The sequence below is a fragment of the Stegostoma tigrinum genome, chromosome 37 (genome assembly GCF_030684315.1).
Source record: "Stegostoma tigrinum isolate sSteTig4 chromosome 37, sSteTig4.hap1, whole genome shotgun sequence".
NCBI lineage: Eukaryota > Metazoa > Chordata > Chondrichthyes > Orectolobiformes > Stegostomatidae > Stegostoma > Stegostoma tigrinum.
The window spans coordinates 26,360,882-26,624,540 of record NC_081390.1 but is presented as its reverse complement, the minus strand read 5'-3'; the positions used below and the strand labels follow the sequence as shown (position 1 = coordinate 26,624,540).

The 263,659-nt window shown below is 42.1% G+C and overlaps 3 protein-coding genes and 2 long non-coding RNA genes across 16 annotated transcripts; 3 read left to right on the top strand and 2 right to left on the bottom strand.

Annotated features, from left to right (window-relative positions):
* The first annotated feature begins 9,710 nt into the window (after positions 1–9,710).
* LOC125467585 (synaptopodin 2-like protein) lies at positions 9,711–45,347 on the top strand. The gene is made up of 4 exons (XM_048563653.2): positions 9,711–10,479; positions 30,076–30,227; positions 31,597–32,420; positions 38,714–45,347. Exons 1-4 carry the CDS (start codon positions 10,375–10,377, stop codon positions 41,365–41,367), a joined length of 3,735 nt encoding a protein of 1,244 aa, XP_048419610.2. The 5' UTR covers positions 9,711–10,374; the 3' UTR covers positions 41,368–45,347.
* Positions 45,348–56,372: 11,025 nt separating this feature from the next.
* myoz1a (myozenin 1a) lies at positions 56,373–72,715 on the top strand. The gene is made up of 6 exons (XM_048563654.2): positions 56,373–56,538; positions 57,052–57,155; positions 57,878–58,047; positions 63,307–63,574; positions 66,894–67,077; positions 72,125–72,715. Exons 2-6 carry the CDS (start codon positions 57,080–57,082, stop codon positions 72,354–72,356), a joined length of 930 nt encoding a protein of 309 aa, XP_048419611.1. The 5' UTR covers positions 56,373–56,538; positions 57,052–57,079; the 3' UTR covers positions 72,357–72,715.
* On the bottom strand, positions 60,660–93,360 carry LOC132206364 (uncharacterized). Its single transcript, XR_009443007.1, has 3 exons — positions 92,910–93,360; positions 63,901–64,421; positions 60,660–60,942 (listed from the first exon to the last, which is right to left on the bottom strand). It is a non-coding gene; the product is annotated as an uncharacterized LOC132206364 (long non-coding RNA).
* Positions 93,361–94,540: 1,180 nt separating this feature from the next.
* Positions 94,541–110,709, bottom strand: LOC125467587 (uncharacterized). Of its 2 annotated transcripts, none has more exons than XR_007250666.2 (3): positions 110,060–110,709; positions 97,917–98,778; positions 94,541–95,048 (listed from the first exon to the last, which is right to left on the bottom strand). It is a non-coding gene; the product is annotated as an uncharacterized LOC125467587 (long non-coding RNA). The 2 variants fall into 2 exon arrangements; XR_007250665.2 differs by lacking the exon at positions 110,060–110,709 and adding an exon at positions 106,925–107,103.
* Positions 110,710–111,064: 355 nt separating this feature from the next.
* LOC125467583 (inactive ubiquitin carboxyl-terminal hydrolase 54-like) lies at positions 111,065–235,165 on the top strand. Of its 11 annotated transcripts, XM_059640322.1 has the most exons (23): positions 111,065–111,199; positions 144,254–144,551; positions 144,672–145,269; positions 151,016–151,108; positions 168,205–168,339; positions 170,037–170,150; positions 171,089–171,171; positions 177,395–177,500; positions 184,008–184,154; positions 188,773–188,922; positions 190,876–191,038; positions 193,391–193,561; positions 201,356–201,463; positions 201,595–202,285; positions 202,635–202,765; positions 212,993–213,166; positions 218,174–218,293; positions 219,113–219,278; positions 219,849–221,362; positions 223,348–223,481; positions 224,590–224,730; positions 226,942–227,137; positions 232,339–235,165. In XM_059640322.1, the coding sequence occupies exons 3-23, from the start codon at positions 145,126–145,128 to the stop codon at positions 233,085–233,087; spliced, it is 5,430 nt and encodes a 1,809-aa protein (XP_059496305.1). In that variant the 5' UTR covers positions 111,065–111,199; positions 144,254–144,551; positions 144,672–145,125; the 3' UTR covers positions 233,088–235,165. The 11 variants fall into 11 exon arrangements, with proteins under 11 accessions (XP_059496305.1, XP_059496310.1, XP_059496304.1 ...); XM_059640327.1 differs by having other exon boundaries at positions 144,254–145,269; positions 193,391–193,504; XM_059640321.1 differs by having other exon boundaries at positions 144,254–145,269.
* Positions 235,166–263,659: the final 28,494 nt, after the last annotated feature.

Below are 263,659 nucleotides of genomic sequence, written 5' to 3'. Positions count from 1 at the left end.
TTTTTTCTTGAATTCCAATTTCACCAGCTGCCATGGCGGGCTTTGAACCCTGGTGTGCCACAACATTAACTGTGTCTCTCAATTAACAGCCCAGTGACAATACCACTTGGCCATCATCTCCCTCTGTAATAGCCTTCCCTTCTGCTTAAAGGTAGAACTTGCACTTGTACAGTGCCTTTTTACTTAATTCATGGAATAAGGAGGTTCCTAGTAAGGCCAGCATTTAGTGTCTGTTCCTAATTAGCATCTTGAATGAACACTTAATTGCTGTTAGGGAACAGTTCCAATTTTTGACAGAACAACAGTAACAAAACAGCAATATAGTTCCAGTTCAGGGTAATGAGTGGCCTGGAGAGGTGATGTTTCCAAGCACTCTCTGCCCTTCTAGATGGTAGAGGTCATAGGTTTGGGAGCTAACAAAGTGCGGGGCTGGATGAACACAGCAGGCCAATCAGCATCTTAGGAACACAAAAGCTGACATTTCAGGCCTAGACCCTTCATCAGAACAGGGGGTTGGGGAGAGGGTTCTGAAATAAATCGGGAGAGATGGATAGCGGAGAAGATAGGTGGAGAGGAGACAGACAAGTTAAAGGGGTGGGGATGGAGCCTGTAGAGGTGAATGAGGTGGGGAGGTAGGGAGGGGATAGGTCAGTCCGGGGAGGACGGACAGATCAAGGGGGTGAGATGAGGTTAGGCAGTAGGAAATGAAGGTGTGGCTTGAGGTGGAAGGAGAGGATAGGTGAGAGGAAGAACAGGTTAGGGAGGCGGGGACAAGCTGGGCTGGTTTTGGGATGCAGTGGGGGGAAGGGGGATTTTGAAGCTTGTGAAATCCACATTGATACCATTGGGCTGCAGGGTTCCCAAGTGGAATATGAGTTGCTGTTCCTGCTACCTTCGGGTGGCATCATTGTGGCACTGCAGGAGGCCCATGATGGACATGTCGTCTGAGGAATGGAAGGGGGAGATGAAATGGTTCGCGACTGGGAGGTGCAGTTGTTTATTGCGAACTGAGCGTGGGTGTTCTGCAAAACGGTCCCCAAGCCTCCGCTTGGTTTCCCCAATGTAGAGGAAGCCACAACAGGTACAGCGGATGCAATCTACCACATTGGCAGATGTGCAGGTGAACATCTGCTTGATGTGGAAAGTCATCTTGGGGCCTGGGATGGGGGGGGGGGGAGGAGGTGTGGGGGCAAGTGTTGGGAGATGCTGACTTTTAACAGCCTCAGCACATCCACACAAAGTGCCATCATTGTTCCAGTTTCATGTCTGATCAGAATGACAACATCACCAACAACTCCTGCAATATTATGAGTCAGCCAAGACTTTACGCTCAAATCTCTGGCTTGAATCAATCAATTGTTTTTTTTACAAATAATGAGATAACAGAGGCATTGTGTTACTTTGCCTATGGTTAGTTTGTGCTCACTCGTTATGGAAATTTCAGATGTCATTTGCGACAAGAAAGGTCAATCTGTTAGAGGAAGGAGTCAGCTGGTGGTTTAAGCAGCATGTCTCTCTGACAGTACTCTGACTGACAGCAGTGATAGTGGCTAATTGCTCACAGGACACACTATGCACAGATAGGGAGACTCATTTGGAAAATAGTTTACTGTCATCAGACTGACATGTTACAGGGCTTTGTGCACATTTAGTCTTGCCTCACTCCAGAGAGAAGCAATGAAATAATGTAGTCTTGCTACATTTGTGTTTAAACCCATGTGGAGGACATGCTGAATGTGTTATCAAAATGTGTTTGAAAACTGTTGCAACCATGGCTGGTGCCAAATGTAAAATATCTGTTAAATTCAACTTTTTTGTTCGATGTGCCTTGTTTATGTAGGTCTTATAAATCCCTGATGTTGATTTAACTGTGGAGAGGTGACTGCATTCCCACCCAGACACTTTTGTGACTGCAAGCTTATTACAATAGGAGAATTAGGCCATTCAGCCTATTAAGCCTGTTCCAGTATTCAATGAAATGCCAGCTGACCTGACAATCCTCAGTTCCACATTCCTCCCATTTCCCCATAACCCTTGATTCCTTTACTGTTTGAAAAGTCTGTGTCGCCTTGGTTATACTTAATGACCCATCTCTATAGCCCTCTGGCGCTGAATGAATCCACAAATTTACTATTTCTCGGAGAGACAAAATTCTTATATACCTCTTTCTTAAGTTGGCGACCTGCTACTTTAAGATTATGCCCTCTGATCCTAGACTTTCCCACAAAGCCTCCTATTTTTATAGAGAGAGCGCTGGATGAACACAGCAGGCCAAGCAGCATCAGACGAGCAGTAAAGCTGACAGTTCTGAAGAAGGGCCCAGACCCAAAAAGCCAGCTTTCCAGCTCCTCTGATGCTGCTTGGCCTGCTGTGTTCATCCAGCTCTACACCTGGTTATCTCAGATTCTCCAGCATTAGTAGTTCGTGCTACCTCTCTCTCCTATTTTTATACTCTATTTCTTTTGAAATAAAGGCCAACATTCTATTTGTCTTCCCTATTACCCACTGAATTTGAATGCTACCTTTTCTGAATTCATGCAGAGGATCCCCCCAAATAGCTTCATTCTCTGAGAATCTCTGCTTGCCAATGAGTGTGCTGTGAATTCACATGCAGTCTCTTGAGCTGATTCTACACATAAATGTCAGTGGTCACACAGTGGCTCAAGCAATTAGATGGAATATAGCACATTTCCCGAATACTTAACTCTGAGCATTGACCTCCTTGTAACTATATCTCTGTAATGGCTATAAGATCATGCCAATTATCTGGTATTTCTGCTGTTAATTCCATCTCCTGCTCCACCAGAGGACTGAACATTCTGGACCATTGCTGCACAACCATCAAAGATACCTACCACTCCATCCCCTAAGGATAATGTCCTTATTTGATGCTCAATTTCTCTCATCATAAAGGTTAGCATTCCATTTGCTTTTTTAATCATTCACTGTATCTGCATACTAACCTTTGGTGACTGATGTGCTTGAACATCTAGATCCTTCTGTACTTTGGAATTCAGCAGTCATTCTCTGCTTAAATAATACTGTGCTTTTCTTCCTGACAATGTGAAAAATTTCACACTTTCCCACATTTTACTCAATCTATCAGATTTTTTTGCACTATACATTTTTTTTGTAGTCTGCATCCTAGTTATGTAATCTTCACATCAATTTTTCCCATAAATGTTTGTGTAATCTGCAAATTTACCCACCATGCTGGAACTGAATGGCCTCTTACTGCACTGTAGGAATTCTATGATTAATTCTATGATCCCCTCATTTAAGTTATTGGTGTAATTTGTAAACAGTTGACAGCCACCCACAGGACTCCACTTGTCAGTCATGTTAGTCTGAAAAGATATTCATGCCATTTATACATCCTGTGTTTGTCTGCTAGCCATTTAATATCTGGTCCATTCTAACTCTGACGTAAGGTATGTGTGATCTAAACATTTTCATATATTTTGTTTCAGTATTTGGATTTTGTACGAGTTCATGTGTGTTTCAGTCTATGTGTCTGAAAGAGTTTAATAGTTGAATTTTAAGTCTTTCTGAAGCCATTATTTAGTATATGCCAGAGAGCATCTGACTGGGGTTTCCTGGAGAGATCATATTAATTTGTTTGTGTTGTGAGAGTTTAAAAATTGGAGAGAGCAAACATTGAAAGGTATTTGCTTACTTTAGCTTTCGACGTGAGGAAAGTTTCTCCTGAAGAAAGAAGTTAGTTCAGAGCAATTAAGTTACCTCAGTATAAGGATTGAAAATTTCAGAGTAGAGATTTTTGCTTAGAATCCTGCAGGGTTTCTTTTAAGTTAAGAAGGTTTAAGCTAAGTTGTGCGAATACTCAAAGAAAAAAGGCTGTCCGAATCTCAAGACCGAAAATTGAAAGAGACAGTTAAGTCAAACCTATAGATGTGAAAGAGAAGGTAAATTGCTCTGTGAAATTGGTCAAGAGTGAACTATACGGTAAGTGGAAAAGCCCTGGGGAAAATTGCTGCCCAGAGAGATCTGGGTGTTCAGGTCCATTGTACCCTGGAGGTGGCAAAGCAGGTTATTAGAGTGTTCAATAAGGCGTACGTTATGCTTTTATTCATCGGAGGGTGTATTGAGTACAAGAGTTGGCAGGTCATGTTACAGTTGTATAGGACTTTGGTTTGACCACATTTGGAATACTACGTACAGTCTGGTCGCCACATTACCAAAAGGATGTGGATGCTTTGGAGAGGGTGCAGAGGACGTTCACCAGGATGTTGCCAGGTATGGAGGGCTCTAGCTACGAAGAGAACTCCACTAGTGCAGCACTCCCTCTCTGCGGTATGAATAGATTAGGATTATTTACATTAGAAAGATGGAGGTTGAGGGAGGACCTGATTGAGGTCTACAAAATCATGAGGGGTATAGACAGGATGGATAGCAAGAAGATTTTTCCCAGAGGTGGGGGCTCAATTACTAGGGGTCATGAAGTTACGGTGAGAGGGCAAGTGTTCAAGGGAGATATGCGTGGAAGGTTCTTTATGCAGATGGGGGTGGGTGCCTGGAACTCGTTGCCAGCAGAGGTGGTAGAGGCAGGCATGATAGCATCATTTAAGATGTATCCAGACAGATACGTGAATGAGCATGGAGCAGAGGGATACAGATCTTTGGAAAATAGGCGACAGGTTTAGACAGAGGATCTGGATCGGCGCAGGCTTGGATGGCCGAGGGGCCCATTCCTGTGCTGTAATTTTCTTTGTTCTTTTGTTCTTTGACCTTTGAATAATAAGCAGTGATGGTGTCAGAACAGATTTGCTATGTATTTTTAAATCTTTCAAATTGGTCTCTGTGTAAGTAGTTTGATTTGTTCTACTTTATCTTGATTTATCTTCTGTAATAAACTTTTATTTTATTGTTGAAACCAAATCTGCAACATTGTGTACTGATCTTACACTGAAAGACAAAAAAAAACAAAATTATCTATTAAACCAGTTTGGGATGTGATTTATGTAGTCATAACAATAGCTGGGGTCACAACACAGAATGTTCCGCCTAACAGCACGAACACACATTTTGCACATTGACCTTTTGTTTGGAACCTATGTGAGGGAGTGCTTTACTGAGGGAATGCTGCGTTGAGGGATGCCATTGCTGAGGGAGTGATGGACCCCTACCAAAGAACTCAACTAAATGAGTAATGTATTGAGGAAGTACTGCACTGAGGACCTTCTGTCATGAAGGAGTGTCATACAGGAGGACTGCCACACTGGGGGGCTACTGAACTCAGAGGGTACCACACTGACGGAGCACTGTACTGAGGGAGTGCTATACTGAGGGAGTGCTATACTGAGGGACTGCACACTGCTTCAGTCATGTCCTGAGTTAGTGCGCACTGATGGAGTTCAGTACAGGGGAAATACCATACTGAGGGCATACTACATTGAGGGAATGCTGCACTGAGGGAGTATCGCACAGATGGAGTGCTGCACTCGTGGAGTTCTGTACTGGGGGAGTACCTCACAGGGGGAGTACCGCACAGATGGAGTGCTGCACGAGTGGAGTTCTGTACTGGGGGAGTACCTCTCTGAGGGAGTGCTGCACTGAGGGAGTATTGCACAGATGGAGTGCTGCACTAGTGGAGTTCTGTACTGGGGGAGTACCTTTCTGAGGGAGTGCTGCACTGAGGGAGTATCGCACAGATGGAGTGCTGCACTCGTGGATTTCTGTACTGGGGGAGTACCTCTCTGAGGGAGAGCTGCTCTGAGGGAGTACCGCACAGATGGAGTGCTGCACTAGTGGAGTTCTGTGCTGGGGGAGTACCTCTCTGAGGGAGAGCTGCACTGAGGGAGTACCGCAGAGAGGGAGTGCTGCACTAGTGGAGTTCTATACTGAGGGAGTACCACTCTGAGGGAGAGCTGCATTGAGGGAGTATCGCACACATGGAGTGCTGCACGAGTGGAGTTCTGTACTGGGGGAGGACCTCTCTGAGGGAGAGCTGCACTAAGGGAGTATCGCACAGATGGAGTGCTGCACTCGTGGAGTTCTGTATGGAGGGCGTACTACATTGAGGGAATGGTGCACTGAGGGAGTACCGCAAAGAGGGAGTGCTGCACTCGTGGAGTTCTGTACTGGGGGAATACTGCATTGAGGGAATGGTGCACTGAGGGAGTACTGCACAGAGGGAGTGCTGCACTAGTGGAGTTCTGTACTGGGGGAGTACCTCTCTGAGGGAGAGCTGCACTGAGGGAGTACTGCACAGATGGAGTGCTGCACTAGTGGAGTTCTGTACTGGGGGAGTACTGCATTGAGGGAATGGTGCACTGAGGGAGTACTGCACAGATGGAGTGCTGCACTAGTGGAGTTCTGTACTGAGGGAGTACCTCTCTGAGGGAGAGCTGCACTGAGGGAGTATCGCACAGAGGGAGTGCTGCACTCGTGGAGTTCTGTACTGGGGGAGTACCCCTCTGAGGGAGTGCTGCACTGAGGGACTATCGCACAGAGGGAGTGCTGCACTAGTGGAGTTCTGTACTGGGGGAGTACCTCCCTGAGGGAGAGCTGCACAGATGGAGTGCTGCACCAGTGGAGTTCTGTACTGGGGGAGTACCTTCTTGAGGGAGTGCTGCACTAGTGGAGTTCTGTACTGGGGGAGTACCTCCCTGAGGGAGAGCTGCACAGATGGAGTGCTGCACTCGTGGAGTTCTGTACTGGAGGACTACCTCCCTGAGGGAGAGCTGCACAGATGGAGTGCTGCACTCGTGGAGTTCTGTACTGGGGGAGTACTACATTGAGGGAATGGTGCACTGTGGGAGTACTGCACAGAGGGAGTGCTGCACTAGTGGAGTTCTGTACTGAGGGAGTACCTCTCTGAGGGAGAGCTGCATTGAGGGAGTACCGCACAGATGGAGTGCTGCACTCGTGGAGTTCTGTACTGAGGGAGTACTACATTGAGGGAATGGTGCACTGTGGGAGTACTGCACAGAGGGAGTGCTGCGCTAGTGGAGTTCTGTACTGAGGGAGTACCTCTCTGAGGGAGAGCTGCATTGAGGGAGTACCGCACAGATGGAGTGCTGCACTAGTGGAGTTCTGTACTGAGGGCGTACTACATTGAGAGAATGATGCACTGATGGGGTACCGCACAGATGGAGTGCTGCACTAGTGGAGTTCTGTGCTGGGGGAGTACCACTCTGAGGGAGAGCTGCATTGAGGGAGTATCGCATACATGGAGTGCTGCACGAGTGGAGTTCTGTACTGGGGGAGGACCTCTCTGAGGGAGAGCTGCACTAAGGGAGTATCGCACAGATGGAGTGCTGCACTAGTGGAGTTCTGTACTGAGGGAGTACTGCATTGAGGGAATGGTGCACTGAGGGAGTACTGCACAGATGGAGTGCTGCACTAGTGGAGTTCTGTACTGGGGGAGTACCCCTCTGAGGGAATGCTGCACTGAGGGACTATCGCACAGAGGGAGTGCTGCACTCGTGGAGTTCTGTACTGGGGGAGTACCCCTCTGAGGGAATGCTGCACTGAGGGACTATCGCACAGAGGGAGTGCTGCACCAGTGGAGTTCTGTACTGGGGGAGTACATCCCTGAGGGAGTGCTGCACTAGTGGAGTTCTGTACTGGGGGAGTACCTCCCTGAGGGAGAGCTGCACAGATGGAGTGCTGCACTCGTGGAGTTCTGTACTGGGGGAGTACTACATAGAGAGAATGATGCACTGATGGGGTACCGCACAGATGGAGTCCTGCACTAGTGGAGTTCTGTACTGGGGGAGAACCTCTCTGAGGGAGTGCGGCACTGAGGGAGTACCGCACAGATGGAGTGCTGCACTCGTGGAGTTCTGTACTGGGGGAGTACTACATAGAGAGAATGATGCACTGATGGGGTACCGCACAGATGGAGTCCTGCACTCGTGGAGTTCTGTACTGGGGGAGTACCCCTCTGAGGGAGAGCTGCACTGAGGGAGTACCGCACAGAGGGAGTGCTGCAATAGTGGAGTTCTGTACTGGGGATTACCTCTCTGAGGGAGAGCTGCACTGAGGGAGTATCGCACAGAGGGAGTGCTGCACTCGTGGAGTTCTGTACTGGGGGAGTACCTCTGTGAGGGAGAGCTGCATTGAGGGACTACCGCACAGAGGGAGTGCTGCACTCCTGGAGTTCTGTACTGAGGGAGTACCTCTGTGAGGGAGTGCTGCACTGAGGGAGTACCGCACAGAGGGAGTGCTGCACTAGTGGAGTTCTGTACTGGGGGAGTACCTCCCGGAGGGAGAGCTGCACAGATGGAGTTCTGCACGAGTGGAGTTCTGTATTGAGGGAGTACCTCTCTGAGGGAGAGCTGCACTGAGGGAGTATCGCGCAGAGGGAGTGCTGCACTAGTGGACTTCTGTACTGGGGGAGTACCTCCCTGAGGGAGAGCTGCACAGATGGAGTGCTGCACTCGTGGAGTTCTGTACTGATGGAGTACTACATTGAGGGAATGGTGCACTGTGGGAGTACTGCACAGAGGGAGTGCTGCACTAGTGGAGTTCTGTACTGAGGGAGTACCTCTCTGAGGGAGAGCTGCATTGAGGGAGTACCGCACAGATGGAGTACGGCACTAGTGGAGTTCTGTACTGAGGGCATACTACATTGAGAGAATGATGCACTGAGTGGGTACCGCACAGATGGAGTGCTGCACTAATGGAGTTCTGAACTGGGGGAGTACCTCTCTGAGGGAGTACCGCACAGATGGCATGCTGCACTAGTGGAGTTCTGTACTGGGGGAGTACTGCATTGAGGGAATGGTGCACTGAGGGAGTACTGCACTGAGGGAGTGCTGCACTACTGGAGTTCTGTACTGGGGGAGTACCTCTCTGAGGGAGAGCTGCACTGAGGGAGTACTGCACCGAGGGAGTGCTGCACTAGTGGAGTTTGTACTGGGGGAGTACCTCTCTGAGGGAGAGCTGCACTGAGGGAGTACCGCACAGATGCAATGCTGCACGAGTGGAGTTCTGTACTGAGGGAGTACCTCTCTGAGAAGAGAGCTGCACTGAAGGCGTACCGCACAGATGCAATGCTGCACGAGTGGAGTTCTGTACTGAGGGAGTACTACATTGATGGAATGGTGCACTGAGGGAGTATCGCACAGATGGAGTGCTGCACTAGTGGAGTTCTGTACTGGGGGAGTACCTCTCTGAGGGAGAGCTGCACTGAAGGCGTACCACACAGAGGGTGTGCTGCACTCATGGAGTTCTGTACTGAGGGAGTACTACATTGAGGGAATGGTGCACTGTGGGAGTATCGCACAGATGGAGTGCTGCACTATTGGAGTTCTGTACTGGGGGAGTACCTCTCTGAGGGAGAGCTGCACTGAGGGAGTATCGCACAGAGGGAGTGCTGCACTAGTGGAGTTCTGTACTGAGGGAGTACCTCTCTGAGGGAGAGCTGCACTGAAGGAGTACCTCACGGAGGGAGTGCTGCACTAGTGGAGTTCTGTACTGGGGGAGTAGCTCTCTGAGGGAGTGCTGCACTGAGGTTGTATCGCACAGACGGAGTGCTGCACTAGTGGAGTTCTGTACTGGGGGAGTACCTCTCTGAGGGCGAGCTGCACTGAAGGAGTACCTCACGGAGGGAGTGCTGCACTAGTGGAGTTCTGTACTGGGCGAGTACCTCTCTGAGGGACAGCTGCTCTGACTATTTTGAGGGAGTCCTACCTTGAGGCAGTGCTGCACTGACCGGGTTTAAGTACTACACTGAGAGAGTTGTGCAGTAAGAGATCGCTGTGTTTCTGACCTGTCTTTGTTTAATGAGACAAATCATTGAATAGTTTGGAATGACTTTATTTGCTGGAGGATCATAAATGATTTAGTGTTCACCTTGTGCGGGGAGCTGTAATAACGGCTGGTGCTCTGACATTTGTTACAGTTGCTGGCAGCTCCAAACAAGAGCTGATTCTTCCCTGCAATCAGAGCCAAAAATCTCTGGTACGTCAAAATATCCTGGCCATCAATCAGCGAGCCGTCTTGCACCTTCTGAAATCTATAATCCGACAAATTTCAAACGGCCAGATTGGACTCAGGACCATTTCACTCTGAAACTGCCCTGACTTTTGGTCACAGAGGAAGTCAAAGGTGGGCTTGACAAGGGTTAGCCAGGACTCTTGTGAAGTCTGGGCCACTCTTTCGCCATTCCCTTCCAGCTTGCCCCTGATCTCTGAGAGACTGACGCAACATGTGTTGAAAGCTGGCTTTGGACCAAGCCTGGATCGAGCACTTAATGTTAGCTCGGGTATGACTGGCCAGGGGGACGAGTCCATCGAGTGGCTCACAGTTTCCTACCGGAGACAGCAGCTTGCACGGTCGATGGGGAGCTTCAGGGCGATACGGAGATGCCATCGAGCCCCGGTTTGCTGAGGGACAGCAAGGCAGGCGATGGGGAACCCGGAGGAGACGCTGGTCACCCTTGTAGGGGGAGCGCCCTGGGGCTTCAGGCTCCGAGGAGGTTCCCAGCAACACCAGCCGCTGCAAGTGGCCAAGGTAGGAGAGGCTGTGACTGGGTCAGAAACCCCGGGCAGAGAGGGAGCCGCAGGGAGAGAGACCCCCCCACCCTCAATAAACCCCACGATATCATCCAACAGAGGCATCCCCGGAGAGTCCGTTACCAGGGTCAGCACTTAGACGAATAAAATAACCCCCAGAGAGAGAGACTGTACCCCGGGAAATGCACCGTACTCGGAAACATCCACACCACCCCCCATAGGGAACAGACCGTGGGGAGGGTCGGTGGGGGGCGTGGGTCTCAGAGAGAAGGGTATCTGAGAGATAGGGTCCCAGATCAAGAAAGGGTGTGATGGGAGGGTCCGTGACAGAGAGAGTTAGAAACGGGGACACAGAGAGAGCGAGCTATCGGCGGGACAGTTCCCCTACTGGGGGGGGGGACACTCTCGGATTTAATACCTCGCCCTGACTCCTGTCCTCATGTTCCCTTCACACTCAGGGTGAATTTAGTCTGCCTCCTGCTCAGTTGCTTTTGAGTTTACTTGGTTTGATCTCAATGGCTGAAGTGGGGTCAGTGGAACTTCGGGGAATTGTCCACAAAGTGAGTTTATCTATAACGTGACTAAAAGCTGGAAAAGCTCAGCAGGTCCGGCAGCATCTGTGAAGAAAAATCAGAGTTAACGTTTCGGATCCGGTGACCTTCCTCAGAACGGATGGTAGCTAGGAATATGGCGGTTTAAATGTTGATTTTCTTTTTCACAGATGCTGCCAGACCTGCTGAGCTTTTCCAGCAACTTCTGTTTTTTGTTTCTGATTTACAGCATCTGCAGTTCTTTCGGTTTTTGTTCACTATAAAATGTCTCGATTGCAAACAAGAGGGTTTCTCAGAGCAGGACTATCCCAAACATTGCTGATGGTGTCCAAACAGCTCCCGTTCATGTGCTCGGGAAGGGAGGGTTTAATCCTCGATAGCCACGGTTAGAGATTCGGCAAATTGCTAGAAACTCTTTCGGATAGATTTCAGGGAAAACCTGTTAGGCCCCTGGTATTGGCCACGGAGAGAGGAACTAGAAAGAGCTCAGTGTCAGCTCCGTTCACTCAAGAGAGTGAACGCCGTCCTGACCATTGAGCAGCTCAGGTTAATTCCTCAGGGCAATTGGATGAACAGGCTTGGTGAGAATGAAATCAGAAAGTGCCGCAGCAATTTAGCAAGCCTGGCAGCATCTGTGGAGAAAGAATCAGAATGGTTCCAGTCGAGTAGGAGTCTTCCTCAGAGTAAGAGTCATACAGGAGTTGGAACGTTAACTTCGTTTCTTTCTGCAGAAATGCTGCCAGACCTGCTGAGTTTCTCAAGCAGTTTCTGGTTTGATTCAGAGATAAGGAGGTGTAGAGCTGATGAACACAGGAGGCCAAGCAGCATCAGAGGAGCGCAAAAGGTGACGTTTCGGGCCTAGACCCTTCTTCAGAAAAGGGGGAGGGGAAATGGGAGAGGGTTCTGAAATAAATAGGGAGAGAGGGGGCGGCAGATAGAAGATGGATAGTGGAGAAGATAGGTGGAGAGGAGACAGACAGGTCAAAGAGACGCTGATGGAGCCAGCAGAAGTGAGTGTAGGTGGGAAGGTAGGGAGGGGATAGGTCAGTCCGGGGAGGACGGACAGGTCAAGGGGGCGGGATGAGGTTATTAGGTAGGAGATGGGGGTGCCGCTTGAGATGGGGGGAGGGGATATTTGGGAGGAAGGACAGGTTAGGGAGGCCAGGACGAGCTGGGCTGGTTTTGTGATGCAGTGGGAGATTTTGAAGCTTGTGAAGCCCACATTGATACCATTGGGCTGCAGGGTTCCCAAGCGGAATAGGAGTTGCTGTTCCTGCAACCTTCGGGTGGCATCATTGTGGCACTGCAGGAGGCCCAGGATGGATATGTCATCTAAGGAATCGGAGGGGGAGTTGAAATGGTTCGTGACTGGGAGGTGCAGTTGTTTATTGAGAAGAGCGGAGGTGTTCTGCAAAGTGGTCCCCAAGCCTCCACTTGGTTTCCCCCATGTAGAGGAAGCCACACTGGGTACATGGTTTGATTTCCACAGGATTAGTTGACTTTAAGGCCTATTGAACCTGTAGAAGTGCTGCTCAGCCACCTGTCGCTTCTCTCTGTGGGGGAGTACTCCAAAAACAGTTGGGGACAATGTTATTACTGTGGGACATGTTTGCCATTTGGTGGTTACTTCACTTCTGTCTCTCCAGGCAGGCCCAAGTTAACTCAGGATCAGAAAATAAACACACACCATTGGAATACCCACACCAGCTGAGGTCACCATAAAGGGTTCACCTCTTCAACCTCACCTGAGGCAAAGTGACCTTAAGGTTAATCCACTACCAGTCATTTCTCTCTATGAGACAGCAGCTCTTAACTGGTCTTAATACTCTACTTGAGAATGAACTAATATCCTACATATCTTCAAAATAAATACCTCATTCTTGTTGTTGACCTCCCTGTAAACTGTATAAATCCAACTCTCAATCTTCCCTGCTACCTCCAATGACTCATGCTTATCTACAACCAGGTTCCGCTGGTCCTACACCCTCTGTAGAATTTTGTCCCTTTGTTTCGTTTTGAATTTTGTTAGCAAATTGAATTACTTCAGATTTCTTTACAATGAACTTGATCTGCCACTTGTTCACCCATCCCATCAACTTATCTATGATAATGGGAGCTGCAGATGCTGGAGAATTCAAGATAACAAAGTGTGGAGCTGGATGAACACAGCAGGCCAAGCAGCATCTCAGGAGCACAAAAGCTGACGTTTCGGGCCTAGACCCTTCACCAGAGACCCATCATTCTCTGATGAAGGGTCTAGGCCCAAAACGTCATCTTTTGTGCTCCTGAGATGCTGCTTGGCCTGCTGTGTTCATCCAGCTCCACACTTTGTTACCATCGACTTATCTTTGTCTTTTTGAAATTCAATATTGTCCTCACAATTCACAATGCTTCCAAGTTTCATATCATTAATGAAATCTATATACACTAAGATCTTGTTCGTTGATATTTATTTGTATTTATCAGGAAGAGCAAAGGTCCCAGTATAGACCCCCGGGGATTTCCACAACAAAGCTTCCTCCAGCCTGTAAAAATATTTATTAGCCACTAATCTCCATTCCTGTCACTCAGCCAATTTCATATCCATGAGCTAGAACTTTGCTCAGAGTCTGTTCAACAGCACTCCATCAAATACTTTTTGGATATCCATTGACATTACATCAATTGCATTGTCCTCATCAACCGTCCCTTAAAGAATCCTTACTGGCTTTCCTGAATTAACCCACATTTGTCTGTGTGACAATTAATATTATGAATTATTGGGAATGTGAGTAACAATTCTTCAGTCCTCTGGCACCACCACTGATTCAAAGGGAGACTAAAGGTTTGTGAGCAGAGCCTCCACAATTTCCATCCTTAAATCCTTTAGTGTTCCTGGATATTTCTCACCTGCTCCTTGTTTTGCCAGCGAGGATATGATCATTGGAATGTACAAAAATGATGATCGATTTATTGGATCTTGTCATTTAAAACAGGAGTCCTTTGATGGGACATGGAACGTTCATATTAGCAGCAGGAGTTGACCATTAGGCCCATTGATTCTGCTCTACTATTCAGTGTAATCATGGCTGACACTCTACCTCAGCTCCCTTTTCTGCTTTGATTCCCTTTGATTCCCAAAAACCTTTCAGGCAAATGTAATAAAGTGAACTCTGAATGAAACTAAATCATTAGTTTGCAAACTTCCTCAGAAACATGAATTTAAGGGCTTTTTGCAAAGTGCCATGAATATTAAATTTGTGCATCTGTGGTCAAGTTTAAGTTCAAGCTCCTATCAGTTGGCAGAACTGAATATTTTGAAGATTACCTTGTTGGCATATTTCCTAGCTATCAGGTTGAATAGAATATTTATGGACAGCAGAGGGTCACAACAGGAAATATTAACATTCGGAGGAATCTGGATGTCTTGTATCTGAATCACAGATAGTTAGTAAGAAGGTACAGCAAAGCCCATAGGAAAGTAAATGGTCTGTTGGTCTTTATTAGACAAGACTGAAGTTGAAAACAAATAATTTTGCAGCAATTGTATAGGACCACACTGAAACCACACCAAAATTATTCTCCACTGTTATGCTCTCCTTACTAATTAAGGATTTACTTACCTTAGAGTGAGTGCAATGGAGACTGGTTCCTGCATTCAGGAGATCATCCAGTGAAGAGAGATTGAATCTATAGTCCTGACAGTTTAGAAGAATGAGAGGTGAATCTCATTGAAATATATAACATTCTTAAGAGGGTTAGATGTTAGGAGTAGATGTTGCAAGGAGCCTTGCATGCCTGAAGAGTCTACAGCTAAGGTTACACTTTCAGAATAATGGGTCAGCCATTAGAACTGGGACAAGGAGAAACTTCTTTATTTACTCAATTGTGAACCTTTCGAATTTTCCACTGCAGAGAAGTATGGATGTTCATTACATTTTTTTCTTTATTCATTCACAGGATGAGGGCATCGCTAGGCAACATTTTATGTCCATCCCTAATTGCCCAGAGGGCAGTTTAGAGTCAAACACATTGCATGAGTCACATGTAGACCAGATTAGGTAAGGATGGCAGCTTCCTTCCCTAAAAAACATTAGTGGAACAGATGAGTTGTTCCTGACAATTAACAACAGTTTCATGGTCATCATTAGTTTGGATTTAAATTCCACCATCTGCCATTACAGGATTTGAATCCAGTCCCCAGAACATTATATGGGTCTCTGGATTAACACTCCAGCAATAACACCACTAAGCTATCACTTCCCCCATTACTTAGAATAAGAATGAAGACTGGCATTTTATTTCATTATAAAATTATGGTCGTACTTCTTGATTTATATCTGAAATACTGTCCACATTGTTAATATCCAAGATTCACACTCCTCTGTATGGTTGCTTTGGATTAAAGGGAGATGTGAGTTATATGTTTTGTCGGCTGATCCCCTTCACTCAACCATGGAAAGAAAACTCTTGGCCAGATTTTCTGCAATGTTCTTTGGATGTGAGCTAGTGAGTTCTGGTCATGGGGAATGCAAAAGTTTGTTCAGGCATTGCATGCTGACATGTTTTGTGTTGGTGTTTGGTCTCAGTTGATATCAGCAGATTTAGAGACATAGAGTGGTGTTCTTTTATATGTAATGGGTACAGACTCAAGTTTACTACTAGCATGTCTATAGATTGGAAACTTATGAAAGTGATATAGCATTTATCTTTACAAGAAAGTGCAACCATGAAGTTCTCATCACAAACCTCTTTTGGTGTCTGGTTTACATGGAAAGCCCTGCACCAAGTTCACTGATTACAGATCTTAAGCTGGTGATACAGATTACAGGGAAGCATACTGTAGAAAAAGGGTCCATTTGTTGTACCTGCGTTGGCTTTTAGAAAGAGCTTTCTAATTGTCCCTCTCTTCTGATCTTTTTCCACAGCCCTACAGCCTTCTCCAAATTTATCCAGTTGCCTTTTAAAAGCAACTATTGAATATGCTTCCAGTGTTCTTTTGGGGATAATATGCTAGATGACAATACCTTGAAATGTAAAACAAATACTCTCCAGTCCCCCAATTTGTGGTGAATGATCTGGAACACACATTGTTGATTAGACTACATTATGGTGAGACTCACTTTGAGATCAAATCAATTTGTTTCATTTCATAGAGATAGTAGGAACTGCCGATGCTGGAGAATCTGAGATAACACGGCGTGAAGCTGGATGAATGCAGCAGGCCAAGCAGCATCAGAGGAGCAGAAAAGTTTGCCGTTTCGGGTCGGGACCCTCCTTCAGAAAAACAGAAGAAGGGTCTCAACCCAAAACGTCAAACTTTCCTGCTCCTCTGATGCTGCTTGGCCTGCTGTGTTCATCTTATTTCATTTCATGCCTGGTTTACACCAAAATCTTTCAGTGTACAAAGAGGCCATTCAACCCATTGCTCCTGTGCTGGCCTCTGTACAGGAATAGCTCACTGAGTTAATGTTCTCTGTTTTTTTTTGCTATTATTTAAGAATGTTCCCAAAGATTTGAGTGTTCACCCTGAGAGAACATTTCTGGAAATTTTCCCCTTTTACCTGGTTTGCCAAATTTTTGTCACAACCATCTTATACATTAAAAAAAATTCCCCGAATGCCTAATTTTAGTGATGAACTAATATTTACTGCCCAGAGTATCTGATTTACCAATCCAATGGAAATAGTTTTTTTCTAGTTCCCTTTATCAGTGCAGCACGGTGGCTCAGTGGTTAGCACAGCAGCCTCACAGCGCCAGGGACCCAGGTTCAATTCCAGCCTCGGGTGACTGTCTGTGTGGAGTTTGCACATTCTTCCTGCGTCTGCGTGGGTTTCCTCCGGGTGCTCTGGTTTCCTCCCACAGTCCAGAGATGTGTAGGCTAGGAGGATTGGCCACGCTAAATTGCCTGTAGTTTTCAGGGGTGAGCGGGTTATATCATTATAGGGGGATGGGTCTGGGTGGGATTCTTCAAGGGGCAGTGTGGACTTGATGGGCCAAAGGGCCTATTTCCACACTGTAGGGAATCTAATCTTTAAAAAAAGTGCTTTTGATGATTAGTTTGAGGCTCTGCACCAGTTCTTGTTTCGAGTCAATTGGCTGAATGGCCTCTTTTTTGCCATAATCACGCTGATTCTTTGATTCAAAAGAACAGTTTTTTTTCTAAGCTATATTTGTAACTAAAACTTCTCAGTTATGGGTTTAACTTCATTAATTCCTTATAATGTTGTCATTATATATTAATGTGGGTGTGAAGTTCCACTGTATATAGTAATGTTGGTGTGAAATATAAAAACAGAGTATTGGAAAAATACAGCAGGAACTAAACAAGAATCTTACAGGACAGAAAGTGTTAACTCTGTTTTCCTCTCTCTCTCTCTTCAGAGTTTGCCCAGCAATTTCTGCGTTTACTGCAGATCTCTAGCATCTGATGTCTATAGAGAGAGAGAAACAGAGTTAAAACTTTCAGTCCAACAGGATTCTTCTTCAGAACTACATATTCACAACACTTTGTTCTTATGACTCCAGCATCTGTAGTTTGCTTTCATTTAACTTGCAACATAACTGACTGCACAAATCTACCTGATCCTGAACCCAGAACTCAATCTCACCTCGAACAAAGAGCACAAACTGTTCAGGAAATAGAAATGAAAATCAGACAGAATATTTCTGTTAAGGAATGGGGCTGATTTCCATTTTCACTGACCAAGAGGTGACCCATTTGCACACTCCTTATGCAATCTGGTCACACTGAAATCAGTGTGATTGCACTGGGGTGTGTTCTAAAATGAGAGGTTGATTCATTCCATCAAACAGTTACTCAGGCTGTGAAGGTGAAATATATTTTATGTGTGTAGCCTAGATCCATGAAACAGCACCTGTTCAAATTACCAGTATAGAACCAGATAACCAGAACTATATTTAGTTCAACTGAATAGATTCTCAATACAGGCTCATGACATCTGGCACCAACTTAGTCCTAAACACACTCTCATGCATTAAGTATCCAATGACTCACACAGCTCTGGGATTAGACAGTGTCAGGTATGGGAAAATTCTATAGTTGAACTAAAAAAAGCTTCAGACATCATTATAAGACCACATGCCACAAACTGAATCTTTTACACTCTCTCTGGGTTGTCCAGAATCCTAAATTGTAATCAGAATTTTGTTAAATTTCTTATTTAATCAGGAAGCAATCATGGTTAAGGCATAAAGATCCGATATTGCAAATTTATTTTCTTGAATAAACACAAATCCACTTTTTCTTCATTGGAAATTAATCAATTTCATAAAAGTTACTTTTAAGTCTTGTTTTGTTATATTAAAATGCTCATGTCCCAAATAAACAGGGAAATACAGATTACCTCAGGGTTTGGATTATCCCTTCTTATTGCAAAACCCTGCAAATGGACCTTGTCAAATACACTCGAGACTTGTGGTATACAAAAAGCTCTGTCCCTGCAGCTACACTGGAACAGTGACCAGAAATAACAAGTTTTCCAAGACACGTCACTCTCTTATACTTGTCCAATCCAAATGGGTTAGTGGCAAAGTGGAGTGAAATGTTTTAGAGAAGTTGAAAAATTGAAAAGTGATCTTACCAGATCCAGAAAGGAATTGACAGGATCGGTGCCAAGGGGTTGTTGCCCCTTGTGGGATAGATGAGAATAAGGGGACATTATTTAAATATATGTGTCTCCCGATTAAAGCAGAGATGATGAGAAATATTTTCTGTCAGAGGATCATTGGTTTGTGAAATTCTCTTCCCCAGAAAGCAGAGGAAGCTGCGTTACAGAATATAGTCAAGGCTGAGTAAGGCAGATTTTTGACTGACAAGAGAGTAGAGTTGAGGGAAGCCTGGTATGAAGGAACAACAACATGAAAGTGAAGCTAAATCCACTGTCAGATCAATAATGATCTGACCAAATGTGGAACAGACTGGAGAGGTAAAATGGCCTACTCCTGCTCCTGATTAGTCTGCTGGTACAACAAAATTTCTTATATAAAGTCCAAGACTCGTCGTTGATGGTCCAGCCAGAAATGAGTGAGAATATTCACATCTAAATGTTGAATAAGAACATACATAAAAATATAAAAAGGAGGAGCAGGAGTAATATCATCCAGCCCTGTTGGAAGAAACAACAGAAAGCAAATAAATACAAAGGACAATGCTGTGGTATTCAAGTGTTGGTCATTTATTTTCAAAATGTTATCTCCATTATTAGTTAGAGTCCACTCCATTTCAAACAAAAACTCTGAAATCTTCCCTGATATGCACTTAACTGCAGGCAAAATATTTTTGATGGCTATAAGTCACTAAATGAGGAATTTCAGGAATGTTCCTGGCTGAACATTTGAGGAAATGGGATAAAAACAGTACATTCTTTACATGCTGAATAAAAACTCAAATTCTCAGGAATGGTGCTGCTACAGATTAATTTCAATGATAATTAGTTGTGAGCTTTATTGTAAGCATGATTAATTGTGACATATTTGATGGAATCAGTTCAACTGAAATGATAGCTTAACAAACACGATCCTGTGAAAATAAGGCTGAGAGAGAAACCATGAAGACCTCATCACTGCCTCATCCAATTAATGTTGGAAACTCAAGCATTTATGTTCATTTATGTTGGGACAGCACCATCAACTGAGGCAGGTGAGAAAGAGCCAGTAGACAACCCCAGAAATTCCTCTCCAACTTGCAAAGACAATAAAACCATCTGCATACCAGGAGAATCATATGGAGCCAATGGGTGCACTTAAGGCATTCCTTGGCTCGAGGGTAAGACTGGGTACAGTCTGTATAATTGACAAAGCAAGCCATTAGCAATGAAAGTAAAACTATTCTGAAGTTTGTATTGGCCAATGTTGTACCCATCCATTGTAGGCAGTGTTTCTGTCTTGTGGCATTGATCACTATACGGTGTCACCTGAATGAGCTATTGCAAATAGTCCTAAATTGTCCATACTCAAAATTGCCCCTGCCCTCAGATGACAACTGCAAGATTGATGCTGTTCACAACACATCATGACAGACCTAACCAGAAACTGAAAACAGCTTGGTGGCTCAGTGATTTGTTCTGTTGCCTCACAGTGACAGGAATTTAGGTTTGATTCCACCTTTGGGTGACTGCCGAGTTTGCATGTTCTCCCTGTGTCCATGTGGGTTTCCTTCCAGTGCTGGGCTTCCTCCCACAGTCCATAGATGTGCAGGTTAGGGTGGATTGGCCACAGGGAATGCAGAATTACAGGGAAAGGGTGGGTCTGGGTGGAACGGTCTTCAGAGAGTCGGTGTAAACTTGATGGGGAAAATGGCCTGTCTCGACACTGTAGGGATTCTATGAATACCCAACATTTTTTTGAATGTGAAACAAAAGACTCTGAAATGTCATGTCCAGTATGGCAGATGTACATTCAAAGCATAAAGTCAGATAAACAGATTGATCTGGTCAATGACCTCATATAACATTGCCAGAAATCTGAACACCTGATTTAACAAAAACAGAATATGACAAAATAGGGTGCAGAACAAAAAAAAAATCAAAGGATAGCAACATCGTGTATTCCAGAAATAATAGCAGAAAAAAACTCGCAGATCAGGCAGCATCTGTGGAGAGAGAAATGGTTACTATTTCAAGCTATAGATATTTCATCTAAATCCACTATGGTTCTTGTGGTGAACAGTGGGTCTGTCATTTCTCCCTCCCCCTGCACCGCTTTACCACTTTCTCCTCCTTTCCTGGTGGAATTAACGCTTGCTGTGACATGGAAGTGTTGTGTTTTCAACTCTCTGATAGTTTGTCTCCTAAAAGACCATGTTAAACATGTGCATTTCATTAAAAGGCATGAACAAATTGCTTGAAAATGAAGGGCACCATAACCAAGTCTAAACTTATGCTCACTCATCATATTTACATGGACCCCTTTTCATCAGGACACCAGATAGTGGCAAGGAGCAGGGACCGCTAACAACATCAACGAACAATGAGGCAAGTACTTGCTCCATTGCCATCTCAGCACTGACAACGAGGTTAACCAGAGAGCGTTCTGAATTGCATGCTATTGTCATACATTGTAAAATTCATGGATTCACACATAAAATGCTTTCCTTTAAGAACAAAGAGAACATGATCATTTCATTGTGCTGGGATTTAAATATATATCTCCAGAACAGGGGTATAGTCATAAAGACATACAGCATAGAAACTGATCCTTTGGTCTAACTAGTCCACGCCGATTATTTTCCCCAAACAAAATTAGTCCCACTGGCCTGCTTTTGGCCCATATGTCTTTTAACTATTGTAACTATATCTGCATCCATCACTTCCTCTGGCAGTTCATTCCACATACAAACCATTGTCTATGTAAAAAAATTGTCCCTCATGTCCTTTTTAAATCTTTCTCCTCTCTCCGTAAAGATATACCCCCTAGTCTTGAACTCCCCCACCTTATGGAAAAGATCCTTGCTATTCACCTTGTCTGTGCCCACATAAGTGTAACATCAATAATAGAGAAAACACCAGTCCTGAATGATGCTGCACTAAACAGCTTTATTCAATCACCTACCGAGGACAGATGTAAATAAAAGGAGTAGTAATGTACTTAGGGAGTTGAGAAGCTGTAGTTAGTGATAAAAAGCTGCAGTCTTTAGGGGATGATTCTCTGCAGGCATCCACAGACCGACATACTCCAGACCACTATCTACACCAAACTAACTGCAGTAGTTCAAGAAGGCAGCTTACAACCATCTTCTAGAGGGAGATTAGGGATTGGTAACAAATGCTGTCCTAGCCAGTAAAGCCCATACCACATGAATGAATAAAATCATTTTAAAATGTACTTAACATATTACTCATTTCTTCATTCAATGTCATGTCCATCAGTTCTAACTCTCTGGTAATACCAATGTGAAATAATTATGTTCTGCTGTCACCTGTTGTCTTATCCGGATATATACCTTGTTGGTCTCACTGCCAACCCTGTCCATCTCATTTTATTAACATGCCTGTAAAATATTTCACTCTTATGTTTCACATTCCTTCATAAAACGTGTAGTTCATCTTTGCCTTCCTAATATTTATTTGACTTCACTTAAATTTTTCACACTGTATTTTCTCATTTGACTTCTGCAGTCAATTTGCTTAGTTCAAATCATTCCATTCAACCTCCAAAGAGGATCCCACCCAGACTCTTCCTATCCCTGAAACCCCACATCAACCATTATTCCACCTAGCCTACACACCCTGGACCCTATGAGACAATTTAGCATGGTCAATCTACCATCTGCACATCTTTGGATTGTGGAAGGAAACCAGAACATCCAGTAGAAACCCATGCAGTCACGGGGAGAACATGCAAACTTCACACAGACAGTCACCTGAGACTGGACTGAACCAGGATCCCAGCCCTGTGAGGCAGCTGTGCTAACCACTGAGCCATCATGCTGCTTGGGTTATGATTTATTTAAATAAAAGCAGTATGGGTTTCTTGATAAAAAAAGAATAAGCAACATCACTTTCCCTGCCAGATCCTTGTCTCCTTCCCCCTTGAGTCAATTCTCCTTTTCTTGCCCTTCCCCTGAGTCCCCTATGAATCCAATGTCCCTCTGCAGTCTTCCTCCATTCTGAACCTTCCCTTCAGTGAGTTGAAAGGGTTGCTGTATTTCTGATGTTTAACAAATCTCCTCATCTTCTGGGTTCCTTTTCCAAGGCGATATTTCCATGAAGACAATTAAGTTTTCTTTCGTATCCTCAAGCTGATTTGTCGAGCTTATTTTTAGCTAAGGTCCTGAAACTACTTTGCAGTTCTGTGGACTGCTCCCTCCCCCTGTGTGGACTATTTTTGGATGTTGAGGAGTTGGCTGTACAGGCAGAGTTTTATTTTTATCTATGGCTTAACATACCATCATATATGTACATCCACATCCTTCAGATATAGACTTGGGGGAGGGCTGGAGAATGGAGATAGAGTGGCGATGAGTCGAAAGTCACATATTCACAATACCAGACAATGCTATTATAGGATGGTATGGTTACAGCAGGTGCAACCCAGACTACAAACACTTTTTAAGTGCAATATTTAATGATGCTGATTATTAGTAAATTTCAGCATTATTTTTAATGCTCGATCACCAGATCACATTGAGACATTGCAAAGTTTGTTTAACAAGCAGAGTTGGAAAGGAGGTGGCAGATAAAGACACATAGAGAATTTGGTTTAGTTGCGGTGCCGGTGACATCGTCAGCCGTGGCTCAGTGGGTAATACTTTCTTCATAGGTTCAGACGATTTAGTGTTGAAATCCCGCTCTGGAATCTTAAGCACAGAAATGTGGACAGTCATTGCAACACAACGCTGAAGGAGTGCTGCACTGTCAAAGGTCACTGTTAAAGGTGTCATCACTTCAGTCAGATAATAAACCATCTGCTCTCACAAACAAATGCAAAAGATCAAGAACGAAATTCAACATTAATCCCTCAAAATACCACCTGAAATGGATTATGACTCCCTGATCACATTGGGTTTTGTGGGAGCTCACTGTGTACAAATTGACTGTTACATTTCTGACATTTATAACTATGTCTACAGTTCAAAAACTCTTCACTGACTGTGAAGCACTTCGGGATATTTTGCAATTGTGAAAGATGTTCTATCAATGCAAGTCAATCTGTCTGATTCCAATGAGATCTGATGAGAATGCTAATCTAGGTTCTTTATCAAACGTAGTTTGAGCTGTTAAGTCTTTACAGTTTTGATTTTATTTAAGATTATATTACATATTGAGCTTAGAGTCATAGAATCCCTACAGCACGGAAGCAGAGTGCACATTGACCCTCCAAAGTGCATCCTACCCTGACTCAATCCACACCCTACTCTAACACCTTTTCCCAGCATTGACCGTGGCTAACCCACCTAGCCTACACGTCCCTGGTCACTACGGGCAATTTAACATGGCCAATCCACCCTAACCTGCACAACTTTTGACTGTGGGAGGAAACAAGTTCACCCAGAGGAATCTCCCACAAACATGAAGAGAATGTGCAAATTACACACTGACAGTTGCTTGAATCAAGATTTAATGAAAAAATAGTAAATGGTAGTGATCTTAATTTCAGGAGTGTTCCTGATGCTCAAAGATTTCATGAAGTATTGAGTTAAGAAGACCTAAGCTATCAACAGATGCCCAGATGGTTGCTTTAATGGAAGTATTTAACCATTTAAATTAATAGCTTGTGAGAACATCAGTGTGTGCTATTGATCACTGAAAATGCAATGATGTGGAACTTCTGAGACACTGTAAATGAACACCAGGATTGTGGACATTCTTGTTCCAAATTCATTCAGGATGTTGCTCGCAAGGTGGTGACATATTGCCCATCCTCAGTTGGCATCAAATAGGTAGTGGTGAGCTTTTTCTGGAGTCCATATGGTGTAGGAACACTCACAGTGCTGTTCGAAATAGAGTTCCAGTAATTTAACCTGGCAAGGATGAAGGAACAGCAAAAACTTTTACAGTCAGGATGGTGTGACACAGAGGGGAAGTTGCAAGTGCTGGCCTTCCCACATACCTGTCACCCTTGTTCTATGAAGTCACTGAGGACAAAAGATAGGAAACACTTGTAAATCCATTTTCCATTCACTGAATACCAGCTGTTATCAAGAGCTGAGAATAAAGCAGAAACGGAGAGACCAGACTCCGACTGTAGATAACACCATAACAATTACCAAATTAAACTTCAACTTCTGTTTTTGATTTCTAAATGGACTATAAAATCACACTTCCGGTAAAAAGATGGTTGGCGGGGCAGGGTTTGACTTTGACTTCACAGCATTTGAAAAGTTGCACACAATGAACTTTATTGTTCAGGTAATTATCTATTTTATTCCAAACATCAGTAAGATCTGTGAACAATCCAGCTGTTTCACCGTCTGTAATGTTTCCTTTGCTGAAGATAGTGATTCTAGCTGGGGCCAGAGCTATACCAGCCTTCATTATCACACAAACAGTGGCTGCTTGTGTGTGATTTGAGACACAGGGGGTTGGAAGGGATCGTAAAACAGTCAAATCCTGATCTTTCCCCAGTACCTACACAGGCAGGTTCCACACACAGAGGAGTTACATGAACTAAAACAGAAAGTGCTGGAGAAACTCAGCAGATCTGGCAGCATCTGTGCAGAGAAAAAACAAGGTTAACATTTCAAATTCAATATGATTATTTTCAGAGTAGTTTTTACTTCAGATCTCCAGGATCCATTGCACTTTGCTTGTAAATCAATATGAACTGTGGCTCTTACACATTAAGGGCCCAAGATAATCCCCTGCACAGCAATAATAAAATAAATTAAGGTATGGAGGAAGGAAATCAAACAGATCAGCAAGTAGAAAGAAGTGAAATATCATAACAGTGATGTAAGATTTTGGAAGCAGTGTATGGTTTTTAAAGAATACTGGTGGCAAATGTTTTATGTGTGAGAGTAACTGTCTGTCAGTGCTCACCAGAGAAGGCTATACACACACATTCCAGATAAGTTAATGCTTTAAATAAAATGTGTGTGAAGAGATAATGCATGTAAAGTGACAGACATACGTAGTGCCTGGGATATGTGGACTGAATGGAATGGCACCTGTCACTGAGCTGCAGGCTAGTTTTGGCCACAGAGGGATTTGCCTTTAGCTCTCAATCTGGCCAAGCCTTAGTGAATTGCAGAGACGTGTGCTTATCTGATAGTATTCCTTCTACTATGCAATTTTTAACTGCATCAATTACTTCATTTTTGTTCAGTTGACCAGGGACATAATTTTTTTAAGTTTTCACATTCTGTACACAATGTTTCATTTCTTATTTTATTGTTTTTATTTGCTGAAAAGACAGCCCTGTTGCAAAACTTTTCACTTTGCACTCATCAGGGCAGCAGCAAGAAGACCAAATTTCAAATGATCACAATCATTTTCTACAGGATAAAATATTGGCTGGAAGTTGAGTCTGACTAGTTGAGGCATTACTTTGAAGAAAGCAATGTGGTACCACAGGCTGTCCAAGCTCCTGGGTAATTCATTAAAAGACCCAATAACTGATCACATTCCTTTTGTTTGCAAACGCAAAAACAGAAGTGTGTGAATATATGCCGCTTCTAGCAAGCATAAATAAGTCACACTATGAGTGCACATGATTACTTTAAACAGTTTGTTAGTGTTGTTATTTACGCACCCTAGATTGTTCGGCTAACATTGTCCAATTAACTCTACATGTTTAGTAAGAACAACCAATTCTGGAGACCACAGCAGGTCAGACGGCATCCACGGAGAACAGAAGTTAACGTTTCTATCCTAGATGACACTTCATCAGAACCGAAGTGAAGTGCGGAGGGCACAGCTCTGATGAAGAGTCAGCTAGACTTGAAGCATTAGTTTGCTCTCTAATGGATGCTGTCTGACTAGAGGTGATCTCCAAAATTGGTTGCTTTCAGTACAGATTCCGGCATCTGCAGTAATTTTCTCCTACAACTGTACATGTTTGCTTTATTTCTTTCAAACACAGGCTGGATAAATACACTCTGTACACTGCCTATTATGCACAACTGAAGAAACATGCTACTTGATCTGATTAGCCAATTTTTGTGACATATGGGCTATTTACCTGGCATCACATCACACTGAAATTCATGTACAATGCTACTTAACTGCACACCAGACGGAAAGTCTTTCTGGGCTGACAGCACCATCCTGTTTGTGAAAAATACCAGGATCAGGTCAAAGATCTGCAGTCCTACCAGTTGTGAGTGTTGGTGGACAGTTAAACGACAACCAAGAAGAGCAGGTTTCACAACTATCTCCATTCTCAATGATGGGGAAGGCTAGCACATCAGTGCAAAACATAAGGCTGAATCATTTGCAACATCTTCAGCCAAAAGTGCTGTGTGAATGATCCATGCTGTCCTTCTGTAGAACTCACGAGCATCTTCAGTCATGCAATGACCATGTCCAAAAAGGCAGAATCTAACCATTGCTCCTTGACATTACCATTACTGAAACCCTAATAAGTTACATACTGCAGCAATGGGAACAGGTCACATGCTGAAAATTTTACGATAAGTAATTTACTTCCTGACTTCCTAAAGCCTGTCCACCGTCTACAAAGTACAGGTCAGGAGTATCCCCCACTTATCTGAATGAATGCAGCTCCACCAACACTCTTGAAACTTGACAATGGTCAGGAAAAAGCAGCCTGCTTAATTGTGCACCCCATAAATCAGCTTAAATATTCAGTCTTCACCATTGATGCTCAGTAGTAGCTGTGTGTACCATATTCAAGATGCACTGCAGAAATTTACCACGGTTCCTTCAGCGGCACTTTCCAAACCACAAAGACAAGCATATAGCAGAAAATTTCCCTCTGTGTCACACATCATCTTAATTTGGAACAATATGAGCATTCCTTTTTACATTCATTCGCAGGATGAGGGCCTCAATGGCCAGGCCAGCACTTCTTACCCATTCCTAATTGCCCATAGGGCAGTTAAGAATCAACCACATATCTGGAGTCACATGTAGGCCAGGCCAGGTAAGGATGGTAGCTTTCTTCCCTAATGGGCATTAATGAACCACATGGGTTTTCTCAACAATGGACAGATTCATGGTCATTATTAGGCTCTTAATTCCAGATTTTTATTGAATTCAAATTGAACCCAGGTCCTTGGAACATTAGCTGAGTATCTGGATTAACAATTCAGTGAAAATACCAGTTGGCCATCACATAGCCTCAACTTTCTTTCACTGTTGCAGAGTTAATATCCTGGGACTCCCTCCCTATTAGCACTTTCAATGTACCTACATCACATGGATTGCAGCAGTTTAGGACACCAGCTGACCACTACCTTCTCAAGGGCAACTAGGGATGGATGATACTCACATCCCAGCAATGAATAAGAAAACACAATCAAAGGCTATTCAGCTTCATGAAGCCAGCACATTTCCTCAACTGTACAGGAGTCCCTCAGTTTGGGATGTAAGGCAGCAAGTGTGGATGGGAACTCATCAGTACATTTCTCTAAATGACTCAATTTTTCTTGGGAGATTAGATTAGATTAGATTCCCTACAAGAGTGGAAAAATTTCACAATCTTTGTGACAAGCCTCTGAGGCAGGACTTACCTGCTCTGAGATGAAACTGTTATTTCAACATTGGTAATACGCTTGTTTCTTAGGCAATGAATACCTTCCTTTGTGGCTGTACCTCACATCTGTGGTCTTTTACAAGATGACATTTTTTCCATTCGGACATCCTTTACTAAGCCTTTCTCTGTGTCCTAGGATCAAGTATCAAATATCCTGGTTTGGATCTGCACACCTTGCACCAGAACAGTTCCCTTCTTCCCCATGGAAAGGGGCTCTGCATCTCACTAACTCCACAGCGCACTGGGTCTTAGAGAATTAAGGGTGAAGTCAGTTTGATTTTGTTTCCTTGCGTATATAGGACTGTTAAAATGTTAAAAAGACTTGAAACAGCGAAAAAAAATTCCACTGATGTGGAGGAATCATTAACAAGATGAGCGTGGAATTTATGTGTCAATTGACTTTGAAGACTATTGGTACTAACATACCACACAATCAATATCCTGGGGCTACTATTGACCAGAAACTGAACTGTAGCAGCTGTATCAATACTGTGGCTACAACAGGTCAGAGACTAGTAAATGCTGACACACAGCAGTAGCTGTGTGGACCCATAGAAACATGGAAGTTAGGAGCAGGAAGAGGCCATTCAGCCCTTCAAACCTACTCCACCATTCATCACAATCATGACTGATTGTCTAACTCAATAGTCTAATCCTGCTTTCTCCCTCATAACCTTTGTTCCCATTTGCCCCAAGTGCTATATTTAGTTGTCTCTTGAATACATTCAATGTTTTGACATCAACTACCTCCTGTGGTAATGAATTCCACAGGCTTTCTGGGTGAAGAAATGTTTCCTCATCTCTGTCCTAAATGGTCGACCCTGAATCCTCAGACTGTGACCCCTGGTTCTGAATACACCCAGCATTGGGAACATCCTCCCTGCAATGACCCTGTCCAGTCCTGTTAGAATTTTATTAGACTCTTGAGACACCCACCGCCCTACTGCCATTCATCTGAACTCTAGCAAAAACAATCCTAACCCAGTCAATCTCCCCTTATACGTCAGACCTGCCATCCCCGGAATCAGGTAAATCTGGTAAACCTACACTGCACCCCCTTGAGATCAAGAGCATTCTTCCTCAAAAAAGGAGATTAAAACTGCAAGCAATATTCTAGGTGCAGTTTCACCACGGCCCTGTATAATTGCAACAACACATCCCTGCTTCTGTACTTGAAGCCTCTCACAATGAGGGCAAACATATCAGTTAACTTCTTTACCACCTGCTGCACTTGCATGTTTACCTTCAGTGACTGGTGCACCAGGAAACCCAGGTCTCGCTGCACACACACCCCTCCCAATTTACAAGATTCCCTGCACCAACTCACCAAGGCCTCTTTCCTGATCTATGACGTCCACCACCTAGAAGGATAACAGCAAACTGCATGGGGAACACGACTGTCTGCAAATTTTCGTTCAAGCCACACACCATCTTGACTTGTAAATAATATTCCAATGTATGCGTACCAGCTTCTGAGTAACAGGATTTTAACAAATTCGAAATTACTTTTTAAAAATATTTAATTGGTGTCCATTCGTAAGTATTGGAGCAAACTAGATAGTCTTCAGCTTTTAAAAGCTTTCACTAATAGGCCACCCAGCCCATCATGACTGCTATGCCGATTGGTCTCATGGTACTTTAAACTGATTTAAGAACATTCTTGAGGGTGGACTCAATGAGCAGATACTCACAGAGTTGATTAATTCATCCCGGGGTAGGGCTCTGGCCCATTTCTGAGATGGATGGTTTTGTTTTAGAAGAACGGGGAAATTCGGTTTGAGACAGACACAGTTTGCTTTTGGTTCTGCCGATTGAGGGGCAAGCGGTGGCGAGGGAGGAACTCGAATCCCCCGCTCCTGGGTTAATCTGTTGTGCTATTGCTGCAGGTCCGGAAGCGAGGCAAAGCGTGTCGGGCTGGACTGCGGGAAAATGATCTCCTGTTAACCATCAACGGGAAATCCTGCAACGGAATATCACACAGAGATGCGATGAATATCATTGACTCTTCCAACGGAACCTTGCACATCTGGGTTAAGAGGTACAGGACCCGCAAGTATTGGACGAACTTGAGAGTTCAGAAAGTAATGTTAATCTAAGGAAAATCTTCAAAATGGTGAAGGATTTGGATAGGGGAGACAGAGATAAATCCATTTATTTCGCGGGCAATCTGCAAGAAGCTCGGGGTGTGGTCTTTGGCAGCACACGCTGTCCATGCGGCTGGGGCTGGGGGTGAAGGTCGGGCCATCATTGTCCCGACTCCCAGCAACCCCCACCCCACCCGCAAAGCAACCCTCCACGGCGGCTGCGGCAACTAGTTTCTTTTCCTAAAACATTATACATTCATAAAATTTGTGAACAACACATTTCAAAAATGACGACATTTACAAGAAATTCAACACATCCCCAGCCAAAGTTATAAGGGAAATGAAAACAAGAAAATGCTGAAAATCTGGATGAACTGTCATCTAGACTCAAAACATTATCTCTCTCTCTCTTCCTGAATGCTGCCTGATCCGCTGTGATGTCCAGCATTTTTTGTTTTCGGTACAGATTCGGTACAGTAAATAACTCCTTGTCAGGGTGGACGGTGAGATGGAGGAACGCGGATGTGAGATTACAGTCAGGTGGGGATCTTGGTGAATGTAGGAGCACAATTGAGAGGCCGAATGGTCTCGGCGTCCTCCTAAAATACGAACAGAAAGTGCTGGAGAAACTCAACAGTATTTGCGGACAAGAGAGAAAGACAGTCCGATGTAATACTTAGAGATAATAGGAACTGCCGTTGCTGGACAATCTGAGATAACAAGGTGTAGAGGAGCAGGAAGGCTGACCTTTCTTCAGAAAAAAAACCTGAAGGGTCCAGACCCGAAACGTCAGCTTTCCTGCTCGGCCTGCTGTGCTCATCCAGCTCCACACCTTGTATATCCCATGTAATACTCCTTCAGAATCCTCTGAGTTCTACAAGTTCAAGCTCAGTAACAAAAACAAAGTTGCTGGAAAAGCTGAGCAGGTCTGGCAGCATCTGTGAGGGAGAAAACAGAGTTAACATTACGGGTCCGGTGACCCTTCCTCAGAATTCAGCAAGTTCTGCTGAAGGGGCACTGGAAACATTCTCTCTCTCTCTCTCTCTGTCCACAGATGCTGCCAGGCCTGGTGAGTTTCTCCAACACTGTCTGGGCAAGTTGCAGATTTCTGCTTTTATTTTATTTTGCTTTGACAACGTGTTCCACTCCAGCCGATTGTAACACTTGGTGTTTACAACGTGCATTGCCATGCCGGGTATATACTGAGGGCCCAGGAGTGAATATCCCCCTGAGTGTGTGAGATTCCTATGGGACCAGCTCCATGTTAAGGTCATTGTTGCAGTTGCCGTGTCTCTGATGCCAGTAACTTGAATCCCTTTCTAGAGTTCCCAGCAACGGCTTGCAGCCGGAGTCCAGCCTCCAGGTCACCTCCCCCTGCCCCTGGAGCCAAGAATCTTCAAAAGCCGGTGTCCGAGCCCCGGAGCCCCGCACTCCGAGCCACAAACCCGAGAACCGGGGTCAGCGCCGGAGCTACACGTCGCCGGCGGAAAGTGAGGCTTATTACGGCGAGACCGACAGCGACGCGGATTACTCGGCGGGGGAGAAACAGCGGAGGCAGAGGCGGAAATGTCCCGGCGCCGCACCCCGCTCCAACCACAGCATCCCGCTGGTCAGCTCGGCCGATGAGACCTCGGAGCTCAGCGAGTACGACAGCGCCCCCGAGCCCCCCCCAGGAGCCAGCCCCGGACGCCTGGATCCCAGAGGTGGCCAGCTCCCCCCGGATCCTCAGGCCAGCTTCCCCCGCAGCAGCAGCAGGCAAGTCATGTTCCAGCCCAGGAGAGTGGAAGCCAAGGTCAACATTTGGCAGCCTAAGCTGGAGGGCACAGCACAACCCGAGCCTGGCACTGTGACTGAGGCCAAGGTCAGTGCCAGGCAGAACCCTGGCACCAGCTCCCCCATCGTCATCTGGCCAACCCAAACCAGCACTGAGGACACTACCAGCCGACAGGGCATCCTGGGCACTTCGGAGGCTGACAGTGGGTTCCAGGAGGTACCTGGCCACACTGTGTCTCCAGAACAGAAGCTGCTCCCCACTCCAAGCCAGCCCAGCCTGAGAGACACACAAATGGTCCCCATGGTGGGGCCTGTGAGCAATCCAGTGGCTGAAATTCTGACCACTACTTACAAAGAGAAGGCCAAACAAGCCAGTAAGTTTCAAACCCTCCAATTCAAGCTGATTTTTTAAAATTAAAGCTGAGTCTCTTGTTCTGCTCCTCTAACTTCCTTTGACTGGTTCTACGTGCTGCTATTTAGGGGACCATGAGATCATGGGGATTTAAAGGATGTGAGTTCACCTCTCAGAAAAGCATGCTTACCAGCCATGATTTATGACATGGTAGTCAGAAGAATCTCATTGTAAGATCTGACAAGACTTTAAAGGCAGTTGTTTAAATGCAGCAACTGTGATGACAGCACAGGCAGTTGACTCGTTTTGGGCATGTTATCTTCTAAAGCTGTCAGAATAAAGCCAAGTTTTTTGAGAAGGGGACATGTGCGAACCACTGTTCAGATTTTGAAATAAACTAGGATAATGTGATGAAGTTTGCACAATGCTTCCCATGAGATGTTCAGGAAACAAGTGGGAGAGTTGGAGAGGGCGGTTTGGTTTTGAAATGTACGGAGGGAGGTTGTGAGGTGGAGAGCTGTGGGGAAGGCATTTGTGGAGAGCACCACAAGTGAAGGCCCCTCGAATGTTTGAATGGAATGTCAGAGTCAGCTGGACAAAGGGCACAAAGTGGGGGCTAGGGCTGAAGAAAATGGCAGCTTGAGTTAGAAAAAGCTGTGTAGAGACAGTTAAAGCAGAGGTTTTGTTTAACCTTGGTGAACTGCTGATGGCTATATTATATGTTCAGTATTTGAAATTAAATGTGCCATAAATCTCATATTGGTTACCGTTATATTTTGCAGCCAGTGTTTCTGTCCCAGCAGAGGTCAGTCTGCAGATCTGAATAGTTTTCAGGTTTGGACATTGTTGGCTGTACTCTAGAAACAATGGTTTCTTGCTTGTCTCTGACTTGTTACAGATAGGAAGAGAATTTCAGTCATTGACGTCTTTGTCACGGACCTAGCCATATGTCGCCTGTTGTGTCAATCACCACAAGGTTTATTTTTAAATAAGGTGCTTAAGTAAATCTCTTGAAGGCTGGGGTGAACAAACGGATGTCATAACCCATCACAATGCCGTTTGCTATGTAGATGGGTAAAAATAATCAAGCTGACTGAAGTTGTTCTATTCATCTCATTGTCTGCTCAGTGAAGGGATGTAAAACGCATTAGAGAGCGATTGAAAGTAGGAGAGTTTTGGTCACATTTCAGCTTTTGAGGCTCCAGTCTCTGTATGGAACTGAAAGACACTTCTTTACAGTCAAAGGATTTGCAGAATGCAGAGATTTCAAACACGGGAATCAGAAAGGAGTGCCTACAAACACCTCCGTTACGCAGGTATTTGAATCAATGTACGTATATATTAAAAATGGTTATTGTCCAATAGAAATTCGGTAATGATTCAATGTCCACAGAACTGGAGATTATGCAACTGAAATTAATGCTACATCTCTCAATCCAGGATAAAATTCGAATTTCAGCACAATGTAATGTAGCTTAATGTTTCACATCAGAATTGTTAAACGTTCAATTTATTGTTGCAGAAAATTGACTGCAGATGTAGAAAGCTGTGAGTTTTATAAATTGTTTTGTACTCACTTAAAATCATAGGCAGGTTGTTTAAATGTGGTTAAACAGGCGGCATGTATTTGCATTTCAGATCAATTATGTGGGAGACATATTAAAGCACTGCTTTAACACTACAAATATTCACTGTGGGGGGTGGGGAGGGTTGTAATCCTTCATTCAATACAGCTAATAAGGAAGTAGGTGCGGTTGTTACAAGGTTGTTAATTTTATCCATAAAATGTAGAATAGGTTTTATATTGTAAATTCCTTTGGTGCAACTAACTCAGCGAGAATACAAAAAAGGCATGTGATTTTGTTTCAATTTTCCAGACATGTCCCAAATGCAGATTACAGGAGTTAACAATACTTTCATTGAGTGGGTCATCCAACCAATGGAGCAGTGGTGAAGGCAGAAATTGCCCGCATTTTCTGTGGATAGTAAGATTATAATAATGGCCCCCAACGTTGTTAGAAATAAGTCTTTGATTCACTGTAGTCAGGACAAACTAAATCTTCAAATGTCAGCATTTTATTTTCGTGGCGGAAGAGAACAGGTATCCATCAAAGATAAAATTTCAAGTAGCCTCTGTCCAAACATTGCAACAGTGCTGGTGAATTAGAAAGAAAGTCTCTCGCACCAGTTTCTGGTTCACTTGTTGTTCCTTGTGGCGTTTTAATACCAACATTTTAGGAGGACCAAACTTGGGATTGCTAAAAAATTGAAATAACAAAATCATACAATTATCAACAGAAGATTAATAGGATTAAGACTTCCTTTATATTCCATGTCAGTTCAGCAGACCTTATTAAAAACGTAAAACTGCATGAACCGGTACAGAAAGGTTTTGGTAACTTTGTACAGCACCACATATCAACTCTTAGTTGACACAAATATAATCCCCAGATACGGCAGCACCTAACTAAACAATACATTTTACAATTCACTGAGACTGCAATGTTCCCCTTCCTCATAGAAAAAAATTAGTGAAAAGATCTGTGTTACACTTTAAAGCATCAATTTCAAACTTTCATCAGTGAAAAGCTGGGTTACTGATGAATGATTTTATTTTGATCAGTTGAGAAGATTAATTACCTTTTAGATTAAAAGCAACCAATATCTTCTTCATGTCTATTATAATTTCATATGATTCAATTTAAAACTACTATAGTTGGTGAAAATTTCTATAAATATGCCATCAAGTTGTCAGCCAGGAGTTCTGTGGTGAATAATCACCACCTGACTCCATAAAGTCTGTTCAGCATTTATAAGGCACAATCAGGTGTGAGATAGAATATTCCCCATTTGCCTGGTTAAAACAGCTCCAACAGCATTCAAGAAGTTGGCACCATTTACAACAAAATAGCTTGCTGGATCCACACCCCGTCCAACATGTTTAAAGTTCACTCCATTCGCCACCACCACCATCTGCCAAGTGCACTACAGTAACGCACCCAGGCTCCTTTGACAGCATATTCCAAATCAGCAACCCCCCCATCATTCAGAAGGACAAGGGCCGCAGATACACGGGAACACAATCACCAGCAAGTTCCCTTCCAGCTATGCACAGTCTTGAGTTGGAATTGTATTGCTGTTCTGTCACAATCTAGGCCATAACCCGAGAACTCTTTTCCCCAATAGCATTGCAAAAGGACCTAGACCACATGAATTGGCATCATTGAGTAAGGTGGCTCACTAAGGGTAACTACAGATGGGCAATAAATGCTAGCCTTACCAGCAACCTCTGTATCTAAGAATGAATACAAGAAAAAACAGTCAATTTCTCACTACAATTCATCCAACACGTCATGATTAAACAAAGTTTTTGTGACAAGGATTAGAAATAATTGGTTCTAAAAGTAATTCATCGACATTTTAAGTCAAGTACTATTTATTTTAAAACTCACTATGAATTTCTTAAGCCATATTTCCGAGGTAAACTTGTCCTGAGGTAAACTGGTCCTGAGGTAATTCCATCCTCCATTCGATCATGCCTCAGAAGCACCTCTACTGAAAGGAATGTCAAATTACAGCCAATGAAGTTTGTATGAGAAAGTTTCATTTTAAATGGGGACATTGGAGTTGTATATGCAGAAATTCACGTGCAATCCATGCAGAAGAAAGGTTCTGAATATAATGCATATGTTTACAGATGTTCTGATCCAGCAGCTTTCCATCAGACTCCAGTTGCCACACTTCCAAGTGTTAGAGGGGCAACATAAAAGTAAAGGGCGTATTTCACAGTGACTTCCTCAGACAGAAATAAACATGCAGTTTCATTTGGCCAGTATGTCATCTGCTAGAAGTAAATGTGTTTCTTTACATCACTTTACCAATGCAGGACTCTTCTGAGAGCTAGGCTGGGAAAAACACTGGATCTGATCCTTTTGTTTGTTCATGTGATGTGGACATTGTTGGCTGGGCTAGCATTTATTGAATATCCCTAGTCACCCTGGAGAACAGTGGTGGGCTGCCTTCTTGGATCACTGCTGTTCTTGCGGTGTAGCTGTCCTTTCCTCACCTTAGCTCCTAAACCTCATTAGAGAGATCACATCATCAAGTAACATCCTGGCTGCCTTCCTTGTTTTGTAACTAGGAGAGATGAGGGTTATATCTCTGTTACTATTTTTGTGTAATTCACTCCAGTCAGCTAATGTAATGGAAATACAACAGATCAAATGAGGAATTGGCTTGGTCTGTCTCACCTATGTCACACAATGCATTTCCTCAACAAATATTAGTGGGGCTGTTCTCTTTGGGGAAGAGAGGGCTCAGAGGCAAATTGATCGAGGTGGTCTGAATCATGACAGGTCTGGACAAAGTGCACAGGGAAAATCTGTTCCCATTGGTGGAAGGTTTGTGAACCAACATGACGAAATGGTAAAGTGAGTAAGATCTGGAACGTACTCCCTGAAGGCGTGCTGAAGACTGATTTGATGATGTCTTTCAAAAGGTTAACTGGATAATCAACAAAAGAAAGAGAATTGCAGAGCTATGGGGAAAAGGCAAAGGAAGGGAAATCTGAGCCACTTTTATAGAGGGCCATCACAGATATAGCAGACTGAATGTGTTGCATCCATTCTATGATTCTGTTTCAATACAAATGATGTCACTGAGTCATTCACAATATGTAAAGGGGGCTATGCTTTCTCTTACAATCCTCAGATTACGGTCATTCAGTTTTTCCCAAATGACTGCATGGTGATTTGGAGAGAAGTCTGGAAGTTAGCTCAGTCAATTGAGAGACATGCATATTTTGTACTAGAACTTTAAATAACTTTTTTCTTTTGTGCTGAATGCAGGATTAAGGTTCAGACTGATGGAGAATAAGATGCCTCCTTCATGAGCAGTGCTGATTATTGAGCATTTTTGGCTCAGCTAAGATGAAAGTTGATAGACAACACCTGCTCCTGCACAGCTTCAGAAGAGTACTGTCATTAAGTTTATTGAAGTTTATAAAATCATGAGGCGGGTAGATAAAGTGAACGGTGTCCTTTCCCTAGGGTGGGGGTTTCAAGACTAAGGGGAATATTTTGAGGTTGAGAGGAGAAATATTTAAAAAAGACATGAGCGACAATTTTTTTTACACAGAATTGTGCGCATGTGAAATGAACTTCCAGAGGAAGTGGTGGATGCGGATGCAATTGCAACATTTAAAAGACATTTAGACAAATACATGAGTAAAAAAATGTTTGGTGAAGAAATGGGCTAGGAGCAAGCAGGTAGAACTAGTTTAGTTCGAGATTATGATTGGCATTGACTGGTGAGACGAAAGAGTCTGTTTCCATGCTGTATAACTCTATGACTTTTTAAGTGTCAAATGTCTAGCCATCAGGACATCTCAAAGCACTTTGCAGACATTTTTTGATGTATAGTCAGTGTTATACTGTAGGAAAACACTGTTAATTTGTGCACAGTAAGCTCCCACAAAGAATAATAATGATCAGATCTTCCACATTCATGATATTGATTAATGCATAAATGCTCATCAGGACACTAGGGAGAACCATTGAGCTCGTCTTTGAATTAGTCTCATGTGATCATTTGTATCCATCTCAGAGAGCAGATGGCTCCTCAGTTTGACATTTCATCTGAAAGACAGAATATCTGACGTGCAGTGATCACTCATTTCTCCACAAGTTTCAGCCTAGGAATTCTGTTCTCAAGTCTCAAACAGAGCTTGAACCTAGAACCTTCAGACTCCGAGATCAGACTGTCAGCTCTGAACTCCATACCACCAGTAGCACGATATGACAGTACTGAAGAGTCTTGATTTTTAAAATCGAGCTTTGCACAGTTTCCCTCTTGTGTTAATTCTCCAAAGGCCAAAGCTTGTTTCAACCCTCTGTGTTCCTTTGATCACAATTTTGGAAAGAATCCGTCTCCCACAAGTGGATGACAGCATTAGTTTGCAGCTCTCTATTGCTTGAGTGTTGAAAATACATTTAATTCATTCACCCATTTCTGATCAGATGAGTTCCGTAGGGCTTCCGTGTTCTCAAAATAACCTGTGAGCCACAAAACAATTTTTTTTCTGATTGCAAAACATTAACAGTGACTTTGGGATTTGCAGTTGTTTTGAATAATGCTGGATAAGGAAAATTCATGCTGGTAGTTAGGGATTTGTTTGTTTATCTTTCAGTCTACAACACCTAATTCCATTGTGTTTAAAATAAGGCTGTATCTTCAGAAAGTATGCCTATTTATTCATTCCTGTTTTATTTGAACAAGTAATAATTTGTGACAGTCTTTTCTGTTTGGACTTCACAGAGCTTCATCGCAGTGAGAGTATGCAGGAAAAGCAAGTGAAGGAAGCCAGGACAAAATGCAAAACCATTGCATCGCTCCTCACCTCTGCGCCCAACCCCCACTCAAAGGGAGTGCTTATGTTTAAGAAACGCCGTCAAAGAGCAAAAAAATATACCCTGGTTAGTTATGGAAGTGTAGATGAGGAAAAGCAGAATATCGATGAGGACGGTGAATTGCTGCCGACTAGTGAGTCTGAGTTTGATGAAGAGGCATTTTCTGATGCAAAAAGCTTAACGAATCAGTCAACGGGATCAGATTGGGATGGTTCTTACCTGGACATGGAAAAGTCCAAATCTGAGTCCCAGGGTTTAAATGAAACCAAGGGGAAGGGTGTAATGCTATTTGAACACCAGAGACAACTAGCAGGGGAATATATCGTGGAGGAGTCTCCTATTCAGAGGCAACACAGTCTCCAAATGAAACCAAAGCCAGAGGCTGAAGTGAGGAACTACAATTTGATGAATGGAGAGAGTACCTGGCCCAGCAATTCAGATGTATGCCGTGGAACACCTGCCTCTGATCCTTTAAAAAGCTATGCAGAAACAAACCTTTCTGCAGCAGTGCGTGCAGAGCCCACATTACACGTGATGAGGCAGAGTGAACAGCATCATACTCAGCACTTTATACCAGGAACCTCCTTTGTATCCAGTGTAACAAATAGGACTGCGAGGCCATTCACGCCAGGTTTTCAGCAAAGCCGAGCAGCACCAACATATTCTGTCTCTGCCCCAGTTCCATTCAGGAAAAGTACAGCTCATGTGATGTCTCAGGATCAAGATACTGGGCAAAACAAACTTACAATGCCTTTCACACCACCATCAGAGGTAGTCTCTTTGCCAACTGTGAATCCTAAAAGCCAACCTGTGACAGCAAAGGAAACTGGAGCCTTGAAAAGCATGGGGCTTCTTTATTCACCAGGACCCATGTTGATGACATCACCACCACCACCACCGATAGTGACGTCACCGCCACCGGCTGTGATGTCACCACCGTCTATGACATCTCCACCTCCAGCCATGATTTCACCACCCCCTGTGATGTCACCACCCCACACTGCGATGTCACAACCCCATGCGACATCACCACATCTTGTGATGTCACCACACCTTATGATGTCACCAACCCACACTGTGAAGTCACCACCCCTCGTGACATCACCACATCCTGGCGTAATGTCACCACCCATCATGATGTCACCACCTCCCACCGTGGTGTCACCACCACCTACAGCAGTACCATCTTCACTGCCTGTAACAAATCCTTATTCACCACCCCAGGCTGCAGTCACCAGCACTGCCAAATTCCATCTATCTTCAGCATTGTCCCCACAGAAACAGACTGAGCCTGCTGCTGCTATTAATGCAAACTTCCAAGCTCCCTCAATTGGTAGCACCTCAACAACAGCATGGTCAACCAATTTGCAATCAGAGAATCTGGCTACGAGAGAGCAAAGAATTGCAATCCCAGCCTCTAAAACAGGCATCTTGCAAGAGGCTCGCAGGAGAAGCACAAGGAAGCCAATGTTTACAAAGACTGAACAGGTAAAAGCTTCACCAAACCCTGAACTTCTTTCCTTGGTTCAAAATCTGGATGAAAAGAAACCAGATCATTCAGGGGCTGGATTTGAGTCAGGCCCTGAAGAAGACTTCTTGAGTCTTGGTGCTGAAGCATCAAATTTTATGCAGTCCCAGATGCGTAGGCAAAAGGTCCCCCCTCCTGTCGCACCAAAACCTTCCTTAAAGCCCCAGTTAATAGACAATGGTTCTCCACTTGTGAATGGAAATACTACGTCCGGGTCTCTCCAATTGAAAGGAAAGGGGGCTGAACTCTTCGCTAAGAGACAAAGCCGTATGGATAAGTTTGTTGTGGAATCAGTGCCTAATTATACTTCACAGGCAAGAGGACCATCTCCCACCCCTTCACTTCCCTCTACATGGAAATATTCTCCTAATATCCGGGCTCCACCTCCTATTGGTTACAACCCCATGCATTCCCCATCATATCCACCAGCAGCCAGCAGATCACATAGAGCAACATCAGCCACCAAGCCTGAGAGAAAGTGGAAACCAGCAGGGAACCAAAAGGTAGGAATACAAGCCATTGATTTCATGAGACATCAGCCATATCAATTAAATCCAGCCATGTTCAGCTTTGATGAATCCAACTTGGGGACACAGAGTTTACCAAGAAATACTCCACTGAGACAAACCGGTCAGCAATCCTTCATCTCGACAAAACATGTTCCTGTGAAGACAACAAGAACCTGTGAGATTCGTCGTTTCTCAACACCATTGCCTACTGTTACTCCCACTGTTGTTGCCCCAAGATCAGCCACAACTCTTGCTGAGCCAGTGTGGATGTCCACTCCTCCTTCCCCACCACCAGCACCAGTCAAAATATCCAGCTTCAATATACCCGCTCCTCAAACCTCCAAAGTAAACAGAAAGGCACCGGAAGGAAGCCAGGAAGTAACCTCTGAAACTTCAGTGCTTAATTTGTCACCTAACGAAGATGTTCAAATGCAAAAGAAAACAACACATCATGCCCCCAGGCCGAGGTTCTCAGCCGTAAGAGGAGGAATGAGTACTCACACATGGAGACCTGGGTCATTCTAATAATAAAATATGTTTACAGTCATCATGATTCTTAGTGACAGTTGAAAGACTCTCACGTCAAGAGGACTTGCATCTCAAAATGGAAGAAATCACTTGTATTTACGTAGCACTATTCATGACCCAGTCTGTTACAAAGTGCCTTTTTGCCAATGAAATTCTTTTCGAATTATGGTCACTGTTTCGGCAGAGGAGACACTGCAGCCAATTTGTACACAGTTAACTCCCACAAACAGCAGTGAAATAAATGCCAGATCATCTGTTTTCACTGTTGATTGAGGGACACATCTTGGCCAGAACACCACCTCTGCTTCTCTGCTCCTTGACTAGTGCCATGTGACATTTTACATCTTCTCAAGGGGGTTTGTTTTATTGCCTCATCTGAAAGACAGTGCCTCAGCTCTGCTTGGATTCAGTTCTCAACTCAAGACACAAGTTTGTGTCAAAAATGCAACTCACTGACCCCAAGGAAGTGCTACAGTACATTTGAGTACTTTAACTATCAACATAAAGCCATGCAAAGAGTTTAATGATGTGCTGCTGAGTCAAGGAGAAATATGGCTTGTAACATGTTAATTGTTTCTGGACGCATCATGTTTTTAAAGAGTTTTTAAAGACATCAGAGTAAATTACTATTACACTGACGTCCCAATGCTTTGTAATTATTTACTAGATCTTTCTATAGATTTCGGATCAATAAACCATGACCATTCAAAGTTGAACAGAAATGAATAACAGAAGGCAGTGACGACATCCTGAGTACAATAACTTATTCGTGGAACACATTTCCCTGCTTTACCGTTGGCATGTAGTCTACCTAACACCTCAGCATTGCTATCTCTTTGAATGATCCTCTTTAAAAACATCTAGCATCCCTATTCTGTTGTGTGACATGACTGAATATGTTTTAAATGTTAAAACTGCCAAAGTAATGCAAAAGAACATGAAGACTCTTCAAGGAATCCTTGAATTTGAATTGTCTATGACAGTTGCCACAAATATCAGCTCACATTCAAATGTTCCAATCTATCAGTCATCACAGTATATCTCAGTAATAATTCTCATCATCTAGCAATAGCTTTGGATCATTCTTGTCATGCAGTGTGCTATAGTTGTGCCAATGATTTGGTGAAAAAATATCAGATGAGAATTTCCCAGAGACTCCTGGGAATAAAATAACGATAGAAGTGCGTAACTGGAGATGCTGGGATGCTGGACAGATGTATCTATAAGGCACAAACCTACATTATTCCAAATACTAACTGAACTTATTGTCCATTTAGGCTCCTGTTTCCAAGGTTTAATATTTTACTTCAGCAGCCGAAGTAAGAAAAAATGACTGCATTGACAATGTCTTGCCATCTCCAAACAAGCAGCATTGAACTTGTACTTCTTAATTGTGCTCATAATGTTTAGTACCAACTGCTGCAATGTTTTAACACTCGCACGGGATGCCTGATGCGGGCAATTTTTGATGCTGTTTAATTGGAGCAAAGACTCCCATTGGAGTCTCAAGTCATCAGACCAGATATAACACCAAGCAGGTTGACAGTGCAGCACAACTCATCAATTCCACCATGTCAAGCAACAGGAGCCACTTCATTGTGTGAAAGGTTTTGAGGCATTTCAGTGGGGTAAATGCTAGATTCATACAAGTGCGTTATTTATTAAAACCAAATGATTTGTCCTGAATTATCTTCAGAAGTGGCTTTAGCTTTGTTAAATATTGAAAATGAACTGCAGATCTCATTAGAAGAAAATGAACTCGCTCTTGAAAGAAACTCCTTTCTGAGATGTTCAGAATAAGACTGGAGTGTGAATATGGAATAATCTTGAATGACTGATAAAAATGGATGATTGTGTACATTCTATATTCCTTGCATTAACCATTGAGATGAACAAGAAATATGTGGATAGAATGGGATGCAATCAGTGACAATGGATAGAAATGGTAGGGGATTGACAGGAAATGTCGGAAAGATTGGGTCAGATGAGATGTTGTTTCTGTATGTGGTGAAGGAAGCAGAGTAAATGGAGCCTGAGAAGATCTCAATGATCTGTGCTGGTTTGAGCTATAAAGTCTAATATTGCAAGGGTAATTAGTTTGCAATATTTTCTTCACAATATGATTATGACTTACTGACCAATCACTGAGCTCCTGAGGAATTGTGAATGTTCAGTCGTGAAAATCTTGACTTTTACTTGACATTTCAACACAGCACCCAAGTGCCTTAATAATTAATGTTGCCAAAGTATTTGTTCACCTGCTTTAGAAAAAATATTTAGGTTTTGGAATGGAAAGTTTCAAAATGGCTTGTAATATTGATCCAAACTGAAGAGTAGACTTTGTTTTTGCTGTGTGAAGCTGCTGCTGTTCGTAAACCTTAAAGCTTACATATTTTCACCTTTTCATTAACCACAATCCTGCATTTAGCGATGAAGAAACAGCACTCAGGAGATTGCAATTAACCATTTTAAAACAAAACTGTGCTGCTTGCCCACTTTGCATATTTGACTGTGCATCAACCTCAATAATGAAGTGATAATTTTACTTAGCTATGAAGTAGTTCTAATTCAATCAATGACGCTACAAGATACAGTAAATCTGAAATAAAAGCAGAAAATGCTGTAAATACAGGTCAGGCAGAATCTATGGAAAGACATTAGGACTCCTGTAGCAACTCCCCAAAACCTGTCCACTTTCTACAAGTCAATGGGGAATACTCCCACTTTCCTGGATAATAGCAGCTCTGATAACACTAGAGAAGCTCGACACCATACATTGCAAAGCAATCTGCTTGATTGCCACCACATCTATAAACATTCACTTCACCTGCCACTGACCCTCAGTGGCAGCAATGTGTACCATCTACAAGATGCACTGCAGAATTTCATCAAGGCTCCTTCAACATCTTCCAACTCTTGGTCACTACAATTGAAAAGGACAAAGGCAGTAGATAAATTTGGTGGCTTAGTGGTTAGCAATACTGTCTCACCTGCATCAGTGACCTGGGTTTGATTCCAGCGTCAGACGACTGTCTGTGTAGAATTTGTGCATTCTCCCAGTGTCTGCATGGGCTTCTTCCCACAGTCCAAAGAACGTGCAGGTTAGGTGGACTAGCCGTGCTGTTTTGCTCATAGCATGGGAAATGCAGGGTCACAGGGAGAGATTAGAGTAGGGTCGGGGTAGAAGCTCTTCAGAGGATCGCTGTGGACTTGATGGGCTGAATGGCCTGCTTCCACATTGTAGGGATTCTATGAAATTGGAACACTATCATCTGCATGTTCGCTTCCAGAGCACTCACTGTCCTGACTTCCAAAGAAGCTGTTCCTTCAGTGCTGATAGTTCAAAATCCAGGAACTGAATCCATAACAGTACTGTGGGTTTACTTGCAGCACATAGATTGCAGCACTTCAACCGCAACTAGAGGTGGGCAATAAGTGCTGGCTTGGCCATGTTCCAGCAGGAAATAAAAACAAATATTTCAGGTCTGTGACTGTGTTCTTGGAATAAACTTTGAGATGAAGGTCCATTGATGTGAATCTGTAATTTGGTGTCTCTCTCCACAGATGCTGACTTTTCCGTTTTTAAAAATAGTTAGTATTTATCAAGCAAAGACCTCTTTTCAGCCAGTGAAGCTGTGTTGGACTGTGTCCTTAGAGCTACAGATTGTCAATGAAAGGAATAACACGAATATTTCTTCTCATACATTTTAGGACAAGTCAGACTGGTGTGGTTACAGTAAAGAAAGCAATGCACCTTTGCTGTTTACCCATAGGAGATAGATCTGCTTTGATTGTCATAGAGGTGACATTACCTTTTTTGAAAACTATATACATATATTAGATTTTTAATGTTTAAATCGTTATGTATGTTAAAGTGCTATGTATGCTGATGTAAAATAATAAAATAGATTAACTAATACAATTTGTGAGCTGCTTAGAGAGCAAAACATGAGCAGGTATACGGAGGGACATAACCATGTCTCTGGAACAGACTCAGAGATGGGAGTCAACATGAATCACATGACATCTGTTGAAGAAGCAGGATTAATGCCTGCTGAAGGGTATTACCTTATTAAAAGACTAATTCACTAAGAATTTCTGCATTGCACAGTGGAGTCTCTCACTCATGACGTTGGGCGTCTGGGAATTTCAGCTTAAAACCCTGTTGTCAATGTTTCAGGGAGAAAATCCATTCGATTCTTAAAATTTTAAATGCTTGTTTCCTTCTATTTGAGTAGTTTTAGTTATTTCCATGAAAGATGGTAAAGGAAAGACTGTCAAGGTATTTTGGAATTGTGAGGTCATGTGATGAAAATGCGAGGAGTTGGCAATCCTGTCCAACAGCCTCCTTTAAGGTTAGTTTTCAGACGTTTCGTCACCATTCTAGGTAACATCATCAGTGAGCCTCCGACGAAGCGCTGGTGTTATGTCCCGCTTTCTATTTATCTGGTTAGGTTTCCTTGGGTTGGTGATGTCATTTCCTGTTCTGACAAACTGGGAGGAAGCTAGCCACCAGGATACATGAACATCAACTAGCCACAAAACGACGTGACCCACTATCACTCATATCCTTACATACAGATAAGGAAGGACACCACTTTGATTGGGACAACACATCCATTCTAGGACAAGCCAAACAGAGACATGCATGAGAATTCCTAGAAGCATGGCATTCCAACCGGAATTCCATCAACAAACACATTGACTTGGAGCCAATCTACCATCCCCTGAGAAAAAGAACAGGAAATGACATCACCAACCCAAGGAAACCTAACCAGATAAATAGAAAGCGGGACATAACACCAGTGCTTCGTCGGAGGCTCACTGATGATGTTACCTAGAATGGTGACGAAACGTCTGAAAACTAACCTTCCAGCTCAGCGAGCAAATTCACATCCAGAACCTCAACCTGAGCTACAAATCTTCTCAAAACTCGCTAGCCTCCTTTAAAGTAACATTACTTTAATAATTCCTGGCATGGGGACACTTTTGGAAGGCCACAATTTGTTGTCCATTCCTATACGCCTTCACAATCCACTTTAACAGGTTTCATCCAGATTGGTGGTTTGTTTAGTCATTGAAGGGGGCAGTTAAAAGTCAATAATGTTCTTGGGGGATTGGAGTTACATGTAGCCTATAGTTTGTTTTAAAAACCTACCTGATGGCCCCTTTTACTGAGACCATTGCAAATTACCTGAATTGTTTTCACACTGAATTCAAACTCTCACATTGTCCTGGTAAATTTAAAGTTTGAGCTGTTTGGATTGTAGACGATGTCCAGTTACCACTCCACATTGCAGTGCTATCAATCAGGTGACAGTGCAAGGAAGCCCCCTGACAGACATAGTAGATGGAATCTGGATGTAGCTTACTGCTTTTAATGACTTGTTCTGTTTTGATTAGTTAGTGTTGCTGGTTACTGGGAGCCCTGTTCATGAACAGCAGCCAGGCAAAAGAGAAGACTACTGGGGGGAGAATTGACATGGAACACTCTCACTGTCTCCATGCAACTGGTACCATTCCTTTTGGTCTGGAAGCACAGCGAAAGGAGATATAAAATTAAATTCAACCAGAGGCAGAATAAAATAGAAAATATGAGATTTATGCTCCAAGTATTTATCAACTGGGCAGCTGTAATAGGCTCTAGGCTTATTACTAAGACAGTTGAGCAGGTAATTCTGACCCCTGGCAACCTGTGCTGTGTGCTGAGAGTGTCATTTGAACTGACCTTGCCAGTTGGCTGATATTTTTGTATCCCGCATTTGGGCTGATGCTACCATGTGAATTATACCATGTGACAGCACCTGTTTATTGTGGAGTGTAATTCAATGCCCGATGATCAGTCACGTGTCAATGAGTGAAAATCAACACTTCATTGGAGATGAAAAGAACTGGTATGTGACAGTAGATGGGAACAGAGAGGGTGTGAAATATGAAGAATAAATTTTTTTTTTCAGAACTATAGCAGTAAAATCTGCGAGATTTATGTCCAGTGGGAAGATACAAATTCACTGTACCCAAGAGAAAGTGGTGCTTTTAACCTCGGTTGAATCCCAACTTAGATAAAATGGTCTGCAGCCAAAATGATGAAGAAGAGACCAAGAAAGTTTCTCTCCTGAGTCAGTGGCTCAAGACCATAGAACCAAAAGGCCAATTGTTACATCATGACTGTGCTATCCAATTGGTTCCGTTCCTTTTGCCTTTTCCTCATAGCCCTGGCCATTAAAAATGGTTTGTCTTCATTCCCTAAAAACGTCATGATTCTGAACCTCCACTAAACCTCCCCTTCACTTTCTCTTTCTCTGTCCCTTATTCCTGACACTGTTCTAGTAACTCCCCATGATATCATCTCAAAGGCTTTGAAATTCTTCCTTGTGCATGATACCCAGAATTAACATGATATCCCCAGGATTGCTGTGGGAACACAACAGACAAATGGAAGGATAATCAAATCCAGGAATACAAAGGAATCCAGCCAGTGACACCTTGGGTTTATATGTAATTCGGCAGGATATTCTATGAGTGAAAAGCCTGCTCCTGCCCCACCGAACTCATCTCCACCTATCTGGACTCCATTTTCTCCCCTTTGGTCCAGGAACTCCCCACCTACATCCGTGACACCACCCATGCCCTCCACCTCCTCAAGGACTTCCAATTCCCTGGCCCCCAACACCTCATTTTCACCATGGACGTCCAGTCCCTATACACCTGCATTCCGCATGCAGATGGCCTCAAGGCCCTCTGCTTCTTCCTGTCCCGCAGGCCCGACCAGTCCCCCTCCACTGACACCCTCATCCGCCTAGCCGAACTCGTCCTCACCCTCAACAACTTCTCTTTCGATTCCTCCCACATCCTACAGACTAAGGGGGTGGCCATGGGCACCCGCATGGGCCCCAGCTATGCCTGCCTCTTTGTAGGTTACGTGGAACAGTCCCTTTTCCGCACCTACACAGGCCCCCAAACCCCACCTCTTCCTCCGTTACATTGATGACTGTGTCGGCGCCGCCTCTTGCTCCCCAGAGGAGCTCGAACAGTTCATCCACTTCACCAACACCTTCCACCCCAACCTTCAGTTCACCTGGGCCATCTCCATCACATCCCTCACCTTCCTGGATCTCTCAGTCTCCATCTCAGGCAACCAGCTTGTAACTGATGTCCATTTCAAGCCCACCGACTCCCACAGTTACCTAGAATACACCTTCTCCCACCCACCCTCCTGCAAAAATTCCATCCCCTATTCCCAATTCCTCCGCCTCCGCCGCATCTGCTCCCACGATGAGGCATTCCACTCCCGCACATCCCAGATGTCCAAGTTTTTCAAGGACCGCAACTTTCCCCCCACAGTGGTCGAGAACGCCCTTGACCGCGTCTCCCGCATTTCCCAACACATCCCTCACACCCCGCCCCCGCCACAACCGCCCAAAGAGGATCCCCCTCGTTCTCACACGCCACTCCACCAAACTCCGGATACAACGCATCATCCTCCGACACTTCCACCATCTACAATCCGACCCCACCACCCAAGACATTTTTCCATCCCCACCTCTGTCTGCGTTCCGGAGAGACCACTCTCTCCATGACTCCCTTGTTCGCTGCACACTGCCCTCCAACCCCACCACACCCGGCACCTTCCCCTGCAACCGCAGGAAATGCTACACTTGCCCCCACACCTCCTCCCTCACCCTTATCCCAGGCCCCAAGATGATTTTCCACATTAAGCAGAGGTTCACCTGCACATCCGCCAATGTGGTATACTGCATCCACTGTACCCGGTGTGGCTTCCTCTACATTGGGGAAACCAAGCGGAGGCTTGGGGACCGCTTTGCAGAACACCTCCACTCGGTTCGCAATAAACAACTGCACCTCCCAGTCGCAAACCATTTCCACTCCCCGTCCCATTCTTTAGATGACATGTCCATCATGGGCCTCCTGCAGTGCCACAATGATGCCACCCGAAGGTTGCAGGAACAGCAACTCATATTCCGCTGGGAACCCTGCAGCCCAATGGTATCAATGTGGACTTCACCAGCTTCAAAATCTCCCCTTCCCCCACCGCATCCCAAAACCAGCCCAGTTCATCTCCTCCCCCCACTGCACCACACAACCAGCCCAGCTCTTCCCCCCCACCCTCTGCATCCCAAAACCAGTCCAACCTGTCTCTGCCTCCCTAACCTGTTCTTCCTCTCACCCATCCCTTCCTCCCACCCCAAGCCGCACCTCCATCTCCTACCTACTAACCTCATCCCACCTCGTTGACCTGTCCGTCTTCCCTGGACTGACCTATCCCCTCCCTACCTCCCCACCTATACTCTCCTCTCCACCTATCTTCTTTTCTCTCCATCTTCGGTCCGCCTCCCCCTCTCTCCCTATTTATTCCAGAGCCCTCACCCCATCCCCCTCTCTGATGAAGGGTCTAGGCCCGAAACGTCAGCTTTTGTGCTCCTGAGATGCTGCTGGGCCTGCTGTGCTCATCCAGCCTCACATTTTATTATCTAGGATATTCTATGACATTGCTTGTGATAAATTGGAGAGTACAATAATCCATAAACCAGCTAAACCCAGCCTTGTTTGCACAAGTGGACTGGTGTAGTAAGATGGTAATTGGAATAGAAAGAATAGGCTGGGTGGATCGGCCATGCTAAATTGCCCATAGTGTTCAGGGGTGTGTGAATTATGGGGACTGGGTCTGGGTGGGATGCTTCAAGGGGTGGTGTGGACTTGTTGGGCTGACGGGCCTGTTTGCACACTGTAGGGAATCTAATCTAGATGGAGAGAATGTGGTTTAATGAAAAATGTTACGGCAGCAGGTTCCAAATTGTGATGATAACAGAAATACAGAAAGTAACTATAATTCATAGCATAATTATAGGCAACTGTTAACATAAAACTTAAACATTTACTAATAAAAGAATCACACAATTATAATGTTTAAGAACACAAATAATGATTATCTGATATAAAATGCAGATCTCCTTAATGGCAGCACAAGCACCCACCACTCGATTCCTCTTAATTCCCAGTCCTATGGACAATGAGGGGAATTATGTTGCACTGACTCCATGCCCCCATCACTTTATAAGTTGAATAACTCAACATGAAGTTTTAAAAGTAGCCAGCTGTCTCTTCAATGCAAATGTCTAAATTGCAACATACTTTTGGAAATTTGAAAAGGCTGGAAGATTGTATTCCTGTCTCATAAAATGCACATTCTGAACTTATAGTAATTGATCTAAAAACTCAATGGGGTCTTTAAGAGTAGTGTTGAGTATCAAGTCTAATGAAACAATTCAAAAGCTATGATTTGAGAAATTTAGAAAACATGATTTGGAATATGTAGAGCCACAGTGCACAGAAACAGACCCTATGGTCCAACCAGTCCACACCAACTATTATCCCAAACTAAACTAGTCATAACTTTATGCGCTTGGTGCATATCCCTCCAAACATTTCTTATTCATGATAACAAAGTGTGGAGCTGGATGAACACAGCAGGCCAAGCAGCATCTCAGGAGCACAAAAGCTGACGTTTCAGGCCTAGACCCTTCATCAGAGAGAGGGATGGGGAGAGGGTTCTGGAATAAATAGGGAGAGAGGGACAGGTGGACCAAAGATGGATAGAGGAGAAGATAGGTGGAGAGGAAAGTATAGGTGGGGAGGGGATAGGTCAGCTCAGGGAGGACGGACAGGTCAAGGAGGCGGGATGAGGTTAGTAGGTGGGAAATGGAGGTGCGGCTTGAGGTGGGAGGAGGGAAGTAGGTGAGAGGAAGAACAGGTTAGGGAGGCGGGGATAGAAATTCTGGTTTTGGGATGCAGTGGGGGGAGGGGACGAACTGGGCTGGTTTTGGGATGCGGTGGAGAGGGGGTAGATTTTGAAGCTTGTGAAGCTTGATACCATTGGGCTGCAGGGTTCCCAAGCGGAATATAAATTGCTGTTCCTGCAACCTTCGGGTGGCATCATTGTGGCAGTGCAGGAGGCCCATGATGGACATGTCGTCTAAGGAATGGGAGGGGGAGTTAAAATGGTTCGCGACTGGGAGGTGCAGTTGTTTATTGTGAACCGAGCTGAGGTGTTCTGCAAAGCGGTCCCCAAGCCTCCGCTTGGTTTTTTATTCATGTACTTATCTAAGTGTCTTTTAAATGTTGTAACCGTACCCACAGCTATCCACTTCCTCTGAAGTTCATTCCACACATGAGCCACTCTCTATGTAAAAAAAACTGCCCCTCATATCTTTTAAAAATCTGTCTCCTCTTGCCTTAAAAGTATGCTCCCTAGTCTTGAAATGTCCCTCCGGCGGGAAAAGACACCTGCCACTCACCTTATCTATGTCCTTCATGATTTTATAAACCTAAATAAGATCACCCCTCAAACTCCTATGCTCTACTGAAAAAAGTCCCAGCCTCTCCTTATAACTCAAATCCTCCATTCCCAGCAATGTCCAGCTAAATCTCTTCTGAACCCACTTCAGCTTCAAAATATCCTTCCTATAACTGGACAACCAGAACTGGAAGCGGTATTCCGGAAAAGGCCACCAGTGTCCTGTACAACCTCAACATGACATCCCAACTGCTACCCTCAATGGCCTGAGCATTGAAGACAAGCGTGCTAAACACCTTCTTAACCACTCAATTTATGTTTGATGGAAATTTCAAAGAATTATGTACCTGAACCACTGAGCCTCTTTTCTAACACACTACCAAAGGCCCTACTTTTAATTGTATAAGTCTTTCCCCATATTTGTTTTACATAAATGCAATACCTCACATTTATCCAAATTAAACTCCATCTGAAATTGATCAAGATCTCTTTGTAATCTTAGAAAACCTTCTTCTCTGTCTAAAAGACTACCAATTTTGGTGTCATTCGCAAACGCACTAACTATGCCTTCTATATTGTCATCTAAAACACTTATATGAATGTCAAACAAAAGTGGACCCAGCACCAACCTCTATGGAATACAACTGGCCACAGGCATCCAGTCCAAAAAACAACCCTTCACCATCATATCTGTCTCCTGCTATAAAGTCAATTTTGTATCAAATTGGTAAGCTCACCCTGAATCCCATGTGATGTAACTTTACTAATTTGTGTACCATGTGGAACCTTGTCAAAGGCTTTACTAAAGTCCAAGTAAACAATGTCTACTACTCTGCCCTCATCAATCTTCTTGGTTACTTCATCAAAAATCTTAAACAGGATTGTGAGACACAATTTCCCTTGCACAAAACCATGTGCATTCTCCCTGAAATTCTTTGCTTCTCCAAATACATATAAATTCCAACTTTCCGAATCACTTCCAACAACTTACCCACCACCAAAGTCAGACTCACAGATCTATAGTTCCATATGTTTGGTATGTTATTGAGTACAGAAAGCAATAGGGAGCCATTTCAAAATAAAATTTTCCTGATATTCAGTTAAGAAAATACACTATATCATTGTAACTTAGAAGACATTTTGCATCCAAAGACACATGATGCAGACAGAAGCACAATTAATTTTTCCTGGAACGTTTATAAGAATGGACAAATGTTTATCATATACATTATTATCTTTTACAACAGCCCTGAATTTTAGCAACAGAGGAATACTTAGCAGGGGTCAAGGGAGAAATGGATAGTGAAAACAGATGCACTAACAACTTTCAAAAGTGGTTTGGATAAATACTTAAGGGAAATACTTACATAAGAACATATGGAATGGGAACATACAGTACCTTGAGCTTGCTGTGCCATCCAGTGAGACTAGAGCAGTTTCTTGTCCCCACTTTCTTGTCTGATCGCTCCTCTGTTCATCAGGAGAGATCAGGGAAACTGAACTAATTGGATGACTCTTGCAAAGAGCTGACATGAACATGATGAGTTGAAAGATTTCTTGTGTTGTATTACTCTATAATGATGGGAGCATCACAGCATCTAAAAACTATTTAGTTGTTGCTCAACTCACACTGTATGCAACTGCTATGTTTTTTGAAGATCACAATATTTAAATGTTACACTGTACATAGACATGCTGGAAACAAATTATAGACTCACTGTCCAGGCTTCAATTCCATTCAAGACTGATGTGTTACAGCATTGGTGTTTCAGTAATTGTCAGCATTCACTCGGTTGTGATTTGCGAGATATTTTGTTTATCGCACTGCCCTTATTTCACTACTTCTTCAAATATCAAGACAATGAAACTTGATTCATTCTCCACACAGGATTTGACAATAGGTCATATTTGCTTTGGTTGTGTATTTACAAAGATGCCATTTTAACAGTGCTATTAGCCTTTATTTTTTAAGCTAGTCAACTGCCAGAAAAGGGAATTGTTTGGGACCAGCTGACAGCTTTAAAAAAAACACTGGATCAGTATCAGTAAGGGCAATTCGGGGCTACAGAGAATTTACGAACACTGCAGAAGTAAAAGGAGTTTATTGAGCATGAAATTCTGCCTCATTTACATCTATCCGATTCACATCCAGCCCAAACTTTACAAACTAGTTCAATTACATTTTCCAGCGAAAGTAAGTGGCCTGCTGATGCACTCTCATCCCTTTTATGCTTCCAACAACAGCAACATTCCATTAATAATGTGATTTTAACACTGACTAATCAGCCAAAAACAGATTTGGAGAAGCACAGGGATCTCAGAGGATTTTAGGGATGTAGAATATTACAGTGATGAAGAAGGAAAGAACAAGGAGGGATTTCAAAACAAGGATTAGATTTTTAAAAATCAAGGCATTGACTGATGAATAGTCAATATAAATCAGTAGGCATAAAGATAATGGTTGATTGAGACTTTGTAGTAATTAGAATATGGGGAGCAGGGCTTTGGGAAAGCTGAATTTTAGGCTGGTTGAAAATCAGATCAGGAATGCATTGGAATATTAAGGTTCTGATGTGCCAACAGCATAGATCAGGGATTCAGCATCATGTGAGCTCAGACAAAGGCAGCAATAGGCAATGTTGTGAAGGTGAAAATAGTCAGTCTTTGTGATGGAGAGAATAATAGAATCCAAGTTTAGCTCAGGATCCTAATGAACATGCATAGGTTGTGGACAAAACCTCTCAATCTGAGACACAAAGCAGGAAGGGGAATGGATTCAATGTTAAATTGAATGATATTGACTCTTATCCATGACTACCTTTCAGACAAGGTCTCCAGCAACATAGAAGCAATAGAAGGGTCATGAGATATGGTGCTGGTGAGAGCTGGGTGTCAGTATTTTACACAAGAAGCCTTATGTCATTATCTTTCAATGACATGGTTGAAGAGAAATTGATACAAGGCGGGACAAGGATAAAAATCACAGGGATTCTATAGGTAATGGTGTGGTATGAGAACAGAAATCATTGCGGCAGTTTCCCTCTAGGATAAATTTGACTCCACAGTTTCTTAATGAAAGACCATGAAAGTGAAGTTTTTGAAAGAAATCTTGCAGACTTGAAGAAGTGCAAATGATAGGTTTAAATGTTGGACAATCCCGTGACTTTATGTTCGGCAGGGCAAATGATCAGAAATATTAGAAATTGTCAATAGATGTGCAGGGTAGGTGGATTGGCCATGCCACATTGCCCATAGTGGCCAGGGATGTTTAGGTTAGGTGGGTTAGACATGGGAAATGCAAGGGTAGGGGAATGGGTCTGGGTGAGATGATCTTCGGAGGGGTCATGTAGACTGGTTAGGCCGAAAGGCCTGTTTCCACACCACAGGGATTCTATGATGATTCTATGATTAAACCCTGATTCTCACATATGGTAGCATGGGAATGCAAAAACACCCCTGCAATTTGTTAAGTAACTGTACTCACCTTTTACCTCATCCATTCATAACATTTTGAAACTCAACAGTGAGTTCAGCAAATTGTTACTGTTCTTACAGGACAGCCAGGTGCCACCTCAATCCCCATTCAAACCATCCATTGAACACCAGTCAATAAAAACTATGTTCAATTCACACTTCCCTCAACTGAAGGCATTTAGGCTAATTACAATAGTATACTCACCACTCTTCATGTTCAATGGCATTTCTATTGCTGAATCCCCTCATACCAACATCATGAGGGTTACCATGGACCAGAAACAAACCTGGACTAGTTGTGGAAATGCTGTGGCTACAAGACCAGGTCAGAGGCTAGGAAATTGGTAGCAAGTGAATTACCTCCTGAGTCTGCTATGGACCATCTACAAAGCACAAGTCAGGAGTGTGATGGAATACTCCTCATTTGTCTGGATGAGTCCAGCTCCAACAACACACAAGAAGCTCGACAGCATGTTGGATAAGGCAGCTGCTTGACTGGCACTACACGCACCACCCTAATGTTTTCTCCCTTCACCACTTATGTACAAGAACAGCAGTCTATACTATCTACAAGAAGCTTTGCAGTTGCTCACCACGGCTCCTCTAACAGCATCTTCTAAATCCACAACCTCTACTACAAGGGGATGACAAGGGGAGCAGATACTGGAAATCACTACCTGCAACTTCCCCTCCAAGTCACACACCATCCCAACTTGGAAATCTATCACCATTTCTAGGTTAAAATCCTGGAACTCCCACTCTAATAGGACCATGAGTCTACCTACATCACATGCACTGCAGCGGTTCAAGAAAGTAGCTCAAAGGATGGGTAATAGATGCTGGCCCACCCAGTGAGGCCCACATGCTGGAAACAAACAAAATAAAACCTGGATAGGGATCAAACCTGTAAACCTTGCTGGCTTTAATGACCCATGCCAACAAACACAAACCACCAGATTTTCTCCTGTAAATTAAGTAGAAGATCTGACAAATCTCAGAATCCCTGAAGGTGACTGGTGTGTTGAGATTACCTGCGATTGATAGTTTGTCTTTATTCAATTTCACAGCTTGTTTCCGTTTCCCTCAGAGCAGTTGGTTAGAACCTTAAGTTTGAAGATTGCTTACACACATGGTTTTATCTTGTCTCACTGCTATCTGAGCTCCCTGTTTCAATACTATATTTATCTCAATGATGCACATTGCATTTGGAATCAAATTCACTGCACTTTGCATCAGCACTTGGTGCTGTGCAGACACAAGTCCTGCTCCGTCCTTTCTTCGCAAAACTTCATCTTAGCTCATTTTGATTTAGAAAATTCTGACCTGAAACTGCAACCAGCAACCAGATATTCCAGTAGGACTCAGTTGAAAATTTAACGGTAAGTTATTGTAAACAGCTGCATTATCAGTGGTAACACATCAAACAAGTTTGTGGTTGTTTTTATCATTTAAGCTCACTGAATCAAGCTCTCTGAAGCTCTGATTCAGTTTTATATAGTTTTCAAGCATCAGGGAAACTGTCAGGGATGCTTGTTCCAGCAGAACATTATTAGAGTTGTGGAATGATCACGCTATTGCAAATGAGAAGAATGAAGCATGTATGAATATTTTTCCCACCTTCTTTCACAGGCTGGTTTGAAATATTTGTGAGGTTTGTGCATGCTGTACAATATGAGATCAGAATCAAGAGCTAACAGGGCATTTACTGTTGCATTGTAACTCCACCTTAAAGCAATAGATATTGTGCATTTAAGCTCATTGAACCTAACTATTTCCAGTGACAAGCGTTTGATTGTCTTTTCCAGAATTACTAATGAATGAACGTCCTGATCCATTTCTTTGGTACAATGTCACTATCGATGTGTGCTTTTTTTTCCTAACTCATTGTTCAGCAAGAAGAAAGGACTGACCCCAGCCACGATGCCACTAGCTGGAACTCCTGCCCCAACCAAGAAGAAAAGGACAACCAGAATAATTCCAAAAACATTGAAGGATGGTAAGGTCCTGCATTTATAACATCACACTCAAGGCGACAAATGTAGCTTTCCCTAAAAAAAAACACTGGCCCCTTCCAGATAACTGAAAGCACTTACTAGATTACATTGTCATTTCGTCTGCAGTATATATTTATTTGTAACTACTTTGTAACAAATTCAAGTGAGAAACGGGGACTCCTTCGGAAAATATTAGAATTGCTGAGTGCTATTTCCTTGGGTTTAAGGTTTTCAAAATCCCAAACTACTTGACAACAAGCCCCATATTTTACCCGTGTTGTTCAGCCTGTCTTTTCTATTTAAGACAACCCTTTTGGCTATGAGTCAACACACCCAATTATAAAATACTCTGTCATGCTATTCAGTTCTTTAACCTGCTAATTAAAAAAGTTAGAGATGCTGTTTGATTGATTTATTTCTGCACATTTTCTCAGTAGCTTGTAATTTTACAACATTTGTGGAGAACCAGGTATGCCTTCTCAGATGACAGGAGTGCACTTTAATTCGGAGAAGCTGCTGACAGTAGTAACAGCTGAAGATGGTGTGTGATTGATTTATTGACCACAGGTTAGCAGCGTCTCGCCATTTGCAGCACTTTTATAGCTCCATCGATATATTTCAGACTAAAGTCCCAAAAAGGCACAAGGCCAAATGTGTGTTCCACTCTCCTGTCCCAAGCCTTAACATCTTTCATGTTTGTTGTGTTTACCATTCTCTGTCAAAGCCGGAACCGAGATTAACCTTGGGAAGAAAATCAGCATCCCAAGGGATGTGATGTTGGAGGAACTGTCACTATTGAAGAATAAAGGATCCCTGATGTTTAAAGAGAGGCAACGCAGGGTCGAAAGGTTCATCTATGAATCAAATCCTGATGTCTTTAACACAGATTCGATGGTATGCATTACAACCCATTTCATATCCAATATTGGTCACTTCAGGTCAACATACAAATTCCTTTCCACAGATTTACTAGCAATTTATATATAATTGACACACGTGTGCTACTTCAGTAATTCAGTTTCAGAAGCCACAAATTCAAATGTTTCCTTTTCATCCTGAACTGCATTGCAATGGCTACATCACATCACCAATTACATCAGCACCATGAGCATAGCAGCTCATCACCTCACCTCCTCCTCCGAAAACATTTACCATTTCTCATACCAGTCACTGTCCATGGCTTGCCTGTCACCTTTATTCCCTTAAGTCCAAGGAGCACAGAATCCAATGTATCTCATACACAATCAACTTAGCCCTTCATTTCCAGATCAGGCTTCACCACATAAGTCATATTGAGCCACACGTTCCTCTGCCAAAATTGATCGCTCCAACTGGATTATCTGGGAGAGAGGAAAGAAACTCCTGTTTCTCTCCTTGTCAACAAACCCCCTGACCTTAGCCATTTAGATCTCAGCTCAAACTAGAAGCATGTGAACTTCTTGGACTTTATTTTCACCAAGATAAATACCAACTACTCAGTCGCCTCTACTGCTTTCTCCCTTTTCTCCCTCTTCACCAAACCGAATCTTGCTTCAGAATTATTTCTCTCACTCCTGGGCCTTCGTCACAATCTCTGTTTCCCTCTCTTCTCCCCAGAGTCTTTTCCATTTCCCCAATATTCCCATTTTATCTCACATCATCATGAGATTCATCTTCTGTTCTCTTGATCCTATTCCCAATAAACTGCTGACTACTCAGTTCCCCATGCTAGATGTTCTAGTAATGGGTTCAGTCCATTTCCAAAATGTTATCGCCTTTTAGCTCACAAAATATTTTTGCAATTCCTGTCTTCCTGAAAACGACTATCTAAGCTCCAACTTCCATTTGCTTATCAAAGTCTTTAAATATACATTTCTGTCTGAAATCTGTGGGATTTTTGTGCAATTCCCTGTTTGTATTTCTCAAATTCTATTACTCTCACAGTAGTGAGACAACCAAACTAAGACATGGATGACATTGGCTAGTACTTTATAGTACTTTATCCCTCAACTTCCTCGATATCTCAATAAAAAACAAAAGAACTGTGGATGCTGTGAACCAGGAACGAAAACAGAAGTTTTTGGAAAAGCTCAGCAAATCTAGCATTATTGATGAAGAAAAATCAGAGTTAACATTTTGGGTCCAGTGATCCTCAGAACTGGGGAGCTCTGAGCAAAGGTCACTGGACCAAAACATTTTCCTTCACAAGTGTTGCTATACCTACTGAACTTTTTCAGAAACTTCTGTTTTTTTGCTCCTTGATATCTCTATTTCTTTGATATTTCAACTAAAACCTCTACTCTCCACTTCTGTCAATTTCTGTGGAACTAGCAGTATATGGTAATCCTATTAATTGTATACTGTTGCCAAAACATCTACAATAATGTTTCTGTTCTGATCCTGCATCGTTAACTTTGAAGCTCATCAATATTCATTCTTTCCTTATGATACTGCTTCATCCAATGCTGTAACTTGATAATGATTTCAGGAGCCATGGCTCACTTTCAAAAGTTCTACCTCTCTATCAGCTTTCTTGAACATCCAGTACTATTATTTATCAGGTTGCTTGTCCAACATAGTCTTGATGGGAGATAACAAAGTGTAGAGCTGGATGAATACAGCAGGCCAAGCAGTATCTTAGTGCTCCTAAGATACTGCTTGGCCTGCTGTGTTCATCCAACTCCATACTTTGTTATCTCGTAGTTTTGATGGGCTCAGTTTTATCCAATTATGCCAGCTGAGACCAAAACCATTACTTTTGGCAAGTGCTTTATACTTTATTTATTCATGGGGTGAGGGCATTGCTGACCAGGCTGCATTTATTGCCCATTCCTAATTGCCCAGAGGGCAGTTTAGAGTCAACCACATTGCTGTGGGTTTGGAGTCACATGTAGGCCAGATCAGGTAAGGATGGCAGCTTCCTTCTGAATTAGTGAACCAGATGGGTTTTACCAACAATCAACAATGGATTCATGATCATCATTAGACCCTTAATTCCAGATGTTTGATTGAATTCAAATTCCACCATTTGCCATGGCAGGATTTGAACCTGTGTACCCAGAACATTATTTGGACCTCTAGATTAACGGTCCATTGAAAGTACCACTAGACCATCGCCTCCCTGCTGGAATACTGTTGGTACTGATTCCATTCCCTTCTCTGATCATAGTCTCACATCAAATTAAGTAGCCTGGAACCTCAGCATCCCAATCAAGCCCAAAACAATCAAAAGTAGACTTAAGAAACTTCTTCACAGTGACGACTTTGTGCAAGTGTGATTGTAAGCTCAAAAGATCAGTTGAAGTTTTGAAAGTAGAAATAGATATGCAATGGGAATTAAAGGAATAAATTGTAGATTTCTCAAAGATGACTGTGGAGATGAGAAATGTAGTGATAATAGACATTATCATAGTGCTTGTTTCCGCAGTAATGTATTAGACAGTGTGTTGAAGTCTGCAATTAAATCAACTGTCTACACAATATATTAGAATTAAGCATTTTGGTACCTTACTTGTGACATCGAAGAACTTTTAAATAATTTATTCATATTTCTGTCCAGTTTTGTAAAAACAGCTTTTCTTTTGCAGAAGAAGGCATCAAAGTGTTATAACCAAACTACCCTTTCAAATTATTCCAACTCATCTATTTGAGTCCTCCCTCTCAGTCCTCCATCCAGCATGCCGCCAGATGTGCTGAGTTTCTCCAGCACTTTCTGTTCTTCTTTCAGATTCCAGCATCTGCAATATTTTGCGTTTATTATATTAAGGCGTTTAAGTTTACCGATGATGCAAATTGAGGTGGGAATGCAACCTGTGAAGAGGACACAAACTTTAGATCAGTGACAGCAACACAGCGAAGGAGAGAGAACCTGGGAGTGAACAGCAACAGCAGAATTAATACCTGAGGAGTGGAGTCAGTCAGAGCAAACGTGGAGCTGAATCTAAGCTCCAGAGACAATGTCACAACTCAACAAATGACATAGGCTTGGCTGCTTAGGAACAAAGTTTTCAGACTGAGTGTGTAGTGTCTGGAAAGAAATACTTAGTTGTTACAGTTGTAGTCTACGAGGAATAGATAGCAGGAGTGAGGGACCTGAGTTTGGTGATTAGTGGGATTTTTTTATTCATTCACGGAATGAGGGCACCACTTACTAGGCAGCATTTATTGCCCATCTCTAATTGCCCAGGGGGCAGTTAAGAGTCAATCACATTGCTGTGGGTCAGGAGTCACATTTCAGCCAGACCAGGTAAGGACGGCAGTTTCCTTCCCTAAAGGACATTAGTGAACCAGATGGGTTTTTCTAACAATTGACAATAGATTCATAGTCTTCATTAGACCCTTAATTTCATATATTTATTGAATTCAAATTCCACCATCTGCCATAGTGGGATTTGAACCTGGGTCCCCAGAACGTTAACTGGGTCTCTGGATTAACAGTCCAGCGATAATACCACTAATCAGTTGTATAAGTTGTATTACCAGTCCCTGTAATATTGTCTGCAGTTCATAAGGTTTGTTTAGGTGATAAGGTTCACAATGGCAGAAGAAATTGGCACTGTGGAATGCTCCTCCTACAAATTGTGGAAAATCAGGGACATGTCCAGGGCACTTTATAGGCTTATTAGCAATAGGCAGCATGGTTTTGTGCAGGGAAGGTCATGTCTCACAAATCTGATTGAGGTTTTTGAGGAAGTGACAAAGATGACTGACAAGGGCAGCACGATCTATTGTGTAAATGGCAATACAGGTGGATAAAGTGGTCAAAAAGGCACTTAGCATGCTTTCCTTCATCAGTCAGGGCATAGAATATAAAAATTAGCAAGTCATGCTGCAAGTCTATAGAACTTTAGCTAGGCTGCATTTGGAATATTATGTGCAGTTCTGGCTGCCACACTACCAGAAGGATGTGAATGTTTTGGACAGAAATGGTTTATCAGGATGTTGTCTAGTTTGGAGTGTATTAACTATAAAGAGAGTTTTTATAAACTTGGCTTGTTTTCACTTATTGGAGGCAGTATTGTGAAGATTCATCATTTCATCACTGTGATGGAAGGGTTGTCCAATGATGAGAGACTGAGTAAATCTAGTCTATATTTTTTGGAGTTTTGTAGAATGATTTAGTAAAATTTAGAGGTTATTCAGTTGAAACATCTAAGTTTTTGAAGTGGCTTCATCAGGTAGATATTGAGAGATCGTGAGCTTCATGAATAACACCTCAACCTTCAATTCAGTATTTTACAAGTTTCCACTCTGAGCACAGAGTTCAACCACTTCATATCATAAATCCTTTCTCCCATTTGTTTCTTTTCTCTTTGCCTTTTTTTGTTTTCTTTTACTTTTCCTTTCAGGCAATAGCACAACTGCACTATTCTTCTCTTGCTGTTTTCTTTGGCCTCGGAAGACGAATTGTTATGTCATTTAATTACTGCTATCTACCATGCTATCACAGACCTATCTTTTGTCCTTGTTCCACCAGCTCTTACTCAGAATCCATCACATCTCCAACTTGTCTCAGTTGTGATGGAAGTCATTGAACTGAAACACTGACTCTGTTGCCCTCTCCATAGATGCTGCCCAACCCAATGGCATTTTCTGGTTTTATTTTGGATTTCAGGATCCACATTATTCTGCTTTTTGTTTTGTTTTAACTTTTTGTATGATGAGTTTATTTGAAATGATGGGAGGAAGATACTAACACAATTGTTGTGCAACATTACAGCATGACAGAGCTTCGTAAAGTATTCCACAGATCCTGTTCCTCTTCCTGTTTGGAGGCAGCTTTCCATCCCCATAATTCCAATCACTGTTCTTTCTCCACACTTCAACTAGCCCACTCAGTCTACCCCTATACACCACAATACTTTTATTTCCAAATGACCTCCATTTACACATCACAAACTGATTTTGTTTTTCTTGACTTCTACGGATGTTAACACCTATTAGAACTTCAATGCGTATGATAATGGCTAAATCTTCTAAAACTCAGACTGAAAGTCTTGAGGGAAGCTGGTGCTGATATAGAAGTATTCAACTGAAAGGTCTGGAAATACGAGATTCTCAATTGACGAACCCAAATTCAATCAACCAATCAGAATAATAATGGATTATATCTTACATTTGAGCAATGTGAACACGAAACTTTTATATTTTTTATTCCTAATCTTTATCTCTTAGGACAACTTTCAGAAGTACTTACCTGATTCTGGTGTTGTGCTGAAGACTGGGTCAGGGGGTAGCCAGATGACTGGACAAACAGGATTCGGAATCAGAAGTGGGTACACTCGCTATGGAACACATTCAAGTGGCAAAGCACCAGCACCGTATCCCAAAGCTCAGCATCTAGCTGCTGTTTCTGGTATTACTGGGAAACATGGGAGCAGTCATGATCAAATAGCTGGAGGGAGCGGAGGGGCTGGAGGCCTTGAGGGCCATGGAGGTCAGGGTAAGTACCTGAATATGGTGCTTTTGAATAGAAGTCATGTTTATTAAAACTTGCTGGCTTTGCCTTGTCAACAAGGTGAATAAACCTCACATGGGAAAGCTGATGCAATCTCTGAATGCTGTTTTCTTGGACAACTCCCCTTTTCTAGGAGAAAGTAAATGGTAATAAAACTGCAGTTTGTGTATGTGTGAGGGGTGTAGAGAGTGTGTGTGCTTATGAGGGGGGAAGAGAGAGTGTGTGTGTGCGCGTGTGTGTGTGTGTATGTGTGTGACTGAGCGTGTGTGTATGTACATGTTATGTGAGAGTGTATAGTGTGGTGAGGTCACCTGTAGTATGACATGAATCCAAGATCACGGTTGAGGCCGTTCTCGTTGGGACCGAACTTGGCTATCAGCCTCTGCTTGGCAACTCTGCGCTGTTTTGTATCCCAAAGTCCACTTTGGAAGATGTTTATCCAAAGATCAGAAGCTGAATGTCCTTGACCGCTGACGTGTTCCCCCACTTGGAAGGAACATCACTGTCTGGCAATTGTTGCACAGTGTCCATTCATCCACTGAAATAGCATCTCCAAGGATTCGCCAATATACCATGCCTCGGAGTATCCTTGCCTGCAGTGTATGAGATAAATAATATTGACTGCGTCACATGGTGGGTGGTGTTCCCATGTGTGATGACAGTGTCCATGTCAAAGATCTGACATGTCCTGCAGAGGGTGCCATGACATGGCGGCCTTGTCCATCTCAGTCCAACACTGGCCCCTCCACATCGTGAATGTTGTTGGCAGCAGCACCATCTCAGATGCTCTGATCAATACACTAATCACTTTGCTCCAAAGCTTGAGGTTAGTCTGGGTAGAAAAAGGCAGAAGATTAGAAAGAATGGCCCTGGTGTTATTTTCAAACCAGAGAATCACTTATAAAGTCCTGAAGGCTGCCAAAATCATAAAATGCCCATCTAAATTTTATAGAATCATACAGTACTGAAGAAGTACTTCAGCCCATTAGAATATATTACTGTCTACACTAGTCCCACTTTCCAGAACTTGGCCCATATCCTTGAATGTTATGGACCCTCTAGTACTCATCCAAGTACTTTTTAAAGGATGTGAGGTTTTGTACCTCAACTACCCTTCCAAACACCCATTCCAGTGCATTCCAGACACCCATCACCCTCTGGATGAAAAACATTTTACTAAATCCCCTCCAAACCTCTCCTTTTCACTTTATACTCCCTTTGTTACTGACTGTTCAACCAAGTGGAACAACTGCTTTCTATTCATCCTGCCTACGTCCTTCATAATTTTGTACACCTCTATCAGGTTCCTCTTCAACCATTTCTGCTCCAAAGAAAACAATACAAGATTATTCAGTTTATTTTCACTGCTGAAATGCTCTAACCCAGCGACATCCTCTCTGATGAAGGGTCTAGGCCCGAAACGTCAACTTTTGTGCTCCTGAGACGCTGCTTGGCCTGCTGTGTTCATCCAGCTTCACACTTTATTATTACCATCTTATTGAATCTCTTTTGCAAACCCTCCAATGCAATCACATCCTTCCTAGAGAGCAGTGACCGGAACTGCACATAATACTCTACCCGTGGCTGAACCAAAATTCTGTACAGCTCAAACATGACCTCCTTGCTGTCATAATCTCTGTCCCTTACGTCTTCTTGGCTGCCCTATTAACCAATCCTGCCACCTTCAGGGATCTGTGGACAAGCATCCCAAGATCCCTCTGTTTCTCTGAGTTTCCTAGTGTCTTGCAATTTGTGCATCTTAAGTTTCAAACTGAACAAGCCAAATTAGCAGTGAAACAGAATAATGAAAAGAAATCTGTTTTAATTGCAGACAGCTACCAGGATTACATTAAATACAAAGACCCCAGCCACGTTGCCAGTGACCTGAATTCTTTTGTAGATCACATACCAAAATAGTTATCATTAATGCTTGATTTAGGCTCTGCATACAGGTTTGACAATGTTAATTTTACAACCTTCTCATATGAATTTGGGCCATAACAAATGAATTATAAATAAAATGCATTTCTACATTTTCCAAGACCTCAGAATATCACAGAGTCAATGAAATATATTTGTTTGCAGTTACGTAGTGGTTAAACAGAACAAATTTTCCAGAATGGCACCAATTTTTGACAGAAATTTTCTTGTTTGTTATTTGTAAATAATTAATGGGAAAGTAATTTTAAGCTTTCAACAAACAGATAATAAACATGAAGTAGATTGTTTTTTTAAAAAAACTTACTTGTGACATGTGCATTGCCAACAAGGACATACTGGCAATTCAAAGCTGACTTGAAAAAGTGCCATTGGGAATTGAAGTTCGCTCAGGGTCTTGTTTCAAAGACATGAAAATGTTTCTCGGCAAATCTTGCATTGGAATCTACCCTCGACACATAGTAACAGGGAGAGAAAATCAACCCTCTTGGAAAAACGACACTTCAGGGGTAACCAATGGACTTGCACTTCAGGATCTTCAATGAAGAGCAAAGCCTGTACTCATTGGAGTTTAGAAGAATGAGAGCAACCTTACTGAAACATACATGTTTCTTGACAAGGTAGCTGTGGATAGGTTGTTTCTCCTTATGGGATAGTTCAGGGTCACCTTTGAAAAAAGAGATGGAGTTTAATCTAGACAAATATGAGGTGATGCATTTTCTCTCAGAAGGTAAGAATTTATGTAATTTTTTAATCACAAAGGGCTGTGGAAGTGGGGTTGTCAAGTTTCAGGGCTGAGATAGATTTTCAATCAGTTGAGGAATCAAGGGTTCTGGGGAAAAGGCATAAAAGTGGAATGGAGGGTTATCAGATCAGCTATGATCTCATTGAATGACATTACAGACTCAATGGACTGTTGCTGGGATTACTTCTGTGCCTACCTTTTATGGCCTTAAAAGTGAAGAAATGGAAAATTATGATTCCACAATGTTTTTGAACTTCAAGAGTAATGAGATCAAACTATTTTCATAAGAAGAGAAGCACATTAATGGAAAAGAATTGCTGAACACTAAATTGAATGAGGCCCAACAGGATACATTGGACAATATGTGGCCAGAGAGAGATGAAGCTCTGTTTGAGGCAGGAAACTCAAATAAATAATGGCAATAATATGAAAAATAAGGTTTCCCTGAGGCACTGGTCCAAAATGTACAGTAAGTGTTCTAGTTCATATATGTCATCAACAATGTTACTCTTTATCACTGCTCTCCAGTGAGCAGAGTTAAATGAGTAACGCTGCAGAAATGTTTTCACATTAATACTCATATCTGATGAGCCTCTCACCTTTGGTTTTGCTATGTTACAGGGGCAGCAAATGGTGAAAAAGGATCTGAAGGAGCTGGGAAAAAGCACATTACAATATTGAAAACCTATGTGTCACCTTGGGAACAGGCCATGGGCAACGACCCTGACCTGAAGGCAACCATGAGTTTACACATGGAATCTCCATCTGGCACAACCAAGTTGCGTTCTTATAAATCTTTCAACAGGTGAGGTTCCTGATGCCAAGTTAACAGAATGAGTTAGAATTCAACAGCAGGGATAATGTTCCTCCTCTCTCTAGAATCTTCTTGGTCTCATTGTGGTGTGTACTTTCCATCTACCTTTCCATGTACCGGGGAGGTACTGGCCTAGTGGTATTATCGATGGACTGTTAATCCGGAGACCAAGATATTGTTCTGGGTTTGAATCCTGCCACAGCAAATGGTGGAATTTGAATTCAATAAATATCTGAAATTAAGAATCTATCCATGAATCCATTGCTGATTGTCGGAAAAATCCGTCTGGTTCACTCATGTCCTTTAGGGAAGGAAACTGCCATCCTTTCCTGGTCTGGTTACATGTGACTCCAGACCCACAGCAATGTGGTTGACTCCCAACTGCCCTCTGGGCAATTAGGAATGGGCATTAAATGCTGCCTAAAAGCAACACCCTTGTCCTGTAAATGAATAAAGGAAAAAAACCCAGCAAGTATCCAACTTCCAAATCTTACAGAAGATGTGTGTGTGTGTAATCCTACAACAAGTAATTCAATGTCTGATTCCCCAAAGCCTGTCCACCATCTACAAGGTACAATCCTCCCTCCTTGCGTGGATGGGTGCAGCTCCATAAACGCTCGAGAAGTTTGACGTGGTGCAGGACAAAGCAGCCCGCTTGATTGGCACCACGTCCACAAACATTCTCTCCCTCCACCACCAGCCCACAATGGCAGCAGTATGGACCACCTACGAGATACACTTTCTTAGATGGCGCCTTTCAAACCCATGACCAATGCCATCTACAAGGTTAAGGGCAGCAGATACCAGGGAATATCACCAACTGCAAATTCCACTCCAAGCAACACACCATTCTGACTTGGAAATACAGTGCTGTTCCTTTACTGTCTCAAAATCCTGGAACTCCCTCCAAAAAGCATTGTTACACATTACTACAATTAGTATTACATATTAGTGTACCAACAAATGAATTGCAAAGTTTCATGAAGGCAGCTCAACATCACCTTGTCCAGGGCAATACAGATTGACAATAAATGCCTACTTAGTGAGTGAAGCCCACATTCTCTGAATGTATAACTAAAAATTCAGGTGATAACAACATTTCTTTGATTTTCTCAAAAACACCCACAAATGTTGCCTCTATGCCTCGATTGTCTTGTGTAACAGCTGACATTGTGGTTTATTTAAGATAACAGACTTGCTGACATGATTGACCATACCCATGAATCCCTGCAGTTCTGTCATATTTTGAAATCTCCTTTACTGGTCTTGTCTTCTGCTGATCAACTCTCACATCAAATACATCCACAACATGCCTAAGGAATTTGACAGGTTTCTGTAAGAATTCGCAGTTGTTACCGAGTCCTGCTTCTTGTAGGTGTTGTAGCACACTTCACACTCCAGTGCATTCTTCTACATGAGTGAATCTGTGTACCACGATATCTACATGGGACACAAAACTCTATCCAGCCCTTTAGGATGCTTGCCATTATCCTCTGGAAGAATTCGAGTGCTGATAGGATACTAAAGCATAATGTTCCAATTGGTGAAAGGTTGTGAGTAAATTAAGACTCTTCATACATGCCTTCACAGACAACATGCAATGAACTGTGCATTCAAGTGCATTTTTCAGCTGTGAGAGATCTGGGCAGATCTTGAGATCCATTGGGCTTTGGCACTGAGTCCATTCCAAGCACCAACATATTAGTTTGCTACAGGTGAAATAATCCCTTGCTTTAACATAAGAGTCAATTTCTGGATGTAAACAGACATTGGCTTCATTTTGGCAAGTGCAGCAATGTTGTATACTGTTTCCAGTTTTTCCAATCCTTGCATTGCTGTGGAAATTCAGTTTCAATGTTTTTAGGTTGATCTTCTTGACTTGAAATTCTTAACTTGGCGAATCAAATGCCATTTGGTGCAGGAATAATTTTGGTTCAGTCGCGGAAAGTTTTAATTATTTTTCTCTTCCTGTATTGAAGTGTTGGATTCAATTACCCTCTGATTTTCAGTTCTATACCTCGTGGTCCATATAGTTAAACTTTTCACCAACAACCATTTTCTATCAGAAAGAACCAAAGCTGCTGCACCTGTGTCCAACTTAAAGTTTGAATCTTAAAACAAATCTTGTTTCCCCTTCTGTGGATATCAGCCCTCAAGTATCTTCTGCTTGATTCCAACATCTTGTCCAGGAAATGCATCACGACATCATACAAATTTTCTATTTCATGGAACTTGTTATCTTTTGAGGTCTACTCTTTTAGATTATTCTGTAAAACCTTCTTGCTGTGACTCATAGCATAGAAGTGACATTTCTTGCATAAATAATACATGAGATCTTTGGTGAGATAATTTTCAGACCAGCACTTTTTCTGCAACATTGATCACAGTTACCTGAGGGTCCTCCTTCCAAACACCAATTCACTGCACCCTACGCCCTACACCCTCCTCCCCAACCCCGAGACCCCCATACCACTGTTTTATTCACAACTCTTGTCTGCTTTTGATTGTAAGATATTGCACTTGGTTAGTCATTTTTGGGATATGGTTCTCCCTATCACTTCAAACCACTGATCAATTTTTCTTCCTGCCTTCTGTCTGTCTTCTCATTGAATTGCCTTTAACTCATCTCTTGACTTCAAGTGGACAGACAATATTTAACTAAGACACCTAAACAATAACGTCCCTGATTAGTTCTTTTAAGCTGCCTTAAGCTTTTAACAATTCTATGCAAGTCTGTAGAGATTGTTAATAGAAGTATCAATATCTTCCATCTATCATTAGCAGAACTTGCTAAATTTTGTCCAGATGATAATGTATTTTTTGCAGATTAAAGTAGGTATCTCGCTCTTTTATTATATCTGTTCATGCTGTGTTGTTTTTATTAATTCTGTACCTGACGAGGATAATGTTTACACAGCCACCCATTGCACACAAAAGTGAAAAGGTAAAGTTGTCACATTCTTACCAGACCATTGGAGTGCTCTCTCATCAAAGAGTGACAACTGGTGGTAGTTTTACCTGAGGGTCACCATGACTCAGCCAAGGGGAGAGATTGAGAAGGAGTGTTGTTCATGGTAACTTCAGCCAGTGCAGGAATGGAAAGCATGCTGTTGGCTTCATTCTGAGTCACAAAACGACATTCAATCAACTGAGCTAAACCAATACCCAACTGTGTACTGACTTGCTCACTGTCTGGCTTCGCAACAAGGCCTGGTGCAATACAATTCAGGCACTTATCTGCTTGACTTTTTCTGCAACATGATCAAAGCTTTTTGTAATGACCAACTCACTTAACCTGTTTATATTGCCTCTACAGATCCATGTGTCATCCTCTTTACTTGTTTTCACACCTCATTTTGTGTTATCTGCAAACTTGGCGAGAGCCAAATCCCACACTTCAGTCACTGGGGAAGAATACAAGGCAAAAAACTAGTGCCTCAGGAGAAGTCTGCATGTTCACAGGAAAATATATGGGGCAAGATCAAAAAGAAGAGTTCAACTGAGAATCAAATTGTGAAACAAGTAGATAGTTTCCCTCTCTTCCATTCCCTTTGTTTATTCTTTACTAGGTAATGGTGGGGTGGCATCTTGAATTGCTTTAATCTTTGAGGTGAGTTCTGCTCGGAATGGGGTTCCAGGATTTTGACCTTGCGACAGTAAAGGCACAGTGATATAGTTCCAAGTCAGGATGGTGAGTGGCTTAGAAGAGATCTTGCAGAAGGCAGTGCTTACATGCATCTGTTGTCCATGTCTTTCCAGATTGGAGAGATGGTGCATTTTGGAACTGCTGTCAAAGACTTGGTGAGTTGTTGTAGTGCACCTTGTTGACAGAACACACTGATGCCACCGTGTATCAGTGGTAGAGAGAGTGAATGTGTAAGGTGGTGGATGAGCTACTTTGTCTTGGATAGTGTCATGTTTCTTGACTGTTGTTGGAGATACATTCATCCAGGCAAGTGGACAGAAATCCATCACACTTCTAACTTGTGGATGGTGGACAGGCTTTGGGGAGTCAGGAGGTGAATACCCTGGCACAAATTTTCAGCCTCTTTTATTTTTGAAATGCAACCTGAGAATGTATGTTTGTGTGACTTCTATTGCTGCTAACATCAAGGGAGTTCATTTTGTGTAGCTTGCTAATGTTTACTGACAATTAGAAAATGTTTATGTCACAGCTTTTGTTGTTTACCACTTATCAAATAGCTGTGTGGAGTACCCAGTCTGTAATAGTTGTGTTTTTTAGGCTAGCTGAACAGTACCTTGCTTGCCCATTCAACTGGAGGGCATTTTTTTAATTAAAGGCTCAAAGTAACCAGCCTGGACATTAAAATTTCCAAAAATGTTTAAAATAACTGTCACAATACATCAGTTTTTCTTGCAAATATCCCAAAGGCAGTGAGAATTGCAATATTCATAACCCTCGGTCTCTGGCAACTGTATGTGACCTGATTAGTTTCCTTAAATTAGACTGTTGCTCTGTGACTTGATATGGCCGTGTCATTAGATACAGCAGCTTAGCTCTGAAATCACTGCCTACACTCTTCCAGTTGCCTTATTAAAGAAATTGCAACCTTCCTGGAGAAGGACATACTTTCAAATAAATATGAGCTACAATTCAGATTAAACATAAAAATCTTCACAGCATCTTGAGAAATTGTGGGCATTAGGTGCTCTGAATATTTAATTTCCATTAACAAATTTTAAAATCTAGTCCTTTTCAAAACCAGTTGGATGGTATGTCACTTAAAATCAGGAATGTATAGCACTAGCATTCCACCAACTGCTATGTACTCGTGTTAATGCTCCACACATGCGTCCTCCTACCTGTCTTCACCTAATCCTATCAGCATTTTTGCTCACTACTTCTTCACTGATTGTCTTTGAATAAATTCAAAGGCAGAGTTTTGTATTTGGTTTGTACAACAGTGGGAAACCGAAGGCATCCTTCCAAGAAGGGTGAAAGAGACTGGTGCTGCCTTCTAAATTATAATTGTATATTATAATTTAAAGCTGAACTTGTGTTTAAAATTGTTTTCAGAACTGCCATGCCATACGGAGGGTTTGAAAAGGCAGCCAAACTGATGACTTTTCAGCTCCCTGAATTTGATACAGTTCCTCCAGAACCCGAGCCTGTGGTCGTATTTCACCAAGACATCAGCTGCCGGCCAAACTTTAACAGGACCCCGCTGGGCTGGACTCCAATGAGCACAGAATCTTTGGTTAACCTTGGAATAGATCTCGAGTTCAACGCTGAAACTGATGACCTGTAGAAGGCACGAACGAGTGGCTTAAAGTCACTTGTTTGGCCTTAGCTCAGGAGCACTTTGAACAGATTGCATTAGAAGTGACATTTGGCTAGAATCATCAGTGTATCATTAAATAGTCTTTAAAAGTTGGTGGCTTCTCAAGACCTCTTCCCTCCTCCATTATTAACATATTTTGTTACTTTATTCAAATACTGATCTATAACAGGTTTCAGGTTCCTGTGACAGTTGTGGTTCACATTATTTAAGTAAGATTAAACAAAGCAAAATATGACTGAGATATGTTTTTTGCCTTTGATGCCTCTAAGACAGTAATGTTATCATGCAACTATTTTCTAAACAAAATAAAAGATAACAGAAAAGCATTGACTATATTTAGTTCTGTATATGAAACACAGCATGAATCTGTAAATGCTTTTCACATATCTGTATTTGATGCTCCAAATCTAGTCCAACACCCAGAAAATAGCTCTCCCAGTTTAATACCAAAAGCAGCAAGATTAATTTACACAGTACCCTAAATCTAGTAAAACATCAGAGGGTGCTCGGTAGGATTGCTATCAATCAGAATTTGACACCAAAATCAACATGAGGAGATATTAGGCAAAAGCTTGGTCAATGAGTTTGGTTTTAAGGAGCAGTTTACAGGAAGAAAATGAGGCAGAGAAGGAAATCTGGTCCCAAGGGCTATGCCTGGGTAGAAGGAATAAAATTAGGGATGGTAATGAAGCCAGAATTGAAGAAATACAGATTTATTTATTTTTCCTTATTCTATCATGGGTTTGAATGTCGCTGACCAGGCCAGCATTTAATTTGCCCTTAAAATGCACGGCATGCTCGGCCATTTCAGAGGCTAGTTAAGAGGTAACCACATTGCCAGGCCAGGTTAAGGACAGCAGATTTCCATCCTTAAAGGACATTAATAAACCAGATGATATAGCAAGGACTGCAGATGCTGGAGTCAGAGATGCCAAAGTGTGGAACTGAAGGAACATAGCAGGCCAGGCCTTTCTGAAGAAGAGTCCCGACTTGAAATGTCAGCTTACCTGTTCCGCTAATGCTACCTGGCCTGCTGTGTTCCTCCAACTCCACACTTTGTTATCGAAATTAAGAAACCAGATTTTGTTTTATCACAATCAATGGTCACCATCGTTGAAAGTAGCTTTGCATTCCAGACTTAGCAACTGAACTTAAAATTCCACTAGTGGGATTTGAACCCAGGTCCCTAAAACGTTAAACGCGATTACGAGGCCAGTGACATTACCGCAGCACCATCATCTCCCCTTCTTATGTTGGAGGGTTGTTGAGCTGCAAGTGGTTACAGAGTTAGATATGGCCAAAACTGATTTGAAAACAAGGATAAAGATTTTAAAAACAAGGTATTTCTGAACTAGAAGCCACCATAGATCAACGGTGATGAATGATGAGTAAATGACTTCAGTGCCAATTATGATTTGAACAGCAGGGATCTGGATAACCTCAAGATAATCTTAAGGATAGAAAATGGAAAGTCAGCCAGGAGAACATTGGAATAGTCAATCTCAAAGCTTTCAGTCGCAAAGGAACTGAGGCAGGGGAGTTGGGTGACCTTAGCGAGTTGGAAATAAATGGTCTTATGAATATTGTGCAGCAATGTCATATTGCGAAACACGAAATCTGTGTCAGTCAACTGAAATCGCTGATTAGTATCAGTTTTTTATTTACTCAATCATGGGGTGTGCGTGTTGCTGGCTAGGCCAGCATTTATCGCCCACCTCTAATCACCCAGAGAGCAGTTAAGAGTTAACCACATTGCTGAGGGTCTGGAGTCACATGCAGTCCAGTCCAGACCAGGTAAGGACAACAGTTTCCTTCCCTTAAAGACATTAGAGTGGTTAGTGGCACTGTCTTATCCATGTGTGCTGTTTTACTAGAAAAGCCCCTCACACATTAACTGAACAAACATCCGCTACCACTCATTAAAGCACTAAAGACTCAATAAAACAACAGCACATTGCCATATTTATATAAGCATGCAATCATGATCACAGGTTGAATACAATTGTTTTTTACTTATTTCATACTTGTTTAATAGAAATGCAGTTAGCTATAATATTGTTCGTTGGTAATACTCTCTTAACCCTGATCAGAAGTTATGGATTGAAGTCCATCTCTGAAATTTAAAAGTACCATCTCAAATATGGCCACAGCATAGCTCAGGGGGAATATTAAATTACCTGGGGTGCCATTTTTCAAATTAGATGTTAAACTGAGTTCGTGGAGGCCTGTTCAGATCTAAGATCCATGGTTCTTTTAGGAACAAGAAAATAGGGTCGCCCAATCAATCCATTCATCTCTCAATCGACTCCAGTAAAACAGCTTGGAGGGAAGGAGGTTGTCATAGCTATAGAACATGAAGACAAGTCAGCAATCACAACTGCTCTCCTGGTACACAACCCATCACATCACCATGGTTCATGATCAATTTCATTAGCACAGAAGCAGAAAATGAGAAAGAAGCATGGATGAAGAAGAATTCAAGCATCACAGATGTGGTGATGTCACTGGGGCCTATCATACTCCATATATTTACAGCAAATACATTTGTTTGGCAACAACTATATAAACAAACCTGTTCTAGAGGACAAATATATAAGCACAGCAAGTTGGTGAGTGAGAAATAATCTTCAAAAGATGAATAAAAGTTAACTCATTGGACATGGCTGTGTATTCAGAAAGCACACTTAACATGGTGAATCACTGAAACAGAACAGCTCTCTTAGGCCTGAAACGTCAGCTTTTGTGCTCTGAGATGCTGCTTGGCCTGCTGTGTTCATCCAGCTCCACACTTTATTAGCTCTCTTTCAATCTTTGTTCATTTCACTACTCCCCCAGTGATATGCCATGTTATTGTTTTCATTGAGAATTTTAGATGAATGACCCAGTTCCAACGCATGGGACATTATAAGCCTTGAGGAGGTGGCAGATAGAGTAAAAATGAGAATGAATGAACAGATGGGGAAAATGAAACACTAAAGAGTGGGTTGAGCAACCGTACATGGAAGACATTGGGACATTTGCATATGAGACAGTGAAACGGAACACATTTATCAGGAATAATTGTAGAGTGATGACAATACAATTATTCCTTTTAAGTGTGCTCCGTTTCACGGGTACATAAATGGGTCACAGGAACATCAGATGTAGGAGCAGCAGTGAGCCATTCAGCCCTTCCAGCCTACTCCATACTGATTAAGATCATCTGGCAGTGGCCTCAATTCCACTTTCCTGTCTGAGCCCCATAATCCTTAACTCTCCCATCTAACAAAATGTATCTAAGTCAGCCTTAAAAAAATTTCAAGACACAGCCACCATTACTTCTGAGGAAGAGAATCCCACACTCACTTTTGAGAGAAAAATATTCTCTTGTTATTCTTGAACTACACCCCTATTTTAAATCTCCCCTACAGGAAGAAACATTTTCTGGGCATCTACATCACCCATTACCCTCAAACTCTTAGATAATAAAATGTGAGGCTGGATGAACACAGCAGGCCCAGCAGCATCTCAGGAGCACAAAAGCTGACGTTTCGGGCCTAGACCCTTCATCAGAGAGGGGGATGGGGTGAGGGTTCTGGAATAAATAGGGAGAGAGGGGGAGGCGGACCGAAGATGGAGAGAAAAGAAGATAGGTGGAGGGGAGAGTATAGGTGGGGAGGTAGGGAGGGGATAGGTCAGTCCAGGGAAGACAGACAGGTCAAGGAGGTGGGATGAGGTTAGTAGGTAGGAGATGGAGGTGCGGCTTGGGGTGGGAGGAAGGGATGGGTGAGAGGAAGAACCGGTTAGGGAGGCAGAGACAGGTTGGACTGGTTTTGGGATGTGCAGTGGGGGGAGGGGACGAACTGGGCTGGTTTTGGGATGCGGTGGGGGAAGGGGAGATTTTGAAGCTGGTGAAGTCCACATTGATACCATTGGGCTGCAGGGTTCCCAAGCGGAATATGAGTTGCTGTTCCTGCAACCTTCAGGTGGCATCATTGTGGCACTGCAGGAGGCCCATGATGGACATGTCATCTAAAGAATGGGATGGGGAGTGGAAATGGTTTGCGACTGGGAGGTGCAGTTGTTTATTGCGAACCGAGCGGAGGTGTTCTGCAAAGCGGTCCCCAAGCCGCCGCTTGGTTTCCCCAATGTAGAGGAAGCCACACCGGGTACACTGGATGCAGTATACCACATTGGCAGATGTGCAGGTGAACCTCTGCTTAATGTGGAAAGTCATCTTGGGCCTGGGATAGGGGTGAGGGAGGAGGTGTGGGGGCAAGTGTAGCATTTCCTGCGGTTGCAGGGGAAGGTGCCGGGTGTGGTGGGGTTGGAGGGCAGTGTGGAGCGAACAAGGGAGTCACGGAGAGAGTAGTCTCTCCGGAAGGCAGACAGGGGTGGGGATGGAAAAATGTCTTGGGTGGTGCTTGAGAACCCTGCAGTCGAATGGTATCAATGTGGACTTCACCAGCTTCAAAAGCTCCCCTTCCCCCACCGCATCCCAAAACCAGCCCAGTTCGTCCCCTCCCCCCACTGCACCACACAACCAGCCCAGCTCTTCCCCTCCACCCACTGCATCCCAAAACCAGTCCAACCTGTCTCTGCCTCCCTAACCTGTTCTTCCGCTCACCCATCCCTTCCTCCCACCCCAAGCCGCACCTCCATCTCCTACCTACTAACCTCATCCCACCTCCTTGACCTGTTCGTCTTCCCTGGACTGACCTATCCCCTCCCTACCACCGCACCTATACTCTCCTCTCCACGTATCTTCTTTTCTCTCCATCTTCGGTCTACCTCCCCCTCTCTCCCTATTTATTCCAGAACCTTCACCCCATCCCCCTCTCTGATGAAGGGTCTAGGCCCGAAATGTCAGCTTTTGTGCTCCTGAAATGCTGCTGGGCCTGCTGTGTTCATCCAGCCTCACATATTATTATCTTGGATTCTCCAGCATCTGCAGTTCCCATTATCACCCTCAAACTGTGTTTCAGTTTCAGATCATCTCTTATTCTTCAAAACTCCAATGGGTAATGAGATAACTCCACAAGGGCCAGTATCTGTCACCAAGTCACCCTTTATTTACAATGCGCACAGTACATGACACTGGTCTGATGTTCTCAGAGTGAACAGAGCCACTGACACTCCTACATATATCTGTCAGACAGGGCTCCGTGATTGGGCCAGTTTAACAGCCTCAATCAGTGAACTCATATTCTATGAGTTCCACCTGGCTGACCTTGTTATAATCACTAAAAGTACAGACCTAACCTATTCAACCTTTTGTCATAAATTACTTGTGGGTGACCCATGTTTAGTCCTTTGTGATTTCACTGAGTCCGATAAAGGGAAGCACTGAAGGTACATATCACATTTTTAAAACTGAATTTGCACATTTTATTTTCTTAAGCTCAAGCTTATCAACTTATTCCCAAGGATGTGCTTTGACTCATGAAACTTGAGTTCAATGCATTTACTCAAATGCCACACAGAAACAGCACTGAGCACAAAGGCAGAGCTTCGTACCTTTCTCATCCTGGCCAATAGGAATCTCAGCAACAATATCCTTTTTGCTATATGAAAATCAAAACTCTTACACTCTGACTCAGTCCCTGACAGTAATTCAAATTGTTTCAGTGAGTGTTACTTTGAGTCTAATGGTATCTTATTGGCACACTGTGGGATAACTTTGTCTCAGATCAGGCATGATCTTTCTGAATGGCAGAGCAAACTTGAGGGGGTGAACGGCCTACTCCTGTTCCTAATTTTTATGTCCAAATGGGTGAAGTTGTGAAATTTGTAACAGTGAATCTGCACCTGTTATACACCCTACCTGTTATATTCCCCACTTACATACTTCATCCATTGTATGTCCCTATTATTGTGCATTCTGTTCGATTTTCCTTTACACTGAAGTCAATTACAATGGATACCAAATACCAAGTGACCAATTCAAAATTGCTCAATTAACATCTTGCATAATTTGTACTATATATATACTGCCTTAGCTTGAAATAGTCCTTTAAACATGAGACAAGTTGGAACACAATATCATTGAGGACATGTAAAATAGTTCATGAATAGTATCTGACTCGACATTAAAAAAATAGCAAATTAAGCACTTTGATAGCTGAGGACTCACACGTGTACAGCATGTTATTACTTCTGATTACTGTATATTTTTGGATGGCACTGCAACAACTTCAGTTGGGAATGGACAAGAAAATCCTTGCTGACTCAGAACAATACATGGTAACTTCTGGGTGGAGACAGCAACTAATGAAACATACAGTAACCTGGGTTCTGTTATTATGGGCATGGAATACAAGAGCAAGGAGATGATGCTGAACTTGTACAAGATACTTGTTGGAATTCAGCTGCAGCATTGTGTACAGTTTAGGGCACCACTCTATAGGAGGAATATGAATGCATTAGAGAGAATGCAGAGGAGGTTTACAAGTCTGATTCCAGGTATGAGAACTTCAGTTATGGGAATAGATTGAAAAGGTTCCCTTTGGAGGGAACAAGGCTAAGAGGAGATCGGAGATGTTTTCAAAATCCTGAGGGCGTGGAATAGAATAAGTAGGGAGAAACTGTTCTCACTTGATTTAAGGCGATTTGTAAAAGAAGCAAATGTGGCGTGAGGAAAAAAAAATCATTCAAGTCATTCAGATTTGCAATGCACTGCATGGAGGTGTGGTGGAAGCTAAATCAATTGAGCCACTGAAGAGGATTTTATTATTGAAGTAGAAATAGTGGGTATGGGTACAGGAAAAAGGCAGGAGAATGTCACTACGTCATGACGTTTATTGGGGCAGCTAGTGCAGATAAAATGGGCCATTTTATGCTAAAACACTTCTGTTTCTGCTTTGTACATAACCTACCTGAGCTATGGGTAGTGAACATAATCCCAGACTCCATTTATTAGATGGTGTCACAAATCATTAGAAAGATTGTTGAAAACAATTCATTTGTGACAGGAGCTGCAGATTGTACTGATTGGAACAAGGTCAGTCAGGTGGACCTTACAGAATATGAGTTCCCTGACTGGGGCTGTTAATTTGGTCCAGTCAAGGAGCCCTGGTTGACAGATATCAACAGGAGTGTCAAGGGGGTCTGTTCACTGCAGGAGGTGACTCTGAGCTAGCTGGGTCAGTGTTACGAACTATGTTTGTGTAAATTAAAGCTGGCTTGCTGACGGGATACCAGCCTTTGTGGAGTTATTTCACAGATGCTCTTTCTTAAACAGATACTATAAGTGTTAAGTTCTGGTTTATTATCCACATGAGAAGTCAGTTGTTCGGATCAGGGCAGCAAATTGTAATACAACAAGAATAAATTTTGAAATTGAAAGGGAATAATCTATTACCGAAAAAAAACATGTGTTTATACAGCAGCTTTCATGATCCTAGAATATCCGAATGTTATTTGCAATCAAAATTCTAATTTTTGAAATGTTATTGCTGTGCTGTGTTAAAAACACAGGCAATTTACACAGTAATAAAGTGTGGAGCTGGATGAACACAGCAGGCCAAGCAGCATCTTAGGAGCACAAAAGCTGACATTTCGGGCCGAGGCACTTCATCAGAAAAAGGAGGTCTAGGCCCGAAATGTCAGCTTTTGTGCTCCTGAGATGCTGCTTGGCCTGCTGTGTGCATCCATCCACACACTTTGTTATCTCGGATTCTCCAGCATCTGCATTTCCCATTATCTCTGATCACAATTTACACAGTATCTGCTTGATATCGGAAACGTGCTCTTTCTCTCATCACACTTCTTCACAAGTCACATTAATTTGTTTTACCCAGTACTTCATATGGCCAATCATATGCTTTCTCTATAGTATACCGGCTGGATAGATCATATTTTGATTTGTTTTAGTTTTAATGAAGGGCCTAGATTTGAAACATAGGCACATTGTGCTGTAGATTTGCTTGAACAATAAAACAGGAGTTTATTAATAAATTATTTAAAAATTAATAAATTAAAACTGTTGGTTTTTAAGAAAACCTGCAGTAAATGTATCAGAGATAATGGGAACTGCAGATGCTGGAGATTCCAAGATAATAAAATGTGAGGCTGGATGAACACAGCAGGCCAAGCAGCATCTCAGGAGCACAAAAGCTGACGTTTCGGGCCTAGACCCTTCATCAGAGAGGGGGATGGGGGGAGGGAACTGGAATAAATAGGGAGAGAGGGGGAGGCGGACCGAAGATGGAGAGTAAAGAAGATAGGTGGAGAAGGTGTGGGTGGGGAGGTAGGGAGGGGATAGGTCAGTCCAGGGAAGACGGACAGGTCAAGGAGGTGGGATGAGGTTAGTAGGTAGCTGAGGGTGCGGCTTGGGGTGGGAGGAAGGGATGGGTGAGAGGAAGAACCGGTTAGGGAGGCAGAGACAGGTTGGACTGGTTTTGGGATGCAGTGGGTGGGGGGGAAAACCGCAGGAAATGCTACACTTGTCCCCACACCTCCTCCCTCACCCCCATCCCAGGCCCCAAGATGACATTCCACATTAAGCAGAGGTTCACCTGCACATCTGCCAATGTGGTATACTGCATCCACTGTACCCGGTGCGGCTTTCTCTACATTGGGGAAACCAAGCGGAGGCTTGGGGACCGCTTTGCAGAACACCTCCGCTCAGTTCGCAACAAACAACTGCACCTCCCAGTCGCAAACCATTTCCACTCCCCCTCCCATTCTCTTGATGACATGTCCATCATGGGCCTCCTGCACTGCCACAATGATGCCACCCGAAGGTTGCAGGAACAGCAACTCATATTCCGCCTGGGAACCCTGCAGCCATATGGTATCAATGTGGACTTCACCAGTTTCAAAATCTCCCCTTCCCTCACTGCATCCCTAAACCAGCCCAGTTCATCCCCTCCCCCCACTGCACCACACAACCAGCCCAGCTCTTCCCCCCCACCCACTGCATCCCAAAACCAGTCCAACCTGTCTCTGCCTCCCTAACCGGTTCTTCCTCTCACCCATCCCTTCCTCCCACCCCAAGCCGCACCCCCAGCTACCTACTAACCTCATCCCACCTCCTTGACCTGTCCGTCTTCCCTGGACTGACCTATCCCCTCCCTACCTCCCCACCCACACCTTCTCCACCTATCTTCTTTACTCTCCATCTTCGGTCCGCCTCCCCCTCTCTCCCTATTTATTCCAGTTCCCTCCCCCCATCCCCCTCTCTGATGAAGGGTCTAGGCCCGAAACGTCAGCTTTTGTGCTCCTGAGATGCTGCTTGGCCTGCTGTGTTCATCCAGCCTCACATTTTATTATCTGCAGTAAATGTAAATACCCATGATACCAAACTCCTTTGAAAATTGAAGACACAAAACTACTTTTGCATAATACCATAAACACCCCATGTACCATAGTCACTTGAGAGTTCTTGTATCTAAAACCTTAATAGGGTTTAAGTCACTTCAACTTATAGACTGGAACTTCAGACATCTTCTTTCTGGAGTTATTGTACATTTGATTTTAAATGTACTCAGCTTTACATAACCTTTTCAGAGTTTTATTCCAACACTTCTGGTCTGGTACTAGCATTAACTCCCTACTTCAAAGCAATCTAGTTCACCACATATCGTTTCTTTCTCAGGAACACTCAGTTATACAGCCATTCTATTTTGAGTACAGGACTGCTCAAAACTCAAAGTAAAACTAAAACTAAAAGTCTCCTTCTCTAAGATATGGTGTTGCCCTTCAGCTTAAAAATCAAGTTACAGAAGCTTCTAAAAAACATTGTGCGTAATTGTACATGCATAAAGTCTAAGATATACTAAGAAAAATAGTGGTGCACAAAAAAGTGTACACTTTGAAGCTTGGCCTCAAAAACTGTTTTAAAAGATATCACCACGGTTACAGAAATACTTACAAGTTATTCATTTCAGACATGTAAAATCTACGGGCTACGAACTCAAAATCCAAACATACAAGAAACAATATTTAATGAAAATATATAAATCTCAGTTTACTTCACTCAATGGACTGCAGCAGTCAAAGAAGACTCCATCACCTTCTCAAGAGCACCATGCTGTGCCATCCAACAATGTCCGGTTCCCATGAATACAATAAAAAATTCTCTCCAATAACAAATAATCTCACTTAAATTTACTGTCCAGGCAGCAACTCATCAAGAGTGCAGCATTAAAACCTACAACAATCTCGTTAGGCACCTGGTCAGTAGTTCATCGGGTTCACAGGCCAAGATCATAAGGACCTCTGCTCCTGTCATCACATAGTCAACTGCAGAACATTCTACCTCAGTATAAGTCCAAGGTGCCCACAACAAAGTCATTGCTATATAATAGCATTCAATAAAATGAATCATCACTCTTCATCCAACTCGTTTCCCTGTACGAGCCACACAGTCTAAGTTCATCAGGAGGGTAGTTGTGACAGGTAAGTTGGTGAAAGCTGACACTAACCCAAACGTGTCTTTAATCAATAACTTCCTCAACTCCTGGCCAAATACTATCCCATGCACCATCTCATATGGTGAATTCTATCACACCATGTGGTAACAGTTGAGGATCTCTGGCAGAAGAAAACACGCACCTGAAATCATTCTGTCTTTGTATACCCCACAGTCATCCTCTCAGCTTTGGTGTCCATGGTATCAGCTGGCCCTTTTAAACCATTTCCAGACTGGTCAAGATCTCTGTATGGCCAACCAGAAGTGTCATAAATGCCATCCAGGTTGCACCTAAGACCATAAGACATAGGAGTGGAAGTAAGGCAATTTGGCCCATCGAGTCCACTCCACCATTTAAATCATGGCTGATGGGCATTTCAACTCCACTTCCCTGCGCTCTCCCCGTAGCCCTTGATTCCTTGTGAGATCAAGAATTTATCGATCTCTGCCTTGAAGGCATCTGACGTCCCAGCATCCACTGCACTCCGTGGCAATGAATTCCACAAGCCCACCACTCTGGCTGAAGAAATGTCTCCTCATTTCCATTCTAAATTTACCCCCTCTAATTCTAAGGCTGTGCCCACGGGTCCTAGTCTCCCCACCCAACGGAAACAACTTCTCAGCGTCCACCCTTTCTAAGCCATACATTATCTTGCAAGTTTCTATCAGATCTCCCCTCAACCTTCTAAACTCTAATGAATACAATCCCAGGATCCTTAGCCATTCATCATATGTTAAACCTACCATTCCAGGGATTATCCGTGTGAATCTCCGCTGGAGGGCCAGTATGTCCTTCCTGAGGTGTGGGGCCCAAAATTGGACACAGTATTCTAAATGGGGCCTAACTAGAGCTTTATAAAGTCTCAGAAGCACATCACTGCTTCTAAATTCCAACCCTCTTGAGATAAACGACAACATTACATTCGCTTTCTTAATCACAGACTCTACCTGCAAGTTAACTTTTAGAGAATCCTGGACCAACACTCCCAGATCACATTGTACTTCTGCTTTATGAATTTTCTCACCATTTAGAAAATAGTCCATGCCTGTATTCTTTTTTCCAAAGTGCAAAACCTCGCATTTGCTCACGTTGAATTTCATCAGCCATTTCCTGGACCACTCTCCTAAACTGTCTAAATCTTTCTGCAGCCTCCCCACCTCCTGGTACTACCTGCCTGTTCACCTATCTTTGTATCATCGGCAAACTTCACCAGAATGCCCCCAGTCCCTTCATCCAGATCATTAACAAATAAAGTGAATAGCTGCAGCCCCAACACTGAACCCTGCAGGACACCACTCGTCACTATTTGCCATTCCGAAAAAGAGCCTTTTATCCCAACTCTCTGCCTTCTGTCAGACAGCCAATCCTCAATCCAAGCCTATAGCTCACCCCAAACACCATGGGCCCTCACCTTGCTCAGTAGCCTCCTGTGAGGCACCTTATCAAAGGCCTTTTGGAAGTCTAGACAGATAACATCTGCTGGGTTTCCCTGGTCTAACATACTTGTTACCTCTTCAAAGAATTCTAACTGGTTTGTCAGGCACAACCTCCCCTTACTAAATCCATGCTGACTTGTTCTAATCTGACCCTGTCCTTCCAGGAATTTAGAAATCTCATCCTTGACAATGGATTCTGGAATTTTACCAACAACCGAGATTAGGCTAATCGGCCTATAATTTTCCATCTTTTGCCTTGATCCTTTCTTAAACAAGGGAGTTACAACAGCAATTTTCCAATCATCTGGGACTTCCCCTGACTCCAGTGACTTTTGGAAGATCACAACCAAAGCCTCCACTATTTCCTCAGCCACCTCCCTCAGAACTTTAGGATGTAGCCCATCGGGACCAAAAGATCTATCAATTTTTAGACCTTTTAGCTTTTCTAGCACTTTCTCTTTTGTAATGCCTACCATTCTCGACTCTGCCCCCTGACTCTCCTTAATTGTTAGCATATTACTCATGTCTTCCACTTTGAAGGCTGATGCAAAGTACTTACTAAGTTCTTCAGCTATTTCCTTATCTCCCAGCACGAGCCTTCCAGCATCAATTTGGAGCGGCCCAATGTCTACTTTTGCCTCTCGTTTGTTTCTTATATATTGAAAGAAGCTTTTACTAACATTTCTAATATTACTAGCTAGCCTACCTTCATATTTGATCTTCTCCTTCCTTATTTTTCTCTGTTATCCTCTGTTTGTTTTTGTACTCATGCTCAGTAAATGAACAGTCCAGTTTCAAATACAAAGTTGTGGTGAATGGCCATTGTCTGGACTGGAAGGACAAATACAGCAGCGTAGAACCTGGGACCTCTCCTGCTTTTGTGCTACATGAATAACTTGTATTTGATGATTCAGGATGTTTTTCTTAAAATAATTTGCCGACACCTCAAGGCTTAGAAAGTAGTGTGGAAGATTGTAATGAATTTCTTCAGGGTATATTCAGGCTTGTGGAATAGGCAAACACAAAGCAAAGAATTATTTTTCATTTCTAAATCTGCAGGATGAGTGCATGAAGACTTGATGTCAGCAAAAATCTGCCAGCTTTGAAGATCTCAGAAAGAATTGTGCACGGTGGCCACAGGTTTTGCTGCTTTTCACCTATTTTGTTGTAGCTCTCCTGTAGATTTGAGGTATTTTCTAAGGTATCTTCTGTGCCCATAGATTCTATAGTGAGGTTCTGGGGGATAGGTTGAAGAGTATTAGTTGCTATGGTTGAGATGTTGTTGAAAGGATTATTTTAAGATTGAATTATCATATTTTAAGATGTAGTGCATATCATTTTATTTGATCACACTGTTCTTGATTGAATGGGACATGTGAAAATTTTCCAGTTTGGTCCTGAACTGCACTAGAAGTTTCTTTTCATTTGTGTCCGTTTAGGATTGGTTATTGATGTTCCTCCTGGTCTTTTGAGGCCTTGCAGTGTTTCTGCTGCTGGGTGGATATTCATTACTTATTAATCATATCAATAACCTGACTGATGGACATGAATACACCACAACCAACAACCCCCTTTGCAGAGGCACAGATGCAGAGTGGGATGAATGTACCAGCAGTCAGCTTCCTTCGGGAGGCTGCAGGGACAGTGGAAAAGGAGAGAGATGCTGCAACCATGAGGCGTCCAGTTCAAATTAAAATAAGTTTTTTTTAGTTTGATATATAGGTATTTTATTTTACATCCTGCAGTGCCGTCGAGATAAACAGTTGCTTCCTATCAATTGAGAATGATGTCAACATTTCTCTGCTCCTTGCACCACCTAGAGGTGGCTTGGAGAGAATACTCTGTTTTTTGTTTAACACTTTGACCTTGGACCACCAACATTATTCATATGATCTTGACAAGTCGACGATCAGATTTCATTGAAATCAAACCATGATGACCAGGACACCTACTCACAGCAGCTGTTTTTGGCCTTCACAGGCAGTATAAGACCAAGAAGACAGATGAGGGCAGATTGTAGATGTTGCCTACATGGAATTCAGTGGGGCCTTTGACAATGTTCTGTACAGTGGAGTAGTTAGTAAAGTTAGATCAGGTGAGATTCAGAGACAGCTTTCCAATTGGATACAAAATTAATTTGATGGCAGTAGACACAAGATGGTGGAGGGTTATTTTGTAAATGAGGCCTGTGAGCAACAGTGTTCAACTCAGATCTTTGCTGGGTCCAACGTTGATGGTCATTTATAGCATCAATTTGAATGAGAATCTAGCGGGCATGGTTAATAAATTTATGGGTGACACCAAAATTGGTGGTAAAGTAGACAGTGAAGAAGGTTATCTAATATTACAAATGGATCTTGATCAATTGGGCAAGTGAGAAACAGATGGCGTTTAATTTGGATGAATGTGAAGTGTTACATTTTGGTAAGACAACAAGGGCAGGATTAACACAGTTAACAGTAGGACCCAGGAAATGTTGTCGAACAGAGAGATCTAGGGGTTCAGGTACATAGTTCTTTGAAAGTTGCATCACAAGTAGACAGGGTGGTTAAGAAGGCATTTCACAAGCTTGCCTTCATTGTTCAGGCCATTGGGGTGTTTCTCTATAAACATCTGAAGTTGACAGGCCAGATGAACATGGTTTGGTGATTCCGGGATCTATACTGTATCACACTGTGATTCTATGACTGGCAGAAGTATAAGTGTATCCTAGCAAGGGTCAGCACAGCAATACACATCATTTTAAATCACAGAAACACAGGTTATTTTGCCCAACATTTTCATGCCCACGTCCATCCTCCACATAAGACTTCTCAAGCTATTTTTTACCTCACTCAACCCAACATCTCTTTTCATTCTTTTCTCCCTCATTTATTTTTCTAGGCTTCCTTAAAAACGTCTGTTTGCTTTGCTCCTTGTGATAGCAAGTTCTTACCACTCTGGTGAAGCGGTTTCTTTGAATTCTTGAATGTGTGGTTTCCTTATGTTAATGGACAATCATTGTAGTTTTTCTCACAAGTTGAAACAAGTTTCCAATGTTTACCCTTTTTTAAATTTTGAAGAAAACAAAGAATATCATGGACAATACGAATTTTTGCTATTAGAACATAGAACATAGAACAGTACAGCACAGAACAGGCCCTTCAGCCCACGATGTTGTGCCGACCATTGATCCTCATGCATGCACCCTCAAATTTCTGTGACCATATGCATGTCCAGCAGTCTCTTAAATGTCCCCAATGACCTTGCTTCCACAACTGCTGCTGGCAACGCATTCCATGCTCTCACAACTCTGTGTAAAGAACCTGCCTCTGACATCCCCTCTATACTTTCCTCCAACCAGCTTAAAACTATGACCCCTCGTGTTAGCCATTTCTGCCCTGGGAAATAGTCTCTGGCTATCAACTCTATCTATGCCTCTCATTATCTTGTATACCTCAATTAGGTCCCCTCTCCTCCTCCTTTTCTCCAATGAAAAAAGTCCGAGCTCAGTTAACCTCTCTTCATAAGATAAGCCCAGTTCTCTGTATTAATATTGAATGTACTCAGGGAAAATGTAACAACATCCCAGACACAAGACAAATCAATTCCAGATCCCATTCCTGTCCTTTTCCATAAAAACTTTGAACAGGAACTGATGTATAGCTGAGGATATGTACTCAGGATGGGCACTGAATGAGTATTTTAATTGCAGTGCAATAGCTTCAGTAATACTGAAAACAAAATATGCTGGAGATCACAGCAGGTCAAGCAGCATCCATGGAGAGAAAGCGAACTGATGTTTCAAGTCTCGATGACTTGTCATCAGAGCTGAAGTGGTGTAGAATTAATGCAAAAGTGGGGTTGGAGGTGAGGGGGGATGGGGAGTTGGAGTGCTGAGGAAGGAAGAATGTTGGCAGTTCAGATTAAGATTTCAGCATCTGCAGTAATTTGCTCCCAGCTTTAATAATATTTTGATTGAGATCAGAATTCTACAATAGAATTTCTTTCCTTATTGTTATTTATTTATATGTAATTTTTAAACAAAAGAATCTAAGTAAAATTAATTCCCTCTGGAATTTTCTGTATGGATAATAAAGTGAAAGTAATGTCTTCATAATTTTAAAGGTTCTTACTGGCTCACTTCTTAGCCTCATCTTTTCCCAGAAAGAGGACCAGTTTGTTCAATCTTTCTTGGAGGGTATGACAACTCAGTTCTGACATCATGTTTCTTCTTCACATTCTATCGTGCTTCTACATCTTACATGTAATGTGGGGAATAATATATGGTAATATATATTATTCCAAGTATTAGCCTAATGAAGTTGAACACAATTTCAACACAACCTGGAAATGGACCACGTGCAGCACATTGTGGTGATGTTCCTGAGATAATGGGAACTGCAGATGCTGGAGAATCCAAGATAACAAAGTGTGGAGCTGGATGAACACAGCAGGCCAAACAGCATCTCAGGAGCACACAAGCTGACGTTTCGGGCCTAGACCCTTCATCAGAGAGGGGGTTGGGGTGAGGGTTCTGGAATAAATAGGGAGAGAGGGGGAGGCGGACCGAAGATGGGTAGAGGAGAAGATAGGTGGAGAGGAGAGTACAGGTGGGGAGGGGATAGGTCAGCCCAGGGAGGACGGACAGGTCAAGGAGGCGGGATGAGGTTAGTAGGTGGGAAATGGAGGTGCGGCTTGAGGTGGGAGGAGGGGATAGTTGAGAGGAAGAACAGGTTAGGGAGGTGGGGACGAGCTGGGCTGGTTTTAGGATGCAGTGGAGGGAGGGGATGAGCTGGGCTGGTTTTGGGATGCAGTGGGGCAAGGGGAGATTTTGAAGCTTGTGAAGTCCACATTGACAGCATTGGGCTGCAGAGTTCCCAAGCGGAATATGAGTTGCTGTTCCTGCAATCAGAAACAATTACACCTCCCAGTCGCAAACCATTTCCACTCCCCTTCCCATTCCTTAGACGACATGTCCATCATGGGCCTCCTGCAGTGCCACAATGATGCCACCCGAAGGTTGCAGGAACAGCCCATCTCCCCATCCCCCTCTCTGATGAAGGGTCTAGGCCCGAAACGTCAGCTTTTGTGCTCCTGAGATGCTGCTTGGCCTGCTGTGTTCATGCAGCTTCACACTTTGTTATCATGGTGATGTTCCTGTAGTGTTGGAATAAGTTGGCATCATGGATAAAATTTTAAACTGAATTCATAGATACAAAGAGCACAGAAAGGTAGGCTGTCACTCCAGTGCATAAATGAGGGAGCTTTGCACGAAGGGGCTGTCTAACAGATAACATGTTAAACCGAGACCCCGTTTGGCTGCTTCGGTAGGTGTAAAAGACCTCAGATTGCTATTTCAAAGAAAAGCATGGGTGTGCATATAAAATCATAGAAAGATAGAACAGAGAAACATGAAAAATAGGTGAACGAGTGGGGCATTTGGTCCTCTAAGCCTGCTTCACCATTCATTATGATCACTACTGATCATCTGACTCACAACTTTTCTTCCGGCATTTTGCCAAATGTTTCGAGCCCTTTAGCCATATGTGTTCTATCCAACTCCTTCCTGAATTCTTACAATGTTTTAGCCTTGACTACTTTTGGAGTTTGTAAACTCCGTAGGTTCACCACTCTCTGGGCGGAAAAAATTCTCCTCATGTCAGTTCTAAATGGTTTACCCTGTATACTCAGACTGTGACCCCTGGTTCTGGACTCCACCATCATCAGGGACATCCTTCCTGCATCTTCCCTGTCTAATCCTGTTAGAAATTTATAAGCTTCCATGAGAGCCCTCGCATTCTTCTAAATTCCAGCAAATATTATCTCAACTGATTCAACTTCTCATAATCAGTCTGGTAAATCTTTCTGTGCTCCCTTGATGGCAAGAACATCCTTCCTCCAATAAGGAGACCAAAACTGCACGCAATATTTTAGCTTTCTTCTCACCAAGGCCCTGTATGATTGCTCCTGTTCTCAAATCCACTCGCTATGAAGGCCAACATACCATTGGCCTCAAAAACAGATATTTCTAGAAAATTTCAGTGGATCTGGCAGCATCTGTGAAGAAATACCAGAGTTAACCTTTCGGGTCTGTTGACCCTTCCTCGGACCTGAAATGTTATACAAAGAAAAAAGAACAAAGAAAATTACAGCACAGGAAGAGGCCTCCGGCCCTCCAAGCCTACTCCATCCAATTTTTCTTCACAGGTGCTGCTAGACCTGCTGAGTTTTTCCAGCAATTTCTGTTTGTGTTCCTAATTTACAACATCCACGATTCTTTCAGTGTTTATACTATTTACCTTCTTTACTGCCTGCTTCACGACATGCTTAGTTTCAAGGTCAAAAGCCACATGACACCAGGGTGTAGTCCAACAAATTTATTTGAATTCACAAGCTTTCGCAGTGCTGTGTCTTTGTCAGGTGAAGACAAGTGACTTTTGATCTTGTCCACCCCAGTCCAACACCTGCACTTCCACATCATGCTTAGCTTCAGTGACTGGTATACAAGGACATGCAGGTTTATGCCTCAATGTTTACCCTTCATTATAACTCATAAAAAGAAATGGATTATCTACTCAACAACATTCCTATTTATGGGAGTTCACTGAATGTCCATTAGCTGCTATGTTTCCTGACTAATACAATAACTACACTTTAAAAATACGTCATTGGATGTGTTTTTACTGACTTTAAAGTGTTGTAGAAGTGTAATTTTTTTTAATACGTTGATGCAACAACATCTTGGATTGATGGGAATTTGAACATGCATCTTTGGGTTGGATCAGCAGAGGGCGCCGTAGATAGTGACTGGTTTCTCAGTGAGCAGTCCGAATCACAGAATAACAAAGTGTGGAGCTGGATGCACACAGCAGGCCAAGCAGCATCTCAGGAGCACAAAAGCTGACGTTTCGGGCCTAGACCCTTCATCAGAGAGGGGGATGGGGAGAGGGTTCTGGAATAAATAGGGAGAGAGGGGGACGCGGACCGAAGATGGAGAGAAAAGAAGATAGGTGGAGAGTAGAGTATAGGTGGGGAGGTAGGGAGGGGATAGGTTAGTCCAGGGAAGACGGACGGGTCAAGGAGGTGGGATGAGGTTAGTAGGTAGGAGATGGAGGTGCGGCTTGAGGTGGGAGGAAGGGATGGGTGAGAGGAAGAACAAGTTAGGGAGGCAGAGACAGGCTGGGCTGGTTTAGGGATGTGGTGGGGGAAGGGGAGATTTTGAAGCTTGTGAAGTCCACATTGATACCATATGGCTGCAGGGTTCCCAAGCGGAATATGAGTTGCTGTTCCTGCAACCTTCGGGTGGCATCATTGTGGCACTGCAGGAGGCCCATGATGGACATGTCATCTGAAGAATGCGAGGGGGAGTTAAAATGGTTCACGACTGGGAGGTGCAGTTGTTTATTGCGAACCGAGCGGAGGTGTTCTGCAAAGCGGTCCCCAAGCCTCCGCTTGGTTTCCCCAATGTAGAGGGAGCCAATCCGGGTACAGTGGATACAGTATACCACATTGGCGGATGTGTAGGTGAACCTCTGCTTAATATGGAAAGTGATCTTGGGGCTTGGGATAGGGGTGAGGGAAAAGGTGTGGGGGCAAGTGTAGCATTTCCTGCGGTTGCAGGGGAAGGTGCCGGGTGTGGTGGGGTGGAGGGCAGTGTGGAGTGAACAAGGGAGTCACGGAGAGAGTGGTCTCTCCGGAAAGCAGACAGGGGTGGGGATGGAAAAATGTCTTGGGTGGTGGGGTCGGATTGTAGATGGCGGAAGTGTCGGAGGATGATGTGTTGTATCCGGAGGTCGGTGGGGTGGTGTGTGAGAATGAGGGGGGTCCTCTTAGGGCGGTTGTGGCGGGGGCGGGGTGTGAGGGATGTGTTGCAGGAAATGCGGGAGACGCGGTCAAGGGCGTTCTTGACCACTGTGGGGGGGAAAGTTGCGGTCCTTGAAGAACTTGGACATCTGGGATGTGCGGGAGTGGAATGCCTTATCCTGGGAGCTGATGCGGCGGAGGCAGAGGAATTGGGAATAGGGGATGGAATTTTTGCAGGAGGGTGGATGGGAGGAGGTGTATTTTACGTAGCTGTGGGAGTCGTTGGGCTTGAATGTCTGGAGATGGACAGGCAGCAACTTCTGCAAAGAATGGTGTCACCAAGAGGGTTAGCCAAGTTCGCTTCAAGTTTTTCTGAAATGCTGGTTCATTGTTACGGAATTCCACTCCACTGGAGGCATTTCGAGGAACAGCTGACAATTTGGAAAAATGACTTCCTTTACTTTTCATCCTTCATAGTACTCATTCTTAAATTGAATGTTCACTGTTGTCATTGAAATTCATACTGATAACAATCCAGTATTCACTCATTTCAATTCTAAGTGGTTTACCCTGTATACTTAGACTGTGACCCCTGGTTCTGGACTCCACCATCATCAGGGACATCCTTCCTGCATCTACCCTGTCTAATCCTGTTAGCATTTTATAAGCTTCCATGAGAACCCCCCTCATTCTTCTAAATACCAGCAAATATTATCTCAACGGATTCAACTTCTTATAGATATTCAACTTCTCATAGATAGGCCCTGCTATCCCATAATCAGTCTGGTAAATCTTTCTGTGCTCCCTCGACAGCAAGAACATCCTCCCTCAGATTGCACCAAAATTGCACACAATATTTTAGCTTTCTTCTCCCCAAGGCCCTGTATGATTGCTCCTGTACTCACATCCACTCGCTAGCAAGGCAACCGCGGCTACAAATCCTCATCAAACTGATACGATGGATGGCTGTCTTTTTGATGCACATTTTCATGAGTGGGGACCTTGAGGAGCTTATTTCCGTGTTGTGAATGTATGAACAATGCCATCTTTGAGACAGCATGAGAGAAAGGGTCTCAACCCGAAACGTCAGTTTTCCTGCTCTTCTGATGCTTCTTGGCCTGCTGTGTTCATCCAGCTCTACAGCGTTTTTTAATGTCAGATTCTCTACCATCGGCAGTTCCTATCTCTGTAGCCATTTTTGAGACAGGCAGCTCCCTCTCTGTTGTATGGTAGCGATATAGCATTACGGCGGTGTTTTGTACGCGTACGCGCTTGTCGCACCACTTCGCGGCAGTGTGAACGGTGTAAGCGCAGCTTCCAAATTGCCGGCTCTGCAACTTTGGATATTTGGGTCTTCTGAATTCTTAGGGCACCGAAACTGATGTAGTTATTTCCACGGCTTCAATTTCCGAAAGTATTTATTGGGATGTGCTCGGGCTCTAACAGTAAGGACGTTGCTAATAACTTGGATTGTTAACTGTACTACCCTCTAAAGGTGATATTGACCGACAGCTATTACGTTTATTTCAAGAATTGCCGGGAAATCTCAGCAGCATTTTCCCAGAAATCTACAGCAGCAAAAACAGTAAAATAAAAGCAAAATAATGTAGCTAGAAATCTGATATAAAAACAGAAAGTGCTGGAGAAACTCAGCACATCTGTCAGCTTTAGTTCTTTCCGTCCACAGTGATTCAAATACATTAATCCTGCTGCCCTTTTGTTGGATCCTGTGCGCATATCCGCTGTCACACTTGCCCATACAAAGAGTGGGTGGTTGGACTGCTGGTTTGCATTGCAGAGTTACACCAACAACGCAGGTTCAATTCTTACATCAACTGATGCACTCACGAAGAATTCTCCTTCTCAAACCCTGCCCTGAGATTTGTTGACTCAGATTCAAATACCACCAGTCGGTTCTCTCTAATGAGAGAACAGCGCTATGGTCTGCTAAGAATGTGAAAATTGTAACTTTTTAACCTGTCCACAAATACCAAACACTGCATTTCAAAGGTAGTTTTTTGAACTTAAAGCACTTTTGGCCATTCTATAATACCATATACAACATTGATGCTTTCTTTTTGCTTTCCTATGTTCTTTCCGATACAGTACATAAGAGGAGTCCAAAAACGTGTCAGTTGTTTGATACTCAATCTGAATCTCTTTCGTGAACACTAACTGTGTTAGAAGGAATTCAATGCTTGCCAGTCTCTGTTTTAGTGTGATAATATTTGCTGTGAAATATTAATTTGACAATGACTGATATATAAAAAGATTTGTTGATTGCCGAGTAAAATGATGTGTATTTTCCATAGAATAATGAGTGTCTTTAACTGATTGCAAAGAATGACTTTTCTGAAAGCGCGCAATAAATCATAAACACTAATGATATTTCACTAACACAAGTTCAGTGACAAATCAAATGGAATTAATTGTCTAAGGATGAACCTGTAACTTGCAGCTTGAGTTACATGGTATTAAAACATGATCAACTTGACGTCATTTTGTTTTATTTCTCTAGGGGTTGGTGATAGCCATTGAGAACCAGGATAACATTCCAAAAGAAGGAATAATGATCAGGATGTATTTTTGCAAGTTGTTTTAAAGACAACTAATTCTTTGCTCACTGAAGTCAGACACAGTTATCAGCATATCGAAACAATATTCAATATTGAAGGCCAAAGATATAACTAATTACTGGATATAAGCAAGAACAAATAAAAACTACAAACTCATAAATAATATCACAATAATAACAATGAAGATAGAGAACATACATAAATGGAAAGAAAAAAGGTCCAACCTAATCGGTGGAAGGAAGCCTAGGGCCCAAGATTCTCCGTGAGGCTCCAGGAAAGCTCCTAATTTTTTTATTGTGGAAGGAAACTCTCTCCTGGTTTTGCTGCTTCTTCCCATCATCGTGACATTTGAAATGAAGCACAAAGCAGGCACAATGAGAGCTGAAGTAACATTGCACCCTGAATGACATCATTGTATATTGCCCACTGGAATTGAATAATGTTCCTCGCTGCGTGGTCAGCATCTGCCTGTTAAATAGTCACAACAAGAAGCCAGTTAGGACCAGGTACCAGGTGACTGTGAGCAATTTAATCGTGCATTCCAAACACAGTAATGTTTGATGATAAATCCTTCAATGGCTTCAATGAGTGCTGAAATGAGAAAACAATTGTTCGCCATAGAGGTTGGTGTAATCTCAGTCATGTTGTTAAACTAAATCTTGCTTTGCAGGTTTGATAAGCAAATATATCACTGTTGAAGGGTTGGGTGATGGCATTGGCTTTACACCATCCCCCACTGACTTGTAGGGATCCAACTCAGGACTTTTTCAACTCATCCTCTGATGACAGATCTTGTTTTGAACTGTCCAGGATTGTTCTGTCCCATTTGGCAATGTTCAACTTACAAGATCTGGCAATGGTTTTCAGAATATCTTATCTACATCATAATAACTAAGACTGAGATGTTCTATGCTGTGGGTGTCTGTGCTCTGCCTGATATGGAGTACTGACTTTGGTATGCAGGGATACTTCAGGCAAACCAAGGCATACATTGTAAAGCTGAGCTCAAACAAGCATGCATTGACTACTGGATATTAGAATTTTTGTCCTGCCACTTCATGTTGCTGATCATAAGCTGTGAAGGTGGATTGCATCTTGTTGCTTCATGTGATGCCAATAAGTTGTCTATGCTTCACAGCCATAGAGAGATGTTTTGGGAATCACTGTCTGGCAGATGTTGACTTAGTCTCAAAACAAACTCCAATGCTCTCTGCAAAGTCTGTGAATGATCCTGCTGAATACTGAACTTGTTTTGGCAGGGGGCAGGTGACATCACATCCAGTGTAGTGCTGTTGGAGAGGTTCTTTCCAAAATAGCAGAACTTATGAATGGAGTCAAAAGGTATGTTATGGATTGTGACTTTGGAGTCCTGGGAGTTTGTGGCCAGGAGAGCCCTAAAATGCTTGGAAGATTGGGCAAAGTGGTCTACAAGTATGCGAATATCTTTTATAGTGTGTATTATAAAAGCACAATCATTAGCAAACATGAGTTCAGAATAGGTAGCTATTTGGTGATCTTTGTGGGAGCCTGGAGCCTTTGTGGATTGAGGAGGTTGCTCTCTGGAATACACATGCAGTTTAGGACAATGTCAATATCAGTACAGACAATTGAATGGCTGAAAAACAGCAGCAAATAGGACAGAGCCACTTGCTTGATGCCCCTGGTATCAGGATAAGCATCTGGGAGGATCATTCTGCATCACGCTGGCACCCTGCAAAGGTCACAGCAACCATTCCTTTTCCAGCATGAAATCCACTTTTGATTCCAGGTACATTGAGTCTCTAAGGTGACAATCCTGTTGAGAATAATCCCTGTAAAACTTTATATTCTGGAAATGAATGAAAATACTAAGATGACTGTCACACATGGGCTTGCTTCCGTTCCATTGGTAAAGGAGAATTAATGGAAGCCACTTTCAATCTGAGGGACAATGCCCACATTTCAGACTTAGCAAAAGTGACATGGTTTCTTAATCATGTGAATCCCTCTGCGTTGATATTTTCCAGTGGAAAGTCATTAAGTCTTGGAGATTTACTCATAAAAATACTCAACATGCAGGTTGTTCAGGCAAATCGGATCAACCTGCATCAGATGACGAAGGTCTGTGGCATCAGAACCGTTAATCCTCCACATAAATGTTCCCTCATTCCCCTGAATTTCTTCCAATCAGCAGATCCTCATTTCTTTCTCCTTCATGTTTATTTGACTCAAATGAACCTATACCAACAGCCTCAACCAATCCATAGAATAGTGAGATCCACTTTGTAACCACTCTGAGTGAAGAGTTTCAGTATTATGTGCTGAAACGGATTCAAAGGTGACAACCTCCACAGTCCAATACCCTGACACAGGGCATTCACTGTCTGGACTCCTACATGAAAAAATGTGTATTGGTGATGAAACAGGCATCTAATAAGGAATCAGGCACCATTTCAACAGATAAATTTGTAATTTAATAGGTTTCCTAAAATTGCTTTTTGCTGTGGTACTGGGCAGAATCCCAGTGAGATTTTACATGAGATGACATTTGCAACTTCACAACTTGTGGTTTTTATGCCTATCAGTGGGTCCCAAATAACTTCCTGTATTACTGATTGCATCCTGGAAATCACAGAACTGTTTGTTTCATTGCCGAACCTCATTTACAACAGACGCAGACACTGACACAGAATGTGGTTTGTGCGAGTGCCAAGTTAGACATAAACACAGGCTGATGTGTTAGGTAAGACAGAGCTGAGATAGCAGAATTTAATTATTGCTTAATTGCTAATAATGCACTTAGAGCTGGATTTTCCATTGTCACTTTCCCAGATCATTTTAGTAAAAGCCAAATTATCCAAAATGTGCCAGAAGCTGTTATTGAATGAAATGCAGCTGCTTATTTTCCCTTGGACTTTGCTAGCCTCAAGTCTTTGCTTTGCAGGGTGGAATGCTGATCAGGTTGGAATTGGAGAAGAATTATAAACTGTAACTCCCAACATAACACAATACCGACAGAATAATTATATACATTGAGTGGAATTTGAAATATTATAAATATAACTCCTAAGGTTACTATTTGTGATATCAGCTTTAAAAAGTTAATACCTTTGCAAAAATGGCAAAGACATCAATTTCAAAAGTAATTATAAAGCTTTGCAATTTATTATCAGCACCAATATCTGGGCTATGATTTTCGTCATAGCATCAGATGAATCCTGTACTAATCTGAACTTCAATATAGTATTATATGCTACTTAGCAACTGATTTATTGAAAACATATTATTCAAAAAATTTCAATCCTAAATTGCAAAATCGGTAATCATCAAGATATCAAACAATAGTAACATTCTTACAGTCTGGATGTCTGCTTTTCTGAACAGCTCTTTTCAGTACCACTCATCTTTCAGTTCATCACAGGCTGCTTTATCTACTCAGGTTTCACTGCTTCTTTGATTCAGCTTCTAAAATAAATTTTGTATGTTAGATAATGTGATTATCTGTGATTAACAAGATGCTGTGTTATGACTAACGCTAATGCTAATAAGAAAACCCCACTACACCATTCGTCACACCATGAGTGTAAATATGTTGACTCAATTACCAAAATGGCCATTGATCCTCTTTAGTAATACAATCAAAAATAAACATCCATCTGGTTACTTTAATGAAATCAAAATAAGACATTTAATATGAACAAAACTTATCATTATTGTCTAAGCTATGATCTGGAATCAAAATTACATGCCCTTTATTCCAGAGATACATTCACAAGACACAAGAAGACAAATTTCTGCAGATGCAATGTCTTTTTTTGAAAAGGAAAAGGGAAAAACAACCCCTGTGGATCAAGGATCTTGAAACAAAGGGCAGAATGTGATGACTTCTCCGATCCACGTTTTCTTTACAATGAAGCTGAATTGCTGACAGCAATAAATTTATGATAAATGTCCAGTTCTGATTCCAATCAACTTGGGGACACAAGTCTCTTGAACATGGTTACAGTCCAGCTTTCCAGAGATATGCAACTCCTCAGGTGCTTTTCTGACTCCTGGGTCTACAGAACAGAACTCCAGAGAGGATTGCTAGGCAACCTTGAGCACAAAGGCCACCAGTTCTCTCAAATTCAGATTTTCTTTCACTAGTTAGGGCAATAAACTCCATCTTTGATCAGTTTGGTGAAACAGCTAAGCGCAGCTTTCGAAGTTGCTTGATTTCCTGTGAAAAACAGGAATGCAGACCCTTCAGATGTTTCACTCCACTTCCAAGAAATCACACCGTGAAACCCATTTTAATCCAGAGAATGTCCGAGTAGTTAAAAAAATTCCTAATTTTTAAAAAATTCCTTAAATATATATGTATTTAAAACAACTGGTCAAAGTGCCTGTGGCAATTAGAGCTGTTTTAGCAGTTTCGTTGGAAAATGGATTTCTAATAAATGGTATGAATTATGTGATATTTGAATCATAATTTTATGAATTTGGACAGTGTAAAGATGCAGCCATTTCTTTTAGTGACAAGATTGCAGCTCCTTATAGCAATCAGGGGTCTTTGAATAAAACAGAATTCTCCACAGACCCTTAGTTTCCTACATTCAACATCAACCTGCCAATTCTCAGCTCCCAAATGATTTGGTCTATTGACCCAATACCAGGCACAATGCAAAGTAGGAGGACTGCTGATCTCAGACTGTGATATTTGCTATTTTTATTCGTGTTGAAACAATGAAATGGAATTAACAACTGAACACAGTCCCTTTGGTCTGTGGAATATGAAAAACCAGACTTTGTTCCAAAATTGACTATGATCAGATGATCCTCTCTGAACAATTCATGTATATTTTGGTTCATATGAAGTTCCCTCCATCAACAACCATCACCAGCCATGTGCTAGCTCTTTCTATATATGAAGTCAGTTGAGCGTTGGAGCATAGATGGGCACAATAGAACTGGATACCTGTAATTGTCAGTACTTGGACTTCTGTAGGATTTGAGTATGAAAATCAGGGGCCTGATGTTATTTGAAGATCTTGCCGGGAATATGTACTCCTGGAGCTCTGCTCTGGATTATGGTTTACGAGTGTGGTCCTTTGGGGGCCGAAAGAAAAATGCACTTTTATTTTCCCCTCTCACTTGCCTTCACATGGAGCCAGAGGAGCAGAAATGCCCCTCCTCCCTTCTGTTCCCCTCACTTTCCTGCAGGACACACCTGACAGCTGCCAGTGAGGCAGAGGCCTAAATCAAAGATAGTAGGAAGTGCCGATGCTGGTGGGGTAGATTCCAACGCATCATCCTCTGACACTTCTGCCATCTGTCATCTGACCCCAACACCAAAGACATTTTTCCCTCCCCACCCTTAGCTGCTTTCCAGAGTCTCTCCGTGACTCCCTTGTCCGCTCCATACTCCCCACCACCCCCAGCACTTTTCCCTGCAATCGCAGCAAGTGCTACATCTGCCTCTAAACCTCCACCCTCACTCCCATCCCAGGCCCTAAGAAGACCTTCCACATCAAACAGACATTCATCTGCACTTCTGCTAATGCGGTATACTATATCCCCTGTTCAAATTGTGGCGTCCTCTACATTGGGGAAACGAAGAAGCAGCTTGGGGCGGCTTTGCGGAACACCTACGTTCGGTTCGCACTAAACAACTGCACCTCCCAGTTGCGAACCATTTCAACTCCCCCTCCCACTCCTTGGACAACATGTCCATCCTGGGCCTCCTGCATTGTCACAATGATGCCACCCAAAAGCTGCAGGAACAGCATCTCATATTTCGCTTGGGAACCCTGCTTCAGAAGACTTCACAAGCTTCAAAAATCTCCCCTCCCCCAGCCGCATCCCAAAACCAGCCCAGCTTGTCCCCGCCTCCCTAACCATTCCTCCCACCTCAAGCCACACCCCATCTCCTACCCACTAACCTCATCCCGCCTTGTTGGCCTGTCCGTCCTCTGTGGACCGACCTATTCCCTCACCAACTCCCCACCTACACTCACCTTTACTGGTTCCAATCCCCCCTTCCACTTATCTTCTCCTTTATCCATCTTCTATCTGCCTCCCTGTTTCTCCCTATTTATTTCAGAATCCCCTTCCCCTCCCCCATTTCTGAAGAAGGGTCTCGACCCGAAACATCAGGTTTCCTGCTCCTCTGATGCTGCTTGGCCTGCTGTGTTCACCCAGCTCCTCACCTTGTCAACTCAGAGGCCTAAATCATCTTTGTGATTGTTGTAGAAGGTAATAGTTTAGAAAGGGTTAACATTGAAGCTATGTTGAGCATCACTTGTTCTAATGATGCAATACACTAAAACCTCCTTCAAGATAAGAACCTTTCCTTGTTACAATTCACTACTGACTTTCCACTAGCACTCTAAATCACTAGGCCCTGAGACCCAGTCAAGGAAGGAGGATGGTGACAGCAAGACAATCCAATCTGAAGTTGAAATTCATCTGAAGCACAATATAACATAAGATTGTAAGAAGGTTATTCAGGTTGTGATAACAGCAGGAGGTCTTTAATTTAAAACTACACTTCAGGCAGAAAGAGTTTATTAAGGCTAAAGGCACTAGGCTTGATTTGGGAAAGTTGTCGGGCGAAAGTGCAAGCATTGTTTATTAGGTCTTGAAAGGTAGGAAATTGTCCATTTTGCCACAGAAAAGTGATCACAACATTTTGCTTGCAGGAGGTGGGAAACCGTCATTTTGACTGCAAATTCACAGGGAAACACCACTTAGTAGTACTTAGGTACAACATCACTATTTTATGGTGCGTAAAGCTTTAAGAGAAGGGCATAAACTGGCAGTGATATTGAAATTGTAAGAATCTGCTCGGGAAAGATGTTAAAACAGCAGTAAGATACCACCGAACTTAAAAGCTTTGGAAATACAGAAAGTAAGCATAAAAAGACCAGTTAGCCTTTAAGCCCATACCGCTTTTCAACATTATCCTGACTGTTTATTTCAACAGCATGTTCCATACCCGTTGATATCCTTACCCTTGAGAAATCTATTTATTTCTTAAATGTATTTAGTGCTGGGGAGCAGATGCGTTTTTGTTTTGCCGCGTGATTTGAAACCTTTCAAACTGTTATATATTTAGACAGAACAAAACAAGCCAAATTGTTTTTTCTATCTTTAGTTTAACAATAAGAAGTTTATTACCCAAATGTGTAGCCTTGTGGGTTTATGTTTCAGTGAAAGACTGCCAGATTTAATTCAGGGAGATAATGGGAACTGCAGATGCTGGAGAATTCCAAGATAATAAAATGTGAGGCTGGATGAACACAGCAGGCCAAGCAGCATCTCAGGAGCACAAAAGCTGACGTTTCGGGCCTGGACCCTTCATCAGACCCTCTCTGATGAAGGGTCCAGGCCCGAAACGTCAGCTTTTGTGCTCCTGAGATGCTGCTTGGCCTGCTGTGTTCATCCAGCCTCACATTTTATTATCTTTAATTCTGGGATCTGTCTTGTGCACTCATAACATCACCTTGAATTGTAATCTGTAAAATAATAGGTCACTTTCAGATGTGAGGAAGTGGTCATCGTCATAGACCAGCAAATGTTAAACAGCTACTTATACAAAGATGTTAATGTGATTGGAAAAAGATAACCAATGCGTTACTTGGGGAAACTGGCAATCCGATTTACTAGAGTTTGACAGGTTCTCGACATCAATGGACATCTCATTCGTTTTAAACTTGATAGTGGGTGATACGGAGTGTCACTGTCTTAATCAGATCAAATACTACAGCTGTAGAAACATAAATAACAGCATTCACAAGTATTGTGCTGAAAGATGGCCAGATGAAAAGTCCAGTGGGTCAGCCAAGAATCCATACTTTGTGTACTAATAGCATTTCACAATCAGGAGATGACTTAATAGTGTATGACAGAAGACTAGTATTTCAGGTTCCCTTCAGTAAGATAACCTGGAAAGCTTACATCAAGGACACTTAGGGATTGGAAGATCTCAGGCCTCAGTCAGGGGTGTGATGGTCAGAGATCTCATTGCAAAATCTTTGTTGACACAGGATTATCAGGCCTGGAAATCAGTTCAGTTATTACTGAAGAAAATTCAAATGAAAGAAACCAGAAAAGTTTGCAACTAAGTGCAGAGAAGGAGAAAAAGAGCAAGCAGTATAACCTACTTAAGTCCACTGATCAACTTTTAAATGAAATTGTTCATTGACCAATGTGGCCTAGTGAACAAATTGCAATAGTAGCAGATGCAAATTTGACAGCCAATGCTGAAATAACACAAGTTCAAGAGGAATCTTTCAATTATTCCTTTTGTCTTTCAAGGGAAGAACCAAAAACAGAGTTAAGTCAGCAACAATCCTCAAGTCAAATAATTGACATGCAGGGTTTGCCAGTAAGATAACCATAGTGGGTGACTGAAGACGCTTAACTTAATCCATAATTTAAAATAAAGAAGTTATATACTTCAACATAGATGTATCAGCAATTGAAAATTAAGATTTGTTTAAGAAATTGAAGTGGATGGGGTGGCAAATTGTATTTGCTCCTAGGCTTTGCCTGACTTCAAAGAGATTAAGTAGAAGGGTAAGCTTTTTCAAGCACAAGCTGGAATCTCCAAGGATCTGCCTTCTTCCATTTTGTCCCAGAAAGTCCAAGGTCAACTGCCCTGTTTTGGAATAGCAACCACAAAATGGCATATTTTACATCTGTCTGGGCTGGCAGAATTGACATGAGTTTTTAGTTCAAGTCCAAATCTTGTGACGAGGTGAGAGTGCTACTGACTGAGCTATGGCTGACACCAGACAGCAGGCTTGATAGAGCTCCTTAAAATCTCACAGGGTTAAATATATTAAATAGAGAAGCTGTTTTTCAGTTGCTGTTGGGTTACTAATTAGTAGTCACATTATCAATGTGATTGATAAAAGAATCAGTGGCAACTTTGAAGGTGCATAGTTCCTTGAAAGTGGAGTTGCAAGTAGTCAGGGTGGTGAAGGCGGCATTTGGCATGCTTGCCTTCACTGGGTAAAACACTGAGTAAAGGAGTTGGGACGTTATGTTGCAGTTGCATAGGACATTGGTGAGGCACTTTTGGAATACTGCGTGCAATTCTGGTCACCCTTCTTTTAGAAGAATGTTGTAAAACTTGACAGGGTACAGAGAAGATTTACAAGCATGTTGCCAGGACTGGAGGGTTTGAGTTCAGAAGGAGGTTGAATAGACTGGGCCTTTTTTCTTCCCCCTTGAGTGTTGGAGGCTGAGGGTGACCTTATAGAGGTTTATAAAATCACGAGGGGCATGGACAGAGTGAATAGCCAGGTCTATTGTCTTTGGTGGAGGAGTCCATAACTGGAGGGCATAGTTTTAAGGTGAGAGGACACCCAAAAGGTGACTTTTTCACACAGAGGATGGTGTGCACCTCAAACAAATTGTCAGAATAAGTGGAGGCAGGTACAATTACATCATTTAAAAGGTATCTGGATGGATATAAGATTTGAAAGAGTTTGAGAGGTATATGGACCAAATGCTGGCAAATGTGACCAGGTCAGATTGCAATATCTGGTAGGCACTGACAAGTTGGACCGAAGGGTCTGCTTGCATGCAGTATGAAGATATGACTCTATAGGTGTCTCTGTTCAAGTTGAGCAAAAATATGGGAACCATAGGAAAAGCTCTGAAGAAGTCGTATCAGACTTGAAATGTTAACTCTGTTACTCTCTCTACAAATGCTTCCAGGCCTGCTGAGATTCTCCAGCATTTTGATTTTATTTCTGATTTCCAACGTTTACTATTTTGCTTTTATTATAAATGGGAAATACTCTATATCATGTTTTGAATTCTGACTTTGGCATTGGAAATAGCAGCTGCAGGGGCCATCTAACCTTTTTTGCCTGACCATTTTTTTAAGTTCCTAGAACTTCTTATGCTGTCTCACAGCTACAGCTGCTGATACTTTGCACCCGGCTGTGAAACTGACATATGAATGTGGCAGGCCAATCTTTAGGTTTTTTTTGGAAGGTCTAACAAGAATTCACTCTCAACTCCCCCATCGCATATCTCATTAAATATCTCTTACCCTGGTATGTTTATTGTCTCACTCAGACTCTTCATCAGTCGCAGTCTATATGTGCCAGCCAGAGCATATCGCTGGCCATAAGTCGAGTATCGCATTTTAAAAAATATGACCGTGACTGCATTTCAAATATACATCATTGATCGTAAAATATTTTGTAATGTTCTATGGTTGTGAAAGGCACTATAAATAAAGTCTTTTGTTTTACTTCCGCAGACCAAATTTACAATGCATCAATCCATTATCGTTATCAAACTAACAACAGAGCAGTTATCTATATGGTCAGGGTTCATTCAGTTATTCATCTTGAAAACTGGAGTATCAGACCTTGGAATTTTTGACCGGTAGCTACACAAAATGATTCATTTATTTATTGAATCATTAAGGCAACTTGAATTCTGTTTAAGCAGTAACTTGTCATCTGCCAAAATCACACCATGTCAGTTTACTCCTCAGATATGTTGATTGTGTGAATGCAGACAACTGTCTATAACTCCAACTGATGAAAAGCTGCCATAATTCAAAATTAGATTAATTGGCCTAAACATTAATGTAAAAGAGCAATTGCAACGTAATGAGGATCTGTTTTGTGCTGAAAAATAAAGATTTGGTGACAGAGAATGGAAGAGAATTGGGGCCAGTTTTGTATTTTTTAAAGCAGAACTTTTAATTTACTCAATAATAAAGGCAAATATAGATTTAAGGATGCAGGAAATAAATAGCAACCAATGAATAAACGCTTATTACCTTAGCACAAAAATGTGTAGTTAAAACTGTGACTTCAATATGGTGAATTGTCTCATAGGAACACAATGAGACCTAATAACTGGTAATTTGATCAATGAAGTAATTCACTGTGTATTCTGCTCCTCACCCTCAGTAGATATTTGATGAGAATTATTTACAGAGTTTAAGAAGTGAAAAACCCAACTTCTTTTTAATTCATTCATGGGATGTGGGTGTCGCTGTCTGGACCAACATTTATTGCCCATTGCTAATTGGCCAGAGGGCAGTTAAGAGTCAATCACTTTGGAGTCACGTCAGCCAGATCAGAAAGGTGGGCTGGTTTCCCTTCCAAAAGGACATTAGTGAACCAGATAGAACGAAAATTGTATTTATATTGCACTTTTCAAGGTGTCAGAATGCTTCAAATTTCTCTGGAGCCAATAAGGTACTCCTGAAGCATGGTCGTTGTCGTAACGAAGGAAACACAGCAGCCAACCTGTAAGCAGCAAACTCTCACAAACAGCAATGATATGATCATATAAAATTATTTTTGTGATTTTGACTGAGGGAGAAATATTGGTCAGGATTCAAAGGATAACTCCCCTACTCATCTTTAAATTGTGTCATGGATTGGTATATCAACCTGGGAGATACATTAATGTGTTATTAGAAAGACAGAACCTTTAACATTACAGCACTCCCTCAGGTGAGATTTCTGTGGCAAGATACCTCTTGCCTCTGTAAACAAAGCCTGTCCAATATCTACAGGGCACAAGTCAGGAATGTGATGGTATCGTCTCCACTTGCCTGGATGAATGCAACTCCAATAAATCTCAAGAAGCTTGACATCATAGAGGACAAAGCAACTTGTTTGATTGGCACCCCGAACACTACCATAAATATTCAATCCTTCCATCTCCGATGCACAGTGACATTAGTGAGCGTGATATCTAAGAGAAACACTGAAGCCACCCTGGAGCTGCCCTCAGCACTAGCTTGTAAACCTAAACTCATACCATTCAGATAGTATGATGAAGATGCCATAGTCCTGGAGAACCATCGAGCTGCTCCTTCATGGATAGAGTCAACTGGTGGTGAGTTTAATCTGAGGATCACCATGCCTCAGGCGTGGCGTGTGGTTGAGAAGGTGGTATTTTCATGGTAACCTCATCCAGTACAGAAAACGAGCCCATGGTATTAGGGGCAGTCTACATCACAAATGAGCTCTCCAGCCAAATGTATTAACCAACCTCACTAAACGCAAGGCACATGGATATATGGAAAAACCACCATCTACAAGTTTGCTCTAAGCTACACAACCTTGACTTGGAACTATATAACATTACTTCAAAGTCATTGGGTAAAATTCTTGGAACTTCCTCTGTAACAGCATTGTGGATATACCCTCAAAGACTGCAGCAGTTCAACAAGGTCACTCACCATCACCTTCTCACAGGGCAGTTAAGAAAGAATAATAAATGTTGGCCTTGATAGTGATACCAGATCCCTTTAACGAATAATATAAATAAGTTATTACTTAAAATGTCAGTCTAGATTTAAGTGTACCAGTTTTAGGAGTTGGATTTCAACATACCACTTTCCGACTCAGGGTCAAGCTGATTTTTTTCTAAAACAGTCTGAATGTTGTTCATGTTAACAGAACTCCATTCTTCTGTCCAGTCTGTTGCTGCAGTTACAGAGCTTCCAGTACAAACCTCCTGCTGTGCTCAAATTTAAAAAAAAATTGAACGCAATCTAAAACAACCTAACTCTACCCACCCACCCATCCACCCTCACTGTATCCAAGCCATCCCAACCAATACACCGCCACCCAACCCAACATACTTCATTCCAAGTGGAAGGATCACCAGACCTGAAACATTTAATCTGATTTGTCTCCACAGGTGCTGACAGACCTGCCAAGCTTTTTCCAGCAACTTCTGTTTTTGTTTCAGATTTACAGCATCTGCAGTTATTTTGGTTTTTGTACTTCATCCCAACTAATCCACACTCTGCCTGCCCAACTGAATACAACCCACTTAACCGAATCAAATCCACACTAGTTGGCATGGTAGCTCAGTGGTTCGCACTACTGCCTCATAGTGCCTGGGACGAGGGTTCAATTCCACCCTCGGGTGACCCTCTATGTGGAGTCTGCACATTCTCCTTGTGTCTGCCTGGGTTTTCGCCAGTGTTTCGGTTTCCTTCCACAGTCCAAAGATGTGCAGTTTAGGTGGATTAACTGCTAAATAGCCTGTAGTGTCCAGGAGTGTGTGGATTAGACATGGGAATTGCAGGGTTACAGGTAAAGGGTCGGGGGTTGGGTTTGGGTAGGAAGCTGTTTGGAGGGGCAGTGTGGACTTGTTGGGCCAAATGGGCTGTTCCCACACTGCACACTTCTATGAAGTTCACACTCCCACTGGACCTGACACCCCTATCCAGCCCAACACAGTTCTTGCCTTGACATGTGTCACTTCGCTCTACATTTCTACTTGGTATCAATCTACTGAATGCACACAGCCCAACACATCAGACAAAATACCTCAAGCCAGCCCTACCAAACACAACTCAACCTAATGAATTGAATCAACCCAAGCTGACACCAGCTGATACCCTGCCCCACCCCACATAACATCATTAGATCCCTTGCTCCATCCTATCCAACTTACACCACTCTACAGATCATATTCCATGCACAGTCAACTAAACCAATACTTCCTCAACCAACCAAATATACCTCATTGTTTACAATCCTCTTCTGCAGACTGGACTCAACTGAGATAGGAGGAACTGCAGATGCTGGAGAATCTGAGATAACAAGGTGTATAGCTGGATGAACACAGCAGGCCAAGCAGCATCAGAGGAGCAGGAAGGCTGACGTTTCAGGTTGAGACCCTTCTCCAGAAATGTGGGAGGGGAAGGGGATTCTGAAATAAATAGGGAGAGAGGGGGAGATGGATTGAAGATGGATAAAGGAGAAGATAGATGGATTAAGGAGAAGATAGGTGGAGAGGAGACAAACAGGTCAAAGAGACAGGGATGGAGGCAGTAAAGGTTAGTGGAGGTGTGGAGTTGGGGGCGGAGGCAGTTAGCTCAGTCTAGGGGGGGATGGACAGTTCAAGGGGGCAGGATGAGGCTGGTAAGTAGGAGATGGGGGTGGGGAGCTGGTTCATCCACTTCACCAACACCTTCCACCCCAACCTTAAGTTGACCTGGACCATCTCTGATTCCTCTCTCTCCTTCCTAGACCTCTCTGTTTCCATCCTTGGCAACCACCTGGAAACCAATACGCATTTCAAGCCTACTGACTCCCACAGCTACCTAGGATACATCTCCGCCCACCCACCTTCCTGCATAAATGCCATCCCCTATTTCTAATTCCTTAGCCTCCGCTGCATCTGCTCCTGGGATGAAGTATTCCACTCCCGGACATCCCAGATGTCCTCATTTTTCCAGGACCACAACTTCCCCCCACAGTGGTCGAAGACGCACTTGACTGCATCTCCCGCAACTCATCCCTCACACTCTCGCCCCACAAAAACAACCAAAACAGGATCCCCCTCATCCTAAGGTACCACCCCACCAACCTCTCAATCCAGGGCATTATCCTCCGGCACTTCCACCATCTGCAGTCTGATACCACTACCAAAGACATTTTTCCCTCCCCACCCTTATCCTCTTTCTGGACTGACCACTCTCTCCGTGACTCCCTTGTCCGCTCCACACTCCCCACCAGTCCCACCACCCCTGGTACTTTTCCCTGCAACTGCAGGAAGTGCTACACCTCACCCCAATCCCAGGCCCCAAGGCAAACAGATGTTCACCTGCACATCGGCTAATATGGCATACCGTATCCGCTGTTCCTGAAATGGCCTCTTCGACATTGGGGAAAACAAGCGGAAGCTTGGGGACTGCTTTGTGGAACACCTACTCTTGTTTCGCAACAAACAACAGCACCTCCCAGTCACGAACCATTTCTACTCCCCCTCCCACTCCTCAGACGACATCCTGGGCTTCCTGCAGTGCCATAACAATGCCACCCGGAAGTTACAGGAATAGCACCTCATATTTCGCTTGGGAATCCTGCAGCCCAAGGGTATCAATGTGGATTTCACAAGCTTCAAAATCTCCCCTCCCTCGACCACATCCCCAAACCAGCCCAGCTCACCCCCACAACCCTAACCTGTTACCCCCGACCTCAAGACCCACCTGAATCTCCTACTGACTAGCCTCATCCTGCCTCCTTGACCTGTCCATCCTCCCTGGACTGACCTATCTCCTCCCTACCTCCCCAACTACACTCACCTTTACTGGCTCCATCCCCGCCTCTTTGACTTGTCTGTCTCCTCTCACCCTATCTTATCCTTTATCCATGTTCTCTCTATCTCCCCCTCTCTCATTTATTTCAGAATCCCCTTCCCTTCCCCCATTTCTGAAGAAGGGTCTAGGTCCAAAACGTCAGCCTTCCTGGTCATCTGATGCTGCTTGGCATGCTGTATTCGTCCAGCTCTACACCTTGTTATCTTGACTCAACTGAATTGTGCACCACATACGTCCAACACGTAGCTCTCACTCCACATCATTCAAACCAATTTACATTTTCCTACTGAACCTAAAATCATACCACTCAGCAAAACCTAAACCCATTAAACTGATCCTCCCATGCCAATCTACACAATGCTCCTGAACACACCCCCATCCAAGGTAAATCTAGAACCAAGGTACTCACCTCTCGCGAGAATTAGCGGTTTCCTACGACTTCCAGATCATCTCGCGTTATTTGATGATGGTGTGAGATGGTGACTCACCTCCAGAGGGACAGAGACGGAGACTGGGATTGAGGGAGTGAGACTGAGGCAGACAGAACGTCCGGCATTGAGATTCCCGCAGGCAGGCAGACAAGGATTGAGGGAGGGACACTCTCCGGCAGGGAGTGAGTGAAGGAAGGACTTTCTCCGGGAGGGAGGGAGTGAAGGAGGGACCCTCTTTCCGTGAGGGAGGGAGTGAGTGAGTGAAGGAGGGACTCTCTCCGGCAGGGAGGGAGTGAAGGAGGGACTCTGTCTCCGGGAGGGAGTGAGTGAGTGAGTGAGTGAAGGAGGGACTCTGTCTCCGGGAGGGAGTGAGTGAGTGAGTGAGTGAAGGAGGGACTCTGTCTCCGGGAGGGAGTGAGTGAGTGAGTGAGTGAAGGAGGGACTCTGTCTCCGGGAGGGAGTGAGTGAGTGAGTGAGTGAAGGAGGGACTCTGTCTCCGGGAGGGAGTGAGTGAGTGAGTGAGTGAAGGAGGGACTCTGTCTCCGGGAGGGAGTGAGTGAGTGAGTGAGTGAAGGAGGGACTCTGTCTCCGGGAGGGAGTGAGTGAGTGAAGGAGGGACTCTGTCTCCGGGAGGGAGTGAGTGAGTGAGTGAAGGAGGGACTCTGTCTCCGGGAGGGAGTGAGTGAGTGAGTGAAGGAGGGACTCTGTCTCCGGGAGGGAGTGAGTGAGTGAGTGAAGGAGGGACTCTGTCTCCGGGAGGGAGTGAGTGAGTGAAGGAGGGACTCTCTCTCCGGGAGGGAGTGAGTGAGTGAAGGAGGGACTCTCTCTCCGGCAGGTAGGGAGGGAGGGAAGGAGGGACTCTCTCTCCGGCAGGTAGGGAGGGAGGGAAGGAGGGACTCTCTCTCCGGCAGGTAGGGAGGGAGTGAAGGAGGGACCCTCTTTCCGGGAGGGAGGGAGTGAGGGAGGGAGTGAAGGAGGGACCCTCTTTCCGGGAGGGAGTGAGGGAGACTCTCCGGGAGTGAGTGGGGGGGCGGGCGGCTGAGAAGGACCGTGCAGAGGGCGAAAGCGCGGGCAGAGACAGTGAGTGAGTGACCTATCGGCGGATGAACTGCCACGAGGTAGGACATTTCACTTCAGATTGAAATTTTCTTTCCGGATCGCCCTCTAGCAGTACCCCGCCGCCGGGGTGGGGGTGGGGGTGGGGGCGGGAGCGCAAGCCGAATGACCGTTAACGACCGTCGCGTGGAGCTCTGACCCTTGGCCGTGGGATTGACCCCTGACCTCGGCTGACTGGCTTTTAGAGCATTACAAAAGTTGGCAGTCTTTCATTCCCTTCGTAGAATTTGTCTGTCTTTTTGCCTTACGTGATGTTGTTGCAGGGTTTCCACAAAGATGTTCAGCGGCAACATATGGTAAATGAAAATAAGAGTGTATATTCTATGTTGTATCGATGATGTTAGCTCTCCTGCAAATCCAGTCACCGCATGCCTTTCACTCACCCGTCACTTGTGAAGCAATAGATTACAACAATGCCCTTCTTAGTTACTGGTCTGACTCCAGTGGGATCATATTTGACGCGGCAATGATATATTGTTGGTCTGCAGCAATTTGGGTCTGTTCTTGATGGTCAGGGAGATGTCAACAACTTGGTTGGAATGTGAATTACTGTCTAATGTATTTCCTCACTGAACCTGCATTTGAGGAAGCAGTTGGCTTTTTCCGCTTTGTGAGTTTGGTTTGAAGCAACCAGACAGGACCCGTAAAACTCCCTGATGTGGCAACTTTAAATCCCATTCCAGTTTTGGTCATCAGTCTGAAGTGCTGTGGAAGAATGAAACATTGGTTTTATTCCTCTGTTCACATCTTTCCTTCTCTTGAATTTAGTATTTTGAAGTGACCATTCTCTTTGCGAACCTAGTCCACTTCTAAGTCATCCTCAACACGCCCATTCCAAGCATTTTTTTTGTACCTATAGGAAATTCAACACCTATGTTTTTTTTTCTTCCTACCATCCAGAACTCCCATACCATTTGGGAGGTACAGTCATTAACTTATTCTCTTTTTAATTTAGAATATTCCTTTTAACTGTTCAGAATGCAGTCTCTATTAAGTGATGAAATCAAAGCCAGACTGATTACTTTGTGGATGTCTCTGTGTAGTGTGATCCAGCACTTGTGCCTGCCCATCGTATAAATTTGGGGGAAATAGAAAATAATTTTTCGCTCAGGCACTTGATAGTTTTCCAGACTCAATATTGAATTTAGCAACTCAGATGATAACCACTGCCTGTGTTCTTTTTGGGGTAACAATTTGGTTGTATTTCTGCCAAAGCTATTTTAAATTTATCTGTACACATTCTTTACTTGGTCCATTACTCTCTTCTTTTGCTTTGTCCCGCCATCCATTTTATTATTTAATCTTAGATAATAAAATGTGAGGCTGGATGAACACAGCAGGCCAAGCAGCATCTCAGGAGCACAAAAGCTGACGTTTCGGGCCTAGACCCTTCATCAGAGAGGGGGATGGGGGGAGGGAACTGGAATAAATAGGGAGAGAGGGGGAGGCGGACCGAAGATGGAGAGCAAAGAAGATAGGTGGAGAGGGTGTAGGTGGGGAGGTAGGGAGGGGATAGGTCAGTCCAGGGAAGACGGACAGGTCAAGGAGGTGGGATGAGGTTAGTAGGTAGCTGGGGGTGCGGCTGGGGGTGGGAGGAAGGGATGGGTGAGAGGAAGAACCGGTTAGGGAGGCAGAGACAGGTTGGACTGGTTTTGGGATGCAGTGGGTGGGGGGGAAGAGCTGGGCTGGTTGTGTGGTGCAGTGGGGGGAGGGGATGAACTGGGCTGGTTTAGGGATGCAGTGGGGGAAGGGGAGATTTTGAAACTGGTGAAGTCCACATTGATACCATATGGCTGCAGGGTTCCCAGGCGGAATATGAGTTGCTGTTCCTGCCTGTCTCTGCCTCCCTAACCGGTTCTTCCTCTCACCCATCCCTTCCTCCCACCCCCAGCCGCACCCCCAGCTACCTACTAACCTCATCCCACCTCCTTGACCTGTCCGTCTTCCCTGGACTGACCTATCCCCTCCCTACCTCCCCACCTACACCCTCTCCACCTATCTTCTTTGCTCTCCATCTTCGGTCCGCCTCCCCCTCTCTCCCTATTTATTCCAGTTCCCTCCCCCCATCCCCCTCTCTGATGAAGGGTCTAGGCCCGAAACGTCAGCTTTTGTGCTCCTGAGATGCTGCTTGGCCTGCTGTGTTCATCCAGCCTCACATTTTATTATCTTGGAATCTCCAGCATCTGCAGTTCCCATTATCTCTGATATTATTTAATCTTACCTGCAATCCAACCTTGCATTTATTTCTCTGTCTTCCCTGTGCCTGTTTCTGTACTTGGTTAATATCTCATTACATCTCCAGTTCTAGAAGAAGGTTGAGAGGTGACTTAATTGAGACATATAAAATAATCAGAGGGTTAGATAGGGTGGATAGGGAGAGCCTTTTTCCTAGGATGGTGACGGCGAGCACGAGGGGGCATAGCTTTAAATTGAGGGGTGAAAGATATAAGACAGATGTCAGAGGTAGTTTCTTTGCTCAGAGAGTAGTAAGGGAATGGAACGCTTTGCCTGCAACGGTAGTAGATTCGCCGACTTTAGGTACATTTAAGTCGTCATTGGATAAGCATATGGACGTACATGGAATAGTGTAGGTTAGATGGGCTTGAGATCGGTATGACAGGTCGGCACAACATCGAGGGCCGAAGGGCCTGTACTGTGCTGTAATGTTCCATGTCTATGTTCTATGAAGTTACTGTCCTGAAATGAGAGCTGGGCAGCTTTCTCTGCAGATGCCTGGCTTTTCAGCATTTTATTCTTTATTTCAGATTTTCAGCTTCTGTAGTATTTGCCTTTCTTGTTCATAAATATGTAAATCTCCATTTTAAAAAATAGCTTTAAAATTTTTATAGAAGTTTTGTTTCATGTCATCCACTAGTGACTACTCCTTGTTTTGGACTAATAATCATCAGAAACTCCAGAATGTAACAGGATTTGGGAGTACTAGGTGTGGAGTCTAAAAATGCTGAGATTTTAATGGTGTTTTTGTTGAAACAAGTCAAAATATGATTACCTTGAAGACCAGTTGATCTATTGCATTACATGGATGGAAGACAAAATGTAGTCTTGGGGTGAAGTTGATTTAGAGGCCAGGGAACAGTTGGGATTAGAGTTAGGCATCTGTAATTCAGTTTATGCTTTGGGCCTGTGTTTTGTCCTTATTCTTATAATGCTTTCATTTTATATTAAATATTGGCATGATGTAGGAAGCACAGAATTGTTTGGATCATAGCAGTTGCTTGCAAGGCAGGCCAAAGAGCCTGAAGCTGTGGTGGAGGCGAAGAAGTGAAAAGCTGAGATATTGTAGCAATTTTGACAAAACTTTGAGAGGCGTGTATTTTTGAGAATTATATAGAAATGTGGATTATGTAACTTCTTGGGAGTCAAGCGACTTCAGAGCTGAGCTACTGCATAATGACTATTTTGTACTATGATCCTGACTTTTAAATCTGGTCAGTGCTAATGTTCATGTTTTGAATTCATTGATAACTTGCGTACCACGTGCTTTTGTTTTGAAAGTGTACCACGTATTTGCTCCAAATATAAAATCAATAATACCAGGGTACCATCTGATGCTTCAAGGAATGACTGTGGAAACACGCTAAGGAATTCAAATCATACTTTGGAGAGACTTAGAAATCCTTGTTGAAATTATTTGCTGTGATTCTGCTTTAATTTTTCATCAGAATAATCTTATAATGGATGTTACATACTTTGGATTGCTTACAAATTTGCATGATGTAAAAGATTTTAAATGGCAGCTTATTACAACGGTGATATTGTATCTTTTGGATATTGCTGCAGAGTATTACACCTTCATATAGCTTTTTACAAGTTTTATTTCAAAGATATTCTGTGGTTAATACTTGATACTTTGCATCTTAAGCTAACATTCCAACAAAACCCAAGCAAGTTTCTATATTTGTGAAATGTCTCAGAATCAGCAAGGAAATTTAGCACCAGTTAACTCATTTTTCTTTGTGTCTAAGGTTAGACAGGATGATGGAGAACTGTGTTGCTCATGCTGGTGGTGTCATGAATTCTGTTAACTTCATTCTGACAATCTTAATGCATGACCCAGAGAAGAATATTGCCCTTGTCATGCTTGTCAATGCTGAAAGAGATTTTGAGAAATGATTGTTGAATTTTTGCTCTAAATTTATAAAATTCACTCTGAAATTGCAGGCCCCCAATATTGATATAACTGCAATTAATAATAGCTGTAAGTTGCTCAGGTTGATACTGTAACAAATCAATATATTTTTAATTCTCAATTTATCCAAATGGTTTTAGGAATTATGTTCCTTATGTCATTGGGCTTTAGTGGATTGCATCTTGAGGCCAAGTCAGCAGATGTAATCTAGTTTTGCTGCAGAACCTGAAAGTACAAGTGTGAGGAAGGAATAAATGTGATAAAGTCACATAACGATACTAAAATGAAGATTCTTTTCACTTGTGCGTACTGAAAGGCTTGTTTGGAGACAAAGATAAAGAAAAGCTTTTTGACTTTTACAATAATATTATGGTTAACTAATTTGCTTTACGTAACAACGAAAAATTCAGGTAGTTAACACGTTTTTCTTTAATACTTTATAATCTAGCGAGTTTTGAGAAGATTTGTAGCTCAGGTTGAGGTTCTGGATGTGAGTTTGCTTGCTGAGCTGGAAGGTTAGTTTTCAGACGTTTCGTCACCATTCTAGGTAACATCATCAGTGAGCCTCCGACGAAGCGCTGGTGTAATGTCCCGCTTTCTATTTATCTGGTTAGGTTTCCTTGGGTTGGTGATGTCATTTCCTGTTCTTTTTCTCAGGGGATGGTAGATTGATTTGGAGTCAATGTGTTTGTTGATGGAATTCCGGTTGGAATGCCATGCTTCTAGGAATTCTCGTGCATGTCTCTGTTTGGCTTGTCCTAGGATGGATGTGTTGTCCCAATCAAAGTGGTGTCCTTCCTTATCTGTATGTAAGGATACGAGTGATAGTGGGTCATGTCGTTCTGTGGCTAGTTGATGTTCATGTATCCTGGTGGCTAGCTTCCTGCCAGTTTGTCCAATGCAGTGTTTGTCACAGTTCTTGCAAGGTATTTTGTAGATGACGTTCATTTTATTTGTTGTCTGTATAGGGTCTTTTAAGTTCATTAGCTGCTGCTGCTCTCCTACATCAAAGACATTTCCGAAATGACTGCCAGACTACTCAGACCCCTTGGCATCAGGGTAGCCCACAAACCCACCAACACACTAAAACAGCAGCTAATGAACTTAAAAGACCCTATACAGACAACAAATAAAACGAACGTCATCTACAAAATACCTTGCAAGAACTGTGACAAACACTGCATTGGACAAACTGGCAGGAAGCTAGCCACCAGGATACATGAACATCAACTAGCCACAGAACGACATGACCCACTATTACTCGTATCCTTACATACAGATAAGGAAGGACACCACTTTGATTGGGACAACACATCCATCCTAGGACAAGCCAAACACAGACATGCACGAGAATTCCTAGAAGCATGGCATTCCAACCGGAATTCCATCAACAAACACATTGACTTGGAGCCAATCTACCATCCCCTGAGAAAAAGAACAGGAAATGACATCACCAACCCAAGGAAACCTAACCAGATAAATAGAAAGCAGGACATAACACCAGCGCTTCGTCGGAGGCTCACTGATGTTACCTCGAATGGTGACGAAACGTCTGAAAACTAACCTTCCAGCTCAGCGAGCAAACTCACATCCAGAACTTTATCATCTTGAACTATTTCACACTGTTTATGAATTTTGAAGGGTGGGCTTTGCATATAGTAGTAGGATTAACACTGGTGGCAGGAAATGCAGTTGTTCGTGTCACAAAAATGAGAGGTGTCTCACGTGTTCTTCCTGTGCTGAATTGGTAAATGTGAACTTGAAGAGTAATGAGTTTTTTGTTGCTACTGTTTATTGTTTAAACTTTATAAATATAAACTACAGCAATTTATATTTGTAACGCGCCAACTAAGCTAATTGCAGTGAATTGCTGTTCGGTTTACAGTGCCAATAATTATTTGATTTGTTTTTTTAAGACGTATGTGCGACACTTCTTCTAAGAGATGTCTTTTGTCCTGTTCCTCTTCCAGAGGATTGTTTTCATGTTGGTGCCCAAACGTCTCCTTTGGACAGGCACTTGGTAGACAGCTTTGAGTTATCCCTGGACGGTGGGATCAGGGTTTCTCACAGACCCACAAGGCTTTTAGCTTTGCGTTCAGTTACTTGAGAAGGTTCCTGCTGGGTGTTAAAAACTTGAGTTCTCTATTGTGTGAAATGAAGTCTTAGATGAGAGACTTCCCCTTAAAAATCGAAAAGGGTAGATTGTGTCTTTTTGGTGACTTTTACTGGACTAGAGAGAGACGGAACATAGAAATCATAACATTTGCTGAATGGCCTTTGTCAAGTGTTACAGACCAGACCAAACTAGACCAAATCACTCAAAAATATTTCAAGAAGGTAGACCAGACCATATTTTGTTCTTAGTTTAAAGGCAAGTGCAAAGCATCTCAGATGCAATACGACTGGTCAAACTACTTGCCATTAAACAAAACACTGTTTATTTAAACACTGTAGTTAGAATACAGCCAAAGAGGGGAATTTAGAATAACTTAAGAGTGGCAACTTCACAGAATAATAGATACAGTAAATTACTAATTAACTGCTCAAATATAGTAACATCCAAAAACACACACCTTCGCAAAAAGGAAGATTCAGACACAGATTCTGAATACAGTTCTCCAATCCAGGAGGGAAAAAATAAACATGAAGAGAAAATTGAGTATGTAGCAGCCAGGTGACAATCACTGAAGCTTCCAACTCTGTTAGGATGCCAAGAGCTTCTGATGTTACTGACAAAACCAAAAGTCAGAAATCTGCATCTGAGAAAGCTGACCGCATGTATTCAGGCTGTTCTTAATATAAAAAAAATCCTGAGGCATCCCAAGCGGTTTACTGAAGGTCTTCAGTAATGAGTTCGTTACCTCTGCCTTACAACCTCTCTCTAAATGGTTATTTTATCCTTCTTTTGAAGTGACAGCATTGTCACACAAGGGTATGTTTATGGAATGCTGTCTATTTTGAACAGTTGACGATTAGTAGTTCAATAATACATTATCTTGGTAAGTATGCCAATAGATAAATTTAGGCCAATTTTGTTTGTGTTTTAACTGTGTTGTAAGAAGCAAGTGTGTTTTGATTAAAGCTTAGTGTGGATCAATTAAATCATATCTGAAGCACAGTACCATTGAAAAAATACATATATAAAACTTAAGGTGTAGGTTATCTCCGTAATATACTGTGAGGGTCAGGTCTGGTCCCTAACACATGAGAAGAAAGCCTGAGAAACACTGAAGGCACATTGTGGTGTGAAGTAATGTGTGCAACAGAATTAGATGTCAGGTGACTATTATTTTACAGTTTCTCTGTACAGTAAAAGTAGTAAAATATTGCAATAAAAAGTTCTCATAGAATCTCAGCTCAAAATTTGATGCTTCACAATTTGAAGAAGTATGGTCAGAATTCTGCAAGGTGAAAAGAAATTTGTTTTAAATGTAATCTGTTTGCAATTTGTTTTAAAATTTGGAGTGGACCTTTTGAGTGAGATGGTCTTTTTTTCAAAGTTTGCAATTTATGGAGGGTATTAGGTGAAACCATCTGTAGTCTAGTTAGCTTAATACTTTAATTGTTGACGTGAGTCAAGTGCTACTGTTGAAGATTGAACAGATTGTTTATTTATAATAGTTGAATACAAGTCAGAGGATGCTGTTAGCAAACATAGCCTACTTGAATATATGTCTTCAATGCTGTCTCCTCTTCTGGTCACTGAGAAACAATTGACATGAAGGAATTAGTGCTGACTTGAACCAGAGAAATGATCTCTCGTGTTAGGGAATATGAATAACAACAAATTGCATTTATAGATAAATTCACGGCGTATGTATGTACATAAATATGCAAGTTGTTGATACATTGCCTTTAACATAGTAAAACCATGGGGTTTCGCAGGAGCACAGCATGTGAAGAGGACACCCAATGGAGAAATAATCCTGCCACTCTGTGTTAACACAATGTTGTTACAATTACAGAGCTCTTCCTGAGGATTTCATTTCTTGGTTGATGTCCTATAACACACTATCTCACCAATGCACTGAAAGGCCTTTGGCAACCATGGATTTTGTGTTGGTCTGTGGTATGCTTGGTCATGTTCTGCAGCGGTTTATCATGCCTTCTGCAGATGGCTGACCAGAAATTTCCTCCGCTGTTAACTGTCTGCTACTTGCATATGCTGAAAGATTTCCAAGTTGGTCGTCAACTTACCTGGGGCTCCGTTAGGAGTGTACCTTTATTGGCTACCGTTAGGAGTGTACCTTGGCTAATAGGTTTTGGGAAAGGACTTGAATATGAAGCATCCAACTCAAAAGCAGGGAGGCTATCACTGTCACAAAACCTCCTGGTGTGTACTTCAAAGCTGAAAAAATAGCTAATGTAACATCCCTGTTTAAGAAGGGCACGATGGTGTGGAGGTGCCGGTGTTAGACTTTGCTAGACAAAGTCAGAAGTCACATGACACCAGGTTGTAGTCCAGCAGGTTTATTTGGAATTACAAGCTTTAGGGTGGCAGTCCTTTCTTAGCTTTAGTAAGAGACAGCAGGGTACGCAGATCCAGAGTTTATCGGCAGAGTCAATGTCAGAGTCAACGTCATTGCTGTCATGACAATCTGGCAGAGCCATGGGAATATACAAGAGGTGACATCTCAGGTCACACTTTGAATTTTAGGTGTGAGGCTTTGTTCAGAGTTTGTGTTTTAACCTGACATCAGACTGGCTTTATTCCAAAAGCTGCAACTTGTAAGATACCACAGTGACTGTGACAACACATTGTGAGTTTTTTGAACAAAACAGAATGGTGTCTGGATATAAACATCTGGGATGAAATTATTCACCCCATGGCGGGGGGGTGTATGTGTGTGTGTGTGTTTGGCGCACCCGCTCATATACCTATGGGTGAATCATTTCTTCTAAGATGTTTGTTGCTTTGCAGATACATTCTGTTTTGTTCAAAAAAACATAATTCTTTTGTCATAGTCAGTTAGTGTGGCATCTTATTCGAAAAGCTGGAATTTATAAAACCAGCCCGATTCCAGGTTACAGATAGTAAGAACTGCTGATGCTGGAGTCAGAAAGAAGGGTCCCGACCCAAAATGTCAGCTTTCCTGCTCGTCTGCTGCCTGGCCTGCTGTGTTCCTCCAGCTCCACACTGATTCCAGATTAAAACTTGAGACAGATTCTGAACAAAGCCTGCAATTCATTGTCTGACCTGAGATTTCATCTTTTGTATATGCCTCCAGCTCTGCTTGATTGTCATGACAGCACAGCACTGACATTGACTTTATAAACACTTTACACACTGTTTAACACCCTTGATCACTTGCAGAAACTTACCTGACTCTCTACTCAAACCAGTTGTATGATCTCTTGATCTCTCAGCCAGTAAAGTCTGTATCTGTGTGCCCTGCTCTCTCACTGTACCTGATAAAGGGGTTGTGCCCCAAAAGCTTGTGTGGTTCCAAATAAGAGACAAAAACAACTGCAGATACTGGAATCCAAGGTAGACAAACAGGAGGCTGGAAGAGCACAGCAGGTAGGGCAGCATCCAGAAGAAAGGAGCAGAGAACGTTTCGGGTATTATCCTTCTTCGGGACCCTTCTCCAAATAAAACTATTGGACCGTAACCTGGTGTCATGTGACTTCTAACTAAGAAGTAGTGAGGGAGAAGATGGAAAATTCAAGGCTGTTAGTCTGACCTCAGTTGTTGGTATGATTTTAGAGTCCGTTACTAAGGATACGATTGCAGAGTACTTAAAAGTGCATCGTAAAATAGGCTTTGTCAGAGGGAAGTCATGCCTGACAAATACTGTTAAATTCTTTGAGGATGTAAAGAACAAGTTTGAAAAGGAGAGCTGGTGGCCGATATCTATTTGGATTTCCACAAGGCCTTTAAGTGCCATACGGGAGGCACCTATATGAGATAGAAGCCCATTGGTGTTAGAATGAAATACTGGCATGGATAGAGGTTTATCTGAATAGCAGAAGGCAGAGTAGGGCTAAAGAGGTCTTTTTCAGGTTGGAACCTGGTGACTAGTAGAGTTCCACAAGGGTCTGTGTTGGGACCACAAGTAATTACATAGTACATTAACAATATGAATGAAGGAACTGTGGTTCCAAATAAGAGACAAAAAAAACTGCAGATACTGGAATCCAAGGTAGACAAACAGGAGGCTGGCAGAGCATTGCTTTAGCCATAGGGTGGTGAATCTGAGAAACTCCTCATCACAGAAAGCTTTGGCATTGTTGCTAAGTTTGCAGATGACACAAAGCTAAGTGGACGGGCACATCATGTTGAGGAGGCAGAAGGACTTGGACAGACGAGGTGAGTGGATAAAGAAGTGACAGGTTGAATGCAAATTGGAAAGTGTGAGGTTATGCACTTTGCTAGGAAAGTTAAAGGCACAGACTATTTCCTAAATGGGGAAAAGCTTTAGAAATCTGAAGCACAAAGAGACTTCCTAATTTGCTTGCCTAACCACCAAGTGAACCTGTATGATAACCTTAAGGGAATCTTGAACTCAGATTCCCTTTTAAGGTTAACGTGCAGACTGGCTTGGTAGTTAGGAATGCAAATGCAGTGTTTAGCATGCATTTTGAGAGGATAGAATACAAGAGCAGAGATATACTGCTGAGGCTGTACAAGGTTCTGTGTGACTGCATTTAGAATATTGGGAGCAATTTTGGGCCCTGTATATGAGGAAGGATGTGCTGGTCTTGAAGGAGGGTCCAGAGCACTTTCACAAAAATGACTCTTGGGGTTGAAGGGACTGTTGTATGAGTAATGATTGCTTAATCTGGGTCTGTATTTGATGGAGTTTAGAAGGATGAAGGATGATCTGATTGAAGCTTACTGAATATTGAGGGACTTGGATAGAGTGGATATGGAGAAGATCTTTCCACTATTAGGAGAGACTAGGACCTGAGGGCACAGCCTCAGAGTGATGGGACAAGTCTTTAGAACTGGGATGTGGAGGAATTGCTTTAGCCATAGGGTGGTGAATCTGAGAAACTCCTCATCACAGAAAGCTTTGGAAGCCAATTTATTGTGTGTATTTAAGACAGATTCTTTGAGTAAGGGAGTCAAAAGTAATAGGGGAAAGGTAGGAGAATGGGGTTGAGAAACATATCAACCATGGTCAAATGGTGGAGCAGACTTAAAAATTGACTAGTTTTTGCTTGTCTGGTCTTGGGATGCTATTCAGCCACTGGACCTCTTTTAGCTATTTATTTGGATCGTTGCTGAACTGGACTCAGCTCCAGTTAACTGCCTTTTGTTCCCTATACCTTGACAGAATCTCTTTGTGAAAGACATCTTCTCAACTTGAAAAGGCATCTAAAAGATAACGACTTAACTTATAGATGAGTATAAGATAGAATAGAAAAGGTTAATTTGGGATCCTAAAAATAAAGCAGTAAGATTGGGCAAAGGACCCAAGTTCAAAGAAAGATAATTGTGAGATTGATATCAGAAGGTTCATCTTGCAAAAATATTTATACAAACAATAGTACTAGGGTGTATTTTGTTGAATTGTTCTAGCATGAGTCACAAATGTGTCTGTGTAGGTCATACACACCCAGTGCAGATCATATATAGTATGTAAACAACTGGATTCCTTGTTTTTGTCTTTAAATTCCATGATTATCTCGTGATGTTTCATTAAAGTGCGCTGAGTTCAGATAATGTGCAGTTTTGAGGTGGTTGATTTCAGAATTTTTGAAGTCATATCTTGCTGTTCTTGATATTGGTACATGAGTTCTAAAAATAATGAAGAAACAATTACTATTTGATGCATTCATGTTCAAGTGCTGTTTGATGTATGTGATTGCCCAGTTGAAGGAAAATGAGGAGAAAAATGAATCAATATTCAATAAAGATCTTTTTCCTTCCAAGTTTCTGTGTTCGCCACTGAAGGGGATGATTACATGCAGCGGTGTTGTCTCTTTGTACTGAAACTAAGCAATATTTACTCTCAAATTAATCCTGTTGGTGGGGTCATATTTGGTAGACTATTTTAGAACCAAAGCATCACAGTAGAATCTGATCCTGTCCTTGCCTTCTGCACATCTATAATTTCAGTGATTATGTATCTTTAATTCACGTGCAGACGCGAGTTGAAGCCACATCGAGCCCAGTTTGCAGATCTGGAATAAACCCCACTTTTCTGCTTTGCATGCTTTTGGTAGTTCTTGGGTGAATTTTTAAACTTTTGTGATGACGTTTTACTTGTACAGCTTATAACTAGTAGTTAAATTACAATGAGATATTCTTTCGTGTTTAAATTGTTGGAATTGTAAATTATTTCTCTTTTGAATTGTTGCACAGATGTGAGGAATTGGTTATGCAGAGGCAAAGTATGTTGAGTTTCAAACTAAAGATTGTCTTGGATAGTCAGAATTATAAATATCTCATGTAAATTTCTGTGTTTCAAAAGATTTTAAAAAATGTGTTTTGAATGCCGGCTTTTTGACAGCTGCTGATTAATATTCCAGCAAATTCCATGTTTTTGATTTGCAGTATTTTTGTTGTTATTAGATTCTGTGGCTCTATCATCTTGTTAATTTTCTTTCTCCTTTCGCTATGATTCTATTTTAGCATTACCCAAGTCATTATTCAATATCAAAAGTGTATGATGGTAAGCATCACATATCTCTCATAGCTTTAAGGACTGAGAGGCTTGTTTTGATTGGCTTGCACTCCACTGCTGCAATAAAACAGACCGAGGTTAGAAATTTGGATTTTTCTTGTGTTAAGTAACCTGATAAGTTTGAGGAGGAAAAAAAATACATTCTCCAACCCAAACCTCCATCTTCAAGCTGAAGTTGACCCATCAGTTAAATTTATAGCTGAGTCTTGCTGTCCTGTTTTTGTTAACACGTTTGCAAATATTGTTCATTGATATGTTTGCTAGATATTGCTTCTGTCTCATAATTCAGCACATCAACCTGTTAAGGCTGGGCAAGTCAACATTTTACTCAACTGTTGGCTATGCATGAAGTTTTTTCAGCAACTACAAGTGGTATTAGCATATTGTGTGGCCAGATTATTTCTGGCATTAATAATTATTTTAAGAAAAAAAGTTTGATAATTTACGCTGAGCAAGGAGAGTGCTGTGGTCTAGTTGGTTTGGAGGACATTTGAGTGAAATCCAATTTTTGGCTTCTTGTGATGTTCATAAAAGTTTAATTGCAATTTTATGAAGATCAGGAAAGCTCATCAACACAAATTGTCAAAAAGAGCTATTTGGTTTCAAAAGTATGATGTTTTGCATATAGCTTTCAGGATGCAATTTGGAAAAAAACTCCATATATATTACTAGTGTGAAAGTTAGAAATTGCAGAAAGCTCCATGCGAGTCCTTTTTGTTACACATATTTAAATAAAATTGTTTGTAGACAGCTAGTTGCAAACATCCTAATCAGTTGAATTGAAATGTATATCCTGATCTGCTCAAAAATGAGAGTTTAAAAAAAAATTATGACCGTGCATACTATGCAAAGCCATTGTTGAATCTTGACCAGCAACTGGGACCTCGAGGTCTCGAGAGCTTTGAGATGCAGTGACATGAAATGTGACTTGTTTTTGTCCATCAGTACTTTTGATTTGATTTACTGTACTTGCAAGTACAGTAAACTTTTTTTGTTTTGGGAGCATTACAGGCAGATCTTAGCAAACATGAACATAACAGATTACAGGGCACTGAGAGTGAGGCATGCAAGGCTACTGGTGCACAAAGCAAGATCAGCATTAGCAAGGTCAACATCATTTGAAGTAGTGGTCTATTCAATTTATTAACAGCAGGGAAAAAAACTGTTCTTGAACCTGTTGCTGCAAGTGTTCAATCTTCTGTATCTTTTGCCTGAAAGTTGAGGTTGGAATAGATTCAACGCTGATTCAACTCTTTTACCATTAAGTCTTGTTTCCCATCTCGCTGTTGCTTTGGTCTATGTACATGATGTATGTCATGACCAGCAGTTTAAAACAAAAAGGCTGTCTGTCTATTTTTAGATTGTGGACTTTGGACTTTGTTGGATGCTTTTGGAATGAGCATAGCTGTTGCCTGTGACAGTGGGAATTTAGAAGATTGAGAGGCAAGCATATTGAAGCATGAAAGATTCTTGGGGGACTTGATAGGATAGTTGCAGAATGGTTGTTTACCCTTGTGGGCCAGTCTAGGACTAGGAGGCATAATTCAGATTAAGGTGTTGCACACTTAAGACAAATCAAGAGAATTTTCTTCTCTGAGGGCAGTGATTTTGGGGAATTCCTACCCACACAGGACTTTATTCAGTATATTCAGTATGTTTGACTAATTTTTTTTAATATAAACAGTAAAATAATCCAGAATTACGGGAATAAGGCAGGAAAGTGGATCTGAGGATTATCAGATCAGCAATGATCTCATAGAATGTTGCAGCACACTCAGTGGAATGAATAGTCTATTTCTTGTACATTTTACAGTCAATCAAATAGCCCTGTGGTTCTCTTTGTAGCCATGTGTTTTCTTCATGTCAATCAGAAGTTAGAAGTGTAACACAAAATTCTGAAGAAGCAATGCTGTAGACTTCAAGTTCAGTCATTGAGTCATACAGCGAAGAAACAGACCCTTTAGTCTGACTCATCCACGCTGACCAAGTTTCCCAAACTAAACTAGTGCCTTTTACCTGCATTTGGCCCATATCCCTCTAAGCCTTTCTAAAAAAAATTGAAAGAATTGTAGATGCTGTGAATCAGGAACAAAAACAAAGTTTCTTGAAAAGCTCAGCAGGTCTGGCAGCATCTGTGAAGAGAAGATCAGAATTAATGTTTCGGGTCGGGTACCTGAGTTCTGAGGAACCTTAATCATGTCGGCATATTAAAAAGACTGCCGATGCAATGTTAGGAGCTGATGCTGCAAAAGAGAATAACAATATTCCACTCACTAATAAAACAGTTAAAAGGCAAATTAACATGTCAGCTGATAGCAAGGAGGCGCTGCAAGAGACGTTAGTTATTATTTGAGTTTGCTTTGTAGATCATGAAATCCACTGATGTAAGTCTACAGTACTACCTGCTGGCTGACAGAGTATGTTGATGGGAGCTCTGTTCAGGCAGGCTCAGGTTTCCCACTAACCCAGTAAATTGCATTTTAATTGACTTTGTGCTTTATTTTGATCCATTGTCATGAACTGTTAGAACTAGTTGTATTGAGCAGATTTTGAAAATGCGTGCTTGCGATCCAAATGCTGAACTTTCACCAGTGGATTTGAAACATTAATATTGTCGAACCTCCTTGAGCATGTTGTATGCACGATGTTACATAAGGCCATAACAACTGTAAATGCAAGTGAGTGAAAGTACTGGTTTATGTGGAGTTGTTGGTTTCATTGAAGTATACCTTGATACTGAAAGGGTTGTGGACCACTGGTGTAGGGGATTTGTGGGAAGAACGTAGTCTGATCAATACTGCTGAAGGCTGCAGAATGGTTCAGGTGAGCGACAGGATTGGTGAGTGAGCAACCTATTTCCATTGAACAAGATACAAAAACAAATTGCTGGAAAAGCTCAGCAGATCTGGTAGCATCCATGGAGAGAAAGCACAGTTATCATTTAGGGTCCAATGACCTTCAGTGCCAAAGAAGGGTCACTGGTGCTGCTAGACCAGCTGAGTTTTTCCACTAATTTATTTCGTTTCTGATTTCCAGCATCTTCAGTTATTTCCTTTTTTTCGCATTTAACAAGATTTTATTAGTGAATTGGATCAGTAGAGTTTGATGTTTTTGCAGTGCTGAAATGTGAATTTGAGTGATTCGAACATATTGAGTGATGGGCTCAGATCTGGAGTTCAGTGTGACATTGACTTGAGGAAAGATATGGAGATAGAGGGTCATAGATGGTTTGAGATAGGAGATGGACAAATCCAATGAGAGCAAATAACTTGCATGTTTGTTGGAATGAGGTCAAGGAAAGGAACTTGGCATGCAGTAGTTAGATGAGTGACATTGAGGGAATTATTGTAAAATGTACTTGCAGCAGATAGAAGGTAAAAAGAGGAGAAACTTGAGAAAGGTAAATGTTCATGGTTAGTGTGAGAGGACCAGAGGAAGATGTTTTCCTTGGTAGAGAAAGGATGAATGATAGAAGAAGTTGACTGACTGGACTTGATCTGGTAATGATGAAATTCATGAACTTGTTGGAAGTGGGTGTATTTATTCGTGCGATGTGGGCTTTCCTGCCTATGTTACATTAGTGATGAGCTACAGTCAAAGGAAGGAAGTTGATGGTGACACCTCGTGCTAAATCAGTTGAAGTAATGTAATGAGTGATGGGTTTGGCAAATTATTTGATGTTTGTAGTATTGTAACCTGAGGCACAGCTCACTAGTGTCTGCAGGTGGAAATAAATTCAACCTCCTCCACGAACTGAAGTTGAGAGTCACCCTGAGGGTCCACAATGTTAACTGCAAACCTCTGAAATTTCACGGCACTTTATCATGTACAGGCTGATTACCAGCTACCGGACAATCTCAGCTGATGAATCAGTGCTTCTCCATATTCAACACCATGTGAAAGAACCACTGGCAGTAACAGTCACACAGAATGTACTCTGGGCAGATAAGTTCAATGTCTGCCACCAATAGTGGCTAGGTAGAACCACAGCTGATGGAATTGGCTGAATCCTGAAGGACCTATCTGTTAGACAAACCGTGACAGGAAGTTTATAGAAACAGCAAGGGACAACCCAAGGAAACCTAACCAGACAAATAGAAAGCAGGACATAACACCAGCGCTTTGTCGGAGGCTCACTGATGATGTTACCTAGAATGGTGACGAAACGTCTGAAAACTAACCTTCCAGCTCAGCGAGCAAACTCACATCCAGAACCTCAACCTGAGCTACAGATCTTCTCAAAACCCGCTAGCAAGGGACAAGTTTCCTTGACCTCGTGCTTGCTGGTTTATCATTTGAGTGTGTCCATTGTCACTATTGGTAGAAGGGACCATGGCACAGTCTTTTTGAAGTCCATACTAGACTTGTTGGATCATCCTACCATAATCAACAGTTTCAACACTTTTTTTTAAAGCAAATGCCTCAAAGGGTACACGTGAAGCCTGGCACAAGATAAACCTGTTCTTTAGGATAAATGGAGCAGAAAACAGAATGTAATTTCACGTGAAAACTGATGCATGGTATGAGGAAGCAATTAAGTGCAATTGGCATATTGAGAAGTACAGCTGGTTTGCATAGATGGTGTGCCAATAAGTAGCATCCTGCTACTGTCCTTTTTTGTGCGCAAAATGTTCATTGTGTGGAGATGATTAGAAAGTTGTTGATTTTATCAGCCTTAGCTTGAATTTGCACTGCGCAGGGAGGGAGTTGCTGGTTTCTGTTTTAGTAAGTGAACATTCACTGTCAATTACTGTATGAAGATTACACTAAATGGGTAATTGCCTGACAACAGTGGGCAAGATCTAATTGTAAGTGCGTCTCATGATGGTAGGGAAATTGAGTACATTATGTATTTTTAAAAAAGAAATGCTTTTGTCAATTCTGCATTGTATATTGTGCTCAAGTGGTTATGTTCTGTGGTGGTAGTTCCTGTGTGGTGTGTGAAACAGACACACTGGTTTTGTGGTTAAGCTTTTTTCTAGTCTTTTGTGTTATGATATATTTCAGTAACCTACTAGATAGGTTTCCTGCCTTTCTTCTGTATTTAGGCCAGAGATCTAAAACATTATTAATGTAACAGTTCTAAATTTTTTTTTATTGTATGGCCTTTTCTCTCAATTGTTCAATTGTGGTTTTTCCAAGCCCTCTTTCTTTCCTATAACATAGAGGCTGTTTTATTTTTATCTGAAGATGATATATGTAATTTGCCCCATGCATTTTGTTCTTGATTAACAATTACATAGCTTTTGGTAACCTAGGTACTTGAATTAAACAGGCTTGTGCTATGTAACTTATTACAATTCAAACTGATGATAAGTACAGGCCTGGCTTCATAATCAAAAGTTAATGCATTTATAAAAGTGTAAATTTCAAGTCTATAAGCTCAAATGCAGTGTTTCCTAAAGTAAGCAAATAGAAAATACTGGACATGTCAGATAGCATGTGGAGAGAGTGTGACATGTTTCAAATTGATGACTTTTTGATTGAAAAATACTGCATTATTTCTTGGGATGGAAAATGCAGGCTCATTCTCAGGATTGGCCAAATTGTGGTTAAGTTCTTACAAATTATCATTTGAAGAAGTTTTACAGATTGTGCGATAATGAAGACTGGTTGGTACAGATTTGCTAAACTCAAGATGGATTCTATAAGTTTTTTTTTGGAAGAACTGAATATAGATGATAGATGTCATTTGGTTTTTCAGCAATATGAGGTCACTAAAGAAGGTGTGAGTTGTACTTCTGGAGCCGAGAAGGTTTTAAGGGGACATTCATTTCGGTGTTCAGAAATTGAGTTTTGAGTAAAATCAAGATTCAAAGTAAAATACCTCTGATGGTGGAAATCTGAAATAAAACCAGAATGTGTTGTGGGACTTACAGCGGGTCTGGAAGCACCTGTGGAAAAAGAAACAGAGTGAGCGTTTTGAGCCTAATTTGACTCTTTAAAACAGAACGGGATGGCTCCTTGAAATAGCGAGGAATTGGAAGTACAGCGTAGTTTTTACAGATAGAGTTGAGGTATTCCACAAAGCGGTTATCCTGCCAGAGTTTGGTTTTTGTCAATGTATAGGAGACCACTTTGTAAGAATGGAATATAGTACGCTAAATTGAAAGAAATGCGAGAAAAGTGCTACTTTGCCTAGAAGATATGTTTGAGAGTGACGAGGGTGGTGTTGTGGATGTGTTGGATTAGTGAAGCAGTAACGGAGAAGTGGATCAGGGTATTCAAAATCATGAGGCACAAGGCAGATGGGGAGAAACTATTCATCTGGGTGGACAGGTCAAGAAGCAGAAGGTATAGATTAAAGCTAATTGGCAAAAATAGCAATGGCGAGATGGGGAAGAATAAAACAAAGAACTGTAGATGCTTGGATAGACAAAAGCAAAAATTGTTGAAGAAACTCTCCATCTGGCAACACCTGCCAGAATGTAGAAAGAAAGTAGAGTTAACACTTCAAGTTCAGTGACTCTTCAGAACTAGGAGCAGCTAGGAAAATGTGCTATTTATGTTGGTGGTGGGTGGTGGTTGGGGTGCAGCTGGTGAGAGAAGAGTGAATGGATAGGTGGAGAGGGAGCCCACACAGAGTGTAAAAAGGGCAGACAGTCAAAGGCATTGTTTGGCAGTAAGCTAGGGAAGAAAATAAACTAAATGTGGAGGAATCAATGGGACAGTAAGTAGTTGAAAATGATTTAGCTGTGCTGAAAGCAGCCCTTTACATTATATGAACTTTTAGGAGTAGTAATAGGCATGAAAGGAGGTGTTGATGGTCTCAAATTGTTAAACACCATGTTGACTCCTGAAGACTGTAAGGTTCCCAGGCAGATGTTAATCTAAATTGTGCTGAACCTCACTGAAGCGTTGTGGTAGGCCCGAGATTGCCATTGCGAGATTTCAGTGTGGTGTGTTGAAGTAGGAAGCAGCTGGAATCTCTGGGTCATTTTTACGGGTAGCACAGAGGTGTTCCACAAAGCTGTCCTTCAGTCTGCATTTCATCTCCCTGATATGGATGATGAAGCAGGTGATTCACCCTTGAATGGTTAGGATCTGGAAATGCGCTCCGAGATTGTGGTGAAGAAATGGTCAATTAAGCCCATCAAAAGGACATTAGATGCTAATTGAAAGAGGAGGAGTTTGCAGGCCATTGTGGTGAGCGAATGGGGATTGAATTAATAATTGGCTCAGGCACAATTGGCTGAATGGCCTTGTTTTATGTTGCACTATTCTATAAAATAGGTTTATCTCAAACCTTTGATATACGGATTTAACATGTTCCAATGTCACGTACGGCTTGCATTTTTGGAGACCAGTTCATTTGGATTCAAAGAGCAAGAATTAGTTGGAAACATAGCAAAATTTAAGTGTAAATGTTTAACAGTGAATGAAACATTGCTGCAAGGTTATTTCCATGATTTTAAAAAATGGGAAATTTTGCAAATGCCTTTGGAAAAATGACAATTAAGTTTGGGATTTATTTGGACAGATCAGAGTAACAGAATTAGAAAGCTGTAAGATGTGATGTTAATTATTTATTGAGATTTCCTTGTAAATTTTGCAAATAACTGATATTGAAATCCCAGTGCTGGCAATGATGATACACTGATTTTTTTGAAATGGGTTTTTAGTTTGAATTGTGGAGCATTTACTGATGTGGTAGCTGGGACACTAAAGTAAAGTACATTCTATGTAACAGACATAAGTTCCATTTTGGGACCATTTTGCTCAAATATTTGTTGATTGCAGTGTTTTACAGAATCTGAGTTATTGTTGTGCAGAAAGAGCCAGTTAGCCCATTGTTTCTGCACCAGCTGTCTTGTTGACAATTTTACAGATTTCTCCATGTCCGTCTGTCCTGACCCTTTGTGACTTAGAAAACTTGTATCAAATCTTCTCGGAGGAAAATAGTCCCAACTTCTCCAACCTATATCAAAAGACATTCTCTGCAGAGTAGACTTGTTGGGCCAAAAGACTGTGCAGTGGATAGCTTTTTCTTAAATGTTGCAAGCACCAATGACCTGTGTTGTGAATTGTCTGTCTATGAATCTGCGATTGGCCCAAACAAATTTCCAACTTGGAGGTACAAGTTTGCAAAACGGTCCATATTTTGAAAACACTAATTTGAAATTAAGCAGGAATTAAAAGATCCATGGTTTTGTTCAGATTTAAAAGTCTCCACTTAAACCAGCTGCTTCTTTGTAGGAGTAGCCTTTTAGTTGTGTCAGACCAATGCATTCCAGGCTATATCCCAGGTGCTTTATTGTGCTGTATACTGCAGTGCCAAGTTTATAACACAAATTGGAAGTTAAGTAGAAAATGGAAATAATTTAGAGAGCCTGGGCCTGTCTATATAATAAAACAAGGTGAATGAAATGTAACAGAACTAAGTTTTTCTGATTAATTTATCTGCCTGTAGTACCAGCATCTGCCATCTGTTAATGGAGTCAGTAAACTGAAATAGGATTTTCCCCATTTCTTTCTTTTTAAAAAAAAACATGCTGGACTATAGTGTAGCACTGTTTCAGTAAACAGTCCTTTTCAAGGTTGCAATCGGGTTTAAGATTTACATTACTTCAATTTCAAGTTGTAAAGTAGTCATTTTCTAAATTGAGATGATCACATTTATTTACATCTGGCATTCTGCTAAGCTATTTATCATGTTCCATTTTAGCTGTTTGTTTGCAGATTGTTTGCGGCTATGGTGATTTCAGCACCCTCAATGGCATATCATCACATAACAAGATGAGGGCAAAGATTATTTTGACTGCAGTTTGCTTAATGTTTTTCCCTTTTTGTGCTGTGTGAAAATGGAGGAAAGGTTTATGTTTCACTTTGGCTCTGTTTATGATCTCAAGGTCAGTTTGACATAGGGCAGTTGCTTCAGTGTTATCTCAAACTCAAATGCCAGCCTAACTATTACTGCTACTACACCGGGGAGATATGTTTCTTCTTTGCTGAAGATACCTTTATAATGTTTTGCAATCTTTTTTGCAGCGGATACCTGAATCTCTGGTTGCTTTCATGTTTTGCTGTGGAATCACTATAATCATATTTAAATTGTCCAAACTCAGAGGATGTTCAACTCTTAAGATTTTTCATAATGTCCGTTTAACAATAACCCCTTACTGAGTCACCCATGACTATCTTTGTGCCATGCTGGTCTTGTCCAGTTTATCGTACTGTTTGTTACGGTTTAAACTTAGCTAAGTATTAAATAATGGCCTGGAAGTTTTCTATGTGTAATTTGAGTGACAGCTTTTTGCTGTGTATTTCAGGTGGGTTGGCCCTTCAATAACAGATCAAAGGAAGTTGACATTTATTCAGAATGGTTTGGCATTCAATCTCCATGACTCAGTGAAATGAGAAAAAATTCTTTGTTGTACAACAGGTTAATTGGTGTTCTGAACTGAACAGAAGAAATAGAGGTTGAAGTTTTGTCTGATTTCTCTTGCACCTTTTCTTGTAGTTCACTTATGGGGCATTTATTGCTGATCCCTAGTTGCCCTCAAAGGTGGTGGTGAGCTGCTGCCTGAACTGTTGCAGTCCGTGTGCTATAGATAGACCTGTAATGCCCTTCAGGATAGCAGTCCAGAGTTTTGGTATAGGAGGAACACATGGCTGTCATTTCTTGCTCAGTAGTTGCCTGTGATGGATTTTGGTTTTGACACAATTCAGTGGCGGTTAAGTCATTCAGGTTAAGAGGTACCTGGAAGTCACAAGCCTGTGCCAAAATGTGCCTTTAAAGGAATGTATTTTGACTTTTTCTCTAGAAGAGGGGTGTTGTAAACCTGGTGCTGAGAAGTCGGCTCCATGGAAAGCAAAGTAAATAGTTTGGGATTTTTATTTAAATAAGCAAAAACATGACTGGATGGAGTCAGGCTGACACAAATTCAGGGTTTTAGTTTTGTTTTCAGTTGTTGATGTTGGAATTTTGGAGTTGAAGCTCTCTGTCTCCGCTGCACAAAGCTTGAGCTCATTCTCTGCTGCTAGTTTCATCCTATTGGTAACTGGAGGAGATGGCAAGTCAGGGAAATCTATTTCGCTAAATATGCCTTTGCCAAGGGTGTGCTTGTGGAATACTGCTATATTGGAACAGTTAATGAGTAGTAGTTAGATAATGTATTATTTTGTTAAGTATTTCAGTAGAGTTAAAGTTATACCAATTTGTTTTCTGTCTGAACTTAACTATGGTATAGGAATAAAGTGTTTTGCTTAAAACATAGTAGTTTGTCCAAGCAAACCACATCTGGCTGGGTAGCACCTTATACTTTCCTTTAAAAGTTGGGGTTTAGGCTATCTCCATGTTGTGATTTGAGGAGATTTCATCTGGTCCATAACAACGTGACCAGTATGTGAACCATTTTGTTCCTTGCCAGCAAGCAATCCGGCTTCATCTTCAATTTTACTGAGCAATTTTTAAACTGAATTCAAATTTCCCAAATTGTCATGGTGTGATTTGAATGGTCTGTGGATTATTCCAAAATGTTCTCTGGATTGTTAAATGAGGCCCCTTTGACATGTAAATACTGTACTGTTTCAAATCACTGTGAAAATCCTGTTTGTGTTTCTCAGGTGAGTTTATTTTTCCAAGTACCCATAACTTTTCATCATCTGAGATTATGCGCATTAACTTCAGCTGTGGTAGTCTGTAGACCAGTGTTTGATTAGTCAAGGAATTTACACTAAATTGATTTTGACTTTGCATTGTGATTAATCTGTTATATCTGTTGAATAACAGAAAAATTAGCATCTTTGGTATAAGTTTCATATTTTAACAAATATCTGTAGTTGAGAAACAAAGGAAAAATTCCCAGGTTGGCTTTGTGACCAGCATTATCCATGTTTGTTACACAGCAGAAATGAACGCTTTACAAGAATCAAAAGTGTAACTATTCATACCAGGAGCATTCTCCTTACTGAAATCTTGCTTTGTTTTGCTTGTCTTTATTCTGAATAATTGAGACTGGTTCTTCTTTAACAACCCATATTGGATGTGTTGATAATTTGAAATATTTAGATTATTGTTACAGATTGTTATAAATACAAATGAATTGTAACTTTGGCTGGGAAATAGTTTATAATTACACTAGCAACTTGTGTGCTGAATCTTCAGAAAAGGACGATGCATTTAGCTGATTGGTTATTTGCAGGCAAAAATTAATGAAGTGGGAATTTGTGGGAGTATCACTGCTGTTCCCTGAAGTATCAAAGCATCTCACATTTGTGTCAATTGAATTCCAGCATCACTAAGTCCTCAACTGATAGCGGCTACAGGTTAGTAAGATGAGCATCGCGAATAATTATTCAAAACATGAAAAATCTATGTAGATGTTACTGTTTTTTGTTGGAATAAAGGAGTTGACTTCTCAAGAATTACTGAACTAATTTGGCCTTTATTCATTAGAGTGTAGGAGAATAAGGAATCATCTTATTGAAACAAACAAGTTTTTGAGGGGAATACTAAATAAAAATTGAAAGAACTATGGATGCTATAAATCAGAAACAAAGACAGAAATTGCTGGAAAAGCTCAGTGGGTCCTTCAGCATCCATGGAGAGAAATCGGAGTTAATATTTCAGGTTAAGTGGCCCCTCATCAGAACTCACTTCATTCAATCTGAAATGTTAACTCCGATTTCTCTCCATGGATACTGCCAGATCTGCTGAGCTTTAACAGCAATTTGTTTTGGTTTCCTGAGGCAGGGTTGGTAGGATAGATGTTGAGATGATGTTTCCATCAGCGAGGAAATCTTGAATTAGGAGAATATTTAGAGAATAAGGGACACTCGTACAAACCAGTGACGCATACGAGTTCTTTTTTTCCTCCCAGATGTTGGGAATTGTCTATCACAGAGTGATGGAAACAGAGTTATTTACCTGTCTCCTCTTTGATTTTTGAATTAGCAGGGAGTTGACAGCTATGCTAACCTGGTGCAAAGGTGTTATTATGGCTTGAGGCAGGACAACGATGATGCTATTGAATAGTGGGGCAGGTTTGAGGGGTCAAATGGCCTACTCCTATTTCTTACGTTATTTACTTGTTAATTATGCTCGGAATATTGTAATACTAACTTGGTCTTCTTGAAATATTTTAAAGTGTTTTTCTGTTTTTTAAAAAATCTCTTTTGGAGTTTTGACTGGCTCTGTTTAGGTTGCCTTGATGTGCTGCTGTTTAGATCTTCGAGAGGTGCTGTGTGATGGGTGTCAGGCATTTTGCCCTTCTTGTAATTATATGCTGTGGCTTTGCAGCATTGTTTCTATGGAAACTGAATGTTGTGTAGCAACATAGTCATTTGGTAGAAATTTTTGTTAGTGTATTCTGTAAGGAATGGTATTGATGTGGACAGTGCAGCAACACAATATGGTGTGCTAGAGCATATGTTCTAACTGTTTGGCCAAACAGCTTTGAACTGAAGGTATTAATTGTTTTGAATTAAAGAAATATTTTCTTCTAATTCGGACTGGGAAACCTGGAGGTATGGAGAGATGCATTTAAATGCTTCTTTTTCCCTCATACACTATTAGTCTTCAGTCAAGCACCAACCAAACAGAAGGTATTGCGGATAAGCAGCTGCTGTTGCTTTGTGAGAGTTTTAAAACTAACTTCCACTTAAATATATTTACCATTCATCTTTTCCATGTTGCCTTCAATTCTAAGTGCTTCAGACTGGCGTCTTCTGTCATGGGCTGTGTCTTCTACCATTTTTCCAGATTTGAAGAAATTCTTTCCAATGAAATGGCATTATTTGCATTATCTGAGATAAGATATGATAAGATTAATTTAATTCATTTGTGGAATGGGAATACAGGCTTTGTTTTGTAAGTCTATTTAATTTTGGAAAGTATTTACACTTCCAAATTTGCACTAAACTTTAATTAAAACGTGGCTTAAAAATTGCTTGGAAAATTTGGCTTATTGTATTAAATCGAATTTACCTTCTGTTAGATGGTGTGCATGTACCAATGAGGATGTGAAAAATCTAGGACTCATGACAAATAATTACTCATCAGGGATTTGTCCAGAGTGCTTATTTGATTGTTTCAGTCCCTCACATACTAAGCTGATGGACTAAAATCCATGTAATGTTAAATTGTATGTCTTTGAATGTTAATGCAGCACCTGCTAACATTTTAAATAGCAGATATTTCCTGCAGAAAGAAAATGGTTAAATCCCTGTTCAAATATTGCAAAGGGATTCAAAGTTCGCCGATGGTCCTTGATAAGACAGTATATGACCTAGCCATAGGGTTGTAGTTTTGACTTTTAGTTTCTGCTGAGTTCACTTTGGCTAATACTTTGAAATAAAACAGAAGGTGCTGGAGAAACTCAACCAGTCTGACAGCAGCAATGAGAAGAGAAACAGATTCAACATTTTAGGTCTGCTGTGAATCCTGTTTGGAATTGCTGAGTTTCTATAGCATTCTGTTTTATTTTTGTAGAACTCCAGCATCTGCAGTATTTTGCTTTTATAGAAAGAGTGAAACATGTGAGCAGGAGGTGGCCATTCGGACACTTGAGCCTGTTCCGTCATTCATTGCAATCATGACTGATCGCCCAACTCAATAGCCTAATCCTGCTTTCTCCCAATAACCTTTTGATCCTGTTCACCCCCAAGTGCTATATCTAGCTGCATCTTCAATACATCCAATGTTTTTGCATCAACGACTTAGTGGTAATGAATTCCACAGGCTCACTGTTCTCCGGATGAAGAAATGTCTCTTCACCTCTGTCCTAAATGGTGTACCCCGAATCCTCAGACTGTGACCCCTGGTTTTGGACAAACCCACCATTAGGAATATCCTCCCTGCATCTTCCCTGCCTAGCCCTGTTAGAACTTCATAAGTCTCTATGAGAACCACCACCCCCGCAACCCCCTGTCTGAACTCAAGTGAAAACAATTCTAACCAACCAATCTCTTCTCATCAGTCCTGTCATCCCTGAAATCGGACTGGCCAACTTTCGCTGCACTCCCTCAAGGGCTCTGTTTAATAGTTTGGTTACCAGAGCCCTGACCTCCTTGGGCTAGGGAGGAGCAACCTGTCCCAGGTTCCTGGAGAATTATAACTGTTTGGTTGATTGTGAAAGAATTATTCTGCTGTGTGGGCAATAAGTGAGGTCAGTATGGAATTCTGTCACAATGCCACCTCTACAATTTAACGTCATTCATTGTTTCGGTACGATGTATACGGAATAGCCATTTGAGTAAGGTCCCTGATAGCAGTGGGCAATTGTTTAGTTGTATGTGACTAGTAGGAGTCAATGTTGTTGGGGAAAATTATGAAGTAAGTCAGATATGTCACTGGTATGACTTCAGAAAATGTTACTTGTAACCCACTTGCACAAGTGTCTTGGATATGCGTTCAGGGTGAGTTCTGGCCACGGCCACACATGTCATTGATATGGAGCCTTGATATGGAGTCAGTGAAAGGCCCAAAGGAAAGTTGCTGTTCTGGGAGGCACTGGTATCTCCCGGGACTCTGGACAATCCATTGACCAGATGGTTCACTAACATTCCTTCAGGAAGGAAACTGCAATCCTTACCCAGGTCTGGCCTACATGTGACTCCAGAGCAATATGGTTGACTCTTTACCCTTGGCATTTAGGGATGGCAATAAATGTTGAACTAGCTAGCAATACCCTCCTTTCATGAATGAAGTAAACAAAAAGCAATTCAGAGCATCAGGCTAACATTCTAGAGTCATGAGATTGGATCCCACCATGGTGGATGGTGAAATTTGAATTCTATGTAAGAAAAAACAGTGCCGAACAAGGTAATGGTAAATGTGGGTACAATTACAACATTTAAAAGACTTTTGGATGTATATGTGAGTAAGAAAGATTTGGAGGGATATGGGCCAGGAGGAGGGAGGGTGCGACTAATTTAGTTTGGAATTATGTTTGACATGGGCTGCTTAGATCGAAGGATCTGTTTCTGTGCTGTATGACTCTGTGAAAGAATGAATCTGATGTAATCGTGGAATGAGAGCATTGATGTAGACTAGTCAGCCACTGTCCAATCACTCCCACTCTTCCTGCATAGCTCTGCAAATTTTGATCCTTTCCATGTATACTGTGTAACCAATTCCCTTAACAGGAGAGTGATAGCATAACCGTTGTACACACTGCACTGAGACAAATGACTAAATAACCCCCCTCTTTTATATCATTGTGTTTATTACGGGATAAAACAAAATGTAACATGGCTTCATTTTCATTTAGAATGTTTGTAAACCTCCTGTCGTCTTCCTTTCCCTCCTTTCGGACATTTAGGTTCATTAATATATTTGTGTATGTTTATAGTGAGCTTTAGTTATGCTGACTAATAGCTGGAAGGAGATTTGCCTTCTGAGGAAGGCCTACACAAGCTAGACTGGTATCCTCTGGAGTTTAGAAGAGTCAGGGGTGACTTAATTAAAATGTGTAAGATCTTGAGGGAACTTAACTGGGTGGATTGCGAAAGCGTGCCTGTACTGGTGGGAGAACCTAGCACTAGAGGTTGGGGATTAAAAATAAGAGGTCACTCATTTAAGTCAAAGTTGAGGAAACATTCTTTTTCCTCAGGGTTGAGAGCCTTTAGAATTCCCTTCCTCAAAAGGCAGTGAACGTAAAATCTTGAAATATTTTAAAGGCAGAGGTAGATTCTTGGTTACCAAGGAGAAAGATTATCAGGGATGTGTAGAAACAGAGTTGACATTAAAATTGATCATCCACAATCTTATTGACTGGCAGAGCAGGTTCAATGGGCTGAGTGGCCTGCTCTTGTTCTGTGTTTGTATACCTTTTGGGATACATTGGGACACTACTTGCACTGAAGGCACTGTTTCATATCATAAAATCATAGAATCTTTACAGAGTGGAAATAGGCCCTTCAGCCCACCAAGTCCACACCGACCCTCTGAGCATCCAACCCAGACCCATCCCCCCCCCATAACCCACCTAATCTACACGTCTCTGAATACTAGGGGCAACTTCGCATGGCCAATCCACCTAGCCTGCACATCTTTGGACTGTGGGATGAAACTGGAGCACCTAGAGGAAACCCACGCCGACACAGGAGAACGTGCAAACTCCACACAGGCAGACAGTCGCCCGAGGGTGGAATCGATCCCGGCTCCCTGGCACTGTGAGGCAGCAGTGCTAACCACTGAGCTACTGTGCTGCCCCGTGCCACTGTTTAAAAATGATTGCTGTTGAAGACATGCAGTTTGCATTGTAATATGATTGGAGATTTGATGAAGGGTTCTGGATCATAAGCGGGTTGTACAGAGTAAGTTGAAAGAAACTATTACCAGAGGATATCGCTCTAAGGGAAATGACAAAAGAACCAAAATTGACATGTGGAAGAACCTGCTCACATAGCAAATGATTGGGGATCCTTTTGTTATGGACCAGATCAAATCATCTTAAAATATCAAGGAAATAGCCTAGACCCTAACTTTTAGCTTATTTAAAAGTAAATGTAAGTCACCGTGATGCAGATGTGATTTGATGGGTCCAGGCTTTAAGCAAAACACAGTAATTTTAAAAAAACAGCTGGAGCTGAAAGCTGTTTTTCCACTGCTTCTGAAGCAGATATTCAGGCATTATTGGCAACATGTCTCTGTGAGAGAAACAGCACAGAAGAAATACTTCTTAAAGGCACAGTACCTTTACACCTGGAAGTCACTGTCTGTCTGTGGAATAGCTGGTTCAAAATTCAGTTTAATGACACAGTTGGATCAGCATCTGAAAAATAAATAGCTGCAGGGCTAAGTGGGGAGAAAAAACACAGGAGGGAGACTAGCTGAGATAACGAGGTGTAGAGCTGGATGAACACAGATGGTGACGCAGGCATGATGGGCTGATTCTCAGATGTGACATCCAGCTCACCACGTGATAAACTGTGAAGTGATATTGTGAAGAGTAGAATACGAAGGAATCGGCTCACATTTCTGGTCTGGGTTTTCATAAAATTGACTTTAGCTGAGACTCTCAAATTCACTTTGAGTTCAGGTGAAAGCAGCAGGAACAGCTAATTTGTATTTCTAATCCCTATCCAGTGATTTTTAACTGGAAGAAAATAATGACTTTGCATTTTTGTAACACCCGATTTATGTCATCAACATCAAGTTTTCAGTAAACTACAATTACGTTTTAATCTGAGGTATGGGAATGTGTCTTAAATATATGGCACCAAAGCAGCTAGCTGATCTTGTAAACAAGCCACACCTTTAAGCTTTGCCATTTTATACGTGTACAACTTGTGATAATTTGGTCAGGGTGCAATTCTAAAACACAGTGACAGGGAAATTTACGTAATAATGCTCCAGTTGGAAGTCACTGTTTGTTTATTTGCCGTAGCAAGACTAACAGTACTCTCAAGATCTAGTTAAAAACAAATAGTGCTGTAGAATCTTCAATGCACAGTCAAATGATCAAATAAGACGAGCAGTTTGAATGAAAGGTAGAAAGAAGTTGGCAAATTCTCAATAAATATCCAAACTGACATTGTATAAAATTGAGCTCACAAAATTTATTCAAAATATTTGAAGTAATATTTAATCATCTCTGTAAGACAGTAATATGCTGAACCACAAAACAGTATTCAAACCAAAGGCTCAGTAGAAGCAACAAACTTGCTTTTGTGTAATGGCTTGCATCGCTTGGGGAGCCTTGTGGCAACAGATTTTAACTTCCCAAACTGGCAGACTTAGAAGCAAAATACTATCTGTACCATAGTGTCCTAAACGTGACCTGTGTCATGGAGTACTTTGAAAGGAAGCCCGTGTGGAATCTGTCCCTGAAGATGTTTTAAGGAAGGAATGTGATCAAAACCTTAACCCATGCTGGGAATTGCTCTGTTGAACTTTTCCTACAACAGTCTGTATTCTGATTTTAAATATGCCCATGCTTTATCCTGGTGCTCTGCTGCCTGGTCTGCTGTGTTCCTCCAGCTCCACACAATGTTATCTCTGACTCCAACACCTGCAGTTCTTATTACCTCCATGTGCTTTATTGGTTGTCTTAGCTGGTCTGAGCTCCAGCATAATAGAATCATGGTGAGAGCAAATTTTGAGGATAGTTAAATGCAGCTGATTGGTATACAGGTTTCGATGGTGTTCCATTACAAATAAAACTGCAGAGGTGGTATGACCGTGCTAACAAAGCAAAGTAGGGATAGTATTAGATCCAAGAAAGGGGCATACGAATTCGCCAAAAAAGCAGCAGGATTAGGAGCAGTTTAGATTTCAATATTTGATGATAACAGGATTAAGAGGGGGAAAGTCGAGTATCAGAATCAGTTCGTGGAGAACGTAGAAACTGGTAGATTGGAGAGTGGTTAATGTAAACCCATGATTTTAAAAATGGAGGTGCAGAGATAACAATGAATTATAGACTGGTTAACCTGACATTGGCAGTGGGGTAAATGAGAGCCCATATAAAAGATTGAATTGCAGAGCACTTGGAAAATATTGACAAGGTCAGGCAGATCCAGCATGGATTAACAAAATGGAAATCTTGCTTGATCATCAAGGAATAATGTGCAGGTCAGCCATGAACTGATTGAATATCAAAATCAGTTTGAAGGATTGAATGGCCTCCTGTTGTGTCAGTATTCCTCCTAAACAATCCAGTTGAATCTATTGCATTATGTTAGCTATGCAGCAAAGTTGAATTATGTTCAATTTTAAAATTTAATTTATAAACAAAAGAAAAGTCACTTTAGTTTCATGCACAAGAATGATAAACCTCCTTGCTGACCAGTATTTTTGGGCAAGTTGCATCCTGTTTGTTAAATCATGTTCTCCCAATGAGTGGCTTTCATGTGTACATAAAAGCTGTTAAAACAGAAACAGCTTTAAATCTACTAAATTTGGTTTCAAATGACTCATTCCAGCTACTGAAATCGCTTGAGGATAGGAAGGTAGTCAGTTACTTTGTCCCATTTCTTAATTTCACGATGAAGATATTTCAGTTATTTACTCAATACACAGGATCAAAGCATAGCATACAATTATGACCGGACTAATGATCTTTCACCATTGCTACAAAAATGGGTACAGAGTGAGAATATTCATTTTAAATTCATCACATTTTTGAATTGGTGAAAAATGGAGGACAAATTGAGCCAAGTTCTTCTTAAACTACTGGGATCTGTGGCGCATCGTCTTGGCGGGGGGGGGGAGAAAGATACTGGAGAATTGTTTTCAACTTGAATTCAATTACATTGCTAATGATAGCCTTCAAGCTGAAAATGCTGTACATGTTTATACAGTTTTCATAACAGTAATCAAAGGTGTTTTTGTTGCTAACATCAGTGGAAAATAAAATGCAAAGTACAGTCTCATCTTAATTCATGGTTGCCTCTTTCATACTATATGATGTCAGCTTATAAATTACAATTCTCATTTTATAACGTTATTGACATTGTTATGCTGATGTTATCTATAAATTTGAATTAAGCAAAGACAAAACTTATCAGGAGCAGACTAGTTAGAATGAGTGTCAGACTACTTTTTTGAAAATATTGTGTTTTTTAAACTATGAAACATTGTTCAGTTTCATCTTGCTTTAACTTGCTCAGAATTATGAGTGCAAATGGCTGAGAGAAGTTACTGAGGTAACAGTATAAGGAGGCTAAGCTGACATATGTGATGAAAATGATGCAGTTACAGTAATATGAAGATAATGACGGGCCATGTTTAGTTGTCTCCCATACTGTGTTCTGGCTCTTGGCACTTGATTCCTTATGCCATCAATGCACACAAATGTTTATGGTGACAGGAATGTTTTGCCTTGAGATTTAAATGCAATCGTGTTTCTTCGGCAAATTTCATCTGGTGTTACTAAGTATGTTGAGTGCTTTGGGCAAGTATTCTCAGTACAACTGGTGTAGTCAAATATTATTACCAATGACCTCATTACGGTGTGACTTGCTGTCTGTTGCTGGTGTTTGTCGTTATGTTTAAAGCGTCAATTGTTTGCTGTAAAGGCTGACATGCTTTAAGGAAGTGTTAGCAATTCACTGGTTTATTTTCATTTGGATAAATGAATTGCTGTTATCTTGACATTAAGTTAGATTTTATAAAAATTGATTTTGTTTTCTGATAGTGTTACATGCTTCATGGAAGCTGCAGCATAATGCTAATGGATGCACGCAGTCTGATAATATGTTTCATATATTGTACCCCAGTGTCTGTGCAAACTGCTGAAGTTAAATAAACCAAATTTTACAAGCATTGAGCTCTAAACGTCACCGATAGGAAACAATCTAATTTTTTTTCCTTTTTCTGTTTACAGATCGTTGTCAAATGAAAAGCAGCTGATCCAAGCAGTTTAGCAGATGAGCAGATTCCACTGGGGAAACAAATCTGGTCAGAGGACGCTGACATGGCCCATATAAACATTCAAATACTTGATTAATGATCTAGAAAAGGATTAAGATGTACTGTGGAGATTCTTTTGAACCTGTAGCCACGATGAGTTAATAGCCATCTTATCAAGGAAGCTTAATCAAAGGCGAGCGAGAATGTTTGGCAGAACACTAACAAATAAAGAGTACATGACGCAATGCTTCAAAAAGTTCTGGCAGAAACTGGTGTGTTTGGGTTTTTAAAAGATCTTTGTATGGTACTGGGTTTAAAGTGTTTGAAGAATTGTATTGAAAGTTGAGTTCTTTAAAACTAAGACTGTCTGTGTGTTTTCAATTCTCACCAAGTGATGGAAATATCCACTTAAGAGTCCAAGTGAAGAAATTCCACTCTGATATTGTGAAAGCCGAATTCCAGTTCTGCAAGTCCACAAATCTATGGTTGAATTCAAGACTTGAGCAACTCCTTGTACCTTGCTGCACAGAGATTTGGAACACGTTACTCCAAAACGATTGAAGCTGTGTGAGATACTGTTTTAAAACTTGTGCTGTACAAAAGGAAACATTGGCTTGGAGTTTGCTTTTGAACTACAGTTTCATCATGGAATTGCAAGTAGTGACTGTTGAATGTTTCCTCCCTGCTGTGATTTTTAATAGCCCCCTGAGGGACTGCCTGATCAACACTAAGCTCCCCTTTTGTGATTCAATGTGAGATGATATTTCTGCTTTTGGTTAAATGTTGATTAAAAAAGGCAATTCTGCTCTAGAACACAATATCAGATTCTAAAAGACATCAGCCAGGATGTCGTGGAGGAAGGGCTATTTCACACCAAACAATAACGTTGAGGGTATGTTCTTGCCACGGAGCACGACTTCTATTGCAGCAAGTAAGGGACTGATGAATGCACCTGGGCAGAATAGCTGCTTTCTCAACAGTGCACTGCAGGTGAGTAGTTCTGGTCGATGCATGGTTCTGCAGGATATACACAGCTGAGTTGTAGGTTTGATTCAGAGATAGTGGGAACTGCAGATGCTGGAGAATTTGAGATAACAAGGTGTAGAGTTGATTTTTTTTTGAAGAAGGGTGCAGACCTGAAACGTCAGCTTTCCTGCTCCTCTGATGATGCTTGGCCTGCTGTGTTCATTCAGCTCTTCACCTTGTTATCTGAGTTATGTTTAGCTGTCTTGTTTTAGTTTTAACGAGAATACATTTATACACTTGAAAGTTGATCATATAATTAATTAGTTGCATGCATTTCAGTATAGATATGTAGAGTTTGTATATTTTACGAAAAAGTAAGCAACTTAGATATTGGGAGAAATAAGTCTGTGGGGTAAAGGAATAGGAAGATCTATGTGTACAAATACCTTGTTCATACGGTTGCACATGTGTGTGCACAACACCATGACAAAAGCAAGGTCAAACAGTAAAATTTTTTTCAGCAAAATAGATATGAGAACTAGAGAGACTTTACCAAGATCAGCTTTGAAAACTGGGTAATTTAGGTTTGGTTAATAAATAATATCGAATAAAAAGCTAATGGTTATTGTAAAATTTCTGGATTGACTCAAAAACCCGTCGACTTCATTGATGTCCTTTAGGGAAGAAAATCTGCTCTGTGTATATGTGACCCCAGACCCATAGCAACATTGTTGATTTTTAAAAATTTCCTTTTGAAATAATTTAGCAAGTCACTCAATTAAGGACAGCTTAAATACGCAATAAATATTGGCCTTATCAATGATGCCTCAATTCTTTGAATGAAGAAATATAAAGCATGTATTGAATCTTAGATATACCATTCTTGGAGAACAGTATTATTCCGATTGCCGCTTTGTGAAAAGGTACACAGTCTCACAAGGGTGCAAGAGAAGACTTAAAAGCATGACAGAAGAACTGGAAAAATAGGTTTTTTTTTTAAAATTCACCTGTGGGACATAGGCCGTGCTGTCTGGCCATTTATTGCCCATCTCTGAAAATGACTGAACAAGCTAGGGCTCTTCCTGTTGAAAAGAGAAGGCTGAAGTAGTTATTAACACAGTGCTTCAATTATGGAAAGGTTTGAGAGAGTGAACTCGATCTGTTTTCATGTGAGTGGAAGAGGAATATCAAAGGCTGCCTATTGGCAATTTGAAATAATTTCTTTTCTGAGTGGTAGTAACATGGCACCTGAGATTATGGAGAATAATTGAGGTGAAATATTAAAGATGTGCTTAAGGCGAAATTAGATAAGCCTTGAAACAAGAAGAGAATGGAAGGTCATACTGATGAGGGTTAGATGGAGGAGGATAGGGAGATAATCAAGTGGAGGAGAAACAGTAGCCTGCTTGGGTCAAAAGACCTTTGTGTACTATATATTCCATGTAGTTCTGTGACCCTCCAAGGGTGATGATTTCATCATTGTTGTAACTGTGATGAGGGGGGATCTAATTAAAACTTACAGAATACCGAATGGCTTGGACAGAGTGGATGTTGGGAAGAGGTTTCCATTGGCAAGAGAAACTAGGATCCGAGGGCACAGCCTTAGTGTAAAGGGAAGACCTTTGAAAACGGAGATAAAGAGAAACTTCTTCAGCCACAGAATGGTGTATCCCGGGAATTCACTGCCTCAGAGGGCTGTGGAGGCCTGGTCTTTGAATATATTTAAGACAGAGATAGATAGCTACTTGATTGTTAGGGGGATCAAGGGATACGTGGAGAAAGCGGGAGAATGGGTTTGAGAAACTTATCAGCCATGACTGGCTGAGCAGACTTGATGGGCCCAATGGCCTGATTTCTCTTCCTAGGTCTTATGGTCGTGCATACCCAGAACAAACATTTCATCCAAGAATCACATTACCTTAATGCTAACCACCAACTCACATTTGTGTAGCACCCTTAAATCAATGTGTTCAAAGAAACAGACAGTAATCCTGAAAGCATGCAAAAATCAATGATTCACATGGAAAGCAAAACCTGGAAAATGACTACTTTTGCCAAGAATGTCTGCACACTCTACTCTAAACCTCTTCTCAGCATGATCCAACTTTCCCTTTACTATTTTTCTGCTTCAATTATTTATCAAACTTGCTGCAAAGCAGCAACTGCAGTAACTTGGACAACCACTTGTTTCACTGTGTCCTGGAGTTTTGTGAAAAAGATTCCCACAGTCTCTGACACAATTGATATTTTCAACCCAAACTAACAACTCATCATTCATAATTTACCACTAAATGAAGTCCCCTGAACCTCCTTTACCTCATGAACCAAACCCTGCATTTTTTTAAAAACAAAGTTGCCAGTCATATCATCCCACCGTCCTGTAATATATCTGCCACTTTTTAAAATTAGACTGTTAAGCAACTTATCTTTTGCTTAATTGACATGTTTCTGTTCCTGTAGTGCCAGCTTTGGCTGTACTGATGCTTTTTGGAACATAACAAGCAGCTCAAAACATGCAACAGATCACCCAAGCCAGAGCAATATCAATGGCTGTCAGCTAGCAACAAATTATCTTAACATTGTTCTTAAACATTTCAATCAATTAAGCAATTTTCATTACTAAGCTATTACCTCTTCATTTTAATGGCCTTCATTGACTCACTGTCTTTATTACACTCAAAAAAAGTAGCTTACTTCCTTCACTGTTAAGAGCCCTGACATACGTACACTAAAAAACTTACCACTCAAATTCTGCAGGCAGTGTTACATTCTCCTTAGGTTTTAACTATTTCATTAATAACTAAGCCACTGGCATCTGGAAGATGAGAGATACACTATGTGCCCCAAGCAGAAAACCAAATAGCTTGTATTTCATTTTGCACGTTGTGCTAGCAAAATGAATTGCAGTTGAAAGAAAATAAACTGCTTACTTTCTAACTTGCACATTTGAAGAGTTTGGCGTTTCAAGTGTGTTGCTTGGAATCTTTGCTGATTCATTGTTTCATCAATGTACAAATATGGCCCAATGATGCTTGCAGTTACTCAGAGGAGCTTTTCACCTCAATTAGGCTGAGATAAAGCAGCAAACGTCCCCCCCATAACAATAGAGGGGGAATAAAAACTGGAGGCTAATCAATGGCGCAAGAGCGTCACCATGTTCTAAAACGATTTACTTGTCATTACTGCCTCAGATGTCAAATAAGTAGGACTCATATCTGCCTTAATCCCAAGCAGTTTACAGTAGGAAGTAAAGCACTATAAAGCATTTCAGGAAAAATCTAAGTTGAACATCCAATAAGCTTTCAATTGATCATTCAATTCCTTAGGAACTCAAAATAGTAAGGCACAGAACACAATCATAACTTCATCGGAGAAAGCTGACCTTGATTTATTTGACGTTGCTGACAGTTACAACAATGATGAAATCATCACTCTTGGAGGGTCAGAGAACTACATGGAATATATAGTACACAAAGGTCTTTTGACCCAAGCAGGCCATTGTTTCTCCTCCACTTGATTATCTCCCTATCCTCCTCTGTCTAACCCTCATCAGTATGACCTTCCATTCTCTTCTTGTTTCAAGGCTTATCTAGTTTCAAATTAAGCGCATCTTTAATATTTCACCTCAATTATTCTCCATAATCTCAGGTGCCATGTTACTACCACTCAGAAAAGAAATTATTTCAAATTGCCAATAGGCAGCCTTTGATATTCCTCTTCCACTCACATGAAAACAGATCGAGTTCACTCTCTCAAACCTTTCCATAATTGAAGCACTGTGTTAATAACTACTTCAGCCTTCTCTTTTCAACAGGAAGAGCCCTAGCTTGTTCAGTCATTTTCAGAGATGGGCAATAAATGGCCAGACAGCACGGCCTATGTCCCACAGGTGAATTTTTTAAAAAATCTATTCTTCCAGTTCTGGTGTCATCCTTTTAAGGGCCAGTATATCCTTGCTGAGGTATGGGGCCCAAAATTGCTCACAATGCTCTAACTGTGCTCTGGCCTTCATAGGGAAATGGCAGTTGCGGGCCATGGGGATGTAAGCCTGCAATGTCTTAGCAAGTTTTTGCAGTAATTACTGGGGATAGAGTTCTTCCGTGATGGATGTTTCAGCTAATACATGAAGTGCTGATCAGGAAAGCTTTTGAGTGTGCAGCAACTGCACCCATCCAGGCAAATAGAGCCTTTTAAAATCCTTTTCATGGAATGTAGCTGTTGCTGGCTAAATCAGCATTTATTGCCTGCATCTAGTTGTATTTGAACTGAGTGAATTGCTGAGCTATTTCGCAGTTAAGAGTCGACCCCTTTGCTGTGGATCTGGAGTCATACATAGGTCCAGACCAGGTAAGGATGGTAGATTTCCTTCCGTGAAGGGCACAAATGAGCCATATGAATATTTAAAACAATCAACAGTGGTTACATGGCCACTATTGCATGGGTTAGCCTTTAATTTGAAAATTTTTATTGAATTCAGATTTAACCATCCTGCTATGGTGGGTTTCAAACTCATTTCCAGACCATTAACCTGAGGTTCTTGATTACTATACCAGTGACATGACCATTATGCTACCACCTCCATCAAAGTCGTGACTTCGGCTTTAATGGACGGACTTTGGGGAATTCAGAGCTGAGTCTCTGGCAGAATACTCAGCTTCTTACATGGTTAAACCAAGGTATTTAAATATTTGTGTTGAACACTGCATTGTTTTTAGTTTAAAGTTACTTCCTAAAACAGATACCTTGTATTACTAACTGCAAGGAAATTTTTAAAATGTACTTTAATTAATAGGATTGCTTACCTCCTTTTTAAAAAAAAACCCAGTCGGGATTTATTCTTGCTGAATCTGTTAAAATCAAGATATGACATTACAAAAATAGCATATCACTAGAAATGAAATTCAATATTTGCCACGGACAAATCCCACTTACATAATGAATAGGATAGACAAACTGAAATGAATAGCAAATGTGAGTGGAAGACAACAAAGTGTGTAGCTGGATGAACACAGCAGGCCGAGCAGGATCTCGGGAGCACAAAAGCTGATGTTTCGGGCCTAGACCGCTCTGATGAAGGGTCTAGGCCCAAAACGTCAGCTTTTGTCCTCCTAAGATGCTGCTTGGCCTGCTGTGTTCATCCAGCTACACACTTTGTTATCTTGGATTCTCTGGCATCTGCAGTTTCCATTATCTCTGAGCAAATGTGAGTGGAGTCCTTTTTTCTCCTTCTTAAAAAAAAATGCCTCATACTGATTCACATGAGTCAGCATTGCTGATTTTGCAACATGTTTTACACACAAGCAGTCAAATAGCTGGGTCAGTTAACTGGCCAGCATTGGCAAGTAACTTCAGTTTTCTGTTTGTGACTGGCAGGATTCAAAAACTCAGTGACCGTGACTTAGTGTAGACATTAAGAGTGCATATTGCATTTTGATACAAGTGTGGAAGGATGTGTATGCAAATTGGGAATGAGCTTATTAACCCATAGCCTTCTCCTGTTTTGTGAAGGTTCCTGTTTCCTAGGCATATATTTAATGTAGAAACAGCTGAGCGGTGAACAATCTTCATTTGCTTTGTTTCTTAATTAGACAAGAATTCAGAGAATTTTTTTCATTTGGAAGTGAGCCCCCATCCACAGTTCATTTCTCTTTGCAGTTACAGGCATGGAGCAGTTTATATGTCTTTTTTTTTCTAAATTTGAGTAGTGAAATTGTTCTTGTTGCTATATCATGGAAGAATTAAATTTTAATCAATAAACCTTCCTCTAAAGGTCCTTTGGCACCTTGATATTTTTCGAAGGAGTTTCAGACAGATAATCACTCACAAATGTATGGGAGATTCCTGCATCTTTTGTGCTCTCAAGGTAGGACATTTTTTAAATTATACCATCTATTGTAATCTGAATTTGCTTTGTCATCTTAATTTAAAATTGTTAACTACTGCTATTGTTTTGCTTTACTTCCATGATTTGGGAAGAAAGAGTATGGAATTCTTCAAAGTTGAGCCCAAATTTGATATTACTATTTTCGTAACATTTGAAGTTGATGATATTGCAGAGTAGGTTTCGACCTAATAGGCGAATCTTGAAGGGTAAACCTGCATATGGAATTTGGTTGGCATTCTAAAATATTCGATTGTTTATACAATAAGAATGTAAAAGAAAGTAACAGTTTGGAACTTGGTGCTTGCAGTTTATATTGTGTTTGAGTTGAAGTCATTTACCATAAATATTCAGAAAATTTGAGAGTTAATCACACTGTATTGTAGAGGATGAATGAAAGATAAATCTGAGGTAAGCAATAATTGAGTCTTTGTCTCATGTTTTTGAGGTTAAAGTGTTCAAGCTTAAGATTGAGGTCTCTTGTAATCAATCACTGAATTTTTCCAAAGCTTTTAAAAAAAACTTTAGATGTACTTTCTTTTTCAGAAAGAATGAGGTGGCACTGGAATACTGTCTCTTAAACACTGCTTGTTGTCAGTTTACTGGAGCTACCTGCGTCCTGTTCACTTTTTCTATTCAATTCATGGAATATGGGCTTTGCTGGCTGAGCCAGCATTTATTGCCCATCTCCAGATGCCCTTGAGAAGTTGCTTGTGAGCTGCCATCTTGAAATTCTGCTGTCCCTTTGGCATAGGTACATCCACAATGTTGTTATGGACACTGTTATAGACATTTGACCTGCAACACTGAAAGAATGGTAGAACATTCCCAAGTGAAGATAGTGGTGATTTGGAGGGGATTTTACAAGTAATGCTATTTCCATGTATATTCTACCTTTCTCGTTCTGAATGAGAATGGCTGTCGGTTTGGAAAGGGCTATCTAAGAATTTTGGTGATTTTCTGCAGTGCATCTGTAGAAAGTGGCAGCTTGTGTGTACAGAGTGTCAGTGGTAGAGGGACTGATTGGTGCCACATTCACGAACAGTCAGGCCGGCTTCTTTGCCCAAGCTTGTGCCCAGCGTTATGATTGTTGTTTGAACTGCACTCCGTCAACTGCGGAGTATTCCATTACACCCCCGACTTGCCTTGCAGACAGTGGCCAGGCTTACAGGAGTCACAGATGAGTTACTAGCTGCAGGATTCCTAGCTGTTGATCTGCTCTTCCAGCCATTGAACTTATGACTAGTCCAGTTCAGCTTCTTCTGGCATGTTGACATGGAGCATTCAGTGATGTGGGTACCATTTGAAGGTCAAGACTGAAGTTTCAATTCTCTTCTGTCAGAGATGGACATTGCCTGACATTTGGGTGGCATGAATATTACTTGTCGCTGGTTTGTCCAAGTCTGGATATTTCCTGTATTTGGACTTGGACTGCATCAGCATTTGAAGAGTTGTGATTGAGCTGACGTTAGGCGATCGCCAGTGAATATCTCTAATTCTGACCTTATGGTGGAGGAAGGGTCATTGATGAGGAAGCTGAAGATGGTTAGGCTAAGAACACTACCCTGAAGAACTCCTGCAGAGATGTACTGGAGCTGAGGTAACTGACCACCTCCAACTAAAGAGACTAGTTTCCCTCCTGATTCCCACTAACTGTAGTTTTGCTAAGCTGCCTTGAAGTCACTGTAATCAGATCAGGAATTGTAGCCTTGGCAGAACCCATATTGAGCAGCAGAGAGTACACTGCTAAGCAAATGTTGCTTGATAGCATTGTTGATGACCCCTAACATAATATAAGGCGATAATTACATTTGTCATGCTTTTGGGTGTACAATGCATAATTAGGCAATTTTTCCATATTTACGTGGATACCATGTTGTAGCCATACTTGAATAGCTTGCCTAAGAGTGCAGCAAGTTCTGCTGCATGAGTCTTCTACACTGTTGCTTATGTTGTCCGGGTCTGCAGCATCCGCCATATCCAGTGCCTTCAGCTATTTCTTGATATCATGTCGAGTGAATCGAATTGGATCAGGGCTGGCATCTGATGCTGGCGAACTGTGGAGGAAGACAAGATGGATTATCTGTGTAGGTTTTCTGTCCTATGAGTGTCACAAATGATGTGTTGGGCTCCACATCAATGAAGATAGGAATATTTGTGAACCCTCCTCCAGTGAGTTGTTTAATTGTCCCATCAGCATTCATGCTCATTCAGGCATATCACTTGCTGCTTAAGCAGTTTGACATCCAAGTATTCCTGTGTTGTAGCTACGCCACGTTGACACTCCCAGTTTTAGGAATGCCTGGTGCTGCTCCTTTTCCACCTTCCTTCCTCCATTCGGAGCTCCACTCCGGCAGTGTGGCGGGAGCTGAACGTGCAAGTTGTGTCCTGCATTGATGGCAGATTGAGCATGGTTCGGAGCATGAGTGACAGATAAAGAGTGGTCCGGCGAAGCATTGGCAGTGGCTGTGAGGTGGGGCCGGTGAGGCAGCAGAGAGTGGGATACTGGTGGCGGCATAACATTAGCTCCAGCCTTCGCCAGACCTCTGCCAGAGTCCTGAGTGGGACACTATAAAGGAAAGTTGGACTCTCAGGTTATCTCTCTTTTTTTTTCTTAGTCTAAGTTGATGTGAATATACTTTTCGCTGTATTTTTACATTGAATACATGTGAAAATAAATTATTCAATTCTGTACTCTGTGTTGAACTAGATTGGTTCCTTGACTTGCTGATAAGAGTAGAATGGGGAATCTGTTGGGCTATGGCGTTGCATATTATATATGAGAACAGCTCTGCTCCTTCCTGAGGGTATACCACTGTGATACCATCTCTGCTATGTCTGCCGTACCAGTGGGGCAGCCTGTGAGACAGCTCTCCCAATTTTGCCACTAGCCAAAGAGATTAGTAAGGACGATTTTGCAGAGTTGAGTTTGCTGTCATCATTCTGGTGTCTAGGTTGATGCCAGGTGGTCTGTCTGGTTTCATTCTTTGCTTTGATGCCTGACTTGTTTAATACTAATGTTTTGATAAACTGGGAAAAACGTTTAAGCAAACATTCCATGAGACCAGTCAAGCCTCGTTGCTCGTCAGGGGATTAATTCTTGACTCTCCATAAAGTAATTAAGTAGATTTGGAGCCTGGTACAGATTTGAAATTTGAATTTTGTTGCATCTGATCAAAGCTTGAGATCATAGTATCCCAAAGTAATTACAATTCAGTAATGCAGTGAAGGCCAGAGCAGTCATTAGAGAATTGTGCAATTACAAGTAAACGCTAGATTTTATTCAAGGGTTACTTCAGAATGATGGTGACGTGTAGATGACAGATCTGAGAAGCAAGTTTAAGATACACAAAGCAGCCATTGCCTATTCATGGATTCTAATTCACTTGAACCTTTTTTTCTCAACTACTTTACATTTTTGTTATTATGTCCTCTGAAAATGCCAAATTCATTTTTTCAATCAACCCCTTGGATTCTATTTTACCATTTCCATTTGGGTTGCACATTTCTGCTTTGTGGAAATACCTTGAGTTTTATTTTTCTATATTTGGTGCAATCAGTTAGTAGTTTGAGATGATAGTTCGAAAAGCACTTCTAATTTTCAAAGGAAGCAAGTTTTTCAAGTTCTTGTCTTGCAATTTCTTTGCAACTTGAGATTTGTGCACACGGACAGATCAAATATGGAGTAGGGACTTTTTATTGCACTGGCATCAGGTCATTATAAATATGAAAGGAAACTAAATTTACACCTGGAAGACAGTAGTTCTCTGGCATTGTGCATATATTACATAAATAAACAAGGCGGCGCTGGAAATGAAGGGCACAGAAGCATTTATCATATGCATGATGGTAGGGGCATTAAAGAGCCCAAATGGCAATCTCGTATGTGGAGAAGTCCCCTGGTAATAGTTCAGAATGCCGTCTTTTCAATGCCTTGTTCACTGTTGGGTTGCTGATTTATAACAAGTAACCAAATCAAGACTGCTGAAATTCTTTGCAGCTTTGGGAATGTGTAATTCTCCCACAGTCTTAGGTAGTAGGTAAACATTCTTATGAGTCTTTGTGTTGGTGCCTAGTATTTAACACAGATCCTCAGTTTTTCATCCTTCTCTCTCAAGAGGACTATGGAGGATGTGTATGGATCTGATGACACTTGGATTACATCTCACTCCAAGGACATCTGTTGGATTTTCCAGACTTCCTCCCAGTGACGGTGTGGCATCTGTCAGTAAGGCATCTTTGCTGAATGGTCAAGCTGAGTTGTGATCCTGTGATTTAGCAGGCCACAATATCCATGTCATCATCTTTCCTGAAAGTTGTTTCATTCTTGGGAATGTCAGACATGTGGCTGAATGGCCTACACCTGCTCCTTCTAACTGTGAAATATGTCCTTCAAGACGAGTGGGAACAGTTTAAAATTCAGCGAAGGAGGACAAGGGGTTGTTTGAGAATATGGAAAGTAGAGTACAAGAGTAAGCTTGGGGGGGAACATATAAAAACTGACTAAAAGGTTTTAGGTATGTGAAGAGAAAAAGGTTGATAGAGATAAGTGCAAGTTTCTTGCAGTTAGAAACAGCGAAACTTATAATGTAGAACAAAGAAATGGCTGACCCACTAAATACATTGCTTTGTTCTGTGTTCACAAAGGAGGGTAAAATCATAACCAGAAACAACACAAATTTGTTGGAGAACATAGAATTTAGTGAATGGGAGGAACTGATGGAAACTAGAAGGGAAATGGTGTTGGCTATGTTGGGTTGAAGGCTGATAAATTCCCAGGCCCTGATAATGTACATCCCTGAGTATTTAAGGAAGTGGCCCTTGAAAAAGTGGATTGGTGGCCATCTATCAAGACGCTATAGACTCTAGAATAGTTCCTACAGATTAGAGGATAGCTGTAGACCAGTCAGCCTGACATCAGGAGTGGGGTAAAAATGCTCGAGTGAATTATAATTGGGAACAATGGTATGGTCGGACAGAGTCAGTATTGGTTTAGGAAATGGAAATCCTGCTTGACAAATCTAGTGGGACTCTTTTCTGTAACTAGTGGAGGTAATGAGGACGAACTGTGGATGTGGTTTATTTGGGCTATCGGAGGCTTTCAACAAATCCCCATGTAAGGGATTGCTACGTAAAGATTAAGCATGTGGGACTGGGAAGTAGTGTATTGAAATTGAATGTTGATTTGGCAAACAGGAAACAATTAACAAGAATAAATGGGGAGAGCAAGAACAATAGGGTGGCACAGTGAATAGTGGTTAGCACTGCTGCCTCACAGCACCAGGGACCTGGGTTCAATTCCACCCATGGGTGACTGTCTGTCTGTGAGGAGTTTGCACATTCTCCCTGTGTCGGCGTGGGTTTCCTCCGGGTGCTCTGGTTTCCTCCCACAGTCCAGAGATGTGTGGGCTAGGTGGATTGGCCATGCTAAATTGCCCCTAGTGTTCAGGGATGTCTAGATTGGGTGGATTGTAGGGGGATGGGACTGGGTGGGAATGCTCCTCGGGTTGTTGTGGGCTTGTTGGGTCGAAGGGCCTGTTTCCACACTGTAAGGATTCTTTGATTCTATGAACTGCAGATGCTGGAGTCACAGATAAGTGTGGAGCTGGAGAAACACAGCAGGCCAGGCAGCATCAGAGGAACAGAAAGGGTGATGTTTTGAGTCGGGACCAAGGATGCCAAAGCGATCAGTGCTCAAATCTCAGCTATTCACAATGGATATTAATTATTTAGATGAGGGAACTAGAAGTGATATCTCCACGTTTGCAGACAAGAAATAGCTAGTTGGGAGAATGAGCTATGTAAACAGTGCAGACTTGCTTCAGTGTGATTTTAAAAAGCTCAGTGAGTGGGCAAATGCATGACAGGTGCAGTATAATGTTGGTAAATGTGAAGTTAAGCAGAAATGTGATTATTATCTGAATCACTATAAACGTGCAACAAGATGCAGCAGGCAGTAAAGAAGGCAAATGGTATGCTGGCCTTCATGGTGAGAGGATTGAAGTATAGGTGGAGGGATATCTTGCTGTGATTATTCAGGTTATGGGTGAGACCAAATCTGGGCTATTGTGATCAGAGATAATCGAACTGCAGATGCTGGAGAATCCAAGATAACAAAGTGTGGAGCTGGATGAACACAGCAGGCCAAGCAGCATCTCAGGAGCACACAAGCTGATGTTTCGGGTCTAGATCCTTCATCAGAGAGGGGGATGGGGAGAGGGTTCTGAAATAAATAGGGAGACAGGGGGAGGCGGACCGAAGATGGATAGAGGAGAAGATAGGTGGAGAGGTCGGGGGGGGATAGGTCAGTCTGGGGAGGATGGACAGGTCAAGGAGGCGAGATGAGGTTGGTAGGTGGGAAATGGAGGTGCGGCTTGAGGTGGGAGGAGGGGATAGATGAGAGGAAGAACAGGTTAGGGAGGTGGGGACGAGCTGGGCTGGTTTTGGGATTCAGTGGGGGAGGGGGAGATTTTGAAGCTTGTGAAGTCCACATTGATACCATTGGGCCGCAGGGTTCCCAAGCGGAATATGAGTTGCTGTTCCTGCAACCTTCGGGAGCCTCTGCTGCATCTGCTCCCAGGATGAGGCATTCCACTCCCGCACATCCCAGATGGCTGCGTTCTTCAAGGACCACTACATTGCACCCCCCCGCCCCCCTGCAATGGTCGAGAATGCCCTTGACCATGTCTCCCGCATTTCCTGCAACACATCCCTCACACCCCGCCCCCGCAATAATCGCCCTAAGAGAATCCCCCGTGTCCTCTCAATACCACCCCACCAACCTCCGGATACAACGCATCATCCTCAGACACTTCCGCCATCTACAATCCGACCCCACCACCCAAGACATTTTTCCATCCGCACCCCTGTCTGCCTTCCGGATAGACCACTCTCTCCGTGACTCCCTTGTCCGCTCCACACTCCCCTCCAACTCCACCACACCCGGCACCTTCCCCTACAACTGCAGGAAGTGCTACATTTGCCCCCACACCACCTCCCTCACCCCCATCCCAGGCCCAAAGATGACTTTGCATATTAAGCAGATGTTCACCTGCACATCTGCCAATGTAGTACACTGTATCCACTGTACCCGGTGTGGCTTCCTATACACTGGGGAAACCAAGCGGAGGCTTGGGGCCCGCTTTGCAGAACATCTTCCGTTCGGTTCGCAATAAACAACTGCACCTCCCAGTCGCGAACCATTTTAACTCCTCCCATTCTTTAGATGACATGTCCATCATGGGCCTCCTGCAGTGCCACAATGATGCCACCCGAAGGTTGCCGGAACAGCAACTCATATTCCGTTTGATACCATTGGACTGCAGGGTTCCCAATGTGGACTTCACAAGCTTCAAAATCTCCCCCTCCCCCCACTGCATCCCAAAACCAGCCTAGCTCGTCCCCACCTCCCTAACCTGTTCTTCCTCTCACCTATCCCCTCCTCCCACCTCAAGCCACACCTCCATTTCCCACCTACCAACCTCATCCCGCTTCCTTGACGTGTCCGTCCTCCCTGGACTGACCTATGACCTATCCCCTCCCCACCTATCCTCTCCTCTCCTCTCCACCTATCTTCTCCTCTATCCATCTTCAGTCCGCCTCCCCCCTCTCCCTATTTATTCCAGTTCCCTCTCCTCATACCCCTCTCTGATGAAGGGCCTAGACCTGAAACGTTAGCTTTTGTGCTCCTGAGATGCTGCTTGGTCTGCTGTGTTCATCCAGCCTCACACTTTGTTATCTGGGCTATTGTGTGCAGTTTTGGTGTCCTAATCTGATTCTTGCTACAGAGGTGTGCATCGAAGATTTACCAGACTGGGATGGCAGGAATTAATTATGAAAAGAGGTTGAATCAGTTAGGATTATGTTTACTGAAGTTCAGAAGAGTGAGGGAGATCTCATAGAAACCTATAACAGAACTAGACAGGTTAGATACAAGATGACTGTTCCCGATGATGAGGGAATCTGCAGCAGATGTCGCAGTCTAAGGAAATGGAGTGAATCTTTTAGGGCTGAGATTGGTTCACCCAGAGAGTGGTGAGCCTATGGAATTTGCTACCCTAGAAAGCAGTTCAGATCAAAACCTAAGATTTGAAGGGGCATTGAAAAAAACACTTGAGGCTAATGGCAACAAAGGATAAAAGGAAAAGGAGGAGTAGGCTTTTGATTTGGTGACCAGCCATGATTATAATGAGTAGCAGTTGAGGGCACTTTTGATCATTGGAGAGGTGGGGGCGGGGGTCTGGTGCTCCTTGAAATAGGAGGACATCTGGAATGCCTGGGAGTGGGATGCTCCGTTTTGGGAGCAGATGGGGCAGAGACAGAGGAATTGGGAGTGAGGAATTGCATTCTTGCAGAAAGTGTAGCTGAGATAGCTATGGGAGTTGGGGTTGTAATTGAGGTCAGTGTTGAGACAGTTACCAGAGATGGAGATGGAGAAGTCCAGGAAGGAGAGACGGGTATTGGAGATGGTCCAGGAGATTTAACGTTGGAGTGAAATGTCGATTAAAGTTGATGAACTGTTCATGCTCCTCGTGTTGTTAGAATAAAGATGTTTTGCTTAAAGCCTAGTACTGGACCAGTCAAATAACATCTGGAATGCAGCATCTTACACTTGCCTTTAAATAAAATTAAAAGTTAGGATCTAGGCTATCTCCTTGATTATATTTGGAGAGGGTTTTGTCTGGTCCATAAGTCTTTAGAGCCTAATCTTTCCCCATGATCCAGATGATGTTATCCCTTGTCAAAAAAGACAAATGAAGTTTTGTTTTACATTTCAACTCAATTTGGAGATTCCTGTCCCTCCGTGCTCTGCGAGCCAGTCCTTCAACTGTCTGACCCCTGCTGATTTGAAGGAGGGATCCAGGAGGACAATGTGTTCGAGTCACCAGCTACATACATATAGAAATGAATTCTGAGCAAGGGTCACCAGACCTGAAACGTTAACTCTGATTTCTCTCCACAAGTGCTGCCAGACTGCTGAGCTTTTCCAGCAACTTCTATTTATGTTTCTGATTTACAGCATCCGCAGTTCTTTTGATTTTTATACAGAAACAAAATCTTCCTCTTCAACTTAATTGTGATGGTAAAACCGCTGCTGTTTCAGGCTACTGCTGTTTCCAGAGTGTGTTTCTGGTCTTTCATTTCCATTCTCCTCAACTATATCCATCTTCCCATTAACTGGCAAATAGAATACCTGACCCAGGGGTATGGCTTCCTTCATCTGTACCATCAAGCGAATTCAGTAGGGAGCCTCTGCTTGGGTTTGGGCAGGGACTTTGCAACTTCGTCTGCCACAACTTGAAGGAAACCTGCTGACGAATGCCAAAAGTGTCGCAAGAGATTTGAACACACCAATGATCTAATGATCATGAAGTAGGTATTCTTTATTCTGTTAGCATCAGGTCATAACAAACACAAAGAGGAATTAAGGTTCAGCATAGAAAACAGTATTTACTAATTGATTTATTATCACGTGATACAGAAATACAGTGAAAAGCCTCTTTTACAAGTGGTACAGGCTAATTACAGCAAGCAAAGGATGTACAGATCAAAAAGACTTCGAGACATCTAGGTTAAATTGCAGGTTACGTTATTTGACGCTAGGGTCTATTCAACAGTCTGATAACAGTTGAAAGAAGCTGTTTCTGAACTACTGATGCTGTGTTCAGGCTTCTGTATCATTTGCCTGAAGGAAGAGGTTGCAGGAGGTCATTACTGGATTGTGATGGGACTTTGATTTTGGCCACCTTTCCATGGCAGTGAGCCGTGTAAATGGAGTCTGTGGATGGAAGGTTGGCTTTCGTGATGGTCTGGGCTATGTACATCACATCTTGTAGCTTTTTACTGTCCAGGGCAGCACAGTTGCTGTACCAGGCTGTTATTGCACCAGGACAGTATGCTTTCAGTGGTGCATCTGCAGAAATTATTGAGTGTTCTTATGGATATGCAAAATTTCCTGCGCCGCTTCAGGAAGAAGAGCTGTTGTTGTGCCCTCCCCTACTGTTGCGTTTATGTGGGGAGTCTAGAACACGTCGTCAGTTATCGTCAGTCTGAGGAACTTGATGCACTTCACCCTCTCCACTTTAGTTCTGTTGATGTAAATGGGGATGTGTTCTCCTTTTCTTTCTGAAATCAACGATCAGTCCTTTTAGATTTGCTGACTTTGAGAGAGATTGTTTTCATTGCACCGTGTCACCAAGCACTCTACCTCCCTTCTGTATTTCCCTGGCATTGCTCCTGTGGTTTACACGTGATTTGTGAAATCCTTTGTTTGATTCCTCTACCCAGAAGACCGCCTCCTGAAGACTCACTTTCCCCTTAAGAGTGTTTCACCTGCCCCTCCTGACATCCTCTTTCACTATCCTTACTGGCTGCTGGATGTCTGAGCAAAATTACTCCAGTCTCACTATTCAGTGCCTTTCCTGCCTCGGTTACATTTTCACAAGAGGCAAGAAATTAGAAGATTCAAGACATTGTGTCCATGAACTGTAATTGATATAAAGGAGTATACAGAGACAAAAAGTGATCAGAAAGGATTAGTTAATGTCGGTGTTTGTCTCAATGAGTGATACCAATCAAAGGAGGAAGTTTTGTAGAACTGGGATCAAACCACAACTAGAGTATTTGTGTTCAGTTCTGGACACGCTATTTCAGAAAGGATACCTTGGCCTTGGAGGAGTTGCAGTGAAGGTTTATTAGAATATTACTTGAGCTTCAAGTGTTAAATTGTGAGCAGATTCCATAAAATTAAAATTCATTCTTTGTGATTAAATGAGGGGGAATCTCATTGCACCTCCTCTATTAAAATGTTTTATCAATTTCAGAGCAGACATCTATTCTGGTGTAGACAGCAAGACTAAAGTTCATGTTAGACCATTGAGGAGTAAATTCAAGAACCACTTTTTCTCTTCAGCGAAAGGTGAAATGTTTCTCTATGAAAAGCCGTGAATTCTTGGTGACTTAAGATTTCAAGACGTTCACCGACTATTTTTTTGTTTAGATTTGATTTTGAAGGCCTCTAGACCAGGGCCTGAAAATGAAATTGAGATGCAGAAATACCGTAAACCAATTAAACGTAGGCCAAGCTGTAGTGCCTTTTCTGATGTTCCAGTCATAGGCTGTATGAAGAATGAGTGAATGTTTTCTTAATTATTTAATAGGTGGTTTCTTCACACCTTTACTTAATATTTTGTGTGAGGTGAAACATTTTCCAACATGAAGCTGCTGCATAATAAGACTAATTTCTGAATGTATCATGTGTCAACAGATAGTTGCCGTTAATGCTGCTTGGAAATTAAGTGTATCTGCAAGAATAATGAAGCCTTTTTTAATACACATAGTATGCCTTTAGTGGTAGATTTTAAATGTTCTGTCCTTCATATGTTTTCACATTGCTTCCATTGGAGCTTGTCTGTAGATTAAACGAGGCACTATATGTTATTTCATTAATTACTTGTGGCACAAACTGTGTTGCAGAGTTTTCAATTTTAAATTTGACAAGTGACAGTGCAGCTTGTTCATTTCTAAGGTCTGGTGACCTTGGTTGATTTCGATTTCAAGCTTGTGGGGTTGTGATCCATTAATCTAAGGTTGCCAACGAGAATTGCTATTGTAATCAGTTGATACACAGCAGCAGAGATGATTGGTTTACACAAACTTGGAAAAGAATTGACAATGTTAAGTCATTTGTTTAAATGATGAAAAGGATTTTTATTTTGTTCTTGATCAGCAGTGTTTATTCCTGAATATGTTGATCCTGTAAGGAGATACATCCAAGAACCTTAAATTTTAATCACATATTTAAGTCTAGATTCATAACTGGTATAAATTGAATGCAACATAGAAGATCTTGAGGTATCTTGGTAGGATAGATAGGCAGAGGATATTTCCTCTTTTGAAACAATCTAAAGTGAGGGGTCATTGTTTAAAAATCATGGTCACCTACTTTAAATAAATGAGGCGAACAAGCCTCTCTGAAGGTTGAGAATGTTTGGAATTGTCTTGCTGAGCAGCTGGTGGAAGCAGAATCTTTCAATATTTTTTAAGGAATTTTTCACTGCGAGGATTGTGGGTATGTGAAACCCACTTCCTGAAAGGGTGATAGAGGCAGACGTCTCAGAACTGTTTTAAAAAAAAATTAAATGAGAACTTGAAGCAGTGTAGCATACCAGGCTTCAGGCAAAGTGCTAAAAAATAGAACAGAGTCGATAGGTGCTTGATGACTGGTGCCGAAATGATGGGTTAAAAGGTTTTTCTGTGCTGCAGATTCTTATGACTGCTTAATAGCAGTCTGATCAAGAACTGTAAACTGTGATGTTTTGTGGGCACAGTTTATCAGAATATTTTTCTTGAGCAATGCTAATTTAGCCATGCACTTCCAACATCTACTGTTTCCTGCTCATATTTCCAGCATTTTCTCTTTGTTAAAAATGGAGGCAGATTGCCATTGTGATGGCCATTGATTTGTAAGTTCAGCTTTCTAGCTCACCAGTTTAATCTCTAAAACTTAGTATGCAACTTGTCCCACCATTTATCTCTTCCTCATTTTTTTTGTCACTGCTGATTTGGCAGATTAAACAAAATTGAGAACATTGACCTTGGTGTGAAGAAGTTATATTGGACTCAATCTGTGAACTCTGACCCTCTGAACAGTTCAGAGGAAGGGTCACTGGACCCGAAATGTTAACTCTGGTTTTTTTTTTCTTCGCAGCTGCTGCCAGACCTGCTGAGCTTTTCCAGCAACTTTGTTTTTGTTCTTCTGTCCACAGATCCTGCCAAAAATTCCAAACCTCTTTTGTTTTCTATCAGGGGAATGAGGGTGTGTGACTTGTCTGGGAGGCTGTGGACATCTGACGAGAAAGTTACTTTCTGGGGCTGCCTCGAGAGAGAGCACTGCAGTAGCCCCATATTGAAAGAGTCATAAGTGAATTTGGCTGTCATTGGAGGGGATTTTTGTCTGACAGGTAGCAACCTGAGGAATGTTGAGACAATATCACTACAACTGATGTATGAGACCACCACCATTTGTGCTGTGATCTTGGACCAGACCGCCAGATGAATGGTATGATCTAGTTAGGGACTAGTGATCCTTACTTTTGAACCAAGGCGGAAGTTGAAATCCGGAGACTTAATAAGAGAATAAAGCCACAGGTAGAGATGGAGCTGCACACATTCAGGCAGGTTGGGAGGTTGGGAGGATTCCATCATAGAATCCCTACAGTGTGGAAGCAGTTTGAATGAAATCTTGTGTTACACAATAATTACTAGGAAAATTCAGTTTTTAAGAGACCCCAACAGTTAACAAAATCTTTAACTATTATATATTATCATACTTTTTTTAAATTTAAAATCATCCTGCACTTCTACTCCAAATGCAGCTGCAGACCTCTGTATTGCCAAAATAAAATGAGCAGAAGAAAACAGAGACAATAAGAAACAAACAGAAAGAAAAGTATATCATTCTATTAAATGGAAGCCTGGACTAATAATCCAGAGTACGAGTTAAAATTGACCCTCTGGAGTTTGTAAATTTGAATGTGATTTTAATAAAAAAACTGTAACATTAAAAATGACTATATAGTTGGATTGGGATACAGGAAAAATACAGCTGAACTCTTGGCTTGTGCTTTGGTAGTAGACCGGCTTTGGGAAGTCGAGGATGTGAGTTACTCACTGCAGAATTTCCATCCTCTGACCTACGCCTGTGGTCTGATCATTTATATGGCTTCACCAGTTGAACTTCAGGTCAATGGTAACCCCTGCAACATTGTTAATGGTGGATTCAGCAATGGTAATGACAATGTTGAGCGGTGATGGTTAGGTTCTCTTGTAGGCACAAACGTTACTTGCCATTTATCTATCCAGGCCTGAATGTTATTCAGATCTTGCTTTGTGTGGACACAAGCTATTTTAATCTGAGAAGTTGCACAGAGCACTGAGCACTGTGCAACCATCAATGAATATCCCTATTTCTAACCATATAGAATCACCGAGTAATACAGCCTGGAAATAGGCCTTCTTACCCATACTGGTCCATGCTGACCGTGGTGCCCACTCAGCTAGTTTTAGTTGCCTGTATTTGGTCCATATCCCTCTAAATCCTTCCCATCCATGTACCTATCCAAATGTTCTTTAGATATTGCTGTTATACCTGCCTCAACCACTTTTTTTTGGCCACCCATTCCGTATACACGCCACTTTGTGTGAAGAAGTTGTCCCCCAGGTCCTCCATAAATCTTTCCCCCTCACCTTAAACGTATGCCCTCTAGTTTTCAAATCCCGATCCCTGGGAAAAAGACCATACGTATTCATCCTATCTATGCCCTTCGTGATTTAATACATCTCAATAAGGTCACCTTTCATTCTCCCACATGCCCCCATGTTCCAAGGAATAATGCCCTGTCTTGGCCAACCTCTCCCTATAACTCAGGCCTACTAGTCCTGGCAACATCCTCGCAAATCATCTTTGCATACTTTACAGTTTGTCTTTCCTGTAAAAGGGTGACCAAAACTGTACAGTATTCCATGTGCAGCCTCACCAACAACTTGTACAACTGTAGCACAATGTCCAAACTCCTATACTCAATACCTGGACCAATGATGGCCACGTGCTAAATGTCTTCTTCACCAACCCTGTTGACATGCGACACCACTTCCAACAAACTATGTACTTGTACTCCGAAGTCCCTCTGTTCCACAAGCGACCAAACCTTTGTGACTGGCCTGCTGTGTGGGGCCTTACTGAAGTCCATATAGACACCGTCCACTGCCCTACCGTTATCTATCAACTTGATTCCCTCTTCAAAAAAACTCTAAAATATTTGTCAGACATGACTTCCCATGTACAAATTTATCACTGACTCTCCCTAATCAGCCCATGACTACCCAAATGTTGTTTGATCGTGTTCCTTGAGTATTATCTCCAATAACTTGCCTAATATTGATGCCAGGCTCACTGGCCTGTAGTTCCCTGTTTTGACTTTGCTACCTTTCATAAAAAATGGAGCAACATTAACCACCTTCCAGTCTTCTGGAACTTCACCAGTGGCTAAAGATGGAGCAAAATCTCTGCAATTTCTTCTCTAGCCTCCCGCAACATCAGAAAATGGAATTGATCAAGCCCAGGGGATTTATCCACCTTAACGTGCTTTAAGGTTGCAAACACCTTCCATCTGGTAATAAAGTGGTCTAAAACATCCCTGTTTGTTTCCCACTTATGTTGGAGGAAATGTCACTAATGAAGCAGCTGAAGACAAGTGGACTTCAGGCACTTCTCTTAGGAATTAGGGGTCTTGTGGCTCAATAGTAGTGTTCCTACCTCTGGTCCAGGAGGCCTGCGTTCAAGTCCCACCTGCTCCATACATGTCTGAACATTGCTTAGAAATATCCACCCTGCGAAACACCTGCAGTGTTTCCGGTGACTGAGATGATTGACGTCAGATTACAGCAACCATCTTTATGCTTGGTATGACTCCAGAAAATGAAGATTTCCCTGATTCTCATTTGAGTTTGCATTTATTTGGGGCTCTTTGATGCCATGCTGTCAAATTCTATCCTAATGTCAAGGGCAATCCCTTTCACATTCAGTGGCACAGTATGAAAATTCAATGTTAGCCTTCTGAGGCAAATGCAATGGTTCCAGTGAACTCAAATCTTCAGCGATTGCTTGTTACGTGACAATGTATTTATGTGGAAATTACTGATTCCTGTGTGTGTATTTGTGATTATTGTGCTCCATTTGAAAAGGTAATGGAGTGTTTCCTTTCTCTTGTATGCAAAGATGAAAAGAAAAATATTTCTGCTACTTCCTTGTCATTATCACAAATAAGCATAAAATGAGTGCTTGTCAAAATCCTGGGACTAAAATGGTTGAGTTTTCTTGCTGTATGTTCTGTGAAATCAGGCGCTACCATAATGACTATATTAACTATATTCTCTACCTTAAGTTCTGACTTATAGCACCCTGCCTTGCACCACCTGTTGATTTTCCCACTTTTGTAGTCAGCATTCAGGAAGTTCTCATTCTTAGGCTATTTAGAGATGATTATGGCTAAGATATCTTTTGAAATATCGGGAAAAGGGATAAGCTTTGCCTTTTAGTTAGAGGAGATTTATGCAAGAATTTGTGGAGATCTTTAGCAAGCTCTGTGTTCTCCATTTCTCAGGAATACACAAGCCCAGAATAGCCCTTCTGCTGTTCATGAATTTCAGTACTGTAGTTTGAGTTGTTTCTGCAAGATGTGAAGTTGTGTATTTCTGAGACATTAGTTAATGTTATTGTTTCTGAGATAGTAGGAACTGCAGATGCTGGAGAATCTCGTGTAGAGCGGGATGAACACAGCATACCAAGCAACATCAGAGGAGCAGGAAAGCTGACGTTTCAGGCTGAGACCCTTCTTCAGATTTTATCTTTCCTGCTGCTTGGTCTGCTGTGTTCATCCAGCTCTATACCTTGTTATCTCAGTTAATGCTGTTGTGTTATGTCTTGGTAACAAAATGGCAATGTTTTCAACCTTTAAATCTACAGCATACTGGGCTTTCAAATAATATGATAAAATTGGTATCATTTAGGTTACTGCCTTTGCTTTCATTCAGTTAGAGATTTGTACACAAGCTTCTCCCCAAATTGGAATAAGATAAATGTTCAGATGTTTCCGAGATAAGTGTGTACGTATACTGTTGTAATGTACTTAGACTAACTCTGGACTCTGCATTGAAGTCTCCATTTGACATTAATTCAGAGACAAGTGTGCTACGCAATGATGATTAAGTTCTCAGAAAGCTTCATCGGAGACAGTGCATCGTTAAGTTCTATTTATGGGTCATCAGTGAAAGTAGCATTATTGCTGATTGGAAGATTGAGTGGGCACAGAGATTTAATCATCTTAGGTCAATGTGTTGTTTCGTTATGTAGTGTGATTTCCCGCAAGCTCTTGGGAAAGATCCGAATTCATAGTGAGGTTAATGACCTCAAATATACTTTGTAGTACTACCGCAGAGATACTGCGGCTAAAAAAGATTAAAATTGGATAGATTTCACAGACTTTTTGGAGTGAATTGCTGTTATTTATTTTCTGTAGGGAATCTTCAGTCAGTTCCAATACAGCAAAGAAAAGGTATTGCCATCTGATGCCTTGCGTAGTGCTCTTGCCAAAACCTTTCAAGATGAACAGCGCTTCCAGATGGGGATCATGGATGATGCAGCAGAATGTTTTGTAAGTGAAATGGTTTCACATTTTTGATGAGTAATTAATATACTTCACAGCAAAAAGGAACTCTTTTCATTCTTGGAATGTTTGAACTTTCGCACCGAAGTCACTACTGTTAAAAGTAGTGAAAGAAGGTGAAAGAGAAGTCTCTAAATTATGCTTACAAATAGATGTTCCACCCCCCCCCCCCCCCCCCCCCCCAATATTTTGCTGGGTAGTGGGCCAGAAGTTATACTGCTCCTTGCCCCTTGTTAGTAAAACTGCGTACTGTTTTGGTTCATGGTAGTATGGCCAATTTTCTTCTTTTCAGGTGATGCTGCAATTGTATATCTCCCATGCTATGCTTGGCTTTAAGGAACGGGTCACCAACGAGTGAAATTTGTCAATAAAATATTGTGCAAGTTTGAAACCTGAACATTTCTTCACTTTCTTCTTTTTTTTATTCCCAAGTGAAACATAATTATATTACAGCAGTGTGTTTCATGGAAAATTTATCCATACCTACAACAACTGTTTTCTGTCGACAGATATTGCCAGACCTGCATTTCTCTAGTGTTTTGTCTTTTTGTTTCAAATTTCTAGCATCTACAGTTCTTTGTGATCATTGTATTGTTGCCATAGATTCTTGTATTGGTAGTGACTTCAATTGAAAAGATTTACAGTGTTTTGCTATCTTAATTTTAGCTAGCGATATTTCGCAAATTAACTTCAAGTTCAGTCAATGGTTGTTGTGTAACATTTCAAGTTGTTTGCTTTCTGCATTACTGACTGTCTCCCACTGTCTGCTTGGGGATGTTTCCTGATCTAAATTGCCTTCTATTGGGGCAGTTGAAGATGACAAATCAACATACATAATTTGGCCGACCAGCCAAGTGAGTTGGCTTACAGCTGAGTATTTGTGAAATTTCTTTCAAACCAACAGCATATTTTGTTGAAATAGTATCAGAGATAATGGGAACTGCAGATGCTGGAGATTCCAAGATGATAAAATGTGAGGCTGGATGAACACAGCAGGCCAAGCAGCATCTCAGGAGGGGAGGGAGGATGCTGCTTGGCCTGCTGTGTTCATCCAGCCTCACATTTTATCAGCATATTTTGTTGACTGTTTTTGTAGCCTTTAAATGAAACACTAAGATGTAGGGTTGTTTTAATCTCACATTCCCATTTCTGTATTAAATTGACATTTTGAGGATGAAAAGGTGCATGTTAACAAGAGTGAGCAAGAATGATTTTTTTATTGCAAATTGAGAGGTATGTCTCTCTTCCGATAATGAACTTGAACTTCAGCATGTATTTGTAGACATGGTGTATCTTTGTGTAGCTTCTGGGTTTTTGTCCGGCCATTAGTTTGTTTTTGACTGTCAGAGTTGATTGTTGAATCACCTCTAATGTGCTAATGTAAGCACTGAGGTACCATTACCAACAATGGTCTCTGCTATTGGTTTTTTTTAAACTGTATTGTTCATTATCTATTTAGTGATTCAGCTACATCTGGCTTCTCAATGGGCTCCATATGTCTTGTGGCTAACTTATTCAACACCATTGATTTATAGTGCATAATAAAGTATAAAACTGCAACTGCTGGTTTGCTTTGGTTTGAGACATGACTATTCTTAGTTAATATGTTGACATTTAACACTGAATGAATTGATTTCATTGACAGGAAAAACTAAATGCAATATGTAACTTCAAATTTTTCATAGGAAAATATCCTTATGCGAATACACTTCCACATTGCTGATGAAACAAAAGAGGACATTTGCACAGCAAAACATTGCGTTCCACACCAGAAATTTGCAATGACTTTATTTGAACAGGTAGGAAATGGTTCTCGTTGTCAGAATAAGAATACGTTTTTAAAAACCAATTAATATTATAATTTAGTTTTGTATTAATTACTCTTTCAACTCAACTTTAGCACAGACGTAGTTAAACTGAAATTTGAGATTACAGTACCCCTTCGCTGAATTTCCTTAAGCTTATTTTTCAAAATAAGCATTAATAAATAGGTCAGAATATTTCTAATGGTGTAAAGTTATTGCTATGTAAAATTAAATTAATAATTTTGTTGGTTTTTTGGAAGTAGCCTAAAAATACCACATTGCGATTGTGCAAAATACAGTAATCAGTTACATTTTAGGCAGGATTTAGATCTTTTGAGGACTACTGCAATATTAAGTATGCTATATGGTTGGCACTAAAAAATGAGTGAAATCAGAACAGTTTGATCGACTAATTTTGGAATGATGTTTTGAAATGAATGGAAAATATCTCTGCCTGTGCATGTCCTTTATGGCAGGAATTATTTCTGGAATCTGTCTGCACAGTGATGTACATGCTATCACGTTTGTCTCTGTGTCTTTGTACATGGTGATTATGTATTAAGTATAAAATTAAATTGGAAGCTGCCTCTTTTGATTAGTATTGGTATTAGTTGCATCCATGAAAAACTGACTAGATTTTAAAGACCAGTTAATAATATCCAATGTTCAGCAAGCTTGAGCAAAGTACTGTGGATGCTGGAGTCTGAAAAACAGAATGTGCAGGAGAAATTCCACATCTGTTGAAATAGAACAGTTAATGTTTTGAATCCCATATGACTCTTTAGAGTCAGAATGTTAACTCTGTCTCATACAGCAAGTATGTTCTGCTTTCATGTCTCGTAGTCATGTGTGAACACTGAACAAACAGCTTGGAAACATGGTAGTAATTTTGTCCTTTTTGATGGACTGTACAGAATAATTCTTTCTTGCAGTGTGTTTGTACCCGATGTGGCGCAACATCTGATCCTCTGCCTTTTATCCAGATGGTAAACTATATTTCTACAACTTCTTTGTGGTAAGTCCTTGCTTAAAAATAATTGTACTTAACTTGAGCTTCACACAGCAACTTCTGATGCAAGAAGATTCTAAAAGAACAGGAATAAAATGAATGGTGAAAAGGTTTCCTGAACAGAGTCTAGTCTGTTGACATACTAGCAAATCAGGCTGTATTCTTATACAGTGTTAAGTACTGAAACCACTCCAGTTGACTTCAAAAAGATTTGTACGTAGGATTGGGAACAATATGCTTTTAAATATTTTGTAGCCTGTTCTGCTTTATTGGAATAAGACTATCAGATAATCTGTAACACATGCTTCAAGGTGTATAGTCACTCGAGAGCGTGACAAGAAGTAAAATATTGATGTGTTCTAAATTTGGTGTAATCGCCCAAGGGAGGGAATGAAGAAAAGACAAAGGAATTGCTTAAAAAAAAAGTGTAGTCCATCTTCATTAAGTAGTACGACTGCTTCCTACAGAGGGAGAGAAATTCCTGATCTTGTTATGAGTAACTGATAAGCCAGGTGAGTTACTTCAAAGTGGGTGAGCAGCTCTTTGGCCACAGGTGAGGGCACAGAGAACTGGAGAATAGCTATTACTGTCCCGTTGTTTAAAGAAGGTAACAGGGATAATCCAGGAAATTACAAGCCTGTGAGCCTCTCATCAGTGATAGGGAAATTATTGGAAAAGATTCTCGGGGCTAAGACCTATAAGCATTTAGAATCAAATCAGTAAACAGCATGGTCTTGTGCAGGGAAGGTTGTGCCTCACTAACTTGATTGAGTTTTTTGTGGAGGTGATGAAGATGAATGAGTTAGAAACAGTTGATGTTGTTGTCATAGACTTCAGTAAACCCTTTGACAGGATCCCGCATGGCAGACAGATACAGAGGATGAAGGCAGATGGTATCGGGGTGAGCTGGCAACATAGATTCATAACTGGCTTAGTGATTGGAGACAGAGTCGCGATGGGAGGATGCTTTTTGAAATGGAGGGTTGTGACTAGTGGTGTTCCACAGGGATCAGTGCTGGGATCATCTCTGCTGTTCATAATCTAAATTGATGATTTGGCGGAAAACATAGTTGGTCCAATTAGTAAGTTTGCAGACAATACAGAGATTGGTGGAATTGAGGATTATCAAAGGATACAGCAGGATATAGCTCAGCTGAAGGCATGGGCAGAAAATTGGCAGATGGAATTTAATCTGGACAAATGTGAAGTGATGCGTTTCGGAAAGTCAAGCCCAGGTGTAAATTATACAGCGAATGACAGAGCCCTTAGGAGTATTCATGTGCAGAGAGATCTGGGTGTGCAGGTCCACAGAGACCACTGAAGGTGACATCACAAGTAGATAAGATTCAGATAGTTCTCTTGTTACATGATAATTGCGTTCTTGCGTGACCTTGTGCTGTAAAAAATTGGCATCAAAAATCACATATTAGGGAAATCACTATACCTGTACAGCAGAAAGTTTGCGTCATCCAAAAAGTGTCCACTGTTCATCAATCGCATTGTAGTCATTTGTTTTAATGAAACACGTGTCCTAGCAGAGCTACCTGTAGGAAAAAAAGCCTGTGGCGTGCTTGCCATCATCAAGTATCAGGATGGACAGGTTATGCTGCAGCTTAAAGGAACTTTAGTTAGGTCCCGCTTGGAATATTGCGTGTAGTTCTGGTCACAATGCTTTGGAGAGGACACGGTTTACCAGGATGTTGCCTGATATGGGGGATTTTAGCTATGAAGAAAAGTTGGATAGACTGGGTTTGTTTTTACTGGAACGCAAAGGTTGAGAGATGACCTCATAGAAGTTTCTAACATTGTGAATGACATGGATAGAGTGGAAAGTACGATGCTTCTTCCCAGGGTTGATGAGTCATCTATTAGGAGACGCAGGTTCAAGGTGCGAAGAGGGGGAAGTTTAAGAGAGAAGTTTGAGGCACGTTTTTTTTTCGTACAAAGGATGGTGAATGCCTGGAATGCAGAGGAGGTGGTCTAAGCAGACACAAAAACACAGCATTCAAAGTGCCTGGATGAATATATGAATTGGAGGAGAATAGAGCGATATGGATCCTGCAGGGGAAGGCAGTTTTAATAAGGAAGGGCAAAATGTGTTGACACATTCTTGGAGGGCCAAAGGGCCTGTTCCTGTGTTGTAATATTCTTTATTCTAGCTCAAGTTACTGTTATATGATACATTTAAACACCAGATGAGAAGACGAAGTGGTAATCCAGGTACAGGTGCATAAAATTGGAATAGGGAAAGTTTTATCAAGTTTAAGCCCTCTAAGTGAAGTGGAACAGAAAGTTAGCAAGATAGATTGTCGATCAGGAAAAGGAAATTGCAATAAATCTGATTAGATGGGCCTCTGCAATCAATTTGTTGAAGGAATGTGGGCATTTGTTGCTGAGCTGGCATTTGTTTTCCAACCCTCATTGCCTTAGAGAAGGGGATGATAAGATTCCCTCTTGAACTGCTGCTGTCCATTTCTTTAAGGAAAGATTCATCCAAAATCCTGTTGGGTAGTGATTTCCACGATTTGACCCAGTGACGTCTGAAGGAAAGCAATTACATTTCCAAGTCAAAATGATGGGTGTCTTGGAGTTGTAACACGCAAGAGCTGGTGTTCACATCTCTCTGCTGCCCTTTTTGGTGGTACAAAGTTCTGATGGAGTGAAACTGAATTTCCAGAAGAGAGATCATTTGTGACAAACTGAATTACATTATTTGAGGAAGTGACAGACTTTGAGACATTTAGGAAAGATTTTTGGGTGAAGAGTTTTGCCATGAGTAGCAATTTGGATTAAAATCTAGCTTGGCGTAGAAAACTGAAGATTCGGGTTAAGAACAGCATGAGTTTGGGATCCCTTCTGTTCACTGATTAAGTCAATAATCTAAATAAAAGGCTAAATAAAGAGCTACCCAAATTTGTGGTTCACAAGAGTGGACTTGATTTAATCATTTTGAGATCCAAATAAAGCTGCAAAATATGGAATATGCTAATAAATGTGAGAATAGTACATATTCATTTCAGACAATATACAATTGGAAGAGGAGAAAATTGGATAATGTGTAAGAGCAGAGGAATTTGTGGTTTTAGGGTGTAGAGAATTTTAAAACACCACTTCAGATGGATGAAGCCATTTTAAAGTGAGCTAAAGGTCAGAAATATTGAGTACCCAAGGCAAGATGTGTGACGAGAGCCATTTCTCTATGCAATTTGTACTATGTAAGCCAGCAATCTGAAAATAGTAATGTTCAGAGAACAGAAAGTTCCAAGGGACTGCTACGTTTCAACTTTACAAAGCATCCATTATGTTCAGTACCGCCTAAGGGTGAAGACAGGGTTTATTACAAGATTTTTCGTCAGTCACTCGACAATTCCAGGGTTACTGAATCAGAAGTTTAGATAAGTGGCTTGAAGCAATCAGAGGTGAAGGCTGTTGCTTTAGGCTGAACGCCAGTCAATTCTTTAGTAGCAGGGAGAACAGGCTCCGTCCCAAAAAGAAGCTGCTGATGTTGAATACAGTTAGAACTCCAGCCTGAGGAGTTACACTGAGGTGCAACTCAGTGTTAGGGTTAGGACTTGAACTCCTTTAAGCTGTGGGGAGGCTCAGAAGACATCGTGTCACATATGGAGATAGTAGGAACTGCCGTGCTGGAGTCTGAGATAACAGGGTGTGGAACTGGAGGAACACAGCAGGCCAGGCAGCATCAGAAGAGCAGGAAAGCTGACGTTTCGGGTCTGGACCCATCCTCAGAAATGGGGGAGGGGGCTCTGAAATAAACAGGGAGGCGGGGGTCTGTGATAGAAGGTCGATAGTGGAGCACATAGGTAGCGACAAGACGGCCAGGTCAAGGAGGCAGGGATGAAACTAGTAAAGGTAAGTGTAGGTAGGAAGTTGGGATGGGAGTTGGTCAGTGAGGACGGAGGGGCGGATGGGTGGGAGGGATGACGGACAGGTCAAGGCGGCGGGGTTGGGGAGGGCGCTGGTCTTGGGATGAGGTCGGGGGTGGGGAGATTTTGAAGCTTGCAAAGTCCACATTTGAGACCATTGGGCTGTAGGGTTCCAAAGTAGAATACGAAGTGCTGTTCCTCTAGTTTTCGGGTCACATCGTTGTGACACTGGAGGAGACGCAGGATGGACGTGTTGCCTCCTTGACCTGTCCGTCTTCCCTCCCTCCTCACTGACCAACTCCCATCCCAACTTCCTACCTACACCCACCTTTTACTAGTTTCATCCCCGCCTCGACCTGTCCGTCTTCTCTCCACCTATCTGCTCTACTACCCACCTTCTGTCACCATACGCCCCCTTCTCTATTTATTTCAGAGCCCCTTCCTCTCCCCCATTTTCTGAAGAAGAGTCCAGACCCGAAATGTCCGCTTTCCTGCTCTTCTGATGCTGCCTGGCCTGCTGTGTTCCTCCAGCTCCACACCTTGTTATCTCTATTGTATCAACATATGAAGTGCAATGCAGCTTAAGAGAGAGGATCTAGAAATTCTACAGTGTTTGCTTTGTGCAGCCTGGCAAGATTAGAGTTTGGAGGAATGCACAGACAGTACCAGTTTAATGAAGCTTACTGTCTGTGGATAAGCCGAAACTGTACCCATGAGTAAGTGAGGGCGAGCATTTTTCAGAATCTAGAGGAGCATGCTTGCAGTTTGGAGAATGAACTGCCAGAACATGAGCTATCTTTGAGGCAATTCACAATGGTGTGATTTTTGTGGGAGTTCTGAAGGGGACCCCTTGTAAACTTTACAGTGCAATTTGACAACCTACAGTGTCACTAACGCTTGGATATTGCTGAGAAATCTGTGGGATCTGTCTTAACTGCATAAACTATTTTTTACACTCTGGGTTATGAAGACCCAATTTGTCTGTTATCCATATTTGTTTTGGGTTAATTTGAGATGTTGGAAATGTGTGGGACATGTATTCTACCTTTGTTAGGCAAGTTTATTGTTGTTGTTTGTTCATAGTTTTGCAATCTTGTAGCTTTATTAAGTACCCTGGAGCTCTCATTTTATCAAGTTTTAAAAAAAATACTAGTCCCTACCTAGGTTTTAATGTGAATTTGGCAGTCTGGTCTGGAGTTATAACAATGTAATGAGACAGTGCTGTTTGTGAGTACTGTCTGCCTGATTGGATGCCACATCACATAAAGGATGTTGAAGCAATGGAGTGTGCACAGTCTAGGTTCACAAGGGCTCTGTGCTGTCTTGTATTCACACAAATATGAGCAAAGACCTGTGAAGTTGAGGCTCCTTTTTGATTGAACAGAGATTAGAGGATAATTCTATATGATTAATATTACAAAGGAACAGCGCAAAATAGACTTTTTTCAATGATTTGACAGGTCTAGAATTCAGGGGCATAGTATAAATTAAATAGAGATTTAGGACAGAACTGGATAACTGTTTCTTTACACAAGAATCATTAGCTACAGTTGAAGCCAAGCATGTTAACAGCAAAGGAAATGTAAACAAGTGGTTGAAGTGGCGTGGAAATAGGGCATGCACATAGACACTGAGATAGCAGAACCCCTTCTAGCATAAATAGTTCTGTGACATCGACATTAGTTTGCAGCTCACAAGCTGGACAACAATGAAATAATACAGCATACAAGCTGGCCATTTCGGACAAAATTGCTTTATTGTAGCATTTGCTGCATACTTTATTATTCTTCAATAATGATGGTTAGGTCACCCAAAGCTGTAACTGTAGTTCTTTATGAAATGTATAAAGGCATTTTTAACATTTAATTTCTTTTTGGATAAAAACAATTTTTTTTGTAATATCCATTAGGAGTGATAGAGAAAAGAATGATTAGGGATTATCTGTTAAAATCAAGAGTCTTTATGAGAAATGCAAAGATGGCCTGCAGTTTGAATCATCATATAATGTTTACATTGGGCGCATTGTGCAAGTATGGAGGGAAAAGAAGTGTTAATGTTTTCTAACAGATTTTATGACCTGTGAAAGATGCCTTGGGATGAGATGGCAGTCTATCTCAATTATGATTAAAATGGGTTGTGCATAATTATTTTACATATCACGTTTAGGCACTTAATTAAATTTGAATAACATGGAAAAGTCTCATACATGACAAGGCAGCAATCTTTTCAATTTAGGGGAAATACTGATTAACTTGTCAGTCCCTCTACTGTGGGTGCCCTGTAGAGTTAGGCTTTGTTGTTTTTCATGGGAACAAATTCCTCTCTGTTTTGTCCCTTTTGTGTAGTAATCAAGCAATACGTATGATGGAAAGACGTGAGAAACCAACGCCTGACATGTTTGGGGAGCTTCTGCAGAATGCAAGCACAATGGGCGATCTTAGGAACTGTCCAGTATGTGTCTCTTCACTCCTTTTTCTCTGTATCTAAGGTCATTTAAATGCAAGGGAATCAATTCACTTTAATGTAGTTACTTCATACCTTAAGGGATGAATGCAAAGTAATTCTCTAATACATCGATATTTGTCATGTAATGAGTATAGTTTGAACAGCACCATGAAAACATTCTGATCACTGCGCAGGTTCATGTTTGCTTATATACAACTGTTTGAAAATCGCCTCTTGATATTTGGCTGTTCAGTCCCTACCCACTGGTTGGGGAAGATCTGCACAAGGCAGTGATCAGAATACTGCATTCCTGGCCTAGGAATATCCACGCAGCAATTCTTCAATATCTACCACTTGCTAGCAGATTAGCTGGCAATATTTTATTTTGTTTCAGAGTTTGCTTACAAATTCTGAGCGAAAGATGCAAGAAACACTGGTTTTAAGTTATCGGGGGAAATAAAAGGACAAAGCTGAACTGGAAAAAAAAATTAAAATGTCCTGGATATTCGTATGTTGTATGTGTGCGGCTTAAACATTTTCAAGAGTGTCTTGGACTTGATTATATGTTTCTTTCTTCCACTGCAGTAATTTTACATCTGTAAATATACCACTTTGAAACCTATTCAAGAGCCCATTTAATGTTGTTGAAATTTTTCTATGCTAAAAATGTTTCATGGTAATTTTTATGCTTTTGGAAGAAGGCTTATGAACTTAATGGAGACTCGATGACTGCAGTCCATTGCTAAATGCGAAAGGTTCAATAGCTATGAACTATTTTCTATTTCCGGACTGAAAAAGTGACTTATTCTTAATTTTATTAAGATCATTTGAAGTGGTTTTGTAATTTTAAGTCCAAATGCATGGCCTGTGTTTATATCACTTGTTTCACCCATCTGTATTGCTCTGTTTGTCTTTGGATAAATTACCTAATTTAAATCAACTGCTCTTTATTTAAAACAAAAGTATATTCGCTTTGCTCTGGAAATGGAATGTCATCCTTCCATAATAACTTTGTAAGCCATATTTTAAAAGGTACTTGTAAGTGTTCATTCAAATTTTATGCACTCTGATTTCCTCCTTTCTCCTTTCTGTTATCCCTGTCTTCTCCAGTCTAATACCTCCCTGAAACATTTAAATGTTCAGATACATGCAAGATGTATTTGATGTGACTTGCATTTGTAAGCAGTTGTTTTGCCTTCACCTGGCTGTTGTAAAGTACATTAAAACCTGCATAAAGGGTCTGCTTCCATGCAACGTCAAATGTAGGGACACGATTGGTCTCGGTCTCAGGCAGGTTGATTTTGAGTTTCGGTACTGTTTTTGGTAGAGCTGCTGTCTCCCCAGCAACAAGACTGCTGAAGCAATAAAGCTTAAGAACAGGGTAATTTCATTGAAATGGCTGAAGATTTCCCTAATTGTCGTAAACGTTATTTGTTTATTCATCAGCTTTTTTTCATTATTCATTACTGAGCTTATGGCATAGTTAGTGTTTTGCTGGTGTTTCCTGAAATTTCCTTTGCTTGATTTGGTTTTAGTTTGATAAAACTTGACGCGCTGATTGGTACATTCTACCCTGTACATTCTACCTGTTAATCCTGACTGTGTACGAAAAACAATTCATTTTATAGGGGTTGGTTAAAGATGGGAAAAGCAACCAGTCTAATGAATGGGTGTACAGCAGCTTTTAGAATATTTTCAGGTTAAACCACTGAAATTGTGTAGCTGTTTCAACACCTGTATTAGTTTGAGATGATAATATTGACCAGATCTCTGAGTATTAAGTTAGTTAAATGTTATAGAAAATAGGTGCAGGAGTAGGCCATTCAGCCTTTGAGCTTGCAATCTTCAATATGGCCGAGGTTGATCATGCAATTTCAGTATTCCACTCCTGCTTTCTGTCCATATTTCTTGATCCCTTTAGCCACAAGGGCCACATCCAGCTCCCTCTTCAATGAATATATCCAATGAACTGGCCTGAACAGCTTTGTGTGGTAGAGAATTCCATAGGTTCACAACTCTGTGAATGAAAACATTCTTCCTCATCTCAGCCCTGAATGACTTATTCTATATTCTTGGACTGTGACCCCTCACCCTGGACTTCCCCAATACTGGACCGTTCTTCCCGCATCTAGCCTGTCCAGTCCCATCAGGATTTTCTATGTTTCTTTTGAGCTTCCACCTCCACCCCCCCCCCCCCCCCCCCCGATCTTATTCTTCAAACTTCCAGTGAGTACAAGCCAAGTCTTGCCTTTAGAATCCCTACACTGTGGAACCAGGCCTTTCAGCCCAACAAGTCCAACCGACCCTTGGAGAATCTCACCCGGACCCATCCCCCTGTAGCCCACCTAATCTAGACATCCCTGAACACTACGGGCAATTTAGAATGGCCAATCCACCTAACCTGTATATCTTTGGACTGTAGGAGTAAACCAGGGCACCCAGAGGAAACTCACGCAGACATGGGAAGAATGTGCAAACTCCACACAGACAGTCGCTGTGCTAACCGCTGAGCCATTGTGCCGTCCCTAATGTCTTAATGTCAATCCTACCACCCTGGCAGTCAGTCTGATAAATCTTTGCTGGAATCCCTCAATAGCAAGAATGACCTTACTTAGACTGGGAGACAAAACTGCACACAATATTCAAGGTGTGGCCTCTCCAAAGCCTAGTAAATTGCAGCATGACCTTCCTAATGATATATTCAATTCTCTCACTGTGAAGGCCAGTGTGCCAGGAGCTTTCCTCACTGCCTACTACACCTGCATGCCAAACTCAAGACTGTTCCACCATGACCCTCTGGTCTCGTTGCACCTCAAATTTCCTAAACTGCCACCATTCTGATAATCTGCCTTCCTATTTTTGCCACCAAAGTAGATAACCTCACATTTATCTGCTTACTGCATTTGCCAAATATTTGCCTACTCAGCCGGCCTGTCCAAGTCACCCTGCAGTCTGTTGGCATCCCTCTCACAGCACACACTGCCACCCAGCTTAGTTTCATCTGAAAATTTGGAGATAGTCAACTCAATTCTTTTGTCCAAATTATTAATGTATATTGTGAACGGTTCGGGTTCTTGCACTGAATCTTGCAGTATCCCACTTGTCACTGCCTGCCACTCTGAAAAGAATCTGTTTATTTCAACTCTCTCTGATTCCTGTCTGCCAACCAGTTCTCTATCCACGTTAGTACACTTCCTCTAATACTATGAGCTTTAATTTTGTTTACTAGTCTTTTGTGTGGGACCTTGCCAAGAGCCTTTTGAAAGCCCAGATATACAACATCCACTGATTCACCGTTGTCCGCTCTACTGGTCGCAAGTCCAAAAATTCCAGAAGATTTATTAAGCACAATTTTCCTTTTGTGAATCCATGCCAACTTGAACTGATCCTGTCACCACTTTTTCCTAATGCTCAGTTACTACATTTTTAATAATTGATTCTAATATTTTTGCCACGACTGATGTCAGGCTAACCAGCCTATAATTCCTTGTCTTCACTCCCTTTTTAAAATGTGGGGTTACATTAGCTACCCTCTAGTCCATTGGAACTCTGCCAGCATCTATAGAATGCTGGAAAACGATCACCAATGCATCCGCTGTTTCTAGGGCCCCTTGCTTAAGTAATCTGGGATGCAGAGCATCAGGCCCTGATTATCAGGTTTTAATCCCATCAATTTCCCCAATATCATTTCCTAAGTAAGGATTTCCTTCAGTTCTTCCTTCCTGCTTGACCCTCTGTCCTGCAGCATTTCCAGAAGGTTATTCATGCCCTCCTTAGTGAAGTCGGATCCAAAGTATTTGTTCAACTACTAGAACATGTTCCAAAAGTACGTATGTCAAATTGTACATAATGTGTATGGAAGCCCAGAAGATGAACTTTGAAGTTTGTTTAGTGGGTATTGCACTGGTGCTGAGCACGCAACTGCTACTGACTTGTAATCGACCATTGGCAAAAGTTAATTAGAAAATGGAAAGACTCCCTTTAAAATATGTGACAACTGTGTCTGAGCATGCTTGTGTATATCACAATGAGTAATGATCTTTTATTGATCTCAGTAACCAACTCAGCAGAGCAATGCAGTAAAGTTATTAATTGTTTTATAATGAAAATTGCAAACCATTGTTCATCTTTTTGAAATAGATTTATCATACAAATGAAATATGATGGCATAATTGGGTGTTTTGGACTTTATAATATAAGGCTTGGATTATCACCAAACAAAGGTTCTGAGACTGCCCAGGGCATATTGTAATGACTTTTTTTGACCTTCTGTCACTATCACTAAACTAGGACAGTGTGAGGTGGAAATAGCAAAGCATATATACAAATAAATTATAGTATACAGTCTGCCATTTTCAGTGTTTAGTCAGGAAAAATTATTTTGCATCTTTGTAATTAGAAGCATTTTCAATTATTTCATTGTTTGGGAAAAGTGGCAGAATATTCTATTTTAATCACACACAAAGCTTCCGTAACTTTTTCACCAATGCAAGCTGCAGACTTTAAAAAAAAATTAAAATTTGTAATCGGACTGATCATCTGCAGAGGCTGAACAATGAAGACTTCACCAGTAGTGGGAGTCCTGAATGGGGATTAAGTGTATTGGCTGGTTGACCTATTTCCGCCTCTCTTTCACTGGGTATTAAATCTGATTACAATGCTTACTTGACTTAACCAAGGCTAAAAGTTGAACCTGGGCCTTTCCTGATGTTTATGTTAACAGTCTGTTGGGAAGCTTCAGCATTTCCACTTCCCCTTCAGTGACCCAGTAAAGGGAAGACAATTTATTTATAATGAATACTAAGTTGTTTGGATAGGATGTCATTGTAGTAATTTTTAGTTAAATTTGAAGTAGTAGCTTCAGATGGTTGTGTCCATGATAGCCATCTGATACCTATCTACTCAAATCTCATTTTCCAGCCCTTGTTTACTAGTGGTGTTTCAAGTGTTAATCTAAACACTTCCAAAAGGTTGAGGGTTCTTGTCTCGACTACACTTTCAGGCAGCGAGTGCCCACCCTCAGTGAAACATACTTTCCTCAAAACCCCTCTAAATCTCCTGCCCTTAGCTTAAATCTGTGGCCTTGACTATTGACTCTTCCAGTAAAATGAAAAATTTCTTCTGATCTGTCCTATCTATGCCCCTCAATTTGATACATTCTGATCCTCTCTTGGTCTTCTCTTGCTGCAGGGAAAACAGCTGTACTCTATCTAGTTGGTCTTCATGCTGCAACACATGCGAGTTCCCCTCCAAGTCACTTATCCTGACCTGGCAATATAGAAATATTTTTAAAAATGCAAGGGTAGAAGAGAGGAGGAATAGCCTTTTGACCCCTCGAGCCTGTTCTGCCATTTGTTATGATCATAGCTGATCATTGAATTTGTGCCCTAACCCTGACATCTCCCAATATCCCTTGATCCCTTTAGCGACAAGAGTTATATCAACCTCACTCTTGAAAACCCACAATATTTTAGCCTCAGCCACTTTGGTGAATTCCACAGGCTCACTGCTGTATGGGTGAGAAATTTCTCCTCATCGCAGTCTTAAAAGGTTTACGCCTAATACTTAAACTATGACCCCTGGTTCTGGACTCCCCACAGTCGGGAACATATTATGGCAGCTGGTGAAACTTGAATTCAGTAAAAATATGGTGTTAAAATCTTGTCTAATGGTGCCCATATAACCATTGATTGTCATAAAAACCCAATGGTTCGATAATGTCTTTTAGGGAAAGAAATCTGTTCTTACCTAGTTTGGTGGCCTCATGACTCTGGACCCATAGCACTGCGGTTGACTGTCTGAAAAGGCCGAGCAAGCCACTGAATTCAAGGGCAGTTATGGCTGGGCAATAAATGTTGACTTAGCTACTTAAACCTACAACCCACGGAAGAATTAAGCCAAAATTCTGCATTAATATTGGAAAGCTTGAAATCCCTTACCACTGCTATTGTTATTTTTAAACGTCAATGCAATTTGCCTACATATCTCCGTCTGTGTCTTTGACTGTCTTGGACTCCTGTAATACTCTCCCGACAATGTGATCTTCCCATTTTTTTGTTTACAAGCTCTACCTAAATGACCTCATTTCAGCAACCTTCTAAGATATTAGGGGAACAAACAACAAAGTGCTGCTGATGGTGGCAATCCGAAACAAAATCAGAACTTGCTAGAAAACTTGGCAGGTTAGGTAGCATAGATGGAGAGAAAGCAGAGTTAATGACCTGCTCAGCTGTTACAGCAGCTTTTGTTTTATTTAATGTTTTGGGTCTTCAAAGTGTTTAGGTGTTGTAAGCAGTAAAGTGAGGCTGACTGGATTGCTGTACAGAGAGCTGTATGAACACTGGACTGAATAACAGTCCCCTGTCCATTATCTCTCAAGACCTAATTTTGAGCTTTCAACACATATGCTGCACAAAGTAGGCACTGTTCTCGTTTACCTTTCTTTTAAAGGTACCATGTAGGGAACTGCGTATATCTTTTTTTTCAAAAAACAACTTTTGATTTCCTTTACAGAGCAACTGTGGTGAGAAGATCAGAATCCGCAAAGTGTTAATGAACTCGCCGGAGATAATCACTATTGGTCTGGTCTGGGATTCTGATCATTCTGATCTTGCTGAAGATGTTATCCATAGTCTTGGAACGTGCCTCAAGTTGGGAGATGTAAGATGGCTATAGCTATTTATAATTGCACAATAAGGAAGAAAAATTGTAAATTCATCATCTTGCATCCTTTTTCTTTACAAAATATTTACAACATGAAACCTAAAAGCAGATCAAGTTGAGAATCAGGTTTAACTGAGGTAAAGAAATGGCAGTGGAGAAATTAGTTGAATTTAGGTGGACAATTTTCCAAAGGACCTAGATTCAGGAATTGACTCTTTTTGGAGTGGAAGATTGTAAATGCAGCTGTTGCTTTCACGATAAGCAGGAGGAATAAACTAGGAAACAGAAGGTCTGTCTGTTTGACATCAGATGTCGGTAAAATTCTGGAAATGTGGGAGCTGGAGTGACTGAACACTTGGATAAGTATTAACTGATCCAAGAGAATCACTATGAATTTACGATAATATGGAATAATGTGAACTAAGCTTTCTGAATTTTTGAGACCAGTAACAAGGTGAATAGGTAGTGTATTTAGACATTGTCTGTGTGGACTTTGGTGTAGTTTTTTGTTGGTGCAGACTCAATAGACCGAAGGATCTGGAAGACATAGATATGACTCCCTGCAAGAAATTAATGGGCAAAAATGAAAGTGCGCTGAATTGGTGATAATTCAGTTACATTGGCTGATACTGTGCTTGTGAGGTAAGTGCCGTAGATTTTAGAAATGAATGAATGTTCTCTGCTTGGTGAGCTGTGACAGGTGGTGGTTGTGAAGAACCTGTAGTAGGCTCTCAGCATTACACAATCTGTTGTGATGACTTGGTTGGAGTAACAGAAATGTATATATTAATGGGAGCATGAAATTACAAAGGGACAGAGACTAAGTGTGCAAAGCTGAATCAGATGTTCAGTGTGGACAAATGTTAAGCAATCGACGATGGCCTAGAGAAAAACGAATTGGAATGGTAGTATAGTGCTGAAGCCAGGAACATTGGAAAAGCAGAGACAATTGCTACAGCAATAACTATATGCTATAAATAAGCAACATAGATGAAGACCAGTTGCCCAAATTTGATACGTATTTCCCTGACTTTAGAAGTTTTAGGCTGATCTCATTGAAATTATTAAAATGGTGAAAAAGCTTGATCATGATTGGCTAGCTAGAGAGAAGGTAATTCTAATATAGGAAAATCCAAAACAAGGGCACAATCTTAATATTAGAGCCAGGCGGTTTAGAAGTAAAATCAGGAAGCATTTCTAAGCAACAGGAATTGAATATCAGGATCTTTGCCTTAAAAGCCTGTGAATAAGAGTCAATTTGAAATTCTAAAGATTGAGATCCGTCAACATTTTTTAATGTATAATTTGTTCTGGGGATGTGTTGCTTGTTAGGCCCATATTGAGGAAGGACGTTCTGGCTATTGAGGGAGTGCAGCGGAGGTTCCACGAGGTCAATTCCCAGAAGGGCGGGACTATCATATGTTGAAAGATTGGAGCGACTGGGCTTGTATACTCTTGAGTTTAGACGGATGAGAGGGGATCTGATTGAGACGTATAAGATTATTAAGGGATTGGACACTCTGGAGGCAGGAAGCAGGTTTCCGTTGATGGGGGAGTCCAGAACAAGAGGACACAGTTTAAAACTAAGGGGTAGGCCATTTAGAACAGTTGAGGAGAAACTTCTTCACCCAGAGAGTGGTGGATATATGGAATACTCTGCCCCAGAAGGCAGTGGAGGCCAAGTCTCTGGATACTTTCAAGAAAGAGATGGATAGAGCGCTTAAAGATAGTGGAATCAAGGGTTATGATAAGGCAGGAACAGGATACTGATTGTGGATGATCAGTCATGATCATAATGGTGCTGCTGGCTCGAAGGGCCAAATGGCCTACTCCTGCACCTATTGTCTATTGTTTGTTTGTTAGATCATGGTGTCAAATTACGTGGATTAGTGATAGTTCAACTATATTTATCTATCATTTAATAGAATTTTAGACTGGCTTGATTGACTGAATAGCCAGTTTTGTTCCTATGCATTTGACAATCAGTTACACCAGTAAATCTTTGTACATTTTTCATTTATTTAAACATTAATTTTGACATTTAACGTGGTTTTAAATGTCTATTAGCAATTTGTAGTCATTTAAATTATGTTGTTTTAGTCTGTTGTTCACATGATCCAATGTAGCAGTCGTTGTCCTATTGCAGTCATTAAATTTGAGTTAGTACTGTTTCTTTTCCCTCTCATCATTTCAAATGCAAGTCAGTTAGTTTATATTAAAGCTTTATAACCTGCTTTGTGAAGAACTATTCATTGATAAATGTAATACCGTATTAAGATAATAAAATGTGAGGCTGGATGAACACAGCAGGCCCAGCAGCATCCCAGGAGCACAAAAGCTGACGTTTCAGGCCTAGACCCTTCATCAGAGAATGATGGGTCTCTGGTGAAGGGTCTAGGCCCGAAACGTCAGCTTTTGTGCTCCTGGGATGCTGCTGGGCCTGCTGTGTTCATCCAGCCTCACATTTTATTATCTTGGATTCTCCAGCATCTGCAGTTCCCATTATCAGTAATACCTTATTACTCTGGTTAAAGTGCAGAATTATTTTGGAGCCATTTGGCCCATCAGGCCTTCAAGCAAGCATCATCAACCAAGTGCCCCATCTCCTGCTATTTTTCCCTTACCTTAGCACACTATTCGTTACCTCCTTGAATGCCTCAGTTGAACCTGGTTCCACCAAATTTCCATACTCAGCTCCGCGATGCATGAAAATGTTATCTATCTTTTTTTCCGACATTTAAATCTCTCATTCTTGTTCCTTTTCCAGGCAGGAACTTCTCCCTAACTACTGTATCTAGCCTGCTTATGATTTTGTAAGCCTCTATCAAATCATCTACTTTCCTTCTGTCCAAGGAGAACAGTCCTGACTGCTTACCCTCATAACTGAAATTTCTCATTCCTCGAACCATTCTCATAAGCCCCTTTTGCAGTCTTTCCAATGCATTCACATCTTTCCTATAATATGATGTCCACAACTTTGCACAGTACTCTAACTGAGGTCTAACAAGTGTCCTGTACAAGTTGAACATCAAATCCTTGGTTTGTTCTCTGCCTCTATTAATAATGTTGAGGACACTTTTTAATTGCCATCTCCATCTGTTTTGCACCTTCAATGATCTGATAGAATTAGGAATTAATGTAGATATGAAGCTGAGGTGTGTTTGTGGTTTTAGAACATTTTTATTTTGATACATGCTCATTGTGTCTATAGTGGAAATTAGCACCAAAGTAATTGACTAGCAATCTACTTGATATTTTGAACATTTCTTATGGATGTTAAGGCCAGTTTTGGCTGCAGGCTAATTCACTTGAAGGTGTTAATTACTGGGAAAACATGATTGAACTAATTTACTGCTTCACCATTCGGTAACAGTCTGAATTTTATTTGCACTTAGGTGTAGATTTCATGAAAGAAAAGCTAGTTTCCGTCTTCATGCCATTTTTCAGTTCTGTTGTTAGAAGATGAGATTAACTGTTTGCTTGTTGCCTTAGCAACACAAGCTGATGGCTGTTTTTTAGTGCAATTGTACTGAATGGAAACATTTTAAGACAATGAATGTAGATCAGAAATTTAGAAGCAGGTCTGGGAATATCTGTTGATTGCACTGCACTTTTCTCTAAATAGTCACTGTCAGGTCTGGAATGCAGAAATAAAATCAATGAAGAACTGATTAAATAACTCAGCAGTTGCAGCATTTGTTATGGCAACTGTCCCTTTTTATTAAGTTGGCTTGCCAATTTGAATCTGTCTTCCACATTCCATGGTTGATTGTCATGCATTATTTCAATACTGTGGAAAAAGTGGGGGAAAAAAAAAACTTTGAACTTAAAGATGAAACACATTGTTTCTGGGTCCATATTCGGATTACAAATGGAAATCACCTTTCACCAGTTCCACAGTTGAATTGTAAATGTAGACTCGGTCCACTGCCTAGAACCTATATTGATGGTATTAAGGTTTTACTGTGGCTGACAAAGAGCCAGTATTCAGTCAATGCCAATTAAACCAAAATATTGAGAAACATAACGAGTATTAACAGGAGGTTAATTTTTTATTTTAAACTAGGTTTGCTGCCCTCTTGGTTTTGAGACCATCACAGTTCGTTCTCGGTTGATCTTTTTCTAAAGCAGAGAGTATACCAAGGAGTGCAGAAATCTAATATTTGATACGGAGCTTGTTTATATTCTTTGCAGATCTTTTATTTCCGCCTGTTTATGTGCATACTCTTGTGTTTTAATTCCCTTGTTAATGAACAGTGACCAGTAAACCCCCTTGGTTAATTTGTGAAATGTTTAGGAGCCTTGTTGCCTGCAACATAGTATTGTTTGCAACAAGGTCTCACAGTAGGCAAAAACAGCATCCCATGTTCTTAAATTGAAACAATGACTAACGTATAAATGAAACAGCCTAATTGCTTGATTTCAGGTAATTCAGTCAATGCTTCATCTTGTTCATTGGCTGATGAACTAAGACTTCTCATTTTGCTTTCTGGAAAGCTAAATAACTAGAGCAACTATTGATGTAGATAATCTCTCACCGTTATAAACAAGGCTGATTTAGATATAGCCTGACAATTTAATTTAATTTTTATTGGATATCCTTTGTATTTTGCAGCTTTTCTATCGTGTGACAGATGATAAAGCTAAACACACAGAGCTCTATTTGGTGGGGATGGTGTGTTACTACGGTAAACACTATTCTACCTTCTTTTTCCAAACAAAAATTCGCAAGTGGATGTATTTTGATGATGCCCATGTGAAAGAGGTATGAGTTCTTTACCTAAAATGCTGTATTATTTTCTTTGATGTACTTTGTTCAAGAGACATGATATTCTTGGCCTCTAAGTGGCTGAATCATGGCACATTAATAAAATACAGTTGTGTCTTCAGCTGTTTTATGCTTTGCTGATACTTTTACTACTTATGAGGGGTAGGTCATGCCTTACAAACCTTATCGAGTTTTTTGAGGACGTGACTAGAAAGGTTGATGAGGGTCGAGCTGTGGATGTGGTGTATATGGACTTCAGTAAGGCATTTGATAAGGTTCCCCATGGTAGGCTCATTCAGAAGGTCAGGAGGAATGGGATACAGGGGAACTTAGCTGCTTGGATACAGAATTGGCTGGCCAACAGAAGACAGCGAGTGGTAGTAGAAGGAAAATATTCTGCCTGGAAGTCAGTGGTGAGTGGAGTTCCACAGGGCTCTGTCCTTGGGCCTCTACTGTTTGTAATTTTTATTAATGACTTGGATGAGGGGATTGAAGGATGGGTCAGCAAGTTTGCAGACGACACAAAGGTCGGAGGTGTCGTTGACAGTGTAGAGGGCTGTTGTAGGCTGCAGCGGGACATTGCCAGGATGCAGAGATGGGCTGAGAGGTGGCAGATGGAGTTCAACCTGGATAAATGCGAGGTGATGCATTTTGGAAGGTCGAATTTGAAAGCTGAGTACAGGATTAAGGATAGGATTCTTGGCAGCGTGGAGGAACAGAGGGATCTTGGTGTGCAGATACATAGATCCCTTAAAATGGCCACCCAAGTGGACAGGGTTGTTAAGAAAGCATATGGTGTTTTGGCTTTCATTAACAGGGGGATTGAGTTTAAGAGTCGTGAGATCTTGTTGCAGCTCTATAAAACTTTGGTTAGACCACACTTGGAATACTGCGTCCAGTTCTGGGCGCCTTATTGTAGGAAAGATGTGGATGCTTTGGAGAGGGTTCAGAGGAGGTTTACCAGGATGCTGCCTGGACTGGAGGGCTTATCTTATGAAGAGAGGTTGACTGAGCTCGGTCTCTTTTCATTGGAGAAAAGGAGGAGGAGAGGGGACCTAATTGAGGTATACAAGATAATGAGAGGCATAGATAGAGTTGATAGCCAGAGACTGTTTCCCAGGGCAGAAATGGCTAGCACAAGGGGTCATAGTTTTAAGCTGGTTGGTGGAAAGTATAGAGGGGATGTCAGAGGCAGGTTCTTTACGCAGAGAGTTGAGAGAGCATGGAATGCGTTGCCAGCAGCAGTTGTGGAAGCAAGGTCATTGGGGTCATTTAAGAGACTGCTGGACATGTATATGGTCACAGAAATTTGAGGGAGCATACATGAGGATCAATGGTCGGCACAACATTGTGGGCTGAAGGGCCTGTTCTGTGCTGTACTGTTCTATGTTCTATGTACGTGATTTAGAATGGTATTTGAACTGTAAATTCCGACAGTCATACGTGAAAGAACGTGAGCCATTCCCCACCCCCCTCCCCGCCAAACACATAAAGGCACATGGAATGGTCAGAACATTTTCCCCCTCAGTAATTTCAGCTGAATTCAGCAGTGTTTAATTGAGAACCACATCACCAGAAGGAGTTACTGTTTGTAATCAATATTGACTAAATATATCTGTGACAATGCAGTCTTTTTCTTAGGGTAAATTTAGTGATCTTTGAAGTTTCCACTTTACCTTGATACGCAATTCTTAGTTGAGATTGCCAATGAAAAATGTTGCTCCTGCGCGATTGTTGTAAGCGGTTTTAGATCCAGTTCTCCTACCCTGCAAACAGTCGAAAATAAGTTAACACGTAACAAGACTAAATACAATTTAAGTTTTATGAAGGCCATATTTTTAGACATATTTGGATCATGAATGCCAGTTTCACAAAACTTGAAACAGTTTGTGCGGATAAGGCAGTACAGTAACAACTCCAGTGTTGCAATTTTTCGTACTTTCAATTTAGATTGGACCGAAGTGGAAGGACGTAGTGACCAGATGCATTAAGAGCCACTATCAACCGTTACTATTACTATATGCAGATCCAAGAGGCACTCCTGTATCTGTGCAGGATCTGTCCCTAGCAGATTCTCATCAATACAGGACCTGTTACGACAGTGAAGATTCAGGTAATTATAATGTATAATGTTAAAGATATTAAAAAGGTTTACAGGAATAGTTTCTGGGATGAGTGACTTCAGTTACTTGAATAATTTGGCAAAGTTGGGCTGTTCTCCGTGGAGAAGAGAACATTGATCAGAATTTTGGTGGAGGTTTACAAAATCATGAGGCATCTGGGCAGATTATGAACTGTGGGGACGATAGTGTAAAATTTCAAAAGGGCATAGTTTGGAAGAATGGGCAGACAATAATTAAATGAAATTAAATACAGAAAAGAAGTGATTCATTTTGGTAGGAAGAACACAGAGATAATATAAAATAAAGACTACAACTCTAAAGGGGGTGTTGGAGCAGTGTTGAAGGTGGCAGGAAAGGTTAAAAGAGCAGTTAAAAAATGCACAGCATCCAAGGCTTTAACAGAGACATCGAGTCCAAAAGCCGAGAAGTTACAGTTATCTCAACCGAAGTAGTGTGTGCAATTCTGGAAAGAAAGCATTCGGGGAAGTGCAGAAAAGTTGAATGAGAATGATTCCAGCATGAGGAACTTCAATCATGTGAGTGGATTAGAGACATTAGGACAGGTTAAATCAGTGCTAAGTGATTGGCAAAAGATCCGGCAATGACATGAGAAACCTTTTTCTGTCTAACGGATGTTTAGAACCAGAATGCAGTCTAGTACAAATAAAATCTAGTACATTCTTCGCTTTCAAAAGACAACTTTAGGGGGTAACTAAAGGGGGAAAAGTTTTGGGGTTTTGTGTAAAGGCAGGACATTGGGACTTGCTCAACTGCTGTTGGAGCTAGCAAAAACTAAATAGGCAAAATAACTTGCTCCTATACTGTCACATTCTACAATTGTATGATTATTCGTGAGTGAATAAAGTCTCTGGTTGAATTTGACTCATCATGGATGTTTGCAGGAATAGGAATGTCAGAGTGCTGTAATTCCAAATTCTTTTACAAACCACACATCCTCCCAGTTTGGGAATCGACTACTGTTCCTTCGTAGTCATGGGTTCAAACTCCTGAGCTTTCCTGTCTAACAGCACCAAATGGACTGCAGCAGTTCATGAAGGTGACCCTCCACCAGTGACTCAAAGGAAAAGAGGGTTGGGGAAAATATGCTTGCCTTATGATCACTGACTGTATTGCATGAATTAATTCTTAAAAATTGAAGTATAAATGTTGCTTTTATGTTGTGAGCTTGGTTTACATGCCTTGTGAAAACAATCAGGTTTTTTCAAATGTTCACCAACTGTCCACAGAATTTTTTTTTGGTTTTGGGAATATTTGACATCACTTGTGAGAATGTGAGCAGTACCTTCCTTTTGTTTTAAAAAAAAATTGCGAAATTTCCTCAGGCTTTTTTTTGAAGGTGGTTCAGAATGTCATCAATGGGATCATGGGAGCAAATTATCTGCTTGTTTGTTGTCATAAAATAAAAAGAGTTAGGCAATGCCCACAAAAAAAACTTTGACATCATGCTAAAAATGCACCATTGTTAGATGCACCGCCATTGTTCCTGAGATGCATCATTTTGATCCCAATCTGTACTGTTATTAGGTTTCAGCTTGCCGTTGAGTTATCCTCCACACTGTTGGTTGGGATGTGATCCACAAGCTAGGCACAAGAGTTGTTCACAGGAGAATGTTGGATATTGACAGAATCGGGCCTGATCACAGCACTGACTGATAAGACTACAATAAGAATGAGAGACTGTCTGAGAAGTAATATATCCCAGGGCAACAGGTGCCAATGGAATTGGACTCAAGTAAAAATTGTACTTCTGACACTAGTGAGGGAGGAGAAGTTGTTAACTGCATGTTACACTTGTGCTCATTTGTTACCCTACATTTGTCATGTCCAATCTCTGTCCAGACCAATAAATTCACAATGGAAGATTACAAACCTTTCATTACTGTTCTTTGTTGACTTTTTGTTATTATTTTAGGATCTTGAGATTGAGACTTGCTTAATTATGATTTGTGACTTTCCAAATGATATAAACTGAAGTTTGGGTGAAATCTGTATGAAGTGTTTATTCGCTAAGCACAATGTTTGGGTTCTCTTTCCTTTAAATTGATTTCTGCGCACTTACCTTTAATAGTTACAGTTTTTTGAAGCCTTCCCTTAAATTGCGGAGCTTGAAAGCCTTGTGTGTAGATTAAGAATTGGTTCATGGATGCAAGATTGTTGTATAGTGAAAAGACTTGTGTTTCCTTTGCTAAATTTCACTCACTTGAAAATGTTTGCCGAAACTGGTGATTTAAAGCTGATTTAGATAGCAAGTGTAACAGTAACTGGCGATGAGTTGTGGATGGTCTTACTGAACCATGATTTTATGGCATTTCTTTGTGTAGGAAGAGAACCATCTATATCGAGTGACAGCAGGACAGATTCTTCTAATGACAGCTACCATTACAAACACAGCCATCATGAGTCTGCGGTCAGCCGTTTCTCCTCTGACTCACAGGGTACAGTGATTTATAACATGGAGAACGATACAGCCTCTCAAAGCAGCAGGGATACAGGTACTATAAATTTGGAATTGAAATGTAGCCCAAAGAACAGAAAATCAATCTCTCGCAGTACAGATCCTGGCAAAGTGCACTAAATTAAGGTAATATAGGATTGTAATTTCAGCAAAGGAAATTTGTACAGTGGATACTGAAAATAGAAGTGTAATAAAAGCTGAAATTAAGTTGATCCAGGTCTCTTAAATTGCCAACTCACTGAGCCTTCAGAATGTTTTAAGACACTTTTGAGGTATAAATAATATTTTGTGAATACATGTCCCATTGAAGGGCTTGAAATTTGAACTTTGCACTTTTTAACTTGTTTTGCATAAATACAAACAAATTAGCTAATGCAGTCTTTTGCCGTGTGGAATTAATTCGGTACCTAGTATTAAAATAGTGGGGTCAGCCAAAATAATCTCCATAAAACCTTGATAACTGTTTTGATGTCAGTAACCTGGTCACTATAACAATTAATTACCACGTCTGTTAGCTGCACTTCGATCACTTACATTTCACTTGTTGGTTTTGATGTTAAATTGTTCACTGCTTGCTGTGGTGGGGTAAATCTAGCAGGTTAACGGACAGGGAATGGGGAACCTGTTGTTGGGAAATGAAATTTTTCTGTAAGGGCTGCAGGTAACCCAGAAAATGTTGAATATACCCTGGTGTATATTCAAAATAGATAGTGCCTAGTCTCAACAAGTAGCTTTTGGGTAAAGGGTTAGTGTAATAGCTCTGGAACGAGTTGACCGTTGTAATGATGAGGATATTACATCTGGCACTTAATAAGGGTACTTTGGATGTGAGTTTGCTCGCTGAGCTAGAAGGTTAGTTTTCAGACGTTTCGTCACCTTTTTTTTATTTGAAAAAATATACTTTATTCGTAAGATGTACAAAAAATAAAACATATTTACACACCTACCCAGTCATGCAAGCCGCTCCGGGTTGCCCAGGGAGTACATACACCAACTAAAGGAAAAAAACAAAGAAGGAAAAAAAAACAAAGCAAAGAAAATACCCCGGCAGTCGTCACCCCCCACAGTCCCCGTTGGCCCCCTGACCAGTTGGGGAAGGCGCCAGCTGGGCCCAGTTACCAGATAGGGTTCTTTTTCCTATTCTGGACGAGGGGGTTCATACGGTGGTCTTTCCCCACCGCGCCTTGGCAGCGGCTGCCCCAAGCTTTAGCGCGTCCCTCAGCACGTAGTCCTGGACCTTGGAGTGCGCCAGTCTGCAACACTCGGTCGGGGTCAGTTCTTTCAGCTGGCAGACCAGCAAGTTGCGGGCAGACCAAAGAGCGTCTTTCATGGCATTGATGGTCCTCCAGGCGCAGTTGATGTTGGTCTCGGTGTGCGTCCCCGGAAACAGCCCGTAGAGCACGGAGTCCCGCGTCACGGATCTGCTCGGGACGAACCTCGACAAATACCACTGCATCCCCTCCAGACCTCCTGCGCACAGGCACACTCCAGAAGGAGGTGATCGACAGTCTCGTCCCCCCCGCAGCCACCTCGAGGGCAGCGTGCGGTGGCGCAGAGATTCCGGGCATGCATAAAGGATCTCACTGGCAGAGCCCCTCTCACCGCCAGCCAAGCAATGTCCTTGTGCTTGTTTGAAAGTTCTAGCAATGAGGCATTCTGCCAAACGACTTTGGCAGTCTGCGTGGGGAACCACACGACGGGATCCACCCTCTCCTTTTCCCGAAGGGTCCCGAGGATACTACGTGCTGACCACTGCCTGACGGCCTTGTGGTCAAAGGTGTTTCTTTTCAAAAATTTCTCCACGAAGGACAGGTGGTACGGGTCGGTCCAACTACTCGGAGCATTCCGCGGCAACGAGGCCAGGCCCGTCCTTCACAACACCGGGGACAGGTAGAACCTCAGTAAGTAGTGACACTTGGTGTTTGCGTACTGAGGATCTACGCACAGCTTGATGCAGCCGCACACAAAGGTAGCCGTCAGGGCGAGGGTGGCGTTCGGTACGCCCTTTCCCCCGTTTTCCAGGTCTTTGTACGTGGTGTCCCTGCGGACCCGGTCCATCCTCGACCCCCAAATGAAGAGGAAGATGGCCTGGGTGACTGCAGTGGCGCAGGTCCAAGGAATAGGCCAGGCCTGCGCCACATACGACAGTACCGAAAGCCCCTCGCACCTGACAACCAGGTTCTTACCCGCGATGGAGAGGGACCGGAGCGTCCACCTGCCCAGCTTCTGCTTCAATTTGGTGATACGCTCCTCCAAGTCTTAGTGCACACCCCAGCTCCACCAAACCAAACACCCAGCACCTTCAGGTAGTCTGTCCTGACGGTGAAGGGGACGAAGGAGCGGTCGTCCCAGTTCCCGAAGAACATGACCTCGCTCTTACCCCTATTGACTTTGGCACCCAAGGCCAGTTCAAACTGGCCGCAGATGTCCAACAGTCTACTCACCGACCGACGATCGGTGCAGAAGACAGCGACATCGTCCACATACAGGGAGGTTTTGACCTGAAGGTCTACGCTGCCTGGGATAGTCACGCCCTTCAAGCTCAAGTCCTTCCTGATGGATGCGGCGAAGGGCTCCACACAGCACACGAACAAGGCAGGAGAGAGCGGGCAGCCCTGCCTGACTCCAGATCTAACAGGAAAACTGTCTGATTCCCACCCGTTGATCGAGACTGCGCTAACGATGTTGGTGCAGAGCAACCGGATCCAATTGCGGATGCCCTCCCCAAACCCCAATTTGGAGAGGACGTCCCTCATGTAAGCACGAGAGACCCTGTCGAAGGCCTTCTCCTGGTCCAGGCTGACGAGGCAGGTGTCCACCCGCCTGTCCTGTACGTATGCGATCGTATCCCTGATGAGCGCGAGGCTCTCAGCGATCTTCCTGCCCGGCACAGCACAGGTTCGGTCAGGGTGAATCACTGACTCCATAACAGACCTGACCCGGTTGGCTATGACCTTGGCCAGGATTTTGTAGTCCACGTTCAAAAGTGAAATGGGACGCCAATTCTTAATTTCTTCCCTCTTCCCCCTTCCTCTTGTAAATGAGGGTGATGATGCCCTTCCTCATGGACTTGCACATTTCCCCTGCCCGAAGCTCACTATCGTACACCTCCAGCAGGTCCTGGCCGACCAGGCCCCACAGAGTGGAATACAGCTCGACTGGTAAGCCGTCGCTTCCGGGAGTCCTATTCCTCTGCAAGGACTTGAGAGCTCTGGTCAGCTCGTCCAGGGATATCGGCCGGTCCAGCCACTCCCTCGTGCCATCGTCCAAGACCTCCGTGATAGACGACAGGAACGACTCGGAGGCCGTGCTGTCTGTGGGCTTCGTGTCGTACAGTCCGGCATAGAAGGATCTGCTGATCCTCAAAATGTCGGGCCGAGACGACGTCACCGAGCTGTCGTCCTCCTTCAGCCGGCTAAGCACAGAGCTCTCTTTGTGCACCTTCTGAAAGAAGAAACGCGAGCACGTCTCGTCCCGCTCCACAGAGCGGACCCTGGACCGGAAGATTATCCGGGAGGCCTCTGCGACGAAGAGCGAGGCTTGCTGGCCCCTCACCTCGCGGAGGTCCTCCGTGACATCGACCCCCATCAACTGCAGAAGGAGCAGGTTCTGCACCCTTTTCTGGAGTCGCGACAGCTTTCCCCGCCTCTCTCTTGCCTTCTGAACACCCTTGAGGACAAAGAACCTGTTGATGTTCTCCTTCACCGTCTCCCACCAGTCGCCTGGAGACTCAGAGGGGTTTCACGGTTCTCCAACCGGCGTACTCCCTCTTAAGCTCCTCGACGTTCTCTGGGGTCAACAGAGTCGTGTTGAGCTTCCATGTCCCCTTGCCAGCTGGCTGGTCATCATGTAAGTGACAGTCGGCCAGCAGGAGGCAGTGGTCAGAGAAGAACACCGGCTCGACGCCGGTGGACCTGACCGAGAACGTCCGTGACACAAACAGGAAGTCTATCCTTGAGCGGATAGACCCGTCTGGCCGCGACCAGGTGTACCTCTGCTGCGCTCTGTCTGCAGGGGTGCTGAAGACATCGAGCAGCTTGGCGTCCTTCACCGTGCCCATCAGGAATCTGGACGTGACGTCCAGTTGACTCACCCCACCCGCTGTCCCCACGCCGGATCTTCCATCTGCATCAATGATGCAGTTGAAGTCTCCACCTAGGATGACCGGCCTGGACATAGCCAGCAGGGGTGGAAGCCACTGCATGACGGCCAACCGCTCACTCCGTACCGCTGGGGCGTACATGTTGATCAGCCTCAGGGGAGCGTTCCTATAGGTGATGTCAGCCACTAGGAGGTGCCCCCCCCCCCCCCCCACCACCTCCTGAACTTGAGAGATGGTGAAGTTGCGCCCCCGCAGCAGAATAGCTAGGCCCGAGGAGCGACAGTCGTTACCCCCCGACCAGATCGAAGGCCCACAGGTCCAGGCGCCGGACCATTTCCCGTACCTGCCGAGGTGTGGTATCCCGCACTCCTGCAGAAACAGGAGGTCCGCCTTGATGGTGGTCAGGTAGGCCAACGTGGACACACATCTTGCGGTTGACTTGACGCTGCGCACATTAATGCTCGCAACTCGTACCTCCATTGTGGGCAGTGACCGCAGTACCCTCCCCAAGTCCAAGGTCCAGCCCCTCCATCTGTCCCTTCATGCCCATTGCCCGGGCTAACTGCTGGACGCTGTCCGGGCTCAGGAAACCGTCCGTGCTGCCTTCCGGGTGGCATCCCCCCGTCAGGGGTGTGGAGGCAGGAGGGTCCGGCTCCGGGTCAGGCTGGGGAGGCGCTGTTTCCTCCTTCCCGCCTGGAAGTTCCGGGGGGCCCTCCAGTGCTCCAGCGGCACTTGACTGGGTGTCGGAGGGAGCCTCAGGACGCCTCCGTCACCTGGAAGCGGGGTGCTGCTTTCCTTCCCCCTTGAGATCTTTAACTTCTGCTTCGGGTGGGCCCTCTCCGAATTCCCCTCGTCAGAGGAGCTCTTATAACCCCCCTGTAGCTGCCTCTTCCCGCCTGATGGTTGCGGTTCCTGGGTCCGTCGATGCACCTTCCTCCTTGCTTTCCGGACTGTTGTCCACTCCCCTGGGTCGCCTGTCGCCGCCTCCATGGACTCCGGATTGTCGACGGGGATCGGAGCCTGCAGGGGTGCTTTGCTGGCCTCGGGCCCATCCTGCGGGGCTGGGCCCTCCTGCACGGCCTGGCCCTCCTGCACATTAGTGGGGTCCTTGCTGGGCCCTGGTGCCTTCCTCTCCTCCGGGGGGGGCTGGCCCCGCATTGCCCCTGCCGGCAACCTGGGCGTAGGTGGTCTCCCGCCGCGGGCATGCCCTATAGAGGTGGCCCGCTTCCCCGCAAAGGTTGCAGCTTTTCTCTTGTGGGCAATCCTTTGCAAGGTGTCCCTCCTCCCTGCAGTTCCTGCAGATGGTGGCTTTGCAGTCGGCCGCCACGTGACCTGACCTGCCACAGGCATGGCAGACTTTAGGTTGCCCTGCATAGGTCAGGTAGCCCTTGCTCCCGCCGATCGCGAAGCCTGACGGTGGGTATACAACATTCCCGCCCGCGCCCATCCTCAGCGTCACCTTGACCTGCCTCTTAGTCGTCCAGATGCCAAAGGGGTCCATGATGTCAGTTAGGTCCCCTTCCACCTTCACATACCTTCCGAGGAAGGTCAGGACATCAACTGCTGGCACATGCGGGTTGTACGTATGTACAGTCACCATACGGCTCCTCTGCGCTGGCATCACAAACAGCGGGACAGCGGTCAATACAGAGAGGGGGCCCTCACCTCCTTTCTCCTTGAAAACCTCCAGGAAGCGCTCGCAAAGCTTGGCGCTCCTGAAGGTCACGTCGTAAAAACCTCCTCCCGGGAAATCCTGCAGGCAGTAAATGTCCGCAGCAGCGAACCCACAACAGTCCAACAGGACCCTCTTCACGAAGAAGGTGCGGTCCACAGGTGCACCTTCATCCACCTTCTTTACAGAAACACGGATGGTGTTCCGGACCCCCTGACCTGGGGCACGAGCACTTGCCGCAGCCATTGGTGCAGGTTGGCTGCTCCCCCGAACCAGCGTTAGGCCGAAGCCAGCATTAAGATCCACCGGTTGCAAGGGTGCACAGCCAACCCGACGTCCTCCTTTCACTTCCAAGACAGCACTCTCCTTCTCTCGGTCCACGAGAGAGTGGTTCTTTATTTTGTTCCAGATGTAAGCTGGTTCACTGAGCTTGAAGGTTTGTTCCCAGATGTTTTGTCACCATTCTAGGTAATATCAACAATGAGCCTCCGACGAAGCACTGGTGTAATGTCCTGCTTTCTATTTATCTGGTTAGGTTTCCTTGGGTTGGTGATGTCATTTCCTGTGTTTTTTTCCCCCCCTCAGAGTATGGTAGATGGGCTCCAAATCAATGTGTTTGTTGATGGAGTTCTGGTTGGAATGCCATGCTTCTAGGAATTCTCGTGCATGTCTCTGTTTGGTTTGTCCCAGGATGGATGTGTTGTCCCAATCAAAGTCGTGTCCTTCCTCATCTGTATGTAACGATATGAGTGATAGTGGGTCATGTCTTTTTGTGGCTAGTTGATGTTCATGTATCCTGGTGGCTAGCTTTCTGCCTGTTTGTCCAATGTAGTGCTTGTCACAGTTCTGGCAAGGTATTTTGTAGATGACTTTCATTTTGCTTGTTGTCTGTGTGGGGTCAACAAGCAAACTCACATCCAAAAACTCAACCTGAGCTACAAATCTTCTCAAAACTCGCTAGCTAAGGGTACGTTGAGTCGACAAGGTTGAAAGATTTTGGCTCACCTGGGGAGGACACTGGAAATAATGATGTGTAGATTTTGTGGCCAGACTATTTTTTGTGAAAGACTATTATAATGCCAGTCTTACAATTGAAGGAAATCGTGACTCTTTCAGAACTAGGTAATGGACAAGCATAGTGGTCCTGGAGAAGTTCACAGAAATAATGGACAGATTGAACTGGGTGTTATCTGCACACGTGCAAAAGCTGCAGGGGAAGAGAAATTGATGCTGCAGATACCACTGCTTTCATCATCGGATAGTAGAGCCAAGTGTGAGTGATTCCACTGAACCGCTTAATAGTGATTAAGATTAGAGAAGGGAGGTACTCTTGGACCGTAGACAGGACGACACAAAGTAGTGCAGATCTGTGACATTGGTTTGGATTACTTTGTGGTAGGGATGGAAGCCTAACTGAAGAGACTTGGACATGGGCACACATTGTGAGGTGGTGTGGATTTCTCGGTTATTCGGGTTGAACGCCCTTGGCCATGATGATGGGATTTCATTGCAGGTCAGGCATAGTGAACTGGCTGATTGTTCTTCCTAAAGATAAAACTTTTCTGCTAATGCGTATACAGTTTTACTTTGAGGGGGCTTTTTTATTGTTTCCAAGATAAAAATTGTGCCTAATGTAATATTTAGTACTTAAATGCAACATGACTCAGGAAGCTTGGAATAGATTATACAGATAGGAAGATATAGTTAGCAAAATCACAGAAATCTGAAACAGCTACTGAAACGTTACGTTTGTGGATGCTGATCTGCTATCAAAACCAATTATATTGGTAGTAAGGAGAGCTGAATGCATGACAAATATGAGATCACCAACTATAGTATAAATTACCAACCATCGACACGATTGATAATGCAAAAATGTTATGGTCATGCACCCTGGGTCATGTTACTCAGTGAATTGGGCACGTGGAATCAAATGAGTTTTCCATGTCTTGCACAGTTCTTTCTTTAAAAGTTATTCCTTTTATTTTGACGTTGATAGTTTGTCTCAGGACATCATACAGACAGTGAAGCTAATTATAAACTTCCTTTCAAAAAAGGGATTTCGGTGGAAAGAAGACGGAGTTCCAGCCGACCAAGGCACCCTGATAATCGAGGGAAGACTGAGAAATCAGAAGAAGTTCCATCCTGTGGTTATCATAGTGAAGGTAAGGAAAGAAATCTGTCTAGAGCCCCAGTTGCAAAAGTGCTATAAATTGTAAGTGCAGTGCAGTGAGTGCTTGCAAATGAGGTGCTGCTCCTGTGCATGCTTCAGCCTTTCTGCCTTTCATGTCTGTAGGTGAAACCCTGAAAGAGAAGCAAGCCCCAAGAACTGGACCAAAACCACCTACTAGTAGATTAAAGGACTTCAGAGAAACCATGAGCAATATAATTCATAATCGACCTTCCCATAACCAAGACCCAAGTAACAGCAAATCATTGCCAGCAAAAATGGCAGACCGTATAGATAATGATGGTCTTCGAATGTCAGGTGGACAGTCACGAGACTGGGAAACAGAAAGCACCAGCAGTGAATCCAAATCAAGCTCATCAAGCAGGTCAAAAACCTACTCGTGGAAACCCAAACGAGAGGTTCTCAATATTGACAGCATTTTCACAAAAGAGAAAAGGAGAGTTCCACGTTACATGCAGTTAAATACACCATCCGAGGATGACATAAAGGATTATAACCACAATAAGACTGAAAGTTCAGTTGGAGCTGGAAGTGCTGCTTTGACATTGGACAACACCAAGAATGAAGGAAAAGGTGTAAACTTAAGTAATGACAGATATGAAAAGGCTGGGCATCCTGGTAGAAGTGTGCAACAAACAGGAATCCATAGATCGGCAGAAAATGAATGTTTCATTCAGAGAATGGAGTCCGGCTACGAGAGCAGTGAGCGCAATAGCAACAGTCCAATAAGTTTGGATGCTTCAGTTACTGATGGGATTCCTGGTGGAGTACAAAACTTGAGTACCAATCCTTTCAGGTAAATCAGTATTCCAGTTACTTACCGTTTTTTGATTGTTGGACCTGAAGATCATATTCCATTTTGCTTTACACTGTACGTTAAAATGGATGCTCCATCACAATGACTCTACATGTACAAACAGAATAAATTATACCACCTTAATATATCATAAAAATACAGCCTTGTTTTATGCCTGCTGTTTGACCTCCATTGGAATATTACACTTCTGTTTGCCTACAGCCTCGATTTGTTTTCACTTCCAATATACCAGTGATAATTGCTGTTATCTGATAGCCTAAGTGGACACGTGTATGGTACAGTGAATGTCAATTTCTTTGAAATATGGCATGTTCTGCTCTATTTATAGGGAAGCAAATGCCAAGAAACCCATCAGTTCTGGTCCTTCGTGGAAAACTGTTCCCAAGTCAAAGAGTAGCAATGCCTTACAGCAGGAATTGACAGCCTCGAAGAGCTGGCTGAACATGCAGCAAAGTTTCAGTAAGAAAATCTTTTGTATCATTATATTGTGCATCTTTTTTCAATGGAGGTAAATTGGATTGAAAGTGTACTGTGTTCTGCTTGCCTAGGATGTCATTACAAAATGGCATCAACTTTTTCCCCTTTTACTACTTTAAAAATTTTGAAGTTTTTTGTCAAATATTTCTGTTAAAAGGATTGTGTGTTATTTGTTTGAACATGCTTGCAGTTAGATGTTAAAACATTTCCTGATAGGCTTGACCATCTTTTTGTTGAAGAAATAACTATTGCTTGGGTGTTGCTTTTCTAAAATTTAAAAACGAAGCAATGTGTTCCGTGACTCATGATATGGACTCGTTGATTCCGCTCTGCTGAACAGTAGTTTTGAGAAAATGTGCCTATTGGAAAAATCCTTCCATTTCATCTCTTCAAACAATTGGTAATTTGTATTACATATTACTATATCTTTACAAGAATAGTGCAATGTTCTTCTAATGGGCCACAACCTGAGTTCTGTTTCAATAGCCAATGATTATGGAAAGCCTACTCTACTAAGGAATTGACTTATATGGGTTTGTTAATGCCAGCGGGAATTGTATCTCTGTCACCCGACAGAAGCTGACCTGATATGACCTTCAAGCATTTGTGTGTCTTGGTTTATCAGGAATTGGACTGAGTTGAATCAAGCTCATTTTGTTTTGTATCAAGAGGGAGGAGAAGCATCCAAATTGCTAGAGAAAACTAGAGAAACAGCACGTCATTTTGCCTTGGAACCCTACAACCCAATGGTCTCAATGTGGACCTTACAAGCTTCAAACTTTTCCCACCCCCAACCTAATCCCAAGACCAGCCCCACCTCCCTTCCCTGCCTCCTTGACATGTCTGTCTTCCCTCCTACCTATCCGTCCCTGTGTGTCTTCTTACTCACCAATCCCCATCCCAACCTGCATGTTTGCAGCAGCAGTGGGAGCGGTGAGAGCGAGGACCAGGGGCTGCTGAGAAGGTAAGTTCTTCATTTGGGCAGCGGAGCTGAGTGGGAGCAGTCAGTTGCGCTCTGGGAAGGTGAGTGAACTGATTATATTTGGGCAGTGGCTAAACCCAAGACACTGCACATGTAGGGTCTCCCACCCGCTCTCCTCTTATCAAAAAAAAGACTCTGTGCTGTGTTGATAAGGTAAGGTTTTTCTTTTTTATTTATCGTGCGCTGTTAAGTAGTGATTGGTAATTTTTTTTTCATTTCACCTTATCTATTGTTTGATATTATAGTAGGACTAAGCTAAGCTTAAGAGTAAAAATGACAGGAGATCCCAGACCCGTGTTATGCTCCTCTTGCTCAATGTGGGAGCTCAGGGATGCGGCTGATGTCCCTGACTCCTGCATGTGCAGGAGCTGTGTCCAGGTGTGGCTTTTGTTAGACCACATGATGGCTCTGGAGCTGCAGATGGACTCACTTTGGAGCATCCACGATGCTGAGGATAGCATCTTTAGCAAATTGGTCACACTGCAGATTAGGATTGCTGAGGGAGAAAGGGAATGGGTGACCAGAAGCCAGTGTAGCTGTCCCATGTGGTCATCTCTCTCCAAAACAGATGTGCTGTTTTGGAAACTGCTGGGGGAGATGGCTCACCAGGAGAAGGCAGCAGTAGCTAGGTTCATGGCACCGTAGCTGGCTCTGCTGTACAGAAGGGCGGGAAAAAGAGTGGAAGGGCTATAGTCCTAGGGGATTTAATTGTAAGGGGAGTAGATGGGCGGTTCTGTGGTCAAAAACAAGACTGTCGAATGATATGTTGCCTCCCAGGTGCATGGGTCAGGGATGTCTCAGATCAACTGCAGGATATTCTGAAGGGGGAGGGTGAACAGCCAGCTGTTGTGGTGCATATAGGCACCAATAATATAGGTAGTAAACGGTATGAGGTCCTAGAAGCAAAATTTAAGGAGTTAGGAGCCAAGTTTAAAAAGTAGGACCTCAGAGGTAGTAATCTCTGGATTGCTACCAGTGTCACGTGCTAGTCAGAGTAGAAATGAAAGAATAGGCAGTATAAATGAGTGGCTTGAGAGATGGTGCAGGAGGGAGGGGTTCAGATTTATGGGACATTGGGACCAGTTCTGGGAGAGGTGGGTCTATTAGAAATCGGACGGTCTACACCTGGGCAGGACTGGAACCAATGTCCTTGGATGCGCTTTTGTTAACGCTGTTGGGGAGGGTTTAAATTAATGTAGCAGGGAGCTGGGAACCAGCTGAGGAGGTTAGTGGACAGAAAAGAGGTAATAACTAAAGCCTGTAAGAAACTAGATAATGAAGTCAGTGTGAGTAAGGGGAAGAGTAGGCAAAGTGACAGGTGGTCTGAGACGCATTTGTTTTAATGCAAGAAGCATAGCAGGTAAGGCAGATGAACTTAGGGCTTGGATTAGTACCTGGGACGGTGATGTTATTGCTATTACTGAGACTTGGCTGAGGGAAGGTCATGACTGGCAACTAAATATCCCAGGATCTAGATGCTTCAGGCGGGATAGAGATGGAGGTAAAAGGGGTGGAGGAGTTGTGTTACTGGTCAAAGAGGATATCACAGCTGTACTGAAGGAGGGCACTATGGAGGACTCGAGCAATGAGGCAATATGGGCAGAGCTCAGAAATAGGAAGGGTGCGGTAACAATGTTTGGGCTGTACAAGAGGCCTCCCAACAGCGAGCGTGAGATACAGGTACAAATATGTGGATAGATTATGGAAAGATGTAGGAGCACCAAGGTGGTGTTTTATTTTTCCCAATATTGACTGGAATTCACTTAGTGTTAGGGGTTTAGATGGATCAGAATTTATACGGAGCATCCAGGAGGGTTTTCTAGAGCAAAATGTAAATAGTCCAACTTGGGAAAGGGCCATACTGGACCTGGTATTGGGCAATGGGCCTGGCCAGGTGGCTGAAGTTTCAGGAGGGGATTACTTTGGGAAGAGTGATCACAATTGTGTAAGTTTTAGAATACTCATGGACAAAGATGAGAGTGGTCTCAAAGGAAGAGTGCTAAATTGGGTGAAGGCCAACTCTCGCAAAATTTGTGGGGAATGTGGATTGGGAGCACATGTTTGAGGGTAAATTCACATTTGATATGTGGGAGGATTTTAAAGAGATGTTGATTAGAGTGCAAGACAGACATGTCCCTGTGAAAATGAGGGATAGAAAGGGCAAGATTAGGGAACCATGGATGACAGGTGAAATTGTGAGACTAGCAAAGAAGAAAAAGGAAGCATACATAAGGTCTAGGCAACTGAAACCAGACGAAGCTTTGGAAGAATATCAGGAAAGTCGGACCAATCTGAAATGAGGAGTTTAGAAGGCTAAAAGGGGTCATGAAATATCTTCAGCAAACAGGGTTAAGGAAAATCCCAAAGCCTTTTGTTCGTACGTAAGGAGCAAGAGGGTAACTAGAGAAAGGGTTGGCCCGCTCAAAGACAAAGGAGGGAAGTAATGCGAGAAGTCAAACAAAATGAGTGAGATTCTTAATGAGTACTTTGCATCGGTATTCACCGAGGAGAGGGACATGATGGATGTTGAGGTTAGGGATAGATGTTTGATTACTCTAGGTCAAGTTGGCATAAGGAGGTGAGAGGTGTTGAGTATCCTAAGAAGGCATTAGGGTCACCAGTCCCCAGGTCCGGTTGGGATCTATCCCAGGTTAGTGAGGGAAGTGAGAGAGGAAATAGCCAGGGCCTTAACAGATATCTTTGAGCATGGGTGAAGTCCCAGAGAATTGCTAATGTTGTCCCCTTGCTTAAGAAGGGGAGCAAGGATAACCAGGTAATTATAGATTGGTGAGCCTGACATCAGTGATGGGGAAGCTGCTGGAGAAGATACTGAGGGATAGGATCTATTTTAATTTGGAAGAAAATGGGCTTATTAGTGATAGAAAGTATGGTTTTGTGCAGGGAAGGTCATGTCTTACCAACTTGGTAGAAATCTTTGAGGAAGTAACAAAATTGATAGATGAGGGAAGGGCTGTAGATGTCATATACATGGACTTCAGGAAGGTGTTTGATAAGGGTCCCCATGGTAGGCTGAAGGAGAAAGTGAAGTCGCATGGGGTCCTGGGTATACTCACTAGTTGGATAGAGAACTAGCTGGGCAACAGGAGACTGTTGTAGTGGAAGGGAGTTTCTTAAAATGGAGACCTGTGACTAGTGGTGTTCCACAGGGATCCGTGCTGGGACTACTGTTGCTTGTGATATACATAAATGATCTGGAGGAAGGTATAGATGGTCTGATTTAGCAAGTTTGTAGATGACACTAAGATTGGTGGAGTAGCAGATAGTGAAGGGGACTGTTGAAGAATGCAGCAGAATATAGATAGATTGGAGAGTTTGGCGGAGAAATGGCAGATGGAGTTCAATCCAGGTGCAAGGTGATGCATTTTGGAAGATCCAATTCAAGAACAAACTATATGGCAAATGGAAAAGCCGTGGGGACAATTGATGCACAGAGAGATTTGGGTGTTCAGGTCCTCTGTACCCTGAAGGTGGCAATGCCGGTTGATAGAGTGTTCAAGATGGCATCCGGCGTGCTTTCATTCACCGGATGGCGTATTGAGTACAAGAGTTGGCAGGTCATGTTCCCGTTGTATAGGACTTTGGTTTGACCACATTTGGAATACTGCATACAGTTATGATTGCCACATTACCAAAGGGATGTGGATGCTTTGGAGAGGGTGCAGAGGAGGTTCACCATGGTGTTGCTTGGTATGGAGGGCGCTAGCTTTGACGAGAGGTTGAGTAGATTTGGATTATTTACGTTAGAAAAATGGAGGTTGAGGGGGGACCTGATTGAGTTCTACAAAATCATGAGTAGTATAGACAGGGTGGATAGCAAGAAGCTTTTTCCCAGAGTGGGGTCTCAATTACTAGGGGTCACGATTTCGAGGTGAGAGGGGAAATGTTTAAGGGAGATATGCATGGAAAGTTCTTTACACGGTGGGTGCCTGGGACGCATTGTCAGCGGGCACAATAGCGCATTTAGGATGTATCTTGACAGCTACATGAATGGGCAGGGAGCAGTGGAATACAGATCCTTGGAAAATAGGCGACAAGTTTAGATAGAGGATCTGAATCAGCGCAGGCTTGGAGGGCCGAAGGGCCTGTTCCTGTTCTGTAATTGTCTTTGTTCTTTGTTCCTACCTACACTCACTACACCTTTTACCAGCTTCATCTCTGCCTCCTTGACCCGTCCGTCTTTCCACCTCTCTGCTCTACTATCCACCTTCTATCACCGACCCCCTCCTCTTTATTTCAGAGCCCTCTTCCCCTCCCCCCATTTCTGAAGAAGGGTCCAGACCTCAAACATCAGCGTCCCTGGCCTGCTAATGTTCCTCCAGCTCCACGCTTTGTTATCCCAAATTGACTTCATGTCTTGTTCCAGCGCAACAGGATGATGCTGTGTCATCACTTGCCCTTTTTGCATTTATCAAATGTTCTTTTAACCAACGGTGATATTTACAGCAGTTCATGATTTTGACCAGACTTTTCATGACATACTGAAGTTGCATGTACTCATGACAGCTACCAGGACATCCGTAGGGATTGAGTTCAACAATCTCTGTAACATACGTGATCCAGCACACGTCATTTAACCCAATCAACCCATGCTGCCACTTGTGCTCCACTCAAGCCTCCCCTTATCTGTTTTCACCTATCAATACAATCTTGCTTCCTGATGTTTATTTTGCTTTTTCTCAAACGCATTTGTAATCCGGTCTTCTGGGTTTGTGCACTTTGAATTGTTAAAATCACTTGTATGGCACAGCAGTTACACCAATTGTGTTTTTACTCTGCTCCCCCCTTCTCTCTCTTCTCTTCTCCCCCCGCCTCCCCAACATACGACATATTTCCAGAATTCCGTTGTTAGTCTTATGGTCCGTAGTGCTGCTGCTTCTTTAGCCACGTCACCTTTGAGATACATCAAATGCCAGGAAATTGCTTGTACGTTAATGTGGTCAGCTTGTACTACTGAAACAAACCAGCCACAAATGATATGAACGTAGAATGTTACCAGAGCTAAGTACTTTAGTTCCTCAACTTCATTCAGGCCACCCTACTGGTAGGATGTGTACAACTTAGTTTGGACCTAACTCCTGCATTTAAACTTGAAGTTGATTGCCAGGCTAACAGGAAAGATAGTTGTAGTGTGGCTGCACTGTGGTGCTGTTCTAGTGGCTCCACTTGACATAGCTGCTGTTCACTGCATACATAAAACATACAAGTATTTTTCAACTTTGAGAAGTATATCCTGTGCTTTGTCTTGTGTCAACTAAATTATAGCTCCTTAATCGTTTAGTTCGAAATTATTATTCTGATCCCCCAGTTACTGAAATTTTGACTATAATAATTTTCGTTCAATTTTTAACAACGTATACTGTATAAATTCTGTGCAAAGCCATACCTGTTGCTGTGTCTGTTGACAAAAACAGAAGTTGCTGGAAAAGCTGTCAGCATCTGTGAAGAAAAAATGAATGTTAATGTTTTGGGCCTGTTTCTGTTAATCCTCCTGATATGCCACAGCTGCCCCCAGAGTTAGTATTCACTGACATGACTACTTTGCTAAGCCGCTCACACTGTCCCAAATCTGCCCAGATTCCTGGATGGTGCTGGTTGATGTTTAATTGGTCTTTGTTTTTGCCAGCCAGGCCCTACAGTCACAGAACTGGATTAGTGAGTAATTTACTGCAAAAGACACATGCACCATCTAGTGGTGGTGAATTCCTACAGCAAGTGCCTCTACTTCATTGAGACCACACTTCATCCACTGAGCATCTTAGAGGAGAATGCAGCAATTGTATCTTAGTGAAAGTCACTTGTGTGGAAGTTGTTTTAAGTATTTGAAAGCTTTATTCACCCATTGATTGATCTTGGAGTCAGGAACATCGCTGGGTAGCATGTTGCAGCCTGTTCTGTTGTTCATTTCATCAGAATAACAGGATTTCTAACATGTAACCAATGAACAAACTCTGCGACTTGCCACAGCAGCTACTCAAAAATATTAGCTCATAGCTGGATATGAGAAAGTTATATTTTGCATTCGGGCTGTAGTGCCTGTCATGTTTGGACTTCAGAGAGATATAGTTGCTCATAAGATGGTTTGGGGTTGCTCGAGAGATGAGCAGGAATCCAGCATCACAAACATCTGGGCTGACCTTTGAAGTGGCCTCAAAGATTTCCTGAACATTTTGTTTCTATCAGAACTTCTGAAAAAGTCAATCTTTGTGCTACCATACACTGATATGATTTACCTCCAATCTACTTTCACACTGCCCTGCATGGCTAATGAGGTGGATATTGCAGCAGGTTTGAAGTGGTTTCATAATGGTGGTTGTAGGAAATGAGATTCTGCAAATCTGTCAACAGATGGAGCGTTCAAGCTAATGTCTGGTGTGATCTGTAGCAATTTTTTTTTGTTTAAGTGGTACTAATGTTATACATTGACATGCAAGTCATACCTCAATTAAATGGCATTGATATGTATAATTTTTATCTGTAATTTCCTCCCTATTTTTTATTCCTCCTTGCTGTCATTAATCCTCCTCCCATTCTCACACCCACCACTGCCAAAGATTTATTGCAGATTTTCACTGCTTTTCATTTCAATAAAGTAAATCTGAAAAGTTTTTAGGACCCTTCAGTTCTGCTTTTTTTAAAAAAGTACAAAACAGAAGCAGAGTTTCAGGGTAAATGAATGATCATTTAGACAGAGATGAGGGGGAAAGAAAATAGTTTCCTTTAATGTCACAGAAAGTAGGAACTGCCGATACTGGAGAATCTGAGATAACACGGTGTGAAGCTGGATGAACACAGCGCGCCAAGCAGCATCAGAGGAGCAGGAAAGCTTGATGTTTCGGGTCGGGACCCTTCTTCAGAAACATCAAGCTTTCCTGCTCCTCTGATGCTGCTTGGCGTGCTGTGCTCATCCAGCTTCACACCATGTTATCTCAGTTTCCTTTAATGTTCTTATTTGGAACAGATACCCAAACTATTGCTGGATATCCTCAGCAACTAAAAGCATTCTGCTTTATAGCTTTAATGGCTGACTTTCTGGTTTCTAGTGATTATTTACACTGTAGTCATTCCTGAAATAAAACCGGTTTGGGTGTTGTTGGAACTTAGCAAGGAGCTGGAAAATTATGCAGGAAAGCCACAAACTGGAAAAAACCAGCGAAGCTGCTAAGCACTTTGAGCGTCACCAAGTGGGGTGTGTGTGTGTGTGTGTGTGTGTGTGTGTGTGTGTGGACCAAAAGTATGCAGAATCCAGAGAGTTCCTCCCAACTCAAACACCAGCTGCCCTACCTGAAGGTCGGCATCTGGAGCTCCAGGATTAGCCTAGACAACCACCATAGAATCCAAACCCCTGGAGTGGAAGCAAGTCATCCTCAACCTTTGGGACTGCCAGTGAAGATGATGATATTGGATGGATAGGGCAAGTTCTCAGTCTGTCTTAGCCTTAAATGCATTCCATGACAGGACATGCATAACCTGGTGAGGTAAGGATTTCCAAAGATTTACAACCTTTTGAGTATAGCATTTTACACAAAACATGAACACAATTTATTTTTCAATAACTGAACCAGTTTCTGACTTGACTAAAATTGTTTGAAACATGTTGTACTGTATTCACGCAAAAAGAAAATTTCAGTGATAAATCTGCTGGGATGTGTTTACTACATGTTGACGTTCTGTTTCATGCACCATCCATGACCCTGAATTGTTGAATATTGGCCAGCGGTTTTTGGTGGTTGATCATTTTCCTACAGGAGCAATTCAGTAGCTGCTTCAGACAAATGATCAGTATAATTGACAAGAAAACAAGTCTGTTCTTCCCACAAATATTTTGTACCAGAATCTAACACCGTGCCCATGGATGGGTCACTTAAACCAGTAACGTGTTGTGGCCTTAGGACCGGTCAGAGTATTTTGCAATGATGGCAGTCTTTGCTGACCGTCTTTAGCTATCAATTTAAACAACTAAAATCATCATTAATTTTGCTGGGTGATGATGTTAGTGTACATCAAATAGGTTAGGCCACTTAAAGTTCTCATTTTATTTTGCATTTGCTAGCTTAATACTGCTGAGCGGCAACATTTAATTTAAATACATTAAATCCATGTTTTCCTCCACTCACCTGTCACAATTACATTAGGGAAACCAAGCGGAGGCTTGGGGACCGCTTTGCAGAACACCTCCGCTCAGTTCGCAACAAACAACTGCACCTCCCAGTCGCAAACCATTTCCACTCCCCCTCCCATTCTCTAGATGACATGTCCATCATGGGCCTCCTGCAGTGCCACAATGATGCCACCCGAAGGTTGCAGGAACAGCAACTCATATTCCGCCTGGGAACCCTGCAGCCTAATGGTATCAATGTGGACTTGACCAGTTTCAAAATCTCCCCTTACCCCACCGCATCCCTAAACCAGCCCAGTTCATCCCCTCCCCCCACTGCACCACACAAACAGCCCAGCTCTTCCCCTCCACCCACTGCATCCCAAAACCAGTCCAACCTGTCTCTGCCTCCCTAACCTGTTCTTCCTCTCACCCATCCCTTTCTCCCACCCCAAGCTGCACCCCCATCTACCTACTAACCTCATCCCACCTCCTTGACCTGTCTGTCTTCCCTGGACTGACCTATCCCCTCCCTACCTCCCCACCTATACTCTCTCCACCTATCTTCTTTTCTCTCCATCTTCGGTCCGCCTCTCCCCCCCCTCCCTATTTATTCCAGTTCCCTCTCCCCATCCCCCTCTCTGATGAAGAGTCTAGGCCCGAAACGTCAGCTTTTGTGCTCCTGAGATGCTGCTTGGCCTGCTGTGTTCATCCAGCCTCACATTTTATTATCTTGGATTCTCCAGCATCTGCAGTTCCCATTATCTCTGTCACAATTACTGGTGTGTTCTGGTGCAGCAGCTATTTGGCCCATCATGTCTGCGCCAGCTCTGCATTATGACTTTGTGCCTTTTCCCTGTATCATTATACTTTTGTTTCAATTTAAATAACACCTTGAATGCCTTAATTGAATCTGACTCCAGCACTTTCAGGCAGTGTGACCTGATCCACTCCATGTCAAAGAAAGTTTTTTTTCATATCATATTTGCTTCTTTTGCAGATCACTTTGCATCTACATCTTGGCCTTGATGCTTTTGAATGGGAAAAATAATATATACATAAACAAATCTGTATTGTTTTATTCGTCATTTGTTAAATCTGCTTCACATAGGTGAAAACTACGGTCATCCTGTGCGAAGTGAATTGGATGAGTTGGAAGAGGAGATTAAGAGGAAAACTAAAGAAGAGGAGCTAAGAAGAAAGAAACTGAGGGAAAAGGAAGCAACTATGGTATTCAATCCCCGACCAAGCAAATTCATGGATTTAGATGAGCTACAAAATCAAGGTGTGTTTGACAGGCGGTTGGGGTGGTGGTGTGTAGTGGAAAGAGGAAGTGTCAAGCTGGCAGGCACATAAGGTCTTGGGCCTGTATTGGCTGGGGGAGGGGGAGTGTTGAGATTTCGTCAGAGGTCTAGGTAATAAATGAAGCCATCAGTTGTGAGTTGGACATCAGATTAGTAGTTACCAGAAATTAGTCACCTTTTAATCCTCCTAGCATGAGCTGCTATGAAGCAGAAGTGAGCACTCCAAATTATCCAACTTTATTGGGCAATTTAAGAGGATTCCAAGAGTATGGAAATTACTCATCAAAAAATTCAATTGCCCAAACAATTTATACAATGTCAACTGTGTGGAGATTCAGCATGGTCCTGACACATAACTCCAGTCGACGCTGCTCCATAACTCTAGCCAATGTATTTTACTGTCTTAAGTGAACTAACCCACGAAATTAATTAATTCTTTTTGTGATTGATTATTAAACCATTATCATCAACATAATTGTATCAATCCTGTACTGTCTGTGTATCCCCACCCACTTATTGAAAGGATCTATAAAATAGGGAAGGACTTGCTGTTGGGTTCTTTTCACTAAACTCGAAGAGAAGAGAGCTTAGTGAGCGGGACTCAAATATCTGAAAAAATAACATGCTAGCTTTTAAAATTTTCTCAAATATGAAAGGCTCAGTAAGTTCCTACGTTGCTATAAAATAGCAATGTTAAGTTGGTTAAATGCGAATCTGAAATATAAGAGGAAAATATGAAATATTTTTAAAAATACGAGAATATATATATAAAAATATAAGGACTACTTTACATAGCAGTGTCATATTGGTGCTTCCTCGGGGGTGCATAGACAATCATTTGAAATTCGCTTTGTTGTTTGTTTAAGTTCCTCTATTTTCACATTTAAATGATCATAGGTGCACGTGAAAATACAAATGAGCAGCATTGGTTTACATCACAGTTAGAATGCAGGCCTATCTAACCTTACTATATGTCTACTATTATACTGTCTCAACTTGAGTCATATGAATAGCTGCATACAGGAAAAGCACAAGAATAAATTGAGCTTCAAACTTAAAATCACTTTTTTCTGCCTCACATTTTGCACTATTACTGGAGCTCTTCTTTCTTAATTCTGTTTTTCAGCCTTACAAAATATGTTCCTTCCTTCTCACTGTGAATAATTTCATTTTAATAGTGCTGATGCTAATTTGATTTTCTGATAGCACTGTTGAAATGTCGATATCTACTAACACATCAAAAGATGTGCTTATGTTCCAAGACTACAGCTGCTGCATTCTTTTGCTGATCAAGCTAGCACAAATAAGTTTGCAGACCTTCCAAGATTATTGTTCCAAGGAACCTTCTGGATCTTTGAGTGTACTACTTTACACTAAGCAAATAGGGGAGGCAGCGGCATTATGGTAATGTAACTTGACTAGTAATCCAGAGTCCCTGAAAATGTTCTGGGGATATTGTCTGTAAAAACCACATCCATTTAGAAGGAAATCTGCTGTCCTTACCTCGTCTGGCCTACCTGTGACTCCAAACCTATATTCCTTATCAGCTGCGTGGCCGCACAGTCGCTCTGACAGATTGTGCACACCAATGCATGTGCTGAACTATTGACTTCTGGTTTTTGTTTTCCTATTCATTTGTGAGATGTGCACGTCGCTGGCTGGCGAGCATTTCTTGCCCGTCCCTAGTTGCCCGTGAGAAGGCGGTGGTGAGCTGCTTTCTTGAACTGCAGTCCATCTGCTGTAGGTTGACCCATAATGCCATTAGAGAGGCAATTCCAGGATTTTGACCCAGCGACAGTTATGGAACGGCGATACATTTCCATATCAGGGTGGTGAGTGGCTTGGAGGGGAACTTGGAGGTGGTGGTCCCAATATCCGATGCCCTCATCCTTCTAGATGGAAGTGGTCGTGGGTTTGGAAGGTGCTGTTTGTGGATCTTGTAGCTAGTACACACTGCTGCTACTGAGCGTTGATAGAGGGAGTGGGTGCCAGTGGATGTAGTGCCAATCAAGTGGCTGCTTTGTCCTGGGTGGTGTCAAGCTTCTGGAGTGTTGTTGGGGCTGCACTCATCCAGCAAATGGGGAATATTCCATCACAGCCCTGACTTGTACCTTGCAGGTGGTGGACAGGCTTTGAGGAGTCAGGAGGTGAGTTACTTGCCGCAGTATTCCTAGTCTCAGGATTGCTGTTGTTGCCACTGTCTTTATTTGGTGAGTTCAGTTGAGTTCTTGGTCAATGATAACCCCCAGCATGTTGATAGTGGAAGATTCAGTGATGGCAACACCATTGAATGTCAAGGGATAGTGGTTAGATTGTCTCTTTTTGGTGATGGACATAGGCTGGCATTTGTGTGGTGCAAATATCACTTGTCAGCCCAAGCCTGGATATTGTCCAGATCTTGTTGCATTTGAACACTGACTGTTTCAGTACTGAGGAGTCACGAATGGTGCTGAATATTGTGCAATCATCAGCAAACATCCCCACTTCTGGCCTTAAGATAGAGGGAAGGTCATTGATGAAGCAGCTGAAGATGGTTGGGGCGAGAACACCATCCTGAGAAACTCCTGCAGAGATATCCTGAAGCTGAAAAGATTGACCTCCAACAACTACGACCATATTCCTATGTGTCAGCTATGACTCCAACCACCAGAGAGTTTGTCCCCTGATATGCATTGATTGTAGTTTTGCTAGGGCTGCTTGATGCCACACTTGGTGGAATGTAGCCTTGATGTCAAGGGCAGTCACTCTCACCTCACCTCCCTTCTGGAATTCAGCTCTTCTACCCATTTGAACCAAGGCTGTAATGAGGTCAGAAGCTGAGAAGCTTTGGTGGAACTCAAACTGGGCGTGACTGAGCAGGTTTATTACTTCTGGTTTCAGAAATCTCTTGAGTATGGACCTTGGAAGTCTGTGCAGAAGGAAACAAATCACCTGTGGTAGTACCTTCAGGAAGTATTTTATAATGAGTCATTATAAATACTTCCTTCAGGAAGTATTTTATAATGAGTCATTATACCCTGGGATGACCCGGGTACTTAAGGAGGTGGCTCTGGAAATCATGGATGCATTGGTAATCATTTTCCAATGTTCTGTAGATTCAGGATCAGTTCCTGTGGATTGGAGGGTGGCTAATGTTGTCCCAATTTTCAAGAAAGGAGGGAGAGAGAAAACAGGAAGTTATAGACCAGTTAGCCTGACGTCTGCGGCGGGAAAAATGCTGGAGCCAATTATAAAAGATGAAATTATGACTCATTTGGATAGCAGTAACAGAATAGGTCAGAGTCAGCATGGATTTACGAAGGGGAAATCGTGCTTGACTAATCTTCTGGAATTTTTGGAGGATGTAAATAGGAAGATGGACAAGGGAGAGCCAGTGGATGTAGTGTACCCGGACTTTCAGAAAGCCTTTGATAAAGTCCCACACAGGAGATTAGTGAGCAAAATTAGGACACATGGTATTGGGGGCAAAATACTGACTTGGATTGAAAATTGGCTGGCTGACAGGAAGCAAAGAGTAGAGATAAACGGGCCCCTTTCGGAATGGTAGGCGGTGACCAATGGGGTACTACAAGGTTCGGTGCTGGGACCGCAGCTGTTTACAATATATTATTAATGATATAGATGAAGGCATTAAAAGTAATATTAGCAAATTTGCTGATGACACAAAGCTGGGTGACAGTGTGAAATGTGAGGAGGATGTTATGAGAATACAGGGTGATTAGACAGGCTCGGTGAGTGGATGGATGCATAGCAGATGCAGTTTAATGTGGATAAATGTGTGGTTATCTACTTTGGTGGCAAGAACAGGAAGGCAGATTACTTCTCTAAATAGAGTCAAGTTAGGTAAAGGGGAAGTACAATGAGATCTAGGTGTTCTTGTACATCAGTCAATGAAAGCAAGCATGCAGGTAAAGCAGGCAGTGAAGAAAGCTAACGGCTTGCTGGCCTTCATAACAAGAGGAATTGAGTATAGGAGCAAAGAGGTCCTTCTGCAGCTGTACAGGGCCCTGGTGAGACTGCACCTGGAGTATTGCGTGCAGCTTTGGTCTCCAAATTTGAGGAAGGACATTCTTTCTATTGAGGGAGTGCAGCATAGGTTCACGAGGTCAATTCCCTGAATGGCGGGACAATCATGTGTTGAAAGATTGGAGCGACTGGGCTTGTATACAGATTAGAAGGATGAGAGGGGATCTGATTGAAACGTATAAGATTATTAAGGGATTAGACAATCTGGAGGCAGGAAACATGCTTCCGCTGATGGGTGAGTCCAGAACCAAAGGACACAGTTTAAAAATATGGGGTAGACCATTTAGAACAGAGTTGAGGAAAAAAGTCTTCACCCAGAGAGTGGTGTATATATGGAATGCTCTGCCCCAGAAGGCAGCGGAGGCCAAGTCTCTGGAGATTTCCAAGAAAGAAATGGATAGAGTTCTTAAAGATAGTGGAATCAAGGGTTATGGGGATAAGGCAGGAACTGGATACTGATTGGGGATGATCAGCCATGATCATAATGGATGGTGGTTCGAAGGGCCAAATGGCCTACTCCTGCATTTGTTGTCTCTTGTCTTTATATTGAATTGCCTCATGGTGTATTTGCTGCTAATCTGCAGCTGTTTGAAGTTGCATATCCCTATAAACCACACAGGACTATCCATTTAAAATGAGATGACATGAGATTGAGTTCACCAAATTGTTGCTGTTGTTTCAGATTGAGTTCAGTTGCTTTTTGGTGAGAGATGTTTTCTGCTCCAGGTGAAAACAGCAATCTGAAATTACTATCTTTTTCAAACATCAAAGTAATTGACAGTTAAGATCGAGAAAAATCCAAGATGGCATGCCTTTATTAATGATAAAATATAAATAAAATTGTTGATTTGAAAGTGTAAGTTGTGTAACAAATTTCTGTAACTGCAAAATGTTCATAATACTCAGCAAACGTTCTTTAAACAAGTGCGTGTTAAAAGATAAACTTGCTGTTGCTTCTGCAGGGAAGACTGACAAGTTTGAGAGGTCATTGCAGGAGGTAGACTCTTTATTAGAACAGTCTTTCCGCCTTGAACAAAAGGATGACTTGGCTGCAGCGCTCAGTCTCTGCAATGAAGCTGTGTGTAAGTAAGCCTAACTGCCTCTGCTGCTCGCAGACTAAATTACTCTGCTAACCAGTTCTGATATTTACTCACTAAAAGCTTTTAATTTAGCTAGAAACTGAAGCAAAACCTGCCAGTTACTCACTACTTCTTTCTATGCATGTCCTGTTCCTATTTCGAAATTAGTTCCATAAATGTCAAAATTGGCTTGAAATTATTTCACAATTTTTATTTTTAAGATAGTAATATAATGCGCATCAATTTCTAAATTTTAAATAATCTTTGAACCAAAGGTTTTTCTCATTAATCAAGTTCAAAATGTGGTTATATTTTAAAATGCTCCTTTCTTGGACACCTTTTCAAAATGGTGCTTTCTTTTAATTTCATATTTGGTTTTAACCAAATATGTACAAAAACTAAAGTTTTCTTAGAGTAATTAATCTAACTGGCAATTTAACACTGATTCTGCTGGATTTTGTTTGAGAATACAGATTCTCGGTGCAATGAACTGGATAAATATGCTTCTCACTCACTTTTCTTTTATGCTTTTGAGGGCCAGAGTAGTGATTATACCACTCATTCACTTTTCTTTGACATTCGCTTAGCTGTGTGGCTATGCATATTCTTTGCTAGATATGTGATTTAATAAGCACTTGACATGACATTTGCTTTTGTGTGTAAAGCACCCATTTTGTAATTAAAGCTGAATCACATTGCTGTTACAAATCACTGCTTAACATTCCATCGGAACATGTTGTGAGTTTCTCATACTTCTGTTTTACAACTGCATGTTGTTTGGGTCTGCCTGTGCATTTTTTTTTCTGCTGTTTTGCATTTTAGCTAAACTAAGACTTGCTATGCATGAAGGCAGTGCCATCACACACACCAAAGCCCTTGCTGATAAGAAGCTCCATGTTTGCATGAAGAAGGTTCGAAGTCTGCAAGAGCGCATGCAACAATCCACCCACTCCCCTCCACTGGGGATCCCCGTGACTGAATGCAAAAGGTAGTAATTTACGTTCAAGAAAAACAAAATGTTACATGGAAACTATTTAAGCACTGAGACTGCAAATAATGCCTTGAAAATGGGATTTATTTATTACAGAAATTAAATTTTGGACAAAATATTCAGTAACTGTCCAAAGTATGTATTTATTTTGATGCCTTTTTTTTTGGAAGGACTGTCCTAAACTTGTTTGAAAGACTGTGTCACTTGCACAAAAATAGGTTACTTTTAGGAGATGTTTAGAATATGTATCAAGATTCTACTGCAGAAAGATCTTACAGAATCTTATCTTTTTCATGAATTCTAACCATAAGTTTGATTCTTAACATTTCCACTTTGCCCAGCGACAATTCCTTAAGGTTGGACAATAAGTGAATTCAAAATTATACTGTGAGTATATTATAGTGTAATTATACTGAATTAAGTAACACAAATGCTGATGTGAGATTTTAAATATAGTGTTTAATTACATCTTGCATCTATTGATAGGTATATACAGCTTGTGTTTAGCACTGGTATTGAATTATTTCCACTATTCAACTTTAAAAATAACACACCTTTTTATTTCAGTGTGCAAACTAGCCAGGTCCAAGTACTGCTAACATCAGAGAGAGCAATGGAACCCATCGGTGAACCAGATAACAGGCCCAAATCTTCCCTAGTCCTGTCAGCCTCCCATCATCAACTTACTCAACATGCATCCAGGTTACACGATTCTCAATTGGATTTGCATGGCAAAGTTTCCACTTCTTTGGCTTCCGAACTGAACCAAAACCTGTCTGCCAGATGTACCACCGAGCTTCCATCTCCAAACAACTGCAGTTTAGCTCCAGCTTTTCTCCCTGGGGAGAAGGTGGAAGAGACCTCTGCAATACCCACACATCAGCTGAAGAATATTGATGAACCAATAAAAGGGAAGGAGAAATCGGACTGTTCTGTATTCAGCCATAAACCGACAAAAAACAAACATGGTTCCTTGCCATTGCTTACAGCTGAATACAGAGACATGAATTACACATTTCCATCACCATCTCTCCACACGCATGTGTTACCTCAAAAAGATGAAATGGGTGTCTATTCAAACAGCAATCCTTATTCTTCTCAATACTGTAATTCAAGTCAACTTAATGCAACAGATAGCAAAATTTCTCCATGTACAATTTCGTCATCCACAAGCTTGAACTGGTCCCCTGCCGAATCTCCTCCTTATCAGTCATATAGAAGTGATTTAGGATTGGATTTGAATTCAACAGAGTTTGACAGTGCCTGTTCATCAAAGACCAAAATAGCTGTTGAGAGAGTTAATATAAAGTCAATGTCACAACAGTTACAAAGGCTAAATGTTAAGTTGGGTCAGAGAAGTGAAGAAGGTAATTACGGCAGTACATGTTCTGATTTTCCACCAAAGAAATTTGATCAAGAAGTATCCCAGCCACCTCTGACTTTGAATCAAAAGGTGGGAGCGCTTCAAGGTAATGATCAGTTGGGCAGTGCGCAATGGTCTTCTGAAGGCTTGTATTCTCCCCAGGTTTCACATAGACCTTTGGACTATAAAGCTGAGGTATCTGTTACTTCATCTATATCTACTTACCTAGCAAACACCGATGCTGCTGCAAGAGAAGTATACCGTTACTCCAGAGGCTCAGGTTTTCCACCTGATGCTCAGACAGATGAGACATGTGGACAGAGATACCAAACTGCTGTCCAATCATGTTTTAGGGAAACTAGTCCCAAGGACATGTCTGTACCAGTGAGGCAGCAAAATGAGCTTTCTACCAGTACAACTTCTGTGCCTGTAGATAGAAGGTTCGGTGGTGATAGAGAACATTATATGCCACAATCAGATTACAAAATCAGTGAACAGCGTCACCTGCATGGTAATCTGCGCAGCCAAGAAAATAACACACAAGCTCATGGAAAACAAGAAATACAACCATTTAAGGACACAAATCAGAATATGGAACTGGAGTTTTCAGAGCTGGAATCGCTCTATCAAGCAAGTCTGCAAGCTTCTGAGAATACCAGATATTCACCAGGGAGACTGTTGGCTGAGAATACTGCCGGACAAAGCAACACTAAACCAGGTGAGGCGGCTCAACACACAGTTAGCAAGCAACCACAGTTCCAATCTTCTGGCCATTATTATCAAGATTCAAGTATGTCTTACATTGTATTTGATAATTAATTGTCATTTTCTCAGTTAAGTGTTTTGTTTAAGTCACATGAGTCAGTTGGCCTAACAGGGTTTGCTGGTATGTGCTTATAAGTGTAGGGAAAGTTTATGACCATGATAGGCTGAAATTCAACCATCGAAGACCCTTGGGTTACTCATCATACCTAGTCATAACATGGAATCCTTGTGCTGCCTCGCTGTTTAGTTTCAAATTCTTTGTGCAAACAGAACAGATTAGGCTGCAAAAGAAGGACTCTTGACTTATCAGTCTCCAGGTACAGTTGATCACCAAGCTTCCCCCCTCACCCACCCACCCATGCCCCCCCCCCCCCTGCCCCCGACCTTACATCATTGTTACAAAAGCAAGGCACTGTGAATGCTGAAATCTGAAATAAGAACAAGAATTGCTAGAGAAACTGAACATCTCTTAGAGTATCTGTGGAGAAAGAAACAATTAACATTTTTAGTTTAGGATGATCCTTCTTCGCATCTAAAGACTGTTCGAAATTGATAGGTTTTTGAAATGTGGAAAAAGGAGGAGTAAATGAAACTGCTGACAGAGGTGCCCTAAAGCAAAAAGTAAAGGGAGTACTTATCATATTAGAGAAATGGTGTTGATGAAGAATGGGTGTTCATATCAGAAAAGAGAGGAAACCCATTCGAACAAACGCTGAGTATTCGTGTGACCACATCTGGAGTATTGTGTACAGTACTGGTCATCATACTTTTGGAAGGATGTGTGTTGGAAGCAGTTCTGGGAAGGCTTAGTGGACTAATACTTGCAATAAATGAATTGCCTTATGAGGAAAGGCTAGATAGGTTAGGCCTGTATTCCCTAAGTTTACAAGGATTAAGGCGACTTAATTGAAACGTACAAGTCTTGAGGGAACTTAACTAGGATATTGAATGGATTTTTAAAAGTATTATTTAACCTTTTTTTAATGATCAACCTGCTCAGATATTATTACATACCTCTGGAGCAGCTGGGACTTGAACTCGGGCTTCTCAGTCCAGGGATAGGGACGTGACCCTACTGCACCATAATGGGGAGGATGTTTCTCCTTGTGGGAAAATCTACAACTAGGTGTCTTTTAAAACAATAAGGCCTTGCTGATTAAAGACAGAGATGAGGAAACGGTTTTTCTGAGGGTTTAGAATTTGGAATTTCCTTCCTCAAATGGTAGCAGATGAAGAATCTTGAAATATTTTTAAGGCAGAGCTGGATAGATTACCAAAGGGAAGAAGGATTATTGGGGACATGTAGAAGTATAAAGTTGAAATTAAAACTGATTATCCACTGTCTTATTGAATAGCAGAGCAGGGTGAAAGGGCTGAGAGGCCTGCTCTTGTCCCTTGTTGTTTTGCTCTTACAGCAATTACTCTGATTCAAAAGATTGTTACACCAGGTGTACCTGAACCCAGATGGGGCACACAACTGAATGCCACAGTGACTCCATTTTGGCAGTGGTCCAACATTGGTTGATTTGAAGGCTCTGGATTATACAGAAAAACAAGACCAGAACACTATTGTGATCAGTGATAGCTGGGTCCAATTAGAATATATTCAGCAGGAATTTCAAAAATCCATTTTATTAACTAACAGGTAAAATCATCATAGTGTTATAGGGCTGCTTTCTGATTAGAGAGAGACAACTGGTGGTGGTTTAACCTGAGGGGCCTCAGGTTGAGAAGGAGAGTCCTTTGTGGTAACCTCAGCTGGTTTGCAAGTTGGAACCCAGGCTGACTGCATATCTAGCCGTATATAGAATTAACTATCCTGTTTTGAAGATTGTGCTGATTTAAAGTGAACCAACCTAATTGATAACTGGCTACTTGTACAATTTTTAGAAAATGAAGCATGTGTTAATGTAGCTCTGATTTTTGTGTCTCCTCTAGTTTCCGCACATACACTTACAAGAAAACACTTCTCTCTGCCTGGAAGAGGTCAATCAAAAACTCCAACCGCAGAGATTGAGCGCAGTGCTTATGCAACAGTATCTTGTGGAGCACCTCTACCAGTTAGTTCAAAGGTATTTCTAAGTGAATAGAAATTCCTTACTAGCTTAATTCATAATAAATTGTGTGACTACTTGCATTGAATTGTTAGTTTCTGTCGATATGTGTGGTATTAGATTTTGAAACTTCGTTGTGGTGGACTGAGGGAAATAGGTGCCTCACAAAAGTGAATTTGAAGCAAAAAGCAACTCTTGTGGAATCCTTTTAATTCAGAGTACTCAACATCTTCTGGTTTCAAAATATGACATGGTTTTTCAATAAAGGTCTGAGTTTCCTTCAGGGAAATCAGGTTGGCAGTTCATCAGTTAGGCAATGAAAGCAGCACTTTAATGGGCAGGAACAAGAACAGAAGTTGCTGGAAAAGTTTGGCAGGGCTGGCAACATCTGTGAAGGAAACAAAATCAGAGTTAATGTCTCGCAATGGACTGAGGAAGGGTCACTGGACCCAAAACATTAACTCTGATTATTTTCTTCACATGTGTTGCCAAACCTCCTGAAAGTTTCCAACAACTTTTGTTTTTGTGCCTGATTTACAGCATCTGCAGTTCTTTTGGTTTTTTACTTTAATGGGCAGTATAAGTTGTCTTTTGAGGATTCTACAGAAATTAAGCACTGTATTACAATGGAGAATCCATCTAAAGGCAGTTGATGACCCACTCATTAGTTTTTTTTATTTCATTGATGGGATATGGGTATTGCCCATCCCTAATTACCCAGAACTATTGATGATTGGTGACTTGAGGTTACTATTTTGCTGTGTTGTATGTATTTGCATACAAAGTTGATATGCAACTATTGCATAAAGCAGTCAAATTAATTGATGGGTGATCCAGATTCAATACAGAACTTTTCCAAGGCTTAACCTTTTGCATTGTACTCCAAGTATCCACTCTTTAGATGTTTCATTTCACTGTGAACCCTGCCATGGCTAGCGAAGTTACGGTTACATCCATTTATGACTAGTACAAATGACTACAATTTCTAGCAAGATCCCCTCTTCACCTTTTTGGTGTGTTTATTCGAAACTCCTGTATTTGTAAGGACATTTTTTGTTTTTGCATCCTCTGCTGGTCATGAATGTTTAATAGATCTCAATATACCTTTATTCTCTACCTTTACAAGATGCTCGTCAGTGAACTTGCTGCAAGTGATATTGAGGAAAATGATGATTACAGTGCAGAGAATTTCCGTCGGATTGCTCGCAGCCTGAGTGGAACTATTCTTGCTAACAGAGATAATCCTGTGGTTCCTTCTCAGAGTGTTGTAAGTTAATTTTATTTATTCATTTGTGGAATGTGGACATTGCTGGCAGGCCAGCATTTATTGATCGTTCCTAACTGCCCTTGGTAAAGTGGTGGTGAGTTACCTCCTTGCACCCTTTCTGTCAATCTGGTCTAAGTGCTCTTACACAGTCCTATTAGAGACATCCAAGATTTTGACCGAGTGACAGTGACAATGACAATGTAATTTCAAGCTGGGATTATGTATGGCTTGGAAATGAACTTGCAGGTGGTGATTTCCCCACACATGTCCTGTTCTTGCCCTTTTGGGTGTTGGAGGTCGCAAGTTTGGTAGGTGTTATTGAAAGAGAAATACCAGAGCTCGATCTGTCAGGCTAGTGGACACTATTCCATTACAATCCTCTCTCTTTGCCTTATTGATTGTGGACAATCTCTTGGAACTCGAAGTGATTAATTCCCAGCAGAATTCCTAATCTCTGAACAGTATTTGTGGCCGGGGCAGTTCAATTTCTGGCCCTTGTGTGGTGCAAATGCGCTGTGCAATGTGCAGTCATCAGTAAACATTCATCAGTTCTGACCTTATGATGGAAGGAAGATTTATTAAGAGGCAATTGAAGGTGGTTGGGTCCTGGACACCACACTGATAAACTTTCCAGTGGACTAAGATAATTGACCTCCAACAGCCACAACAATCTTCCTTTGTGCTATGCATGACCCCAACCAGTGGAGAGTTTTCCTCTAATACCTATTGGCTTCAGTTTTGCCAGGTCCCCTCGATCTACTATTGCTGTAATGTTTCCAGGGCCTTTAAGGTCTGCATGTCCAGTCATTTCTTGAATACATATAGAAGGAATTGAATTGGCTGGTGACTGGTGTCTGTGATTCTGGGAACTTAAGAGGAAGATGAGTTAGATCATCCACTTAGCATGTGATAGAAGATGACTGCGAATGCATCAACTGCACCTATTAGTCTGATGTGCTGAGCTTCCCCATCATTGAATTGTCCTCTACTCTTGACTGAATGTGACAGAACTGCAGATCCTAGGTCTGATCCATTAGTTGTGGGATTGATTGGCTGTGTATGTAGCACGTTGCTTCTGCGGTTCGGCACGTAAGTTTTTACTTTCGCCAGATTGACATCTTATTTTTAGATATTCCTGGTATATCCTTGCCCTTCTTCACTCCTATTTGAACTAGGGTTGATTTTCTGGATTCCTGATAAATATTGGTGGGGGGCATGCCAAAGGACAAGGTTACAAATTGAGTTTTAATTCAGTGCTGCTGCTGCTGCTGGTGATGATTATGATGGACTACAGCACCTCATGTTTACCCAGCTTTGAATTGCTTGAACTGTTTGAAATCTGTTTCATTTAACACGGCACTAATGCGACCCAATTCAATGGAAGGTATACCGTTACAAACTATTTGTCTCCCTAAGGGTGAAATGGGCACTTCTACCAATAATTTTATGGACAGATGCATCTGTGACCGCAAGATTGGTGAGGATGAGTTCACACAGGTTTTTCTCTGTTAGTTTCCCCACTACCTGCTGCAGACCCAGTCTAGCAGCAATTGTATCAGTTATGTTGGTCAGTGGTGATGCTACCAAGTCACTCCTGATAATGATCATTGAAATTCCCCACCCAGAGTACATACAGTGCCCTTGCCAGCCTTAGCCAAAGTAACCAGCATTGCCCAAGTTTGCACCTGATACCGTGAGTCTTCATTGGGTTAATGTTGAGGACTTGAAATGTACCTTCCTGCTGACTACATTATTGTGCCACTCTTTTGGGTCTGTCCTGCCAGTGGGACAAAACATACATGGGAATGGTGATTGCTCCTATATCGCAGTCACAATAGCGTAGGCTTCTAGTCAACCAGTCCAGTGACATTTCATCCAGTGACAAAGTTCTGAGGAAGGGTCAACGGACCCAAAAAGTTAACTCCATTCTTTCCTTCACAGTTGCTGCCAGTCCTGCTGAGCTTTTCCAGCAATTTTGTTTTAGTCCAGTGACACTACAACTGTGCTACACATCCTACTGAAATAAACTTCCGCGAGTAACTTTCAACCTATATTTGCAAGCACGTGTTTTGTGCACAAGCGTTAGCATGTTGATCAATCCTCAGAAAATCTTGTGGGAGAGGCTCTCTGGAATAAATTTAAGGCAATTCTTTTTCGTTCTATCATCGGTCAGTTTCCACATATAACATTCATATCCATTTATCTTAAAAGGAAACAACAACCTTGAGAAGATGCATGGAGCCTCGAAAAAGATCGGTCAGCTCTTCTTCCTTGACCACATCCCAAGCTTCCTCCCATGATCCTCATGTGTTAACCTCTAACCTTCAACACCATTCCAACCTATCACAGCACCTTTCGTCTGATCCATTATGGCCAAGCAAGGCTGGTGAGGCAAATAGAGCATCAGGTAATCTTGGCATCTCCACTTGTACCTCCTTTGTTTGCACCGATCCCCAGTGTGTAAGACTGCAGGGTTGTCTGTCCTTGTCCATCTGTTTCCTTTCCGGGTCATATCGTTATTTGAAATGCTCTTCAAATATGGAATTGTCTACTTATCAGTGAAGCTACTGGCAGAGATACTTCACGTGACAAGACCATGTCTTGGTATTTCCTGGCATTAACTGCAAGAAGCTACCATTGGTTCCATCAGGACTACTTTAAATTTCCATAACTGTTCCGTCCCATTTGATCTTTTCATCGTTCATCTCACTTTGCTATTTTTATCTCCAGTTCCATACCTCATGTGCATTACCACCCGTGGCAGCCACATTACCCCCAACCCATTGCTTGTCCCCATCAACACTTGTATTGTTGGGCCCCAACAATACATCTTCAGTCCTGAGGAAGGGTCACTTGACCTGAAATGTTGTCTCCGATTTCTATCTTCAGATGTTGCCAGAGCTGCCGAGCTGTTGCAGCAATTTCTGTTTTTGTTTCTGACTTACAACATCCACAGTTCTTTCAGTCTTTACCTTCCACTAATTTTGTTCTTTATTAACAGCCTGCCTCACTGCTACCTCACTACTCTTGGCAATACCACATTTCTCGTATACTCATTTCTCACATCAGAACAGCTAGATCTCGAAACAACCAATACTAAGTAAGCTGACAAAAGTATGGTGGTGGTGACAGCAAAGAAAATATAGACAGGCAGAGCTTTGAGTCCCATTCCTCATTTTTTTTCTCACCCTCCATTAGGTGAGGTTGAAATGCCTTCAAGTTGGCAGTGAATGAAGAGGAGAGAAATTAGGGCAGAGAGGGAGAAAAATCAGTTGGGAGTGGTGGCTGCAAACAGTCCCCATATTACCTTAGTGTTTTGGTAAAACATTCTAATATTTAATCACCGCCTTTGTATTTACAAAAGCTCTTGGGACCGATGTCTGACTAATCAAAACAGTCTGGACAGATAGAATTATTTATTGTTATTATCACAGACATAAGATTATTGAATGAGAGCAAAACAGGTTGTCAATGAGTTAGAGATAACGCACTGTGAAGCTGGATGAACGCAGCAGGCCAAGCAGCATCAGAGGAGCAGGAAAGTTGACATTTCCGGTCAACTTTCCTGCTCCGCTGCTGCTTGGCCTGCTGCATTCATCCAGCTTCACACCGTGTTATCTCAGATTCTCCAGCATCGGCAGTTCCCATTATCTCTGTCAATGAGTTAAACCTGATGTATTGTAAATGAATGCAGTATTACAAAGTATAAGAATTCATCAAGTTTATTTGAGCATATTCCCAAGATCATTGAAGTACAAGCAGCATGGTGACACCATTGGTTATCACTGCTGCTGCCTCACGGCACCAGGGTCCTCGATTTGATTCTGAGCAACTGTCTGTGTGGAGTTTGCACATTCTCCATGTGCCTGCTTGGGTTTTCTCCAGGTACTTTGGTTTCCTCCCATGGTACAAAGATGTGTGGGTTAGGTGGATTGGCCGTGCTAAATTGCCCATTGTATCCAGGGATGTGCAAGCTTAAGTAGGTTAGCCATGGGAAATTTAGATTGACAGGAATATGATAGGGGGACGGGTGTGGGAGGGATGCTTTTTGGAGGGTTGGTGCATACTAGATTGGCTAAGTGGCTTGTACTCTCACTGTAGGAATTCTATGATGCTACATCTGTACAGAACTTTGATCAGCTATAACTGCAAAACAGAGTGCAGTTTTGCTCTTCATTTTTAAGGAAGGATGTGCTTACAATGGAGGCAGCATAGCAAAGTCAGGGACACTAGAATCATTCATGGGATGAGGCAGCTGTCCATAAAGGCTGAGTGAATTGAGTCTGTTTTTTGGAGTTTAGAAGACTGTGATCTCATTGGAACAGAAAAGATTGAGAGTCTTGGTAGGGTAAAGTGAAGTTGTTCTGCTGCTTGGGAATCTAGAACATGGGGCCACAGTCCCTGGATAAGCAACTGATCATTTAGGACTGTCAAGAGAGGAAAATTCTTTGGTCAGAGTTTTGAAAATCTGGGGAGCTGTGTACCCTAGAGAACTGTGGGAACTCCCAAGATTGAATAAGGCTGGGATAAGCAGATTTTGGTCCCTTGGGGATTGAGGTATGGGCAGCAGGTGGGCAACTGGAATTGAAATCCTAGGTAAGCAACAGATTATATTGAATTACAGTGCAGGTTTGAAGAGCTGCATCTATTCTTGCTTGTATTTCTTGACTATTCTGAAATTACTGCATTGGGTTTTATAAAACAGATTTAGGGATGTTAATCATAGACTCACTAAGGTAGCATGAGAGATGAGAAGCTTAAAACATAAGCTGAGATGGAAAAATACTGACTATTTCTTCACAACAGGGAAAAGAAGAAATCTGAAAGTTATTCAAAGTTATGTGAATGAATAAAGAAATGAATTGAAGCTTATGTTAATTGATGTTGTAGATGTCTATAATGACTTTACTAAAGCCTTTGACAAAGTCCCACTGAGAGGCTGATATGTAAAGTCAGTTCACATGGGATTCGGGGAGACCGTGTCATTGGGATACAAAATTGGCTTGATGGTTGGAGACATAGGGTGGTTCTGGATGTGAGTTTGCTCGCTGAGCTGGAAGGTTAGTTTTCAGACGTTTCATCACCATTCTAGGTAACATCATCAGTGAGCCTCCGACGAAGCGCTGGTGTTATGTCCCGCTTTCTATTTATTTGTTTAGGTCAGATAAATAGAAAGCAGGACATAACACCAGCGCTTGGTTGGAGGCTCACTGGTGATGTTACCTAGAATGGTGACGAAACGTCTGAAAACTAACCTTCCAGCTCAGCGAGCAAACTCACATCCAGAACCTAAACCTGAGCTACAAATCTTCTCAAAACTCGCTAACATAGGGTGGTGTTTGGAGGGTTGTTTTTCGGTCAAGAGGCCTGTAACCAGCAGTATTCAGCAGGGATTGGTGCTGGATCCGCTTTTGTTTGTCATTTTTGTATTTACGAGGCATGGTTAATAGATTTTCAAATGATACTGCAATTGGTGGTTTGGCCTACACTGATTATCGAGGGATCTTGATCAATTGGGCCAATCGACTGAGGAGTAGCAGATGGAGTTTAATTTGGATAAATGCAAGGTGTTGCATTTTGGTGAAACGAACAAGGGCAGGATTTGTACAGTCAGTGGTATTGTTCTGGATCATATTGTCGAACAGAGAAATCTAGGCATTCGGGTACATAGTTCTTTGAAAGATGCGTTGTGGATAGACAGGGTGGTTAAGAAGGCATTTAGCAAGCATGCCTTCATTGCTCAGACCATTGAATATAGGAGTTAGGACGTCATGTAGTTATACAGGACACAAGCCACTTTGGAGTAGTCGTCCTGCTTTAGGAAAAGTATTAAATTGGAGACGCTTCAGAAAAGATTTGCCAGGATGTTGATGGGAATGGAAGGTTTGAGTTAAAAGGAGAGGCGGGATAGACTGGGACTCTTTTCACTGGAGTGTAGGAGTTGAGCGGTGACCTGAGAGGTTTATAAAATCATGAGGGGCATAGATAAGGTCTTTTCTCTAGGGAGGGGTGTTCAAAACAAGGGGCATGTTTTTAAGATGTCAGGAGAAAAATTTACAAGGGACCTCAAAAATTTGCCTGACACATGGGTGTTTGTACCAGAGAAAGTGATAGATGCAGGTACATTTACAACATTAAAAAGTCTTTTGAACAGGTACATGAATAGGAAAGGTTTAGGGAATAATATGAGCCAAATACAGGCAAATGGGACTAGTTTATCATCTTGAATAGCATCATTGAATCCCTACAGTGTGGAAACAGGCCCTTCGGCCCAACAAGTCCACATCGATCCTTGGAGCATCCCACCCTGACCCATCCCCCTATAACCCACCTAATCAAACATCCCTGAACACTATGGGCAATTTAGTATGGCCAATCCACTTGGACTGTGGGAGGAAACCCACGCAGACACGGGGAGAAGGTGCAAACTCCGTGCAGACAGTCGCCTGAGGGTGGAATTGAACTCGGGTCCCTGGTGCTGTGAGGCAGCAGTGCTAACCGCTGAGCCACTGTGCTGCTAAACTAAACTAGTTTAGTTTTGGAAACTTGGCCACCATGGACAAGTTGGACTGAAGGGTCTCTTTCTGTGCAGTAAGGCTGTATTTACAATATTCTGTGAACCAGAAATTATGACTTTTTATCTTGATCTTTTAAAAAGATCTGGGATTGGGAGACATGCTTTTAAAATGCAGATTTGTCAGAACATCAAGTGCAGTGCTTGGAACAGTAGTTGAAAAAGGATTAATTGTAATTTGTCAAATTGGATGTGAATACCTGTATGAAAGGGTACAAAAGAATAACAAGAAACTGTGATTAAGTGGACAACACTTTCAAAGCGAGTTAATGGGAGCTACAGATGCTGGAGAATCCAAGACAACAAAGTGTGGAGCTGAATGAACACAGCAGGCCAAGCAGCATCTTATGTGCTCTTAAGATGCTGATTGGCCTGCTGTGTTCATCCAGCTCCACACTTCGTTGTCTCCCTTTCAAAGAGAGTGTTAGCTTAATGGACCAAATAGTGTCTTTACATGGTCAGGATCAGTGATAAATGTTACTCATCTATAAAATTGTTAGTATAATTTTGAAAGGCAACTTGGAAAAGTGAAGGACTTGAGTAATGCCTTGTTTTCATTTAGACTAAAAGGCAAATTTGGTCAATGTAGTGAAGTGTTATACTCTGATACAGTGGTACACACCACACCATACAATAACAGAGGGAACAACTGAAGCCTTTAAATCAGCCAGGAATTCAGTGATAAAACATGTGAAACAACAATAATTTCCACTAATTCGTAGCAAAGCTGAACTTGTGAAAATGTGATTTGATCAAAATATCTTATCATGAGTTGAAACAAAATCTGTATATGTACAAAATAGTGTCCTCTTGCTCCCTCTCTGCCAGGCTATCAGATCAGTAGCTACAGATTAAATTTCTCTGAAGATTCTTAGGATTTAACAACATTGTAATTTAAGTTTTCTACCAAATTTGCAGTGGACGATAGGGAACCTATGGGAAAATTTTTGAATATATAGTTAGTGCAGTTTTGTCACTGGTCTAGTAATTTCCAGTAACTCTGAATTTAACTTCTCTGTTTCTTGTGAAAACAGACGAGAACATCAAAAAATTTCTGGCTGTGTTTGACCGGGGTGAAACTCTCAACCATGAGAACTACCAGAGTGTTGCAGTGAATTATGGTACACTGCCACGCTTTCAGAAGAATTGGACTAAAGGACAGAGACCAATCAGAAAAGATCAGATGCATGGTACAAATAAGAATGCCATTCAGCAGAGACTAGCTCACAACAACCAAGCTGTTCTGCCAGACAAAAGAAAAGTGGAGCAACTTTGCAGAGATCCATCCAATATAACCACATTGAGCAGAAAGCTGCCACAGACTCTGACTGAAATGCCTGATAATCATGATTGTTCTAATCATTTTGCTGTGCATTATAAACCTGCACATGGTACTGTCCAAAACACTCTTCCAAAAAACAGCAACATTACAAAGACCTTAGATCTTCAAAAATCCTTTTATTACAAGTCTTCACAGTCCAGTACTGCAGGTCCAGTTCGCCTTGATGTTCCTCCAGATGAAGATTGGAGGAAAACAATCTATACCTATCCTCGGGCCAGTGAGAAAGTGCATTTGACTCATCATACTACTGCAAGAACCAGCAGTACTGATACATATTCAAGGCAGCCACCTGCTGGTCGATCAGTGACCCAACAGACCACTCCACAGCCAGGCACCAGGAGGCATCAGTGCGCTTTATGCCAGCAGGTGTTCATCAGCACAACCATGGTCTATTGTAGGAACTGTAGTGCGTACATGGGACGGTTTAAAGCTCAGCACTGACCTTTTGTGATTACGATCAACCAAAATCAAAGGCCGTCTTAGAAACAACTTATCTTTAAAGTAGGCTAATGCTTAGGCTGAACACTGGTACTACCGCTAACTGAGTAGGTTAACACTGTAAAACTGATCATTTATCAACTGTAATGTTGAAAATCGATAATACACATTTAAATGGTTAGAATAAGAAAAATTGATGAAGGTTAAAGGTCGAATGTATTTAAATTATAAAACTAACTCTTTCTGTTACTAGATAGAAATTGTATTTAGACTTTTGATGCTGGATCTGAAAGCTGCACTGTTCTCCTTTGGGTACACTAAATTGATTTTTACTGTATCACAAACCTAGCCACTTTATTAGTTTGGATCTTTTGAACTGATCAAAAATGTGCAGTATAATGATTGAAATGACATTGTGATTTACTTGTCAGTTTGCAATAGACATTTTATGATGTCATTGTCATGAAAAGACAACTTAATAACCCATTGAACTCATTCCAGATCTATCAAGTTCAATGAAAAGAACAACTGGGGGGCCACTTTAATATTTTGTTTTAACCAATAGTACAAATTCTCTTTAAGCCTCTGTGATTCCAGCATTTCAAAAGTTACTAAGGTGATTTTAAATATATGTAGCAGGATCCTAGCTAATGGATATTTATTTAACATGTTTTGCTGTAATTTCTCTCTTTACGATTTTAGCAGAGGTGTTCACCCATTTAATGCAATAAGGTATTGCTTCCACTAAAAAGAGTGGCGAAAGGAATTGCATAGGGCCATGGAGCTTCTGTAACTAGTGTCTTTGCTGATCTGCCTCTGGACCCCATTAATAATTTTAATGAAGTGCGGTAACTGCATGGGCACTTATTGCCAGCTTCACATGCAGAAACTTTCCTTTGTCTATTCTTGATCTTGAAAGAGGTTAAAAGATCAATGTTATACAATGATTCAGCTTACAATGTGGTTTGATATGATTGTGGTTGGTTGCAGTTTGAGATGGTGTTCATACTAACCACCTGTGAACAATTAGTTTTTCTATAGCACACATAACTGAGGTGAAACATGTCTATTGTAACTGCCCACGTGGAAGACACCTTGACACTTTACTGACCGTCCCATACCTATGTATATGATTAAAATGATCTTTGATTGTAGGTCTGATGTGAGAGGCAGTGTAAAGATACTGTTTCACTGAGGGCCATTGGAGATGAAAAGCTGCTGTAAAAATAAATGAAGGATGCAGATTAAAATGTAATTATTGAAGAAGTATGTATATATACCCAGTCACTGGGTTCAAGTGTGATGGTGTGACAAGTGGAGAAAAATTAGTTTTGATGTCTAAATATTGAATAGTTAAAAGGATGTTACAGGACACCCAGATAGATATTTAGAGGAATTGGTCCAGAGGAAAGCTTCAGCTGTGGGCACAAGTTCTGAACTTTGCCTTTAATTTCCTTCTTCTGTTATTTTTATAATATGTATGATTCTGATTTTTATTTGTGGCAGCCTGTAAAATTCATCGTGACTTCCAGACTGCTGAAAATCCATGGGAAATGCCACCAGTAACTACTGTTGTAATATCTGCAGCTTCATGATCTTGACTGTACCATTGGTGAATGAGTACTGAGAGGTTCTGCATTAAGTACGAGGCCATCCACACCATTGTGTATATCCTATAAGACTCCTGATGATAAATTTATAGGTGTACAAATGTAGGTTAAGAGATTTTATTGTAGAAAACTGTTTACAGATTTGTACTGTAATTTCATACTTGTCTGCTTAGTAAAAGCTTGATATTCTTGCTAATGTATTACTGTTAAAATGTGTACAGCTTTTACAGCCAATGAGAAGTGAATTGGAAAATTTCTGTATCTATTGCAGTGCTAGAAAATGCAACTCATATTTTTGCAATAAATATCCAAATGTGTGAATAATTGGGCTGTTGTTGGTCTAACTCTGAAAAGTAAAACATTTAAGACAAAAAGTGATATGTCTCTTTGCTGGGTGAATTAAAAGAATTGGAAACTTAGCAGACAGTTTGTTCCATCATTCTCTAGCTGACTTATTTACTCTGAGTAACTGAGCACCACAAAGAATAAACAAAATAAAGTTCTACATTTGTAAAGCACTCTTCATTCTTTATGGCCAATTAATTATTTATTACCTTCGAAGTATAGTCATCCTGTTGTGGAGGGCAACATGACAACTAATTTTTAATGTTCCAAGAACAGTGCAAGGTAAGTGTCTAGATAATTTGTTCTTGACAGTGTTGCTGAGGACTTAGTGTTAGTTGAGATAATGGGAGAATTCGCTTGTTTTTTCCGTGGTGTGAGCAGTAGGCAGGTCTATGACTTAACTCCCAGCACCTTTGACTTCATAACACTCTCTCTGCATTATCCTGAGACATCAGCTTGGAGTATTCCACAATCAGAGGATTGGTCCCTAATGATAAGCAGTTTAAAATTGATGTCAGGAAGAAAAAGTAACATATTCTAATAATCAAAGCAAATTTTAATGATCAACTTCAAAGGTCAGTGTTATGCATTTTGAATCATTTGCAACTCTAGATGAGGGAAATTTACGTATTGTATTAGACCATAAGACATAGGAGTGGAAGTAAGGCCATTTGGCCCATCAAGACCACTCATGGCTGATGGGCATTTCAACTCCACTTCCCTGGACTCTCCCCGTAGCCCTTGATTCCTTGTGAGATCAAGAATTTGTCGATCTTTGCCTTGAAGGCATCCAACGTCCCGGCCTCCACTGCACTCCGTGGCAATGAATTCCACAGGCCCACCACTCTCTTGCTGAAGAAATGACTCCTCGTTTCTGTTTTAAATTTACTCCCTTTAATTCTAAGGCTGTGCCCATGGGTCCTAGAATCCCCGCCTAACGGAAACAACTTCCTAGCGTCCACCCTTTCGAAGCCATACATTATCTTGTACGTTTGTATTAGATCTCCCCTCAACCTTCTAAACTCTAATGAATACAATCCCAGGATCTTCAGCCATTCTGCCAAAGCTTGTCATTGGACTGTGCCTAGTGGTGGATCCAGGTGGTTTGAACAAATATATAAAGCATTTCCAAAACACGCTTGAGCAGGAAGCACCATGCCAATGATGTTTAATTTGTGTTTGGGACAGCCTCTGTGCTGCAGCCACAGATTTATGACCCCTATCTTTCATATTGCAGTGACTAGTAGGAGAGTGAAAATATTTTTTTGCATCATATTATGGTCACCTGAACTGGAGCAAAGAACAATACAGCACAGGAACAGGCCCTTTGGCTCTCCAAGCCTGTGCCAACACATTTTGCCCGCCCTTATTAAAACTGCCTTCACTTGCAGGATCCATATCCCTCTGTTGTCTTCCAATTCATGTATTCATCCAGGCATTTCTCGAATACTGCTTTTGTGTCTGCTTCCACTACACCTCTGACAGTGCATTCCAGGCATTCACCATCCTTTGTATGGGAAACAAAAGTGCCTCAAACATCTATTTCTTGCAAATCAGTCCATTTGATTCTATATGCTTATAGGTCTTATCCCCGAGAGTCTTTTCCAATAATTTCCCTATCACTGAATTGAGGCTCACAGGCTTATAATTTCCTGGATTATCCCTGTTACCTTCTTTAAACAACGGGACAGTAATAGCTATTCTCCAGTTCTCTGTGCCCTCACCTGTGGCCAAAGAGCTGCTCACCCGCTTCGAAGTAACTCACCTGGCTTATCAGTTACTCATAACAAGATCAGGAATTTCTCTCCCTCTGTAGGAAGCAGTCGTACTACTTAATGAAGATGGACTACACTTTTTTTTTAAGCAATTCCTTTGTCTTTTCTTCATTCCCTCCCTTGGGCGATTACACCAAATTTAGAACACATCAATATTTTACTTCTTGTCACGCTCTCGAGTGACTATACACCTTGAAGCATGTGTTACAGATTATCTGATAGTCTTATTCCAATAAAGCAGAACAGGCTACAAAATATTTAAAAGCATATTGTTCCCAATCCTACGTACAAATCTTTTTGAAGTCAACTGGAGTGGTTTCAGTACTTAACACTGTATAAGAATACAGCCTGATTTGCTAGTATGTCAACAGACTAGACTCTGTTCAGGAAACCTTTTCACCATTCATTTTATTCCTGTTCTTTTAGAATCTTCTTGCATCAGAAGTTGCTGTGTGAAGCTCAAGTTAAGTACAATTATTTTTAAGCAAGGACTTACCACAAAGAAGTTGTAGAAATATAGTTTACCATCTGGATAAAAGGCAGAGGATCAGATGTTGCGCCACATCGGGTACAAACACACTGCAAGAAAGAATTATTCTGTACAGTCCATCAAAAAAGGACAAAATTACTACCATGTTTCCAAGCTGTTTGTTCAGTGTTCACACATGACTACGAGACATGAAAGCAGAACATACTTGCTGTATGAGACAGAGTTAACATTCTGACTCTAAAGAGTCATGTGGGATTCAAAACATTAACTGTTCTATTTCAACAGATGTGGAATTTCTCCTGCACATTCTGTTTTTCAGACTCCAGCATCCACAGTACTTTGCTCAAGCTTGCTGAACATTGGATATTATTAACTGGTCTTTAAAATCTAGTCAGTTTTTTATGGATGCAACTAATACCAATACTAATCAAAAGAGGCAGCTTCCAATTTAATTTTATACTTAATACATAATCACCATGTACAAAGACACAGAGACAAACGTGATAGCATGTACATCACTGTGCAGACAGACTCCAGAAATAATTCCTGCCATAAAGGACATGCACAGGCAGAGATATTTTCCATTCATTTCAAAACATCATTCCAAAATTAGTCGATCAAACTGTTCTGATTTCACTCATTTTTTAGTGCCACCCATATAGCATACTTAATATTGCAGTAGTCCTCAAAAGATCTAAATCCTACCTAAAATGTAACTGATTACTGTATTTTGCACAATCGCAATGTGGTATTTTTAGGCTACTTCCAAAAAAACCATCAAAATTATTAACTTGATTTTACACCACAATGACTTTACACCATTACAAATATGTTGTCCTATTTATTCCTTATTTTGGAAAATAAGCTTCAGGAAATTCAGCATGGCACGAGGTACTGTAATCTGAAATTTCAGTTTAAATATGTCTGTGATAAATTTAAAGTGTAATTAATACAAAACTAAATCATGATATTAAATTGTTTTTTAAAATGTGTTCTTATTACCAGCAATGAGAACCTTTTCCTACCTGTTCAAATAAAGTCATTACAAATTTCCGGTGAGGAACCCAATGTTTTGCTGTGCAAATGTCCCCTTTTGTTTCATCAGCAATGTGGAAGTCTATGCATGTAACCATTTAATGCTACCGCTCTCCCTTTATAATTTGTGTTTACTGGGCTATCAAGACCTCAAAACTACACTTCATGTTTGTCTAGAAATAAGACACAGAGAGAAAGTAAGATAGTCAGTGTTGTTATGGGCCAGACCAAACCTCTTCAAAACATATGTGAAGAAGATAGCCTAGACCCTACCATTTTCTTACTTTAAAGTTAAGAGTAAGGCAGATTTCAGCCTAGAGTGCCTCCAATTTGTTCCACTCTCTTTGCTCTTTGTGTTCCAGATGCAATTTGATTGGTCAAACTACTCAACTTTAAGCAAAACACACTTGTACTTCTGTAATGCTTTAGTGATTGAGTTATTTTGAGGCATCTTAAGGTTGTGAAATGAGTGTGAGATTGCGAATTATTTCCTGGTGATTTAATATATTTGTTTACCCACAGCCACACAGGTCCCCTTAGGGAGGGTAACACATTTTTGTGCATTTTCAGTTGGTTGCCCTCTGACACATATTTAGTTGAACAGCCTTAGGTTCAGTTGGGTTGCTGCGAAGTAGACAACTTGGAATTAACTTAAACACCTAACCAAAACCCATCTCTGATGAATGTCAAGAGCCAATCACTGGTCTTTCCGTCCCGCCATGCCATTTCATTGTGGTCTCCACCTTTTTTCCTTTTGTTGTTTCTGCTACTTCCTCATTTTTGATACCACAAATGGCATCTATCATATTGTTAGCATTGTACCACTGAAGCCTTTCAGCCTAGAGTGCCTCCAATTTGTTCCACTCTCTTTGCTCTTTCCTCAGTTCTGTATTTTCTTCCTTTTCAAGTACTGATCCACAACCCACTTGAAAATTACTCTCGAATCTGCTTTTAGGCAGTGGATTCAGCATGTAACTTATTGGGCAAACAGTTTCTCCCCCTAGGCCAGGCATCATCAGAGGAGCAGGAACGCTGAAGTTTCGGATCAGGACCCTTCTTCAGAAATGCTGAAGAAGGGTCCTGACCCAAAACATCAGCTTTCCTGCTCCTCTAATTCTGCCTGGCCTGCTCTGTTCATCCAGCTCTACACTATGTTATCTCAGGCTCCAGTGCTGGCAGTTCTTACTGTGTCTGGGTTTCTCCTTCTGTTGACTTAGGTTGAATTAGGAAAAGAACCTAAGATTGTGAGATGTAGGAGCACAACTAAGCCATTTTGTCCTATCAGTTCTGCTGTACTGTTCAATGAGATCATGACAGATCTGATAGTCCTCAACTCCACTTTCATGCCTTTTCCCCATAGTCACTTACTGATTGAAAATCTGTCTTATTGACCACCCTCTACAACTTTCTGCTGTATAGAATTCCACAGATTCACCACCCTCTGAGAGAACAAATTCCATTGTCTTAAATGGTTGACCCTTACTTTGCCCTGGTCCTAGACTCTTCCAACAGGCGGCACCAACCTTTCAACATCTACCCTGTTGAACCACCTGAGAACCTTATGTTTCAATAAAGTCATTTGTTACTTTTGTAAATTCCAATGATTACAGGCTGAGCCTACTCAACCTCTCCATAACCAGATCAAACTAGTGAACATTCTGTACACTGTTTCCAATACCAAGATGTCTTACAAAGTACAGTACAGGAGCAGTCCATTCAGCCCATGTATGATGTTTTTCCAAATTAAAACCTTTTGCCTCTATGCAGGGTGTATCCCTCTATTCCCTGCCTATTCATATTTCTGTTCAGATGCTTCTTGAATGTTTCTATTTCCACCATTTCCTGTAGCAGCACATTCCACCCTTTGTGTAAAAAAAAGACTTGCCTCTTACATCACCTTTAAATGTTGCCCCTAGTAGGTGACATTTCTGCCCTGGGAATAAGACCCTGACACTCTATTCCATACATGCCTCTCAGTTTAGTAAACTTCTGTCAGGCCATCCTTCATCCTTTGCTCAAGTGAAAACAAATCAAGTCTGTAGAATTTCTTCTCATAGCTAACACCTTCCAAACCAGGCCGCATCCTGGTAAACCATTTCTGTACCCTCTCTAAAGGCTTAACATCCTTCTGGTAGTGTGGTGGCCAGCACGGTACAAAATATTCCAAATGTGGTCCCACTTACATTATTGATTTGCAAAGCATGAAAACAGATCTTTCAGCCCAACTTATCCTCACCAATCAGATATCCCTTTAAACCCTTCCTATTCGTATACCCACTCAGATCCTTTTAAATGTTTTAAATTTACCAGCCTCCACCACTTCCCCTGCAACTCATTCCATACAAGCATTGCCCTCTGCATGAAAAAGCTAGCCCCTCCGGTCCATGTTAAATCTTTCTCCTCTCATCTTAATCCACGGTCTCTAGTTTTGAACTCCTGGGAACATGAGGTAAAAAGACTTTGGCTGTTCATCCTATTCATGCTCCTTATGATTTTATAAACCCCTCAGTCTCCAACACTCCAGGGGGATAAAAGCCCAAGCCCGTTGATAGGAAAAAATTTGTAAAGATAAGTGTACAATCCATGCAATCAGAAGCCAGGGAAATTATAGTGGGGAACAAATAACTGGCAGCAACATTGAACACACATTTTTGTCTTCACAAAAGAGGCCAGAAATAGCCACTCACAAATGTTTGGGAACCAAGGGTCTAGTGAGAGGAAGGATTGGAAGGAAATCAGTATTTCTTAGAAGATAGTGTTTAGGAAATTCATGAGGTTAGAGGATGACAAATCACTAGAGCTGATAATCTACATCCTATATTGTGAAAGGAAGTGATCCTATTAAATGCTTTGGGAGTCACCTTCCAAAATTCTATAGAATCTGGAGCAGTTCCCAAAGATTGCAGCCTGGCAAATATAGCTCCACTATTTAAAAAAGGGAGAGAACAGATCATGAGACCAGTTAGGTCAAACATCAGAAATGGGGAACATACAAATGTCTATCATGCTAACATTTGGACTGTATTAATGAGATTGGACAAAGCCAGCATGGGTTTATGATCGATAAATCATGCTAACAGATCGACTGGAGTTTTTCAGGATGTGAATAACAGAATAGATAGGGACAAACAGCAGATGTTTTGCGGTTTCTCAGAGGCTTTTGAAAAAGGCCCACATTGGAGGCTTGTGGGCAAAATTTAAAACACCTGGGATTGAGGTCAATGGGAAAATAGTTGGTGGACAGATGTGAACTGAGGGTAGGAATAGTTTTTTTCCTTGATTCCATACAATGACGATTACATGACCAGGGAATGAGTATTACAAAGATTTGTGCTTTGCAGCATTCAAGGAGCAGGAAGGCAGCCGTTTCAGGTCTAGACCCTTCTTCAGGCCCGAAACATCAGCCTTCCTGTTCCTTTGATGCTGCTTGGTCTGCTGTGTTCATCCAGCTATACACCTTGTTGTCTCAGATTCTCCAGCATCGGCAGCCCCTACTATCTTTGGGTACAGAGAGGATGTTTTTCCTGGCTGGGGAGTCTAGAACCAGGGTTCAGAGGCTCAGGATACAGGTAGACTATTTAGGAATCATGAGGAGAAATATCTTCATCAAAGGGTAGCGAACCTATGAAATTCTCTACCTCCGAAGGCTGTTCAGGACAAGTCACTGAATATATTCAAGAAAGAAGATAAATTCCTAGATATTGAAGACATAAAAAGGGCATGGATAGAAAGTGGGAATATGGCTTTGAGATAGAGGATTATATTGATTGGTGGAGCAGCTTCAAGTGCCAGATGTCTTATGCCTGCTCCTGGTTCCTATGTTAACTGCATTAGGTGTGTAGGTACATGCTGTCCCATTCATATTCATGACGTTTGCCCTTAAATCCTCCACCTCTATGCAGATTGTTAATAAAGTGTCAAGATTTTCTTTAGAGTTACTTGTGACATCTCTTTCAACAAGTTTCCCCTCTGCCTGCTTCTTGGCAAGGTTTTCTATTTAAATGATATTTTAATGGATTCTGCCCTTCATCTCCATATATTTACAGAATCCCTACAGTGTGGAAGCAGGCCATTCAGCCCATCAGGTCTACACTGCCTGTCCAAAAAGCATCCCACTCAGACCTCCACCCCCTACCTGTATTCTTACATATCCAATGGCTAACCCACCTGGCCTGTAAATTCCTGGACACTATAGGCAATTTGGCACGGACAATCCACCTGACCTACACATCTTTGGACTCTGAGGGAAAAAAACCCACAACATCCAGGGGAAACCCACACAGACGCAGGGAGAATGTGCAAACTCCACACATACAATAGCCTGAGGGTAGAGTCAAATCCAGGTCCCTCAGGCTGCAAGGCAATAGGGTTAACCATTGACCCACTCTGCCACCCGCATCATACTGTGCAGCCAAGTCAAGCATTAAATTTGGCATTGATGTCTGAAGCTAATCTGTCAACAGGAAATAGAATCAAAGAAATGCCTTCCCTATGACTTTGTGGACTTTGGATGCTCACAACTTTTGGCAATTATTTACATGTCTACTGGTTAATTGTTCCAGAAAATGAAAGTGATCTTCAGTCACTTTGAGGTTCCCTGAAAGGATATCTCTCTAAAATCTCCTCTCCTAAGATGTGTTGAAAACACACTCTAGATTGTGAGCAAGATAATAAAATGTGAGGCTGGATGAACACAGCAGGCCAAGCAGCATCTCAGGAGCACAAAAGCTGATGTTTCGGGCCTAGACCCTTCATCAGAGAGGGGGATGGGGGGAGGGAACTGGAATAAATAGGGAGAGAGGGGGAGGCGGACCGAAGATGGAGAGTAAAGAAGATAGGTGGAGAGGGTGTAGGTGGGGAGGTAGGGAGGGGATAGGTCAGTCCAGGGAAGACGGACAGGTCAAGGAGGTGGGATGAGGTTGGTAGGTAGCTGGGGGTGCGGCTTGGGGTGGGAGGAAGGGATGGGTGAGAGGAAGAACCGGTTAGGGAGGCAGAGACAGGTTGGACTGGTTTTGGGATGCAGTGGGTGGGGGGGAAGAGCTGGGCTGGTTGTGTGGTGCAGTGGGGGGAGGGGATGAACTGGGCTGGTTTAGGGATGCAGTGGGGGAAGGGGAGATTTTGAAACTGGTGAAGTCCACATTGATACCATATGGCTGCAGGGTTCCCAGGCGGAATATGAGTTGCTGTTCCTGCAACCTTCGGGTGGCATCATTGTGGCAGTGCAGGAGGCCCATGATGGACATGTCATCAAGAGAATGGGAGGGGGAGTGGAAATGGTTCGCGACTGGGAGGTGCAGTTGTTTGTTGCGAACTGAGCGGAGGTGTTCTGCAAAGCGGTCCCCAAGCCTCCGCTTGGTTTCCCCAATGTAGAGAAAGCCGCACCGGGTACAGTGGATGCAGTATACCACATTGGCAGATGTGCAGGTGAACCTCTGCTTAATGTGGACTGTCATCTTGGGGCCTGGGATGGGGGTGAGGGAGGAGGTGTGGGGACAAGTGTAGCATTTCCTGTGGTTGCAGGGGAAGGTGCCGGGTGTGGTGGGGTTGGAGGGCAGTGTGGAGCGAACAAGGGAGTCACGGAGAGAGTGGTCTCTCCGGAAAGCAGACAGGGGTGGGGATGGAAAAATGTCTTGGGTGGTGGGGTCGGATTGTAAATGGCGGAAGTGTCGGAGGATAATGCGTTGTATCCGGAGGTTGGTGGGGTGGTGTGTGAGAACGAGGGGGATCCTCTTGGGGCGGTTGTGGCGGGGGCGGGGTGTGAGGGATGTGTCGCGGGAAATGCGGGAGACGCGGTCAAGGGCGTTCTCAATCACCGTGGGGGGGAAGTTGCGGTCCTTAAAGAACTTGGACATCTGGGATGTGCGGGAGTGGAATGTCTTATCGTGGGAGCAGATGCGGCGGAGGCGGAGGAATTGGGAATAGGGGATGGAATTTTTGCAGGAGGGTGGGTGGGACCCACCCACCCTCCTGCAAAAATTCCATCCCCTATTCCCAATTCCTCCGCCTCCGCCGCATCTGCTCCCACGATAAGACATTCCACTCCCGCACATCCCAGATGTCCAAGTTCTTTAAGGACCGCAACTTCCCCCCCACGGTGATTGAGAACGCCCTTGACCGCGTCTCCCGCATTTCCCGCGACACATCCCTCACACCCCGCCCCCGCCACAACCGCCCCAAGAGGATCCCCCTCGTTCTCACACACCACCCCACCAACCTCCGGATACAACGCATTATCCTCCGACACTTCCGCCATTTACAATCCGACCCCACCACCCAAGACATTTTTCCATCCCCACCCCTGTCTGCTTTCCGGAGAGACCACTCTCTCCGTGACTCCCTTGTTCGCTCCACACTGCCCTCCAACCCCACCACACCCGGCACCTTCCCCTGCAACCACAGGAAATGCTACACTTGTCCCCACACCTCCTCCCTCACCCCCATCCCAGGCCCCAAGATGACAGTCCACATTAAGCAGAGGTTCACCTGCACATCTGCCAATGTGGTATACTGCATCCACTGTACCCGGTGCGGCTTTCTCTACATTGGGGAAACCAAGCGGAGGCTTGGGGACCGCTTTGCAGAACACCTCCGCTCAGTTCGCAACAAACAACTGCACCTCCCAGTCGCGAACCATTTCCACTCCCCCTCCCATTCTCTTGATGACATGTCCATCATGGGCCTCCTGCACTGCCACAATGATGCCACCCGAAGGTTGCAGGAACAGCAACTCATATTCCGCCTGGGAACCCTGCAGCCATATGGTATCAATGTGGACTTCACCAGTTTCAAAATCTCCCCTTCCCCCACTGCATCCCTAAACCAGCCCAGTTCATCCCCTCCCCCCACTGCACCACACAACCAGCCCAGCTCTTCCCCCCCACCCACTGCATCCCAAAACCAGTCCAACCTGTCTCTGCCTCCCTAACCGGTTCTTCCTCTCACCCATCCCTTCCTCCCACCCCAAGCCGCACCCCCAGCTACCTACCAACCTCATCCCACCTCCTTGACCTGTCCGTCTTCCCTGGACTGACCTATCCCCTCCCTACCTCCCCACCTACACCCTCTCCACCTATCTTCTTTACTCTCCATCTTCGGTCCGCCTCCCCCTCTCTCCCTATTTATTCCAGTTCCCTCCCCCCATCCCCCTCTCTGATGAAGGGTCTAGGCCCGAAACGTCAGCTTTTGTGCTCCTGAGATGCTGCTTGGCCTGCTGTGTTCATCCAGCCTCACATTTTATTATCTTGGAATCTCCAGCATCTGCAGTTCCCATTATCTCTAGATTGTGAGCAGTTTTGGGCCCACTATCTAATGAAAGATGTGCTGTTGAAGGTGGGGTTCTAGATGAAGCATGTAAGAGTGATTCTGAGGATGCAGGGCTTGTCATGTGAAGTATAAGTTGAGGACTCCGAGTTTGTACTCAGTGGTGTTTAGAAGGATGAAGGGGGATCTGATTGAAACTTATGGAATACTGACAGGCATGAAAAGAGTGGTTGTGAAGAAGATATTTCCACTAGTAGGGCACAGCCTCAGAGTGAATGGATGACCCCTTTAACTGAGGCGAGGAGGAATTTCTTTAGCCAGTGGTTGGTGAATCTTTGGAATGCATTCCAACAAAACGCTGCGGAGGACAAGTCATTGAGTGTATTTAAGACAAAAATAGATTGGTTCTCGATTGGTAAGGGATCAAGGGTTGCAGGGAGACAGCAGGAGAAAAGGCTTGAAAAGCATATCAGCCATGATTGAATGGTGTGGCAGACTCAATGGGCTGAATGGCCTAATATAGCTACATCATATCGTCTAAGAGCCAGCATGGGCTGATGAGTCAAATGGAGCTCTACTGCAAAATTAAATCAAAACGGGCTGTGGTATTTTTAAAAATCATCCTTTCATATAATTGTAAGAAGTACATGACAAAAGTTAAGAGATAACAAGGTGTAGAGCTGGATGAACACAGCAGGCCAAGCAGCATCAGAGGAGCAGGAAGGCTGATGTTTCGAGCCTGAAGAAGAGTCTAGATCTGAAACGGCTGCCTTCCTGCTCCTCTGATGCTGCTTGGCCTGATGTGTTCATCCAGCTCTGCACCTTGTTATCTCAGATTCACCAGCATCTGCAGTTCCTGCTATCTCATGACAATGTTTAATTTTTGTTTAATAATTTTTTAAGGAACATTAATCAACTTACTGTAGGGTCAATGCCCTCTCCATAACAGAAATACCATACTAAATCAAAATAACAGTGTAGTTGTGGAGAAAAGATGCTCTTGCATTGAAACATGTATATAATGGGCACACGCTCACAATTATTAAGTGACTTCATTTAGAAGAAGAATTCAAAATGTTCTAATTTTGTGCCCAGTTCAGTGCAACAATATTCAATTACTAGGCTGTCAGTTGAACAATTCAGTGGAAATTGTGTTAAAAATGACGATATCAACAATCTCAAGTAGACTTCTTAATGACCATTCACCCCAACTCAACTTCTCACCTGCAAAAGGATTAAGCTTTTAGGGAAAAGAAAGTATGTGCATTGCATCTGAAATGGACTTCTCGTAAGGAAAACACTAAGGGCAAATATATTGTGAATGTCACTTGTAATAAATTACAAACAGTCACAGATAGAAGTATCAGTGCCTGTGTCACTGATGAAGGTGACTGAATCAGTCAGACTTACTATATAAACTACTGGTCGGCGTTTGAAGAATTTACATTTTGTGATTTTGATCAGTATTAAGTGAAATTAAATTGCTTGCCTTACCCATGCCAAACAAAGCAGTTGTTGGTCCTGTTATTGTAATCACGGGTTTGTTGTGTAAGAATAACTATAATAGTTGCCATTGTCTTCAGTTTCCATGGTATCAATGAGCGATATTTTGGATTTTTTCACTGTCCTAGCTAATATTTAGCCACCAAACAGCATCAATAATGTTGTGTTATCTGGTCATCATCATTATGCTGTCTGTGGGAGTTTGCAATGCACAAATTGGCTCCTGCACTTCCTAACTTACAATAATCTGGATGTGCCGGTGTTGGACTGAGGTGGACGAAGTCAAAAGTCACACGACACCAGGTTATAGTCCAACAGGTTCATTTGAAATCACAAGCTTTCAGACTGCTGCTCCTTTGTCGGGTGAAGTGATGAAAGAACAGCGCTCCAAAAACTTGTCATTTCAAATAAACCTGTAGGACTATAACCTGGTGTTGTGTGACCTCTGACACACTGTGTAGAGTTTGTACATTCTCCCCGTGTCTGCGTGGGTTTCCTCCAGGTGCTCCGCTTTCCTCCCACAGTCCAAAGATGTGCGGGTTAGGTGGATTGGCCATGGGAAATTGCCCGTAGTGTTCAGGGATGTGTAGCTTAGGGGGATAGGTCTGGTGTGACGCCGTTTGTGTCGGTGTGGACTGGTTGGGCTGAAGGACCTGTTTCCACACTGCATGGATTCTATGCTACATAATATCAATATTTAAAAGTACATTGCTTGTAATGAGCATTATAACTGAACTCCTGGTGTTGAAAAAGGTGATATATAAATGAAAGTATTTACAAACAATAGATATCGACCAAGACAGAGGACTTAATGTTTAAAGGCAGGCATAGTTTTGTGTGCTCAGTGATGGATCCTTTGACTCACTTACAACCTCAGTCATGGTACAATATTACTTTCTCAAATTTTTGTAACATCTGTGACTCAGTGAAGCTACTTTCCTCTTTCCTTCTAAGAATGTCAAGACTGGAACCTTATACCTCCCTATGTTCCCTTTCTCTCTGTCCATGAGTTTTTAAAACCTGAAGCCATTGTCATTGACACATTCATTTGTTTTATAGTGACTGCCAGTCTCCAGCTTGGTTGACAGCTATCATGGACTGTTCTTTGCCCAAGGTTTCCAGTTTAAAACTACGATGGAAGGAATAGAAACCAGATTCATCTCTGGAGAGGGAAGCACAGTTAATGTTGCAGGTGTCTGTTTCAGCTGAATACTCGTTTTTACCTTTGGCAAATATTTAAAATCATAAAATATCTGTGAGATTGAAATTAAAATGAATAGAGCTAGTCACAAACCAGAAACATTTCACTGTTACACACTCCTCAAGTGCTACCTGACTTGCTGAGTATTTCCTACATTTTCTGGCCTCATTGTTGATTTCCAACATCAAGTAATTTGCTTTTGGATCAGGAGGAGGCAGCTTTCATTGTGTAAATGGACATCAATCAGCTTTCATTGTGTCAAATGGACATCAATCAGCTCAACAAAATACTGCAAATGCTTGGTCCTGTGGTTTTACACTGCACAATAAATGTCAGCTTTGTGTTCTGACACCTAGAAAGGGCTGTTTTTGTGTGTAATATCCCAAAAATGTTTACATATATTACACACTGTCATCAGTTTGGAAATCATGGAACTGATTTCCTGTGTTTGGCTCTGTGATTAATCTCCCACTCACCTGATGTTGTTTACTAGGTAATAAATCATACCAATTAAATACATGAAAATGTATGGACGAACAACCAAGGATTCATGGAAACCAAACTCACCATAACAAATTGCAAAGTTTAATTAATGTGCTCAATTAACTCCTGATCTTCTCCAAAGTAAACCAGTAATCTTCTGCCTTTTGATTAGAAGTAATCACAAAAAACAAGGTTCATCATCATTACTTCATCGACACTGAGAGGGGTTGGGTCTGGACCACAAATGTGTTCTTCACTGTTGCCAATGTCTGAGAATGCATGCTTTTAGAAAAATGACATGTATAGGAGATTATTACCATTGTGTTCCAAAGCATTTTTGTCGATAATGTCTCTGTGATAGACCAAGTGTGCTTGCCTACTGAGGAGCAGGCCAAACTAATTGTACAGGGTTTTGTGATGGTTCTTGGTGAAGACAGCAGCTCCACATGTAATCATTTGCAAGGCTATCCACCCACGGGGGAAATTGTTGATAACCTGCAAGGGTTAATGAGATAAGTTTGCTCTTTATGATTATAAGTTTTTTGCCTTACACCCCTTTAAGTTAGATCTAACAGAATGGGCAGCCAAGGCAGCTCAAGGCAGACCACATTGCCACCACATAGAATCAGTTTCAAATTGTTGTGGCTATACTGTGAAGTTTTCTTTCAGTCAATGTGGCCACTGAATCAAAATCCGGCAAAATGTGTGTAATTGTTGCCACCGTGAAAACATAGCCAGCTATCATGGGTAGCCATTTGTATTGGGAGAAAGAGATAATAGGAACTGCAGATGCTGGAGAATCCGACATAACAAGGCGTAGAGCTAGATGGACACAGCAGGCCAAGCAGCATCATAAGAGCAGGAAGGATGACATTTCGGGCCTAGACCCTTCATCAGGTCTAGGCCCGAAAAGCAGCCTTTCTGCTCCTCTGATGCTGCTTGGCCTGCTGTGTCCATCCAGCTCTACACCTTGTTATCTTGTATTGGGAGAATATCAGTAGCTGTTGGCATTTGCGTTAAAGTAGGTTTGGACTTAATTTATTTCTTCAATGGTAAGATGATGTGTTTTCTTAGAGTAGTGAGAGTATGAAGTAAACCAGAGAGGCAGGCAAGTTTTCTTTAGAAACATAACAATCTTCTACCTGTTAATTCTTACAAGTTGTATAAAATGTAGAAGTAAGAATGTTGCCATTATACACAGAAGTGCAACTTCATTTTGTCAGAAGCCCCAAGGTTTTGCTGAAGTCAAAACCTTGTTCAATCATGTACGTCTCTCCAGGGGCTCTGAAAAATACATAGCAGAGAGAATGGAACACATCAGTTAGATATTGGTGCTTCTGCAAAAAATTGACCAAACCAGTAAATATCCCAAATGCCAATATTTAAGGTACACATCCAAGATGAAATTGGTGTCCTCACTGAACATATTTTATCTGAATTTTAGGATTATCTCTTATATTGGATTCATTTCTTTCATTATTTTTATACCAAAAACAATGACTCCCTTGGGTATCTTCTCTAGGGAATGTAAGCAAATTTCCTTTCAACTAAAGTGCTTTTCATTCATCTTATTCTAAAGATAGCAATGTGGTCAGCACAGCATAATAATTCAATGTCAGGCCAGATTATGTAAAAGTTATTGTATATGCAGATGAAAAGGATTAAAACAAGCACAAATGGCTCATGGAAGTGATGCTGGGTGAATGCAAAGACTTGGAGATATGAAAGTGGGAGAAATTGGAAGGTCTCCTGTAAATGTGCTGTTTTCATAATCCCAATAAACAAGTTTTAGTAAGCCATGCCATCTTTGTAACTGAAGCAAATTTGAAACCATGTTGATCAAACAGTGGAATTAATACAAACTGCTGATTAATGACAGGTTAACCATGTGGCAATATAATCTTGGCCAAGTGGGGAGTTGGCCATTCAGCCCTTTGAACCTGCTCCATCACTCAATAAAAACATGGCTGATATGGTTATGCTCTCAATTCCATTTTAATTCCCATAAGGACTTCGGAACAGGAGTAGGCTATTCAGCCCAGGCTTGCATTGTTTGTGAAGAGAATTCCTTTACGGATATGTGTAATAAAATCAATATGCAAACATTATCATTTTTTTAAGCATCTGCCTTCATCCGGAAGCCAAAAGATCACGTCAGGCCAAGTGAATATGCTTATTGAGATTGCATTCTAAACAATAGTGTGTATTGTTCTTTTTCTATTCTCATCAGAAATGCATTTGCAACGTTGGAGTTCCCAATTGGCTAGCACATTGCACAACATAGTGATTGATTGTTTGAACAATATAGAAACATTGCTACTGTTAAAAGAAATGCACTTACTTTGTTGTATCATATAATAAGTATCCTTTTAGTTTATTGATCGTCAATGCCTGTGGAAAGATGGACAGAATGAAATTTCACTGTTCATACAAGCCAAAGTGTTCTGATTGGTGTTGGTATTTTGATTATTGCTGAAAAGAAGTATTGTCCAAACATTTCATCGTTAGTTTACACCTACAGATCCAAAAAATGCCAAATTTCAAAGGATGCAACAATTTATATTGCATGACAAAAGGGTGCTGTTTGGTTGGTAAGTCAACTCCAACAGGTTTCCTGGATGTCTTCGGTCTTTCATTAATCCTTGTTTTGCTATTGATTTCAAAGGTGACTTGCACAGAGTTCATGACAAATCACTCAGAATACCTATACAAAAATATTTATCCTCCATTTGGAGCCTTCCGGGACTGAGATTTGTAACTTGCTTTGCAGAATTAACGGTAAATCACAATATCTTGCCAAGTGATTGTTCCATGTATTACTGTTCCTGCAAACATCCCACCGACCTTCCTCAGTGCCAGCCCTCCTCTCTACTTATTTCTGAACTCCCTTTCCCTTCCCCATTTCTGAGGAAGGGTAATGACCCAAAATGTCAACTTTCCTGCTTCTCTGATGCTGCCTGGCCTGCTGTGTTATCACACTGCATCACACTGTGTTATCTATTATGCAAAGCAATGTCTTTTGTACCCATTCAAATTTTTTTTTAAAGAAGCTTGTCTTACGTTCAGTCCATATTCAGTCCAGATCCACTTCAGCCAGGCAAACCACTGCAACATTCTGTTTAAGTTCACCAGGAATCAACCAAAAACCTACAAACACAAGTAAAGCATTTTTCAGAGCTTTGAAACAGGTGCTGGGAACCATTAGAAGGTCAAATGAAATAGAGCAATAGCAGATTCCTATCATCGTGAAGACTTATGGGATGGTGATCAGGGCATTGGTGAATGCAAAAGTGTTGACACTTGCACTCACAAAGAAGGCCAAAATCACCACTGACAAACTGGTGAGGCTGAGAGTCAAACAAAACAAGAAAAAGGATGCCTTTTCTTGTTTCAATCCTCTATCGAAGACATTGCACTTGGGTTGAATATGCATGATACGATATTAGTGACAAGCTTTTGCCTAGTCATTCACTCATTTCCTGTCTTTGTTGCCGTCTGTGTGAAACGGTCATTCTTTCTCTATACTTAACAGTAACTCCACTTCAGAACATTCTTCCCGTAATATCTGTAATCCACTAAAATGTTGATTCCAGATTAAAACAAAGTGAGGAATCAGTCTAATGGGTTTTGTTCTTTTTCACTCTGTGACAAAGTTTGCCCATCTACTGGTTATGTTGAGAAGCTGTTGTGTGATCACTCATTGTAATTTATTTTGATGACATACAAAAGTTACTAAACCACCATAAAATAGGTAACTGCTGGAAAAGTGAGAACTGGCACAATGTGATTGTGAATCACATCTGCCAGAATCTTGGGCAGGAGTAAGGTGACATGGGATAATAGCCATTTGCCTTTTCATGTCTGGTGAAAGAATTAGAATTAAAATCTTCTACATCACTGATGTCTCAGATTATAAGGAATGACATGGTGAGAGTTAAATGCTAAAATAATTGATGGAAGATAGGTTTATTAGTTTATTCTTTTCAAGTCACCACAAACCCACATGCTGTAAGAGTTACACACTGACCTGAGGAGGCAGAATGTTGTTGCACTCGAGGTGCTGCTTAGCTGCTTACAAAAAGAGTGCTTTCTCTTATATGAAGATTTCCAAAGCTGAAAGATTGTCAAAAACCTTATTGATTGTCCACAAGAAGAATGCACCCAATTCTGAAATCAAAATTGTACACAAGAGTTAGGAGCAGGCAGCTTTTTGATACAGAAGTTATCACAAGTGTAGACATCAAGTGCTGTACATTACATCAATCCAATAATCTGCTACTGGGACATGGGGCACGCAAGTCCCTCTGTCTGCTTCTTTCCCTTTCCTCTGACTCCATCCTTTCTTCCAATCTCATCCTTTGTTGTTTTCAACATCCCCACAAAATGTCCCGGTCTCTGACCCTGGGCAATTTATCCCCTGGCAAGGCCCTATCTTTACTCCATTACAACCTCTACCTCCATGGATTTCCAACCTGTTACTCTGTTCAGGTTTCTATCATCTTCACCTCTGTACCTCTTCCCACTTCTGTCTGTGAACAGGTATCTTCTCCATGGAAGACAGATTCTTTCTCCTACATCCCACTCTTGCCCGGTTTAATCTCAGACTTAGAGCGTCATAGGATTTTGCTTTTGCGTGTCATGGTTTCATACCTGTGGTCCATTTGGATCTTGGCTGCACTTCTGTGATTGGGAAAGGTTGTAATTATTGAGTGGTGGAGTCACTTTGAGAGCTGACAACTTACCCAAAAAGTAACGAACTGTGCCTTTATTACAGGTGCCCAACCCTTTTTTAACATTGTTTTGCACTTGCAGTTCACCACCTGGAATCATAGAGTTAGTATGGCTCAGTAGATTCAATATATTCAGCCCAATGCTTCCATCCTGACCCTCCGCTACCTGCTGAGCTCATGATCTCTCACTCACTAAGAGGAGACTCAGAGAAGTGAGTATACAGTTCACTAAAGACAAAATTGAATCACACACACAGTCAATCTCACTGACCGCCTGAGTGGATGGGGAGGGGAAGCGTACAAACCGTTGCCCTGGAACATTTTATCTATTGAGCTATAGAATCAATTAGAGAATTAAAATACCAAATTGCTTCCCAATCAGAAAGTCCATAATTCATCATATTGAATGGCATACACGTGATAACTTGTGGCAACAACTCTTCCTGTTTTCTCCTACCATTTCTGTAAAGCTTCTGGCATTGTGTCTGGTATTTGATAGTACATAAGCCCATTCAAGATACCAAAGGTTATCATCATGAACACTTGAACTACTGAGGTCTGTGGGTTTGTGAAGGCTTTTCATGGTTCTGTCGCACATAATGTACAAGGATAAATAATATATGCTGTGACTAATTTCAACAAGGAAATATACAAACAACAACACAAACAGAAATCACTGGAAAAATTAAGCAGCATTTGTTCTGAACAAGTTCTGAAAAAGGGTCCCTGGACCTGAAATGTTCACTCTGATGCTCTCTCCACAATGCTGCCAGACCTACTGAGTTTCTCGAGCAATTTCAGCTTGTGTTTCTGTTTTCCAGCATCTACAGTTCGTTGCCTTTTTTTGTACAAATAAGAGTCCTGCCTATCACATGTTAGATTTGAAATTAATATTCTGCTTGGTTTTCTACATTGGCCACTTCCATAAGTGGTCCTATTGGCTCCTACTACCTGGAGTGCGCCAATAGGTTGTTAAATACATATATAGATTGAAATTAGATAACACAGCCCAAAGATGTAACAGAAAACCCTTACTGAATTCTGTCAGGTGAATCCTTTCAACAGCTGGAGGGGGAGAAATATTCTCTGAAGATCATTAGTTTGTTTTACAAGTGCACAAGAATGATCAGTATTTAATTTTCACGCTGACAACAATCAATTTCCACACTCCCTAATGAAGATCACTAAAATCACAACTTCTTTAATGAATATGTTACACGCGCTTGTTCGCCAGCCCTGGCTGCCTTGCAGCTGGATAATTTCACAGCCATTTCAAAGTGATGTTTAGGCCAGACCAGGAGACAATGGCAGATTTCCTTCCCTAAAAGGACATAAATTAACCAGGTGGGATTTATTTTCAAAGAATTAGTGATTGTTTCAGGGCACGTTTGTTGAGACTAGCTTTAAATTCTATTTATTTTCCATCAGCTGCTATTGTGGGACTTCACCCTATGCCTTTAGACCATTAGTTTAGATTATTAATCTAGTGACATTACCGTCATGCCACCACCATCTCTGTTCCTGTAGTTCTGGCTCAATCCTTGACTCCAGACACTGGGTCTCAGATTTTAAACTGCATCAGACCATTTCCTCTCCGGAGAGGACACTGTTCATCCTCTGTTCCTCAGAAAGATAGGGAGTAACTGACGGAAACTTCTCTGTTGCCCATCTTCAGAATCTGGGTTGAAAGGGAGGAGTTGCAGCTGCTCCTATAAGTCAATGTGTGAGCAGGAGGCTCTTTGATATCAGTCTCAGCACAGAGACAACCCGATACCAGTTGGCGCTTATGAGTCACACAAACCTCCACCTGCATTCAGACTCTGAAGCTTCCTCCGCACTAAGTGGAGGGGAGTCACCCACGGTTCCAGCTGAGCATTCTGGTTGTTCTGAGGGGCTGGGTATTTTTTGCTCCTAGCCTGTTTGCAAGGTGATGGCTTTCAGGTGTTTTGCATGTTTGTTCTTCACCGTATCACTTACCCAAACTTTGTAAGTAACGGGATCTGACCTGATGAAAATCTCATAATAAAAACCAAAAGAACTGTGGATGCTGTAAATCAGGAACAAAAACAAAGTTGCTGGAAAAGCTCAGCAGGTCTGACAGCATCTGTGAAGGAGAAAACAGAGTTAATGTTTAGGGTCCGGTGACCCTTCCTCAGAACTCCTGAGGAAAGGTCGCTGGACCCGAAATGTTAACACTGTTTTCTCCGTTACTGATGCTGCCAGACCTGCTGAGTTTTTCCAGCAACTTTGTTTTTGCTCATGTAAACCTCACCTTGGAGCCATACAGGGCCATTTTCATGGTTCTGGTACCAAACTTCATCCCCTGAATTAAGCTGTCTCTCTTACTTACAGGAGGCCTCTGGTTGGCATTGGTGCTCCTGCTGCCATTTCACCCTCCACCCCCGCCAACCCTTTCCATATTAAGCAGATGTTCACCTGCACATCTGCCAATGTAGTATACTGTATCCACTGTACCCAGTGTGGCTTCCTCTACATTGGGGAAACCAAGCGGAGGCTTGGGGACCGCTTTGCAGAACACCTCCGCTCGGTTCGCAATAAACAACTGCACCTTCCAGTCGCGAACCATTTTAACTCCCCTTCCCATTCTTTAGACGACATGTCCATCCTGGGCCTCCCGCAGTGCCACAATGATGCCACCCGAAGGTTGCAGGAACAGCAACTTATATTCCGCTTGGGAACCCTGCAGCCTAATGGTATCAATGTGGACTTCACAAGTTTCAAAATCTCCCCCTGCATCCCAAAACCTGCCCAGCTCGTCCCCCCACCTCCCTAACCTGTTCTTCTTCTCACCTATCCCCTCCTCCCACCTCAAGCCACACCTCCATTTCCCACATACCAACCTCATCCCGCCTCCTTGACCTGTCTGTCCTCCCCAGACTGACCTATCCCCTCCCCACCTCCCCACCTATACTCTCCTCTCCACCTATCTTCTCCTCTATCGATCTTCGGTCCGCCTCCCCCTCTCTCCCTATTTATCTCAGAAATCTCTCCCCACCCCCCTCTCTGATGAAGGGTCTAGGCCCGAAACTTCAGCTTTTGTGCTCCTGAGATTCTTCAGCATCTGCAGTTCCCATTATCTACCCCCCAAAACCTTCTGGGTCTGGAAATATCAGGTTTAACCCGGTGTGGAGTATTCTCCCAATCAGCAACTCTGCTGGAGCTATTACTGCTGTTTCATGGAAGGGTGGTCCTATAACCAAACAGGATCCGGGACCATTTGGTCTCAATTGATGCTGTAGGCTGTTTCTTTAAGCCTGCTTTCAATATTTGGACCGTTCTTTTCGTGAGCCCATTGGACAATGGATGGAATGGAGCTGTCCTTATGTGCCAAATGTCATTGGACTCTAGGAAATACTCAAATTCCCTGCTGGGAAATTACGTCCCATTGTCCATGACCAATACTTCTGGGAGTCCATGCATCGCGAACAATGTTCGCAGCTTCTCAATCGTCGTCCCTGAGTTTGCTGAATGAACCTAATGCACCTCCAATCTCTTTGAATGGGCATCCACAATGACCAGGAACACAGAGCCCATGAAAGCAGAGTCAACATGCAACTGAGTCCAGGGTTTACACGGCCATTCCCACAAATGTGGGGGTGCTGCTGGTGGCAGTTTTTATCCTTGTTGTCACCCTGGGTACAGCCCCACCAATGTGGCTATGTCAGCATCCAACCCTGGCCACCAAACGCAGCTTCTTGCCAGCATTTTCATCTTGAAAACCCCTGGATGACCCTGGTAGAGTTCGACCAGTATCTGGCAGCGACCTTTACTCGGGACAATTACCCCAACTCCCCACAGAATTAAGCTGTCCTCTACGGTGATATGGTCTCACCGGGTCCAAAAAGGTTTTAATCCTGGTTGCGAGGACCCTTCTGTTCCCCCATTACCAGCATTCTTCGGCAGCAGTGAAATGAATCAAGCTTCCAATGATGCCAGAAATGTTTGCCCCCAACTCCAAGGTGACAGTTACATACAAATGTTTTTCAGGAATGCCCTGTTTTTTCTCCCATTGCCAGTGAAATAACTGACAGGAGCCAGTGTCCCATCACCAAGTCCCCCTTTGTTTATTAGTACACTGTACACCAGCTGTAGCCAGCCAGCTTGGAGTCAGTCCTCAGTCGAGGAGATTCTAATCTGTTGGTTATATTGGTCAGCCAGGGCTTTCCTGATTGGCCAGGATAACAACCCCAATCAAGAACCTCGTAGTCAATGAAGTCAACCTGGTTCTAATCACTACAAGGGGCATTGCATTTGTTTGGTTGCTGACTGAAGAAAACAGAAAGAAAAAATTCAAGACCAATACCAAGAACTCTTCAATGTATTCAATGATTTGATCAGATCTTTTGGCTCATTCATCAAAGGACTGTGTGGATTTTGGTCCAACGACCTGGATATTTGAGAATCCTTACCACAAAGTTGCATTTACCTCATGCTGATGTCACAGTTACAATCTTGAGAGGGAGATATGAAACAGTTGCCTTCAAAATTCAAATTTCAAACAAGGCTGTGGGGATAGCTCCCATGCAGTTTACCATCCACCTGACAGTGGCTATAAGGAAGGCCATAATACATAGGATATGATATATCTCGAAGAACAACTAATGTGAGTATTAGTTACTACCTAGATAGAAAACTCTTTAACCTCAGTCGTCTCTATGTCAAAACTGAACTGATCACCTTAACTATGGATGGGCAGTGATTGGGGATGACTGTAGTATTATTGCCTACTGTACAAAATTTTCAAGCCACACTTAATCTCTTTAAATCTGCTTAAAAAAAACTTGGTCTGTGCTTGAACATTACTAATTCAAAACTCATGTCAGTTGTGTTCAGACAAATATTGCTACTCTCTTACATGTTGAATGAGAGATTCTGCAAAATAGTGAGCACATTCATAGTTTATCAGTACCCCTCTCTGTAGGACAGCAATGACGAGGAAATTCAACACGCGATCAGCTGTGCTAGCTCAGCCTTTGAAAAACTTACAGTAGTCAGTGTTTGACAACAAAGACCTCCACAAGACCTCCTTTGAAAGAAACATAATGTACAGAGCAGTTGTCACCACTATGCTGCTGTTACTGCAGTGAGATGTGGACTGTGCATCAGTGACACAAGACAGCAACAGAAATTCGATCAACAATATCTCCACTACATTTGGACTCAAATGGTTGCTATTACCTGTTGAATTTAATTATCACCCTTATCAAGAAGCACACAAAGAGGTTTGCACCTACCTGATACCAGAAAGAAGTTGCATATGTATGTTTTATTTGCATTGAAAACTTTGGAGCATTTAGCATGAACCAGGACTTGAGTTTGTCATTGATTTAGTTGAGGGGTGGCACGGTGGCTCAGTGGTAAGCACTGCTGCCTCACACCACCAGGGTCCTGGGTTCGATTCCCCTTTGGGCAACTGCCTGTGTGGAGTTTGCACGTTCTCCTTGTGTCTACATGGGTTTCCTCCCACAGTCCAAAGACATGCAGGCCAGCTAAATTGTCCATAGTGTTCAAGGGTGTGCAGATTAGGTTGTTTTGGGGAATGGGTCTGTGTGGGATGCTCTGAGGGTCAGTGTGGACTTGTTGGACTGAAGGGCCTGTTTCCATACTGTAGGGATTTTATGCATGAAATAATGCTTAGACTGCTGAAAATGATGGGCCAACACATTCTTTTCTGTGATAATGGGAATTGCAGATGCTGGAGAATCCAAGATAACAAAATGTGAGGCTGGATGAACACAGCAGGCCCAGCGGCATCTCAGGAGCTCTCTGATGAAGGGTCTAGGCCCAAAACGTCAGCTTTTGTGCTCCTGAGATGCTGCTGGGCCTTCTGTGTTCATCCAGCTTCACATTTTATTATCTTGGATTCTTTTCTGTGCTGGGATCCATGGCTTGGTGAGAAGTGGTCACAACCTACTCAACAAAAAATAAAAATATTTAGATATTACAGTGACTGCGCTATTAGTAATGATGACAAGCAAACTTCCATACGCTGACTGCCCTTGATTTGATTTGAGATTGGAACTTGGGCCCACAGAGCATTAGCTTTGAGCTCTAGATTACTTGTCCGGTGACATTACCATTACACACTACACCAGGGTTCCCCAAACCTGCACCTCAAAATTAAATTAGATGCCATGTTAAAACATATAACTGCAAGACAATCATCAATAAAGTCTGATCATCAATGACACGTAGATTTGGAGTTTCAAGGGATGATGTTTCATTGATAACATCCAGGAAGAATTCGGGAGGGGGGGTGGTTGTTGTCAGGATGAACAATTTGCCAACATTAATACAGCAACAGCACAGAATGGGAAAGCCATATGAACATTTGTGCAGAAGCAAGACACAGCAGGTGCTGGAAATCTAAAATGAAATGACAGAAAATATTAGAAATGCACCACCAGAGAGAAAAACAGCATTAATGATTCGATTCAATAGTCTTTCATTACGAACTTAACAACTGTAGATAACAAAAGTTTTAAGCAAGTACAGGGGAAAGAAAGGGCTGGGGTGAAAGCAAAAGTGAAAAGCTGTGATAGGGTGAAAGGTGAATTGATAAGTAGTGATTTTACAGGTCTGACGCTCAAATCCACTTCTACCTCGAGTTGGTTTTTCTGTTGGTTCTTTCGAGGAACCTTGTGCTGGCCTCCTAGAATAGATAGTCAGCTGACTACTTCAAAGGATTAATCAATCCCTGTCTTTCACTAAATTTAGCAAAATTAATTAAGTATCACAAACATGAAATCCTCATTTTAGCAGTGAGTGTAACTACTCAGATCTAACTGAACAGAAAGATTCTTTAGTAGAATCAATAGATTGCGGTGGTCATTTAGGTTTCTGCATAAGGCAGCCACTATCCTGATTTTTATATCATATTTCAAGGCTCATAAACGAAGAAATAAATCCAGATGTATCGAGAGTAGATTCACTGTAATCGTGCTAATGCCGCAACCAAGATTGCATTTACTGAAGTGACATTTTACAGAACTGCCCTTTTAAACTCATAGGTGTATGGAACACAAAAGAAGGCCATTCAGCCCTTCGTGTCACTACTAGTCAACAAAGGTTTGATCTCACTAAAATAAACGAAGAACTGCTGATGCTGAAAATTAGGAACAGAAACAAAATGTTGGGAAATGCAGCAGGTGAAGCAGCATCTATGGAGAGAGCCCAGTGACTCCTCAGCAGAACCCTCCACAGATGCTGCCAGACCTGCTGAGTTTCTCCAGTATTTTGGTGTTGCTTTGACTAAACTAATCCCATTTTTCAGTTTTTGACCCATGAGCCCTGGAGACTATGGCAATTTAAGTGTATGACTAAATACTGTTTAAACTTTAACAAGTGTGTTTGACTGAGGCTGTCTTTCAGGCAGTGAGTTTCAGATTTCCCATTAGCTCCAGGGTGAAAACCATTCTCCCCAACTCTCCTCTCAACATCCCCCTCTAACCTATTGCCTTTGTCCGAAACAAGGAATTGGGTTTAATGGTCCAGATTTTCTGATGGCCAGGCAATAGTTTCTGCAGATGAGAATTGTACACAGCGGTCCTGTGGATTCCCTGACGTAACAGTTTCTGAACAAATTCCTCACAATTTGAAGATTCTGATAAGTAATTCCCCTAAACTTAAACCTAACCCTAACCCTAACCCTAATGCTAACCCTAATCCTAACCCTAATCCTAACGCTAACCCTAACACTAACCCTAATCCTAATCCTAACCCTAATCATAATCCTAACCCTAACCCTAACGTTAACCCTAACGCTAACCCTAACCCTAACCCTAATCCTAATCCTAACATTAACCCTAATGCTAACCCTAACCCTAACGCAAAACCTAACCCTAACCCTAATACTAATCCTAAACCTAACCCTAATGCTAACCCTAAACCTAACACTAATCCTAATCCTAAACCTAACCCTAATGCTAACCCTAACCCTAACCCTTATCCTAATCCTAATCTTAACCCTAACGCTAACCCTAACCCTAACCCTAACCCTAATGCTAACCCTAACCCTAACACTAACCCTAACTCTAACCCTAACCCTAACACTAACCCTAACCCTATCCCTAACGCTAACCCTAACCCTAACCCTAACCCTAACCCTAACCCTAACCCTAACCCCAACCCTAACCCTAACCCTAACCCCAACCCGAACCCCAACCCTAACCCTAACCCTAACCCTAAACTCTACCCTAACCCTAACCCTAACCCTAACCCTTTAAATCGGAGAATTCAGTTGGTTTTGCAGCAGTTAAGTAAGTAGTTAGGCAGACAAAGTTAGTTGATTAAATACTTAGTCTAATTTCTGAGTAACTATTTAACTCAGTCCTGACTTACCGCACATACCCCCAATTTCACAGTTCCCTTATACCCCAGACCCTGACTCAACACTCCTCATGGATCCAATCCCCTGAGACTCAACAGCTCCCCTCCCCATGTGAACCTGTCACTCCCTCACTTCCTCTAGACCTGGTACCAGTCCCCAGGACACAACACCTGCCCGCCCACAAACTTCCCTGCTATTCTACCAGTTTGAACCTTCTCCTGCCCTCACCACCCAGCACTCTAACCCCATACTGTACATCTGATATCCTCCACCCAGAAATACCTACCCTAAAGATTCCATCACTTTCCTGCGCTTATTGACAAACTGTCCTCTTGTGCTGAATAAGTAGCATTTACTTGGCATTCAACCCACTTGTCACCCAACCTAGTTGGTTCCTAATCTCCTGCCACCTAAACCCCTACCCACCCAGCTCTATATTCATCTGGCATCCACTGGGATTCCTATCTCTTAAACAGCTGGCAGCTTACCCTCTCAGCACCTTCACACTCCTCTTATGTACTTATCCTTTGATAGCAGCTGTCAAAGTGACTTTCTGGGATTCTGGACCTATAAGTTTTAAATGACGACCCCTGATTTTTAATGATTGATGCCCTAGTTCCAGACTCTCCTGTTTGAGGAAACATTGTCTCCACTTCCACCCAATCAGGGAAAAGCAGGTTGTTGAAATGAAACTGGAAACATCTAGAAGTTGCGATCATTGCTGATGCCAATATTTACTCAGAGTCACTCAGATAAGTGTGAAGCAATGCAGTTTTGTTCTAACCATTACAGTAAAGATACGCTGTAGTTCTACTCTCAGTCCCATTGAGAAACTATTATGTAAGGTCATTGGGCGCAATAAAAATGCTTTCGTTATTATACTGCGAGAGAGGAAACTCCAGGAACACATGAACAGTATCAGATAGTTATTAACATCCTCTCATTCTGTGAAAACTCCTTCAAAATACACTCAATAGTCTTCACTGAGGGAAAGAGATTGATTTATTTTCCTGACATCACTTTGAAGTGATTTGAACAAACTTTAAGAGACACCTGTAACATAACAATCAGATTGAGGATACCACTTTTGGATCTTATTTGATGAATTTGACATGATGCCAGCAGGAATCCAGATCCATTGTGTTTTAATGAGGAATAGAATGTGTTGGAGGGATTTGAACTCATTGAAAACAAAAAGCAATTGTAATGTATCATCATTGTTTCAGAGACTTGACATGTTCAGACCAGAAAACTATCCTTACACCCTGTCTGGGAATGGTACAAGCCAATCCAATCTCACCTTTCACATGCATCAGCAGAATGCAGTGCATTGCAGAATGAATTCCTTCCTTATTTGTTGAAAGAAAGGATTGTGATGGTCATATGATAACATACTCTTGAAGCAGTGCATGATGGAATCAGTGGGACACTGCAGGCCAGGCAGTATCAGAGGAACAGAAAAGCTGTCAGTCTCACTTTTAAAATGAATTGAACACCACTGGAACAGTGCTAATTATTTCAACGTCACTGAGTTAAAATTTTGGAACAAAAACACTGTGAGCGTTCTTATATCCAATGGGCCACAGCAATTAGTGAAAGCAGCTTACCACCACCTTCCTAGGGGAAATTAGGGATGGAGGATAAATCCTGGTTCATTGAAAGATGCTCATGACCCAAGATTTAATAAAAATAAATTTGTTACATAATGCAATTGATACAAATTAAACTTGAGAAAAGGAGATATGTAACATCAAACCAAGAACCCTTTTAACAACGTGATCAGTGTCAATTAC

Coding starts and splice junctions, on each gene's coding strand:
- LOC125467583 (XM_059640322.1), top strand. CDS start 145,126: ATGTCGTGGAGGAAGGGCTATTTCACACCAAACAATAACGTTGAGGGT. Junction 202,766..212,992: donor GAACATGCAGCAAAGTTTCA/GTAAGAAAATCT, acceptor TGCTTCACATAG/GTGAAAACTACGGTCATCCT. Junction 218,294..219,112: donor TCTCTGCAATGAAGCTGTGT/GTAAGTAAGCCT, acceptor TTTGCATTTTAG/CTAAACTAAGACTTGCTATG.
- myoz1a (XM_048563654.2), top strand. CDS start 57,080: ATGCCACTAGCTGGAACTCCTGCCCCAACCAAGAAGAAAAGGACAACC. Junction 58,048..63,306: donor TCTTTAACACAGATTCGATG/GTATGCATTACA, acceptor TTTATCTCTTAG/GACAACTTTCAGAAGTACTT. Junction 63,575..66,893: donor TGAGGGCCATGGAGGTCAGG/GTAAGTACCTGA, acceptor GCTATGTTACAG/GGGCAGCAAATGGTGAAAAA.
- LOC125467585 (XM_048563653.2), top strand. CDS start 10,375: ATGGGGAACCCGGAGGAGACGCTGGTCACCCTTGTAGGGGGAGCGCCC. Junction 10,480..30,075: donor AGCCGCTGCAAGTGGCCAAG/GTAGGAGAGGCT, acceptor CTATTGCTGCAG/GTCCGGAAGCGAGGCAAAGC. Junction 30,228..31,596: donor TTGCACATCTGGGTTAAGAG/GTACAGGACCCG, acceptor ATCCCTTTCTAG/AGTTCCCAGCAACGGCTTGC.